The 224,736-nt window shown below is 38.0% G+C and overlaps 1 protein-coding gene and 1 non-coding gene across 2 annotated transcripts; one reads left to right on the top strand and one right to left on the bottom strand.

Annotated features, from left to right (window-relative positions):
* Positions 1 to 17,126: 17,126 nt before the first annotated feature.
* Positions 17,127 to 168,864, top strand: dtn (transmembrane protein 132C dtn). The gene is made up of 10 exons (XM_090412020.1): positions 17,127 to 17,324; positions 73,965 to 74,826; positions 100,239 to 100,400; positions 141,648 to 141,849; positions 141,958 to 142,101; positions 148,210 to 148,412; positions 152,798 to 152,909; positions 154,308 to 154,538; positions 156,819 to 157,010; positions 164,987 to 168,864. The coding sequence occupies exons 1-10, from the start codon at positions 17,276 to 17,278 to the stop codon at positions 166,307 to 166,309; spliced, it is 3,480 nt and encodes a 1,159-aa protein (XP_090268146.1). The 5' UTR covers positions 17,127 to 17,275; the 3' UTR covers positions 166,310 to 168,864.
* A 27,151-nt stretch (positions 168,865 to 196,015) lies between these two features.
* On the bottom strand, positions 196,016 to 196,088 carry TRNAF-GAA (transfer RNA phenylalanine (anticodon GAA)). The gene has a single exon. It is a non-coding gene; the product is annotated as a tRNA-Phe (tRNA).
* Between the last annotated feature and the right edge of the window lie 28,648 nt (positions 196,089 to 224,736).

Here is a 224,736-nt window from a genome sequence, read left to right on the forward strand (position 1 = left end):
ACTCGGGTTTTTCGTGTCCCAGAACAGGCAAACCAGCCAGTGAACACACGCATCTACAGACATAAGACACACCGGAAGGCATAGGGCTAATCACCTTATCCATGGGCGGATACGGCTTGGAAGGACTTAGGACAGCTCCGTAACAGGCCTAACACGTAAAAGGAAGAAGAAGAAAATATGCTACGTAAATCGCGAACTGTCGCAGCCAATGCCGACTTAGGTTCCTCAAATTCCAAGGACGGAGTTAGTAAGAAATGCCCACATTATTGAAACTACAAGTGCGATCTTTGACTGGCTTCCATAATGTAGGCTTCAACCTCTGCTATGAGATACTTGGCTTTAAATAATAAAGATCAATTATTCGCTCCTTACAAAGAAATGCCTTCTTTTCTCAGAGGAGTAATAACTACTTCCATCTGCTTCCCAGAGGTGAGAAGAGATAAAGTGTATTTGACGTTACGCCTTTCCTCACAAAGGACCCCGCCCTTTTTTATCAGTTTTAGCCAAAAATTGATTTTTTAAAAAAAATTTTCGTGTTTTAAGTTTGCCAGATTCCTTTAGTTTTATCACTAAGGTTGCTTGAATCTAGCCAATGTAAATGCATCGTTCCTTTCGTAAGAAAACCGCGATATAAAATGATAAAATTACGTGGCAAACACCCAAATAAATGTTAAGTTCCTTCTTTGTTAATCCATCAGAAACACAAGCCGTCTTTGGACCGCACGCAGTTGTGTTTTCATGCACGTCTGAATTCTTCAAAATGTAATCGTCCACAGCTCATATCTATTGGAACCGTCTTCACGGAACAAAAAGAATGCTTGGAGAGCTGAAGGTCACCACTTTCGCTATCTTTTAAACACGATAATCAGCTCGAATTTAAGGAGCGAGAGCACACAGAACAACATCAACCATAATGCAACGATGCCAGCGTGTTTGTTCACGCTTGTTTTTCGATTTAGACAAAATTGTATTGTAAACGAGGATCATCCAAGATTATTTTTTTATTTTTGGAAGTGGGGGAGGGGACGTTGAAAGCAACCATATGTTCCGGAAGTTTAGTATAGGGGTGCTTGAATTTTTTGACCACTAAATGAAAACAAATTGTGTTAGCTTTGGAGGCATTAAAAGGACATCGAAGTATGTGGGTGGGGAGTCTTCTCTGCGCCTTCCTTGGGAAATCAGATTTAGAACCGATCATGGTCGCAGATATGTCATACGGTCTAGATTCAAAACGGGTTCTATTCTTTGAACAACGGCTGCAAGAATATAGATTTCGGTGACACTTTGAAATCAGGAATGATAAACAAACTTCGTACAAGAAATATCCATTAAAATTTTTCCTTGGGGGCGTAAATGGTTATCGCAATTAACAACTGTAGCACGTGCGGAAACTCTCTTCGATAACGGCGTGACTTGTGAAAACTCACCGAGGAATAACCTTGATGAAGCAAAACACGAGGCTTAATAACACAACGCTATGGATAAGACGGAATTGCGAAACAAGTAAAAGATTGCTACCGTGTTCAGCGTGCGGTCTCTTGCTAGGTTTTTTTTTTTTTTTTTTTTTTTTTTTTTTTTTTTTTTTTTACAGTGACGCAATTATCATACCTTGGAGAACGGGTTACTTTAGTAGTCCTGATACAGAAACGTCATAACTTCCATTGAAAGTTTGTTGTGTAGGGGAGAACAAAAATTGTCATTAATCCACAGTGTAGTACCCTGATGGAAGTGCGTATTTAACTTCCATCAGGATAAAACTGCGTGAAACGTACGCAGTTAACAATAAAGCTATATTTATTTATTTATCTTCTCCCATCGTTGCCTTACAAAATAAATATCTTGCCAAAGAAGACCTATCTATACGGTTTTATTGTGCAGTTTATTTTTATTTTGAAATATTATTGTTATCATACAGTTCTTCTATCTCTTGACAACCGGATTTTAGGCTTAAGAATTGAATCCTATCTAGCTGAAGAACGAGCTGCTTTGATTGCACCGACTGTAATCTCCAAAGTCACCTCTTTTATTCACTAAGATAGGCCGAACAAACACCTGCTAGGTAGGTGGAAATAGTTATTATTAGATAAGGCGTTTCATCACCCCCCACCTTTATATTCAGATTGGTAATTACATCGATTTGTAGTAGGCTTCGGATACTTCCCCCCTCCCAACCATCTGCGTTGTAAGTTTCATTTTCACTTTAAGGGGCATACCCGGAATCGTTGAGGTATGCCACGCTAAGGAAATAAATTCTCGACAACTGGAATATTGTGGGCTTCGAATCCTATACTCGAATGGTTGTAGCAGTCAATAAATTAAAATGCCTTAATAAAATTATATTTTTGACTGAATTTTCTTTTCCTCTACGATTGGCTAGAAGGAAATTTGTAATATACAAATATATGAACAAGTATATGCGGTTTGCATATAATATTTAATAAAATGTGTTATCTTACATGCTTATAATATAACGCAATGTAAATTTAAAGGCGTATTGCCAAAGTAAAACTACAACACCTTATTTTTATATAAATAATATCAGCAACTTATGTACGTACTTAAAAGCAAACGGATTTCTTTATTTTATTAATAAACGAAATAAAAATTAATAAAACAAAATAATGAAAATAAAATTAGCATTTTATTTTATTAATAAAATTTAAAATTTAAAAGGTATTGAGAAAGAAAAAAGGGAATATCTAGTACTAACATGAATGATAATTTGAAAACTAACAAGTTCAAATTACTTTGAATGCGCTCGTTTTATTTTATTTTTTTTCCTGGGTCACCATTAAGTGAGGTTGCACTTTGGGGTTTTGCTGACCGAATTGAAAAACTTATAAAGCAGTGGAATGATTAAAATAATATTATTAATTAACGCTACATAGAATTCTATAATTCGTGAGGATCATTCAATTTAAACAGGGCTCTTTATAGCAAATATTTTAATATTCTACTTCTTTAGTCGTAAATCTAAACCGAAAGCATTAAATGCGTGTACGGGTTAGGTCGGATAAAAATCCATATGGCGAGATTTTTTACGGACTTCATTAAACGCAGTAATCTCGAGTGCTTATTCTGAAAACCTTTGCGGCTCTTTTCAAAGTAAATTGTGAAGTGTGTTGCCATCTTTTGAATAAAAAGTCTGAAAGGCTTCGACTTAAGATATGTAACTAAGCGTTTTTTAATCAAAAAGGAAAGAACTTCTTAACTAAAATACTTCGTCATGAAAACCATTCTTAACGAAGCAAAATCCAACAAAAATTTGCACCGAGAAACCGAAATTTCCGATAGCGTGCGCGATAGCATTGCAGACTTCGCTAAATAATTAGTTATAATTGCCGTGCTGAAACTTTTCAAACTCTTTCATCAAAATAATTACTTTGATCTATAATTGATAGCAGGCGATCAATGCAGCAGCTATTGTGAGGTAGCTGCGTAGCGTAAGCTAAACTTTTTCGCTGGCTGATTACGTAAATACGATTCATTGCTGGGCTCATTTTTTTGTCCCTGAGAGATTTACATTTTTGTATGCATGTATAGCAGTAGATATAATTGGATTTTAGTTTTCCGCTTTGTCAATAGATGGCGATTTAGATAATACAACTTTTTTATCATACCGAGAAAAGATATTCTTTGGATAACTAATTAGAATATTAATGAAAACCTTTACTAAATGCTCTTATTACATCATGCGCTACGAGTGATCGAATTTTTTAATTAGAGTAAACGATTTTGTGCAATAAAAACGCTATTTCTCCATCAAAGTTGGAAAACTCCAAAATATTTTCATTATTTACATAATTAACGAACTACTTTTTTGTTTTTTAAATAAAATCGGCTCTCTACATCGCGGCAATTGCTTTTACATCGCTTAAAACACCGATTACGTTTGTTACAGTTTCCCCCCACTCGGCCATCGATACTTGTTTTAACCCTTTTAAATTGGAAAGCAAACTCACTCCGTTCCCAAGCACCATATGTTGTCTTTCCCTGTTAAGGGACTTGATTAATGAAAGTAATTAAAGGTAGAATTAAGATAATTTAATTTGGGATTAATCAAAGAACGAATTTCACACTTTTTTCCATTTACAAAAAAAAAAAAAATTAATCCTTTAATGCTGTCTGCCTTCTCGTATGTCAATATTATCCAAAGAATTGCGTCGTTCTGTTCCGATGCTTCACAAGCTTTTCCTTTAAACGAAGCCTAACAGATTAATGGCAGTCAAACAGATGAATTGTCAACTTTAAAAACTCCAATGGTTTGCCTCCAATTCTTGACGAGCTTCTTAAAAATCTTTCACTTAAAATATTAATTTAAATTTCTGTGGAAGTTATTAAGAATTAAATTTCGCGACTATAAAAATGAGCTAAATTGTCAATCAGTTGGACTACACTGAAGCCCCCCCCCCCCCTTCTTGCTTTAAGTCTTCCAATTTTATTCCGGATAGGGCCAAGCGTCTCCAGTGATAGTTTTGTGACTGCCCCATCAACCTATTAATGTTTCAGTCTCGTATTTGATTTTCGATGGCGAGCAACTTTCTGTTTAGTTCGAAGTTGAGTTAGTTTCCGATAGTGATGGGACTAAAAAAAAAAAAATCCTTGTCATTAATTGAATAGATTCCTAATGAAAAATAGACCTAAGCATAACTCAAAAATACCCAGATGACTTCTGGACGAATACTGAACTCCAGCAAAGGAAATTTGCTAAGTTATGATTACATGCCGGTTGCTAACTATGAAGTAAATATTATAGCTAGCAACCGGCTAAAATTAAAATAGAGTATTTTAAAATTAAAGTTAAAATTAAATATTTTAAATTTATTTTAAGTATAGACGAAGAGGGCATCGGAGACTTCTTTTTTTTCCTGTTGTGGGCCGCATTCTCCTCTATGAAGCATCAGGCTTCATAAAGGAGGATAAACAAACTGTTTAGGCATCAGAGGGTAAAAAAAAAAGCAAAGTACAATTGGCAATTGAATGCAAATGATTTTGTTTTAATTCATTCAGTGAATAAATGAATACAGCCGACTAAAATATAAAATACATGGCGACTTTATTAATAATTTACCTGCTATCTCGGATTGGCCGTATTTTAATATGTTAGAAAAACAATCTGTACGGCTTGCGATTGCCAATGCCATATGCTGATATATATATATATATATAATTTACGAGAAATATATAAAGAAAGAATAATAAATATCCATTATTATTTTATATTAAGTTTACTAACAGTATTTATTCTTGACTTTAAAAACATTTTTTTTTAAGTGATCGGCAGGTTAATGAAAATACAAACTCTTCTGCACGAGTCGCCATGGTATTGCAATGTTTGAAAGACGCGAGTTCTGTTTAGGATCTCATATTTTCATTTATTTATTAACACGATTTCACTGCCTTGATAGCTGTTTAGAACATAAAAATTTAAGAAACTAGCATCGGTGTTCTGAAAAGTCTGTTCGACCTCTTTGGTTGAAGAGATCTGGGCTCGAATCCCATTGCGGGCATAACCAACCTTCATAACGGTTTTTTCCATCTTAAAATGAGTTAACCACAATACGAAGGTGGAGGAATATTTCATCCTCAAAACAGGAAATCGGCAAGAGAATACACGTAATTCACCCACTAGACAATATACAGATAGTATTAATCGTTCTTAGCCCTTTGGCTTGGCTTGGCTGTGACAGAACTATTGAGCATGATACCCAAAGAAAGATAACGAAATGACCATGACTACTCATGCCAAAGTCATGAGTTGTCATGCATTATGAATGCATGACAACTCATACAAAGAAAGGATCAAGGTTCATATATGCTCGTTGCTTTCGAGATTTTTTTTTAAGCTTCAAAAGCAAATGTTTCTATCCAGGCAGTATAAAATAATAATGTATATTTATGAGTCCGCGCGGTTGGCCTAGTAGCTGTGCGCTTCGCAACCATATACCTGGGGAAGAAGTGTCCTAGGTCCGATTCCTCTGTGACGTGAAGAGCTGAAGGATTTTCCTCAGCCATAGCCAAGTTAGCCGGTCTTGGGCGCGGGCAGCAGGTTTTTTTCTCCCAGTTTATCCTGGGATTTTTCATCCCGCAAAGCAGGCAAACCCGCCCCGTGAACACACGCTTCGACAGACATGGGATACTACCGGGAATAAGAAGCAACCAACCTATTTCGCGGGATTATCGGTTACGGAAGCTTACGTGGTAAAATGTGTAGGCGTGCGCGAAAGCGTAACATACGACGATATTTATGAAAATGTAATAAATTTTATTACCTTTTAAGCTCTTTTCTTCATTAAGAAATATATGTATGCTTAAAAGATTACTTAAATATCATTACCGTGGTAACGTTTCTGGTGTCTGTCTGGTTGGCCCAGTAGACCACATTTACTCTGTTCAACCAGAAGGGCGCGTGCTTGGTGTGGGGACCACTTTTTTTTTTATTTATTTAGTGGACGTCTGAGATAGTTTTTAAAAAAATGTAGTGTTTAGTTTGAAGAGCAGTGTTTCCATATTATCTAATCCTTAGCCTACCCACTAATGTATAGGTTTACAACCTTTCACGGACATCTTCATGAGTTCGCACCGTTCTTCTTAGGGTGTTCCAAATTTTCCCCTTCCAAACAGCAACACAACAGTCGTTGTTGTATGCGCATAGAATATCGAAGAGTAGGTTAAGGCCGTGACTGACGGTGGCGTTGGCATCGGAAAGAACTGCGATCATGAAATCTTGTTGTGAATCATCACTGGAAGACATTCAAAAAAAAAAACTTGTAGGAACAACCGCCTAAAGAAGAAGAGGAGACAAAAATATAGTGGAAAACAATTCCCTTTGAGTTTTAAGTCAGAGTTTTTACAAACCCTATCGAGACAGTCTTCTTGTTTCATTGCAAAAGTTGGAGGACATTGTGCTTATGTGTTGTAATAGGAACAATTCTCCCATTATGCGCGTTGCGAATCCTCTCTAAGAAAGGGGGAAAAAAAAAAAAGCATTTACACACCTTAGTTCTTACCAGTGTTGCAATATTTGTTACAGGAGATAAGCTACACGATGATAATCCGGTTAATTCCTTGCTTTAACAAGTATTAACTAACTCTTTAGAATAATTGAAACACTTAATAGGAGCATACAAAGCATTAGCTAACTTGTTAAGGCTTTGTTAATCTTTACCTCTGAACCCTAAAAGATTAACAATTACGACCATTAGAAACACGTCAACTATGTACCGCCTGGTTTCTATGGCTACCTTTTATGTATTGTTGGAGCGCTTTTACGTTTTGATAATAATGCTAACTTTATCACGAGAAGAGTCCATAATTAAAACGCCATCTATTCGGGAGATCAGGCTGGCGCTATCTCGCTCAGACAAATATGAGATAACACTTAGAATTGCATCTAATGGCGAAAGTGACACAACCAGTTTACTGCCAAGATAAATTAACAAAGAAAATTCCAATTACAGGCAAGATAATAGGTAGACTGCATACCAACACATATCACTTGGCCACAGAACAAAACTGTAGTAGCAAATGGCAGCAAGTCGGAATGACGCCTGAGAAGAGAAAAATAATGAAATTAAGCTGCCCACACGTTAATTAAATCCAAGTTTGCGATTCCACACGAGGTACTTACAACTAGGGACAATGGACGAATTGGAAAACACTTCGAATAGTTTTACACTTGGCATTAGTCCTGTGTAAATAACCTGATAAAACGAAGAGGAAATCGATTTTCAGTAGTCATTCAGGATTATCCTGTTTGGTCCTGTCTTTTGCAGTGTAATAGAGCTGCGCCTGTTTGAAAGCCAGAATCTCTTTCTTCAGTCAACTTAACGTTAAATAAAATAAAATAAAATAAAAATAAGAGGAATTGTTTAGGAAGGGGGAGAGAAAGAAAAAAAAGTGTCATGATATTTTGATTGGAACTAAACCAGCATCTAAATGCTCCATCATACATTATAATTTTAATTAGTAATTCTGTCAATTTAGAAACCCATATTGCATTTATTGACTTTGAAAAAGCATTTGACAAAGTTAAAAGAAACATTTTATTTAGCATATTAAAAGAAAGACAAATACCAAATAATATCCTAAAAGCTATCAGAAATATATATGAAAATAATCAAATACATCATCATCATCATCATCATCAAATTCCTGCCATGTACCCTCAAGGGGTGTACAGGATAATATGATAGTACTACATGGAAAACTTACATCATTACTAACTTCCTATCTACAATTTTCCTCCAAATCAGTCTGTTACTTGTCAAGACTCCAACATTATCAGATCTTATATTTCTATCGTCTAAGGCACTTTGTACCCTATCAAACCACCTATATCTTGGTCTTCCTCTGGGTTGTTTTCTCTGCCAGGTTGGCAGAGAACACTTGTTTTGCCAATCTTTCCTCGCCCATTCTGTTTAAGTGACCATACCACTGAGATTAGCTCTGCTAATGGATTCCTGGATGCTGACAATGTCAAGTTTGTTTCCTAATATCCTCGTTTTTAATATGATATTGCCATTGATGCCATCTGTTCATGCCTCTAATCTTTCTCAGGACTCTCATATCTGCGGTCTCTAGTCTTTGGTCAAATTTTTACTTCTGACCCAGCTCTCAGATCCATAAGTTAAAACGGGTTTGAACACTGTCTTGTATACTAATTTAGTGTTCCGACTAATTTCTCTCTTATTCCATATGAATTTATTCAATTGACTTCCCACCATACCAGCTTTGCTGATTCTGTTGTCTATTTCTATATTTAATTTACCATCTTCAGTAAAAATCGTGCCTAAATAGCTGAAATGTTTTACTTGTTCCACAGGTTCTCCATTCACAACACAGTTGACATTTTCAATGATTCTGCCTATTTTCATTGTCTTTGTCTTTTTATTGCTGACTTTCATACCATATCTATTACAACATCTATTCAATTTAGTCAGATAATCTTGCAGACTTGTAGCGGATTTATTTAGAAGTATAACATCATCCGCATAAAGCAAAGAGCTGACATTAACATCTCCAATTTTGATATCATTTTTAATACCACTTTCCTTCATAATGTGATCCATATAGATAATGAATAACAGAGGGGATAATGTACATCCTTGTCTCACACCAGATTTAACATTAAACCATCTTCCTGTACTAACTTCAATTCTAACTGCTGACTTACAACTCAAATAAAGAATAAGTATTGCTTGATATAATGCCCCATTGACACCATATAACTGCAGCGTATTGAATAGCTTCTCTCTTGGCACCTTGTCATATGCCTTTTTCAAATCGACAAAACTTAAATACAGATCTTTGTTATATTCCCATGCTTTCTCGACTATTTGTCGTAAAGTGAAGATCTGATCCTGACAGCCTCTATTCGGCCTGAATCCAGCTTGTTCTTCCACAATTCTTCTCAACTCTTTCTCAAGTATACTTGCATATATCTTGCCAGGAACACTCAGTAGGGAAATATTTCTGTAATTCTCACATTCAGTTTTATTTCCCATTTTATATATGGGTACTATGAGAGCTCTACTCCAATCATCGGGAATTCGTCCCTCAGTCCAGGCTTTCTGAACTATGCAGTGCAGCCACCGTAAGACTCTTATATCACCATACTTCAGCATTTCTGGTCGAATATCATCTACTCCTGCTGTCTTTCCACATTTCAAGCCTTTGATGGCTTTTTCTACTTCAAGTATGGATATGTATTCCTGACTGCATGCCTGGTCAGTGTTTTTTATCACTGTGCTGTCATCACTGCTTGTTTCATTTAGCAGTTTTTCAAAGTAATTACTCCATACTTCAAGGATATCTTTTTCTCCTGTTTTCATGTCACCTTTATCATCTCTAACTCCTTTTAAGCACTGTTTCCTTCATTCCTAAGCGTCTTCAACAACCTCCAGAATATTTTGCCACCTTCTTGATATTTATTTTCTATATTCTTGCCAAAGTCCTCCCATGACTTTTGTTTAGCTAGTTTTACACACTGTTTAGCTTTCTTACATTTGTCTCTGTATTCTGTAAGAGTAAAAGCTGACTTATTTGCCAGGAACTGTTGATATGCTTTCTTCTTTTCCTTCACTGCCTCTTTAACTTCCTGTGTCCACCAGGGAGTTCTGATTTTTTTATCCTTGCACACAACCTCACCACATGCCTCTCTGGCAGAATCAATCAATGTTTTCTTCAGAGTTTGCCACTGAATCTCCAAGGTTTGATTCCTGTTCTCAAACTCTTTCATTTTCTTTTCAATAATCTTTCTGTATTTTAGTCTACAGTTCACATCTGAGAGCTGCTCAACTTTTATTCGCTTTAAAACTTTCTTACATGTTATTCTTTTCAATATGAAATTCAATTTTATCCTGCTCAAGACTAAATAGTGATCACTTCCAATTTCAAATCCTCTGTAGACTCTGGTGTCCTGCACCAGGGAGAAAACATCACTATCAACAATAACATAGTCAATGAGACTTTTCTTATTCCTAGCCTCTTCTCTCCATGTGAATTTGTGCATATTTTTATGTTGGAACATGGTGTTAGTAATAACCAGTCCATGTCCTGAGCAGAAATCCAACAGATATTTACCATTATTATTAGCTTTGCTCTTTTCTCCAAATTTTCCCAAAATATTTTTATATGTCTCACAATCATTTCTTACTCTGCTATTTAGATCCCAACAAGGACCAACTTTTCCTTTTTCATTGTGTCAGTTGCTTTTTCTAAAGCTTCAAAAAATTCCTCCACTTCTACCTTAGTAGAATCTTCTGTGGGACCATAGGCACAAATAAGTCTCATTGTCCAGTTCCCCATTCTCATATTTGCCCACATTACTCTACTTGAGACTGACTGCCATTCAAGAAGATTAGCCTCGTATTTAGTGTTGAATACTATGGCTACTCCTTCTTTTCCTCGATTGTCATTGCCTGAATATAACATTTTGTATTTATTGCTCAGAAAGATCTCACCAGTTTTGGTCTTTTTTGTTTCAGTCACCCCTATTATGTCTATCTGCTACTTATCTAATTCCTCAGCTAGCTCCATTTCTTTGCCATTCAGGCTTCTTACGTTGATAGTACCGATCTTTAACTCTGGTGATGTTGAGTTGGGGTTTGTTTTCAGATTTGTCATCAGAATAATCAAATACAAATAAGATTAAATCACGAGCTATCATATACGAGAGAGATAAACCAAGGGGTTCGACAGGGATGTCCCCTCTCAGCAACTCTTTTTAATATCTACTTAAATGAAATAATAAAATGGAATAAAACTTTTCATCAAGGTATTCAACTTTCTCCTACTGTGGACTTAAACACTCTCCTTTTTTCTGACGACCAAATAATAATTACAAATTCTGAAGATAATTTACAGAAAGCTATTTTAGATCTAAATGAGTTAGCCAAAGATTACGGTATGATAATATCAACGGAAAAATCAAAAACTATGGCCTTTAAAGGACAAGATCCAGCAAGAACTAAAATAGTATTAGATAATAAGATCTTAGAACAGGTGAATTCATTTAACTACCTAGGATGGATGATCACGCATGAAAATGAAAAAGATATAAAAGGTAAAAATTGCAAAATATTTAAAAATAACAGGTGTAATTAACTCTATATTTAAACCAAACCTAGTTCAAAAACAAACCAGGCTAAAAGTATACAATACATTAGTCCTACCACTCTTAATGTATGGAAGAAGCGAAATCTGGACAATAAAACAAAAAGACAAACAAAGATTAACAACAACAGAAATGAAGTTTATGAGAAAAACTGCAAAGTATACTTTATTTGATCACAAAAGAAACGAAGAAATTATGAAAGAATTAAACCAGGAATCAGTAATAGAAAAAATTAAAAAATATAAACATAAATGGATGGAACACGTTCAAAGAATGAAAACAGAAAGATTGCCAAAATAAGCCTTAAATTACAAACCATTAGGAAAAAGAAAACCAGGACGTCCTCTTAAACGATTCAACGATGACTTCTAAGGCCGGAACAGGCCATACTAGGCCTAAATCCTTGATACGCATGATGATGATGATGATGATGATGATTAGTAATTCTGTGTTGCGAAGCAATTAATTCGTCTGTACTACAAACGAATTGTTCTGTTATAACTGGAATAAAAGTGTCAATTCTAAGGGACTCCAAAAGTGTCCACATTTCTGATAGACTAATGAGCTTTTGCTTTCTTGATGTAGATGGGGGTGCTACTTGCTTTGTAAGCACAAGAAGTATTTAAGATTGCTGGAGAATATTGCGCAAGACAATTCCAGTGAACGAAAGTGTTGAACGCGATTGTTCTTTATGGTCACCTGTAGTCATGGAAACAGAAGTTCCAAAGCAATAAACGGAGATTGGGGATTTGCTTACTTGCTAGTGAGTGTTAAAAAAAAAGTTGGGCAGCAGAAGTGATTGGCTGGGGTTACATCCTGCGCGACAAATAAAGCCTAACAGGGAATTCAGCATAAAAGACCACTTTAATCTCAAATCTAATTTAAGATTAAAGTACGGATGCGTTACAGAAAAGTCGTTTCGAAGCAATTAAGGTCCTCGACGCAAGGAGGTGTTGTTCTTTTAATTGATGTTTATATTTGGGCGACTTTGAAAAAATCCTCCTGTTTCCATCCGAGATTGGTTAACTTGGCTTTAGTCGAAAAGGCCTAGGAAATGTGCCCCAATATTCGAACCAAGACTTGACGAGCAGTTGTCGCGTGCCGATTTCAACTTCACAGGTTTAATTAGGCATTTCATTCAAGAAGGATAAATGTTTGTTATGTACAGTTTATAACCATCCAAAAACAACATTTGCCTTCCCCATGAAATCAAATTTTGTTTCCTCGGTTTGGCTCTCTTCGAGAGGGACCTCTCTCTCTCTCTCTTGTTAGGGACAAATATTTCTTCCATTATAGTATTTTCGAATGTTTTATCCTACCAGGCTAAAATACTTTGTTATATTTTCTGAAGAATGAAATCTTAGGTTCTAGTCACCAACTAGCGGAATTTTTCCCCGGCTAATTCAAGAATTAATTGACCTTTAGTGCAGGCGGTTTTCCCTTGACGAAACTAGGGTTTTTACTCTTACACCTCAGCATCCATAGAGCTAACAGTAATAAATACTAGTTAGGGTTAGGAACACAAGATGGCGTCTTAGTTTTCTCTTCCATTCTCTCCTCCAGCACGCTATAGAGCAGAACTTACTGCAAGACTATGCTGTTTTCAAAAACCGAGTTAGGGATAAAAGACGAAGGGTTTTTTGTCTACTCAAAATAAGCAATGCATTTTATTTTTTAATTTATTTTTAATAATAAATTTTTAATAAAGTGAAACGAATTTATTAATAAGATTTTAATAAAATAGAACAAAATCTGTCTATTTATATAGAAATACTTTTGTTTAATTGACTAAGACTGGTGTGTGTGTCGTTATGCCTTGTTGTTTCCATGGCAACAGTAGTTTGTACTTGTGTCAACGTGATGTTACGTGACAGTTTGCTCCTTAAAGAATGGAAAACAGTGTGTGTGTGTGTGTGTGTGTGCACGCGTGCGTATGTGTTTGTGATTTGATTTTTACGGCGCAAAGACATCAAAGGTCATACTGCGCCAGAACACAGGTCACAGCAGTACCTATGGTAATAGATTAGTAGGACAATCACAAACATCCATGCCGTTGGCAGGATTCGAACCCGCAGCCTCTTGGCTGGAGAGCAGATACGCTAACCACTCGGCCAACCAGGCCGGCGAATGTGTGTATGTGTGTGGTTCAGTGGTAAGGTATTTACCACTATTTCAAAACGCTTTCAGTTGGAGTTCGACTTAACATCATTATGAGGATCGTCCCTTAGCATACCCACACACACTGAAGCTCTCGGTCAGTGATGGCGAACCGGTGGCACACACGAGCCTAATAAGTGTTACTATATGCAGTAAGCCTGAAATTTGGCTCTGTAATATATTTAAAAAAGATATATGTTATCAGTCCCACACACGAGAGGTTGCATAACTTATAGCATATTGGTACCGAGGCAGTACTAAGGGAGAACGAACTCATTTTTTTTTGTTGTTGTTTGTTTTCTTTTGTTGAAGAGTCGAAGTTGTTGTACTTGTTGGAGAATACTTCTAGAGGAAGGTTGTTTCTCATAGAAGCAGAGGAAGATGTTGGACTACTGTTACTTGTTTTAACAGGCTTAGTGGAGGAATTAAAAATGCATAGATAAGTTTCTGTTTTGTTATTTAAGAGAAAATTCAGAGTGTTTCTCGTCTTTTTCGGATTTCTTGGGGGGGGGGGGGGAAGATTTCCTGAAACAACCAACACAACTTGCAAATGAAGACTTTCTCGAATGTCTTTCACCTGCTCAAGGCGAATGTTTTCATACTCGGGCAGGTGACGTCGATCTAAACCCCACTCGAGTGCCTCTAACTTTCCCATATTAGTAGCGAAGTGTAGGTAGCGTTTCAACACCTGCCGTCTCTTCACTTGGCTGACTTCCTTGAAAGGCAAAGGGATGGGGGCGGGGGGGGGGAGCTTAGGCGGCCTTGCTGGTCAGGCTGTCGCACTCCGGCAATCTGATGATGAATCGATGGGCAACTGTCGTTTGTCGATGAAGGTTAAGGGAAGAAGGGACGGGGTGCGGTAGGGAAAGCAATGAAGAAACTACTTCCGACCCCCCCCCCCCGAGTATCTCAACTAGAAGCACACTCTCTTTAGCCATGATCGCCAGTCAATAACTTTCCGCTTTTGTCAATGTGTTTTCCTAGTGAAAAGCGACCGAGTGTCAGACAGCGAATGGCTCCGATAATATCCGACAGTGCTGGTCAAATACTGCTGAGAACCTGCATTTGTCCTTACGTATCGGAAGTATGCTTTTCGCCTCAGTTTGAGCGATCCAATTACTGCAATTGTGTGTGTGGGATATTGCTTGAAAAACAACACGTGATAATGAACAAAGAAGGGAACCAGGGGTGATTATAGTTTTCGTTTTCCTTTATTGATCTTCCCAGTAAGATGAGTGTGTGTGTGCAGTAGAACCAATTTAATAGCTAAACGAGAAAGGAAAAGATTCGGATACGAAGCGGAAGCTCTTTATCATTAAAATTGGAGGAACAGATGAAGAAAGAGTTTTGATCATTTGGTGGCGAAGGAATACTAGAAAACAAACTTAAAAGATTGGTAGGGAGGAATGTGGACAATGCGAAATCAGTATAACACAAATCAAAGTCGATGTTTGTTACACTGGCGCGATCATCTGCAGCTGTGCTTGGAAACAAAGCTGTTTGCAATGTTTTCATTTCTGTTTGTTTGTTTGCATTTCCAAGTAATCTTTATCAGCAGATTGTTGTTTGTTAGCTGCACACATCGCCTTTAGAAAGCCGAACTTCCGCTAAGTGACCGGAAGTAAGCTAATTAGTTGCACTACACTGGTAAACCACGAATATTTCCTACGCGCCTCTTCTTAAAAGAACTTTAATTCGAACTAAAGAGAAATTCTGTTTATATTCTTAAATTAATAAATTAATTCTCAGTAAGCGTCTGAGAATGATAGAATGATGATAATAGATGGATCTTGTTCTACCTTTATCACGAGAGGTATGTATGTCATCGTAACGATGCATCAGCTCAAATATTAGCTTATGTGGATCTTTTATTTTTCATTTAATAACTGGTAAGCTGGTCCTTTTCCTCTTCTTGAAATTCATTTCCATGAAATAGGAAACAAAGTTAGAATTTATTTCAATTTGAAAATTAATTTCTTTTAATATTTTCTTCGTAATTTAAGACATGAAAAAAAGTATTAACTAGTCTTATTGGGTTTACTCTCCACGATGTAACAAATCTGATCTATAAAAAAAGCAAGCAGTCGAATAAATGACGTCAGTTAACCAAACAGTTGGTCATTTAACATCTGTTGAGTGCTCTGAGTAATATTTTCATTACTTGTGCAAAAATCATTTAGCTAATGGATTTTTTTTTTTTTTTAGCACAATTCGCGTACTGTGTAGCTAGACTATTTATTTATTTAAATTGCTTTATAACGGTGTTTGGCCTCAAAAGAATTCTGGGAAAGATTACGCAGTTATTTTGAATTAGCCGAAATGTATTTTGGAAACTTTTGAAGTAAATTTTCCGTAATTTACCGATTTTGAGCATAAATATGTCATTCTCGGCCGTAAATGACATTTGGGATCATTTTGGTGGGGATGATCCTAATTTAAGATAGTTATCGGGAATATATATACTACTAAGCAATATTTAAATATTTATTTATTTATTTATTATACTTTTACAAAAAAATGAACGAAAAAAAATTAGTTATAAAGAAAATTTTCTTCTTTTGATTCAGCAAAATCTTCGAAAATTTCTTGCTTCGAGGTCCCTATCGGCTTAAGGGTCCCCCTGAATAATACATATATTACAAGAAAACATATAAAGTTGAAGTTGATGTACGGTGAATGCACTGCGGTAGGGAAGCGAGTTACTTGGTAAAGTAGTTCCTTGAATAATCTTTCACTGAATCTCCAGTTAGTTTTCCTTTCCCGGGAAGTGCCTCATCCCCCTCTGCGTTTGTAGGGCAATCACCACAATCTGTAGTTCTACACCAGTACTTCTGACGCCAGAAACTTGACGAATACTGACTCGCGAGTGTACGGTAAAACGGCGATCGATGACCGTACTAAAATCGATACTAAATATCTATCGAATTTCCATTTATGTTTTCGTTATCCGGTTCCTTGGGCTAACAGAATAGTGACACACACACACACACACGATAACGGGAGGCTCCAAATACACCTTGGCCGAAAAGTGAATCATTGTCGAAAAGAGAAAGGGGGGGAAAGAAGTAAACAGACGAGAAAACCCTTACACTTTTGGTTTAGAATGTCAATGCATCCGCTATACAATATAGTTCCTTACAATTATGAGAATAACACCAACTGGAAAACGGTGGTTAACTAAAGAAGGATACTATTATAAACACAACGCAAATATTTTATCATTTCGCGGTTTGCTTCCTAAAAAGTAAACCCCTCGATTTTTAATTGAATGGCGGAGCGATACGTCCTCCGACCGAAAGTGCGCTGCGCCGTACTAGTGCGATTTGACGCAGACGAACGAAGCGACAACAAACGGACGCCGCAGCGTGTGCTCCTGCTGATCGAATTACTTGTGTCTATCGCCATGACAGTTTGATAGCGGAGTTTTGCCGTTCGACTACACGAAAATTCGGCGGTCACCCCACGCTGACCTGTGCCCATGGATACAGTGCGGTAGGCGCCATGTGGAAAGCGAGCTTGTTTGCCGTGTTACTGCTGGGATGTTTGTCAGGTGAGTGATCCGGCATGCTTCCATCGATCCCCCCCTCCCTCCGAAGGACAGGTACGGCTGCTCTTACGCTCATCCGTCGGGTTGAGAAGCGAACACGGTCGGCGGTAAATCGGCCCGTGGGCTTGCTTAAGGAGCGGCGTAGTGCAGTTAATGATTTTCTAGGCTATCACACTCGGGTACGTACCGTAAGGGTTTGTCTTCGCTTTTAGGGGAAGGGGGCAGGGACTGACTGCCTGCTGATGTAGAGGTAAACATTAAATAGAATTATTTCGGTGTGCGCTCGGAGTACAGCGACGTCTTTTTACCGTTTCGCTCGTGAGAGTAGGAATCGATAGCCGTCAGGCTACGGCATTATTTCTCCAGTTTATATTTTCGGTCATCTGATGAACGAGACGTTCCCGTTTCTCCTGTTACTCGGTTTTGAGAGAAGTAAAAGTAGTTGGAGAGACCTTCCCGATCTCCCAGCGTTTTGGAAGGGTTTGACGGCGTAGTTTTAAGGAACCTTCTCGACCTGGTGTTGTACCGAATGAACTCGTGGAGATGGTTTTATCGGAATGGATAGGATATCGTGCGTTGATTCTCACTCACTCCATATTCTGGACTAGAAGTCTTTATTCATCTCTTAACTTAAATTTGATTGTATTAGTCCTGAAAAAAATGACACCTTTGATATTTCACCTTTGAACTGCACGATAAGCGATACTGACACAACGGACCCTAGTAATGAGTCACAGGATGTCTGCATTTTCAGAAGGAAATGCAAAATAGGATCGAATTGCTTTACCTCTCTATGATATACAGAGGTAAAGTAACGGGCAAGGAGGGGGGGGGAGTGCGTGAGGTTCCCCTACAGTGTTTTTGATATTTGTAAAACATGTTTAAATGACACATCGAGTATGATCGAGATGAGTTTCGGTGACCTTCTCTGGCAACACTTCCGCCGTATATCACATATTTCCAAGTAATCCTTTTGAACTGTTCAGAGGTATATTTTCTATCATGGAATGATGCGCTAGTGAGAAATTACTTTGTTTTTATAAGTTTATTTCCCTTCACTAGTGATAAAGTCCATTCGTAGGTAGGGTAATTGGCCAAATTCCAAGAAATTGGAAAAATGCTGACATTTGATTACTTCATTCGATAAGATCAGCATTGCACCGATAAGCCTGCTCTGTGACGAATTACCCCACCCCTTTACGCTCAATCTTCCCTTTTAGGATTGTCATCGAACTGCTATACAAATACGTAGAGTCATCAGAGTCGGTTTAGTGACATCACTTGAGAATAAACTTCTCCTGCTAGTCGCAGTAATCTCCTATCAGTAAAATACCGGAGCACTTTCCACAACTCGCATCACCATATGTTAAGAAAATTGCGGCCCTAAAAGTTTTCAACACGCCCATCAAAGAGACAAAGATGGCACCCTGAAGACTAATTTCATGTACATTTTCTTAATTGGAGAAGTGCGTGCCAAATGAATGTACTAACAAGAGGCAGAACTGGAGGAACTTGTACGTGTAGGCAGTGATTAGAGCCAATGCATGGAAGATCCCTCTTTGTATTACACGCGTATTCGTCAGAAATGATTAATAATGGTTTCCATAAGCTATCTCGTTTTAAACGCCTCCTTTCACAGAATTTATTACTTTTGCCGATAACTGTGCAGTTTATGGTGCATGCGAATGCAGAATGACTCGCTAATTTCTCGCTACGAATTCGCATCCATCACTCGACAGTGTCGCACATTTTCCAGTGGTCGCCTTTATTTACCTTGTTTTATCTGAAAATGCTTTTCCATCTAAATTCTGTACGAGGAAGAAATTAAACGTCTGTTTAATTCTAGTCCAAATATGTCGTGGAAGTTGAATAATTTTCTCACGAAACTGAACAAAATGTTACCTTGTTTTCGAGAACTGTCTGTTTTCCTATTTCATTTCTTAAGGGTAAGAATCTTTGAATTATTAATTGAATATTTTGTTATTTATTTGTTTATCCCTACAGATTAAGTAAACTGACCTTCAGAACGAATACAGTTTCTAGAAAATACAAAAAATTATGAACTAAGTTACGTTTACTCCTTTCTCAGTCAGTTTAAATAATATCCTGCTCTTCTTCTCATGCATTTGATCAGAACTAGATTTCTTAGTGTTTTTTTTTTTTTTAATGGAACTCGGACAAAGAACTAACAGTTACAGTATATGCAGTAATTATATTTATAAAAGTCAAATTTGAAAAATTTTAAATATGAATGTGTTCATTTATCTGAAGTTATCATTAAATGAACAAAAAGTTAAATTTATATGGAAAACTTAAAAGGAAAACGTTTTCATTTTATTCTTTATTTTTTATATGACATTGATACGTGGATCGGGATCAGAAAAATCCGATACAAAAGATGGTCTCTGATTAATTTGATCGATAAATAATACAACAACAATAAAAATAAAATAAAAAAACATTAATGAAGCTAACGATGACTCTTCAGTCGTCATTCCTCTGGCTGTTAGTTCTTTGACATCAAGTCTCCATACTAAGAACTTAAAGGTTTGGATTCTGTTTTGAATTATCGCAGACTTTTATCTCATTAATAACACTGAGTCCTTTTGCGTTCTCAGGTCAACTGTTATTTTTTCCCCCAAATTAAAACCCTATTACTTGCGTCTAACAAAATAACTTAGCGCAAAAAAGCGTTAAATAAATTTTCTGTTTGGTTACAAAGTAGAATTGAACCCAGATTTCCTTTTCAGAAAAATTTTACTTACTCAAATCATTCAGCCAAGAAGTCGTCTTTTAAAAACTCATATCCCGAAGCCAGGAAAATCAAAGACCACAAGAAAGCAAATTGATGCTTCCTCAGAAAGAGATGTGGATTCATTTCTCCAAACGGGATTTTTTTTTTTTTTTTTACGTGAAGAATAAGTTAGTCCATCTTAGATGATGTAAGTGCCCAGGGATTTTCCTTTCTCAGAGCAGAACAGTCGAATTTAACTCGTGTATGATGAGTTTGACTCAGACTGACAGGAGAACAACAAGATAGAACTCATTTCTGATGTAGATATCCGTCTTTCTTTAACTGGGATTTTTTTTTCTTCGAAAGGATTAGGTGGGTTGGTTATATGCACGCGATTAGCCCTCGATATCAGCAAGTAGCACCAGCCAACTATGAAGTGGTTACAGCAGTCATCATTATAATAATAAAAGTGCGGTTTACATGTTTGTGATGTGCGCTCTTCAAATTTCGACTCGAAAAAAACTCCTTCCGTTCGCGTTACTCACTCACGGCCTACTTATAAAAAGAGAAACTGAAGGAAACAGAAACGGATAACAAAATAAAATCGACGGCTTTCAAATAAGAAGTTCTAAAGATAAAAAAGAATGCGTACAATCATGACAGGCAGAACAATTACCAACGATGAACAACGACAGAGTAGATAAGATTAATGTTAGGAGATTAATAAAAGAAGAGAGCGAATGAATTATCAGCAGTAATAATTAATAACATTCTTTGACTGATAATACCAGAAAGGACAATTATTAAGGGCACATTTGGAAGATGTCACCAGTTATAAAAATCCATCATGAAGAGAGATTTGGACGAAACTAATAAGGCCTAACCCAATGGAACCGAGAAGCTTCATCTTTCAAACGAAGGAAGTTCACTGCTCTCTCTGGGTAACAGGCCTAATGTTAGGAACACCACACAAAAATAGCATTCGGTGTTTCCCCGTTTGCACGTGTCACTGGAATGCACAATACCACCGTCTCGTTATTTTTATTTTTTTAAAGGAAATATTTTAAGAATGAAATTAAGAAATATTGATTTGATTTAATCAAAATCGATAAAAATAAGCAGTTTCAAAAAGTTTTGTTTTGGTTAGAGTAGAATGGATTATCGGAAAAGAGAGAGTGGAAAATGTCACCGTTTATGTAGTTACGTGGGATTTTAGTAATTTTTTGGTAGCGAATCCTTAAGGAGTCGATACATACAAATTATCAGCAAACGTGTCCTCTTGCGATGAGGCAATAATCTGTGATGACTCCACCCAATGTACTAACGTTCTCTTCATTTACAAACCTTTTGTGAAAGTGAATCGCATTTTAATAGTCTAAAATACTTTAAATGCTTGCATTGTTTTATCGTAAGCATAATTTCTCGAAATATGGGCGACCCATCGAGAGGGGTGGTCTGAACTAATTAATGTCCAAGACAGAAATAATAAGAATAAACAATTTTTAACACGGAAACTTTCACAAGGTCTTAACTCGCTTCTTCGTCGCATATGTTTTTGAACATCCAGTTTGGGTACTTAAAAGAAGTGACGGAGACAAAACGGAAGAAAAATTTACGACCTCGTGTTTTAAGATGTGCGCAGTGCTTTTGCGAAGTCGGAAAGTACTGAAGTGGAGCTTAAGGAAAGGGAGAAGTCCTTGCGAGTCCAACGGGATTCGAATTCCGACGTTTCTCTGTCATTAGACGAACTCAACCCATAACAGTAAACCTCCTTTCTCTGGCAAAACACTAACGAAATTGCTTTGGTCCTGCACTGAGACAAATAATTGGATGTTCTTGCTCGCTCTTCGCCTGGCGTCACTGGTACTGGCGTAAGCATCTTTATTATGATTGAGGAAAATTTAGAACTCTTTTTTTTTCTGTTGTTCAGAAATTCAACTTTCTGATTACCTCCCAAACCCGCATCATTGTAGTAATCTCCAATCCTTTATAACATTGGGGAGAGTTCTCGCACTTGTTCTTTTCCGTATCTGTGCCGCCATCCCCTTTGTCCTGAAGTGGCAATCGTCACGTCCTGGCTTAAGAGTAAGATCCCCGTAGCCGTGAAGGCAACACATTGTGTTAAGTGAAATGTACAAACTACGCATTTACGCCACCCGAACACTTATCTGCTTCCTCGTTGCCTTGGAAACGGCCTTCTGGGAGGAACGCGTAGAGCTATCGCGAAAAGTGATTCCCAGAGAACAGTACGGGATACACTTAGAAAGTACTGCGACGAGGAAATTTGCCGCGCAGAACTTTTAGGGTTGTTTGTAGCCAGACTACAATTAGATAATTGCCGTTCTTATAGAATTGTGCCACTTTCTTTATGCCTTTATCCTGCGTTCGCGCTAAGAAAACCTTGTCAGTCGATTATTAGCAGCGGGAAGTTAGGATCTGTCACGTGATACTTTCATTAAGGTAAACTGTTAGAAGTCTGTTCCTATCCTCGTGGTCTGTTTGTCATCCTTTTTTTGTCCAATCAAATGTTCCATGGATTTTAATATGAATTCTGACTAATTGGGCTGCGTGCATATCCACTTACGGTTTGCTTTGAAATTCTGAATGGAATTCTGTTTGTCACCATTTTGAATTATCCGCCATGTGGAGACTATGAAACACACAAAATGATAACGAACTTTTTTTGCCAATTATTATACACAAACGGAAAGCGAAAAAGGAGACAAGAAGAAGAATCACAAGTGACTTCTTTAGAAATAGCATGCTCCCCGCCTCGTGTTACACTATAGTATAGCACTTGAGAATGGCGTGCATATTATCAATAATTCCACAGTTCTGCCCCTTGAATTTTCGCAGTAAAATATGCTGGGAACTGAAGCACATTCGGAAAATTGTTTGGTACATCCCAAACATTCTGTGCAGTGAAGAACATCTTTTGCTGGTTAAGCAAACACTACATCGTTGTGAGCTGATAATGCCCTTTTATTTAATTGTATTTTTTTTTATTTATTTTATTTTTGCGAATATTTTTTCCGAAACTACAAGCAGCGCATTTTTGTATTAAATTTGTTTCAAAATTGACAGGACTGTTAGTTAAATATGACTCAATAGAAATGCCGCCATGAAATGAATACAAATCTTTGAATGTTTTGTTGAATTCAAGAGGAAAAAAACTAACTCAGTAGTGGTGGACATCAACGTCGAGGATGATGAAATTGTGGGGAAAAGGAATGGTTTCGTTTGAAATGAAGTAAACTGTGACGATTGCCTCGTACGAGAGACAAGAAGTTGAAACTTTCATAGGTTCATGTGATTGAACTCAAGTTTAAGTGAAGATTCAAACATTAAGCTGGATTCAGTAAAGTATCGTCTAGCATATTTTAGTTCAAAACAATATTCTTGGAGCTAAAACAAAAAGAATTACAAAATCGGAACTCAAAATTTTAATGACGTCAAAAAGTCATTAAACTGACTTTGATGAGAACAGTTTTGGACATCCGAAAAGGGATTTCCATAAATAATTTCAACTCCGCAAACGATAGACAAAATGTATAAAATGTATATTGGTGATGGACGTATTTTGAAGACACTAAATTCCGAATACGGAATTTAGTGTCTTCAAAAAACTGTAAATCTCTTACTTCCTGTACATTACAAAGATCCAAATAACAGACTTCGTACACACACACACACACACACACACACACGTCAGGTAGTTTAAGTTCAACTGAAGCAGCACAAGCAGGATTTTCAGTATATTCGAAGTTTAGTCTGACACAATAGCGATACGTATTGCTGCACATCTAAGTGACCCCCCCCCAATCGTTGTGGTAAGGGCGAGCACATCACAGGAAAAATATGTTAGTATTACAAAATGAAAAGGGATACAGTTGTTAGGTAACCTTTTTTTTTTTTTATAATATTATCAGGGCAGGAAAAACTCTCGTCGGTATCACAAAACACTAATCACACTACCAAATAATATACGCCCACACTTCATAGAACCTAGTTTGGCAGCTTGCCAAGAAGAGTCAATTCATGTTGAAGGGGAGAAAGAAATAAAGAATGTACGAATTGGTCACCAACACGCGAAATCACGGGATTTATACGTAAATGTTGTACAAGCAAAATCGTTACCACTTTAAGAACGAGAATTTTCATTAAAGTAAAGCTAATTTTCTGACATATAAACACTCATCCCACGAAACGCATTGATTACCCTAATATCGGAATGGATTCTCCTTCTTCTGACATGCACAGAAGTGTCGAAGGGTCTCGCATCTGTGGGCGTACAGTACCTCTGGCCGTCGAAAGCTAACCTGACCTTTTTGAAGTCAGCGACAAACCCTGGTATCAAGAACCATCAAGTGCAACTAACAAACTTACCGTCATCTTTCCGTTCCCATTTTCCATGTGATAATACTTTTTAATACTGTTTTTTTTTTTGAGGGGGGCGGGGGGGAGAATACTGCTCAGAATCGTAGCAGTTTAAAAATTGGTAGCCGTTCAGAATCGAACCTGTGTTTATATGGATTTTGTTAACTCGAAAAGATGTCCTAAAACTTCCGAAGTTATGACCTGTTTTGAATAGTTATTGAACATGATGGTCGAGTGTGTGTGTGCGTGTGCGTGTGTGTGCGCACGCGTTAAATTAGTTTTTTTAAAAAATAATTTCAGATAGCTGCCGCTCCTGGCCCATTCGCGCAAGGACATCGCAATATTTTTCTTTCGGCTGGAACGACCTGGTTCCCACCCCGTCCGGAGACAGCAATTTTATCCTCCTTGAAAATCGGATTTTTCATCCCCCAAAACAGAAACATCCCTCAGAAGACACAAATACAATTAGCAGACATAATAACATACTGGTTTCATAGCCTTAGTTGCTAACCCATCCTGTCCGCAGCTCTGTAATCGTTCGGTGTTACATGGTTAGATGCAATTTATTTTATTATTTTTTTTTAAAATTCGGAACAGCTCTTGTAATACATTCCTGATTTTTTTTTTTTTTTTTTTTTTTTTTTTTTTTTTTTTTTTTTTGTACATGAAATTATGAAAATTTGAAACGTTATGTGTGCGTATGTTTTCAGGCACAATATGTAATATCATGATATTACTAATTATTAATGCAAAAGATTTCTCATAAATATATATGAAATTACGAATAATTCAGATATGTAACTTATGAATAATTACGTACAGTGGTTGTATATTTTAATCAAATTTAATGCCACACAGACGTTTTGTATTTGCAACAAATGTAAACATATTCACAATATTCCTCGATTTCGTGTAATATCCACCTATTCAGAAAATAAATTACATTGCAGAGAAAACTAATTGTTTTGTCAGAGGGCGTTGTATACAGGGAAAAAAAAACGCAGACGACAATTAAGTGGATTATAAAAATAATGTCGGACGGAAATGCTTGTGTTTGTCTTATTGAATCAGCTTCAAGTTCAGGATAATAATACGAAAGAATATAAAATAATTTTATAATCTAGAGACTTAAATTTAAAAGCTAATAAATAATTATCTTGGAAAAATAAAGACCGAAACTTTATTGAAGTTGCAATACAGAGAATGGAGAATAATATGCTAGTGTATTTATTACGGTAAGGGTACTTTTCTCTATTTTGGTATATGTTGCTATATTTTGGTGCACACGTTGTTCATAAGAAAAATAAAAATGCCCACTTATTAGAAATTTTATATTATTTGACGAATGCATTCAATACATATACACTTATGTGTGTTTTCACACAGTAGCATTTTCACTTTTGTAAATGCTACAACGCAGGACTGGGCTACTGATTTATTTTTTTATAAAATATATTCAGAATTGTTGATTTATTTAATCTGCTCATAAATATCTGATTTCTGAATTGTCAAACGCATTGGAAAAGTATATTTTGCTGGTTGTTTCAAACATTTCAAACCATTCGTAAGGTACAGTTAGCATTATCTTTCATCTTCTTCTTATCGTCATCATCCATCAAATCCAAATTGATTTGAAGATGTGTAATTTTGACAAGCAGCGAAAGCAATGTTTGTGCCTCCACACCATCATGTCACTCACTTGAAACTAGTATTTTGGGAAAGGTAGATTTATTGTAACAATGTAATGTATAACTAAAAGAGTCTTCTCCCCCCCTCCCCGGACTCTGTACCTCCCCAAATACACTTCACAGTTTGGAAAATCCTGATGTAGATTGGTACTAAAAAATCAGAATCCGAATTATTTGGAGTCGTGTGTATATCCGAAGGAGGAAAACGTCTTAGTTGAACAGCCCTCTGTCCGAACCTCTCCAAGGTTGAGAGGAATTTCTCTAGATGCCAGTTTGAGATGAAAATCAATTTAAAGGAGACTAAATTAATTTGGCACCCTTTTAACAGAAGTTTTCACACCAGACATGTAGACTTCTGTTTTTCAAGTCTATGCCTAATCTCGCAGCTTATTTTTCAGCATTTTTATAAGTGGTTTTTATATTATGTTGTAGACTTAATACGCAGAATAAATTCAATATAAAATGTCTTAATTTTATAGTACACAGTCTTATATAAGATTTGAGTGCATTACAAAAAAGGAGTGTAAAATGTCAAAAATTAATGGATGGAAGGGACAAAATAGTCACTCACTTATGTACTAATCCAATGTCACATTGACATCTCATCCTTATTTAAATCATGTTCTAATCATAACTGTTTCTTTATAAGCGAAACTGCGCTTCCACAGTTGAGTGGTATCTTTGGTTATGCCCTGGATTTGAATTCTCATACACGAGGGACATTTCCAAGTTTTTTTTCCCTTCTTCAACTGAAAGCGAATTAACCTGTCTCTAGTGAAGACCGAAGGCTTCCTCCACCTGAAAAACAGCTGATGGAAAGATAGACTTGCTGAATAATACACGTAATTTATACCATGATCTATTTATCTTATGGTTGCCTCGGTATAATTTACGCGTCCCTCACCAGCGAATCTAAAAGACCTCACTCAGATCGTGTCTGTTGGTCGTGTCGTTTGACTTTTGTATATCTTTAAATGATTGACGAATGGTTTAGCGAAACAACTTTTCCTCTGTCTCTCTCCAATTTCAGCACCATTCTTTTCATTATATTTCTATCTCTTGGAGCAAGTTCCCTCCAGAAGGATTCCCTTTCAACCTCCAAGTATTCAAATACAAATGTAAATAATCTTCTTATATTTTTACTTATTTATTGTATCATCCGTACTGTTATATGCTGTAGGTTTTGAGTAGAATTTCAATAAAAAATATATGTGTACCCCGGAGGCATAGGACATCATCTCCAACTTTCATCGAAATTTAAATTTTTTCCGTGGTGTTCATGTTTTTTCTTCTTTTTCACGAGGCATAGAGAACCATCTAAGATTTTCTTTCTTTTAGAAGTTGGACATGTTCAAAATTAACCCATCTTTAGTTAGAAGAAGAAATAAACATAACACCATGCAAAAATTTAAATTTTGATGAAAATTGGTGTCCAATGCTTCTGGACTAATATACGAAACGGTATGTTTAATATTTGTACGTATTGCTGGGTTTTTATTGTGTGTTCTGTCAAAACGAGATCTTGCTTCTAAATATTTCATTAGTGAAGATGGGTAAATGTTTTCGTATGATTAAAATTCAATGTTTATATATATAAACGTGAATATATATATAATGAATTTGGACTTTTATCTTACATTCAAATACAATGTAAGTGTAGATCCTCGTTTGTAAGATCAGTAACTAACCTAATAAAGAACTTTCGGCTGAAACATCTGTTAATAGCTTTTACTAAAAGTGTCAGCCAATATATTTGGACCTTTTGATAAATTAATAACCTGAAAATATATAATCTTATATAAGCCTTTGGAAGCTCTTATGCTCAGTTCATGATACATTTATACAGTTTTCTGTTTATAATTTCTTTTATCATTCAGAGAAACAATATAATTCAGCTGTATTTGTCACAGTTCATATTAGATAACATCTGTTTTTTAAAGTGATTTAAGTCTTAACTTAAAGACCCTAAAATCCTTAAAAGTTCAAAAAGTTCTACTAAAAATATGGATATTTCTATAGACATTTTTGCGATAAGAAAAAATATACTACATAAAAACCATCTCATATTTGTGTGTTATTTCGATATTGATTTCGATGATAAGTTATTCTGAACTAATTTTTATACTGGAATCATTCAACAAACTCAAATTCGCACTTTTGGACGTGATTAGACTGATTGTTTCTCAAGGAATTAATTAGAAAGCAGTCGAAATGGCACAGATGTTTGGCAGACCACAAGAGAGCATATTTCAGATCACATTTTGGGGATTTGAAATTCGCTTCAAAGTTCTTTTTCCAAATGGAAAAGAAATTGTCGATTCTTCTCACTCTTTCATCCTGACTTGACAAAAACTTTCACAAAACAGTCTAAAATGGTTAATTGATGCAACTTCATGGAATTTGGTGCTTTAGATTTCTAAAATTTGTCAACCCATCTTTTTATTTATTTATTTATTATTTTTGCTTTAATGGTGCGTTGAAACAACAATTGAGTTAACTCACATATATTTTGTGGGGACAATAATTCCGAAATAATATGTGTTCTAGATAGATGGAAATTAATGAATTATTTAGGATCTTTACCTAATTTGTGAAGCCATCTCAGTTTCAGTGGGAAAATTTGTCAAAACAAAATTATGTTTACAGTACATCATCCGAAAAACTGCTCATTTCTTACGCTTCAAGGGCGCACCTTCTGAAAAGCATGCGGCTATGAAATGCACTTTATATTTTCCTTACTAGTTTTAGTTTGAATGAAAAGTTATTTTTTTATTTTTTTTTTTTTTAAGTTTACATGAAATGGGATTTTCGTTAAGAGTAGAAAAGAAAAGGATTCGGTTGCCTCGAAACACCTACTTGCGGGACTTTTATGCGGCAAAATGTTCATATTAAGACCAGAACAGACAAGATTTAATCCTCCCATCATCGCGCCCACACCACAGTCAAGTGGGCCATCTCTCTCTCTCTCTCTCTCTCTCTCTCACTCTGCTTCTTCCGCCCATTCCATTTCTGACTCAGATAGAGGCATGCGACCTGTATGGGGGAGAAGGCTGTCTCATTCAGTCTGCAACTAGTTTTTTTTTTTTTTTCTGTCTTCATTTCTCTCATCTGTATAATTTATATTTGAAACTCGTGCTATCTGCAACCAATTTAACGCAGAAAAAAATGTTATTAATAAAAAACTAAAAGTTTTTCTTTCCTGAGAAATTCCGGAGGTGGGAAATAAAACTGTGGTTGTACTTGTGATTTCCTGACTACTTAATAAGCTACGAGGAAAAGAAGCCATAAAGGAAGAGTACAAAAAGAACTGGTTATATTAATGCAGAAAACATTTTTTTTTTAATCTTGCGTCCATCATATGTGTTGAGTCAGAAACTATACTTAGCACCCCTGACTGGGAAAATGAAAACATACGTGAAATCGGATCTGTGAATATATTTTTTTATTTTATTTTATTTCAGTGTTACATAAAATGCATTTGCGGGAGGAGGGGAAACGAACTCCTCAAGAACCTTGGCTATAAGGTAAATTGAAGCAAGGACAAAGGCTTCAATGAACGAACTTAATCACTTGCTGCCATTCGCTGCTCACCGTGTGGTGGGTCCTGGCGAATGACACGTGCTTGATGAGCTTTCCTGGAAAGTTGCCAGGTATGCCACCACCCACTTGTGTCTCTTACATGTTACTTAGAGCTGGCTGCCAGCCTACTCGAGGCAAGACAAGTTCAAGCGGTCTCTTGCCGTTTTGGAAGATTGTTCAGACTTTAAAAAAAAAAAAAAATTTGTTTTACTTACGAGTATATGATTGCATTTCTGTAATTTTGTATTTACACTTGCAATTCCTGTTTCTCTTAGAGAAGCAATTCTAAACATCTCATGAAGCACACTTTGGGAAGTGCGCTTCATGAGGATCTCCAACATGAAATTGAGTGATACAACCCATTTAGTATAAATATGCGTGTCTGTTGTTTATGGATGATTGGTCATTTGATGATCGTGGTTTGAGTACGACCTTTATTCAGAAAAGCACTTGTTTCTGGCTTTGGTTAGCTTGGTGGTTAGCCTATCTGCCATCCGACCTACAGACTGTGGATTCAAATCCGTTGTGGTCATTTATGTTTTGTGAATGTGTTTAGGTAAAAGATGAATTTCATCTTGCACACCATGCTGGAAGTGGCTTGCAAAAGATACTATGTGGTGAGCTGAGGATAGAAAAATCCAGTAATTATACTCTAAAAAACATTTCTAGGGTATAATTACTGGATTTTTCTATCCTTAGCTCACCCACGGTTTTGATACACGTGGGGGGAGCTACCTTTTGTGGTTGGAATTCATGTTAGAGAAATGAGTAGCACTAGAGATCTTCGAAGAGGACTATTTAGCATTTTGGTTCAAGACTGTGCGGGAAAATGTGAAGACGCAACGAGATGGTTAAAATGTTGAAGCATTTTATCCCGAACGAAAACTAGGAATTTCTGCTCGTATAATAAATATTGGCCGTCTGTCATAAACAAATTTGATGTTTTATGAGGCACGTAAACTTTTACATTACTACGTTCTCAAATTTGGCAATAGAAAATTAAAAAAATAATAATAAACCAAGCCGTTATTAAAAAAAAAGTTTACTGCTACCGGAAGTAGGATTGTCAGGAGGATAAAACATGACTACTATCAGATATCTCTTGCAGGAGGAGCTTAAAAAAAAAAAAAGGATATGACCTATTAGTTTGGCTCAGCTTCGAAACGTAACGAACGACCAATAGAAACTTCGTTTTGCCAGTAGTCCTAATAATTTACTCTGAATTTTATTGCCGATGTTTATTGCTAGAATGTAACCAACATTCTTTAGTGATGTTGAATGTTATGTTCCATCGTAGCGATGTTATTTGAGTGGAAAGCTTTTATACTCACCATTGCTAAATTTAAAGCCTGACGAGTCACAGTTTCATTATTTTCAGGGATAAAAGCAGGTTGATATCTTGCTAATCTCGTGCTTTGGTAAATACCGTATCCAAGATGCAGAATTATTTTATGTGTTACGTTCCGAAAATGGTGGTTTATAATAACGCGCGCGCACGCACACACACACACACACACACACACACACACACACACACACACACACACACACACACACACACACACACACACACAGTGCTAGTCTGGACCATTACTGAATAACTCTCTGCTTAGGTATTCGCTCATCAGCTGACAGATCTCCGAGACTTATCATGAGACCATTTGGAAGGGTTCGCACGGAATTATATTTAAGTAGCCTGATGCACAGTTCTTCAGTCCTCTTTCTTGTAATTTCAAGGATAGTTTATTAAGGCGTCATTCCAATAAAAGAGGTGCTTACAACAATTTCTTTCCAACTTAAGCGGATATGAACAATTTGATGTGTTTAATAAAACTGTTTTTCAAATTCACAAACAGATATTCTCCAAAAACAGTGAAAAACCGCGATAATCCAAGTACGATTGTTTATTTTAATATTACGTACTTTGAATATAACGTATACTTTTCAAATTTGTATAGAAAAAAATGCTCGTTCCATTGAGAGGTGCACTGTTCTTACTCGTTTTTTTTTTGTTCTTTGTGCCCATAAAAAATACCTAATATAACAAAAAGTGATCCGAGTACTGAGGAAATAATCTTCTGTTATTGGGCGCATGCGACTATAGTGTATTACTGACATTATTTTTTTTCTTATAGCCAATTTCCTGCTTTCTTAGTAATTGGATAACTTTTTTACATATGAGATTTTTTTACAAGATATCGCTTACTTTTTAGGTGAATTAGGTAAAAGTGTTGGCAAAATAACCGGTTAAAATCGGCTATACGATACGATCTGCAGTGGTGACTACGATATTTTCCTTTCTTCTTCCTCCTTTACAACTCGTATCTTTCCGCATTGGTCCATTTGTGGGCAGTTGTTAAGGGACATCAAACAACGAAGAAACAACTATATTAGAAATCTTGTCGAAACGGTTGAACCATGTGACCTATATAGGTATGTGAAGAGGAGGCGATCCCCTCAATAACTTCATTTTAGTCCGATTGTGCTTAATTTCCCGGATGACCTTACAGTTAATCAATGTGTCCTCTACCGGTGTCTGCGGAGATAGGGATCCCTGCAATTTCCCTCCTTCACTTTTAGTCCTTTAAGAAGTTCTTTAAGAAACATCTGAATTCCAAACTTTGGTTGAAATTAGTTGAATTGATGCTGCTTGTAGCATCAGTTCAACTAATTTCCTCAACTCAACGACCTCAATCCTTTTTATTTTTGTCTCCTCGGGCTAAGTCTCAGCAAAAGAAACAACACGAGCAGTAACTATATTCCAAGTTTGGTCGAAACTAATTAAATGATACGACTGGAGAGGTATCTAAAATAGATGGTGAGAAGAAGAAGAAAAACAACCTTTTTTGGGGACGGGGGTCAGCTTTTAGAATGCTATATTTTGTGTATTTAACGCTTGAAATTTGATCGGCTGGGTCCTGTCGAAATACGTTTGTAAAATGAAAAGTAGCAGATAATATTCCGCTTACAACTGGATTTATGGTTGGGTGAGTCATATTTTGGCCTTAATGATTTTTCTAATAAAAGCAATTGACTTAAGAGCCGTTACTCTTGAGAATACAGTTGACCTCTGTTTGGTTATCTAGAACTCCCAGTTCTTGACTAACAAAAAGAACGGTAAGATTGCGTTAGTTTAACGCAATCTTGCTGTGCTTTGCAATTTCTGAAATGTAATGACCAATCATAAAATTACTCGACACAGAGATCGAAACTCCTGAATACAAATATATCGCATATGTGTTGTAATATGATACATTATGGAGAAATTATATCCTGAACACTATTTTAGTTTTGTATCCTGTTCAATGCGGTCCACATTTTTCATATTTAAAAGACATTTTGCTTGCATTCTGGAGTTGATTCATCTCGGTTACGGAGTTCAATATACATTCGCCATCCTCCATCTTATGTGCATCCTGAATCTGGCGTCACGTTGGTGACACCTGCTTTACGATGTAATCCTTACTTGACTAGATTGCCTGCAATATTAATGTCATTCATAATCCAAGCAAATGTTATTGCACCAAAGTATACCTAACTGACCGAACAAACTTTAACAGCAATCCAGTAAAGCACTGAATTTGCATATATTCAGCTGATATTTACTTGTTCCTTCCAAGCACAGCTACAATGATTCATGTTTACTTATACATATTAATTAAGGTGAGTAATAGCACAGTCATTGCAATGGTTCTAGAGCAAGTATTAATAGATATTTGCGTTAAAAAAGTAATAATTTAAAATAAAATCTTCAATCCTTGATATTTTCTGAATTATTTCTGTTAGGTATTATATTATTTTTATCTTCATAGGTTTCCTACAGTTATATTTTTTTTATCAGCATCATCATCATCAAATTCCTACCATGCCCTCAAGGGGTGTACAGGATATGATAGTACTACATGAAAAATTTATATCATTACTAACTTCCAATCTACAATTTTCCTCCAAATCTGTCTGTGACTTGTTAGAGACTCCAACAGTATGAGATCTTATATTTCTATCTTCTAAGGCACTTTTTACCTTATCAATCCACCACCATCTTGGTCTTCCTCTGGGTCGTTTTGCTGCCAACCTGGCAGAGAACCCTTGTTTTGCTAATCTTTCTTCGCCCATTCTGTTTAAGTGACCATACCACCTGAGATTAGCTCTGCTAACACATTCCTGGATGCCCACAATGTCAAGTTCTTTCCTAATATCCTCGTTTTTAATATGATATTGACATTGATGCCATCTGTTCACGCCTCTAATCTTTCTCAGGACTCTCATATCTGCGGTCTCTAGTCTTTGGTCAAGTGTTTTACTTCTGACCCAGCTCTCAGATCCATAAGCTAAAACTGGTTTGAACACTGTCTTGTATATAGCTAATTTAATGTTCCGACTAATTTCTCTCTTATTCCATATGAATTTATTCAATTGACTTCCCACCATACCAGTTTTGCTGATTCTGTTGTCTATATTTCTGTTGGTCTTCTTCTGGGTCTTTTCCCTCCTTTTTCATGCTGAAATGTTTTACTTGTTCTCCATTGACAACGCAGTGGATATTTTCAATGCTTCTGCCTATTTTCATTGTTTTTGTTTTGTTATTGCTGACCTTCATACCATATCTATTACAACAGCTATTCAATTTAGTCAGGGAATCTTGCAGACTTGTAGCGGATTTACTTAGAAGTATAACATCATCCGCATGAAGCAAAGAGCTGAGATTAATAATTTTAATATCAGGTTTAATACTTTTAATATCAGGTTTAATACTACTTTCCTTCATAATGTGATTCATATAGGTAATGAATAACAGAGGAGATAATGTACATCCTTGTCTAACACCAGATTTAACATTAAACCATCTTCCTGTACTTTAGTTCTAGCTGCTGACTTACAACTCAAATAAAGACTAAGTATTAACTAAGACCTAAGTATTGCTTGATATAATGCTCCACTGACACCATACACCTTTTTTTTTTTTTCTTTTTATAAAGAACCTTAATATCATCAAGTTCGGTTGTTTTCGTTTTTAACAGAATAATGAAATACTTTTACGTCTACACTGAGCGTCTAAATACTTGTATTTAAATGCTCAATCTGAAATGCAGTTATCACATTCATTTCTGAATGCACTGCTCTGGTATCCATAAAATGGCACATTAATTATCAGTCATTACATGTTGATATCAAACAACTGGAAAAAAAACATGGAACAGCAACAAAGAAGAGTTGAATATCTGTAATTCAATAAAGGCATATTGAATCTTAATTATTAACGACTTCTGAAAAGAAAAAGAAAGCTGCAGCTAGGTAGAGGAGGAGGAGGAAGATATAAATATTTCAGAAATCAAGGAGAGTAACTCTTCAGGCAAGAAAGTTCATCCGCTTGGAAACATCGTTTTCATTGATTTCAACATTCCGCTGGGTAGTATTGGTGCTTTAAGGGTATGGAGTTATTAGCTACTGCTTTTGTTTTCTTAAAGATTGGCTTTAAGAAAACAAATTTACGATCTCTTTACGAGAATCACAGATAGTGATGGATTAATTTCACGAATCACCAAGATCGTTCTACTTTTGGTTGGATTAATTTGGGAAGAAGGCTACATTAAGAATTATACTTCGAAGAAAGAACCTTAAAAGGCTTTCGCGACGCTGACAGTAGGAGAATGTGATATCTGATGTTGGGACCTTGTTTACTTGTGGTAGTTCATGGGAACTTTAACTCACGGGAAAGAAACCAAAGATTTTGATATCCGAAGCATCATGTTAGAAAAATAGCTTGAAAATTGTAGTCAAAAGTAGAATTTCTCAGGGAGAAGTTGACTCCGTAATCTCTTGTTACATATCTGTGCAGTAGTCTAAGATTCACTTTGTCTAAATTGATCGCTCGGTGGCAGATTTTATGAACTCCTTGAGTAGGTAGGACTTTTAAATTTTCCTCGCTGTTTCACTATACTGATAGCTGTACGTGAAATATGGTCTGGACAGCGGCTTTCTATATAGCCACAAAGACACCATTGAAATAAATATGCACAATGGCGATGCTGAAAACGTGTTCCGAACTATACAGAAAACATCAAAAAATCGAAAACGTAAACTTACAGTGGTAAGCTTGTTTATGATACAAGTTTTCGAGAGAGGAGCAAGCTAAAGTCTTATTAGGTTACAGTTGGTATCTGCTTTATATTTGCTCGATTGATTTATCAAGTAGAGTTTTCCAGTTTTCTTTCTGTCCAAAGCGCTTATCAGCGTTTGGAAAATATTACTAGAATTCCATTTGGCTTAAAATCATTCTACAACAACTAACGGATAGCAGAGTAGTTATTTTCCGAATAAGGATAAAGCAAAATGTATTCATATTTTTTGAAGACTGTGTACACTACACTAATATTCATGATCAGTAAGTGAGACGCGTGCGACCCTCTAAATGAAATGGGAGTCGTTTCCGAACAGCTCCTATGGAAATATCTACAGAAGAGACTCAGTGCAGAAGCTGAAGAGAGTCTGTACGAGAGAGAGAGATCATCAGTCAATCGAACCGTTCTCTTCTGAATAGCATCAAAAATGTTTGGAGAGGTCCTAGGTGCTCCGCCCCAAATGTAAGAACAGTATTTCCATGTTGGCGAATTTAGCGTATTCGGAAATTAAACGAGTGAGGAATTAAATTCAAGCAATTAAATTTTACAGTTTAGGATACTTAAAACTCCGAGCTACTTGGAATTTTAAGAATTCGGTATCTTAAAAAAAAAATAAATAAAATAAATAAATAAATAAATAAATAGATGGAAATTTCATTTGATTTCAGTAAGCTAGTTTTGAGGAATTTAGCTTCGCCGAAAAAATATTTAATTGCTGAATGAAATTTAATTTGCCGAAAAATTGATATACGTGTTTGTTTTACTAATTAATTAATTTGATTAGAAGAATAAATTTCAGATTTTTTAAATCGCAGATAAACTGAATCAATGCCGAATTAGAAGAAAAGTTAAATACGATTAGATGGAGGTTCTCATTTCGGAAAATTTGAAGTTTTTCCAATCAAAAATCCGAAAAAGTTGAAATGAAAGCTAACTGCAGCTTCAGTAATAGTAACAAGTTAGTTACTATTACAACTGCGGCAATAGAGAAAATAAATATTTTTAACGGACGAATTCAGTTGTGCATTTCAACTGAATTTGTGCGATCTAATGGAATAGAAAAATGTTCATTATATTCATCGGCCAGCGGATTACGATGCAGTCCTTTCGGTTTTTACTGCTATCGTTGCGAATCCTACGACCTCTGCGAGTGTGCAAAAAATAAGACACTATAACCCGATCTGTTTGTGACGGTTGGGCACGAGGCCAATGTGCGACGGTGAGACATGAAGACGCCAGCGCGGCCTGCAATCGATCCAGTTTTATATGAAGTGAAGACGCAGACAAAAGGCGGCTAGGATCAGCACCAAGGGGCGAAGGGGGAGGGGCGACTGCGATTCTTTTATAGAGGCAGTGTGCTGGACAAGACCGGACTGACTACGAAACATTCGCTTCTATTCATACGTACTAATTACGACAACTGATTAAGAAACGTGCTGTGCACATCATCGCCACAAACTAGTCGGATATCAGAAGACCTTGCGGAGTTTGACAGCAATATAGCACCGTCAATAGCTGTCGGGCAAGCGGAAATGATGGAGGTGGTTATCGTAAATCGGTCGCTGAGGGTTGCAGTGCCTGGTTGGAAATACCGTCTTAAATTGCTTAATACTTGCTAAATGGGAAAATCATTCGCACACGCTCTCCATCCCCCCCCCCTCTCTCTCTCCCAGCGATATTTGAAACTTTATTTCTGCAATTACAAATATCCGGATCTTTCCCGATGTCTTCTTGTATTTGCTTACTGTTTTCAGTGTTTAGTATCAGAGGAATTTTATATTTTCCGAGAACCAAATTGAATTAAAATTTGTTCAAGTAACCAAGGAATTTTGTATTATTGTTGACACTAACAATGCATAATTTAGAGTACACTAGTGAAGTCAGTGACGTTTAGCTGTCATTAACGAATAATATTTTGATGCATCGTTCAGGTGAATTCTAAATGAATTCATGAATCCATGGCAAATTTCCGGTATTGAGACCACATTTTTAGACATACAATATTCATCTGGAATTCGCGAATCTTCGAAAATTCAGAGAATCTTCGTGAATGATTTATTTGTTGAAAATCAGTTCTGTCTCTGACTGTGCTTTCCCATTTTTTTCTTCTTAAGGGTGTGAGACAAATTTCGAAGACAAATGTCTTAACAAATGTTGACTATTCCTCGAGATGGAAAAGGCAGGAAATTTTATATAATAGGAACTGTGCCCGACAAATTGCAGTAAATCATGGCTTATATTTTGCAGCACGTTGGTGCTATTCCTTGTAAGTGTGTGAGGGAGGGCTGCAAAATCGTTTACAGTCCTCCTCCTACGGATTCCCTTAGACTCAGTCTTCTTAGATCTCTTGGGCACCACGTGAAGCTTTATTTTAAATGTTGTCTGTGGAGAACTAATTCGCTACGAAACCTAACATTAAACAGTAATATGGCGTCCTTGGCTGTGGCATGGCAACCACGCCTTCTGGCCGCGAGCGCGGTTTACTTTGGGAAGAACTGAAGCACAGCCAAGGGTGGGGGGGGGGGGAAGAAAAGAGAGAGTGCTATTCATTACAGTTAAGATTTTCTTTACAGCGCTAATAGGTAACTACACTGCACACGCACTCACGCACATCAACCTTCTGTAGGGTTGTTAATTATGGGTGTCGTGCTACGTTGGTCCCTTCTTTACGTGTCATTCCTTTTTCCCCCCTTTTCTCCTAAGGACATGCACAGGTTGAGGCGAAAGACCTCCACACGATTAGACAGACGAGCGTTTTATCTGAAGAGGTAAATCCAATTGGTTTGATTGATGGGGGGGAATGAGAAAGACAACCCTTTCTCATCCCCAATACGTTTTTTAAAAGGTTTTTATTAATGGATCTGTGGTAACAAAGTTTTCTGATTTTTCACCTTCTTCGAAAATGGAACGTGCGTCAATCCACTTGTTTGACATGTGTGTATCTAAATGACCATATCAGCCAGCCTATTATTAGCTCATTGAGAACTGCTTGTCGTCACTAGAGGAAATAATTTACTCTTGCTTAATGTTACTGAATCTAGTTTCATTTTTATTCATTATCGCAATCTTTGAATGTCTTGCGCGATCTTCTCCAATTACCATACTTGGGCTGCACACACGCTTTTTCAAGATGGCCATTTACCTTGAGAGACATCTCAAGGGACGAAACATGCGGGACAAAAGAGAAAGCAGCACTCCAACTTCATTTTGATTCGATCTCATCCACCCAAACCCCGTGATGAAATTTTCCAAAGTTTGATTGACTTTCTGAATATTTTTCATCAGGAAGGTACTGAAACGCGAGTTGTGTTGGTGATACTTAACTCGTGACCTCAGATCAGAAATCCGCTCTGACGACCAGAGGGAGAGAGAATAGATATAATGATGTAGCAGTGTTCACTGACCGCGCGCGTGTCGCAATCGATAGCTCGCGCATCCCTCTCTACTGTCACCACAGCTACATGACTTGCTGCGGTACGCGGGAAAACCCAGGGATCTGCGCAGTGCTCCATCAAGTAGGTGGCTGCAGCCGGGAAAGAAGTTGAACGCCCAGAATTATATCTCGCGCTTTGACAGCCGAGTTGGCAGAAGATACAAAAGGCATCTTCGACTCGGTTTGAGTCGTTCTCTTAAGTCAGTGGATGCCTCGAAGAAGTGAGGAATCAGCAAGAAAGGCTTGAGGTTCTTTCCTTTCTTCCTTTTCAAGTTTTGCTTGGCTGAAACTGTCTCTGCTCACGTGAATCTCTTTCAACCTTATCCCCCTTTCCTTATTTTGTCCCCTTAACTCTCTTCTGTCTTCTGTCTTTCAAACTTCATCGTTAGATTTAACCGAGTAGTTGGCAGAATACATGGGCGCATTTTTGTCGTTTTATTCGCCCCAGTTTATCAAAATTTAATAAAATTATTTTTTATTTTAAGTTATTATTCGTTGTCTGGTAATATTTACTTCGTGTGCTATACAACTAAGTATTTTGGTTTCATATGTTGACCATGAAAAATTATGAAGAACGTCGGTGGAAGAATTATGATAGAACGTGTTGATCCCAGTTTGGATGTTAAAATGTTTTCTGTGCAAACTAAAGGCAAACGAATGTTTTTCAGACTTGCATGTTTGAAAAAAAAAATCCTTTTTAAAATACAACTGAAGTTTAATTCTTACAAGTTGTCTGGAGTTTCATTATGATTATTGATCCATCTTAAAATTTTACTCCTTTCGTTATAACAGAATTTCACCACTTTGACGAATGTTTTTTGCTTGGATCATCTTCTCACAATTGTAGACGAATTTTTAATGGCATTTGTGGCATAATAAAAATGAATTAGTAAACACACGTATTCACAAGAGTATATAATAATTTTTCTCATTTTGATTTTTTTTTAATCTTCTCGCAGTGTTCTTGTTCATTTCCAGAAGTATTTGAACACGCTTCGAGGCCGCCTCTGTATATTGCTCTTCTTTAGTTAAATTGATCTTCTATAATTGGATAGCAAGCCTTCTTTCACTGTGTGTCATGGTAGACTCATCTTCAAACTTCGCTACCAACTCAGGGAAGAGCTCTATTCTATCGCTTACACTCTTTCTCCCATGTATAAATAATCTTCCCTCAATCACCAATAATACTACCCGCAGCTTTACCGACGATAGGTTCATTCGACAACCCATATTGTGCTTAAGGTTCCAGAGGTTCCGATCAGGAGCACCCCAAGGTTCCAGATCAGTTGTAAACAGTGCCTTAAACACTGATCTCCTTATCATCTTTCAGTGGGGGTGAAGATAACGTGGTTACCTTTAATGCTACCAAAACTCGCAAAAGGAATGCCATCTCACCTACCCTGACCTTTCAGTAATATACATATCACCAGATCGGTTCTGATCACTCTACTTTTAGTGATGTTTATCTCCTTCTTCTCGTGGCACAAGCACATCAGATCAATAGTTTCTTTATCCTCTAAAAAACTTGGCATTTTTTCCCACCTCAGACGCTACTTTTCAAATGATTGGGATGGTATCTAAAACCTCCTTAACAATTCTTGTCGCTAATTCTGAAGCGAGCATTTCGTCTGATAGATGATCCCTTCTTTACTGATTCCTTTTAACTTCTATCTCAAACTGTTTTCGCTCTGTGTCTTTTCTGTAGATACATCCATGGACCCTGCTCCACTGAAGCGGCAATCATTATTCTTCCACTTTCTGTTGGGCCTGTTAATACAAGAGCTGCGACGATTGCCCAACATTTATTTTTCAGTACAACTGCAAACACAGGCTTCTCCTCTTTCCTATTCGTTCCATGGACTCTTTCTGATTTTGATGCTACAAGTATTTTGTATGTTTTTAGTGGAAATCTGTTTATATAAAGATTTCTTAAGAAATAGTTTTGTCTTTTTTTGTTTTCAACGTTTTGAATGATTAGCACGGAGTGAGCTACAGTCTGTTGCCCAATCCTAGTTATAAATCGTAACACAGAATTTTTTTTACTACTAGTCCACCTCAGGTTGTATTTGCTTGGGAGGATGAAACTGCAGCCGCCATCGTTGGTTCTTTAAGCTCCTTAAATCATATGTTTTTAAGTTTTTACCAGCCTGCTTAGTAGAACAGACAGAGTATCCACTCTCCAATCTGTAAATTCGAATCTCACCGTAATACGGATGCTTGTGAATGCCTTTAGGTGAAAGATGAAGTCATCGTCCGGTGTGAGACTACTATAATTGTTATTAGTGAAGTGGCTTCAAAAAGTTCGAGGTTTGTTTCTAGAGCAGGTTTTTAGGATCATCTAACCCTCAGCCCATAATTACTAATGTGCAAAAAAGTACAATACTGAAAAATTACCGAGAAAAAAGATCGGATGGAATTTAGAAGCAGCTGCTTGTCGATGCTGCTGTTATTGTGTTGCTAGCATTTCAGACTTTCGAACTTCAGCAGACTTTATCCCTTTTACACGATATTTCTTTTTCTCTTTCCTTCTTTTTGTTTTTTTCTTTTCAGAAATATCACTTTTTTTTTCACTTTATTCTAATTAGGATTAGGTTGTGCTGCAATTCTTGCTGGAAGCGAGGATAATTTAAGCAACATAAGAGAGGATATATTTCACATTTGGTCAAAATCGATTGAACGATGTCAGCGGAGGTATCTCGGCAAGAGGGAGGTATCTCTCTACCCCCCATCAGCTCCCATCCATTGCGGCCTGATTATGCGGACAAGTTCACGAGAACTTAAGCTGCGTAAGACTATTTCAAATCTAGTTGAAATAGGTTGAACGATGTAACCTTTAGAAGTGTCTGCAGAGAAGGAAAAGTAGAGGGGTGGGGAAAGCACGTTTTTGTCCTTTTCTTTTTTGTTAATTTCAAAGTGCTTTAGGTTTTTTAATTAATTGAATTAGTTGCTTCAAATTTGTCACGCTGTGTCCTTGTCGAATAAAAAAGGATCGATAATATTCAATCTGAAAGAAAGAAAAAAGCCGATTTATTTCTGCTTAAATGATTTCTGTAAAAAGAGCAATTAATGACTGTGGTTTAAGGCTTGGTCGTTATTGTCGTGACTCTCAGTACTTGGCGAAAATGCATTTCGACTATTCGAGATTCGCATTTTCAGCGCTTGTGTTGAAAACACTGTTAACCGATTGTGCGCCATCAATATCTGTTTGAATTCTTTTTAATGGGATTCGTTTGGATTTAATTGGATCGAAATAACTTTTCCATCCAGTGCTCATCCGTCTGAGACGGGACAGTCCCTTACTGAGGGATTTTAGGCAATCAATTTCGTTCCTCAAAACTTGTTTTGAGGAACGAAAAACCCGTGTTTCCGGGAGGGAAACCTCCGCTCTTTATGAGAACCTAAAAGGTTAACACACCTTTGAAAAGCTCTAATCAAGGTTCTTCGCTTCATAGATTGGATTCGAACTCAGGTTTTCCAGCCAAAGGGTTCCGTCGAAATCATTTGAGCTATGGAGGCTCCTGAAGGCATTTTAGGTTGTCTAAATATCAGGTACATCATGGAGCACGGGGGAAAATGCTTACGTAATCAGAACAGATCAAGGTCTTTAATCTGAAAAAAGTTTCAAAACTTGCTTGAAATATCTCTTCCGATTCTTTATAAAGTTATTTTCCGATAAAATATAGACTTAGGTCTACCTATGACGATTAGATAAAAAAGTGTTTGTTCTTTTTCGCCAAGTATATTGGCTGTAATCTGGAGGGAGAAACAAGTGATGGCGAAGGAGATTCTAGTGTCATATCTTTGCATGCGGATTGTTACTATTGCACCATTTTCGGATAAAGTTATTTGAAGATAGTAATTTAATCGTGTTCCCGATTAAAAAAAAATATCTTTTCGTCAGCATGACTGGAAGAAGAAAAACAATACTGTTTTGTTATTTTCTTTATGTCAACCTCCCTCTACACGACAGCCTACAACACCTATATCGCCTGAGTATCAAGAGCAGGTAATATATGTGGTGGACGATGCCTTGGATGTGTGTGTGTGTGTGTGTGTGTGTGTGTGCACTCTATAATATAAAACGATAAGCCTTTTTTTGTAACGTTTTCGTGTCACGTTTTTCATCAAGTTATTTGAAACGTTTTGAAACTCAGAGGCTACCCTGAGTGTCGAGTCATCAGAATTCAAGGAGAACTGGCCTACCAGTCCAGAACTCGGGATTTTGGGCGCCGTAGGCGTCAGGGGGGGAGGGCGGAGCCCCCCTACTATATATATATATTATTTAAATTCCAGATTAAAACTTTACTGATGCTTATTAGAATCTAACCTTCGGCATGGAGTTGCCTTGGTTTGCACTACTTAAAAGACAAATTCACTCCACATATTCGCCTTTCATTAGTAGATGTATTAGCAGTTTATTATTATTTTTTTTATTTTATTAGCGACTTTATTTTATCACTGGCCTGGCAGCTTTTTCGAACAGTTAGTCCTCATCAGAGACCTGGTAGAAATCTAGAGGAGAAAAACCGCAGCAATCTTCTCTGTCTGAAAGTTTTTTTTTTTTTTTGTAAGTGAACTCTCAATGGGTGGTGCCTACATCAATTACTAAAATGAGAGCCTAAAAGGCTTCATTCTGGCGGAAGTAAAGCGGATATATATATATATATATATATATATATATGAGCTCGTCGGCTGAGTTCATTCCTTTTAAGTAGTGCAAACCAAGCCAACTCCCATGCCGAAGGTTATATTCTCAGGGAAAGCTTTAATCTGGCTATGAATTAAAATGGATACGCAATATCCTTTTTATAAATAAATTTAACTGAAAATTTTTTATTCAGAGAGCTCATCTACGAGATTAAATCATTATTGAAAAGTAACAGAGATTCTCTCTCGCGCTCACGAAGGTATTCTTTTTTTTACTTCCCCCTCCCACGGGACTTTTAAGCCAAGAGGAGATGATAGAGTAACCCGCCAATAGGTTGTGACTTCCGCTACCCTGAGGACAGAAGGGAATTCTGTGTGCTGGCATTAAATAGATTATGATTTATTTATAGACCCCCCCCTCCCTGTGGCCCCCTTTTTCTCGTTGGCATTTTCCTGAGTATGAATAGGCTTTGTGCTTCCGCAAGTCAGGGATCGGCATGAATGTTCAATTCTGCCGTGGCTGGGAATATTGGATCGGTATCTCCTTAGAGCGTCTAACAATGACCTTAAGACGTAATGCAGACCATGACATAAGATTTCCATATTAACTAGCCATCTGCAAGTTCTCGTCGGCGTAACCTCTTCAGAGCCCGTAGGTGCGGCCAAAATAAGCTTCTCTTGTTGAAGGTCATGGGTTGTGATTTGGTCCACATGCTCTCTACCTCATCCTCTTCCCTGCCTCAATGGGAAAGTGACACGCAGCTGTGCGCATATGTTCGCATCCGCCCCCCCCCCCCACCTCGCAGCTCGCTGTCGTTGCGGGGAGGATCCTTGAAAGCTGATTCATCGCTCGGAGCTTTCTTTCTACGCCACTACCCTCGAATGTGACCGACATTGTGCGTCTCTCTGCAGCCATACTCGCCTGTAAGCTGGAACCTCACAAAGGTGGCGTTGTTAGGCGTTCTTGAATGGTCTCGTGGAAACTGGGCACCGCAACGTTTTCTCACGGCATGCCTTTTTAAATCGAAGGGAGAGAGCCACCTGTGTCCTCGAAACAGCGAACCATTATCTTCTGATCTGCCGCTAGATGTCGTTTATGTGCAAACATCGGAATATTTCAAAATATCCCAGTAGACTGAGGTGCATTTTGAATTTAAATGTATGGCACTCTCTTTTTCTTTCTGTCATTCTTAACTAGTTTTGGAAGATGCGTGTAGCCTGATTGAAGTCAGACGCTTTTACCATTGGAATAGCGTTCTCTCTAAAGCCAATTGACGTTCCAGATAAAGATTCATTTTATGTGTTCCAGAAAAGAATGTCGGGACAAAAGATAAATGAAATCTGTTTAGACTTGAATAGATAGTTTTGTGTGGATGTGCAGTGGCTATCATGACAACGGTAGTCTCATAGCTGCTTTGTATGCAAAATTTGATTTTCTGGGTGTATCGTTTGGTAGTTTTCGATGCTCAGGGCAAAAATTTTCTATTTTCACTTTCACTTTTATTTTATTTTATTTATTTTTACAAATTGTTTTTTTTTTTTTAATTTTCCGTCACATTTTACATTTAAAAATATTGTGTTCGTGACACGAGTTGCTAAGTCGTAAGCACAGCCAATCTACGTTCGTTTACGATGATGAAATAGAATTAGCTCCGAGAAAGATTACATTTTTAATCGGTAATCGATATTTAATCGCTAAACATTGGGAATGATCTTAGATCTGCGCACAGAATAAAACAACTAAAGAAATTATCGCAGACATTCACACGAAAAAAAGCGCATTTCGTAACAGCATTCTGGTGTAGTGACCCTGACCCAATTCATCATCGTAAAAGTTAAACCTAAAACCCTTTTGGCATGTGCATTATAGACATTTTGTTTTATATAATTAAAATGATACAGTTCTCGCAAAAAATCTTTCATCAAACAGTCTTGAACCTAGGACTAGTTTCGTAACAAAAATTACTGCTCTGCACATGCTCATTCGACCATATAGAATTAGCATATCTTACAATTGCTTATATACAATACAGTTTTATATTGATCGGACTTGAATTTTCGATTGTCAGTATTTCTGTTGTTTCCACAAGAGCTATTGTGTTGTCTGTGACAGATTTATTTTGTTCAGAGAATTCTACCTAGTAGTGCACTTTTCTGTAAAAAGCCAACGACCGTGTCAAAAGGGTTTGTGACACGTCAACCTGTTTTGGCTTATGTACCTATTTTTCCTACTTCAAACGGCCCGACTGAGATTTTACACTGAATTTATCCAACAAGATAGAATAGAGTTATTGTAGATGTAATTTCGACACGGTCATGCCTTTGCCTACTCCTGCAAATGGTCTAAATAAGACAGAAATTGAAAATTGGTATTGGAAAATCTGTGGAGCCAATATTGGCTCCACAGATTTCCCTAATTGGCTCTTGGGAATGTTCTTCATAAATTTTGAAACTGTTCCCTCCATCGAGTGTTCATTGAATCAATGTCCTTGAAGAGGATTGGCTCATCCTTTGATCATATGGGACTCTAGCCATTAGTGGCCGTCCATTGATGGCTCTACAAAAGTGAGAATGGCAGCAAGGCGTTCTTTGACTTATAAATAAAAGCAAACATTTCTTTGTACGTTATTTCTTGATGTTCCACTTTCTTTAAACAGCAGCTGGTATTAAAGCTTTGTGGTTCTTATTGATCAGAAGCTGGATTTTCCTCTCATTTTCATCAAACCATTGGGGTGTTCAGTGGATAATCTTCTATTCAGTGGTGACAACATTAGCCGTATTTAATAGGATCTTTCAGAGCATCGACATTGTCTCTGTCAGCGTGGTGTGCATCTCAATCCCCTCCCCCTCTGTGGTGCAATCTTGATGGTGCAAATAAGGTGATGTTCAGTCAAGTAACCGTCAGCACTGGTCATGGCTCTTGTGAGAAATGTTATTATAATCACAGACATAATCCGATGCCACTGATTCTATCGAAGTTGTTTCCACAATGTCTTCAATTTGTTCTTTTCAGGGCAAAGTGTATCGGCGATGATAAAATACTACTTACATACTTCGTCAACAGGAGAATTCCGTTTGAGTCCGAATCAAACTTAAACCTCTTGTAACGCGAAATATTCGAATTAAGAATATATTGGAGAGAGTGTTTAAAAAAAGAAACCAGGTTTGTGCTGAGTGAGGTGACTTTTTATATCTTATTTGAAAAAACTTCTTTCGTTCACGAGAATATGTGGACTTGTTAAAGAGTGCTTTACGTGGAACTCGCGCTGTTAAATTGTTGTGATGTTAATATTACATATACTGACAGGTCAGAAAATAACAGTGCGCCATCTGTGGTTTTTTGTCCCCTCTTTGTTTTCCTTTGCTCAACGGTTAGGATTTTCGCAGTTGCTACAAATGTAAAGCTCTAATTCGTTCCTTTTTTTTGGAGGTTTCTTCCGGTAAAGCGAGAGGTACTGCTCGCTGACAGCACTCATTACGAAGTGCTGCATTTCGCTAACTTTGTTTCCAAACTTCCGCCACTTCGTGGACTGCAAGTGAGCTTGATTAGCAAAGTGTTTCTCTCTTTCTCTCTCTCTCTCTCTCTCTCTCTCTCTCTCTCTCTCTCACACACACACACACACACACACACACACACACACACACACACACACACACACACACACACACACACACACACACACAAAATGTGTATCCGCTTATGTTTGTGTGCAAACGGATCTCAACAGTTGGCGATGTGCCAAGAATGGAGCGTTTGTAATCGACTTGGTGCCCTGAAACAAAAACGTTACCCACTTCGCTTAATAACTTATAAAATTATCATCGTGTGTTTAAATAATCCAACTGAATAAGACCAAAAAGAAATAAAATAAAATTTCAATACTTTTTCATGAATATATCTCTTGCAAGAGCATATTTCATATCTATGTAGGGGTCACCACTAGAGTGTCAATAGGATCTTATGGACATAGTTCACTGTCATCAGGGATTTTGTGTATTGAAAGGGAGGAAGTTTCCTGCTAACGCTAATTCTCTCCTCAGGACTATCCATATAACATAAAACATCCCTGTTTATCTTTGAATTATTTCTTGGATGTAACAGATCTCATATGGACGTCATAGGATAGCTTCCTTCCTGGGCTTTTCATCCCGTAAAAGAAGGCAAACTGACCTGCGTACACAAACAGCCATTGGCCTCGTAGCTTAAGTTACTTCTTGAAATCCTGATGAAGCTAGCGAAGACCTACATATTGTACGATATTAAGAATCGCAACGCGTATTGCAGTATATTAATTTAATTCGATGATTAGGTTTTTTCTGTTAGCAGCCATTTATGCATATTGCATAAATGTGCAATATGCATAAATAATTGCAACAATTCCAAAAGATTCATGACACCATATTTATAAAGATTGACAGCGTAATGAGAATATCGCTGTAAATCACCATTGTTGCCAGTCTGAGAGTGCGTATACTGATGCGTAGATCTCCAGTGCGCACAATGGTGGTCACACCGTCCATGAAAACTCATCTACCACATAAACCTTACAAGTAAAGGGTAACACTGCGAGCGTGGAGCTAATACGCCAATTCTATTTTATCTGATCATGACTATTTTATTAAAAGATGCTTTCTCCAGATTCGAAAAGAGTATTTTGGCACAAATCCACTAGTCTTGAGAAATCGTTTTCATATCTCGGAACTCCGTTTTATAAATTTGTTTGCGCTACAACAAGAATCAATATCAAAATGAACTAAATGTTAACAAAGTAGTTTTGTTTTTTCCAGAAATGCGTGAGATTTTATTAAATGCATGGGATCTTTGACTCTTTATTGCAAACTTTTTTTTTTTTTTTAAATCCATTGCAGAAAAAAAGCATAGTTCGTGATCAAAGCAAGGGTTCCCTATCGTGACCTACAGTCGATTTGTGAATGTTTTGAAATTATCCCGTCCGCCACTTGCAATGAGTATATAATTCCAAAATATTCATGGCACCACGGAACTTCTGGAATTATATACGAGTACTCGTCTTCATTCTTCGTGTAAGAAGTGAAGAAAAGATTTTCCTGTTTTGTGCTGTGATAGCTTATCCGAAATCTCGTAACACAACGCATTATAAAGTACTTTCAGCAAAGAAGGTTGGCCTGGAACTTAAGATCCAGTTTGAGTGAAGCATGTTAGACTTGGCAATTAGGAATCCCGAATCTTTTAATTCGTAGGTTCGTATATGTTGGTGTCAAGGCAAGTAAAAGTTCATTTTCATGTTGAAGTTGTCCAGAACTAATTCGCAGAACAAGAAGGAAATTAATCTTAGCAGTCAGAGTTTTATTGTTGGATTTTTGCTCATTTTATAAAGGATTGAAGCAGCAAGTAAAATTATCCTCACCCACCCACCCACCCACCTAAAGCAGCCTTGAGCATCAGTTTGCTTTAGGCTCTTCAGCATATCACCGAAGTTCATTGTAAATAATTCATTTTGATCTAACCCTAAAATTTTTACAATAACATTATTCACTAACTTGTTCTTCTCCAAATCCCATTATGCTTGAAGGAAGTTTAGTAAAATCCTTCATAGGTTGATGTAACTCTTACTATTAGTTATATTTTCAGTCACATATGATTCGCTATGTGATTTCTAGCCTTTTTATGCGATCGTACTTTCTTATTTGAAAATATAGTAATCATAGTTTTAAGTATTAATATCGTTAAACTTTATTATAGATTATTTAAATTATCATCTTATATTTCCTATTACTGAGCACAATTAATATCATGTGGACAAAATAAATCAATATACTGCATGAATTGAAAGCTCCATCTCAAACCACAAAAGCAATAGCAAATATAATGGAAGAAAGCTAAATTAAAATTAATAATGAAACAACCGAAAAAATTAAAACCAATAGAGGTCTCATTCAAGAAAGTGGATTATCTCCAATATATATATATTAAGGATACCAAGTAACTTTATAAACTTGTTTTTTTTTTTTTTCTCCTTCTCCCACGTAAGCAAAACAGTTAAGTTTGCGCCTGAACGTAGTTCAAGTCTAAAGGTAGTGCAACACTAAGGCAACTCGTTGTAAAGGTGGGTAAAGCTCTGATTACTATTCTTAGTATTTCCCATAATGTAAAACAAATCTCACTAAGAGATGTATACTGTTATACATTATGGGTGGGGGGTAACTACCCCCACAAGTATATATATATATATATATATATATATATGTAAAAAGTATTTTACCTTGGGTATAATAAATGTTAAAGATGCCAAGCTATTTTAAACTTGGTTTTACTCCATTTCCCCTAGTAAGCAAACAGACAAATAAGTCAAGTTTGCGCCTGCACGTATTGCGAGTCTAGCTAACCCTCAAAGTAGTGCAAGTCAAGGCAACTCATGGTAAAAGTAGAATAAGCTCTGATCACTATTCTTAATATTTACCCTTAATGCAGAGCCCATCTCCTTATATATATATATATATATATATATATATATATATACACACACAAGGAGATGGGCTGTATATACACACACACATACACACATATATATATACAGGGTGTTCGGGATAAATTTGACATATTTATAATTAATTATATTTTTCCGTAAGTTACATGTATTAACACACACTTCTCTTCATTTAAAAGTTTGGACCCTTCTTCATTCATATACAAGATGTCAGAAAGGATGGATAGCTGGAACCCACCTGAATCATGGAAGAGAATAACTTGTATCATGATGATTCGTGCCCGCCATCAAAATAAGGATATTACGACTGCTGCCCAATGCTCCCTGAATACAGTAAAAACAATCAGGAATGAACTAGAGACTTGCAATGGTGACTACGAGGATGTAGCAAGAAGAAAGATCCCTAGCAGACGATCTGATTGCGTTCGTACAGCAGAATTTCTCGCAAATCTGCAGGAACAGGTGTTGAAGAACCCTGGCATTGGAATTCGGGCTTTGTTCGTGGAGTTGCTAACTGTAGTCAAGCCCTGGATAACAAGGGTAGCCAATGGTAGGCCGTATGTATGGCAGCAGGATTCGGCCCCTTGCCACACCTCTGGGAAAAGTCAAAAATGGTTGTCTGAAAATTTCTACGACTTCACCAGTCCAAATGTTTGGCCTCCAAACTCCCCAGACCTTAACCCCATGGATTATTTTGTATGGGGCGCAGTTGAAAAAGACACCAATCGCACTTCCAGTAATACAAAAGCCCAGTTAATGGATAAAATTAAAACAGTTTTTGCGGCCCTTCCCAGGGAGACTGTAGCATCAGCTTGTTCGAGGTTCCGAAGCAGAATTGAAGCTGTGATCGATGCTAATGGTGGTTATTTTGAGTAAATCTTGTTGATAGTATTGTAATTAACTCTGCCTGTAATGTTTTTTTGTCAATTCATTAAATTTAATAGATACAAAGAAGATTTTCTTTTTCCTTACGAAACTGTCAAATTTATCCCGAACACCCTGTATATATGTGTGTGTATGGAAAAAATTTCAAGAGAATGAATGAAAAACCAAATCATAGGAATTAAAATAGAAAATAAAGAATTAACCAGCCTTTTGTATGCTGACGATCAAGTTATTTTTGCTGAAAATGAAGACCAATTGCAGAAAAATCTTCATGTATTGAACAAAACAATAGAACAGTATGACATTAGAATCTCAATAAATAAAACGAAATCAATAGCATTTCAAGGTAAAGAAATGAAAAGATTCAAACTAGTCCTCCACAACAAAGTATTAGAGCTAGTGAACAAATTCAAATATCTAGGAAATTACATAAGCCCCAATGGAGAAATCGACATTCCATATAAAAAGCAAAAATTTCCTAGCAGTCACTGGAACTTTGAACAGACACTTCAGTAAACGGATGTCTAGAACAACCCAAATAAAACTATATAAAATAATAGCCAAACCAATTCTGAAACATGGCAGTGAAACAGGGACTTGGGGAGAACGAGATAAAAGACAAGTGGAAGCTGCAGAAATGAAGTTCCTAAGATCGCTCGCAGGCTATAAAAGAATAGACAAGATAAGAAATGAAGAAATAAGATAACAGTTATCTATAATTAACATAACAGAAGACATCGCAAACTACAGAAAGAACGGACAAAGCCACGTAGAAAGAATGCATGAGGACAGATGGTCAAATATTGCTTGGAAATATAAACCCAAGGGACACCGATCAAGAGGAAGACCCAGGAGGAGATGGGCAGAAGACTTTTTAAACCCTTGAAAACGTTACAGGCAAACAATTGCCTAAAATGGGAAGCCAAGAAGAAGAAGAATATCTCCTGTTAGTATCCAGTTCTGTTAACGTGCAAACCACAAATCAGTTCGGTGAGAGCAGTTCTGTTAATTTTAAACGATCCTCTGAATTCTTAAAATTCTAGGATTTAGCGAATTCGAATTCCTGCATTCTGGAAATGACAAGCACTAGTCGTAACAACAAATTTCTTCGTAACTAATTCCCCACAGATGTCACCGATGTACAGCAGGCTTTGGAACCTCTTTCTTGTTGGATTTGATGGTAGGACCTTATGCGTCATAAAGATTTAAGGATGGTAGGTCCTTATGCTGCTATCGAAGAATGGAAATCATTAAACCAGATTTCCAAGCCAGTGTTATCATCCCTCGACTGTGGTCACGCTCGACCTTCGGGAACGAATCTGATACGTATATATTTCAATTTTATTGTATTTTATTTTGTTTAACTATTCAAAAGCACCGAAGAGTTTCTACAATGGATTCACAGTTAAGCGACCTGAAGAGGTCACTTTAGTAGACCCTTACATCTCGATGACTTCGCACACACGCGCAAAACACTATTAGTGTTCCACCTCAAGGGAATAAACGTACTAAGATTACACCTCTATCGTAAACTATGCCGCCCATGCTTCGCTAACTGTGCTTGTAATATTTGGTAACAGAACGTTCGCTACCAGCCACACACGCAAGTTACGAAGCGTGTATAATTGGTAGCGAGGACAGCCCAACTGTGACATAAACAACACTCTAAGATACGGAGGATTTGTATAAAGTTATTTATTCGGCAAAATATTGCTTCAGACAGAATTGAAAATAAAAGTTTGTTGGCATTTATTATTTCTGTGCTATTTTTGTAGCATTTCGGCTACTTCAAGTTTTTCAGCTAGTTTTTTATGATAATCCTACCCACAAAAGGTTTTATACCTGTTGTTGTATGCTTACAGGATTCCGATAACCCTGTTCTAGAAACTAAACATGAATTTTTTTCAAGTCAATTCAGCCCTCCAGTGGTTATCGCATCAGGTGATATCATCTAAGAAGACGAAGGTGCATTTCTCTTGCCAAACAAGATTGGATGTAAATATTAGTCACAGAAGTAAGTTGGAAATATTTTGAATCTGCCAAAGAAAAATGGAATTTTGTATTGAATTACTTTTAAATAGTCATCACAGAAGATATCTGATCTTACGTGAGGATTTGAGTATTAACAAAAGTGTGGACGTTGAAGTCACGTGACTGTCTTCACTAGCACTGAAGGCCGACGTGGATATTAGAATTTAAAACTCTTGCTGTAAATATTTTTGATGCTTCGAATATCATGCGATCAGCAGAAACTCTGGGTTGGAGACGTATTCGAGAGAATTCACTAATGGAAGGAAAAGACGAAATATCAGATCCCAGGCCACTCTTATGCTTGTTGGACACTCTGGAGATACAATACACATGCAGAGACAGAAAAATGGCCGCAGGATGCAAGCTTGCTAAAAAGACGTTTGACCTGATTTAAATACCTTGGCGATATAAAGAACATTAGCACGAGTTTCCCTGAACCTTTTGAACCCCATTTAAAAGAATGAAGGCGCTGCTCATTTGTGAAGATCTGGACTCGAATCCTGTCAAGGGTACTGTTATGACGACTTTCATGATGGAAGGTTCTCGATCTCGTGCGTTAGCGGTAGGGCTCTTTTCTCCTCAAAACTGATAAATCAGCATGAAAGCAATTATCAGAAATCATTCACTAGAATTGCCTGGGCGTAATTGAAACCGAACCAAATTCCCCATTTCGCAGATCTGTGTCCAGATTATTCTTCTCTCTCTCTCTCTCTCTCTCTCTCTCTTAGCTTTGTATATGTGTTTATGTTGACGCTACAGCGATATCATCTTGATGTGAGAAAACTAGCAGTAAGGCTGATCGAGATATATATGTTAACTGAATAAGTAACTGGATGGACAGTTTCACCTCTAGCAGCTCAATGCATTGCATAACGCAGATTCTTCAGACTTCCCTCCAATGCCATAAATTAAAAAAAAAAAAAAAAACCGCTCCACGGCCGCCCAGTCGTTTTGCTGTTCTCTTCCTGTTGTAGATCAATAACTCATTTCATTTCATCTCTTTTTTTTTTTTTTTACCTCAAAGCCTATCATGGCAGCGCTGATGATAGACTCCATTTCTACTCATTTTGACAAGTCTTTGCAGTATTCAACCATCCCGAGTTTCAAGATCAGTACACCCAGTTTTAAATACTGATCTCCATGCCATTCCTCAGCGAGGGATGGGAAGGACAACTTATTCATCTTTGTTGCTATCAAGATGCTCTTGTTTTTCGTACGAAAGATATCTCACCCCCCCCTTACATTCAACCATACCCCGCTTCCAGACATTTACCTCTAGTTTTCCCTGGCATAAACGCATCCCTCCTTGGCATCCAAAAAGTTTAGCGTCTTTTCCACTCAAAACGCTACTTCCCACCCGTACAAATCCCAAATCTGCTCAGCCTTAGAATGCTGTTCTCACGTTTGGCGTAACACATTGAAAACCCCCGTAAAAATTCTTGATGCTATTCAGAGGAGGAGAAATCGATTTAATCATGACTGCTCACTTCGGTCGTTTTTCTCACAGATGTTCTTGGAGAAAGCCTCTTCTAAGAGCGCTTCATCATCGCTGTTCCATTGAACGGGCATCCATCATCGCTTTCATTACTCTCTTCTCTCGTCTTATCTCCTCTCCTAAGTTAACTGTAAACCAAACGAACCAGCTTGTCCTCTGCTTTTTTCTGTTCTTTGAAAAGTTTTCCACTCCAGCTGTTCAAAAAGAACATCACTAGGTTCCTTCTCTGTTCTCCGTCTCCATCTCTCACACAATACTTTGTACTTAAGGTGTTGCGGTCTTAATATATACAGATAAATCAGTAATGCAATATTAGTTTATTGGCGTGATTAAGCATCTCCATTTATTAAGTAAGAGGCTGTGGAATCTCCCTTGTGGATTTGGATGCTTACGAATATGATTAGGTGGAGATGAAATTCATCGTAAGATGAATTTCATCTTACGATGTGGGATTACTTCCCAGCTTATTAGATTAGAGGCCTGAAGTCGCTTGAAAGAAAAAGAAAAAAAAAAACTATGCAGTTTTGTCTCTAAAGCAGTTCCCGGATTATCTGACTACGCTAATAGACTTACTTTACCGAGTGGGAGTCACATAAATACAAATTTACAACATACGCACAAGACAAATAATAATAAATATTAGCATCATATACCTTATGAGGAGTTTTATATAAAATGCCATACATTCGTAGAATGCGTTTATGGCAATCTACGAAGTTTCTAGATTTTAAATGTGTATTTTGATGGGCGGCGACCATTTCATATTATCACTCCGAAACATTTATTTATAAATCACATGCTAAAAGGAGAATTCAGTACTGTAGTTACTAAGATTTTTTCATTTGCTGAGTAGAACACCGATCTGACAGAAATGAATATGTTATTGTTTACTTGTTGCCATGGTAATGCGTGTACTGAACGTCAGTTTTCGCCGTAACTTTCTTATGCGTCCACGCTATATTGAGCATCCGGTAGTTTGATGAGGCTTCGCATCCATCCCATATAGCAGCTCATTCCAAGCTTTCTACCTTTTTAAAGGGGTTTTCAAGCGTATTTCATCCCGCAAAATAATACTGAACCGACCCGAGAATACGCGCAATTAACGGACACACTGGCATCATAACCTTATTTGCTTCGGCAGTAATTCTTGCCATTCCAAGCTTCCCTCCACCCTGTCCATAAATTTCATTTCCCTAATTAGAGTGTATTTTACTCTGTCCTTCATTGTAGCTTGTGAGAAAATTTTAATGACGTTCCATCCGTGAAATAAATCTATAGGATATTACTACCGTGAGTGGACTAAGAGTTCGATAATCTGGCAACCCACTCCCCCACTCTTTCTAGAGACCAACCATGGAGCTTTTTCAAGTTACTTCAGACCTTCAATAAGTTGGATGGTTTCACACCGGGAAGTGAAAATCGCCGGCGCCACAGCAGGATTCGAACGAGAGTGGAGAGATTTTTGTTTCCACTTGACCGACGAAGTTAGCAGTTGTTGGAAATCAGCCAATGCGTAACGAAGAGAAGATGTAGTGGAATGTTCTTCTTCTGATGGTAACAATTCGTAGAATTTCTCTATTAAAGAGGGCGCTTTTATTAAAATCTGTCAAAATATGCAAAAAAAAAGGGGAAAAAAAAGCTGTTTAACTTCTGAATTTCTCATAAATGGATTGTAAAATATCTTAATAAAGCAGTCATTCATCTTAATATTGGTTTTAATAGAAAAGAAAACATTCATGAAACATTCTATAGTATCTTAAATGGAGATTTTTTTTTTTTTTTTTTTGTTGTTGTCAACATGTTTGTCATTATATTGTCAAATCTTCCGGTCTCATAAAAACAGGAAGTATCAAGTTAGCCTTGGCCAACTCCCTGCCCTAATTACTTCGTCTCGGCTTATTTTCAAGAATTATACTGTAGAGATAGCCATGGATCGAATACGTAGGAGCAACTCCACACGGCTTGAACGTGTTCGCCCAGAATTCTCAACAGTCGCGTTGGGCGCAATGAAATTTGTGGGCGTATTTTTGTCGATGATGTAACTGTGGGCAATCAGCACTTCAGGTACCCGAGCTGAGCATGTGAAAGCAATGCACCTCCCTGTCTTGGGAAGGAAAAGCACTACTCGAGGGAACTACGTCATGGAAAACGTTGCGAAGTAAAGATAACATCTTAATCTAGAAATGTTTTTCAATCGACAGAACATGTTAGAACATGTCGTGATAGGAGAGATACACTGAGAGCTGTAGAGAATGGAACGAATGAAAATCCACCTGAGTACAGCGCATGTACATAAATGAAATTAACATTCCACTATCAATATGCATCCCTTCCGCACGCGCGCAAACATTCTCAGTTACATACAAATTACTGTGTCGCTCTCAGTTCTTGAGATTACTGATGATGGCACAACCCCCCCCCCCCTCTTTCCCCGTTTTCCGGCCGGTGGAGCGATTTATGGTATATGAGAGGCGGCTAAAAACAGAGGGATACACCCAAGCGGCTCGCGCCTGGCTACAGTAGTTTGCAATTGCAGACACCGCTCTGCCGTCAAGAGCTGACTGCGGAGGTTAATGGATGACGCCAAGGATCATAATCTGCTCGCGAAGCGGAAGAGTAGCGGGTTCCTGAAAGCCTAGGTTTGTCTCTATCCCCCTATCTGTACCGGCCACCGGAGGGTGTGAAGCGAGGCGGCTGTCATGACTACGGCAGGCGGGTAGTTAAGGAAATAAAAGTGAGTTCGGTGTGCGAGTGTTTTCCTGCTGCACTTTTCTGGTACGTTCTGTACCTCCTCGAAGTTCTTTCTGTTGGTTTAAAACCAAATTAGAACATCTGTGGAATGGGTTTTAGTATCTTAGCGTAGATCATCATCTGTCTGCTAATCTCGCTCATTTCTTTATGCAGTTATTTTCAGTTTCAGTTTTTGTTTATTGGGGATGGGGGGGGGGGTCACACGTTTGGAATTAAGGAGAAGGTGTATAGAAATTTAACCAGCTACCACTGCGTTGTACACTCATCCTGTAAAAAAAAAAAAAAATTAAAAAACATTCCCGCGCATCACAGTTCAGTATAAATAATATATTTTAGCTGACGCAGGATGGCGTAGTATCTAATCCGCATACGTTCAATCCTGTTAGTTGTTTACTTTTTTTTTTTCTGTCACGGAATTCTTGCTAATCGCGATCCACGCATCCTGCAATAAGCTGGCTGTTTTATTGTATAAGTCTGTTCACTGGCGTTGAAGTTCGTCATGAGGTTCTCTTTTAGGCCATTTTTTAAGGTGGTGTCTGTTTTGAATACAAAAAAATTCTTAATTAAGCTGCTTTACTTTGGATCTTAAAAAAGTGGGAGGGGCATAAAACTAAACTTAGAATTCTACAATAAGTGTGTGTGTCCTTTGTGCTGTCGCAGTAAGGCAGCGAACAAACGCATTGATCTCTTAGGTGTCACTTGCTCTACTCATGAACTGGCAAGGTCAAAAATGTCACACCAAGGATTATTTTAAATTTAAAAGTTTACTAAAATCTCTTTTAAAAGTAAGAAAACTGGATTCGAAAGCAGCTTGGAATGTGTCTGATGCAATTCAGATTAAAAAAAAAATCTTTAGAACCTGCTTGGCCTTTAAACTTGTGCGTTTTGATTTCCCTTTCAAAACTGTGGAGATGCTCGGATGAGTATTCAACCAATCAGTTTGAGAAGGAGAAACACTTTGAGCGTGGTCTGCAGATTCCCATCTCGGCTCGTTATTGCCATAAATTCGCGAAGGAAGCCTGTGACGATGATGCTGCGATGTTATTAAGCGGAAATCAAGAAGTTAAACCTTTTAAGTCTCACAAATGTAATACTGTAATTAACAAATCTGAAATATTGAATCGAATACTACAAATGATAAAATTTATAGGTAATTTTTTTATTCCAGTTCGAAAAATATTTAGAAATATCATTAGGTGAGGGGGGGGGATGCTCTTTTATCGTCCCGAATTCCTCCAAATTAAAAATTAAATGATAAAAAACGGCAAGCACAGAATCAACCAAAATATCCTTTTAATAATCATGAATTTATTTCGATAAATCGATTTTTCATGAATTTTATAAAAACTCTTCTCAAATTCATGCCTTATATTTTCGGTTTTCATTGCAGTTTTCTTTTGTTTATCCAAATTTGAATCAGAATTGAAAAAAAAAAAAATCTCTTTTATAAGCATATCGTTCCGTGGGATTATTTTTTAATTTGTTTTAAGCCCAATGAGAACCCACTGAAATTTTATGTACGTAATTCAGCTTCTCATTTCTTAATTGAAATAAATGGTAAAAAATTCTAAGTAATTTTAATTTTCCCTTTGCGTGACTGTCTTATATATATTTATTTTTATTTATTTATTTATTTATTTTCAACTGACACTAATCTTGTTCTTACTGAACAGTCAATATTTCGTTCTCTCTCTCTCTCTCTCTCTCTCTCTCGCTGTTATTTTAATGTTTTCTATGAGTTCTGATCGTGCACAACATCCCGAAATAGAAAGTTTAATTAAAACGTTGTGCATTAACACTGCAATTAAGGTTGTTAAATTCGCGAAAGAAATTACATGGTGTTGTCCATCGATCCGTAAACCGCTCATTGTGTGACACGCGGCTAACAGATGGTTTCATTGCTCTTTAGAATGTCGTCATCACCCACTGGTGACTCGAGGGGAGGAAAGATTTCTGATCGGTCCCTCTAGACTGTCTTTTATAAACGGCAGGAAGACAGTTGGCAGTCCGCACGAAGCGTTGAACCCAACCGGTGTGGCCCTGCAACACATCACACGGGAGTTGTCTTCTTTTTCTGCGCCGATGCGAGTCAGACTGGCACCCGAGAGGTGCAAAAATAACAGAGCTAAACGCAGTACACATGCAAGGGTCGAAATATAAAACATGACAACAAGAAAAAAGCCCACTGGATAAATAGGAACGTTTAAATATCAACAGCTTGTTAACTTTGCCGTTAGAAAATAAGACTGAATATCGAATGCGCATGTCTCAAACATCTGGTCCAGTATTTGGTGGAGACCGCCAAGTTCAGTCTTATTTTTAGATTGCGTTGTAATCTTTGTTAGAATACGTTTCCCCCCCCCCCCCCCACTCTTTCGTTATATGTAGATTTTGCCTTCAGCATTTTAAGAATAGTAGTTGAAATCAGAAAAACGAATTCTATGTTTGTTTGTTTCATCCAAAGGTGGCTCAAGTCCCCTGGTTAGAGATTTGTAATGCTTGCCATTCTGCCATTCTGCTGTATCCCTTAAAATGTCCAGTTATGTGTGTTCCAGTTTGTTTCCTGCTTAATTAATTTGATGGACCTGTGATTTCAGTCAGGATTTCTCCATGACTGCAGGTCGTAAAGAGTCCAGCTATTCCTGTCTCCAGCCTTTCTTCTTCATTTTCTTCCAACTTCCTTGCTCGTTGGGTCTTCCCACCTCAAGGCCGGTCTTCCACGTTTCCTTTTGGATCTCTCGGATATCACTTTGCTACTCTGACTGTCCATCTGTTGTCTCTCATTCTGGCGAGACGTCCTGCCCATCTTCTTTTGCTGTTGTAGATTGCTTTTATTATATCTGTGAGTCCAGACTTCTTCCTGATTTCTGTGTGTCTCACATGGTCTGTTTTATTTATGTTGCACATTCTTCTTTCTATTGCACATTGAGTTGCTATTAAGTTCTTCTTTTAAAGTTGTGTTCATTGCCGTAAGTTAATGCTTGTTGGATGCGACTGTTGAAAGGACGGACTCTTATTTCTACATCTATGTTTTGTTTGTTAATTGTTGATTTTATTTTGTTGAAGGCCATCCAAGCAGTTCTTTTTCTCCTTGCTATTTCGTTTGATATGTCGTTATTCATTTTTAGGGACTGTCCGAGGTAGATATAATCTTCAACTTTTTCTATAGTGTGGCATTCTAAAGTGATTATATAATCTTTACAGTATTCATTTTTCATCCATTTTGTTTTGCCCGGATGTATTTCCAATCCAGTTTTTTGGCAGTTTTGGCTTATGTCATTCAGCATTGATTCTAATAGTTCGGGGGAGAGATATTAATACCACATCGTCGGCGAACAATAGAATATTTAACATTTCACCATCAATGTTTATTCCATCTTTCATATCAATTTTTCGGATGATGCTGTCCAGAATAGATGCGAAAAGATTAGGTGATAAGACATCGCCCTGCCATACTCTATTTAAGTTAATTTTAATTGGGTGATGAAAAGGGTAATATTTGTTGTGCCTTCTTTGTAGATATCTTTTATGAGTTGGGTGTATGCTTTTTCTACACCTTGTTCTATTAAAGCTTGGAATACTGCGTTATACTCAACAGTGTCAAATACCTTTTTAAAATTTATAAAAAGAAGGCCGAGTAGGATCTGGTATTCTCTGAATCTTTCTGTTAGTTGAGTAATAGTTTGAATGTGGTCTATTGTCGAAAAGCCTTTTTTGAAACCGGCCTGTTCTTTGCAGCTGTCTTCGTTGATGGAGGCTTGTATTCCGTTTAGAATGACTCCGGCGAATATTTTATATGCATGTGATAATAGACAGATGGATCTGTAATTACTAATGTATTCTTTATTACCTTTTTTTATGCAGAATTATGGTCTTTGATGTTTTCCATTCAGCGGGTGCTTTCCTTAATTGTATACATCGATTTCCTTAATTGTAAACCTTTCTGCTAGAGCTTTAAAGAGTACTTGTCCACCCATTTTTAATTCATCAGATTTTATACCGTCAATTCCTGGTGATCGGTCATTTTTCATATGGTGGATCGCCATTTTTACTTCTTCAGGTAGGAGAGAGAGATGGTATTTCTAAATTTTCATCTGCTACTGGATCGGCGACTACCTGTTTAGATGAGTCAAGGTTCTCATAAAACGATTTTGCTATTTTTTCCATCGCACCTCTGTTTGTGTGTCTGTTTGCTTGATTGTCTATGAAGGCTGACTGTAGTGGTTTCTTTAGATTTATTTCTTTTTCTACTTTTTTTAGGCTGCTGGCTGCCAATTTTGTCATTCTCTATATGTTATAGTCGTATTTGATGTTCTGCCTTCAGTTGTTTACAAATAAGTTTATATTCTAGCGGTCTTTTCCTGTATTTTTCAGTTTTCTTCAATATCGTTCTCGCTGATAGGCGTTCCCTAGTCTTAGGAGGAAGTTCACAGGAGGCTTTTTCTTTGCAATTCAATAAAGGATTATGAAAGTTTGTTAAATCTTCTTCGATGTCGTTTTTTAATTTCCAGTCGGTCTCTTTTTTAAAATTCTTCTGGGTTTATCTCTTTTGAGCGTTTTTTATGGTTGGACTGTGCTCGTATGCGTTTTTTATTTTTTCTATGTTTTTTTGAGGGTGGCTCTTACTGGGTGGTCTGAGTGAATATCGCAGTAGGTTTTTCCAATGACTTCAGCATTTTTTACCATTCTTTTTGCAGTTTGTTAGAATGAAATCAATTGCATTTCTTGTCCCTCCATTTGGAGATTGTAAAGTCCATCTTTTTTCCGGTTCTCTTTCTTAAAAAAAAAAACTGTTCATAATGTTAAAGCCTTTCTGCTTCAACAAATTCTGCTAGGAGTTCTCCTCGTGCATTTCTTTCCTCCATGGTCCAATGTAGTTTTCTTCACTGTATTCTGCTTACGGGATGAAAAACACCCATGTTTCGGGAAGAGGAACCCTGCTACTCCTTATGAGCCGATTAATGTTCATCTTCAGGTGGAAAGCCCTTACAAAGATTCTTCGTACACGAGGTTCGAATCTTTAAAACTAAATGGCATCAGCGGTACCATCTGAGCTGCTAAAAGGCTCTTCTGTAATTATCTGGCTACACTTACTCTCTACATATAATAATAATATCTACTATAATAACATCATTTGCAATTTTTTTCCAACTATTATAACATGAAAATCTTATAGTGTTTGCCCGACTTGCACTACACGTACTGATGGAAGTTAATCCCCTTTGTTAATAACACGAACGAATAGCCGTGTTGTTTTTCCCAAACGATACTAAATCTGCGCAGAATCATTCATTTCCTCTTCCACATCCGCTCTGATAGCCACTGTATTGTTGCCAAGGAGATAATAGTGATCGTGGTTTGACAACAGTCATTGTTTCCTGTGTTCAATTTATTATCCACGTTCATTGTTCAGTTCCTTTGTTGACATCAGGCTCCTTTTCACGTGGCACGATCTCAATAGTGTTTTTGTTCGAATCCATAGTGCAGTTGGGAAACGGTGTTCTTTTGCGCCTATTAATAACTCTCTTGCTCAGTTATAGGACTTCGGTGCGCTCTCGCTCTTGTGCGAGTGTTTTATCTGCTGAAGGCGCGCTGTGTTGCGATAAATTTGTCTCATTGCCATCCTTCGTTATCTGAGATTTTTATCTAAACGCGATTAGCCTTCTCTTAGTAAGTGAGCAATATCTGTTTCTTCTTATTATTATTTTCTGGAGTTTTTTTTTTTTTTTAATAGATAACTAAATTGTCTCACTTTTTGAACCGAGATCGGGGAATTGAAACATGCCTCAGGATTTCTTTTCAGCGAATGTCCATCTTCAGTCATTTCTTGTATGAGCAGGAGATCAGACACACTTTGCATATGTGAGCACTTTCTTAGTGTTTGTTTATTCTACTTGACCTCTCCCCGCGTCCGTGTGATTTGTTGTGGGAGTACTACGGAATCGAAGAGCGGAAATGGTGTTACTTGAAGCCGGAAGCCCTCGAGACCGCTCGCTGTGTCAAGCGACTGCCACTTAAAATCCGTGGCGTCTCTTTGCCCTCGATTTTCTCCGGCGAAGAAACCCGAGGGATTTCGGTGGGTTAGCGATACGGGGCGGGCTGGGCTGGGCTGGCAGGTGTTCGTGCTTATCTGCGCAGATGGCGTTCTCAGCTGTCCATGCCCGCAGGTTGGAATACGGGGTGCAGCAGACGTTTACAGGGTTTCTTCGTTCCCTTACCGCGTTTTTATTAACGTCAGTTGTATTCCGTGGTCAGATATCTTCATAGACGTCGCCTGCCTCAGGCGTGGTTCACGTGGCGATGAAAAAGTCTTTTGTGCGGTTCGCTGCATCGAAACGAAGCACAACGAAGTGGGCGGAAACAGAGAGCCGGGACGTAAAATCAATTTCTGGAAAGATGAAAACGAACGCACCAATTCCGACTTAAGATTACTTCGTTTTTGATTAAGCGATTTGCTTTTCTTAAGGAAGTTTCCGAACAAACTGTCTGCGTCTAAAGAAACTTGCTGCTTCCACTGAGAACTCGTGATGAGATCTTGCGGTTTCGCGAGCAAAGTCTGTAATTTACAGTACTGTTCAAAGAAGATTTCGTCTTTTTTTTTTTTTTTTTAAGCAACGAGTGCACAAAACCAGCGACAAACATCGAGCCTTGTTATAATTCTTTTTTTTAATCGAAAGGTTGTTAAATAGAAAGAACTTTATTGTAAACCCCCGATTTCCACTCGAATGTAGTCAGCAGAACAGAATAAAGCAATTCGAGTCCTTGCAAATCGTCTCCTTGATGTACCGAACTCATTTCTCTTGGCAGAATTTGCGATGTTGATTGCTTTGTGGTTCATTTCAACGCGCGCGGTATTTAAATTCCGATGGATAATTCGAAAGATGCGAATTCTTTCGGCAGTATCATCTTCTTCGTAACCCGTTCCCAACTTCCCTTTACATATTTTATTACCCCTTTCCGTATTCCTGTTTGGTCGGCAATGCTTTGACGGCGAGCGGCAACGAAAACAAACAGCATTTGAATTGTAAATACGGCAAGCGAATGGGTGTTTAAAGTAGTGGGTGAGAATAAGAAGGCGACGTCCTCCATATTTATACGCCCGTATAAATGTGAACGGAGGCTTAACCGTGTCTTAAATGCCTTTTTTTTGGAATGCTGCAACCACTGCCGAAACGCCAACTAGCAACTAAAACGGGCTTTCTGTCTGACCACACCGCCGCTGCAAAGCGAACAGTCATCGGTCTCGGGAGTTAATTTCTTTTTTTTCCAGATTTCTTATTTATTATTTTTTTTAAAATTGTTTTTTTAAAGTAGCCTTTTATACTGAGATGACCGTTTGCAGAATGTATATCATACGTAATGCAATTAATTATTAAAATAAACATCCTATCCTATTCCCTCAGCCATACGGCTGCTGGGGGGGGGGGGGTAGCTGCATGCTACCCTACTAGGGAAATGATTACGAGCAGGGTGGTTTCCCGTTGCCTTCCTTGCCGTACTATATTTTTTTATGACTGTAGTTGCGTGTGTGTTTATGGAACTCGTTTATCTGTTTTGAGGGATGAAAAACCCGAGTTGCCGGGCTGAGCCTCCACCTCCGTATCGTATGAGACCGGTTAACTCATCTTTAGTGAAAGAGACCAGATAAAGGTTCCTCACGTCACTGACGGGAATCGAACCCAGGTCTTTCCGACCCAAGGGCTTCGTCTATACCGACTGAGCTCACAAACTAAACATATCCCTGACTATTTGTTTCCAACACATCGTATCGTAGTAAAATTTATGTTAATAAAATTCATAAAATTTATGAAAATACTTTAAGAGTCTTTGGCTATGAGATGGCCTACTTCATATGAGCTAATTGGACAGAGGGGAGGGGGAGAAGAAGCTACAGTTTTTGAGGTAACAGCCCATGAAAGTCGTACGTTAGAAATTTGAAATTCATATCCGATTCTGAACTTGAAAAAAAAAAAAAAATTATCTGGTTCTCTAATGATTTTTATTTTCTTCATAGAAATTCGCACGAGCTCCTTTTTTAAAAAGCCGTAGTTCCGCAAAGGACGAGAGGAATTTCCTTAGGCTTTTCGTCGGATCAGTTAAGCGATCTCAGAAGAAAGGGCTTTTTCAAAAGGCACTTGAAACACGTGCCTCGTGGCACAGGAAATTCGAGCGCGTTGTTTCTTCTAAAATGCACTGCATTTGCACTGCGGGATAATTAAAAACGCGTGACGGAGTTGGTGTTGATTTTCAGATGACCCATTTGGAGATGGCTTTAATGAAGCTCATTTCCCCTCTTTGCGATGTTTTGTGTCTTTTCGTCCTAAGACTCGCTAACTTTTCAACAGCTGACGATGCGAATCCATTTCACTGCGAGAATGACAGCTTGAGGTCAATACCCCGTAATGAAAACGATGACTGCGATTCTTGAAGCGGATGAAAAACATACCAAGATAAACAAGATCCTTCTCTTCGTTTCCTGCGGGCACGTGGCTGTGAACGCTTTCAGACATTTAACCGGACATTCGTGGAAGATGACCTTTCTTCCGTCCGATTTCCCCTGAATCTGCTAACGATGATCGGAATAAACTTATATCGTCAGAAAGAAGGTTGTCACGCTAACAGCAAATAAAAAACGAAAATAAACCTGACCTCCCTTCCGTTTATCCTATGCGAAATGAAGATCACTTTTTGTTTGCGAAGGAGAAACCACAGGGAGTTTATCTTCTAAGACTGGGGATTTCCGAGGGAAATCCCCAGTCTTAGAAGATAAACTATTTCAGAATGGAATTGCCTGATATTTTAAAAAAAAAAAAAAAATGGAAACTGAATTAATCTACAATTAGCTCGATTTACAACAACCACAGATTATTCACGCAATGGCGAACGAGCTCGTAAAGAAAATAATTCATAACGTTAAATTGCGAACATTCGTGGCTAAAATGAAGACTTTAAGAAGACACGCGAACAAGAATTTCAATGAAGTGGGAAACCCAGAAAAGCGCACGCCAAAAGCACGAGATAAAAGGAATTCCCGCAAGAAGATAACGGCATCGCCATCTCACCAGACTAAGAGTCTACTAAGACGGAGAAAATAATCGATAAAGACAACCACTGTCAACACAAAGTTCGCAGTTGGTCTCAATATTAATTTCTTAATCTTCGCACATGCGCAGATCATCCAACTAATGGCATGATAACGACAATAAACCCATTGTGACGTAAACTATCAATAGAACATCACGGAGATCCCTATTTAGGGTCTAATTGATTTGCAGAAGACCTCTTTTCTCCCACCCCCCAAGTAGACACACTCGGGAGGTTTTTTTTAACACGATACGCCCTTCAATGATCTCGGGCTTTAATAGCCATCTCACGCAATTCCTTGGGAACTGGGCCGTAACATCTCCTGTGACAAAAGGTGCTCTGCTCGCAGTTACATCGACGATCGGCGGAACGAAATCCCATCGTCTGTGTCCGCGAATTGGAGACATTTCTCACCTGTCGTTGCCCATTATCGGAGCCGTTTGTCTGTGCGATTCGCGAAGCCTCGTGCAGTTTGGGTCTTCTCTTGCAGAGAGCTAAATGGATGGAATACCGGCCAAGTTGTTGAGCTCAAATCTGAAGGGGCGGGCAGCTCGAGAGCCAAAGAAAATCTGGAGTCTCTTTGTGCTCCGTGTGGGGGCAGATGTACGACCTGGCGGATGGAATTGGTGACCGTAACGATTTCAATCAGTCATCGTCGTGAATCGATAAGTAAGATGTGGGCTGCTCGTTAGAGGGCGCGTTTATTGGACTACTTACCAACTTTGCTGCCTTTACTTTAGTTCCAAGGATGTTCGAATGTGTGCCCTAGTTTAGCAACACTGCGTCTGAAAAGACGGACAATTCATTGGTCCTGGTGCCGCCTCGGTTATCCTTGCCGTGTGTCTGAGCCGCCCAACTTAGACTAGTATTCCATAATACACAAATTTCTTAAATTTTATTTTCTTCTCTGTGAATACAATTTACTGATGAAAATCATGTTTTTAACGAAAATATTTGGTAGCTGAAAGAAGTTCTGAAACGGGGCACGACTCTAAATCAGTCTCTTTCTTAGTAGAGAAAGAGGGGAGGGGGAAAGAAAAATCTTTTAGCATATTGATAAAGAATGTGACGAAAGGATCCGTTTCTTTGGAGGTTCAGAACTGGTTATCATGAGCTTCTCAAATGATAATTCGTATCGGACACAAAAGCTTATTCCAGCTAACAAACGGAAGAAGTTGAAATATTTATGAGATTTTGTTTTCATTCTGCAGTAGTGGAATTTCTTTTACCCTTTAAAATATTCACCCAAGTTTTTTTTTACATTAACAGTAAACCGTTTTTGAAATGCGACTGTTGTCTTTCGCACAAGAGGCACGCGCGCTTTCACGTGTACATTTCAAATAACATCGATTATGCGTTGATAACGTGATTCGAGTATACGAACAACAATAGAGCGTGAAGTGTGACCAGACGATAGGTATTTGCACGTTGGATTGTATTCACGTGTTAACACGAACGAATATCGCGAAAAAATTGACAATAATAAGACTCTGCTGAGGCGTAAAATTAACTTTTGCTGGTTAGAAGCAGTAAGAGACGGCAGCTTTGTGTTTAAAGCATTATTTGGTTCTAGAGAAAAACATTGAATCGAGATAACTCCAAAGATTTCGTGTTTTCTGTGTATGATACAATCTTTTTTTAACGCGTATGCATTGCCTATATTACAGTACGTACGTATTCGATTGTTGCGTCAGTATAACAACGTAACTAATTGTGCGTCTGCTTCAGAGCTGTTTCATGGCAACAGACAGAATATTTCCTCATCATCATCCGACCTAAGCATCGATCGTTTACAGTGTTTTGTGATGCAGAATGTGTACGCATTTTGCTATTACAATCACCCCGTCACGTACATGTTCCCGGTCTTGCCGACTATTCGATTCCTTTACACTCCTTGCATCGAACTTATTCTTTTTTTGGCGCACGATAAGAAATTCATAAGAGGAAGTTCGCATTTCTCACAGCGGGTCACTACCAGCAAATCGTGGTCGTGTGAGAAGAAAGGTTGCACGCGCGCGCGCTGCATGTCCAGAGGTCGTTAAATTTGATCTATAAGGTTTGTCGTAAAGAACTCGTGGCAGCACTCAAAAGGCGCATGACAAATGCTCATGTTGCTTCCCCCTCCCCCACCCCCACTTAGGCTGACTGTTTGTTACCACGAGTCTTTGGATCGGATGCATTTCGACAAATCTTGTAACCCGGACGAACTCTTGGGGTATACATGCGATGTCTTTGTTTTGTAATTTTGGAAAAAAATTTAATGTAATTTTATTTGTATTTTTATATTTATTTGTACTTGAAATTATATTTATGATTCGTATTTGTAATTTCGATATAGAAAGCGAAATATTTACGTAATAGATTTTTGGTTTGAAAAAAAAAATCAAATTAACTTGTTCGCAGTATTTAAAAAAAAAATTGAACCATTGTTGATCGAAGTAGTAATCATACTAGCTAGATCTATTAAACAACAGAAAATTATGAATAAGCAAGCAGACGTACATTTCATTTTCTTTCCATTTCAACAATATTCTAGTGAAACATTATTGCAGCTTTTTTTTTAGGGGGGAGGGAATACCTGTATTATCTAGAGTTAGACTGTGTTTGCTAATTTAAAACTGTGGATTCAATAACAGAGAACGATATCGTAAAATTCTTTTCATAGCGAAGACAATAAGTGCGTTAGATCAAGTAAACCCCGTTGATTATTTTATTACGGCTATTTATCAGCGGTAATCATCTGATACCGCACCGGCCAATAAGCTTTTCCGTTCCACTCATTAAAACGGCGGTGCCATGCTAATCGTGAATGAGACGCGATTTTCTAATAAGATGCCCCGCGGATGACCTAAATAGTCGAGGTCATGGCAGGAACAACAGAGCTGGGATTAAATTCAGGCAGCTGAACAACATTTCATTTTTATCCCGCTTTCTTAATTAAGCATCGCGAAGGGCGCTCCTCACCGGCTGCGTTTAAGACAGGTCAAAGCCAATCCAACGAATTACACTCAAAACACACCAAGAAGTATCAGCTCGAGTTAATGTCAGAATCTTTTTTGAGTTAAAGCTTGTCTCTGTTATCCCGTCAGAGCACTAATTTTATTATTATATCGCTACCACGGTGTGCCTCCCCCCGATCCATTCCCCCTTTCTAACATCGTGTCTGTTTGACCGGTTGTCAAGGAAACCAAAGTCATTACCCCGAAGCCAGAAGTGTGGAAAGCTAAGAGCTGACCGATCAATACCACGCGGCACCAGCGAACTTGCTTGGTCAGGGTTCACTAGGGTTCAGAGGGTGTATTGGGAACATGTGGCGAGCGTGGAGGGTTGGGAGGGTGCAAACAGCTGTATGGTCAAGGTGTGCTCAGTGCTTTGGGATAATTCGTTCTAGTAAAATAAAAGATGGGAGGCCATGCTACACAGGCCTGTTGATTTGCGATTTCCCCTCGTCATTCTTGACTGACGTGTTCATTTAGTAACACCCCCAAGCGAATCCTTTACCTCGAATCGCTGCGTATTTTAACTCCTATCGAACACAATCACTTTTAAGCGTTGACCTCATCGGAGATGAAATATTGCCATCCCAAATTGGAATACAGATAACCCCCGTTTTACGGGTGGGGGATGAGTTCCAAGAAATCCGTGTAGAGCGAATTACCGCCTTAAACGGCGAACAGTTTTTTTTTTTTTTTTTCATTTTCTCATAATGCGATGTACAAACGTGTAATATTTGCATGTTAACGGGGACCGATTTTGATTTGAATCTCGATCCACACAATTCAGTTTTTCCACTGGACCTTTGCCGAGAAGAGAGCAACATTCTCCAGCCGCTTCTTTATCCTCATCTTTCAAGATTGTTGTTATTCTTGATTCGCTACATTTAAATTCATGGGCGACGTCAACCATCTTAAAGCGGACTCGAGTTTTTTTTTTTTTTATTTGCCTGCGTGTCCTCATTGATGCGACTTTCCTTCGTAACCCCGTAAGAAATTACGTGGAAAGAAACAACAGCATCGGAAGTGTTTCGAACTGACGTTTTTTTGAAGTTCGTCTTCATCAGCAACGAATTGTGAACTTGCAGCTATGAGGTGTGATGTGCTGCGCACACTGCACATGCGCGGAAGTGAGTAGCAACATATAACCAGTGGCGAGTAATAATAAAAAAAATTTTTAAAAAAATAGAAAAGAAACCGTGTAAAAGCGAATCCACGTAAATCGGGGTTGGCCTGTTGGTCTCAAAATGTTCAAAAATGGGCGAAGAAAAATTTTCGGAACATTTACGGAAGTCCTTGTTCGTTGTCTATACTTATTGAACTTTTAATTAAATTCATGGTGTAGATCAGTCGATTTCGGCAGTCCTTTAACCCGTCGCATAGACCTGGGTTCGAATCTCGTCCAAAGATTTTCAGCTGAGGGTGAGTTAGCTGGTCTCATGCGGTGGTGGAGGGATCTTCTGAGTGATGTCGATTATTTCGACATCACTCAGAAGAAGACATGCAGTTAACTGACGTCATAATCTTAGCTGTCGGTCGTAATTCAGAACGATTTCGATGAACCCATTTGTAGCAAACACTAACGAACCATCAGCGTGTACCCTCTTTAGGCTCGCGTTGGTAGAAAAATCTCCATGAGGTCCGCGATGAAAGTGGACTGCGGGAGGTGAGGTCGTTGACCACGATTAGCCCCAGCAGGAGCCTCTCAAAATAGCTTCTTCTAAAGACCCACCTCTAAGACACTTTTGAAGAGGCTTCTTTACTGTTGAGTTTTTTTTTCTTCATCTTTCGTTTACTCTTTTTCGGTCGTCTTTCTTGGAGAACCTGGACTGCACATGTTCGCACACAAACACACTTTCTTAGTTCCTCATTTGCGGATGTAAAAACCTTACTACGAAGATGATGTCATCTGTAATGCACTTGAGACGCTTGACGTTTATTTAGTTCGTGCCTAAACAGTGTGGAGGAGTAGTGATCGGGGGTGAAGTTTGTCATAAAAATTAACACTCGCGCATCGATGTGACGTTCAGAAGAAATGGTGAGTCGTGATAATTCATGACGTCATGACGAGGCCACGTCTTGAATGTTCCGCTTTATTCGCAGTGCATCATTAAACTGTTTTGTGGATGAACTGGGATTCGTGCGTCTGTCTGAAAGTTATCACCGAGAATTTAATTTTTAATTGCGCCAAATCGATGGCAGTAAAGAATTATTATCTGTGAAAATGAGAAGTTCTTCAAATGTTGGTGAAAAGGTTGAGATTGGACTGGTTAGCAAAAAATCGCTCTTGTAAATTGTACACGTCAAGTCTCCGATCCAACACAGTCGTGTTATAGGTCTCGAGACTTCTCGTATGTGGAGTTAATAATAATAATAAAGGCGAGCCGCTAGAAACCGTTGAAAAATGTAGAGAAGGAATGAAAGTGGGATAGAGGCGAAAATTTGTTGACCTCCTGTACGATAATAACGGAAGACTTTGTACATCGTGAGATTAGATTTTCTGTTTCTGCAGATAACACCGAGAGTTGACCTTTGTCAGTGTTCGAAACTGATTCTGCAGCCAGTGCACTTATTAACACACTTTGTTAGCGCGAGTCGGTCCAACACTTGAAGACGGCCGTTGTAATTCAATCTCAGAGCGTCTAAGGATCCGCCTGCTTGATATACAACCACTGACTGTTCTTTAAGACGCTTTACGTCGTTTTCATCACGCACTGACCGCTCGTGTTCAGAAGATGTTTCCCTTTCCCCTTACCAGTGGCCTTGTTCAGTTCGGCTGCTCTTTTATAAACCGAGGAAATTGTCGCGTTTTCGGCCTCTCCTCACTGCGGCGATGTGGATACCGTTACATGCAACGCCACAACAAAAGGCCGATTTCCTTCTGTGTGCACGTTCGCGTTTTGGCACCCATCCAAAGTACCTTGGATAAGTGCTCGCCGTCCGAGCGAAAGAAATGGAGGATCCTGCAAAGTAGAAGGCGGAGTAGTGAGGTGAGGCTTTGCTCACCGCGCTGTCTTTCAGGTCTTGGGGCCCGAAGAACCCGTCGTTTGAAAAACTTCCACTCCGAATTACGATATCTCTGGTTACAATGTTGCTCGGCCCTAGTTTAATTGGAACTGTGCCAAACATTTCCAGTTAGGAAGTAGGTGGCGCTCGTGTATCCAAAGAGATGTCTTGCAAGAAAGTTACGATTTTGAAATAAGCTGATGGGAAAAAAAAAAGGCTCTTTCTTGTTTACCGTTGAGTTCGTTGAAAATGGCAAAGTGCTCCAAGTTCCCTTAGGCATGAAAACATCATAAATCATGCATCTCACAGAGATACCCGCTGCCTCCCTTCGCGGTGGTACAAATGCTAGCAACAAACACTCCCGTCCTATCGGAACAGTGCAGAACATTAGCACAGATGATGGCAGTGTTGCGTTTTGAGTAACAAATGCGGGAATTTGTGTATTTGTCAGGAAGTGAGCAACTTTTGAACTAGAACATTTCATATCAGAACATTTATTTATTCGTATGGAGTTTCCTCCCCCGTCCCTATTGGGGAGAGCTGAGTCCCCTCATGGGGGTGTTAAGTATTTATGGCTGTATGTGTTCACGGGGCCGGTTTGCCTGCTTGCGGGATAAAAACCCCCAGATAAACTGGGGGGGGGGAACCCTGCTGTCCATGCCCAAGACCGGCTAACTTGGCTATGGCTGAGGAAGATCCTCAAATTCCTCACGTCGGCGACGGGAATCGAACCCAGGACACTCCTTCCCCAGGCATAGGGTTGCGAAGCGCACAGCCACTAGGCTGTGCGCACGGACATCAGAACATTAATCGGCTCTTTATGATGCCAACTTACTGGCCATCGAACTCGACACCTAACCGAAAGATGCATTAAAAGGGAGGATATTTTGAATGGCGGTTAAGATCAGTTTCTCTTTCTCAGGGAGGATTGAACAGGGAGTGTCTCTCTGTTTCTGCCTGGTCTTTGATGAGAACCAACAGTTCGAAACAGCTGTCAGGCCGGTGAAGTGTAATTTAAGCGCTAATAAAAAGCGAACGTGCAGGCTCCTGGGCAGAGTCCGTGTCTTTTAAGTAGTGCAAACCAAAGCAACTCCGATGCCGAAGGTTATATTCTCAAATTTCAATTTTTTTTCAACTTTCTTTCAGGTTGACTATAAAATACGTGTCTGGATCCATAATATTCTCCATTATTTATTATCTTAGTAATTGAAGTCTTTCGTCGGTATAATTTTAGGGATGCAGAAGTACGTCCCTACTCCCACTGGTAATTGAGAAATGAAACTCTTTGATTTGTTAACTTGTTTGCTTTCCTGTGACGTCATCGTAATTGTGCTTTTTTATTTTGTTTTAGGGATAAAGGGTGGTGTCGACATCACTCTTGAAGGAAGGGATGCTGGATTTTTCTTAAAACCCCATCAGGCTGAAGAGGTCGGGAACGGTGTGGATGCGATGGAAAGATTCACCTTGTTGCATTCGACGATTCCCATCACCGTGCGAGCGCAATACGGACCGTTTGCGGTTAAACAGACTGTGCTTCCGGCGTTAGTGGTGCCCTCTATTGCGAACAGTTGGAACGAAAGCCAGGACGAATCGGGGGTAACTTCGGGTGACGTTGTTCCAGCACTAGCAACGCCACCTGTCGGTGACTTGGATGTAAGTGCTCATCTTGTGACCCACGAGGTAAGGCGCGATCGACCTGTGTTACGGGTATTATTCCACAGCAGTCGGGCGTCTGACCCCAAAACCCGACAGCACGGCGAAGACACCCAGAAAGGCCCTCTGTGTATTGTGTTGTACGTTCACCATCAGGACCAGCATTTAATGGCGGTTTGTAGCCCGAGCGCCAACCGAGACGGAGTGTGCTTAGCCGAGGCTACGCTTCCAGCCGCCTGGTGGCCCCCTTTAGAAGCGGGGGTTTGGAAATCTGCCAAGACCCAGAAAACGTCGGTGCGCGTGGAGTACACTGTTCTGCAAAGCCACTCGCTGGAGTGTTCCAATTCGGCGCTTCCCGTGACAGCGCCACCTGGTGTTCCTAGCGTGTACTTGGCGGACGTAGCGTTGTCTAGCGTGCACGGTAGCTACGAAGAAGTGAAAAGCGATGACGTTGTCAGGATCCTCGTGCCCCAGGGTCCTGCCTATCCTCGTTCCAAGGTGTATGTTCCTGTCTACTTGCAGCCGAATCCTGTGTATCCTCTCTACGTGTTTGTCATCAGGTTAGACGACACAATTTATTTGTTTTAATAAAAAAAAGGGGAAAAAAATTGCAATAAATAATGTGACATTTTTAGAAAAAAAATCCGAGTCTACAGAATTGTTCTTGTGATGAGATCCAACCATAATCATATTTTAATCATATTCTGGTTTCAATTAACTTCATTCCATTTATGCTTTTTTTTTTCATTTGTTAATAATTCTTTCTGAGATTAAGAACGCTTTCAGTAAATATAATTAAAACCCTTTCCTGGCTGCACCGCACTTGTTCGCGACTGTTCCTAACTCAAGATATTGTTAAAATTAATCTTTCGTTCAAAACTACGAAGACGTCGCATACACGTGCGCCTCCTCCCTGCGGTCTCATTCGTAGTATTGCGTGTCAAAGCGAACAAATCGCAAAACGCCGTAAATCAAGGACGGCATCTAAAGTGATACAAAATACTGTGTCGCCTAGTTTGCGACGCGACTTCTGTCTCTTCCGCGTGCACATTAAACCACGACGGATATTTCTCTTTCTCTATTTATCTCTCCCGTCTCGTCTTTCGCACATAAAAGCCACGTGATTACATCCTCTTTTCCTTTGGATCTTTTCTACTCTCGACTACAGGTGAATCCTCACGCTTCCGTCCGATTCCTGGGCCGTTACCTTGGCAACAGAGACATTATTACATTGTTGGACTTAATAGTGTGTCCGTGTATATCTGGGAAACCCGGCAAGCGATCTTTAGGGTTTCCGTCAGAAATATTTCCAACGCATTAGCGATTCACTGCGCTCCTCCAGTCGTGAACATTTCGCGAAGTTAAGCGACATTACGTTAGCTGTAACGACAAGGCACTGCGGTGTCTCCTTGTCACGCTATCGCAGCGCGCATTCCCCCTTCGAAAACGCCGTTCACGCGATCAGTCGATAAATTTATTTTGGTTTCAGTTTTTTTTTTTTTTTTTTTTTTCGTGTGGAGTACACGTGCCGTTTCGAAGCACTTAAAAAAGTATAAGCGAGGTGATTTAGTCTTTCCGTCAGTGGTTGGCATAAGCGCGTGCCGAGTACCAATAAATATTGACCGCATTAATTTTAGCTCGTTGTGCGAAGCTGAAGCTGGATCTATTAAAATAGCGTGCCGTGTTCGAAGTGGATCTAAGGTCGTACGATTGCCAATGACCTTTACGCCTGCGTGTTAGTCAACATTATAGTTTTCGTTATAAAATTATAAAGCGTGGTTGGCTTACCGAGTTAAAATTTAACAAAATTAACGAGCAAACGCGATTCGTTCGGTTTCTTGATAGATGCTGGTATGGGAATACTTCCTGTGACCATGGGTTACAGGAAGTATTTACAACAGTGCTGCTGCTGCTGTTGTGTGTGCACACGTTGGTTTCTTATCTGGGATGTTAACATATCGTTTCTTCAGTGTTGGGTTCAGCTTGTAGAGGACTGATAGTGGGGTCAGGATGTTACGACAAAGATAAGTACTTGCAGACCAGCACAGTCGCGACTTTTCCCATCAAATGACTTGGGATCGAATCCTGTGCACGACACGAGAAGCCTACAGCGGTTTTCTGTAGAAGACGAGCTAGCCGGTCTCGGTGGCAGGGTTTTTCATCCCACACGCCGTTAACACACGCGATATGCCGACCTCGTAATCTCGGTGGCTGCAATTTCAAGCCAACCATCTCTTCTGGACTTTATAGCGCTGATATATTTAAACGACTAGAATTCGCGTTGGTGGTTGAAAAAACATCCTTTCAAACTGACATTTTACACTTCAACTAACAAATGCTTTCTTCTGTATGTTAACACAAAGGCGACTCGCATACCAAGTGGGTTGCTCATTTTCAGCGTCATTTGCTACTCATCGAACTTAAATTTAGTTTGTCACAAAAGATCACTTCACTCTACTTTGGCTTTATTGCTGTTTAGTGAATTCAAACGAACACCATTATGGCAATATGCCAAAAGCTGGAATGCCAAAGATCTGATGGATGTGCAATATTATCGGATCTCTCTCATTGTCACCAGTGTATCTAGTTTCCCTAATACAGTAATCACAACATATAGTGCTGCCATCTAGTGTAATTTCCCTGAACTGAATATCATTTGGTTGATTTAAATAAATAAATACATTTTGAAGTTATTGTAATTAATTTCCTGTGTAGCCGAATATCATGCGATATTCCTTTGGTCATAATCAAGGAGGAAATGTCTAATTTTATATTTATTTATTTACAACAAGATAATAACGACTGCCTCAAGCATAGGGAGTAAAATGCACAGAAAATTAAGGCTGAAGCTTCAATAGGCTGTTTAATGGCTTTGAAAATCGGATATTTGCTTTATTTTGGAGAGCCCAGCAGCATCGTCATTTCATAGCGGAGAATTGTTGAAAGCGTGTTTTGTTTTGTTAACCTTCCGCACTTGGATGGTAGCAGCATCCCCGTCACTCGTACAGCTTCCACGTGTAAACATCGAGCACGTGCCATATCTCAAGCTAGAAGCGGGGAGCCGTGTGACTTCGTCCATAATGAGCTCAGTTGAGAGATTTGCAGCTGCGCGTGCACACACACACACACACACGCTCTAGGCAGACCTTGTGACCTACAGGAGTAGCTTGCCGAACGACGTCTGCTTATCCTCCGAAAGGCGCCTGATCCCATTTCGACTGCACTTAACGTGACACCTTGGCATTGACGGGGACTCTTTGAAGTCGCCGGATGTTCCGGATTACTGTCTCTAACTCTCCTCCTCTTCCAGTTCGTGCTGACAGAACGCCACGTGTAGATTTTGTAGCCACCCTTCTCAGCGAGGAAGCCTCCCGTTTGGTCTTCGGATGCCAGAGATCAGTTAGCACGTTATAAGACACCTGTCGTATGCACTGTCTGCAGCGATCCCTCTCCCGTTTGGTCTTAAAAGACTGCTATTTATAGCGAAATGTCACTTTGTTGGGCAGCCCGATCAATGGTGTGTCCTTTTGTAAATACAAGTTGAAAGCCCAAGCAAAATTGGCTGAATTATTTGACTAGCCCATTGCCAAATTATTGGCAACTCTTCTGTCATCATAACAAACCAAACAGCAAGATATTTTTCTGGTAATTGATGTGAAAACAGTGCGTTCATATAGGTTTTTTTATGACAAATGAAATTAATTCAGAAGGAAACTTTATGAACGAAAATCTGGCATCTGTCAATTGAGAATATGCAGGCAGGAAATGCTTCCCTTCTTTCAACAGTTCATGCAAGGATTCTTACGATGTCAGCAGACCCCATCAGAAGCCTTAATTCTAATGTACTTAATTGTTTTTTTAATCTCCAAGAGTAAAAGTAAGATACTTTTGTAGTTTTCTGAAGCGAACAAAAGTAAACACATATAAAGCGAGAAATTCATCAATCATAAATTATAAGCCTGTCCATCAATCCGTTCTTGCTAATAAAATGAAAAGAGTTAATAGGGCTCGTGTTTGAGACTCGAGCTTGCTCGGCTTTTATCGGTTGCCCAAGCAGACTAACTGTTGCGAGACGAAGTCAGCATTAAACATGCATTGTTCGCTAATAGCCACGGCAACTGCAACTTCCACACGCCCATTGTTTCCAAGTGCAGCGCGAGGAATGCTTCGCATAAAGGTCGTGCATTATATTTGTGACGTCAGAGGAATTTAGAAATCACCTAGAGAAAATTGCCGCGAGCTGTTTATTGTGGGTTCTGGCGTCAGAATATTTAACGAAGGGGGGAGGGTGAAAACATTCAGTTAGCGACTCGAGACTTAGTTATGTTAATATTAGACATATTGCGTGCTTGACTTACATAATTCGTTCTTTTTTTTTTTTCTCTACTTGTGTCGCCCTCCGCCCTTTCTGGCGTCAGCGCTCTTTGCTGTTGTCAGTTGTAAGAGCACCGAAATACATTACGTTTCATATTAGGCTCTTTAGCTCTTCTGCCACGACGAGATGCATTAATGGAACTTCAGTGCCGTGTGCAGATGTGTTGCGCATGCGTAGTTGGAACCGGAGTGTTCAGTAAGGCAGACAGTAGTTGCCTTTCCTTAGGTTTGAAATGAAGTTTTAAAACAGTTTTTATAACAAACAGCAGGAGCGGCTCGTGCATAAGCACTGCGGAACTGCAGCACCCCCAATTTTTCTCCATATATATAAAAGTATTTATTAATTTATTTGTATTTGCTTGTAATGTTTAATTTTATCATCAGCAATCCTATACAATTCTTTTATTTTGTATAAAAAATAATAAAAATCAATCTTGTAGCACTTAGGAGGGCGCTAGCAGTACTGTGTTTACTACGGCGTCATATTACTATGCGCACAAGCACATGCACGTCATAGTGAGATGCGAGCTATTAGCGTAATGCGGCACTGTCCGTCGCGCAGTTCCACTGTTGTTTATATGCACTTTGCGCCAGGAGTAGAGTGTTCTTAGTGCTTATCGTGTTTACTGTGTCTCTTTAAATATTTGGACATTACAATTAAAGACATAACACTTGTTATGGTTTTTATTTTAGACCATTATTGGGGTTATGATAATAGGTTTTATTTTTAAGTAAATTTGAATTATCCAAACTGTGTAATTTTATCGATAATAAACAATGTTTTTTCATGTTTAATTTTTTTTACCGTAATTTTGATATTTTATCCAAACGCGTATACACTGTACTTACAGTGTGTGTATGTATATTTCGAAAGTTGCAGTGCCTCCGCGATTTCAAGCCGCCACTGACAAATAGTTCGTTTCTTTTTTGTGGGGGATAAAAATGCCATTCTACAGATGACTGTGCACGTTTCACTAACTTGTACGATTACTTTAAATTTTAAATCGTTCTTCCCATCCTCACCGCAGCGAATGCTTCATACGCTGATTGCGATGATGAAGTCCGTCCGCCATCTTCCTTTCTGGTTCGGACCAAGTTTCGAGATGGATGGCACACACCCGTTCGCTTTCTGTTCCGACACCCTTCGCACGTTTTCGAGTTGGCTTCTACGAAGAGCGCGAGAACTAGGGATGCACAGCTGTGGAGTTATAAATGGGAGTGTGTGTGGGGGGGGGAAAGCACCGGGGGAAGGGAGTTTGCATTAAATCTCAATTTGTAATCCGCTCAGGTCTTTATTGTTTTCCCACCCCCGCCATTCTGAGCACGTGAACAGCTAGTCCGTGCATAAAAGATTACGTTAAGATGATTTAAGTGGCTTCGCCATCGCGGTGCGAGTAGCTTTTAGAAACGCAGCTTAATTTTTCCAAACATAGAGGGCACTGCGGTTGAAATCGATGAAAGTCTGCAACGACTTAAGAGAGATTAAGTGTCAGCTTCGTGTCTCAGCTTCTTAATACACTTCTTACTTCTACGAACATTTGTACACGTGTAGCGCGAGATTAATGCTGACTTCGTGTCCGAACTTGGAAAACATTCTTCTTATAAACGCGAGAATTAAAAAGACATCGGAGTTGCGGCGACAGCTTCTTCTCCCTGCTGTAATGAAAGGCCTCTTAGAAATACACGCGCTTGTATTTGTTCATGGCCCTGTTAGTCCCCCTAATAGCAAGAAGAATTCCCCATTAGGCGCATCGTTTCGCTGTTGTTAAAAGAGATTAAAACTTTATCTCTGCTGAAGGTATTTTTGGGGCTTATTTCAATGAGTCGTCTTTAGCGCATAATAGGGCGTAACCAGGGTTTATTTTGAGAGCGGGAAGAAGTCGTGAAGCTATCGCATCCCACAATATTTTAGAGGAGAGAATGCGCATTCTGTTTGTTTAAAAAATACCCTTTAATTTTTAAAGGAAGATGCTGTAGTATTCTCCTAATACCTCTCTGGTATCACAATAATGCGTATTTTCGGTTAACACACCCATCGATTATTATCCTTTGCTAATTTGTCAATAGGGCTTTTTTCGTCCCCCAGCAAACCGGCCTCATGAACACACGCATCTACAGACACACCGGAAGGCATACGGCTAACCACCTTATCCTTGGGACGGTTTGGAAGGGCTAAGGACAGCTCCGTAACAGGCCACTAGGCCTAATACTTAGAAGAAGAAGCTAATTTGTGAAAAGGCATTCGGTGAAGAGCACATCAAAACTTGTTTCAGCAACTACTCGGTCCGTTGTGTGTACACTGTAGTGGTAAGCGGACGTGGTCGGTCCTTTGTTTTGAGGACTTCAGTGTAAACCAGAAGGGTTTACAGCCCACCTATTGAATACGAATTTGGGGCGATATTTTTTCAGTTTATTTAAAGTTTTATCTCATAACATTAATATTAAAATTAAATGAATTAAAAATATGAGATTACCCTTTTCTCTAGACATGCAGATCCAGTAGATCTTCCACTCCTTACGCAGTAATTTTCATTAATTACTTAAGTAGATTTTACCCACGAAAGACTGTAAACCTACCGTACGTTTGTATTTTGGTTCGGTTAAGTGTTAGATGAATCCCTCCAGAGACCGAATATGAACATTTTCCCAAGCCTCTTCAGCCCTCACACCTTGCAGAGAACTTAAAGACATTCACGAGCATCCGCTATGGGCAACCTACTTGGCCAATAATGCCGTTAAAATCCATTACTTATTCATTTTAATTAACGTACTTTCCACGCGTAAGGGATTACGGTATCCAATTCTTTCTAAATTCACCTTCGACAACACCGTTGTCCGATTCTTTCCCGCATGTTTTTCATCCTATCTCCAGCGGACGCGTACGTGAAAATTTATAAAACATTGTATTCTATCACGTTACACCACTCTAGTGAACCGATGCATTGCATTCCAGGCATTATCACGATGAATCGAAAGGACGCATATATGGAGATCTTAATGTATGTTAATATCGTCGGATCCTTGCTTCTCAATGGAAAAACTGAACGTGTTTCCATAATGTTCCTCATCTAAGCATGTGTTAATGTATGAGGTTATTGACCAGTCGCGTTTCACGCCATCCAAATAATGCTTACGTCAACACCGGCGTTGGAACGGACGTTATACGTGCTGAATGATGTCCTCTATTATTCTAGTTTCATCAGGACTTTCTTTTCCTCGCGACGATGTAAGCGCCTCCTTGATTGGCTCCCGCAGTGCATATTTTTGAATCTGCCTTGTATTCACCTCCCACATCCCGCTTCTGTGAATTGCAGCCTATTTGCGTCTGTAATTATTAATTCCAGATAAAGAAACTACTCACGAAAATGTAAAGGATTATTCACTTTTCCATGTGTTTATTTGTTTTTGTAAGCGTCTGCATTTCATGACGAAAACCATCGCTCGGTGAAAAAAAAAAAAAAAAAAGAAGTCCAAAAGCGAACATGAAGATGTTGAGTTTTATTGAAGAGAGAAAATTTTACGATTCGTAACTCACGTGTACGAATGTATTTATCACTCTCAGTCAGAAATAGTTATCGTCGCTATTAAACCCACGAAGTTAGTCTTGCATTATAAGTGACGTTACCGTCGCAGTTTTGGTGACTCGCCTTCCAGCGGTAAACACGTTCACCCTAATTCGCTCTATTAGAACCTCACGTGCATGGTTATATGCCTTATCGCATGCGTGTAATCGATGGCGAAGTTTTCTCAAAAAAAAAGTTTTCTCCGAAAAAAAATAACCTTTTCAACCTTACGAAATAATAAAAAAAAAAGTTGGGTACTTCGTTCAGATAAATGCGCGACTCTCCTTGCATTTTTTTATTACTTTCATAATAAAATGTAATTTGAGTGTCACATAGCGATGTTGACTGTCAAAACTATAAAGAAGGAGTAGTCGTATCCACGGACATTCTTCGACAAGAAGTTGAGTCGGGTTAAATTGCTAGCGCTTCTTTATGCCCAAGTGGTCCCACCCATCTACTCCTTTTGGTCCTCTCTGTAACTAGAATTAATGAACCGTCTCGTCTAGATGAGCGTGGTACCCAATAGGTGCGTCGGGAATGGGTTGAATTGGGACTGATTGGGATTACCAAAAATCTAAGAGAGTAGTACGTATATTCTCCGATGGGATACTTTTTTGTTGTTGTTGCAAATCCCGCAATCTCCGTATGCGACTGGTAACTCATCTTCGGTTGACAAGCCTTTATAAATAAAGGATCCTTGTGTCTTAGGCGAGTTTCAGACTTCGGTCTTTAAAACCAAGGGAAAATGTCGCAGTCTTATGTACTATGCTATCGGGAGGCTGTCTCTCTTTATCGCCAACTTGCGGATGGATGCAGCGTGTAACACCCAACCTTCAACATTTAAATGCAGCGCAGAAAATAATAACAACGAAGTCCTACAAACTCGAATAACCTACGAAATTTCCTACACTGATTCCAAAAATGACAGATTTTTACGGGGAAGTGAGTCTCTTAATGATTTTTCAAAAATACTACATAATACGCGTTTTTGACAAATTCTATGAATATCTCCACTCCCCTTTTAATTGCCAGATATAACAAAACGATGCCTGGACCACTTACACGAGCTCTCGATGATTTAACGTGCAACAGCAAATTAAACTTACCGAATAAAACAACAGTCGACGTAATCAGCACTGAGATTAAGCCCTAGTAATGTTCCGACTTATATACCAGCATAGGTTGGTCGATTGGTAGAGCCTCTGCTACTAATGGCTCTCAAAAAAGTTAAGCAAGTTTGAGCGCGGTTAGTAGTTGGAAGGAGTTAATCGCTCGATGCTGTTTGCACATTCTCCCTCGATGAGTCTTTGAACTCCCTGGAAGTGTCACATAATAATAATTATTATTATGTGACATTATATATATATATATATATATAATAATAACGCCACCTGGTGCTTTTATTCTCATTAAGTTTAGAATATTTGTTCCGAGCATGCTAGATAATACTTCCATTATAAAAAAATTAGTTAAAATATCGTTTTGATGATTTTATTCAAATATATATCATCGATATTTTCGTGTTTAGCTAACTTTCGTTACTAATTGATGTATTTCGTTACTGTGTAGATCCGTTTAATCTATTTAGAAACTGACATCGATGTTTCACTGTTAAATATTGTATATGGGATTCGTATCTTCCTGATATAAATGTATTGAACATGTTACCAAACTTTGCTTTGGATCTTAATCCTTTCGCTGAACATTTCGGAAAAAAAGCAAGTAGTCATGTGACATCAGGAATTTGGGTATCAAGTATCCGCAAAAATATGATACTTCTGATATTTATCTTTTTTTTTTCTAGCACGATCTGTTATGTAGGATGCCAAACTTGAGCTCAGTTTTCAACTGAAATTTAACGCAGTCAGTGCAACTTTTGCGTTGTTTTGAAGAATAAATGACGTTAACAGATGCGTCTTTTAGATATTTCACTGTAGAATTATTTAAACTCTACAATTCTGAACAGAAATTATTTGTTTCTTGACAGAAGAATTTATTTTTCTGTGCACTGATACGAGATGTTGCTCAGCATCATTTGGATCCTCGCGGATTGCACTGTACATCAAATCAAGAACGGACGGGGGGTTCAGAACATATTGTAGAAAGGAATCAAGATTGCCGGTTAACATAATTGATAAGAAAAAAACTTAAAAAATGATTTTATTATTAAGACAATACGAGAGATTTTTTTAAATTAACCCTAATCATAAGACTTTCTTGTAGCCATTTATGGCATGTGACCTGTTTCCTTTTCCTGTCTGTCTTATCTCTTGAGTTTTGTCTGTGTGCAAATATCCCAAAATACGTTTACGATGTTGGTTACAAAAGTACTCTTTCTTATGGAGATCAAATTACTAGACAGATAAGAAGAAATCAGCGCAGTGATGCATTTCTGTAGCCCAAAAGCGGAAGATACGAATACGTATCCTTGGGCATAAATCCTATGCTGCCTTGCATCGGTCAAACCAATCAGTTTTGTATGCATATTATCAGCTTTTTCCATAACAAAAGGGTGAATTTCCGTGTATATTGTTTATAGCTGTTGTTTGATTCAAATTTTTCTCCCTTTTAAAGTGTTTTTTAACTGTTTACGCTTTCCAAGCAAAGTGATTTGCTTTGTATTCCTTTCTGAAATTCTCTTTCGTTGCTAATCGTATATAATAGAAAACAATTTTTCTTTATTCGCACAGTCGCCAATAAATCTTTATTCTTTTGTTTTATTTCACTTAAATACAAAACTTCTCTGCAATCACTCGTGGGATGTGCATATTTTTTAGATATCTCATTAGATTTTTCTGCAGTCTTTTTTTTTTTCATGGAAAATTTTTATCGGTAGTTTTATGTTCTACAGAGCGAAATCCCCCCCCCCCCCCGCAGAATACGGCAGGAAGATAAAAATACTCAGCGCGATCACCACATAGCTTTTTTTCTTTTATATTTCTCCAAAAACTTCCATTTCTTACGGTGCTTAAGGTATCCGAATTGTATCTTATTTGTCTAACAATATTAATCTCTCGCACTCCAAATTCAAATCTTAAATTTAATGAAAAAAGGAGAACGTTTTAGTTACTGCATTACTCCCAGCTTGATTCGATACACGCCATGTCCACGTGCAGGGAGTTCATTTGTTCTCTTCTGTTAACCCTTCTGCGTGCCGCTTAAGCTCCCCAGTGGTTCGCGATGTAATATCTTCGACCAGAATTGCTAATAGAAAACGTTGTCTCTTTCTAAGCGCAGTACAATTCAGAGCCGGATTCCTTTTTATTTTTGCACCTCAAACGAAGCCGAACTAAGAATGAATGAGGCGCAATCGAGGGAAACTTTCTCAAGAAGTTAAGTCAATGGCGAAATTTGATTTTTATTAAACGGGCCATTCGCTGTCGTTGCTGAAGTTGCAGCGAGATTTCAGTATTAACTTTCGCTTGTCTGCTTTACTTAGGAAGCATCACAATCCGGTCAGCGAAGAATTTGTTACATCAGCGTGATGGGGAAATTTCTTCGGTTGTTGGTTCACCGTGCCAAACCTTAACTCGACTTTGTCAGAGTCTTTCCATTGCTCCACAGAGTCCAAGAGAGCTCATCACTGCAAGCAGTTGGTGGCTGTTCGTATGCTCTGCCGTGGAAACGAACTCGTTTGCCATTTCTGGTGGGCATTTACTGTCGACATCCTATTTGACATTTTGATGCTAGGAATATGTATTGTGTATGCTTAGCGGGCGGCAAATAACCACCACATAACTACTCATTCACGATGTCCCTTCTGGTTAATAGCTTGAAATTATGAAAATCTGGAGTTTCACGCGTTATTTAGGACTGATGATCGCGTAAATTGCTCGACGTTGTGTTTACGTTCTTCAATAGTTTGAGGAATTGGTTGCTGATAAACATGTTATTTTATTTTGTTTATCAACACGCCTCAAGTGGTTTAGAACGAGGAATCAGATAGTAAATCTGTGCTCCAATAGGTAATGCAATTGGAACACACTGAGTACAGCAATCCCTCGATTAGTGCGCCTAATGCGTTCTTTAAAACAGGCGCATTAATCGAAAACGCACTAATCGTTATTATATAATATATATATTATATAATAACCTATGGGAAACAGTATAATTCGTTCCTCAAATTTCTTTTTTGAACCTTAATTTTTTATAAAAGAATTAGGGTATGTCTCAGGGCCTAGTTAAAGGGAAACCATGAAGCTGAAAGACAATAAAACATGTTCAGAATATAAATTTTATTATTCTACTTCTTAACAAAGAATTGAGTTAACGTAGTTTGGCGGGCATTTTGTTTCTTTTTTTTCATACAATCGACGGTATGGCCCTGTTGCCTCTTCTACTCTTCTGCAAATTTTACTGCTTCTCTCTTCATCGTCAAATCTCTTTCGCACATCCACATTTTTGCTCACTAATTCTTTTACCCATGATTAAAGCTTGGGAAAATACTTTAAAATAATAAAAGTAAGGAAAACACACTCATATAACATTGCAAAGGAGGCACGACCATCAAAGCGCTATGTAATTATAGTACGCCCACACTTTTGTTCAACTTCGCTTGTCTTGGTGCCAAGAATAGTCGATTCATGCTGAAGGGGAGAAAGAAATGAAGAAAGTACGAATTGATCGCCAACACGCGAAATCACGTGCTTTATAGATAAAATTTCCCAACTGTTATACAAGCAAAATAGTTACCACTTTAAAAACTACATTGATCATTAAAGAAAAGTTAATTTTTCCACGTGTAATAATAAACTCATCCCAGAAGCGGATTGATTATCCTATTATCGGAATGGATTCTCCTTTTTGTGACATGCGCAGAAGTGTCGAAGGGTCTCGAATCTGTGGGCGTACTATAGCAGACGACATAAATTTTGGCAGTAAATTTTGTAACATAGTATACAAAGTGTACATGGAAGTAGTGTAGTATGCCATTGAAATAATTTTGTAAAATGTTTTAAATAGGTAACTAAATTATTTCATTCTGGTGAGTGATTTTTTAAAATAGTTAGCCATAAAAATGTATAGATAGAAAATGTTTAAAATCTGTAACATTTATTTTTAAGATGTATATAAGCGTACTAATCGAATTTGGGTATTGAAAAAAATGATGCACTAATCGGGGCTCACTAACCGAGGGATCACTGTATTGTTATTATTACGTGACACCTCCAGGGAGTTCAAGAGCTCATCGTGGAGGGGCACACTGCTCTACTCGTTTATATATACACAGTATATACGGGGGTTCCCGTGATAAGATGGTATAATGGGAACCAAAAATGATTACCTATAAGTGAATTCACTTACAGCGAGGAGCAAATATCCATACGACTTAATGTAATCAAGGTTTAATTGGGACCGTGAATGACACCCATACCAAAGTAAAACAAATTAAATATTCTTTCTAAACATTTAGTATAACTTACCATAAGAAACGCAAAACAGTGCAAAGTGAATATGATACCAAAAATGATATGTATGGAAAAGCGTATTTAAAAGAACCGTTCGAATTGCAGCTTTAATGGCCTTAAAATAAAGGAGGTAAAGAAAAACTAAGTGGAATTATCCACTGCTATCTCATCACCCTCCACCCTAACAGGGGCCTGGAAACCAGAGGGTCATGGTTGTGATGGTCATCGGGCTCTTTTCCCATGATGATGGCTTAGGCTTATAGGGATTTCTTTCTTGGTTATAAGGACCTCTGTCTATTGTTACTTTACAGTAGCGAGCAAATTAATCCGAACATCCACATTTTAAAGAAAAGTTTTAATTTCGCAAGAAAATAAGTCTAAAAATTAAACTCCAACTTTACCTAATAATTTATGTGTTCTTCTGTTCCTAATAAGGTCATTAAGTGATCCTTTGTGATACAAAGGATCACTCAATAGATTGCATTAAGTGATCCTTTGTATCACAATTTAATTTTCCAAATCTCTACGAATTTTCTATTGGGTTAAATGTCAGGAGAGTTACCTGGCCACTGACGGAATTGGATGTCATGATTTTTGAGGAACTCTTTCTTTGAAGTATGACATGGAGCGAGATCCTGTTTGAAGATGAGTTCTTTGTCTTTCTAGATCTGTGGGAAAACTGTTTTCTCCAATATTTTTAAGTCTTGGTCACTTTTCATCATACCGTCAACATGCACAAGCGATCCTGGACCGTCATGTGTAAATCAACCCCAGAACATCTTTTTAGCTGGGTGTTTAAGAGCTCGTTGAAGGTGGGTGGGAAAAGCCTTCTCAACCACTGATTTGCAAACGTAGGGTGGTCTCTCTCTTTGTACAATGAAATGGCTCTCATTTGAGAATATGACCTTCTTCCACCCCTCAACAGTCCGATCTTTGTGCTCTTTTCCCCACTGGGAAAAGCCTCTTTTTCTGCATAGCCTTCGTCAACAGTTGTTTCTTTTTTGGTCTGTGGGGGCAGTCCTTCCTGCTTCCAACAATCTTCGACAGACTGTCATATCAGAATCATTGATCCCGCTAGCTGCGAAGTCTCCATCAGACAGTCTTGGACTCCTTTTGATTTTCCTAACTAGTAAACGATCTTGAGTAAGTGTAGTTTTCCTGCATCGCCCACATTTTCCTTTTCTGTCAGGAGAAAAGGTACCTGTCTCCTTAAACCTCTTTAAAATCGCATTGACAGTGCCCAAACCAATACCACACTCATTGGTAATTTGTCTTTGAGTCATGGATGTGTATGAGAAAGAGTACATATTTTTGAACGCTTTCTTGGAGTACCCGCTTTGTAGCTACACAAAGCGAATAAAACACCACGAATTGCCAATGTCGTGCATTAATAATGCACGACACTATTAATAAACATCGTAGAGGCAGTTAAAAACTAGCAGCACGCAACCAAAAAAGTGAACCCAAACTAAAAACTTGACGAAAATTGGGCTTGTTCGGATAATTTGTTCGCAACTTTACGTTCCACGGTTTTTATTGCACTGGCAGAGATTTTGAATTAAAACACACTTTCATACTGTTCTTACTGAAGTATGAAAGTTGGTATACTTTCCTGCTGTTTAGGAAGCTAAACATTAGTAGGAAAGTACTAATGTATAGAATTGTCGTTTCTGTAGTGTATGGAGGAAACGGCAATGTCTGTCTTTCACTCACCATATTACTGACGTTAATATGGCTTCCTTTATTTATAGAAGCTGCCTTTGCCATCTTTAATATTCGTAGACAGGCACAAGTAATACATAGAAATAACAAATGCACTACTGTAAATCCAAGCGAAACTCTGATGGGGTTGTCAACTTACAACAGAAACGAAGACAACTTGAGTGAGTAGCATTGGGAGAGGGGAACGGGAGTACGCTGAAGTAATGTATGAGAAACGATTTGACACGCATTACCATGGAAACCACGTAAATGCAGACTTTTCACATGCATTTCTTCAATTTCGGGGCCACGGAAGTGCGGGTTAATGAAGAACTCGTATAGCGGGAACTGCCTATCTTTCCAAAGTTATCCTTGCAATAAGAGTGTGTGTGTGTGTGTGATCAGCGCGCGCGCGCGCGCCTTCTGCTCATCGTCGCTGCTGTTGAATGGCTGATTGTGAATTAATGTTAGTCACTTGCAAGTAACTTAAAGACTGTTGGCATACCAGTTTAAGGAGTATTTGGGTAACAAACAAATGAACTTTAACCTTAATATAGGTAACGAAAAGCATCCAATTACAAAACAGTAATAGATATACTTCTACAATTACGATATAGTTAAGTATAAACTATTGATAGGCACTTTCTCTTCATTTTTTTTTTATTTATTCATTTCCTTATTTCTTGTAGTTGCTAATTTTAAACAAATGAAAAGACAGAAGAAAAAAAAAAGAAAAGAATGAAGAGAAACAAATAAAATGCTACACAAAACGAATCAAAATTAGCATTTTAGCAAACATTTTTATTCAGTCTGTTCCTGGAATGCACGAAGGTTTATTTTTATGACCATAATTCATGAATATTAGAAAATTCTACGTTATAATAAATGATTTTTAATTTTGTTCTTAAAGACTTAAATATATTCGGTGCAAATGAGTCGATGAAGGATCTCTCTTTATCTTCTTCATTTATTTATTTTTTTCAGCTAATTGATGGGTACGTGTTTCGCATATCCTTTATAGGGATTTCATTGGAAAGAAGTCTGTGAGTAGGTTTTATTTTACTGACTTGAGTAGATTCTACTCTACTTTGTCTTCTTGAATGATAGCGATTGATGTCGTTAAACTATTTTTTAAATTATACTGGTTACTGACGCCTAGTTTATTGTACCATACTTCCTAGTCGATTGAATAATAATAATAATAGACGTACAGTTTTATTATAAAACTGAACTCGCAGAAGCGCAGTTTTATTTCTTCGAGACAGTGTTTCTAAATCTAAATACAGTTTGATATCTCAATATTCGTTTATTTATTGTGAGTTGTGTAATTCTGTTATTCTACGTCATTTGGAATCCACATATTTCTAGACAAGTAATGCTTTTTGTTTACTCAGTTTCTGACAGTCACATTTTTTTACCATTTTAATTATTTCAAAATAATTGACAGTTTTGTTTGAAAATCCCAAACGTTTTCTGTGTTTTTTAAAGCAAAGCATTACTCAGTTTTATTTGCATTGACTATATACTATACTACTATCACGATACTGCATTATTTGGATTAGATCCTGTGCAAACTTGTCAGATTCTTACTTTTGAATTCTGTTGTAATATCATTCGGCACGAGACCAACAATTAATGTAAATTTAGTGCGAAAAAGTCATTCACAGAAATTTTAAATAAAATTAGCTCGAGCGTAGAATATCATGAAGGACTCCCTTTTTTTCTTCCAAGTCTAGTTCTTCGCTTTTATGGCTGTTAATTTGCAAAGATTGTTACCTGTATGACACGGAACTTAAGCACTTTCCAAACATTTCCCCTATACCTGATGATAAATAATATACCTGCCTAGTAGGAGACTAGGCAGGAAAAGATCGTTTCCTTTCTCGAATTATTCATCTGAGCTATAATAATTTTAATTCGTGACATCTTCGGTACAAAGGGTTTCTCAGAAACCGTATTGGGTAAAGTTAAACATGGAATTTAGTCAAATAAAAAAAAGTTGCCTGTATGAATCTAAATAGCATTATCTGACACTCAACGGAAAAACTATATAGGGCATGAAAACATGGGCTCTGCTTCTTGCGTGAATGTTACGCTCAAAGCATTTGGCAAACCACATCGCTTTGCAGTTATAGTCACACACACACACATGAAAATAAATTATAGGTGAACTGAATATGTAATATTTTATCTCATACGGTTGACTGCATGTTAAAGAAACATATAAGAAGTGATATATAAATTTTTAAACGTCGATGAAGTAGGCCACATAAGCCATTTTTGAGCCTAAAATTTTATTATTGTAAGAAACACTTCAATAAATCAAAAAGGTTTTTGTAGTTCATGCATGATTTTCATATGGTCAGAAAAGTTTCCTGTTGCAGACACCACACGTATGCACAACATGTACCACGCAAACAACTTACGTTAAGATCCTGTCGCAATAATTTGTCAATGTGAAAAGGAAGCTTCGTCCGCACTCTTCAAAACAGTTCGTGTTTTTGTACAATGAAAAAAGACAGAAAACCAGGCCTTCCATACTATATTGCTGCACACAGCGTTTGAATCGACAATTTTTTTTTTCTGATTTTCACTGTTGAACAGGCGGTAATTTATGAAAAGTATTCCTTGGCATTTTTCAGATTAAGTCCACATCAAGCTCATAACTGCATGAACAGAAACTACACCTCATAATAATGATAACAACAAACACTGTTCTCTCGTCACCAAGACCGATGCACTGCTGAAGATTAATTATGCGCTGCTAAACCCGCTCACAGTTTTTATAGTTGGCGTATACGACAGAATCATATTTCTACAGCCATGGAGAACAACAAAGAAGTTGTCGAATATTTTGTTTTAAATTATTGTTATTATTATCTCATGAAATATGGCTACACATTATGAAATTAATAATGATATTAAAGTTCACCACGCATGCACGCACTACAATAACGTACTCCTTTAGAGGAATTTAATTTTGTTTGAATGCATCCTGTCAAAGAAACGCTTCGTATGAATTTTATATATGATAAATCTTAAATTTTACAACCCCTTTTTTTTCTGAAAAAAAACCTGTAGAATAAAAGGTTTTAAAATATGTGCATCGTGCTCTTCTGTTTGCAGTTCACGTGCAATGACTCCTCCCCATTGTGGGAGAAACTCTATCATTTATTAAGTTCTCTAGTGGCGTCCCATCCACTGGTTTTACTGTTTGCCGGAGACAATTTATCTCCCATCCCCCCAACGCGGGCTGCTTGGCGTACAATGTCCAAATGACATGGCTTCCAGGCCAAGTCATTACACAAGTTAATTGGGTGGAGAGGAAAACGGAGTATTATCGCAGGAGGAAATTGGAGCGCTCCAATTTGTTTTGCAAGGGGTAGGAAGAAGTTTAAGAGGGGCAGTAAGATTTTTAATAGAGCTGTTATGTTTTAAATGAAATTCTACATTTCGCCATATTTCTTTTCATTGTCCCACGAAAGATATCTTGACAGCCTGAATTGCTGCCTAAGAAGGAGTTTAATGTAGTCCGCGTTTTAAATTCTTTCAGGGTATGAGGGATATTTCATTGTATCGATGCATGAATGAAGACGCGAATTGAGGACTAAATTGATGAGTTCGGTATTCTTTGAAAATGACGAAACGATTTTTCAAGTATAATTTGCTCATAAATCTTCATTCTAGATGGATTAAGCACGTGCACTATACCAACTTGAGACTGAGGGGCGAAAAATTCTGTGCAGTTCCCATGTAAAAACAAGTCTTTTACTCAGAAATATGCATTAAAACTTCATTATATGGAATCATCCACCACAATTCAATCTGTGAACGTAGATAACATCTATCTCTTCTCGGTGGAGATCATTAGAAGCTAAATATATTTAGGATTGCTTTATTGTGTTCGAAGATACCGAAAACTGTCTTTGGCACTGCGTCTCAGCCTCTTCTAAATGGATTTGTTGCCTGAAAATATTTCCAGCTTCAATCTTATGAGATCAGCATAATTTGTCGACTCCAATAGATTATTAAAATAGTTTCACATTTTATACTGCTGAAACAAAATCATTTTGATATTCAATTTTAAATTCGTTATTGATTTTTGGCTGATTACCCAAGTTCGTGATGGGTATTTAAACTTATTTGGGTTAAGTCCTAGGATCTGAGAAGTGCGTATTCGCGCATTTAATTGTTCAGTTTTCGATAAAACAAAGCTGAAGGAAAAAAAAAAACAAACCCTCCTTCATTGTCCTCGAATCAAACGTTGAATAGATGCGCAATTACAATTCTAAATGGCTTCTTTATTATTATTTACATGTTCCTGTTAGGGCAAAAAGTCTCGTGCTAGAATAAAGACCATAAAATATTTCATTTAAAATCCGGAAAAAGATGGCATTAACTTTACAACTTTGCGATCAGAGACGTGGTAATGCCAAGAAGGAAAAGTACAGTAATACGAAACCAAGAATAGACACGATCTCAGAAGAGTCCGTATAATCGTCTTTTATTAGTTCAGTTTTACTACTCTACCTTTGGAACTGTTGGTTTTCTCCTCAATAGGGGAGAGGACTCTGTCGTTTCATGTCAAGATCACGGGCCACTGAGGAGAACCGGCAGCTCCAATGGTTCACCTTAAAATCGAACTCATAAAATATGATTATACTGCTCTTCAGAGAACGTGTGTGCTTTTTGCTCACTATTAGGACTTTTCACCGCTAGAATTACTCTCCCCCACCCCCCCGTTTGCAGAGCTATTTCAAGTGCGTTTCTCAAAATTCGTACCTGCTGGAATTAATTTGTTCGCAAGTCATTCTGGACAATGTCAGATTGGATTGATGCTGTTTTCTTAAAGGCCTATTAATGTTTATCTGATTTAGAGTATGTGCAGTAATTCAAAGATTTTAAGAAGTTTGGCATCGATCGCAATTCACTTGAGCAAAAATAGGCGAAGCGAAATTAGGTCCTAAGTTGCTTAAGTTCGACTTCTACGAGATAATAAATGGAGGGGCACTACCGTGAATGATATTCGGAAACGCACCTGTTTTATGGTTGTCTGCATTCACTTCCTTAGTTGTTTACTTTATTTACGCTTTGCGTTTCAAGTAAGAAGATGGTTGTTTTTCTTGGTCTTTTAAATGGAATAATTATTTATATTTAGCAACTGAAGAAGGGATGCGTCGTGTGGAATAATCAATGAAAGGAAACGTTATTTAGTATTCCCGTGGTAGCGACGTGGAATGCAGCGTCACGTGGTTTTTTCCTCTTCTCATGTTTGCAAAAACTAAGCCGATTGGTTGTATAGTGGGGGAATGAGAAGAGAACGCCTCGAGACCATATATCACAAAGACACAGATGCAGTTCAACGAAGAGTGTCGAACGTGGAGCTTCCATCAGTTTAAAGGCCAGAAGTTATGGTCACCTAAACCTCGTCAATCTTGCTTTTTTCTTTTTTTTTTAGCGAGTAGTTATTCCTGGCAGTACTTAAATATTTATTGATATTGACTCGCTGTCTGTCACGAGGACTGATCAGTCGCACTCTGCTCTCATCCATCAGGTGAGTCTGATCAATACACCTTGTGCAAATGGCACGAGCTGGCAGCTAGTGACGGTTGGCTTTCGGCGCACGAGGCGAAGTGAAGCCGCATCTCGAACCACAAGGGAAAGACGAAGCGATACCCTGGGGAATTGCTCCACTCAACGATGTAATGAAAGAAATTTTTCTCCAAGAATCGTACACGAATAGCAGAGAGAGAGCTGCAGTTCGTGTGGTTTCGTATAAACGACCGCAGCGACACCCTACTTGGCCTCCAGAGAAGGTCGCATTGCGATAAGAACTAATATTAGACCTATCCACGGATAGGTCTAATCTTATTTTCCACGAAGATTAAGGTACAACATCGTTATGAGTCTCCTCCAAGGCTGGTTTGTCATTTCCGCTTCTGTCTTCGTTACGTCTGATTCGAAGCGGTTTCTACACTGGTGTGGCCTAATTTAATAAGCAATCCTTTTATGTTTTCGAAGTGCAGACAAAGGATGGACAGCGTTTTAAGCATAAAACAGTACCAAGAACTGTCCTTTAATTTCTAGGTAGTGTTTTTGTATCCTTACCAAAGGTAGATGGCGGCTATAAAGCTGCTCTTTCCACATATAAGGAAGAGAGCTTGATTGTCGCCTCTAGACCAACATGATGGCCTCTCTCTTTCCGATGTATTTCACGTGCGATTGGACCATTACAGCATATTGCCTCGAACAATCGTTTCGCAGATCTGTATCGATTTATTCATCGTTGTGTCTGATGGTGTTTTATTTTGCGACTCTGTGTGGTATATTAAAAGGCGCAGTTTTTAGAGTGGCTTTCGGAAACCAATTAAAAAATAACTCGCTCTATTCACTCACGTGCGCACGAACTTTGCGTGTATTAAATGTGTTAAGGAAATTTCTGGGAAATAGTTTGAATCTCGCCCACCGACGATATATAACCGACAGAAGTAGAAATAGTTATGAATCGTTTCTGATTACATCAAGTTAGGAATATGAGGCTAAGATGTTTGTGCGGGGGAGATAGCACTATTAGTAATCGTTCTCAATCAGAATTTTGGGCAGTCTTTTTTATTTAGTTTCTTTACTAGGAAAATTTAAAATTTCAGCAGTGATTTTTGTTTACTTTTTTGTGAGGATTCAGAAACTACATTTGTGTCCGTTGTCAAAGGTAACCAGCTTTTAACGTAGAATATAGTAACCTAGCGTTTATGGATCGATACATCAAGTCAGGAAAGGCTGCGAGATGAGTGAACCTCACCCCTGGCGCTATTGTTATAAACGCGAAACGCAGTACAGTGTAACCAATCGGCCACATTTCTGTCCATCTCGTACAAATTTCCACTTACGAGTATGATCCTTCAGCACAGATGGAAGGGGGGGTGCGATAATTAAAATCACTTAGGAAAGGCAGAAGGAGGAGTCAAGTAATGCTTCTCAAATGTAATTTTCATTATGCGAATATTTTATCACCCCTGGAGGGTAATGCATTCTTGGAATATTCTATCCCCATAACCCTAGTTTGAATGCTTTCACCGCTCTCTCTCGCACATAAAGCTTGTTAACTTAATCCAGCGTTTCCCAACGTGAGGCAATTAGAAAATGATGTTGCATTCGTCACCTCATCATCGATATACTCAAAAAACTCGCCATTGTCGGCGATAAATTAGCGATGTTGCAACCCTGACTTTCCGAGAAAAAAAGCTAACATCACTAGTACAGCAGTCAACATGAATACAGTATCAAGAAGAAAAAGCAAAATGATGAGTCCATTAGAACTTCATTCAACATAAAAGGAACAATGGCATGGCTTTCTGACGAGACAGAAACGAAATACCGAAATTCAACTAATTTTGTAAAAAAAAAAAAAAAAAAAAAAAAAAATCCTGTTGCCCTTCCCGTCGTCACATTTAGTTGAATGTGGCTTTAGTGCTGTAAATGACTTGCTACTGTAAAAAAGAAATCATCTGGATATCGCAAACCTAAATGAAAATGACTAAATTAGTACCTCAAATAAAAACTCTTTGCAGCAGACATTAAGCTCAGGGATCGCATTAACTTGGATTTTATTTTCCCGAGTTGAGTTCGATTTATGTTTGATAATATACATAAGTGTAATATAAAATTTATATTCATTGAAGAAAGTCAAATTGAAAACAGTTTTACCTTTTTTATTTAAAGTACCTGTTTATATTATACTTTTTCAGAACTTGGTTGACTATTATGCTGGGGGGGGGCATCAAAATCTTTGAGGCGTTGAGGGGGGCATGATCCAAAAAACGTTGGGAAACACTGATTTAATCTGAAGAGATAACTTATAGGATACCATTTCGGCTGTGTGGATGTGTGCACCGATATACACTGTGGTGAAATAAGTATTAGAAACCCATATTTTAAGAAGGAAACTGATATTCCTGCTCTCATGCGAGACCTTTACTACTATATGTAGATATATCCATGCAACAGAAGATATTTGATGTACTTGCTAGAGTTGACTGTACATCGTATTCTATCGGTAGCATGTGCAGGACTTCGAAAGAGGTCCTATTATTGGACACTGTATGAATGACTTATCCGTTAGTGGTATTGATGAAAGACTTCATCATTCAAACTCAACTGTGCTACACGTTGTCAGCTAAAATATGCTGCGGGAAGTGTCCCCCCCCCCCTCAGCCTGGCAACACTAAAATACCACGGGGCTCGGAAGGATGGTACGGAAATCTCGGCAGTTGAATGTGTTTCGAAATAGTTGAGATCTGTAGGGATTCACATCAGCGGAGTTGGATTGTTTTGAACTACGACAGAACTAAATAAGGCCGGGGGACCAAATATTTTAAGCCCGTTAATTGTTTGCATTCTTCTTTCGGGTTTGCCTGTTTTTAGGAAGAAAACTCACTTCTGTGTGAGACCGGCCAACTTGCCTTCAACTGAAAATTCCTGAGGAGGATTCTTCACATCCTAGACAGTATTCGGACTCAGGTCTTTCCAACTAAAGGACATCGCCGATACCGACTGTGCCACAGAGATCTATTTAGATCAGCAATAAGACACTACATTCTCCGACATATCAGTCATAAGGCAAGAGGATGGAATACACCTTTTCCAATCGGATGAAAACGTGCGGGTGTGACAGATGCTTTATAGAAAGATGTCTTAACTGTAAAGTTTGGTAGCGATATGGTTTAGTGATTATAGCTGTTTCTCCTTGTATGATCTGAAAGGATATTCGACACTTTGGGAAAATGCGATGCTTTCTACGTTGTGATGCGTTTTACAGATCTGACCAATGTGTCTCTTTCAGTGTACCACATCATACTGCGACATGTTGACTTGGCAAACTAAACCATTAGAGGGTGTTGGTTAGCAGTGGCTCTTGTGCTTATGAGTTTGGTGGAGGAATAATTCAGGAGTGGCCAATTCAGCAGATCATAAAAGTATTTGTAGAACAGGCATAGGGCGGAAACTGAACGTCAATGGGGGATCATTGATTGCCCTCTTTTGGATAGAATTGAGCAATCTTAGAGAGGATTTTGGTGCGCCTACCCACCCCAAATATGTGAGCAATGTTTTGGGAGGATTTGGGATTTGTATAGAGTTAGCAGCTGAAATTGTGGAAATGCTTAGTAGGCATTGCACTGCAAGATTCTGAGATACCCATTCACCAAAAATATTTGTTATAACAATAAATTATAACAACTAATTTCGTCTTTGGGATCTTCCCCTCAATTCATAAAAACTGCCCTGATTGAGTGTTAGAAATCATGTTTAGCCCACAAGGCAAAAATTGGAGGGACGGGAAAGCAAGTCATCTTTCTTGCTGCCTAGAATCACTGTTTGCCGAAAATCATTTAAAAAAAAAAGGGAAGTAAAGCTTTATTCCAATTTTAATCGGATTACAGCGAAAAATTCCAAGTAAGTTTTTAAAAGTACGGTTGGTTTGAGATAAACCCAACTGATTTTCAGAAGGGTCTTGTTGGTACTCGAGAAGCAGGAAAAACCAGAACGAAATCTTTGGAAATCACCGATAATTACGTAATTACTAAAATGAAGCTAAAATTGGAATATTATTATGAAAAGAGTTCATTTATTGGGTCATTATTATGGTTTGCTGATTTATTTTTACTGATTTGGAGTATACTGGTTTGTTTTGTTTTTAGCTTCAACAACTAGTTTGGTTAAAATTAATTCTAGTATCTTAAACACTTTTTAAAGGTTTAAGATACTAAACGAATGAAGAACTAATTTTCCAGAAAAAACATGTCAGTTTCGTGAATATTACGGTTGTGTTTTGCCACTCAACTGGGTAATTCATGATTTAACCTTCTATCCACGGTCACAGTACATGGTATGAACTACAGACATAAAGCACACTCTTCCCAATAATGTATATTTTTCCTGACAGACATAAAATACTTTATAAAAGTACCGTTAAAATACTTTAACTTGGGCTAAGGTCATACATTATCACTTCGATTTGTGCTAAGATAAATATTTAGTGTGAGTTTTTCCAGTCTTAAAATCACATCCTTTTCAGAAAAAATCAGTCAGCGGTTTGCAAAACATCCGGACCTGATAAATTGAGAATCTGTGGAATACATTCAGAACAGCGATTTTCAACCGGTGTGCCGCGAGAGGTCTTCAGGTGTTCCGGGAGATTTCTGAATACAAATGAATTGAAAGAAATAATGTTAATTTGCGCATTTATTTATTGTCTGGTCTTCCATCCGCACCTGAAGCTCCCTTATTTATATTTTATGAAACTTACGGTTGGTGAATCAATCAAAATTATGCCTATTTTTTGCCAGATCGGCAAAAAAATTAAAAGAATATATTTTTAGTGTGCCGCAGAATTTTAATAATTAGTGTAGGTGTGCCGTATTATGGAAAAGGTTGAAAATCACTGATTTAGAACATCGTTACGGTTGCGGAGTGTACTGTTCTCATCACGAGAAGTACTTAGAAGCGGCATTACTACAAGAATGGCTTAAATCACCGAAACCGTTGTCACCAATGGAATTCAAGCTGTTAGCACGTGTAGTATCACAATACTGCGAGGATGGACTCGGTCACTAAGCCACCGCTTTAGAGGCCAATATTTTAAAATCAGCAGCTTTTATAACATATTTTGTAAATTCAATTTAGAAGATGCATTTTAAATTTCGAATTACATTGAAGGGCTCCGTGTTGCACTTACGCTACGCGTTTTTCTTTTTAAAAATGATGAATGAGTTTTGTTTACAACATTGTAAGTATTAGAGGCTCCCTTCTGTATTATTTCTTCTCTTTGCTTTTGGTAGATGAAGCTAAGAAATATTCTAATAAATTTCATTAATATTAGGAGGTTGATTACGTATACAGTTGCTATCATTTACTTTATTTTACTTTCAGAGCACGAGTTAAGGGTGGTCTTAGAATCCTCGGAGCTCAGGTCTCGCAACCCTCCTTATGGAGGATTTCTGTGGACATGAATGCGAAACAAACAGTTGCAACAGTGACGGCTTTTGTAAAAGACACCTCAACTAATCCACCGCTAGAGGACACTCCAAGCAGGTAAGATTTTATTCTCGTTGATGTTTAACTTAACGTTGCGTTTTTACACCGTAAACAGCTTTATCAGAAGTGCGCATAATAATAATAATGTTGTTAACATTGGTGTTAATAGCATGCAGGAGGCTCTTCTCGTGTCGTTTCTCTTGGCAAAAATTTATTTATTTTTGTTTTGTTTTAATAATTCGCTGTCAGCATCACTCGTTTCATCACAGTTAATATCATGTAATATAAATTTGCTAATCGAGCTTCAAGTACAATCTCAAAATTCATTTTCCACCGGGAATTCAAAGACTTCTATAATGTCAAGCTGCTGGATAAACTTCTTTTTTTTTTTTTTTTTAATTTTTAACTTGTAAGTGAAAGATAAAACGAATGATGATGCAAACTCACTTTAAAATGAGCACGAGATTTATAGTAGTTGCTCATTCTTGCACAGCTACTGTCCGACCACAGATGTGAGATCCTCGGCTGGCAATGTGCCAAGAAGTTATTTTATGTTGAGGGGAGAAAGGAATTAGGTGATGTACGTACCTGTGAATTAGTTTCTACGTAATATCGATTCAGTGTCCACTTTTGTATCATCGCTTCCTTTTTATCTCCGTTTCTGAAGCTCATCTTCCACTTAAATCATTCCACGTGAGGAGTAGAATGCAAGAGTAGAATCTTAATTACCTTTCTAAATGCAAAGCTTTGTGTGTCTCAGCGGATTTTTTTACTTCCGTCGCTAAAATCAATGTTCCACACTCGTTTTATTCCGTAATGAAAAAGCACAACTCCTGTCGAGTAATGTTAACGATAAACATCCCAGGAACACACTTATAGCATTAAAACGGCGCGATTAAAGAGCGCTTCATTAATATTTACACCACCGAACCGAATCATCATTACAAAAAAAAAAAAAAAAAAAAAAATGTAAAGTAGAGTGATAAACAATCCTATACCGTAGATGACGACAAAAACAGTGACACATTAAATCACTGTAACTTGTACGATGCTTCGTTTAACGTAATTGGTCTTAATTAGCCCGCTTGCCACACTTGAAAGCAAAAGAAAGAAGCCCATCGCATAATTAGCGGACGGAAGTCCGCCTTATATGCGCTCGGAATCAGAGAATTCAAACAAAAAAAAGTAACTAAAAAAACTCGTAAGAATCAATTAATAACTTCATTAAGCGCGTCTAATGCAGCTTTTAACTTCTTTTGTTCTTCCCACACTTCTATAAGAAATGTTCGCAAACCAGAGGCGATTACCTACCACTTGGATCAAACCTGGAAAGCCGACTCTGTAATATAACTTTGAAATTTCTCTCGTGTTGACTGAGGCTTCCCCCCCCCCCCCGAGCACTTTTTTCATGCACTTAACTATCCCATTAAATCACACGTTCCGATGCGTGACATCTTTCAATATCTCCAACTCTACTCTCCTACTGCTTCCTTGGGTCTCTAACGTTCCACGTATTCCCGATCGCTCCACCCACCTATTTAACTGTATATCCTTCCCCCCTCCCCCGGTGTACTCTTCTTGACTTCGTATAATCTTTTCTTTACTAACCACAATTCTAACAACCTATAATTACTATTTATGGTTTGTCTTTTGCCATTTTCTAAACCACTTCCCGCTATCAGCCGTTTCCCATCCCATCCGTACGTAGATTATAAGTTACCACTGTGTTGCAGCGTAGTTTCTGATCCTCCCCCCCCCCCGTACTAATGTAAGTGATTAACGACTTCCCGAGTTTACGCTAATCAGTCTCGAATTACTCCGTTCAAACTGGTGGGAATTGCAGTCAACTGTCAATAAATAGTGTGAGGATGTCCTTGTTTGACCTGCCTTAAGCCTGAAAAAAAAAAATAATAATTCAGCTGTCACCTGCACTACCCCTTGCAAGAAGTCTTAACGAGATCGCCATGGGCGTTTTAATTTTCTACGATTTCTAGAATTCGATCAGAAAGACATTTTTTGCAGAATCTTAAAATTAGACGAGAAAGCCGAGTTTCCTTTCCAGCAACTCAAAAACAGGAAAGCCAACTGGGCGTGCTCAGTATTATAATCGTACTCTCTGTGCATTTAACGCCTTCGTCTAAAGAAAGGAGCAACTCCCTCCAGTCTGATTTTAGTTCATCACGCTTATGTTATTTCTTTAATAGTAACTAAGAAGGAAATGGAAGCTTAACAGGAAGCGCTGTTTTTCCATACCATGTAATACATTTATATAACAATACTAATTACCCTGGCAGATTGGAATTAAAATCGATGAATTAAATTCGTTTTGATTTATATCAGACACGGAAAAATCCACTTACCTACGTATAGAGAAGCATGTGAGACACATCACCTATGGCTACGATGACCATATGTCCTTTATTTAAGAAGACAGTCCTTTATTTCACTGCTCTGTCCTTTAGATTTATTTATTTTTTTCTAAAATGGCCGTTTTGTCCTTTATGTTGTAAATTGAAATAGTAAATGGAATATTGGGGCGCAGCCAAAATAAACAAACAGTGGATAACCCAAGAAATCCTAGCTACAATAGAAGAGAAAAGAGAGGCCAAGATACTTGTAAACCAACAAAACAATGAGGAGAATAGAGAAAAATACAGCGCACTAAAAATAAAGTTGATAACCTATGCAAAAAGCCAAAGAAAAATGGTTAGGAAGAAAAAGCTAAGAAATGCCAAGAAGCATATCATCAACAAAACAACCCAAAAGTCTTCCATGATACTGTAAGAGAAATTACAAAGGAATTCTCAGCAAAAGAAGAAACAATGATAAACAACAAGATGACTGAAACCGGGAATATTGAAGATAAGAAAAATCTGGTCAAACTATTTTAAGACTATCTTTCACCAAGGAAACAAAACCACAATGCCAACAATGATGACCATCCAAAAATTTTACAAGAAGAAGTTCGATACGCAATAAAACAGATGAAAAACAATAATTGATACTATCCCTACTGAACTGTGGTCATATGGAGGCAGCACATCAATAGAATATTTAATCCTATTCAATAAAATACTACAAACAGGAGAGATCCCAGATGACTGGAGAACTGGAAAGATCATCCGAATATACAAGAAAGGAGACAAAAGAGACTGCAGAAATTACAGACCAATCAATTTACTCTCCCACACCTATAAAATATTCATAAGAATTACACAAAATAGATTAAAAAACACCTAGAAGTTGTAAAGAAGGCAATAGACAATGAGCCTGGAATCAATGTTAAAGGTTTAAACATAAATAATATCAAATATGCAGATGATCTCGTCCTTCTTGCAAGAACTCCAAATGAACTACAAAAGTTGATCAACAAGCTAAACGAAACCTGTAAAACATATGACATGACAATAAATATACAAAAGACAAAAGTGATGAAAATAGGGAGGAACAGAACTACTATCTCAGCCACCCTAAACGGAGAACAAATAGAACAAGTAGACAACTTCATATACCTTGGATCAAAACTAACAGAAACAATAGATGAACTCAAAACAATCAAACACAGAATAGCGATAGGATGGACCACCATGGGAAAATTACAGAAAATCTGGAAAACAAACAAGATATCTAAACAAGCCAAAATCAAATTATATGAAGCAATAATTATACCAACAGTCATCTATGGAGCAGAAGCGTGGACAGTTAAATAAAGAGAGGAGAAAAAACTGCTGGCATTTGAAATGAAATGCTTAAGAAAAATAAATAGAACAAGTTGGATAGAAAAGAAAACAAACATCACAGTCAGACAAGAACTATTGTATAAAAAGACAATAATAGAAAAAATTAGAAAACAACTGAGATGGTTTGGCCACGCTGTACGCATGGACGCAGGCAGACTGCCTAACGTCCTAATCAATACTTTTCCAACTGAAAAAAGAAGACCAAGAATTACCTGGCTGAAATTAATAAAGAACATCTCGGGATGCAGAACATATAAGGAACTTTTCCGAACAGCAAGGAATAGAGAAGACTGGAAGATCCTGCTCAAGAGAAGACTCAACCCGTCTTAGACGGAAGAGAAGAAGAAGAAGCACACGGCCCATAGAAACATGAAACTGTCATTTCACCTGAGCGGCATATATGGTTGCGTACTTCTACACTGCGCACACCATTGTGTGTGTGTGTGTGCGCGCGCGTAGAAGCTGTGGTAGGAGTGAGTGAATGTAAACACGTATCTTTAAAAACATTTTAAAAATCGTTGAATTTTGCTTATGTCTCCCTGGATCTAATGCCCCCACTGAACTTTCACTGGTCCACATTAGTGAAAAATATGTGGACCAGTGAAAAAAAACAATTAAAAATCGAAACATTGAAAGCATGCGTTTATACCAAATGGAACTTTGACATGAATTGAATACAGTTTTATGAATTTTTAAAACACAAACCTGATTATTAAAAAAAAATTCATTCTTGTGAAAAGTATCAAAATTAAATTTTTAAGTAGTAATATGATTGTTTAAAATGCTATGCATATATTTTACAATAAACGTTATAAAGCTTTTTAGCTTTAGTGAAACAAATGAAGGCAAACTGCTTTTTTTTTTATTATGAAACAATTTCTGATTTGTCCTTTATTTTCTCCAAAAAAATATGGTCACTGTACCTACGGCAGAACTAGAGCCGCCACGCTATCTAATCACGTTTTTAATTCTGCTAACCCTAACGATGAAGATTCTACCACTCACCCAGTGATAAATCAGAAAGCATTTTTAGATGATAAGTTCGATAGAAGAATCGTTGATTCGACAAAAACTGTTCTCAATCCGGTCCACCTTAATACCAAGCTATAACCTCTCTGATTGTTACTCTTCAGCCATCCGACTTTCGCAGTGAACATGCTCAACAATACTTGTGGGATCCAGTATGCCTTCAAATGTTAGCAATCTGCTTGTAACTTAATTTATAGCTGTTGTTCGCTAGTAGTGTATGTCTTGTATTTCTGTTTTCATGTTAATGCACCTGATGAAGTCTTCTAAGAAGACGAAACTAGTCATGCGTTTAAAAAATAAATAGTTTTTTTTTTTTCTATATTGATATCCCTCGGTTTTTGTCACTTAATTTTCTTCTATGTATAACTGTAGCAATAATGGGAAAAAAACGAACTCCGTAATCATAAATGTGTGACGCGAGCAAACGGTATTTGAAATAGAATTTGTAAGTGATTTCTCGTGGTAATAATTATTAATAATTGTAATTATTATTGTGGAATACTGAAGTCATCTTTGAAAACATTATTGGCCTTTATTTATGCTATTATGCGTTCCATATTATTATTATTTGACACCTCCAGGGAGTCCAAAGACTCATCGAGGGAAGGCATCTACTCTACAACTGCTTCCACCACTCACAATCCGCCAACTGACCGCAACTACACCAACGCCATCTACCGCCGACCACCACCACTAGTATTTCCACAGACAATCACAAACATCCATGCCCGGCGGCATTAGAACCCGTAGCCTCTTGCCTGGAGAGCGGACACGCTAACCACTCAAATAAATGTTTTCTAGATATTATATAAATTAAAACATAAATATGTTTTAAACAAAAAAAAATATGTATTCTAGAAAATTGACAACTGTCACTGGAAATAGCGAAGTGCTTTCTAGAATAGTGACATTTGATCATTTAAAACTAGTGGGATATCGCCTCAATAAAGAAACTGTAGAGGCAGTTTTTACTATTCCATTATTATTTGACTGGTTGTTGTCGATCGTATGATGTGTGTTTGAATCTCAACGGCATGGATAATTGTGATCTTTATCTTTGATATGAGACCGCTCATGAAGGATGGAAACCTACCGTAACATCCGTATTCTGTCTTTATCTACAGACACACCATGAAACCATCACACTTCAGTTTATGAAATACGTAACTAAAAAGATTTATCCATCCATATGAAGAAAGTCAGTTTGTGTGTTGCGACTAAGTATAATCGTGTATCCACTGTTCGATCGAGGAAATTAGTGGCGGCGAAAGGTACACTAACCCAGTTTATATCGATTTCTTAGTGGTGAAATCTCATGAGAAGAAGGAAACCGGATTTATTGAGCTGACGACTTCTTCAAACAACATGTGACAGAAGGAACTCGAGGTCAAAGAGCCTTAGATCTGATTTATAGTATCGGTTAAAGACGTGACTATTCTGCCTCCAGTCGGTGACAGCGACATGCTGTACCTACTTGGGAAGAACAGTCACGTCGTCTTTAACCGAACCCCCCCCCCCCTTTTCCGATAGCAGGAAATTATGAGCAGCTGAGAAGTACGCTGGATTCAGTCCCATAGTATCGGCAGCGCATGGGAAACATTTAAAAATCCTTAAATAATGTACTCTTGAAATGTGTCTCTAAAGTTCAAAGACTATATAGTAAGATGCAGGCGAGGTTGTTCAACTAATGAGTACCCGTTTTGCCAAGAATTATCAAGCTTAATGCTACCGCTTCACCAAACCAAGAAACTCTGGAATATGAAGAGGAGATCTTAGAGCTGTTGCATAAATCGAATAAGAATTTTGCAAAATAGGCGCTGTTTGGATGTCATCATGAACGCTAAAAGACTACTCAGATGAACTGGCTGTGATTTTGACCAGGCTGTATAAGTTCAGTCTCAAAACATGAAGATTCCACTAGAGCGGAAAGAATGTATTGATAATTCCATTGCACAAGGCAAAGTATTATTGACTTATCTCGGGAGTGGTGGTGGTGAAGATTTGCAAAATTTGGTGCAAGTTCATAAATGGGCCGACAGAAAATCTCTATTTTGCAATTAACAGTGGGTTTATTGGTAAAAGGGAAGGTCAGTTTTGAGCAACTTTTTTATAATAATGTTACCATTGAGTGAGAGAAGGACGCGCCGTGATACTTTTGGATTTTGCCAAGGCTTTTTATAGGATGGAAGATAGTTGCATAAGTCAGAAGATATGGGATTGGATTATAAAATTTAGCTTGAATAGATGATAGAAGAGTATGGCTGACTGACAGATATCAAAAACTGTTTTTTTGGGGGAGGGGGGTGCAAAATATAAGTTAACTAGGTGGTGAAAAACAGAGATCAGTGTCCTTGGTCCAATTTTATTTATTCTTTACATTAATGACATCGGGAAGGATTGGACAGGTGACCTACAGCTGTTTGCTAATGATGCAAAGACAGGCAAGGTAATCAGGAATGGGACTTAGCACTTACAGAATGATTTGAATAGGCTGGAATTGTGAGCATGGGCTATAATTCAATGTTAATAAATGAAAAGTCATGCACTTTGGTGTGACGAAATATCCAGCGGCGCATTATTATGTTTGTGGGATTATGCTTGAAGAAACTGATCAGGCTAGGGATCTTGGAGGGCTAGTAGACATGAAGCTCAAGGGCTATATATGAGAATAAAACCCAGAGTATAATTGCAACTCTGAAACGAATACCGAAGGCCTTGATGCGACATAGATCTAGTGTCTTGCAGTTCCTGTGGTGATGTAGATACAGTGAAGGGTCCATAGAAGTGGCCGGGGACTGTTGAATATGAAGACGTTGATTTTGTTTACTGCAGATACAGAAGAGAGAGAGAGAGAGAGAGAGAGAGAGAGAGAGAGAGAGAGAGAGGGATGATATGATTGAACTTCAAACTTCAGAAATGGTCTTATAGGATAACAGTAGATGGATTTTTGTTTTATTTTATGGAGGGTAGAGAGAGGCCATCCACGGACGTTGAGAAGGAATGCAGTTAAGAAATGAGTGAGAGAGTTAAACTTCTTCACTCATAAAGTGGTTCGTGATTAGAATGACTTGCTGATGGAGGTGGAGAGTGCAAGTAGCGGGAATGAATTCAAGAAAAGGTACGGCAGCTGGTGTGGGTGATGTGTGGTCTCTCAATGAATCCCTGACTCACTGGAGGTCTCTGGTAATAATAATAATAATAAACTAGCTTCAAACGAGGAAGAAGTTGGTGTTGCACGCCGCGACACTGTAGAACTGTTTCAATGATTCCTTCGTATTTTTTTAGACTGAAGACAGAAATAAGTATTAAATTATAAATAGGTTTGCTTTTTCCAGTTTACTGTTAAAATCTTTTATTTCTTAATAAGCTTCCTTAAGATATGGAGTAGATGGATTTTTTTATAAAAAATTTCATGGAGGAATTTTATTTTAACAATAAAAATACGAGTGAAGTGATTAGGTAGCTTGTTTACTGACCCCCCCCCCCCCAAGAGTGAAAAATTTTCTTTGTTTAGTTACTTTATAATCTGGCACGTATATGCCGCAGATATTAGGATTCAAGCACGCACACTTCGCACTGTTAACGAATATTCAACAACTGACCAGCAATGTTGTTACACTTCAGATAAATCTTACTTTTGATGGTTTCCATTTCTCCATCGTTATTATTTATAGATCATGGATTTTCTAGCAATAAAACTCAATTCCTATTAGCCCCGTAGCCGTGCAATCTAACACGTGTCTTATTAGCCCTGATAGGATAATTAGCGAAATTCAAACGTGAATTATGGAGTTTGCTTCACCTGTTTGAGCGCACTGCTGTGGGAGATCAGAATAATCGGTGTGACGATCGATTGAATAATAAAAAAAAAAGTCTGCAATATGTTACGCTGTCTAAGCAGCTGCTACGTACTTTGACTCCTCTAAAAGTGTCTCGTGCATCAAGAGTCTCCTTTTTTTTTTTTCTTCCGCAGCTAGACATAATGGCCGCATTCGCATCATCCTAAAGATAAGGTCGGCGTGCCGATGAAACGACTCTGACCACCTATCGCAGCAGTCCGAACACATTCAATTAGGTTATCAGCGGCATCCTCATCGTGCTCGTCTTCGCTCCGCGAGCACAATGTTCTCACTTTATCTGTTCTTTATGCAGAGGAATATCGAGGAGGGCCATTACAGCTATTTCGATGCAATTTCCGAGGCGACATTGAACACAGCGGGATCGTAATTCTACTCACACCGAACCCTGTCGAAATACTGAAACCAAATTTCTGTTTAAAAAAAAAAAACTGTCTTTTCAGTTCTCCTCTTCTCCCCCCCCCCTTTTCTCTCCACCCCTGATTGTTGGAAGTGAAGCGAGTGATGGGCACGCGAATAACAATGAGTTGACTCAGCTAACAGATTGGAAGCGTGGTGCGTACATTACGTTATCGCTGCCTCATGAATACCACTGGGAGGCGCGTGCCAGCCACCCTTACCTCGCTGTAATCTGAAATTCTGATGTATAAATATCTGGTCGTCGCTCAAGGTGTCTGATATCTTGTAATGTCCACTACTTATTCTTGCCATCTTTACAGCGTAAGCGAAAAATCTTGTTCTCGCGCAGTAGTGCGGATGGCGCTTTTGTGTTGAAATCACGAACTTGTGTGTAGAGAACAGTCAAGGATAACCCCCAAAGTTTTTTTTTTTTTAATGGAAAAAAGTAGCACGTAGGCGAATTTAACCGAAAAATACATCGCTTTAGTAAGTGGGAGTCGGATGATTCTTCTGTTCCGTAACTCCCAGTCCTTCATTGCTTCGAAGCAAGCTTCTGCGTAGTTTTCCTTCGCGTAGATGTTCAAACAAGGGCAGATCTGGCGATGTAGCAGAGTACCTGTTAGATCTTTTATGCAAAATAAAAAGGATCGCATTTTAAGTTAACGTGTCTTGTTTGGGCCACATGAAGAAAGATGAAACAGCAAATGTTAACTTAAAATGCTGCCATTTTTAACACTCTTTTAACATTCAAACAGTTCAAACATTTTTAACTTGGACGCTAAAAATGTTTGAACTGTTTGACGTCTTTCTCTTCATTAGTTCTAAATTAAGCAAAACGTAAATCTTCGATGTCTATGACCTGGTCATTCAACCTTTGGAGTAGCAAAAGTTTGGTTAAATGGGAAGGAAGGTTAAACCTATTAACCATAAAACTCATCACGACCTTCTGTAATAAGAGGAAATGAGTGCATGGTGAGTTTTCTACGTTTCGCTTCGTTTGTGCTGATGATGATCATATGATGGTACCAAAAGTTTCTGGGCTTGGACCCACTCATTGTAATACACAACCAGAACCTCGGGGCGAGTCCTGTGTTTCCTTGGGAACCGCTTATTGGGAACAACGAGTTTCCAGTTGCACTTTGATGTGAACGATATTATTTCTAAAGGAATTCATTTCGTTGTTCTTTTGCTGGTGTCGAAGTGGTGGCATTTCGCATGGAGTGGCCACGGAAAATTTTCTCTCAACAGAATCGGCATGTTGGAAATGACCACTGAAAGAACTAACACGGCGGGGCTACATTTACACGCACAAATGAGATTCCACCGCGGATAAATTCTTCGGATCGATGTCATTCCATCACACACCGCGATTTTCTTTCACTACGAAGATGACCAGTCCACAGATTCCACTGGATGGCTACTTTAATGTCTCTCATTAGGCGTCTTTTGTATTTCATTATATTTTCACGAGGATGCAATTATTCGGCCGCGTAATGAAAAGTGTCGGAAGGACCCATAATCACGGTGTAATCTCTGCGTGTACGGGAGGAAGCCGACGGTTCGTGTGACCCCCAACTGTTATTACGTTATCGGCATCTACACTGGTTGGGTATTCGTGTGTGTTTCGGTCAAGGCCGTATTTAATTTGTATCACCTTCATCAAGGTTTCCATTACCCGAGATATGTCTGTACGCCTTTTCAGAAGCTAGTTATTTCTTGCAGATCGTTCTCTTCAAATTCCTCTAGCAGTTCCATTATCCTGCCTCGGGGCTCATTAATGTTAAATAATTCCTCTAGTTGGCCACGAGAGGTCACCACTTGCGCATTTCACTTCTCTTGCGTAAATTGCACATACGAGTTCTGTTATCAATACCAGAAAACTGCTTGAAATTACTTTGTGATTTGTTAGTTGCTTCGCTTTTCATTTGATACTGTGAATCTTTCTTTCGTTTTTTATTTATTTATTTTATTTATTTATTTTTAATCGCCTTGCTCCTGTGACAAGTGAGTTAACAGCAAATTAAAGCTATATTTGGAGGACGACTTCACACTTGAATGTTACTACATTCATCTGAAACACACAAAAATAATAAATATAGAAAACGAAAAAGAAATGAGAGAGACTTCTAAATACCTTAGACGCTATTACAACTATACAGGCATCAGTCAAAGCATCGCATACAGATTTCTGATCGAATCAAACAGGAATCACAATGCCACTTTATTAGGTTTAAATTATCCATAGATTTAATATTTCATTTATATCGTTTCTATTGGTGTCATTTATCCCTCGGGCTGTGTCGCTCTAAACCCGAGAGTTCTCCTCACTACGCGCTTGGTCGCAAAAGACGGCGAATTCTCAAGTTGACAGAATCTGGTATCGGGAGCTGGCACGTGATAAACTTGACTGCATTTCCTAAATAATTTCATTAATTCTTGTGTGCCTTACGCATGTATACCGCGCTAAGATAGGCGCGTTTACTCAGCACCCCTCCCCTGCCCACCATAATTTCACAGATAAACAGAATCTGGTAGTGTAGCAGGCTTCGACAATCGAGAACTCGCAGAGAAAACACATTTGTTATTCTACGCGCATTTCTGTAAGGCACTAGCAGAGAACAGTTAGAAAAAAAAAAAAAAAAAAGTGGCCCGCTGGGGTCTTCATTGGATTGACAACAACAGATCCATACGTCATACTTGGAGGTGACGTTTCAAGAATACAAGTAGACCATCCAGTGTCTTATTTAGAAGCCCACTTGTCATTTTCTTGTGTGCCGAATGCGAGGATGGCAGGTCGACGATATACGGTGATAAATGATTGAACTGTTTTTTGCTTTCCTAAATATTTTGAATGAGAAACGTTTTTGTGTGTTTTAGATATATTGTGATATTGATTTGCACTTCGAAATTTTTATATTTCTCCACATATTTTAAAAAATAGGTAACCACTGGACTGCATTTCTTATAGCACTGCATCATCCCCTCAACTTAACGTAATGCTACATTTCTATGTTAAAAGCGTAAAGCAGTTTACGGACCTCTCTGAGAATAAATTTAAAACATCTTTGGTTAGAATATTTGGTTGGCTGTGAGACAAAGTGTACGATGCCCGTAAATTGTGTGTGTGTCCTTCTGGATAGTTTGCCTGTTTTGCGGACTAAAAAAAAAAACTCTATCGCCAGTGTATGAATCCAGCTAAGTCATATTCATTCGACAAGCAATGGGGGAAGTGAACGTGGTAAACGAATTGAAATTCTAATTGCGTTCTTTACAGACGAAAACCAAGGTTTTCCATCCAGTAAAATCGTCCATAAGCAAACGCATTTACAGACATAATGCAATGGTCTTATGTGCTTCGGCCGTAAATTCAAAGATACCCTCCATAAGAACGCAAGCAATTGACAGACATAATAACACACCGGCCTTTAGTTATTTCAGTCGTAATTCAAAAGCAACCGTAGCATAAATCTTGTTTTCATACTGAATTTTAGTGTCTTTCTATCAAATTTAAATTCGCCATAATTTAGCTATTTATATTATTATTTTGTAGACGGACGGACAGACGTCTGTACATAAAGCGCTGACGACACCAAGAATACAGCACCCGTAAGAGAAAACAAATGCTTCACGTCCGCCGGATCATATAAGTCAGGATTTGCTAAGAATGACGAGTATGTCAGTTTAATTCCTCGTACGACAGAGCAGGAAATAACAAAAACCCACATTCAAATCCTGGAATTTCTCGCACTTTTTCCAGATTACGTACTGCAGGTAGTTTTGCAATCAGTGAAACACTCCTGGGGCACTTCTATGAAGTATTATGTAGTTTATCTAAGCAGAGTTATTTCCTTATCTCGAGGCAATAAGGCACTGGTGGTGCTCCGGGGGAGTTGCGCACCCACCTTAAGATTTTGGAATTCTTTAAAGATGAACACTGCCCTGTTCACTAAATACATCTAAACATAAGCTGATGTAATTTGGAAACGAACTTCTTTGCGGTTAAGTCATTTCATATATCAAAGACGAGCTTTGGGCACAGCGATAACAACAGCCAGAAGAATTTTCTTTAACGTATCAGGTAGTAACGAAACGTCTCGATAAAAGCTTAGTCTTTTTTGACTACGATAATTTGTATTTCTTTCTTGGCTATGCCGGAAGTGATTCCGAACAGCAGTGACATATCGTTTTTATCCTTCTTGATAACGTATTTCCTGTAAACTTGTAAAATTCCCTCGTGGGTGACAACAGCGTCGATTATTAACTCCCCCCTCAACACAAGTTTCCTATTGTGTAATCTTCTGCATTTATAGTCCTGAGATTGCAGCCAAACCTTACTGGTAGCGGAAACTGCGAGTGACACCAAACAATGTGAAGCACGCGGTCATAACGTACCTTTTGTCATTTTGACCGTTTCACAAATAGGGACATTGGCTAGTTTGCGATCGGGCTGATCTTTGTTTAAATTGCGCAAATATTCCAAGAAAGTATCTTAGAGAAAGGTTGGGGATTCTTTGGGTGCATTTCTCGAAGTTCGCGATCACCTGCTTATTTTCTCCGTCGGTTTGTACTCAAGTCATTTCAGAACTCTGGCTGGATGGATCTGACGGACGTTCACAATTTCACTTGGACCATGCACGGTCAGAATGGGGTTATATGGTTCCATTCTTCCCTCTCATCTATGGCTGTATGGTCGGGACTAGTAAATGGCCAGAAAATTGGTCCTTTTTCACCCGTTTTTGAGCGTCCTGTAGACTAACGTTTCTCAAAGACTACGAAGATTATAATAAATGGCATTCCATTTATTATAATCGTTTGATACATTTCTCATCAGTTACGTTATGACGGATGGGTTGTCCAAGTGCTTGTTGTAAGACTCACTGACTCGAATTTTAAGTTTTGCTTTTATTAGAAAATGCGCTGAACTTGGTCGTCCTCTTGATACCAGCAAATCCAAATGAGAGGATGCGAACATGCACGCGACTTTGAGTAGGTTGCTAACTATTTTGGATGGGTCAGATAACCGTAGACTGTTAAAATCAACATTTAAAAGTAACTCAGTAGCATTTTTTATGGAAATCCTTTGTAATAAGATATTATTTAAGATGAAATTTGGAAAATAACATTGCGCTTATTTATTTTTCAGTTAAGGTGATATTTAACAAATTTATTTAAGAATTTTTGTATTTATTTCATAATTGTCACGCCATAAAATATAATAACTTATATTTAATCACGTCTGTGTTTTAGTTTGTTTAGACGAGTATGCGAAAAAAAATCACCACGAGAACATGTTCTCATGATGATAATATTTGCACGCATTAAAATCGTTGCGTGGAGCAATATTGGACTCAAACCTTAGTTATCAGCGTGCCTTGATTGTAATGAGTGAAATATTCATAACAAGGAACTGGGAGGAATCGTAGCCAACACTAAAATATTTATAATTATTCCATAATGTAAAAAGTCGCTACGTGATTGTAATAAATATCTCTCTCTCTCTCGGTGCAACTAGGGGAGTCGCATACTAAAATATTTAAGGAGGCTACGTAACAAGCAAGAACTCCTGAATTCAAAACTAAGAAGGAACATCGCAGTTTTTCAGAAACTACACCCTCCCTCACACACAACAATAGCTTGACATTCTTTTTAATGGTCTACAAAGCTGGATGAATAACTTCTTATTGTCCACTGCACTGTTAAAATAATATTTCCGACATTCTCTTGGAGATTATCGTGGTCCCCATTAAAAACAGAACTGGTCCATTCATAGCGCTTTTGTTGTGTTAAATTTTGATTTTTAAACTTGAGTGGGTCAAGCGATTTATGCATCCTGTTACGTTTAGGTCATATTACGCATCACATCAAGAGCCATCCACCGACACTTATTCAATACTTAAAATTCTGCAACTAGGCTTACTTTCACTGGGTCTTAAATGATGTATAATATATTGAAGTGAATTCTTGTTTATTATTTTGCTTCAATATTCTATTCTATGATAACAGAATATTGAATTTAATAATATCAATTCAGTCACTGCAGATTGCATCATCCTATACGGAAATTAATTAAACATTTTTATGACTGGCATTAAGGTCACTCGGGGTTTGTGCATAGGGCTCTCGAAATCTTGCTGGGAAATACGAAAAAAAAAAATGCTCATATTAGGCTCAGCCCACTTAATAAATTGTCTACTGAGCGAAATCTGCAGGATCTTTCAATATGCTGGTGATGTTACATGATGGTCAAATGACCGCGTCATGTTTCGTTTATTTCGCACGAGTGCATCGTGCGCATTACGAAAGATTAAAACTTTGTTGCGTCACTTTAATGGTCGCTGAGATTTTAAAAACAAATTGGAGGTCTCAAAAATCTTTATTAGGGAAGGAGAAAAATAACTTCTTACTTTTTAAAAATGAAATTCAGCCCTTCTTTGAAAGTCTTATAAGAATAGGGCATGTTTGCGATAATACTTACTCGTGTTTACTACTTAATTTACACAAATCTCATAACTGTGATTTAAAATGATAAAAATGTCAGAAATTAATTTTAAAATAGAAACATTAATTAATTATTCGTGCCATTGAACTGCAATAAGTGTCTGACAGCATTATTCCTTGCTTTCCAAAGAAAACACTCTTAATTCGGCTGCTTTTCATATTTCGTTTAAAATTTTAAAGTCTCAAATGTGTGAGCATGCTAAACTCTTTCTTTTTCTGGCGAATTTCAGAAAGCTTAATATCACAATAATAATACGTAATAATTTCGTGCCTGTTAATACACTAAAGGCAACTGTGGCCCTGCAGAAGTTGAAACCATTGTGGGGAGATAACAGAATAGAAATCACAACCAGACTGAGACTAATCGACACCTTGGTGAATTCTGTCCTCTTGAATGGTTGTGAGGCCTGGACTTTATTGAGGGAAGATGAGAGGAGATTTTCGAAATGAAAACTTACAGAAGACTTTTGAGAATCCCCTACACCGCTCACGAAACCAATGAAAATGTCCGAAAACTGATTGATTCAATAGACGGGAGAAAAAGGGAAAATATTCTGACAGTCATCAGAAGAAGACAGATCAAATGGTTCGGACACGTGGAGAGGGCTAATGGCATTCCAAAGCAAGCACTAGAAGGAATCGTTCCGGGGTCAAGGGTTAGGGGCCGATCTCGATTGAAATGGACTGATAATATCAAAAATGGACAAATTCCTCCCTTTCTCAACTGACATCAAGAACAAGAGACCGAGACGACTGGAGGAGGCTAACAAAGAATGTCACCTACCAGCCATGAGTGACCCAACGGTCCATTTAGGACTACGGGAGAGAAGATGAATACACTAAGAAGCATAAAATCAAGAGGGAAATCTTGTGATCCGATGGATCGCTCTCATCCCATTAAAGGAACGCTACTGCTGTATTTCAAAATTGAGAAGATAACTGAGACAAATCAGACATCGTACTACATCTCGCGACATCTGCCCGTGATGTCACGATATGCACTATATTTAATTATAATAACGATGATGAGATAAGAAAATGCACGCGGAGCACCTGTGAATTAGTCGTTTCGTTTATGTATGTGTTGTGTTGTCTTTGGTGAGCTTGAAGCGCGTGCCTCATCTCCTTGTCTTTGCACATCCACACGTCCTCGTTTCCAAGAATAATTTCCATTGCAGCAAATAAGTTTGTTGACCTTTCTCACAAAGTTCTTTTGAAATTCGCGCATTCATCGACCCACACGTCGTTAATCTGCGTCATTAAGTGTCCTAATTACCTCGCTTTCGTCCTCGAAGTGTCGGAATTAATTAGAAAATATGTTGCGGATTTCGGTCGAGTGATGCTCTTTTACGGGCGTCTTCAAACTCATCGCCCTTTACAGCGTCACTCTGACCCTTCTTGTGCATCGTAACCCTTCGTTTGCCTTTCGGAAAGGAAGGTGGGGGGGGGGATCTTTCAGTACCAATGCGCGGACGTAATTTCAGTTTATGCCAGGAGAAGACACGTCTCATTACACGTCTCCTCGTGAAAAATTGAACTCTTTGTTCCATTCCACAGTAAACGGCAAGAAAAATACCCTCCGGTAACAAGATTAGAAACAAGTCTTATACTCTCTTGAGATTCCTTTAGGGTTTACAACTCAAATGTTCAATTTTAAAGAGGAGAACTGAAGTCTTTCATGTTCAGTATGATCGAAATCGATATTTGTTCAATGCACTGCTAGTGGAGCCCTCGAAAACGATCAATGTCGTTGTTCGTGTGGAAGTTACATTCACGAAATCAGTTACGCCCTCACGGCAGCGGTTCGGCCCATGTCAAGAGAGAATCCTAACTGCGTCTCCTTCAGCGAGATCATGCTGCTTATGAATGCCAACCACTACAAGAGACCGCATAGTTTTCACCACATCCGTGATTTTCATTAGATTTCTTCGATTGTCATTCTGCTAAGCTACAAGTGACTCTCGTGTCTATTGTTGAGCTTCACATATCTCGTGTATAATGTATCGGACATGGATTGTATTATAATAATTTTAGAATGTAATCTGCACTTGTTTAGTTGTACCGCTGAAGGGAAACGCAGAACGCAGTTCTTTCGGACTGCAACTCTAATAGCAACCAAATTCCAAAATAGGCAATTCTTAATAATTTCATTCGTTTTTTTTTTCTTTTCTTCAGAAACCTTCAACGGGCAATGTTATTGGGAACAAAGCAATAGCATAGTGTAGTACAATCATTTTTATACAATCCATACATTTTTAACGACTGCTGGGCAAGAAAACCAACAATGTTTGCTCGTGGAAGTAAAAGTGGACATGTTCTAGGTAGAGCGACCTATTACATGATCGCCTGCGGAGAGCCAGAGGGTTGTTCCCAACTAAAGAGGGGAAACAAAGCACCGTTGATATGCCGCTCTTACTTCCCACTATACGGTTGCTTACTCCTATTGATTTTTCATTATTTTTCCACTGCCGCGGTTTGGGTGTTCTTCCTGCGCAGGCGATGGAAAATGGGAGTGCTGTTTGCACCATGATTACCAATATTAAGGTTTAGATCTGTTTAGGGAACTTTGACTTGGTCGAGGGGGATGAGGCCGGCATCAAAATATAGGAACAGCGATCTGGTTTATGGGACCTCGGTGTCAAACTTAGTATATGTGCTAGCTTTTAGTTTGGCGTAAGAGATGGGTAAAAACAAAGCAATTTTTGCCGTTTTTTGGATACGACGCCATTTAAAATTTGTCCTTTTTACAAAAAATTTCAGAGGCTTCGGATAAGTGAAGTTGGAGGATGACGCAAAAAAAGAACTGCGTGTTTGTTAGACGTTGAGACAAACTTTGCTAGCATATTTAATACATCACACGCTACTATCATTATGAGCCGCTATAGACTTACTGTTCGCCTCCCTACCCCTCACATTGTGAAGGTTTCTTGTGTGTAGTAAGGTACTATTTCATTAAAAAAAAACTGATATAATAACTGTGAAAAGGAAGGAAACTGCTCAGAAAAGAGAAGATTGGCTACAATTTAGAAGTGGCTTCTTTACTGACTTTTTTTTTTTTTTTTTTTTATAAATAGTGGCAATTGTTATTGCTGTTGTTATGGTACTGCTGGAATTTCAGAGATTTATTTACATTCCAATAATTAAAACAATAATATTTGCCAAGTCTCTGTCTGGTCTGGTTTTCCCCCTTCAGTCGTTTCCGACCGTAGGTAACTTTATAAGCTTCACCCACAAAGTATTCCTGGTGAGATTTTTACAGGGTAGTTCACCTTTCCCCAACCCCCCAATTTTATCCGGGCTCGGGATCGGCATATGGCTGAGACGTATTCATGACTGTAATCCATGTGTGTTCACGGGGACGGTTTGCCTGTTCTGGGGGACGAAAAACCCGAGTTTCCGGGTGAAACCCCCCACCTCCGTATGAGACCGGCTACCTCACCTTTAGTCGAAAGAGACCAGATAAAGGTTCCTCGAGTCATTGACGGGAATCTAACCCAGGTGATTCCGACCAAAGGGCTTCGTCTATACCGACTGAGATACGGAGGCTCCAATAATATATTCTTGTAGAAGAAAGAAAATGCAAAATACCTTCATGAATTCTGTCAGGACAATATAAGCAGATGCAGTTGCATCTGGCAGAAGACTGATCTGTAGCAACCTTCCTGATGCCGCTGGGGGTGCGTTTAACAGAGCCCTTCGAAATAAGCCCGATCTTTTTCAAAGGGGATTGCTTGAGATTGTCCAATTCATTAATTTCTTAAATGTGATGAAAGACTTTATGTTAATAGGTAATAATAAGGAAAAAAATCTTTCATTTTATTAGCCAAGTAGCCGCTTCTAAATTGCAGTAATCTCTTCCCCTGTGGCTCACTTTTTTACACGCGAAACTTTCTTTGTGAGATATTATTTCATTTTAGTTTAAGTTAATTTTTATTTAGTTTTCAGATTGCACAAAATCAGTTGTATACGGTGACCTGCTCTTCCTTTTGTCGAGTTGTGCAGTAAATTAGGAGCCTTAAACAAAGTAAGAAAGAACTATAGAGTAAGACGCCCGGATTAACGTTGAAGATACATTCTTAGAATTTAGAGCGCTAAATAAGACAGCGCTAAACGGTGTCCGTTTAACCTCGTAAGGGAAAAGTGAAAAACACAAACGTGAATAGAACAGTATTGAAGTTTTATTGAACAATATTATTACATACGCAGTTATTTAAAGTATTTATAGTTTTGCATTTTAGATGAAGGGCAGGCTCAGAATCCTCTGAAAGTTCCGGCATCTTAAAAGTGTCCGTTTTCACCGCCAAGTAATTTTTGGCAGCAAGATATTGTTTCCATAACACTCCACCCAGTTGTCGAGATGTGCTCATAACTGGGTTATTTTCTTACAACTACTTTATCAATTTGCGCGATTTTTGTAAGATTTTACTAAGAACGGGTAACCTTTTGTTGCTGAAAATTTTCAGGTCGTAGTTGTAGGTCTTATTTTGATTTTCCCTAATTCTTCACATTACAGACGTTACTGAAGCGCCTATATGAACTTGACGATCACCTACTTCTAACTGCCTTAACGCTTGCAATTTTATATGCAGGGAAATATACTTTTCTTAGCATCTTTGATTTTTCACTATTTTTTCTAGACATTACGGCTCAAAAAAAAAAAAAATTAACCACTTCAAACACTGCTGTACGTATTTAACAACTGAACTCATGTATTTCGTACCAGGCTCATCGAATTACCAAGGGAGTCGGTATTATACCTTGAACGAGAATTCGAGCGCATTATGTGGTGCTGCTATCTGCCGTTATCACTTGAAGGCAACGACTTCGGGAAATTTCCGTTTTACCAAGCGTTTGCAAAAGAGCGCTATAATGAAACAGCGTTGAACAGGGTATTACTGTATTCCAAATTTCTTTAAAAATACACTGGTGTCCAAAACCTACGGACGAACTACATTTCTACCTGTATATGAAAAAAAATTTCTTGATTACAGCCAAATGTGGACATAAATTTATCGCGAGGCTGCTAATAAATTATATTACACAAAAATGTGTTATAACTTTCGTACAAATTAAATTGCAATGCGTTTTTGGCAAAAGTTACGAATTTCCTAAGGAATTTCGTAAGGAATTAATGGACAGTGCTTACCGAAAGCTATCTGGAGACACATTTCAGTATTGAATATGTCCACCCCAAACTGTGCTGCAGCTCTCACAACGCTTATCACCAAGCTTAGCACCAAGTGATTCAGGAGTTCTTGAAGCAAAGTGGCCCACTCCTCCTACAGAGCTAGGATTGTTTTCCGGAGGAAAATTTGATCATCAATCCGTCTCCCTATTGCGTTCGAAACGTGTTCTGTGTGGGGTTGAGATCTGTGGAGCTTGCTGGCCACTCGATTCGATTAATATCCTTGGTCTCCATAAAAATGAATTCTTTAAATGCATTGTCATTCATAAAAATGAATTCTTTAAATGCATTGTCATTCATAAAAATGAATTCTTTAAATGCATTGTCATTCATAAAAATGAATTCTTCGCCTACAGAACCACGGAACAATCAAACATGACATTGAAGAACTTCCTTTACAATTGGGCTCACCGGTCGCAGTCCCTTTTACCAACACTTGCAGCTCGGTGCGTCCGTTAAGTATAATATTTCCCCTGGTGTCTTGTTCAATTTCTACGGATCTGGAAAGCTGCTCTACGATGAGTGTGGATAAAGTGACGCAGACTACAGGACTTCGGGCGTATAGGCTTACTTGTCGCAGACGTCTTGCCACACTTTGTCGAATTATCGACGTACCTGTGCTTGAATGAAGCCGACTTGCAAGCTGACTTCCCGTGGTACGCCCATTACGTTTAGTTGTTATAACCAAAAATCTGTCTTCATGCTCCGTGGTAGAGCAAGGGTGAGGCCTCCTTGGAAACCTCTACAACACATTCCGTTGGTTTGAAAAGCTGCCCAGAGCCTGGACACAACGCTCTGTGAGATCCCGCACTTGCTCTGCAAAATCAGTAATTCACTAAAAGAACTTCCTTCCAACACAATTCGCGTAACGCAACTTTTTGCCTTTTATCCTGCCGAGTGCTACCACGTGAATCCTTCGCCCACGATTCGAAAATATGAACGTGTACCCGCTTTCTACTGGAAATCGTCAGTTATTCAAATAGCCAGAAGCCGATTCGTCTGAATTTGCTGTTGTATTCTTCAGAAATAGAGTTAGTGCCAGTGTAATCGAACGAGGGACTCTTGTAGAGGCGTGTGCAGAGAAAGGGAGTTTCTCCGTTCATTTCAGTTCCGTTAGACTGAATTCTCAAGGGACTTTCAGCAATAAAAGCAAAAAAAAAAAAATGTTATTACATTGGTCGAAATCAGTAGAAAACTATGCTTTTGGCTATTTCCGAATGTTCTAGTTTACTATTATTATTATTTCATTTAACACTTCTAAGCTGGCAAACTGTCGAATAAGTTTTAGATTGAATAGTAGGTCAAATTTTGGCGCTAATGATTTGTAATGTGAATATCAGGCGAGCTGTCTGCTAAAGTGTTGCCAAGTTGCAGCACTTAGCAACTGTTATGATTCTTATTTCACATAATCGCACAACGATATTGATTATTTACTGAAAGGACGTGTCACGTACCACTTTCATGAGCTGTTCAGAACTATTTTTGGAAATAAAAAAGGTCATTTCTCTCTTAACTCTAGGCTTCTCTCTCTTTTCGAAAAAAATTGCAAACTATTTTGGTAAAGCAATATTAAGCTCTCTGTTATAATCCCTCCTCTGTTTAGAGCACAGAATCCCATTCACAGAACTCGGTATGCTGCAAACTCCAATATCCACAACATTTTGAATCGCGCTGTTTCGAAACATTAATATGGAGTCGACTGAAAATCACTGCTTCGTGTGGATGAGAGTTATTGAATCTGGCTCTGCATATCCACGCAAATTTGATGTAGTGCCTGTTACAAATGGATCGCGCTTCACATGTGTAACGCGTGCTAAACAGCCTTGGCCTCGTCGCGTGTAAGCAAAAAGGGAGTAAACGCGTGCTAAAGAAGAGAAAAGGTTGCAGGTTCAGTTATCAGAAAAGATTAGCGAGTTTACTGCACCCCGAGAGGCAGTTCAGCGTTGTTTCCGGTCAAAGGGAATGAGTCTATCATTTCTGTTTATTGTGTCTAACCTTCGATGGATTTTGAGACACTTTTTTAGAGGTTCCTGATTAAAATATATCGGGAGGATTCGATTTTAGTTGTTTAGTATCTTACAGGCTGTTGTTTAGTATTTCCTTTGGATTTTTGCTGTTGCAAATGCATTCCCTGAGCTAATTTACTTATTACTCCTATAAGTAATCAACTTTCAGTAAATCATAATATTTATGCAATTCCTTCTTAAAACTATTGAAATTGTCCGTACTATAACTCTCTACCAAGGCCAATAGTTTGCGAGTTACTGTAAAAAAAAAGCCCTTACACCAGTTCTAAATTATTTTCTTCGCTTTTTTTTTTAATTACATTCCCTTAGCAGGGCTTCGCTCTGATCGTAATGCAACAGAATCATACTCGTACTTGGTGAACTAATTTGCAAACGCCAGTTTAGTTTCCCTCCCTTCTTCTCTTAGTTAAATCCATTCAACTCTTACCAGCCGAATTTCATAAGCATACGTGATGTTCCAAATCCTTGAGCACACTGTTGATGAATCTTCTGTGACTACCCCTGATGCTCTTGGTATTCATTAAAAGTCAGGATGACCATCTTGTGATCCAATACTGGCCTAAAAAAACATATAAGAGGATCATAAGGTATTTTTCTTACAGTCATCTTTGAGTTTTATTAGTTCTCTTATTAATATTTCTGAAGTTAATTTCACTGATGACCAAGCTTTTTTTTTTTTTTTTCAATTTTTTAAATATTTTTATATCAATCGCACTCATGAAAGATTGCGGACCTTAGTACATTAGTTCTTTGAGATGAGACTAGATAATCTCTGCTCTATAGACCAAACGTAACTTCAGTAAGAGACTGGGAGATAAAATTTATTTGTAACTTAAATACGCTTTCACAAACATCCATATACACAGTAGAATTCAGATCCAGAGCCCGTTGGTTGGAGAACTGATACGCTGGCCAACTAGGTCGTCAACACCCACATCGTTATGTTTAATAACTCTTCCAGAAGATCATCCATTTAAAACTGCCCCTTCGGACCAAAACGCATCTATTTTTCATTTCGCCATATTCAATTCTAGTTCCCGCTTTCTTCAATCTTTCAAGATTATTAAAGAGAATTGAGCTTATCTGAACACTTTTCTTCCCAACCCACTATAATAAACAATAAGGGCCGTAAAACTGAACCCTGAGATACGCCATATATAATCTGAGCCCCCCCCCCCCCAACTCCAGAAGTCACTTCTCTTGAACGCTACTTTTGTTTTAGTCCTGCAAACCAATTTCTTAATTCATTTCTAACTTGAGTGCATATCAATGGAATCACGTTTTAAACTCTCGAAGGCGTTGCTGAAATCGAAAAAAAATCACATCATCAATACAGATTTAGTCAAAACCGATCACCCACCATGTTCTGCTCAAACAAACAAAAAAAGCGATTTTATAAAAGGATTTTCTGAATATGAACTCCAATTAATTTCCTCATTACCATCTCAACAACGGAGTTTGGACAGTCTTTAATTCTTCCATTTTTTTATGATAAACCTCTCTTATTACGAAACAGGAGAATCCTTTCAAATTTCCAGTTGAAAACGACGATTTCTAATATTATTGACCCATTTGAAATTGTTCAGTGATTTAAATCATTCACGACCAACATTCGCGCTACTAAAGGCGATGTCATTTCTACCTCCAGGCTGATTAGTTGCCAGATGGTTTAAAATATCAAGTTATATCGGTCGTATTAATTTGTATTTTCCCTTTCAACATGTTTAAACACGAAATGAAGTAATTAGGAGCCGTGACGGTTTGGTTCGGGTTGTATTACGGCCGAAGTCACTAAAACTATGAGTTCAAATTAGGGACGGCAGTAACCGCCATCCACATGCTGTCATCAGCACCGAAATTCAACCCATTTCTAAGTTGAATGTTATCGATCGGCCACTTTTATTCGATAGGTACTTAACAGGATTCGAAGCGTTAAATCTAATTACTACTACTAATAATAATACGAAGAAGATTCTTCTCGAGTCCCTTAATCCTGATTATGACAGCATCTTTCACCATCCCATTCTGTAATCTGCCGGTTGACCGATCTCTGAGCAGGTTTTTGTCGATAAATATTCTTGTTGGGCGTCCTTCAGGATGCCCATTGGTTTCCTCTCGACAATTGGGAAGTGCGCAGTTAGGTTATTTCAATCTTCTCCTTTGAATAGTGTAAAGAATTTACTCTTTCTAAAACTTCTATTTGTCAGTAAAAGAAGGCTTCTAAATGGCTTCTTCCACTTTTTACATATGCGATTTTTATATGTAAAAAAAAACGTCATTTGCAAAACCATATGCGTTACATAAGAGATTATTAAATTCCTCTGCCATCATAGCGGAGGAATGTAATAATCTCACAAAGGTATTTCAGTCATTCCAGCGGAACTTCAGTCCTAATTTGCCTTATTCGTCTTGGCTTATCTAAGTTTAATAATGATTTTGTTAATTCACGGCGATTAAATTACAATTAAAGCACATTTATTGACTATATGTAAATTGTACACAAAGGGTTGCAAATCATTTTGTATTCGCAAATTCCAGTTTTCTCTTTCTTTTATTTTCGGAAAGCTTACAGATAATAATAAGAACGAAAGAAAAAAAAAACGTTGAGAGGTGAAATCAGATAGCGAGAAGAGTCTCCATTAAGAAATGCGAGCTTCCTGCCACGCCGATCAGTTTCCTTTTTTTGGATCTAAATCTTGTTCTAACGCTATCCTCCAGGAAAATAACTTCTTAGACCCTTAGGAGCATCTTCTTATAGTTGATTTCTTATCTTAAACGTGTTCATTGATCCTCTTTCTTTAAAGAGGATCATTGTCATCCTGTTGATGACATTGATCCTCTATATTAAATAATTTCTACAAATAACTACTTAAAAAGTATTTTATTTAAATTAGTACATTTTAGGATTTTATAAAGATATAATTCACCTTTATACATACGAATGTTTTTATGAAAGAAAATATCCGCTTTTCTTTAGAGGAAACAGGTAAAGCAATTGGCAAATAACTTATAGAAATTGGTAGAACGATGCGATCTGTGTCATTTTCCTTCTCTTTTATAATTCGACGACCTATTTCAGTCCGAAATTTTCAGGGGATCTTCAAAAATCTAAGAAACAAAAATATTCTTAATTTAGTTGAAATCATTTGGGGCATATTCGTGCCATTTTCAAGCGCTTTTTTTTAAATTGGATTTAAATTTTCAAATTTGTTATATATATAAATATATATAAATATAATATAAATATAAATATATATATATAAAGATATATTCGTTATATATCTTTGTCGAAGAAAAAATGGCGAACGAGTAATATTCAACTTAGAAGTGGAGAGTGAAACGGTTTGAGGGCTGTTTGCCCCCATCTTCAAGACGGTGGAATTACTCGAAAAACTCGTGTATGCTCAAGACGTGATCAACAAATGCTATCGGCCATAATCTATGCGCTTTCTTACCAACTTTTACGCCAATCCTACGCATGCACAGACAGTGTCTCTGATCATAAGACCAAACAAGATGACGCGTGGTAAACAACACCCTCATCTCTAACTGACTCGTCTGCCTCTACTTCAGTTTTGCATATCTCAACTCCACGGTTGGGCTCTGAATTGCTTTCTGTCTCTACAACGTCCACCACCTGAAGGAGATTGTTGATGTTGTGATGGATTTCTGAACTACTACGTTAGCTTATTATTGTTAAAAACTCTATTCGTTATAAGGCTTTCTTATATATATATATATATATATATATATATATATATATATATATATATATATATATTTACATTAGAAAGCGTAAGAGACTGTTATTGAATAATAAATAGTCGGTTATTTAGTTTAAGTTATTGTAGTTATCCAGATCTCCATAATTACCTTGTATTCTGATCATTATGGTTATTGTTTCCAGACTGCAGAGATTTGCGAGTATTCATTGCTTAAAATTATGGCGGAGTAAAAGTCGTGCTCGCAGTTTATCCCGGCATAAAAAAGTCTGCAATGAATGAATAAAACTAACAAGCGTTAGTGAAATGAATGGCTGGAATTGCTTGCTGCTATTCATTCTTATTGGCCACTTGAGAATGATAAAAATCAATCAGTTCTTTTATCGTGGGCTTCTGCCGGTCTTCTCTGTGATCAACCGGTCTCGATCGCACCTTGTAAACGCTGCTTTACCACCAAGAAAGCTTTACTGCTCATTAATGGGATTCTCTCGTCCTCGAGAGAAATGAACGGATGGCAAGAATTATTCCCTGGATTCCTCTTTCTTTTGGTCCATCTCCATGCATTTCCTTGCCTAAACACTCTTTGTTGAAGATAGCATGTTCTGTTTTATTTCACACTACATAACAGATTCATACAGGAAAATGGAAGTTACATTTCTTATTTCCACTTATAACATTTTATAATGTTTTAAATGCTCGGGACCGGCACACCTGACAATTCAGACCTGTGGCTGGAGGGATTGTCTTAAGTATTCCTGACTGTATCCGTGTGTGTTCACGGGGCGGTTTGCCTGCTTGCGGGATGAAAACCCCCAGGATAAACTGGCGGAAAAAACCCTGCTGTCCACGCCCAAGACCGGTTAACTTGGCTATGGCTGAGGAAAATCCTTAAGTTCCTCACGTCATCGACGGGAATCGAACCCAGGACACGCCTTCCCCAGGCATAGGGTTGCGAAGCGCAAAGCCACTAGGCTAACCGCGCGGACACGAAAGTAGTGAATTGTAGCAACGGAGTCCTCACTGTGAATAATGGCTTGCTATGAACCACAAAGTGAAAACCTCGGTATAATCTGTGTAGGGGGAGCTTCTGCTTTGTTATTGTGGATAATTTTCGTTAACAGTTTTTCCCCTCCGCCATTGGAGTTGCAGTAAAGACTTTTTTGGGGGAGGAGGGTAAATCCAAGCATGGTGAAAGAATTTGAATATGTAAGTAGGTGGCGCGACGGTCATCATCGATTATAGATTCCATAAATTTCAAAGCCACAGCAGAAGGAAATTGGTCTGTTGTTGTTAGAATCACCAGAGTTCCTCCTCCCATTTTTGTGTTTTTAATGTAGGGATAGGAATAACAGCACTTTGAATTTGAAAGTAGGGTACCAAGCTTCCGAAAATGATAGAAAAGAGCTAGGAATAATTGAAGTTATTCTAGAACATGACACACAAACCAGCCAGACATACAACGAAAACTGGATTTCAGAGCAAATCAGATAGGATAGGAGCTGTTCACATAATTCATTTCAGTGCTTTCATCAGGTTTGTTATTATTATTTCTGTATAATCCTTTGTACGTATGTTTTCCTGGTTTTGACCTTTGGAACGTGTTTAACGAGAGAGTAAAAACAGGTAGGTTGGTAGAGTACAGGTTATTAAAAGAAACGCAAGCCTGGCAGATATTTATGAGTATGAATCATGCTTATATACTTAGCTTAGTCACATCCTTCTTATATGAAGACGACTTGACATCTGAAAAAAAAAAAATCATAATGTTCTCAAAGTGGGTCTTGAAGGAATCGATGCATCAGCATTCCCCAAATTTATTGCTACTATTTCTTTGTAGTTGTTGCCGTTACTAATACCACTGATATGACGCCACTAGTAATGACAGCTGTGGGGAGGAAGAGAAAACCTGGTAGTTAGCAGGCGACTTCTGCAGGAGGAGGGAGGGTGTTCCTAGAATGCTGTTATGGGTGACTTGACACGCATACTTCGAAGGGCTGCTAATTATCACGACACACCCGTAGTAAGTTATTAAGGCTTAATGATCTCGCATGTGTTTAATAATTGCCCTTCAGAAACAGGTGTTCGACATGGTCACGCTTGTAACTTGATTTCTCTAAGCGTTCATTGCAAATATCCCATCTCGGCTTAATGAACCCTCTGTACAATGCCGTTGATAGAATACACTTATGTGATCGTGTAAAAGGAGTCGACTCTTGTCAGCGGCCATTTACCCAGATTATTTCTTAGTCAGCAGGACATTAAATAATAATAATTAAAAAAAAATAGTACGATAAACACATGGGAGTGGCGTTAGATTTCAGAGGGACATCGGTGAAAATTCCCGATGGACTCTCCCTCCCAAAACAAAATTGAATATTTTATGTAATGGGTCCTGTTATCTTGTGCATTGCGTTGGATGATGTTACAAGGTGCATTTCGTTATACATACAAGTCTTGAATCGGGAAGAGCTATTCCCTTTGGGGATAATATCTCTACCTCCCTCGGTTCGACTCATCCGCTGACATAAACATCTTTATATTGGAAACACGTACAGCATCCACAGAGATATTCCCCCATGGTGATAAGGGTCTGGATTAAATGCAGTTTGATACCTAGGAGATGGTTTGCCTCCCCACATATGCACGGCTTTCCTCTCTCCTATTTAGAAAAGCATGTTACAATGGTCATTCCACCGTGTAACTGGAGAAGATAGATCCTGAAAGTGACGGGAGAAATGGGAGGAGGAAAAAAGACAGGAGATGACAAATATATCAATAAATTAGGAAAATATTCTAAGCTCGACAATCAGGCTTTAGAAGGGTTTTTATTCATGTTTATCTTGCTTAGTTTTCTTTCGCTTCAGACACTTTGCGCTCGGCTAATTTGTAGGGAAGAAAGAGACTCGCAAAAATATTTATTCTCGAAGTCGAGTGCGAATGTTTTGTGCTCCTTTCTCCACTATACTCTAGTGATGCTGTTGTCTGACTATAGAAATCACTTTGCGGATGTTGATTCTTCTAATGTTACTTTCCCAAATAATAAATTACATGTACAGCCCTTTTAAGTTATTCTTTTCCTCTTCTCAACCTAGTGGTTTGTAGGTAGCAATGTTACTTTACTGGGGAACAATTAAGAGCAAGGTGTTTGCCCGTTGCCTTCCTTTCCCAACAGTAAGTATTCATGAATGTAGATGCTCACAGGATCGGTTTGCCTATTGCGGATGCAAAACCCGAGTTTCCGGGAGAAAAACTCTGCCACCTTTGTTTGAGACCGACTTTAAGTTACCGATGCTTCTTTTAATATCAGAATGCTCGAAACAGTCCAATGTTTAGAATAATTCAGCTAATTAATGCAGCTAGCCACATTCAAAAACACTTATAGAAACCATTGGTGTGAAGAATATTGAGCCTCACCAACAGCCACAGCGCTTAACACAGATCGGCTTAATATCTATCAGTTTTTTTGACTGCGGGTAGCTGTGGTAATTAGCTGAATTATTTTAGGGATGATTTCCTATGGAGGTAGAATAGTTTTTCCTTCACGAACTTCAAGTTTTAATCATCCACGGAAAACAGATAAACCAGCTGGAAACGCAGCATTAACTGACTTAGAGTATTCGCTTCATTGCTTTAGCATAGTTCTTTGACACTAAGTGGTGGCGAGGAAACACACGAGTATCTTAAAGTGCGTGCAAAGCATCACCGCACCTCCAGTGGATATGTCATCTGTTAGAGAAGAAAAACATTTTTCATAAAATGATTCTTGGTACCATCATCTGAGGCCACGTCATTCGGCCTCTCTTGAACAATGATTGGAAAATTCCTCGCATCTTTGACGGATTTCAACCCTGATATTTAACGAAGCGGCATCATTCTGTGGACTGTACCACAGAGAGATTTAAATATGTAATTCGAGATAGCTCCACGAAAGGCTGTAAACCTATCGTACATTATGCTGAGTAAAAACGGTTAGGTAATCCAGGAACTTCTCTATAGACAAACATAGTACTTTTTCAAACCTTCTTCAGGACTCCAGTAAGCAGAGTCCCAGCATCGAAAATGCCCTTGGGGGGGGGGGGATGCAAGCTGTTGGTGGAAGATCCACTAGGTCAACCAGATCAGCAACGTATAGTAGCCGGACTTGCCTTCTACAAAACACTTAACCAGTTTATCTTAAATCATCAGTTCAGTCAGCATTTCAAATTCAACGAACACAACTTCATTTGTTTTATACTAAATTCATTTGCAAAATACATGTCGTGAACGGAAATAATGAGTCTAAAAAGGAAAGCTTTCGACCAGTGCATACTTCCTGTCCTAACATACCAAGGAGAAACATTAAGAAATAGGGAAAAAAATAACATTAAGAGATAGGAAGACAAATACCCGGATAAGATCTCAAATAGGTGTCATGGATATTGTAAAACACATTAAACAGGCTAGGTGCAGATGCAGTGATGGGAGATGGACTAGAAAAACAACAGAGTGGAGACCAATGGATGGAGCAAGACAAAGAGGAAGACTGAGAAGAAGGTGGAGGGATGAACTGGAACAAATTGCAGGAGTGAGATGGATGGGAGAGGCAGAAAACTGAGTGGTCTGGAAAATCATGGGGAGACCTTGACAGTGGACAGAACCAAAAGGTTGAAGAAAAAGAAGAGTCCTTATCCAATTATAAACAAGCGTTGTGTGTTTGTTGCTATGTTTACTGTGAGAATTTAGATGTGAATTGTGGGCTCATGGCTTGAAAAAAGAATATGCTTTTTTTCTTTTTTTTTTTAAAGCCGTGTAATATTCCATCAATAGTTATTGTAAATATACGAAAATATAAATGCCGAAATAACAAATACATACACATCAAAATAAGATAATACCGAAAAGCATTTTCATTTTTTTTTTTTTTTTTGGAAAATTCCCGAATATTGGAGTGATGCTGGGATGAAATACCAATTCTATCACTCCAATAAAGACGTTATCTGTGATAACATCTTTATTGAAGTGAGAGACTTTAATTAAACGAAATTAAGTGAATATTTCGCAATAAATGCCACAAGCGAACATACTTTAAAACGTGTCCATCAAGTTACATGATGGCTTCCCGAAATCATTGCGTTAACAAGTTTTTTTGGATAAGTAATATTTTTTATCTTCTAGTATTGTGGAGTTTTTCCCCTTGGATACTTCCGGTCTGGTTGACGAGTGGACAGAGTCCCCGCTCTCCAACCATTAGGTCGTAGGTTTGAATCTACTACGAGCATAAATGTGATGCCTTTAGGTGGAGGTGAATTTCATCGTCCGTTTTGCGCATGCGTGATCGCCTTCCCGCTTATTTGAGGACTGAAGCGGCTTGATGTCATGTTTGGTCTCCGGAGCACGATTTTCGAATTATGCAAAAATAAATTTAAAAAAAAAAAAAGAGTACAAGATATCCATGGCCCACCCACGATACTAATGTACTACAACCTCTAATGGATGGGAGTTACATAAAAAATGCATAATGGTTGATTAGAACATGTTTTATTGGCATTTAATTAAATATTTAAGTGCGATAATTTAAAGTGAGCATGCGCAGACTTCACTCAATTGCAGCTGTTCACAGAAAAATTAGTCGCAATCTCAACTACGAAAAAAAATCCGTGACTTCCCGAGATTTGTAAAGAGTTTGCTGATCTTATTAAAAAAAAATTAAACTCTTGAATGAAGAAAAGTTTGATATTTTGGTCTGATTTTAATTTTTCAATTCCAATTCTTTAAATCAATTTTTCACTTAAAAATCTTTCTTTTTACGAAACGGATGTTTGTGATGCGACACGATCTTTTCGAAATGATTAAAAGTTCAAATATTTTGGGTTATTTAGAATTAATGCCAAAGAAGCCATGAATTTGGTCCGTATTCGTTTAGTCTGTGTATTTGGGAAGGAAAAATCTGAGAGAAAATGCCTTCGTTCAACACAGGAAAAATTCGTTTAATTTGAAAGGCCTATTCTTGACGCAAATTCTTTTTCTTCAGTCAAAGGGTACGTGTACGTCTTCCTCCATGCTGAGAAGGTGTCATGCAATTAATATTATAACCAATACTCTATTTCAAAATATTCCTAATGTATCCGCTTATACAAAAATTTTATCTACATTTCTTCCCACACTTTACAAAATAATCCTCCTGTCGTTTTATTACTGTTCCCGTGCTTTACTATTAAGTATACGAATCCCCTCTGCCAGTCAAAAACGACATTTTCCATCAGAGAAAGACTTGAAGCCGTTTTACGTACGATAGCATTGTTATTCCTGTTCTCATTTCTGATTGGAATTTAGGATTCATTCTGCTCGTTTTGTGTTTCCTCATTGCAGTACTTCCATCTACTACTCACGTGCACGCAACAGTAATCCATTGGCGTCTCTGCCAATCGAAAAAAAACAAAAAACAAAAAATACATAACCTTCCTTCGAAATTAACTGAATACTATTGGAAACTAATTAAGAGGAAATTCTCGCTCAGAAGCGCCATCTGGCGATAATTAGTGATCAATATAGTCTAATCAACAATAGAAAGAAGTCGAGAAAGTTAATTTTCATCTTGTGTATAGAGAAGAGGATAAACAGTTAGTTACTACCCCCCCACTTCCATCTTTAAACCGAACACTTCACACTAATGAGGTGTGAAGGCGCTGAAACAAAAGAACCCCGTTAATGGACGCCTCCGAAGAACACTACCAAAGAGAGCCAACATTCTTGATTACATCAAAGTGGGGTGGCTAAATGACGCCCATCGCCACCAATCGACTTCTAGTTCTTCTTTTCCATCTTGCTTCCTGCAAACTGGAAATTTATTGTTCTAAAAGCATTTGAAGAGGAAAAATAAGCACGAGAATTGCGCTGTTGATCAGAACTGCTTTCTCTGTATTGAATGCATTGTAATTACCAACATCGTTTCGTTGAAATTAGCAGTAAAGCTACATTAAGGTTAATTTTAATTTGAAAACCTCAGCTGATGTGCAGGTTTTGCAAATTTATTCCGATGGAAAAAAATTGGCATTGCAGATACGAAGCTCCTTTAGCCATAAGTGTTTTAATAGTCTGAAATATTCCTCAACGTATATGGAAGTCTAGATTGACAATAAAACGTATAAAGAAACATTCAACTACCTGCAAATTTCCTTTGCTACAATACACACTTTCTTATTCGCCTGTAGACTACCTACTGACTTACAGCAGCTTTTCAATGATGCGGAATTTTCGTTAGGTCCGGGAAGGCACTTCTGCAATGTAGTCTCTTGCTCGGAATCATTTTTACTCGAATATTTCACATTAACAATAAGGCAGGACTTAGAGAAAACTGATGAGAGCAACAGGCGTGTATGGGCGTTGCCGCTGCAGTTTAGAGTTGATGGAAGTAATTTAATTCGCATCCACATAAATATTCGAAAACAATCCAGCGCAGAATTAAAAGCCACATAACAGCAATCGCTGACCATTCTTCTTGTTACCATGAACGAAATAGCCACATACAACGGATTTAATGATTTTTTTTTAAAAAGCGATTGTGGCAGGTGGGAGAAGCCTCTGAGGAAATTAATGCGAAGTAACAGAATAGAAACTTCTCTCTAATAGCAGCTGCACGGAGACAGGTTACATTTGTTTGTATTTGACGAGCAAACTTAATCAAGGGGGGGGGGTTATAAAACAATTACGTTTCGAAAGACAAGACAGCCTTAGGACAGAAATGAATGCACACAAATCAAAGTAAAACAGAAACATTCTCTGATTAAAATTTAAGCGCTGAAAAGGAGAAAGAGAGAGAAATGTGAATCACCTTTCCATGGTCTCTCTCTCGTAACTGTGACTTTAATGAGATCACCGCTATTGTCCTCTGTTAAGGGCTCCATTTTCTACTGCGCATGCTTAAAGGATTTCTTTATCCTTCGCTTGATGTCTTAATATAGGTTCTCCGAAAGATAAATTCTATGAAACGAGTCGCAGCCTCTGCTGTCCGGACAAGGCACAATGATCAAGAGCATCTCATCTAACAAGCTCTCCTAACAGCCGCAACATTCTCCAGCCATCGACGTTGCGCGTGGTGCTCATCTGTTACCCAAGTCTCCCATCAAGTCTACTCCTCATTAGCCGCTAACTTCCATTAATTACATGCCCCGCGAAGTCAATCAGTAAACTCACGCGCCATCTGGTTGCATTTCGGCGCATGAATTTTTAATACGCGTTTGTAGTCGTTTAATATGTGTGTTATGTAAATGATATCGATGAAAGTAGACAACTGAGGAATGGAGCGCCATCTGTGATGGACTCTGTAAATATTTTCCCCCGAAGTACGTTAACACAAAAGGAAAAATATCAATATACTCTGAAATGAAAGTAAAGAGTGAGTAACTAAAAATTAAAACTGAAAATAGCGATCGAAGAACAGAATCTATGATTGTTGTTGAAATGTTGGTAGCGCAGCAGTGTCATCATTAAATCATTAATAAAACAGTTTCAATGAAAAGAAATAAATGTTTAAATTACACTAACATAATCAAGTTATATTGTCATTGGCAAACATTTGCCAAATCACTTACTATTCCATTGCGTGCACATCATTCTTCCATTACCCAGAACTGTAAACGAAGTGCGTGCTGTTCATGACTCATTTCTTCATATTGTCCAATCCCAGAGGGGCGTCTTCGTAGGGAATTTCCAGGAAGATTTAATTTCCCCACTTGCAACAGAAGTGACTTTATAGAACGATCTACAAATTGCGCACATCGTTGTTTACAATGTCAAGTATTTCTGTAACGAAAAAAAAATTGTTTTTCACCAATTCAAAGTGCTGGCAACAGCTGAACATTGATTATTATCATGCTGTTGAAATTTGGAAGTTGGTTACTTTTAATTTCCAAGAAAGTGAATGGACATAAATTTCTGGTATGAAAATGGCAAACAGAATACGCTCAATAACATGGGAATCATTAAAATACAGGAGTAAGTGAGGCCTTTATATACCCACCATCATTATGGTGAGCGTAATGAGTCATCGTTAGCAAAACCGGGAGGAAGCAGTTTTAATTTGTATCCAACGAGTGATCTTTAGGGATGGCAAAAAGACAAGAAAATTTGACCATCTTAAAGATGTTTTTAACCTATTCAAAATTAAGTGGATATTGAATACCACATTATTTCTTAGCCGAATAAGAAACTCAAAGGTAGGAAATCTAATCTAAGAGTTTCGTGCCGAATATAGAAAACTATATAAAGTTCGGCGAGACCAAGCGTAAGAAAACACCTGAGAGTGCAATGCTGGGCAATTTGTAGTAAAGGTGGAGTAAGTTCCACTCACTGTCTTTAGTATTTACGCATAATGTAAAACACAGCTCCTAGGAGATGTACTATAGTTCTACATTATGAGAGAAGGTCACTACCCAGACCGGTTTCGACCTTATTCGAGGTCTCATCAGTGAGTAGGTAGACCTAGATGTAAAACTAAAGTTTCAGTAGTCAGAGCTTATTTCTTTACTCTACGATTCGCCAAAAAGGTGCTGAAATACAATTACTGAAAGTGAAGCCTGTTGGCTCTTATTTCAGTAAAGGTTTTTGACCATTTTCATAGGATCGAATCCACTTTTGCCTTCCAAGGGAGGAACAGCATTAAATCGATCACAAGCCAGGTGTTTATCTCGACAGCACTGCTGGCAACATGACGTGTCCAAACACCAAGAACACGCCCCTCATTTAGTAAACTAGTTAGTAAGACGATGGAAAGCTTCCAGAGTGGGGTGGAGAGAATTGAGCACGCGATATTTGTTCAGATTAATATCGTTTCCCTGCAATTGGGACGGGGCAGAGCACTTCTAAAACTTCAGTAATTCACGTTTATAGGAGGCTGTGGTAATTTCTTAAGTTCTGTTTCGTGATTACATTGGTTTTCTGTTTGGCGCTCTCCCTCCCTCCCTCCCCACCAGGGGTCTGTGCAACGTTTTCACACTGTGGGAACCTCCCACCTATTGTTTCCAGTTATATTTGTACCGGCCTTAACATTGAAACATTCCAAACAGACTTCGTTTTCTTGTTGTTAAATAAAGGTATGTTTGAAAGTCTCTTGTATGGCTGCAGTGACAAGTTAATTATTATTATTATTATTATATATCACATCCACAAACGAGAGAACGCAAGGCATACAGAAGATAAATGCCACATGTGGACAGGGATCAAAAAGCAAGGTAATCTGTTGATATTGTGTTTGAAGTGTTTGTAGTCTTTTGGGAATGCTTCATGGGGAACGCTGTTCCACAGAAACGTGGTAGATGGAATGAATGACTGAGGGAAGTAGCAAGTTCGGTGAGTCAGCTATTGTAGGCTTAGCCGAAATAGACATGAAGAATGTCAGTTCTGCTGAGCTGCGTCCATGGAAATATCTGTGGAAGAGACACAATGAGAAAATTGGCTTTGAGTCTTTTGAGATGTTCTTTGTTAGGTGCACTACCCAAATGTGAGAACAATATTCTAGAGGTAGGCGAACTTGGGATTTGTTCAGAGGAAATAGCTGGACAGATCAAAAGTGACTGAGTAAAAAAAAAAAGATGCCAATTTTTTTTGGAAACCGAAGATCAAATAGAAGTAATATGGTTACGCGAGAAAAGGCTAGTGGGAGTAAAAGTCAGTCCGAGAAGGGACATCTTTTTTATTAAGTTGAGCATTATCAGAGGAAAGAAGAAGAACCAAGAACTAATTCAGAACCATCTTCAAGGAACCTCTTGGGCTTCAGTTTCCTTCTGTTGATATTCCAGCATCCATTTCTGATATGCATACGATAAATATCACGTTTAAAATGACACAATAACTAGCAGTATAAATAGCAATATTCCCTAAAGCGAAAAATAGGCATTTTTCCATTTTCTAAAGAGAACTGAGTAAATAACGATTGATAAGTCAAGAACTATGAATGAATGAGTCATGATACACTGTAGCATAACTACAACAAGCCAGTTTTTGAAAATTAGATTATAAATAACACTATTAACTGGGGGGGGGGATAATCAATTCCTCCCTATTCTCTACCGCTCGCCGATTCTGCTTTGCAGAGGACAGGTATGAGTTCGTGCCGGTTGCTTTTCCTCGTGTTATAGTTGTGTGGCACGGAGCAAAAGCTGTGCCTCGATATGCTACGGCTAAATAACTTGATTTCAGTTACGGACAAAAATAACTAAAGATAACATCGGTGGATGTGAGTAATTGTATGCGCTAATCAGTTTGTCGACCGTGCTACATGAAAAAATCGCACATTTTTTCGGAAAAATGAAAATCCTTTCACCTCTTATGAAACCGGTGAAGTCACTTGCATTTCAGAGAGGAATTTTTCTTTCTGTAACACGGATTTTTAATCCCGAATCTCAGAAAAATCAATCATAGGCCTTACACTGTTACAGACAACAGTTGGGTTTAGGATCACGATATGGCGGTAGATGTGTGCGTCCACAACTCTGTCCCGATGCTCTAAAAATCATCCCCAGCCGTGAGCATAGCTTTCAATGACAACAAAAGTGTGTTTTGGAGGGAACGGCCCCTCCCAATTTCCAAAAAAAAAATAAAATAAAATAATAAAATAAAAATAAATTAGGACTCGACCTTGGGAGAATTAAACGCGTTTTTTAACTTTTAATAAGTGGTGGGTTTTGTGCTGACCTAGTTGATCACTGACGACTGGCGTACAACGAAATTTGTATGTCGTCATTAGCAGATTACTACATTTGTACATTAAACGCAGTCCGAGTTACGCCTTCGGTATTAATGTCGAATTTTGTTACTAGGACAGAGATAATTGCTTAATATGCGACGCCAAGGGAGATGCATGCATGTAGATAATTAAAATACGCATCCCGCCTAAAAATTAGAGGCCCACCTAAATTAATTTCAACATTCCACGCAGTCTGGATGCAAAGTATATGAGAATGTTAAATATAGTTCTTCCATCGAAAAAGCAACAACTTCAAAGAGAAAACATTGTTGATGGTGCTGCTCTCTGGTGAATTTATTGTAAATAGAACTCGCATCGGAAGATTTCCGAAGTTGACCATGCTTATGATTTAATGCATGGTTAGAAGAGTGGCCACAGTTTTGTATTTTAAATCTTCAGTCGGTTTCTCTGTTTCCGAGTTTACGGAGGTGATCTCCTCCGTATGAGATCAGATAACTCGCCTTTTATTTGAAAAATCCTTATGACGATTCACCTTATGATAAACAGCCTTCGAACCAGGTCTTTGCGTTATCCTCGCGGCTGATCTTCTTCTTTGCAAGAAGGATCCGTAATCTGGTTCGCATCCGCCGGATGAGTGGAAAGACCTTTGCAATCGTTTCAATGCTTGTCTTCTCTCATCCAGAGGTGGTTGTATCTGCAGGATCCACCGTTGACAAAACTATGAAAATTCGATAAGCGTCATTAAAAAAAAAAAAAAAAAAAAAAAAAACCTTCACTGGTTCAACAAGTGAATGATACGAGTCGTGTAATGTATTGTACCCAGACGGATGTTCGCATTTTACAAAGTTTTTTTTATATAATTGGACCATTGCTATTTTTTATTCCTTTTTTTTCACAATAATCTCACACACGAGCAGTTGCACAGCTTGTAAATTTATTTCTTAAACGACTCGAGATTGTAGGAAACAGCACAGGGAAGACATTTCCAAGGACTGAGGTTCTTGGGATGATTGAGAAGGATAAAGAGGTAGTTCGATTTGTTTAAACCCGAACCGAGTATGGAAGTTGACTAGTAGCTAATTTGTGCTTTAATATGATTAGAGGAAATGGGACGGATATTACGGACGATATCGGTAAAAGGCATTGGTTACGGAAGATCTTGGAGCTTGGAACAGAAATTGAAAAAGAACTGGATGCCATGAATAGTAAAATCTACAGACAAGATCTCAGGTTAATGAGAGAAGGTCGTTACTGTAAAGGATGTGCGTGAGCAAAGGTGTACTCCCAGGGAGGTCTAAAGAGAAGGAACCATCCACTTGAAGCGTAGTGAACTATCACGGACAAAACTGGCGACTCATTTTCGAACAGTGAAAGGAAGGAAGGCGGCAATCATGGTGGCACCAGTCGAGCAGAAACAACATACCTAAAGCATCCCAGTCATGTTCGATTGGATTACAATCCAGTGAACAGGCAGGCCAGTCCATTTGTTCAATACCTTCTTTCTCAAACAACTCTTGTACCAAATTTGCATGGTGTGGACGAGCATTGTAATCCATAAAAATGAATTCTTGGCCAATTGCAGCAGCATATGGATGAACTATAGGTTCCAAAATCTCATCGCGATACCTTTGAGCTGTTCAGGAACCGTTTCTGATAAAATAGAGATCAGGATGGCCCCAGCCGAAACTATCAAACTCTCACCTTGATGTTGGGGTCTTTCACGAACAAACTGTAGATTATTTCTTGTTCCACTTTCACGCCATATCAAGATACGTCGGTTATCTGGTTGCAGATTGAACCTGGACTCGTCACTAAAAAGTACACGAGCCCAATCCTCATTTGTTCAATTGCAGTGTTCCTGTGCCCAAATTCTTTGGGCTCTTTTGTGATTTGCAGTAAGTGAATGCAAACCATTGGTCTTCGATCATATAAATCTATGGCATGAAGACGACTTCGCACTGTCTGTGTTCTATACCAGCCTCCCTGTTGCCGAGGCAAGTTCGCTTCGAAGCTGTGTTGCGTTAAATGTTCAATTTCTTCTGGCAAGTAATGACAATCGCGATACCTTTTGAGCTGTTAAGGAACCGCTTCTGATAAAATAGAGATCAACTCCAAGAGGTGATCAGTATTTGATCTCCTCTTGGAGTTGTTGATGATGGGTGATCTTGACATCGTCTTCGGCAAACATTTCCCGTCTCCAGAAAGCGATTCTAAAGTTGCGAAATTACGCTTTGAGATACACGACACGCTTGAGCGAAAACTTGCTGCGTTTGTTCAGCTTCTAATCGACCAATGGCTCTCCAAGCCATGGATTCCCTGATGTTATGTTGCTCTGCCATTTTTAACAAAATAGTGGGTGGTAGGTGACACAAGTTTACAATTGAAGTGATAATTATGCACTGTGGAAGTGAGAGCAACAAGCCACGCTTTTATACCCTCCCCCCCCCCCACATGCTAATACGGCTAAGACAAGTTTTGATAAGCCTTAACATGATTTTGTATGCAGTTGCATATTCTGCACTGTTGTATATTAAGAATATTTTAAAATAAATGTTTACATTTGTAAATTATTTTTATAACTTTATAATTTACAAGAAAATCCAAATATCCCTTGATTGTTTTGCGCAATCAAGGGATATTTTGATTACAATGCACCGAATGTCGTTATCGATCGCCTGGAATATAAAGTCCATCAGTCAGTAAAAAATGAACTGAAGAATTAGATTATATGAATAGTTCTTTGCACCAAACTGTCTGGATGTAAGGTCAATGGCATTGACTGACGGATCGATTAATAAAAGCGTGCGTTTTTAACTTGTGGACGTACCACTACAATGTAGTGGAACTTCCAGAAGTGTGGTGGAACTACTGTGTAGCCTTTAACATTTGATGTCCAACATTCGCCACTGTAACTAAGCCCCGCTCTGCGGAAGCATCTCCGTTGCATTCTCGCATCACCAAAACTCGTTACGTCAAGATAATTAATGACTCGACAAAAGCCTTTTCTGTAATTGAAATAAGCCGAAATTGCTCGCAGACAGCTAGATGGATCTCCTTTCCCAAATTTTCTCCGTAATTCCGCCACACACACCTTCAATTACCTCTGCTAATTGAGATGCATGGCCCACTTTTCCCTTCCTTCTCACCTTCCTTATCTCTTTCAGCACTCAAGAGGTGTTTACGTGGCTGTTTGAGGTCGAAGAGGCTGCCGGATACCATGACAACGGTCGGATCACCTGGCAGCTGCGTTACGTGCTTGATTCGAGCATGGCCGAACAGTACGACTTTGACGACGACCACGTCAAGATGACTTCTCGTTTGGATATTCAGAAAGACGACGTACAGGGTGTGCTGCCGATAGCTAAGGTGAGTTAAACTGATTATGCTGGAAGGGAACCATTTCAAAAAAGAAGACTTCAGAATTTTCGGTTGTTTAAATTGAATTCCTTAAAAATGCGTTTTTTCTCTTTGCAGTCAATCCAGCTCTTAAACACTGCTGTTCTGAATGGCCGTCAGGTGTCGCAACCCATGAAAGTATTCGTGGTTAGCCAAGCTGGAAAAGTGGGTGATGTGACGCTGCAGTCTTCTTGTCACGCAGCCGACGAGTCTATTTTAAAGGTCAGCGTTAGTTTCATTGTGCTAAGTGTTAAGTGAGCACTGCTACATGTACAGTACTTTGACTAATTAGGTGGTGGATGGATCTTTATTATGAACTCCCTCCTTTTAATGATTTATACTCCCCCCCTCCCCTGATTGGACAACTTTTTTTAAAATTGCATAAATAAAACTTGTTGAATTTCAGTCTTTAACATTAATTTAGTTCACTTGAATTCCTTTGAAATACAGTTCTCGTATTTGTCCATGAAAAATACTTTCCACATCGAGTAAAGCCCGCCTGGCCAGTTAAATGGACAGCGTTTTCGCTCTCCAACCAATAGGCTGTTCAATCGAGTCTCACTGTGGATGTCTTTAGGAAGGAGATGATTTTTATCATCTGATGTGAGACGATCGCCCTGCTTATTAGACGTCTGAAGTTGCTTGAAAAAAATATCGCGTTTGGTTTCTGGATTATCGATTCTTTTCATCATAGAAGTATACTGCTTCAAGCGCTTTTCGATTAAAGGTGATTTAGTCGTTATCATATGCTGAATTCCCCCCCCCCCCATACACACACACACACACCTCAGACTAGTCAGAGAACACACGTAATTTTTTACAACTTAACACGGTCGCCTTGTAACATTAGTTGCTCTGAAGTAATGTAAACAACTGACTCCCACATTTGAAGCAATGAGCCGAAATCTTTTTTTTTTTAATTCTGTTTAGACGAGATTAATTAATTCACAGTTTCTGTCTCACAAACGCTGGTTCGTGCTGCATGCATTTCAAAAACTACTCACCGGGAATGTGTCTATAATTCTGCTAGTGCGAGAGACGTTCAGAAAGTAAGTTCCGGTTTTAAATATTTTCACTGCCACGCTGCGATCGCAATGGTGCGCATGCGTGCTGAGTTTGTTGATTCGTTAGCAAGGCGTTGGTGCCATTTTCAGACATTCTCGCAGTGCGTACGCTTCTTGGTGTGTCTAAGAAAATCGAATCGCCTGCCGCATGTGAAATTAGGTCAAATTATTGAGGCTTATGGAGAACACGCAATGAGTGATTCAACGTTGTTTTGATTCATGATAACGGCCGGCGTAACACAACAACTTCTCGCCACCTTCGTCTTGGGACAATTCCATCATCCCCCATATAGTCCTGACCTCGTGCCAAGAGACTTTCACCTGTTCAAACATCTGAAATCTTTCCTTGGTGGTCAGCGGTTTCAAGACGACGACGACGAGGAGGTCAAAGAAGCAGTCAATAAGTAGCTTGCGTCACAGGCGGCAACCTTCTACGACGAAGGTATACAACTCTTGGTGCCCCGTTGTGATAAGTGCCTGAACAATGTAGAAAAGTAGTGAAAGATGTCTACTTTAATTTCCAATAAAGTTTTTTTGTGAGTATATTTTGTTTCTCTGACAGCCCATCGGAACTTACTTTCTGGGCGTCCCTCGTGTTTTACACCACCCATCAATACGTGCTGTGTTCAGCCAGGATTCTTTCGCCTCCAATTAGAAAAGTATTGATATAACTTTTCTCCCTTTTTCTCATTTCCTTTACTGATATTCTGTTTTGAAGAAAAAGAAATCTTTCTCCATCAGTATTTCACAAGAATTCAGTAGGTATTATAGAGTCCCAAACCCCTCGTGCAAAACTATCATAAATGCGCCGTTGCGAATCATATCATTCGTTGACATCTAAGCCTATATTTCTGTAGATAGGTTAGGCTTAGCTTTAGAGAACAGTCTTACTTGACCATTGACCATTGACGTTACTGACAGGATGGGTGAAGCACAAGTGCTTTTCTTATTCCCCTTTATCTGTAATGAGAGTTATTTGGGAATGGGAGATTTGTGAGCAATTAAGCTCGCCCTCTGAGGGCAGTAGTGTTAGCTATGATCGGTTGAGAGAAGAATAGCCTTCGGTCTTTTGTGTTTGTAGTAATCAGTCTCATTGTAATTGACAGCTTGCACGATTAGTGGGTTTGAACGTGAACTTGACTTCACGAAGAATTTTTCTGCAAGATCACGAAGAAGGGAGGAGATGTATGGAGTGCCGGTTTCTCGGTGAATTTGTGAATTTCTGATGAACCACGGTTCATCCAGGATCATCCTAAGGCATTTGTTTTGGATTCTCTGTAATTTTGAAACGTTTGATCTTGAAGTGTGACTCCATGCTGGTGAGGCGTAGGTGATGACTGGACGTATTACCATCCGGTAAAGAAGCAATTTATTATGTAGGTTCAGTTTGCTCTTACGGTTGATCAATGGGTAGAGCTGAGCTATGACTTTAGAAGATTTGGAGCAAATGAGATTGATGTGTTTGTTGAAAAGGAGTTTCTTGCCCATCAATACCCCAAGATATTTGGTCTCTGAATGCCATGGGATCTTTTGACCAGAGAGCAGGATGTCTTCTTTGTTGCAGATCTTTCTTCTTGAAAACATTATGGCTGAGCTTTTGAGGGGGTTCACTTGAATCCTCCAGTTGGTGAACCAGTTTGCTAGCTCATTGATACTTCCTTGGAGTCTAGTGATTGCTAGGCGAGGGCTGAGTGATCTAGCTAGAATAGCGGTGTCGTCGGCATAAAGGGCTGTAGTAGTTGTTCTTGGATTGAGAGGAATATCTGCCATGTAAGTTGTGAAAAGTATTGGGGCCAGAAGAGAACCTTGAGGTACTCCCGCTAGAATTTTGCGCCTTGAAGAAACAATTCCGTTGAGTTTTACTTGCATGTATCTTTCATTGATATAAGAATATATGAGTTTCACAAGTTTAATTGGGATATTGTTTTCAATTAGTTTGAAGATAAGGCCAGACCTTATCAAAGGCCTTGGCAACATCCAAAAACACAGCAGCAGTGTGAAGGTGCCAGTTAAAACCATGAGTGATATGTTCTGTTAGTCGGTGAATTTGTTGCACCGTGTTGTGAGCTTTGCGAAACCCAAATTGCTCATTTGGGATTATTTTCTGTTGGTCCACTGCTGATTGTAGTCTTGATAGGATGACCTTTTCTATTACTTTGCCAAGACAGGAAAGAAGACTGATGGGCCTGTAGCTTTGGGGAAGTTGTGGGTTATTACCAGGTTTTTTCAGAGGTATAATGTCCGCGATTTTCTAATCTGTGGGAAAGTACTGGAATCTAAAAATGGAATTGGTAATATTAACTAGATGAATTATGGCTTTCCGTGGAAGTAGCTTTATTATTCTATTGGTAATGCCGTCCTGGCCGGGGGCCTTTTTATTCTTCAGATGGGAAATGATATTTATTATTTCTGTTGGAGATGTCGGGGTGATGGTTTCTGAATCATCCTTAGGCTGACTTAGTGCATATCTAACTTTACGATGAACTTTGTAAATAAGATTGATATTTAAGTTTGCATAAGATGGGCTGCATTGATTTTCCAGATTGTCAATTAGGGCTTCTGCTTTTTCTTCATCTGTGTGTGCAACTCCAAGATTGGTCTATAAAGGGGGAAGTGGTTGTCTTTTGGTACGAAGAGAATTTACAAACTTCCACATGGAGTTATCTTCTGGGTTGATTTCCTTCAGTTTGGTTTCCCATTTGGAGTTCCTGTGGACCTGGAGGGCTTCTCGAACCTGTCTGTTCAAAGTGTTTAAGGTTGCTTTGTCCTGCGGGGCTCTGGTGTTGTGATATCGCTTTCTGGCCTTGTTTTTGGCTCTAATCTGGTCCATTATCTCTTCTGGGATCCAGTTAGGAGCGTGAAAGACAGTGTTTGAGTGACTGATGCTATTGCTGTGTTGATTTCCCTAGTTAAATTGTTTACAGCATGATCTATTTCTTCTTTTTTACGAATGACAGGGAGAGGACCGATGTGGATTGGAAGAACCTTGGAGAGCTTGTCCCATGGTATGAAAGAATGATGGGGAGAGAGCTGATCTTGAAGTCCTAACCTGAGTAGGATGGGATTATGATCTGAGTTAAGCTCTTCTACTGTCTCCAGCTGGTATTGATATTTGATGTTTCTGAGGATAACTATGTCTAATACATCAGAACTTCCTGATGGGCTGTAGTGGGTGGGCTCAGTGGGTCCAGCTACTATTGATGAGTTGAGTAATGTGTAGTTGTATAAGGTACGGCCTTTGGTGTTGATTGACGAACTGAACCAAGCCGTATGTTTGGAGTTAAGGTCTCCAGCTATAATTATGGAGTCCGTGGAGCCGAGGATGGAGTCTAAGTCTGCTGTCAATAGTGGAATACTGGGAGGATTGTACGCTGCATAGATTTTGAGTTTACCAGCGTTACTAGTGTGCACTTCCACACCCATCACCTCAAGGTTTAGAGTTTGGGGGTTGGTCAGCGAGTTGTGGCTTAAATAATTTTTGATAAAAATAGCTGTTCCGCCTCCACTAGAGTTAAGTCTGTCTGTCCTGTATAAAATATAACCTCTTAGTTTTGGGTTGTTTGATGGTCTGAGGTGGGATTCACTGATCAAGATTATGTCTGGATTGTATCTTTTTGAAAATTCTTGCAGCTCGAGAATTTTGTTTGTTAAGCCATTGGCATTCCATGCTGTTATCATGAGAGAATTTGGTTTAAATTTTTTAAACATTATAGAGAGCTGTTAATATGGATTGGGTTTCTAGGTAGAATCTTTTACTGGAGGATGGTGAGGTGCTTGCTTTGCTGAATTCATGCAACATTGTTGCAAGTGACGAGGTTAAAACTGATGTGAGATTAGAGCTTGTTCGCTCTTGCGATGGTGAAGTCTGGATTCTTACCGCTTCCGCATATGATTTGGACATGGTTGAGGGTCGAGTGTCTTCCTGTGTTGTCGAATGTGAGGTAATATGATCTGGAGGGCGAACTGCTTGCATGTGCATTGTGTCATTTCTTGGAGAAGCGTCGTTACTTCTTAATTGATCCACGGTTTTTTGGATGGAAAAGGCAACCCTTGTAATTAGAGGGATGTGGTCCTCTACAGTTGCCACAACAGGCAGGTGTCGACCTGGGTTTGGTGCAGGAGTTGGTTTGATGACCCTCACCGCATTTTAGGCATCTATATGCAGCTCTGCACAGTTTTTGGGCATGCCCGAACCTCTGGCATCTGTGGCACTGCCCTGCCGATGCCTTTTTCCTTAGAGGTTCGGTTGTGATTTTGAGCTTACAGATGTCTGTTACTTAGATGCTTTTTTGTGTGTTGGAGATTTCCACCAACACTAGTGGCATTGGTGTTTTATCTGACCTCAACATTCTACTGACTTTGGTTGGAGTCAGTCCTTGATTGATGAGGTCAGCTGTGATCTCATCAGTTGTGATGCCTTCAGCCACTCCTCTTAGAACTACCTTTAAGTTCTTCTCGCTTGCTAGCGCAAAGGTGTGGAAGGGCAGTTTTGAGTTGTCAAACATTTTCGTCATCAAGCGATAATCAGTGACAGTGGTAGGGTGGATCTTTACACCCTCTTCAGTATTTTTTGCCCAGGAAAAATTGATATTATGTTCTCTTAGGGATCTTGAGACTGAGGTCCATTTGTCTTTATCTCGAAGGATAACTGGAGGGACCTTTTCTTTTCTGTCTTGGGAGATCTGATTTTGTTGAGTTGTTACATTATCTTCCAATTCACCTCCCGATGTTCTTCGTCTTTTATTAGATTGTTCCTCATGAGAACAATCGAACTGTCGGGGAATCTTTGTAGGTAGAACAGGTGTATTGTTCTCTTCTATGTCCAAATCATCATCTTCAGTGTCATTTACTTGAGTGAAGAGATTCAAGCAGCCAGGATAGTCTGTATCAAATTTCTTAAGGATGAATTTGAGAATGTCAAGTGACATATCTTTGTTTAGCTGTTGAATGGCGTCCTTGATATCGTTTACATTCTCCATTCTTGTGTACGAAATGTTAAGATATATTTCGGATAGGTATGATAGAAAGGGCTAGGGCCAGAAAATTGTATCAAAAGTTAAATTCTTACCTTCTATTCCGCAAACAAAGCAGATTCACAATATCTAAAACTCACTAATCACCACTGAAATCAAAAAACATTCTTCGCAACAACAACCATCATGCAAGACTACTATCCGAGCCGCCATCTTTTTTCAGAATTCATGCTCACAGTCTTACTTTTTTACTTTAAATAATTTTACAGTAATTCTATATATTTTCCTGGCAGGTGTCGCCTTCTTGCACTTCGGTCTACTTGGATGGCTCTGAAATACGAGGTTCTCAGAATGCTTCTGTTCTAGTCAAATATGGTACATATACAGGACAGGCGCATTTTTTAGTGTGGATGCCCGAGCTCCCTCTAGTGGTGCGTTTGTCAGATACCAAATTAAGCCAATTAAAGGGATGGAAGACGCCTCAGCTCCAGAGACGGTAAGCGGCTATAAATTGGATTTTTCTTATTGTTTTAAGACAAGATAGCTGTGGTAATCGAACAATGCAATTCTAGAATATCTCTAGGTTATTTTTCTTTAGTAATTATTACGATAGAAGCAAAGAAACATCTTTAATGTCGATGAGAAGTAGAATTTTTTTTTCTTTATCTGGATTAATTTCAGAATTTTTTTTTTTTTTTTTTTTTTTTACAACAAACAACTCCTTCATTTTCTCATAATAAACTTTTTTTTTTAAGTTCATTAACGCGCTGACGTCTCCCCAGTTTTAACTGAGGACATATTTCTTATTTTATGGTTGCTCTTTAAATTTGATTTTGTTTTAAAATATATTTTAATGCAAATTAAAATTTAATTCCATACGCGGTATTTGTCATCTCTGTTGATCCTGGATGGATTATATTTAGCTCATATGCGATATTCGGGGGGGGGACGAGGAAGGGGGAGAGCGTGATGGATATTTGACTGACTAGAATTCTCTTCATTGCTTTTGTTTCAAAAGATTTCCATTTCACGGGTTTCAAAATTATCTTCAGACTTCGAATATTTATTGGATGAATTCTCTACAATCATGAGCAGCTCCGTGATTTGCTTCGTGGATATCAGAAAGATGTTCTGTTCCGTTACGAATATTTTTGGAAGCATGCCATGGCCATCATTCAGAGTACACAGAAGCCATCTTGATTAATTGCCTTTTGATCGGAAACCCTTTTGTCCATTGAAATTATGCACGATTGCTGAACAGAACAGAATCAGCATTCGCTTCTTCAGATACGAAAGTTAAAACGTGGCTTGATCACTGCGCATGTCTAGATTCATGAAGATTTCTTCCTCGGTCTTTTCTGTGACATTTAGCAGCAAACGCTTAGTGTTTAATTTTATCTTCATCCACAACTTTCGGCACATCTCAAACGCTGGACATCCCTTGAAAATGTAATATGCATCATTAACTGAAGCGTGGAACTGTTATAGTTGATTTTCTGAGAATGCATAAAATTCGCTTAACCGAACTTAATTACTGACACTCTCGTTCTGTAGACTTTTCTTTTTACACTTTAAATCGATTTCCTGAAAGTGTTATTTTAAATTACACCGAGGCGAATGTTTAATGTCTGTTAACTGGAGCATCCTGTAGCAGTTTTGTTGTTTTACGAAGGAAACAAAATTCCGAATTTCAGTGGGAGGTAAGAAAAATTGTGCCTCACTGCCTGAGATGTGCTGATTCACTTTCACTTGAAAACCTCTTATAAAGACTCCTTGCGCAGTGGTTAAATTCTAAACTAATAAGTTTCGGGGCCTTATACAAAATAACCAATTGTATTTGCCTTTGAATACTATCTGGGGAAGCTCCAAACCTCCCCGTCCCTTTCATCACGCGTTCGTAAAACAGGCAACTGTTGATATTGACTTTAAATACACATTCAAAACTGTAAACATTTGTTGAATAATAACACAGTAATGTAGGCATAATTACCGTAAAGGGAGAAAAGTCACAAAACAAAATCAGAAAAATGTTCCTACAAACTAACCAATTGTATTTACCTTTGAATGCGATCCACTGGTCGATTGTCCGGCAAGTCAGCAAATCTTTCCTTTCTTTCAGCGTATTAATATTATCGCATTGCAACTGATGGGAATTCTGTGGATTCGTTACAGACCTTTTTCTCTTCAGAAACTACACACAAACCGTCATCACAAACTCGTTTTGTATTATTGCTGTCATCCGAGATATTTTTCCGTTTAAAGAAGGTACCAATGTGCTTATGCATAATTGAAATACCGTATTCACTCGAATATAACTCGCACCACGCCTGATTTTACTTTCGAGAAAAGAAATTAAAAAGTTTCGCATATACCTCGCACATGAAAAAAAGCTGAAACACGTTCACAGTGGAGCGATAGTAACTTGGTCCCGCGTAAACAACACGCCCTCCCCAATAGCTACTATATGGCAGAGGCAAGAAAAACAAGTACTTTTGTATTCATATTTATGAATTTAGGGACACAAAACACACGTGTTGAAAAGATTATTTTACTGATTAATAATAAAATAATAACTTGACGTTTCGAGTAAATTAAATCTACGTTGTTAACTAATCTTTTTCTTAGCCACCTCTAGTGATAAAAAAGATAAATTAAATAAAAAATAAATTTAAAAAAATAAAAAATAAATAAAATAAAATAATAAACATAAAAATGTATAAATAAAAACTACAATAAACTCTGCTAAAGTCCTCACGTACTAGGATTCTTCTGGAATTATACAGTTCATATTGCTATACAAACGATTATCTTCTGGATTTGTACAGTTCAAGTTGCTATTGAATGTTCAGGGGAAAAAAAAAAAAAAACCTTCACAAGGTCTTCTTGTATTGAGATTTTTCTTCGTTGAAATTTTGGAAAAACCTGCCTTTCTGACCACGCACTCCAAACATACCACAGAATTGATTGGAAAGGTACCAAGTCCCTGCACCGCACCAAAACCTGGTTCGAGCGGAAATTCAAAGAAGCATGTGAAATGCTCAAACATGATCTGAATAAAAATGATGGTCTAACCATTCCAAGAATGTGGAGGACCCATCTGCAACCTTCATTGAACTATACAATTCCAGAAGAATCCTAGTACGTGAGGACTTTAGCAGAGTTTATTGTAGTTTTTATTTTATTTTATTATTTGTTATTTATTTTATTTATTTTTTTTATCACTAGAGGTCAGGCTAAGAAAAAGATTAGTTAACAACGTAGATTTAATTTACCTTTATAGAGTGCAACAGCATGTAGCTTGGTTCTTATACACATGTATCCTTCTGATGATGACCTCGATACAGGGTCGAAATGTCAAGTTATTACTTTATTAATAATCAGTAAAATAATCTTTTCAACGCGTGTGTTTTGTGTCCCTAAATTCATAAATATGAATGCTGATCACCGTGTAACCTTAAAAGAAAAAAATTACTTTTATTATGCCAGTGAATAAGGTATGAGGAGTCTGTGTAATATATTTCTAAAGAAATAGTACAATTAGAAACAACTGAGATAAAAACACGCTAATTAATGAATCACATGTCCCCTTATACAGAAACTATGCTGTATAGACTGAAACAAAACCATATGTTGCATGGGCAAACACAGTATCTAACTAAAAACTATTGTTATTAATTAGATTATGTGAGTTCGATTTCCCAAGGCAGCAATAAAATTCAACCGAACGTGTTAAAATTCGTAAAAGTGTTAAAACTAAGTAATATATATATATATATATATATATATATATATATATATATATATACACACACACACACACACATGTTATGGCAGTTTCACATATGGAATTCGGTTGAAGAGAGTTAGCATTTCAACTCGATTGTCAGCTATGCTTTTATCTTTCGGTTGCGCGATCCTTTGTTAATACCGCACCAATCATATGCACGTTTTAATAAACAGACTGCCTTTGCTGATTGTTTCGCGTTAGGCTTAATTACCGTAAAGGGAGAAAAGTCACAAAAGAGAAAAACGTTCCAGGTCCTGTGCATAAAAAAGTTCCGGGGCCGGGCCCCGGCTGAATTTAACCACTGTCCTTGCGTCCAGTGCGGAATTCGAAGTTATGTTTCATATGAAGGACAGAAGCGTCGTTCTTCCAGCTGTGCCATCGGACTAGCTAAATAATCCTGAATTAAATCATCACCGCGTGGCTGGACTTTCCCACAGCATGCAAATAAGTTAAACATCATTAACAATACAGCAAAGAGAAAGAAAAACTGCAACATAAAATAACTACGTCATGCAGCTCTTTTGCTCCATGTGACCTATTTTGCTATCGTGTTTCCAATGTTGCCTTTAAGATTTTGAGGGGGCTAATATTATTCGTGGTTGGTGTTTCCCTGTCATTGCACCTTCCAAACAAGAAAGTAAAATAGGAAAAAGAAAAAAAAACATTCCCTGTGTAACATATTCATCCTAAACATAAACATAATAATAATAAATTATTGTAATAAAATGCGAAAATATCGTAATGAATATTTCCACTTTCAGGATTATATTCCTGTAGACTAGCGTTAGGACTTTAGAATTAAACGAAGATGGGATTAATCTGAAGAAATAATAATTCAATATTTACAGACAGTTTCTCTTTTGGACTATTTCCACTCATGGAATCTCTAATATAAACCTGAAGAGAAACCAGATCGTCTTCAAGTGGTTTCAGATCGCTGGAGAGTGTTAATGTTTTCTTTACTTGTTCATTCAACATATTTGTCGAATTTTCTCAATTCTTAATGATGTCTTGACTAGTTACAGACAAGATTGACAAGATTGGTGTTTATTGGATGCTATTTTTCTTTTCTTTTCTTTTTTTTTTTTGTCCAGAAAGTCAACAGTACCGGTTACTGTAGGATTTACAAACAGGGCTAACGCCGGTAGGAGGATGAATGGCGGAGGTCCTAGCACAAGAGGCGACGGAAGATGGGAAGAGCGAGAGGTAAGAAAGTAGAAATCACTTTAAAGTCAATTTCCACTTGTAAGATTTTAATTAAATTGAATTCTAAAATTTGATAGAAGATATGTTAATGCAAGGCCGTCTGTATAATAAACATAAAATATTCCTGTTTTTTTAGAGTAAGAAGTGGTCGAAAAGTCTTCCTCTCTAAAATTCGCAATTAAGAAAACAGCCTTCACGTGACAGTTTTGAATAAAATTCGGGAAATAGTCTGAGTTGCTGTATTTTTCAAATCACAATAATTGTTGGGTTTGAAATCATTCTTTCAGAAAAAAAAAAAAGCGTTTCTAGATGCCGTTCTGAAGATAAAAGAAAAAAAAAATTATTGTGGCACGTGGATAGCCGAGTTGAAGTTTGGTCCCACATCGTAGAAGCCGAGAACTCTTGACGATTTTAATCCGATGTACAGCGGGAAAAATAAACATTCTTAAATGATGCGATAATTATTAATACACATCCTTCTTAAATGATGTACAGCAGCTAGGTTGTTATTCATCTTTAATTAGCGCTTCTTTGTTGACAGTTGATTTATTTTAAAGTTATTTTTTAAAAATAGCATCGCGTTAAAAGTTCTTTTAATTTCTTTTCCATACCGAAACTGGACAAAAGAAATCAGTAAGGTATTATTTCTCACTCTTTTTTGATAACATAAGGGCTCCTTACGACGGGTAGGCTCATTCTTTACCCCACCCTCCCACCTGCTATCCGCCAGTGAATTATAATTTGATAACGTGCAAGTTCACCCAGCAGTAGTTTGTCGATGAGTGCTTAATGCCGACATTAAAAATTCGTTCGAATTCCGTAATACCACCAAATCGATCTTGACTTTCCAACAGCAACATTTTGAAGTTGAAATATTTACTTAAAAAACATATTTAATTCTAAAAAAAACTTTCTGAAGGCCATGCAAAAAAAAAAAAAAAAAAAAAAAAACACTCCTCATTTAAGCTCAGACGAAGGAGGAGGGGAAGTTATTCTAAAACCTGAGCTGCTCAGTAAAATGTGTTGAAATGTGTTCAACACATTTTACTGAGCAACTCAGGTTTTAGAATAACTTGCATCTTGCTCTTGAAGCACAACTCATGAGTCCTCGACTCGAGCAAGAAACTGGGTGTGACACAGTTTGTACGCGTGCAGCTCCTTCTTTCTAAAATTGGTTACAGTAAGCTATATGAGGTAGCTTATTGACTTCCGTCAATAAGCAACCTCGCACGTTGTTAGCATTGGCGTTTTAATCCATTTATCTCTAATAACAGTTGAAATGTCGTTCAAGAGAGTATCGAACTCTCTTATTGTGTCTCTTTCGGTCGAAAGAGTCCACTAGAGCATATTGACTCCACCCTTCATGTTCACTTATCGGCATTCTTCGCTCTCTTCCAGGAATTGGACGTCGTGTGTCGTCTTCGCTATCAGCAGTCCAACGTCCACGTGTACACGCGTTTTTTCAGCGTAGATCACAACTCGGGCAGAGAAGCCTACCTTCTCAACAGAAAAGCCGAACTGCGAATCACTGACCTTGTCGCCCCGTTTCTTCGCGTGGCAGACATTCGAATTGCATCGCTGAAAGGAACGATTGTGCAAGGTCAACAGAGCGGAAGGACAGAAGTCCAGGTGGGTATTCCTTCTAATCGAGATTTTACGAAATTGTAATAACCGTGTTTTTGACTAGGATTACGAGGAACACCGTAAAGCAGGTGGATGCACTTTATAACGAAATGCACGATTTTATTATTTAAAATAAACAAATAAATGTGTTGCTGTCGAAGTGTCATGCACTGATCGGAAATTAAGATGCTGATCGCTTGAGATGTCAGCTGTTCATATCGGTTGACCAACTTCTACCTGCTCGTGGCTGCGTTTTCGCCTACACTGGTCTGAATTGAAAGATATAAAAGTATTTCCAATATTTTGTTTAATTTAAATTTTCTCCTAACTGCTGTATGCTATGTATAAATTACGCGGGTGGTCTGAAACGTTCTGGCCTGGACCATAGATGGCAACACTATCAACAACATTCAAGATTTTTTTTTTTTTCAAAGTTGGTACATCTGTCATAAGCATTTATGTGAAATTGCAAATCATTCCATCAAGTAGTTTGTTTTATACAGTTGTCTGAAGCAAAAGTGTTGTCTGTATCCTTTGAAATGGATAAAATTGAGTATCGTGCGGTTTTAAAATTCTTTGTAAAGGAAGGTTTAACGCCAAAAGAAATTCATTCGAAGTTCATAAAAGTTTGTGGGCGCTCTTCTCCTTCATTTTTGACAATTAAGAAATGGACTGCTGAGTTTAAACGCGGCCTTACCAGCCTTGAAGTTAATCCATGTGAAGAACGTCCAAAAAGTGTAACAACACCAGAAATCATTGATCATATATGGTATTGGATGACCGGCGAGTCAAAGTGCGTGAGATTGCTGAGACTTATAGGCATTTCAAAAGAATGAGTAGGATATATTTTGCATGAAGAATTGCAAATGAAAAAGCTTTTCGCAAGATGGGTGCCGCGCTTGCTCACAGCAGATCAAAAATGCACTCGCATGAAAATCTCTGAACAGTGCTTGGAGCGTTTTAACAAGAATAAAAATGATTTTGTGCGTCGATTTATTACTCTGGATGAGAGTTGGATTCACCATTACACACCAGAATCCAAACAGCAGTCAAAACAGTGGACAGAAGCCGGTTATTCAGAGGCAAAGAAGATTCCATCAGCAGGAAGATCATGGATGCGGTGTTTTGGGATGCATTTTGTTTATTAATTATCTTGAAAAGGGTAAAACAATAACCGGGGAATATTATTCCGATCTTTTAACCGGACTAGACAAAAAAATTCGTGAGAAAAGACCCGGTTTGCAGAAGGAAAAAATCATCTTTCATCAGGACAATGCACTTGCCCACAAAGGTGTTTTGGCAATGGGAAAATTAAGGGATCTGCACTATGAACTGTTGGAACATCCACCCTATTCCCCAGATTTCGCTCCCTCGGACTTCTATCTTTTCCCAAAACTAAAACTCTTCCTCTCTGGTTAGCGTTTTTCTTCGAATCAAGAAGTGATTGCAGCTGTAGAGGGGCATTTTGTAGATCTTACTGAGAACCAGTACATAGGCGGGATAATGGCGCTAGAGCATCGCTAGAATAAATGTCTTAAGGGAGGTTATGTTGAAAAATAAAAATAATTTTGAAATTATAAATTCGTTTTTTCATTGTTAGGCCGATAACTTTTCAGACCACCCTCGTATTTTACTCTATTGAGCGACCAATTGTAATTTTAAGATCTGAGTATTGAAGATTCTCATGCGAAATGTTAACGGTAATAACACGACTTTTAACTTTTTTTTATTAATCATCGTAATCAATTATTATTTTATTTGATCTTTAATAAGAGCTTCGAAGAGCTTAAAAATCATTAAAAATTTGAAGAAGCAACAGTAAATTGGAATAAAACTATGAGAATAGATCGATTATGCGGTTTTTGAAGTTTTTAACGCCTTTTATTCTTTTCGGATGTTCTACCGAACGTGAATTATGCAGTATGATGGTATTGCATTTTCTCTCTTCGTGGTGTCAACTCAATCCGAACAGAGTTCATTTTTTGCTATTAAAGAAACGTTTCTTCTGTAATTCGTTGTGTGTGAGTGTGTAAATTAAGTATATTTTGCTGTCTTTTTTATATTTTAGAGGTTCTACTTAAAAATAGCTCCACTTAGCATGATTTCTTACTTTCAAAATCCGCAACCTATACAGTGGGCGCTCCCCATTCCTTAATTCTAATGCCCCCAGCAACAAAACCGATAAAAGTTTGTTTTTGAGTGACGATTTTTCTTCCTTATCAAAAACTGCATAAACTAAAAGTCTAAGATGTCACTGTAAGACCTTAGTAATGCAATCTGTTTCAGGTCTTGTCTCCCATCAGTGGCCGTGTGATGGGCGGCAAAGAGGTGAGAGTAGGAAGCGACAAGGAAACAATCACGCATCTCCAGGTTACCGTGGTAACAGGTCTTCAGCTATCCGTCACTCCGGAAGATAGCATGCAAGGAGTGTTCTTGGCGCAGTCGGCTGTCAGTCACAAATTGACCTCTCAGTATCAGGTAAGTATCGCTGTTTACTCTCCCGGAAATAATGCGTTCAAACTGCCTTGCGCGTGCGTTATTCGGAAAATTTCTCGTCTTTACGGCCAGTTGAGTATACACGAGGAAGTTTGGCAGAACCTCGATAGCAAAGAGGTCGAATAAAAGCCGCGTGAATTAGAGAAAGTACGCTTTGAAGGATCTTAAACGAGCGAGTGGTTTTTTTACGATTATATTACATCGTGCCAGGCTTTCGATTGCACTTAGAGGTGGTTTGCATCGTTCCCTTAAAGGTAGCTGTTTATTAACTGAGAAAAGCCAATAAGGGTGCAGTTTTATAGGAAGAAGCAGCTTGAAAGCATCGCGTTTATACGAACTGCAGCCGAACAGAAATTCTCGACAAATAAATGAGGATGTCGCGACCCGAATAACGACTGCGGGTATTTCACCTGTCTAACAACAATACTAAGCAATTTTCAGTTATGTTTGTCAGAGATCACCTTAAGTTGCTCTTGGTAAAGGTCCTCTTCGCCATTTATTCTCGTATACGACGCTTACTTTGTATACTAAGATCAAACAGTTCATCTGTTCTTATTTTCCTTTCCAGTCGTTTCCGACCGTAGGTGACTTTGTAGGCATTGTCCACAAAGTATTCCTGGTGAGGTTTTTACGGGGTAGTTCACCATTGCTTTCCCCAACCCCCCAATTTTATCTGGATTCGGGTCCGGCATGTGGCTGGGACGTATTCATGACTATTATATTTACGGCTATTTGCCTGCTTCTGTTTAGGAGTGCCCCACAATGAAAAACACAACCCCCCCCGCACCACACGCACCCCTCGTATGTTCGGACAAATAAAAACCCACAAAGGTACCCGATGAGGCCAATAGTCTCCTACAAAAACACTACTACAGCTCCTTTATCGAAATTCGTAGCGAAACGTCTCAAACCATTAATTACAGCATCTAACTTCAGGATAAAAAAACTCGGACGACCTATTCATGATAATAAAAAACCTAACCCTATCCCAAGATGACATCCTCACTTCATTGGATGCAACCTCTTTATACACCAACGTGGATGTCCCCAGAACTTTGGACATCGTACACACACTACTCACAGAAGACCACACCCTACACTCTCGTACTAAACTAACGCCCAATGACATTATTAACCTAATGAAACGAATAATCTCGGCAAACTTCTTCAAGTTCAACAACAACACGTACATTCAAATCTTCGGACTCCCCATGGGCCGAAACATCAGCGGACAACTAGCGGAATTATTCCTAGCACACATAGAATCACTCCTACTCCCCCCCCCCCCCGGCATCACATTTTATGGCAGATACGTGGACGATATTCTGCGCATTGGAAATCCTACACACATCACCACCTTAAAAGCGTCCCTAAACAGCACCCGACTAAAACTTTTATAACGGGGCACTCCTCAACAGAAGCAGGCAAAATAGCCGTAAATATAATAGTTTGTTAAGAGGAGTAACGGGGGATTTTTCCCAGAAATAATATTCATAATTTACTCGTATTCATGACTAATCCATGTATGTATTATTGGTTATTGAAATCCATTTTGGTTTGCTAATCCTAGAAGTAATCGAAATCTTCCGATTATATCACGTGTGAAGCAATCTCAAAATTTATTTTTGGATTGTTATTTAGTTTTCTTCATATTTTTTTAGTTTATAGATTTCTTCGTTAGCATTCTTCGAGGCTCTTAAAAAGAAATCTCTCTTTCTGTCAAATGCAGCAAAAAAAACCTCTTTGCTGCCACGCGCAGCCGTGGATTCCCACTGGCAGATGACATTTGGATATCTTCGTCGTGCTCGCTTCTCGAATCCCGGTGACTAATAATAGGCTTTCTCCTTTGCTTTTTTTTTTACTTCGTTTTCGGCAGACTCTTCATCTGTCGTTGTTTGGCATTCGTGTATTTAAGCCGAGCGCAGTCATCAGATGCGGCGATTGTCTTCGGTGTTGACAGATGGTGCAACTCTCCTGTGGCCTGTAACGGTCCGTGTGCGTACCGCCCGGCTCTTTCGTTCTTGAAAGGTCTCCACTAGCACACTGCTTGCGGCAAATGACGTCAATTCTCGTCATTTCCTTCGGAATATTAATAACTCTTCCAAACCGGCCGGCTACACGTATCCGTAGGTGTGGCCGTGATATTAAAACACTTGGCCGATTGCGCGGTTTCGGGGAGACTTATACGATATTTTCTTTTCCTGAGACTAATTTTAAACGATTCGGAAACGAGACGAAAAGTTTTACCCCCCCCCGCCCTCTATTTTTATATTCGTCACGATTTTTCCCTCTCGAAGCTTTATTACTTTTGTAATAAACTTTCTTCGCTTCGGGTTTCCTAACGATTTGTCTGCTCAGCTGTTGTCAATAAGGATCATCCTCAGAAAACGATGCCATGTAAGAATCATCCCTTTACGTCTTTCCATATTTCTTATATATATCTCCCCCCAATATTTAAGGGTTTTTTCTTATTTAAAAATTAGTTAAATGGCTGCCTTTTTAATCTGAAAAAAACAGTTCAAAAAAGCGTCACTCTTTCCCAGACGTCATTTAAAGAGAAACCTTAAAATCGCGAAGAGATGTGAAAAAGCGAAGTTTATTTTTTGCTTTCTTAGCTGCGAAATGAAAACATTCGGAATATTGCACGGTTTGAATGAGACCACGCGATGTGCTTCTTTCGTAGCGACAATTGTCTCAGTCTGACGTAGTAATCTGTAAAATGCAAATTGTTAGAGTAAATCAGGACTTCCTTTTTTCCCCCGGTTAATTTATGCATTACGGAAACTTTCTGTTTCTCTGAATACTGAACTATATATTGATCTGTATTTTTTTTCCACCACATTTACTCCTCACAGTGAAATTTATTTTCTCCGAAAAAAGAATCATTTTTTTATTTAGCTCATAGTTATTGTTAATATTCTTTCTTTATCGGAACAATGCAATAATGCATTTTCCGATATTTTCGCATGAAAAATGTTTTAAAATGTATTTATATAAAATAATATCATGTAATGTCCCATTTAATGCATCATATTGATTTTAAAAAAAATAGCTTTATATTTAGCTTAAATATTAGTTAGTACCGGAGCTTATATTTAAAAAAAAAAGAAAAACTTTTTCATATTTGATAGCACAAACAAGTTTATTCGCGATGATGTGTTGAGAATGGAAATAAAGTGATAAAAATGCTATAACAGAACTTTTTAGAACATCTGGTTCTGTGGCGCCATCTAGTGGTTTTAAGAAAAACGATTCCTCCGCCATAGTGGAAAAAATATTTCAGTTGATTTTAGAACTAAATTCATATACAGACTAACATCCGTTTTTATAATATAAAGATTCACACTGTAGGTCATGCCACCTCTAAATTTTCCTTTATATAAATTCAATAAATTCATATTTAACGAGTAAGACATTATAAAGATATCTAAATTGTTATAAAAGAGGACTCGAGATCTCGTTTAATATATTAATTTATATTATTATTATTATTACAGGAGACTCCAGAGAGTCCTTAGACTCATCGAGGGGATGCCCTAAACATCATGTCCACACAACTATTCAACATTCTCGCAGTATCTATCATACCTTGCCTTGAACTCATTCACTGTCATAGCACCCACAACAGACTCTGGAAGCTTATTCCACTCATTTACCCTCTAAAAGTAAAGAACCCAGCTCTAACACCCTTGCTAACCACATTCTTGCCCAGCTTCCATAGATGTCCCTTAGTTCTCCCACCATCAGTCCTGATCTCAAAAATATCCTCTGAATTAATCCTATAGAAACCCTTTAGCAATTTGAATGTCTCAATCATATCTCCCCTTTTCTGCCTATCAACTAATTTCTGCAACCCACAGATCTTCAACCTGTTCTCATATGATTCATTCCACAGACCTGCTATCATCTTGGTCACTCGCCTCTGGATCCTCTCCACCTCCTCCCCATCAAGAAGAAACCTAGGTGACCAAATCTGAGCACAGTAGTCGAGATGAGGTCTTATCAAGGCTCGGTACAATAACTTGCTTGTCTCTGCTCGTCAAAGCAGTTTTCAACAACCAAGTGAGTTGATGAGCTGATTTAGCCACTTTTGCGATGTGCCTCTAAACTTCAACTCCCTATCCACCAACACTCCCCAAGTCCTTGGTCTCATCAATCTCCTGGAGTACAGTTCCACCGATGTGGTATACTGCTGCTAATCTTTTCACCCCAAAATGTATAACCTTACATTTTGTCACATTAAATTGACATCCATTCTCCTTAGCCCAGAACTCCAAACTATCCAAATCATCCTGCAAAATTTCGATATCTTGTGCATTCACTATTGCTCTACCCAACTTTGCATCATCAGCGAACAAATGAACACTTCCTCTCAGATCCTTTCCTATATCATTGATGAACAAATTGAAAAGTAGTGGTTCAAGAACAGAACCCTGCGGCACGCCACTAGTCACAAGCTGTCTTTTGGACTCTACTCCTGAATAAACCACTCTCTAATATCTCTCCATCAACCACCCTCCTATCCATCTCACCAACCCTATACCATTCTCATGTGCTGCAGTTTGCGGATTAGAATTCCATGTGGTATTATTAATTAATTTATTATAAATTATAATAATATGTAAGCTATATTTATAATAATTTATAAGCTACATACGAAGCACGAAAGGCCTGATAATATTAAGCTGTGAAATTATTTAATCATCAATATCGTGTTTATAGATAAAAATTCCAGGTTCTATGCTAGCATTGCTGACTCTTCGTTCGTTATACATTTTATCGTGAGGTTGTGCTGCCATCTAGGAGTCTTTTCAAGAAATACCTAGTTATATTTTTAAATTACCATTTTATGTTATTTCGAATTCTTTCGCAATTTCTTTATTTTACCTTGCTTATCAATTTGAAAAACATTCACGAATATCAGTTTGATTAAATAGCTTGTATGCTTTTTTTTTCGAAGTCAGAAATTGATTTTTGACTGCAAATATCGATGTTCTCATTTTGACAATTCTGACCGGTGAGAACGCGTACTTGAACTCGTCTTCTCCCAAATGGAAATTCCCAATAATTGAAAAAGGGTTAAAATAGTTCCTTGCTCCTGCTGTCTTTTAAGCTCGGGGCCGAATGCTATGCTCCCACCACACCAATTGCGTATTGCGTGTGCCTAATTAACCTGACCAACACGACCCATTAGAGTCACCTGCGCTACTGCAGAGGGATTTATGACTCACGAGCAATTGTTTCCACACGAAACTCCCCCAACACGTCATCTGTGTGGCGCACCGATGACGTGTTCGCCAAATGGAAAGGTGAGTGGCTTGTGATGGCGGCATTTCGCTATCGACACGTCCCAGTAAGCAAACGAATTGGGACTCCCACGTGACTGGCCGCTTATTATTCAAATCGAATAATTAATTACTTTAATTAAAACTTTCCGTGCAGCCGCGCGTGATAAATGATGACTTGTCAGATGCCTTTTGTGGTCTCATCTTTTCCGAAAGTTGACACTTTCTAAAGTACCCTCGTCGAGTGGGTTCGCAGATTGTGTGTGTGTGTGTGCGCGCGCTAATAACGTGAGACAGAAAACGAGTTGTCTGTTGTAGTGTGCTCTGGGCTCGAATCTCCTTTGGGCCGATTTATGGGAACAATCTTTGGTAGAAGTAGCATCGATTCTGCTCCTCTCCCCCGCCCCGCCCCATTTATGCTAAACTAAGAACGTACGAGCAACAGCTGGCGATGCACAACATCCTTTTACAGCGAACTACTGACTCATTGAATCCAACTCTCATTCAGCAACCTCAATTCTGTGGAACAGCCTCCCCCCCCAATGAAGTATTCCCCAAGGACCACAACCTCCAGCTCTTGAACAAGAATATCGGCAGATTACTTCGCTCTTAAATCTAGCCACACACGAAATTTATTTGGTCTGGGCCTCTCTTGTGTGGGAGATTTTTATATGAACTTGATGGGAAGTCAGCGAAAGTTATCGAGTATCAGTTAATTAGGGCATATCACTTGAATGCATAAATTGTTTAGCTGAAGAGAATTAATTTCGGGAGGGAGATATAATGGTCGAATTATGTAGCGAATTTTTAGATTGAGTAGAGGATAAGTAAAACTGGAATTCAAGTGACAAATCAAGGAGAGATAATGCTAGTTATAATTCAGGTGAAAACGTCTATTTTATTTTGGTGCATAAGCGATGGACAAAAAATTCTGATAATCAAAATTCTAGTAAGAGAGGTTGGGAATGTTTTACATAAGCTAAATCATAAGACTACAACTGGAGTGTGTTGCTGAAATTACAAGCAAGTGATCTGAATAATGGTCGATGTAGAAAGAAACAAAATCTGACGGGGTTTTGTTACTGGGTAGGAACGGATCGGTTTAAGACTAGAATTATTGACACGATTCGAGGAGGGATTTTTGGCACTTGCAAACTGTTAAATCAGTTGAGGTTAATTTCATTAATACAATGCCCAATTTTCACAGCAAGGAATCCATGGTCAGATCAGTGGCAGCTAATTAGAATCGAATCAGACTCGCGCTGTAAATAACTATAGCTTTATTAATTCACGAGATTAGATTTTTAATGCTCAGAAAATATTTCTTAGCAGTGGCATCCATTTAAATAGTGAAGAAGCCTAAAATTTAAAAAGTCGCGAATCCAAAGTAAATGTAAGAAATTCAACTGAAAGTACGCATGAAGAATAAAAAAGGAGTTTGGAGTAATTTCAATATTATTCCAATATTTCAAATGGTACTTGGAATCGTATCATGGATTTAGATTTTAATGCATGGAGTTTGCATAATAAACTTCCGTGGATTTAATTCACGTCTTAACTAAAAATGCAGACACTTATTGTGGAGATTTCTGAATGGTTATGAGTTCTTTTTCCAGGAACTTTACCTTCTATTACTGTTCTGAGAAGTCATCCTTTCAATGTGTCCAAAATATTTTGACTTTCTTCTGTCAATATCCTTATGAAGTTTTAAAGTTCTGCTGATCTTTTCTAACACCCATTCATTTGTATGCCTTTCGGTATATGATATTCTCAACAGCCTTCTGTAACACCACATCTCAAAAGTAGATATCCGTTTCTTATCTGACCTCTTTAGGTTCCAACTCTCACATCCATAAGTCGCTGTTGGAAAAAGAGCTGCATCCAAAAGCCTCAATTTTGTTCCCATGGAGATCGATCCAACCTTTATAGACCAGATCCAGATTTTTGAACGAGTCTCCGATTGTTATTTTCACCATTCCTAACCTTCTCCTGACGTCTTCTGAACAGCAATTCTTCACATTAATAATGGATCCCAGGTACTCAAACTTGCTGACTTCCTCGAGCGTATTAGAACCCACGTCTTTTCAGCTACGGAGGCTCTGTGGTGTTCAACTCTGCTAATAAATACAGTGCTTTGGAGGAAAAAAAATATCGTGTCATTTTAAAGAATCCAGTAAAGCTATTCGCTCTCGTGGACCCCCCTCTCACCACCACCACACACACACACACACCCACACCCTTGAGAAATGGAGGGCTTGATTTTGCACTGTGTATGGAAGCGGTTTTTTAATCTAGTGATTGACCTCAATTATTTTAAGCGGATGGGATGGCAAACGTGCCATCTGCAACACGAGACGTCAACTGTTCATACTTTATATTGTTGATGCATGGTTATTGTCTATTGCGTTGTACGTTAACCATCACCTCTGATGAAACTATATTAAGAAAACGAAACTCGGTTAAGTCCATTTAGATCTGCTTATTACGATAATCCATCCAGATTTGTACAAAAATATGTTTGCTGTCGTAAAGTTTATTAACGAAAATTTTCATTAATAGGATTTTAAAATATTAGACGGTTAATGCAAAGGCACGTTCATTGTGTCGCTGCAGTAGTTTATATTTGATTGGCTCTTTTATTCTGCTATTAATAACCATCCTGTTTGTTTGCAGGAAGGGCTGCTGGACATCCGCCTTCACTATTCGGACGGCACGGCAACATCGCTGGCTGACATCACTGATACCGACTATCATTTGTCTGTGGATACCTTCGACAGTGGGGTCGTGGCGTTTGCTCCCATGGCGGGACTGCACCATCCGAGAGTGATAGCCATCGGCGAGGGTCGTGGAGATTTGTTGCACGTGACTCTCGAACTAGCCGAACGGTGTCAGAAGCGACGAAGTCAACCGCTAGCCATGGCCTACGCATACATCGAGGTGGACTTCAGCGCGGTCGTCCTTCAGAACGATGCCCGACTCAAGGGCGTTAAGGGGATCATCGACCCCACCAGAGGCAGACCCGGAGGATATTCTCCGTCTGGAAGTTCCGATCCCCGCGATATCTCGGAGACCACGGGAAGCATGCGGGACGTCCATTCCATCAGGTATCAGGACGCCATCTCACCCCGCGGGAAAGTGTACCACGAGCCCGCCGTGCAAGCCCGTCAGAACCTCGTTCATCCCTCCGACCTGACCCCACTGGAGATCGGAATGTACGCCTTGTTGGGAGTGTTTTGTTTGGCCATCCTGGTGTTTCTCGTTTCTTGTTCGGTGTTCGCCGTCAGATACAAGCGGAAGCAAGTGCCGACGACCGACAGTGGGGAATCCGTGGCGCACGCTCACGACTGGGTGTGGCTCGGCCGTGCCACGTTGGAGAGGAATTCCGTAAACACGCGCTGCTCCCAGACTCTTCTCCCCATGGCGGACTTCAACGGGAATCACCCCACGGGAAACAACACCACCGACCCGAAGGTGCAGCGTCGGGAGAAACCCAACGGCCGCCAGATCGGCAGCGGCTGCAGGGCGAGCAACCTTTCCTTCCCGGGATCGGAGATCAGCATCCGCATCACCACCAACCCCCAGGAGCTCCCCGAGGACGAGGAGGAGGAGGAAACCTCGATGATCGAGAAAGGAACCACTTGCCTGACCAACCCCCACGCCCTCCACTTGCCGTCGGTGGTCGACGTCAAAGGAGGAAACAACAACACGAGGGAAAAGCGAGTTCGGATCGTCACTAATCCAGTGCCGCCGCCTGTCGCCCCTCCGGCGAATCACGCGAAGAACCACCCCGCCAACTCGCCTCCTCCAGTGCCACCCCATCGCAACTTCGCTCCTCCTGTTCCGCCGCACAGTCGCCATCCAACTAGCCTCAAAAACAGGAACGGTGGGAAGCAGAAAGCGCCCCCTGGTGACATGGAGTGGGAAGCCGTTGCCCAAGGCATGGACTACGACCAGCTCATCGAGTATTTCGAGAATCTCAAAGAATCAAATGCGTGAAGTCGGAAACAATGGGTCGAAGGTCACCGGCGAGTGACACCATGATGTGCAATATTTCAGTTTTCGGTGGCTCACCGCAGAACGGCTGAGGTCTGGCGTCCTTTCTCGCCGTTAATCTAGTCTCTCTGTCTCTCTTTCCACGTGTTTGTCAATCCCTCGGCCATCACGTGACTGCCGAACACGTGATCCCCTAAGATCGTCATTATCATTTTAAAATGCAACCTTTTTTTTTTTTTTTTTTTTCCCGCCATCTAGTCACCGATCCGTTTCGGCATCTACGTTAAAAGACTCATCGGCAGAGCGCCTTAGCCTAACCCCCGCTCGAGGGAGATACTCATGCAGTCTAGTTCGGAGCGAGTCTTCAAAATGGATGTTCGGTTGACGTATTCGTGCTGGTATCGAGTCGCAGTGTGCGGAAAAGCTGCACGTGGAGTTCCCTTCTCGTGTTGCCATCTTTATTTTATTTTATTTTTTTATTTCGATAGTCGATAGTGCGTCTCAATTTCACTTGAGGAAAATAAACGCCCTCAATTCTCGGACAGACGCAGTTGCTGAACGTAGTCCTTCAGGGGGAGTGGAACATGCAACTCGAGATTACGCTTAAACGAAAGGGGGAAGTCGATCATTTTCCCCGACGCAAGCAGACTCCGTCATCTTGAGAGGACCAAGTCTGTGTCTGAATGTTGCATGCGTTTTTAGATAGTCAGTCCTTATACCAGTAGTTGCGTGTCGTAGAGCTAACTGGAACATTGTCAGAGACGCTGCTGTTCATCCAAGGGAAAACCATCGGAGGTAAATCGTTTGCGTTGTTTTATACGAATATTTGGGTAACGCCTCGCTCTTGCCAAGTCCATGAAAAATCTCTCCAATTCAGAAATCGCGTTTTCTTTCCACGATTTCTTATCGTTAGATAGTCTTCCTTTCGTCCTATAAATCTAAGAAGTACGTTTAGGCATTTCAAGTACGTGTTATTACGTGATGCTTGAATTTTGGTCAACAATTTTTACTTAATTTTATGAAATGTTACTGGGAAAAAAGCTTTTAAACTGCCGAAGAATTCGAATTGGGTATTCATGGTCACATCCGCACACCTTTGTAATTTATTCCAAATCTGGATTGGAATGAAATTAGCAGTTCAGTACAAGTGACAGATGGGTTCATAAGTAGGTCCGATTTGGCTAAACTCTATTCACTTAAAATATTGGGTCAAGTTCTTAGTATAACGTTTCAGTAGTAGTTCGATTGTCACTTAAATCTTCGAGGTTAAGTACAAAATCTCAGAACAATTCTAGTCAGGTAACACGAGTACGAAGGCGGTTTTGAAAGTCTCTCTGAAGTTGCTTTTGCCCTTTAAGTGAGTTTTGGTGCGTTAATAAAAGATCCTCACAACCATGACTTATTGGATCTAAGAGTTGTGGTAATAACTTTTCCTAGAAGACCCAGGACGGTCGATTTAAACGGCCTTGGTAGAATATTATCCAACCGTACGAAGTGATTGCGTATGTCACTTGGTGTGACAATTCTACCCTATCAATAGTCATTCTGAGGCAGCTTTCGCTTCACAGAAATATCTATTGTCTGTTGTTTAAAGTGTTAAGTTTTCCTTCTACTGTCTTCATAAAGACACGTAAATTGCGCAACCAAATTCGAGGCCTATTTTGTAGTCTTTGATTCGCATTATTTGCTCAACCACATTAACTGTGACCAATCATCGTGTGCGTCACTACACAATAACAGATGGACGACAGTGGAGGTGTAGTTCGCATGAAAAAAAAAAAAAAATGCAACTGTTCCACAAATGGATATCAAATAGACAAAACGAAACTTATGATTTCAAAGTTTTGATCTCGACGAGGTTTTCCGATTTTGGCCGAATAAATCCGATGATGACCGACCTTGGTTAATTTTATTTAGTTATTTTTTATTATCGTTTCCAAAGTAGACCGACGCACCTGCAATGAAAGAAAGTAGAATCAGTCACCTCAAAACGGTTCTCATGCCACATTTCGATGCGTTTATTCCGTAGCATGATTTTTCTAACGATCTTTCAAATCCATCCATCGATGTGTAACTACTTAAGAATTTTTGCTATCGAAGAAAAAACAAACGTGACTTTTTTTCCCCCTTCTTTTTATTTTATTTTATTTTTTATTTCTCTCGCGCTCTCTCTAAGCGGACGCAGGATTTCGAAAGTGTCACTCTTGTAAATATTGCATGTTTCTAGTTCCTATTTGTCTCTCCCGGGTCCGCCCCCCGAAGTTATTATGACTTGTCTAGCTATCCTTCAGCACGTGTAGCCTTGTGTAGCGTTCACAGTTGTATCTAACAATAGTCGCGTGGATTGAGCTGGGGGGAACTACGGAAAAAGTTCTCTGAGTATGACGGTGTACTTGGGATTACACCTAAGATATAGAACTGCGATGTTTTATAGCGTGAACTGTGTAGTACCTCTTCCTCCTTTCCACCTCACTGAAACTCTGTGTAAGTAGCTTCTTTGTGAATATCAATAAGTCTCTGTGTAATGTTTCGGTAAAATAAACACAAGTTCTAATGGATGGGCTTCTTTATTGTGTCTTCGATACAATATTTTTTTTTTTTCCTGGAAATATAGCAACATATTAATAATTTCAAATAAAAACAATTTCAGGCAAAAATGTAGTTAATTTTTCTTTCACCAGATGGCAGCAGTTCAGTCCAGCTGTACAGTTCTGAATAGAGCTGTTCATGACTGTGAAATGGAATTGTCCACTCACGATATAATGATAGTGCAACATCAGGAATTTTTAATTAAGAGATTCCAGTCTTAGCAGATAAACATGCGGGAAGGAACAACATGACTGGTCCTTCCCGAACAATTAGCAATATTTAAATGGCTTTTGGTAATTTCTAAATCCTTTTTTATACCCGCTTTGTAAATATTAAAAAGTAAAATATTTTTATAATCATTTTAATATCTACTTATTCTGTTAAATGCTAACATCAAAAATAAAATCAAAGAAAAGATTTATCGTTGTGTCAAAGGTACTTCGTATCATGCATTATTTGCTTTATTTATTTAAAATGCACCAAATCTATACTAAACGTATATTGCATTCGCTATTTTTAAAGCTTACACCAATTCTTCAAATATTAAAGAAAATTCGCATCGGCAACACAAACACGTTAATCGAGGTTAGTGTTAAAAGAGGAACGGTTTCAAATTGAATGATTTTTAAGTCATTTCCTGCTGTTCACCGGCTTAGCACTAAATAGCATTCACACTTGACAAAGGGCTTGGATCAGCTAGAAAAAAATGCTGTGGACGAACATGCGAAATGCACGTAGTGCAGTGTGGAAGGTCTTCTATACGAACGGCCTTGGCATCGATTGACATCACGTCTTAGATTAAAACACGTGTTATCTGAAGTGAAAGCAGCTTGTTCGAGTTGTTTTCATCATTTTTATCGCTTGCAGTCGGCGTATCAGAAAAGAACCCCCCCTCGATTTACTTTAATTTATTCGTGTATCAAGATGCTGTTCACTCAACATGAGGAGTGGGTTGTTTTGAATTGTATTGGATTTGTCCATTGTGTGTATCTTATGGCCTGTTTGTCTATTTATCGGAGAGAGAAAAATCCTGCCACCTAAACATGGCGGGCGAAAACAGCATATCAGCAGGGTGCTGAAGATTATCGTGAGTTCTTACAAGAATCTCCGGAAATATAATTAACGGGGAGGATCAAGAATTCTCTTCTGATAACTTTTCACCACAACTGATGAAGCCCCTTTGAAATTACTAAAAGACCAACTCGCAGCCAAACATGAAGCGAGGTGGATTTGAAAATCAAAGTCTGGTCATCAAGTACTCGTCGTACAGCATTAAACAGAATGTTAAGCTCGATAATTAATTAATTATCGTAAGACGATACAGAGACCGTGAGTTTCCCGATACGGGCATCTACGGCACCATCTCAGTCCACCCCCCTCCCCCCCAAATTTTATCCAGGCTCCGGAACCGGCATAGCTGACAAATCAGGCCTATGGCTGCGTCAGTATTCCTGACTGTAATCCGTGCGTGTGTTCACTAGACAGGTTTGCCTGTTTGCGGGATGAAACCCCCAGATAAACTGGAGGGAAAAACCCTGCTGTCCACGCCCTTCCTCAGCCATAGCCTAACTTGGCTATGGCTGAGGAAGATCGAACGGGAATCGAATCGAGGACACTTCTTCCCCAGGCATAGGGTTGCGAAGCGCAAAGCCAGTAGGCTAACCGCGCGGAAGGAGATCTCAGTAATTATGGAGAACTCACGTGTCGCTAACTGCATTCCTTTGTGCTACACCTCGACTGTTGTCAACATGCGTGAAATATTAGAGAATCTGAAATTTAACAAATGAAAGGTGGACCGCTAGTTTGTGATTTCTGCCTTAAAGACAAAGGATGGACTGAAAGTAAGAACTGTTTGGAATTAATTATCGAATAATTGAAGTTTAGCAAGGATGATAGCAGTTATAATCATCTATCACCCGTTTAACTATGGCTGGTTTGTAATCATACAAACGTTTGACAGATAGGCATAACACGTGGATTTCTGATGACCTGCAACCAAACTATTCATAATTAATTAATCTAGGCAGTGCATTAATCTGGTCACTGCCTCACAACACAGTAACACTTGTGCTGTGATATTTATCATCAGCTACACGCAATTTGATATAATGTTGTAGCGTATAATTCCTGTGATTTAAGTACTGGTTTAAGTCACAGTTGAAATGACTGATAGATATTTAGCCTTCCGTTCTTCATTTGAATTTTTGGAATCATATCCAACTACATTAATAGCCTCTAATGCGTTATACTAGATCACAGCTGATTCATCCATCAAGATTTTCAGTTAAGATTCTTTTCTGTTATTCTAAAACTTGTAAATTAAAAGAAAGCACATAACATGAAGCAGATTTTCGAAAAACGTGAATTTTAATGCCAACTTTTAAGGAGTAACAATGGCCAAAGCAAATCCAGCAATATGATACTCGTGCTACAATTCGCGTGACCAAAACAGTGAAAATTGTTCATTGTTAGACCAAAATGCAAACATCGAACAAAACATAGAATTCAGTATTGAAGTGCAGATCAGAAATTCTTCTCAGAGATCGAGGGCATAAATATAACTGCACGGAAAATAGAATTGACTTCTTTGATACGAAACTACAAGACGAACCAAAGAAAAATTTTACTGAAGCTCGCTTCTATGGCTACACACACACACACACAGCGAAATTGTTATCGACCTCTTCATCGCATAATAGTAAGCGGAAGCATATCCGGATTGTGTTCTAGAAACATCGCCTGGGAAAAAGTTTGGCGATCATCCAAAAAAATTCCGACAATTGAACTATACAATATAAGAGCAAATTGGGATAGCGGCGTGAATTAACAACAGAATTAGATTTACTAAGGTTTCATCGACCGGCTTCGTAAGTGCCATGACCTATATTGTGGGGGACAGGGGGGGGGAGAAAGACTGAAGAAGGAAAAGAAAGGACGAAAACGCTATAATAAGTCATGTGTTGTGAACTACATCGCTTTATTATGCTAATCGCCTACTTTCTCTAAAATTTACGGGTCGTTTATCCTCACACCGAGAACTGGAGATGAGGGTGGATGTTTATGCTGGAGATTTAGATCGCAATAACTCCCGCTGGGACGAGACAGGATGAAATTAAGCGAAAAATGTGCGCTAATAAATTTTAAGTTTAGAAAGAGAATTTCTCTGGTTCTCTTCTCCTTAGCGAAACCTCAAAACAAAAAGATACCGCGCGTCGTGACGGGTCAATCAGCCGCTCCTGAACGAATAAATAAGTCTTATCTCGAGTATAAAGGTGATCAAGAAACAAAAATAATCATTGTGTGTGTGCGTGTAAAGGGTCTTCTTAACAGTCAGACCTTCGACGTTGCAGTTAAGAGTTTTTTCACATCGTATATAAGATGGTATTCTTCAGTGGAACTTGTGAGTTAAGACATTTAAATTATGCCGTGTAGTTCAGGAGATGCGAGTGAATGAATGAATATCAAATTTTAAGCTGTTTGTATCAATACGTGTAAAATAGGCTGATGGAGGAACAGAATTTGTCATTTTCTGTTTGGCGACCCCTTTTACTTTTAAAGCACGTTTTGATTTGTTAAATTCTTGGGTGAAATTCTGTGTTATGGTCTGGTGCGTGAGAAACTTGGAATTTCTGTAAACGCTAGAGCGTTGACACACGTGCCCCTCGTATCAGATATCACGCCATTCCATGCAGAGCCAACCGCGTTTGCAGCAAGACGAGTTTATACAGGAAAATGAGTTTGTGGATTATTGGCTGTAAACTGTGCGATCATTATCTTTAATTTAATTTTTCGTTCGTTTTTCTCTAAGTCAACTTTAAAAAATAAATTAAAAAAAACTGCGCAGAGTAGATCACCTTTCAAACAACAGAAATTATCAGTTACGAGGAATTCGCTACAGGAGAAGCAGGAATCGGATGTTTCCATGGTAATAACGTGCTATAGGTTTGCAACATTTTGTGGACATGAGCATGCGCCTCGTGTTCACCTTGTATTGCACGAATCAGCTGTTATCTAGCAGATTTTATTAGACATTGAATATTTACATTATATGAACATTAGACATTGAACATCAGGATCTGCGTGCATAAATACGGTAGTTCTACTACCGTATTTATGCACGCAGATCCTGATCATCATCTGTGAGCACGTGTTTGTTTACTTCCTAATAGTTATTCTTATTGATGGTGAGCGTCCTTTGATAATAATTCTGTTGCACAGTATATTTTCCCTTGGAATTTTTAATGAAAGACATCGTAAAAGTCATGATAAACATTTTTAAGTCGCTCAAGTTAATCGTTGGAATGGTAAACAGCGATTTATGAATTTAAATCGAAAACTCTTTACAGAATTGTCAAATAAAAGTGTTGACACTGTTTTGAACTTTTCAGAACATCTGCAAATAAAAGATAAATCCATAATATGTTTACATGCTTTTTTTTTTTACGACAGGTGGCAACACTACATGGATGTTATGGCATTTCAAAGATGGAGTCTTTCTTGTCCGTGTTCACATCCGAAAAACATTTTTGAGCGATTTTTTTTCCATCCAGCAACATTTATTGGTTCTCATATAAAAGGATAAATAATGTGTCATAACAAATATTCACTTGCACCATCCATTCCGTGCACACGAGAAGTGATGTTGACATACTTTTAAGACATTAAGAAATCGTATAACCTGTGGCTGGTTTCTTGCCACATTTATTTCCCATTCATAACATTTACGTGCGAGTATCTAAAAAAAAAAAAAAAAAACTCCTGGAGTCTGAAAGGCTTTTGCTTCACGATGACACATGATGGTGTATCTCATCGGATTTAATGCAACGCTTTGATCGCTGAGAGCGGAGGTGCTTCGTGACCCTCGGTATGCTTCCGCTCCTGCTCCCACAGCTATTTGGTCCTTTGAAGAAGAGGACGATTCGCTAAAATCATCCTTGAACAGTTTAGTGAGCAGTCAGTAACATTTTACGATAGAAACAATCACACTGAAGACGAAAGAAATCAGGTATAACCACAACCCCTTCCCTCTTGAGAATTTTTCATGACTCCAAAGAGCTTTCATTGTTTCCGACTAAGTTATTGGCGTTATTTTAACGTCTCACATCGTAGGAGTTAAAAGGTGTGGTACGTAACCATCCCCATGGAAGATAGGACAATCGTCTCAATCAGTTTAGAGGTTCTGTTGAAAATTAATTCAAAGATTATTCTTTTGTTTTAAAATGGTGGAACCATCTTAAGGATGTCAAACAAGTAAAGGAATGCACAATCACCATAATACTTAAAGCTGTTTTTAGATTATTTATTGTCCTTTGTATTGTATATGGAAATTTCTTTCGTATACATCTTTTGACCTAACGTAATAGCACCGGCGGCTCGTGCATAGGCACTGCAGAACTGCAGCACCCCCAATTTTTCACGATATATAAATATATTTATATTTATATTTGCTAGTAATATTTAATTTTGTCATCAACAATCCTATACAATTCTCTTATTTTGTATAAAAAACAATAAAAATCCATCTTGTAGCACTTAGGAGGGCGCTAGCAGCACTGTTTTTTAAGTAATTTTGAATTGTACCAAACTGTATAATTTTATCGATAATAAACAATATTGTTTCATGTTTATTATTATTTTATTTTTTTAATTTTTACCATAATTTTGATATTTTATCCAAACACGTACTTCCAGTGTGTATGTATATGTCGAAAGTTGCAGCACCCCACGATTTCAAGCCACTGGTCCGAATTAAACCAAAAGTGAAATAACTTGACAAATTTCAGTAAATATCCGAAGTACCTGATATGAATAGGATGTCCAGCTTTCGCATCCAAAATCAGATTTCTTTTTGATGTTTTACTCTAGTAGTTGCATCTAAAAAAAAAAATAAAATGCAATCGTTTTTATGCGTGTCAAATTCCAATTGATTGACATAATAAAGGTTTATTTGGTGGGGCTTTTCGTAAAGTGCAGTTAAAAGCCTGTCTGTTCGCATGAGATTATATCAAACCAATGGATAATAATCAAAGCTTAGAATTCTTAATTTTAATAAATCTTTTATAATTCTCGGTATGTTCGTCGTATGACTTAAAACGGAATTCAAATGTCCCCATTTGTTGAACTTCGGATTTCTTGATTGTATTTGCTTTTGTAGCTCTTCCAATTAACGACGTTAAAGGATTATCGAGGCCAATCTAAAGCGAAAATTTGTTGCAAAATACCCTCAAGAGAATTGTAATGTCTTTTACTTAATTAAGAGCACTTGCAAACGCTCTGAAAATAAAACGTTAAATACTCTGGAGTTAACGATCGCTTTTATGAGCCAATTGTGTCCTTTGATAATAAGAAGCACTTTAAAGAGAATATTTAAAATGTATCGAAGAGGAGTTTCCGACCAAAATATTTAACGGGAAAACCAGAAACTTAACGCAATTCTTTGTCGATAAATTTTATAGCGCATCCCTTTTCGTTCGATAAAAATAATATTTATTGCCCGAAGATTTCTGCCTACGCAGAGACCAGAGCAAAATGAAATTGCCATCAGCAAACACGTGCACTTTTTAGGCCCTTCAAATCCTTCGTGCTTTTTATGTTTTATTGTTACGGCGAAAACGACTTCTTAGTTTTGAAGAATACCACTCGTATTCGCTATCGATAAAGAGGGGATTTAACCGATGGTTCGTATTTCTTTTTGTGAGAAATACCGATGATATCAAAATCAAGTCTCTTTAAAAATAAAAAAATAAAAAAAAAAAAAAAAAAACTTAGAAGAGCCTGTTTGTTGCTGCTTGGGGGAATAATCAAGTACGGCATTCGGGAATAATAAATCTCATTGCTTTCTAAATTAAAGAATGGTTGAATGGTTTTTCTGCAAGCGATCGTGCTTTAAGAAAATCATGAGCTAATTATGGAAAGAAGTTGAGCGGAAGAAATAGCGGAAACAGAACTTAGTTTAAAAGCAGAAGGCGGAAACTTTTGTAACACTCAGAAACAGTAGCTTACTTACAACACACACCCACACATACGCACGCACAGTACAGTAACGAGAGTATGAAGCGTCTGTGGCAAGTTTCTAACTTGCGCCCCCTAACCCAAAAATGACCAAAATTTTGAAAAATTTAAATGTAACAAGTTAAATTTTACTCAATGCAATACGTTAGACACTTACTATTAACCCCATCAAAATGAGTTGCAGAATTTGTGTGTATTGCCGAAATTTAAAAATACAACATAAAATAGCGGACTTTTATATCTATTTATTTATTTTTATTTATTTTAATTTTTTTACGTTTTGCGCCCCAAATCTAGTTGTGTCCGTGGCGGGCACCTCTTTCGCCACGCCCTCATTACGGCGCTGCACACACACACACACACACACACACTTGTAAGCTACATGTAATATAAGCATTGTATGCAATGGAACATGTAGGAATAAATTACCTCCTGGTTGGGTTACTACTGGGAGGAAAACGCAAAACAAAAAAAAAAAAAAACGCATACACGAGGATCTGAGGAAACCTGAATAAATAGGAAGAGGAATTTACTAGTTAAAAAAAAGTAACTAAACCGTAAAAATTAATTAAATCTAATTAAGTAATTTAAAGTAATCAAAATGATAAAGTAATTAAACTATATTGGTCATAATAGTCTATTGCAAAACCTCAATGTCAATACATCTGTGGGATTGGATGGTAGACCAGCTGGTGTCGTACTGAAGCGGCTAAACAATTATCAGTGCCCTTGACTTCTTCTTCTTCTACACGTTATTCTCGCTTCCCATGCAGGGTACGCGTGTTACTTTTAGGTGCGACTTCTTTGTTAGTACTACTCCCAACCGACCCGTCGCCTGGTCTGCCGCTGGGGGGATATATATTTTTTGACTGTAGAGGCGTATGTTCACGGGCCGGTTTGCCTGTTTGCGGGATGAAAAACGCCAGATAAACTAGCGGAAAAAAACCCTACTGACCGCGCCCAAGACCGGCTAACTTGGCTATGCCTGAGGAAGATCCTCAAATTCCTCACGTCTATAACGGGAATCGAACCTGGGACACTCCTTCCCCAAGCATATGGTTGCGAAGCGCAAAGCCACTAGGCTAACCGCGCGGACTATCAGTGCCCTTGACCATTTTGTTTAATTCGAGTCGCGGGTCTGGGTTAGTCCCGAGGGGGTGGAAAGAGGGGAAAATAGTTCCACTGCATAAAGGTGGTTCCAAGACTGCTGTTGTAAATTACCGACCGATCAGCATATCAGGAATCGTTGTCAAGGTCTTGGAGAAAATAGTCAAGAAGAAAATACAGGATTGGATAGATGAAAATGGGATATTGTATGGGGGATAGCATGGTTTTGTGAAGGGTAGATCATACCTCAGTAACTTGCTCACGTTTTATAACACAGTGACGGCTGAACTGGATAAGGGTAATGGGTTTACAGTGATTCTACTGGACCTTGCTAAGGCCTTTGACAGGATACCACATGGAACCCTAATCAGTAAACTGGAGCATATCAGAATTGAGATGGATAGGAGGGTGGTTGATGGAGAGATATTAGAGAGTGGTTTATTCAGGAGTAGAGTCCAAAAGATGACTTGTGACTAGTGGTGTACCACAGGGTTCTGTTCTTGGACCACTTCTGTTTAATTTGTTCATTAACGATATAGGGAAGGATCTAAGAGGAACGGTTCATTTGTTTGCTGATGATGCAAAGTTGGGTAGGGCAATAGTGAATGCAGATGATGTCAAAATTTTGCAGGATGATTTGGGTAGTTTGGAGGACTGGGCTAGGGAAAATGGATGTCAATTTAATGTGGCAAAGTGTAAGGTTATGCACTTTGAGGTGAAAAGATTAGCAGCAGTATATCACATTGGTGGAACCATACTCCAGGAGATTGAAGAGGCCAGGGATTTGGGAGTGTTGGTGGATAGGGAATTGAAGCTTAGGGGGCACATTGCAAAAGTGGCTAAATCAGCTCATCAAATCACTTGGCTTCTGAAAAATACTTTAACAAGCAGAGACAAACAAGTTATTGTTCCTCTGTATCGAGCCTTGATAAGACCCCATCTAGACTACTGTGCCCAGATATGGGTGCCAGGGTTTCTTCTTGATGGGGAGGAGGTGGTGGAGAGGATCCAGAGACAAGTGACCAAGATGATAGCAGGTCTGTGGAATGAACCTTATGAGAATAGGTTCAAGATTTGAGGGTTGCAGAAATTGGTCGATAGGCGGAAAAGGGGAGATATGATTGAGACATTCAAATTACTGAAGGGTTTCTATAAGATTAATCCAGAAGATATTTTTGAGAACAGGACTGGTGGTGGAAGGACTAGGGGCCATACATGGAAACTGGGCAAGAGCGTGGTTAGCAAGGGCGTTAGAGCTAGGTTTTTTACTTGGAGAGTGGTGAAGGAGTGGAATTAGCTGCCAGAGTCTGTTGTGGGTGCTATGACTGTGAATGAGTTCAAGGCAAGGTATGATAGATACTGTGTGAATGTCGAATAGTTATTCTTGACATGATATTAGGGCCTCCCTCGATGAGTCTGTCGACTCCTTGGAGTTGCCCATATTACTACTACTACTAATAATAATAATAATATTTTTTTGCCAAGATTTAACTATAATGTATATCTTTATTAACTACTGGAGTGAAATTTTAAGACGGACTTGAACTGGCGTTCACAAATCCCCCCCCCCCACATGCACTTTCTGGTAGACCTGTAATAAAATAAACTAGCAATTGGTAAGCATCCATTCGCTTTGCAGTCCGATTGAAAATCAGCGGACCCACCTTTCCTTGAATTGAAGATGAGTTATCAATCTCATATGTTGGCGTAATGGAGGGGGGGAGACGGAAACCTGAATGATTTTTCATCCCGCAAAACAAGCAACCGGCCAGAAAAACACACGCAAGCACATTCATAACATGCTGGCTTGATTAGTCTTAGCTGATTGAAGCAAGACTGCCATTCTAGGCTTTTTTTTTTTTCTTTTTTTTTTGTCGGTTTTTGAATTGGACGACCTTTAGTTCAACTTAGTAGAGTATTTGCTCTTCGGGGGGAAAATCGGATTTTTAACCGCACAGTGTACTAAACTTGAGAATAGAACAGGCAATACATATTACCAGTCTGGATTAGGAACACAAGATGGTGGAAGTTGTCTGTCGTATTTTAGTACCACTTTATTTTATAGGAACCATTAGGCTTATCGAAAGATTGCTGCCAACGTTATTTTTTTTTAAGAAAAAATATAGAAAACTTCGAAAGATTATGCTTCCTCTTAAAGAATAAAAAGGTGTTGGAGAATTTGTTTTTGTTCAAAAAAATCTACGAAGGCGTGATTAGATGTTTCAAATTAAGACGGATATCCTGTAGGTAATTTAAGTAATTAATATTTAAAATTCCACATTAACTTTTGAAAATAACTTCTACAATCGGTAATATTCATAAAAGAAAATCTGTTTGCAAGCAAGGATTCAGGGCGATGAGAGGAGCTGCTAATGTCCACCTGCAAGGAGCAAATTTATCTTTTATCTTATTTTATCTTATATATTCAAATTTATCGTAATTTATAAAACCTGTTTAGCTCAGTGGATGTGGCTTTTGCTTTCGAATTTTTGTAAGCTTTTTTTTTTACCAGTTCCCGAGTTAGTCGATCTCTGGCACAGGCAAGCAGGTTAATTTCTCCCGGAAAGAAACTCGAGTTTTTCGTTTGGTAAACTCAAAAAAATCGACCTTAGAACCCACATTATTTCAGACATTAAATATATTGTGTTAGGATTAGGGACCACGAGATGGCGGCACTTGTTGAGCCGTCTCTCTTCACTGCATGCCGCTTAATTAGTGATAGCCTTGGACCAATCACCACTGGTACCCAATCAGAGATATCTCTGATTGGGTACCAGTGGTGATTGAACTGCCCACTCAGTCTCCAAAAGTTAGATAAGGTATAAAGGCCTTGCCTACTCCCTATACGGGAATAAAAAGGCGTTAGCAGATTTTTTTTTCTTTTTCTATCGTAATTATCCTTTGATTTTAAGTAGGAAGAGACTCAAATGACCAACTTGGCTGGTCCGAATTAACAATTTGCTAACATAAAATTGATATTATGGGAGTAAATTGACTCACATAATTACTGTGAAAGTTGTAACCCAAATCATTCTTATCTCTTTAAATCTGATTAAGTTTCCTATACGTAAAATTAATTACCAATCGAGGTAGAGGATTTTTCTCCTGGAAACTCCGGTTTTTCGTCCGTCAGAATAGGTAAATCGGCCCCGGCAACACACACACTGTTATGTACACACATAGGATACTATTCGACGAGGAAGGCAGGCATCGGGAAACCACCTTGTTCTATGAGTTCTCTAGTAGACGAAGATAATAATAAACTAGTTTGTTATTTGTCTTCGTCTCGCCTGTTAGGCTCATGGCCAAATAATTTGGCTTCATACAAACCTAATTAATGCTATGATCGGGTAGTTAACCTCACCTCCATAGTCTGCTGTCTGTCAGTTGCGCGTGTGTTCTAACTGGTTCGCGTGTCTTGCAGGATAAAAAGCCCGAATCCGCTGGTTGGAAAAGCCCTTCCAACCACCGGACGAGATCGGCTAACTTACCTTTAGTAGAAAGAGTCGTTATGAAGGTTCTTTCACCTACGGTGACTATTATTGATATTTTAAGATTATCAAAATTAAGATTTATAATCTTAATTAAATATCAGCTTAGACTTTTTTGTTTTGTTTTGCTTTGTTTTAAAAAACAACTTAGTATAGCAAAAGAAATATTTTTTTTGTCTTATTTTGAAATCGCAAATATGAAATTATTTATTTATTTCCCTTGAATTGGGTTTTCCATGAATTTTGCTATCAATGATGTTATGATGGAATCGTGCCAATCAACACAAAAGACCATCGTAAGTGTCGTGCCTGTCGAACAAAAACCACAGTTATAGCTAAGGCGGGTATCAGCACCAAAAGACAGGAGGAAGGTTGCACGAGATGATTCCTGTTATTCCATGCAGCTGGAAGGACGAAGCAACAACGCAAAACCATTCTACTAGTTACTTCATGCAAAGTAGTGGAATTAGAGACAGAGTTGGACAGCAAGAGCGGCATTTCTCAAAATTACTACCTGAAAAGCACGTCCATTCGTGCTGCTCATTTACTCGGTATGTGATGGACACTTCGGGATGTCATTCAAGCACGGATCGTCTAGGAATAGTTATAGGAACAGTGAATTTACCACAACCAATTGCTCCCCTACCAGTATGTGAATCCCACTGAGTGTCTTTTGACAGGGACCAGCAAATCCCATAGGAATGAAAATTGGGAAATGAGATGGGCTACCCGTGGAGCATTTCTAGAAGTTTGTGGAGCAGATGCTCAGTCAATTCTGGATGTTCATGGTGGCCGGTAACACACTATTATATTTTTATGCGAATCTCTCACACGAAGCGTTATAACCCCAGTACGATGGACTGGTTAAGAGTTACATAATTTGAAAATCCTGCTGTAGAAACCGAACACAACTTTTCCAGCGGAATGGTCACATTGTGAGTGATGACATTCATCCCCCTCCTGAAGACTTTCTCAAACTTCCATGTCTACAGTGACATTCGAACCATAGTCTGGTGGGTAAGCTATCCTGTCGGCCAACCAGTCGGCAACAAGGTGACCTGCTTTAATGAAGTGGTCACTCAATGTATTATCTATTTAATTGTATTATTACAGAATACAATTAAATATATAATGAAACTAAGTACCTCTTTGGAATGATAATAAAATTTCCTGTTGAAGGGTAATGTGCGTTCAGTAGCGAGACCTACAGGAGAAACATTAAATAAATTATACTTTTACCTTGTATATTTTCCGAATTAGCGTAACCATTAATCCAGCGTTCAGGATAAAGAAATTTAATTCATGATATGACAAGCAATTCTTTCAAATTTATAAAGAGAAAGTAACGTTTACTGAATTCGTAAAAAAAGCAAGGAAATATACAGTAGTGTAACACCTAATTCATATATGACGATTTACATTTTTGTATTCATATCTAGTTGCTTATACACGAATATAATTCAATGATTAATATCATTTAAAGTAGATGTTATATGCAGTTTGCTGGTTGGCCAATAGATCAATACTATGCCACAGATATTCTATTCTATTCTTTATTTGTAGTATTTGAAGCTTTTTAAGGTATTTGCTACAGATTTGTATAATAGAAGAGAGTAGAGCATCTCATTTACTATCCCTCGCCCACCCCTAGGCGCTAACGTAATATCATTTTACACGTTTATCCACATACTTCATTGTTCCACTAGCCTGAAATTGGGATCGTTCAACACGTAGTTCATAGATGGCGATTTTCGAACTATGATGAATTTATAATTGTTACCATAGTACATAAGTGTTATAGGATAATACTTATCCTACATTAGGTTATGTATTATCCTGATAATTATCTCAGAGGCGAGGAGAACTATTATATTAACTACATAAGTAATCCATTTATGTAATAATGATTTATCAACAGTGAGTATCATTAATTATAGAAAAATGTATATAATAGGATAGCGTAGAATTTGCAATGTACCGCAAACAACCGACAGGCTATTTAGTTGAGCCCTGTGATAAGGCAGGCCACTTAGCTAGAAATAAATACGAAACTTTTATAGAAAACAAAGAACTCGATTCAAGGAATTCTGTAGCGTAACATGAACAAGAATAATGTAAGAGATATGGCTAAGATCTGATTTCACAGATTCCTGTAAGCAACTTGGATCTCTGCCTAGTAAACAGGCTTCTTAATCCTCGAAGCGAAAACCACACAGCGCGTCTAGAAAATTTGAATGCTCGTATTCGTCTGCTTGTATCGTACAGAACCAAGATGCGCAGTGCTACATGGCGATCTTTACTGCACTGCTTGGGTGGTGACTGGCGTTGGAATCGTCTGATGTCGAGCATATTTCAACACCTTCGTTCGTGTTTGGGACGCTAAATGACAAGGAATGCGTCCGTGTTTACGAATAAACGTCGGACTACTTCTGATAACTACATCGACGTTCGGGCAGCTGTTCAGCGACGAGCGATCCGAACGCTGATTCACGTTTCGGAAGTTGGCGAAACTTCCCCAGCTGCAAACTGTTTTGACTGTTGAAAATTCTTCGACGCAATTTCTTTCCCAGGAAGGATCCGCTTTCTTGCTTCTCTAGGGATGTTTTGCGTCAGTTAAATAGCACGTGATCTTTCGTTGTTCGCTGGCAATGTCTCATCTCCTATGAGAGTTGCAAAATGCCAGATATAAGCTTTCGGTGGCCTCTGACCCAGTTAGCAGGTCATTTCAGTATGCTACATACCATTTTTTTTTTTTTTTTGCTAATGTACTATTCGAAACATTTCCAATAGTATAGTATATTAGCTCGTAAAAGTCACTACTGCAGAGCACACAGTAATTACCTGTCGGTCGCTTAACTTGTCTAAACCTGTACTCACATGTTCTGCATTGTCATAAATAGTGAACTTGCAGTTATCGAAATATAAACAAATTTCCATAGTTTATTGACCAGACTCTTTATAGCATTCGAAGGACAGAGACTGTCCTATCGAAAACGAATTATACGCATGCGCGAGGAAGTTACTGAAATTCCTGGATCTTCCATGATGTGTAATTGGATAAAAATTGCCGTGTCTGAGACTTTTAGTACGGTATAAGTAACAAGTTCGAATCCTGTTGTTATAATTGATGGTTCTCAACTCCTTTCAGCTCTGAAAATTTATTGAGATTATCATAAAAGACATTTTTTTTTTTTTACCACACCAGGTCACAGGTCAAAATTCCAATGCACTGACTTCAACACAAACGCCATGGACATAAAATGATCGAAGCGTGTCTGTCGCAACATTCCAAAAAAGAACTGTCAGAGGAAATTGAGGGTTCAGTGGAGCCTCCGTAGCTCAGTTGGTCTTTCCGATTGAATGATGCCCTTCGGTTAGGTTAGGTTAAGTTGGGTGTTCGAATCCCGTTTAAAATGCGATGAAGAACCTTTATTAGTACTTTTCAGTTAAAGGTGAGTTAGATGGTCTTATACGTAGATGGCAGGGTTTTTTTCTTTAGGAAACTGGGGCTTTTCATCCCTCAAAACAGATGCGAGACTCTCGGCCTGGCAATGTTCCAAGAAAAGTCAATTCATGTTGAAGGGGAGAAAGGAATAAGGCGATGTACGAATTCATTACCAACACGGGAAGCCACGTGCTTTATACGCAAATTTTCCAACTGTTGTACAAGCAAAATAGTTACCACTTTAAAAACTAGAATTTTTATAAAAGAAAAGCTAATTTTCCTACGTATAATAATAAACACTCATCCTACGAAATGCACTGATTACCTTATTATCAGAATGGATTGGCCTTCTTCTGCCATTCGCCGAAGTGTCGAGGGGTCTCGCATCTGTGGTCGGACAGTATGTGTATCATTATCGCAGCAACTAAGCCCATATCAGTATCAAGCAAGGGATCCGACACAGAAAATTACATTAAATCCTGTCGCTCAATAGCGGAATTATCAATACCATGTTCAATGCTTTATCAATATAATGGGTTCCATGGCAACCAAAACTGCAATGGTTACACACATTTAGTAAGAATCGCAACTGAGTGTCTCGTTAAAATCCATCGAATAAAAGCCAAGTATGGGCAGACAAAAAAGAAATCTAAAAAGGGTTTATTCTCATGCTGAACTCGCCTAATAAAATAGCATTATACTTATATTAAGAACATGTACATGTATTCAAATAACAAGAAGAAAATGAACTTTAAAAATGTGTGTAATCATGACCTGCAGTGACCTTGCGTGCTATACCGACAACAGAGCAACAATTCATAGCACGCTCCAGCAACAATCTTAAGATTAATCCCTTCTTCGGAAACAAAACAAAACAAAAAAAGAATTGACGTGTGAAGAACGGACAAAAACACCCTCTATTACCGTGTTCACTGGTGTGACGTAAGCATCGCTTTTATCAACCAACCCAGTTTCACTTGCCTGCAAACAAAGTATGTGGCGAGAAAGGTGAAGTAGCTGCACGCACTCGAAGCCCAAGACATATCGCTGCCACTGACCCAGAAAGCAGTCGTAATGAGAAAAAGAGAAATTACGGTCGACCGGTTGGGAACGGACACCCCGTCGGCATCAGGCGAGTCGCAGAAGCATAATAAAGAAAGTAGTAAGGGGTTCTCCGATCTAGAAAGAGGTCGCAGTTATTTTAAGTCTTGGAGAGTTTTTTGTTTGCCTCGAGGATGAAACACAAAAAAAGAACTATTGCTCCACACTCGATGTTCCTATGGAGACAGGTGCTATTTTTTCTACGACCCTCCAGCTTCTATTTTTGTAAGGTGAACTCCCCCCTCCCCTTCCTATCCATCCCGGGGAACATCTTCTGCTAACCTCTTTGCACAAAGTTACAAAATACTGCTGCTTGGCGAGTTAACTTGTTCCGATGACTTATGAAGCATTGAGCTCGTTCTCGAATTCGTTTGCTTGGGCATTCAGTGATGAATTAAAGAAGGCATAGCCTGAAGCTTTTAAGGTCTGTGACCTGGTTCGTTTAGCCTTTGGTATAACATAAGCTGCCAAACAGGTATAAAGAACTAATCAGAACACATTATGAAGGAAAAATGAAACGTGAAACGTCTGGACATTACTCCATGTTTTAAATAGAATTTCACTCCAATAAAAAAAGCGTAAAACTATGTTTGAAAAAGCACAGACGAACGATTTTTTTTAAAACACCTTAAAAGATTCTTAATGTTGAAACAATTTACCCTACTTTTTTTTTCTTTCTTTTTAAGAACTGCAACATAAGAATATTTGACACTGTGGTATTTTATTGCTTGCTTTTTAAATAACCAAAAGACACATCAGTTGTTGGAAGCTGTTAAATTAGATCACTTCAAAGGCGTAAAAATTTCCAGGCCTTTTCCACCACTTCTGTTAGCTAGCTAATAACAAATGAAGACACGTTGATTTTTTTCCCCAATGACAAAATACAAACTCTGAAAACGTACCCAATTGATGGATGCATACTCAGTTATCACTTTAAGATGCAATTCAGCATGGGGAGACTGATATTAAGGGATCCAAGTGTGTTTCAGAAAAAAGAAAAAGCATGCACCAGACTATTATTAAAATACCCCGCTCCCATCACGCAATGTCGTTCCTACTATACATCGTAGACTCATACAGCTTCCTCAGGACGGATTTAAGGTCTTTGTGGCCTTAGAGTCTTTTTGGACGTTTTAATAAAAACTCATTCTTCAACTGTCTGTCAAACATGGGTTGGAAACACTCTTTGTCTGCATGACTTCAATACTGCAGCTAGCTATTTGCAAACACTGAATAAATCTTTCCTTTTACCTGATCTAAATATGCATTTCCCAATCCTACTCCAAATGATTTCACAGTGTCGTTATGACCGCGTTGCGTATTGCAAATAAATAATTGTAAAGAATGTAATCCTCTCAGAATACTACTACACAAGTGTAATAATCTCATTTACCACATTTAGTTCGAGCAAGCACGTGTTGTCAACAATATTCAAGGAAATGAGTTATTTGTGTTGCTAGGATAGGCACAATTAGGAAATGCTGGCCCCAAAGCATGATTCTTCTGCTTAAGCAGAATGAAGGGAGGAAGAATAAATAATGATAATAAAAGTAACGATGCTCTGAGAGAAGACATCAGGCGGCTGCTTTCCTTACAGTCAGTTATTCTAAATCAACAACTCCCAAGCCTTGAACAGTGGGTAGAACTAGGAAAAAGGTGCAACTTGCTATATCACGATGGAACAGTCTCCGATTGCAATCTGTATAGGTAGGCGCGGTTGAAATGCTTGTTTACGGGTCTCTATAGATGCGTGGGTTTTCTTTGACATTTATTTTTTACGGACGGCCGCTTTTCACGCCATGCTTTTGATGAAGTGTAACAACGAAGTCGTGGCATCTTTCCAAACACAACCACCTGACATTGTCATCTATGAGAAAAACAGGATCCGTATGTAATCTATCTAAATCATCTTCGCACCTTGTCTATACTACTTTTCATCTTCCAACGTAACATCTTAGTTACCTATCCTACTGTTATTCGTACATTTTTACAGCATTTTCTGTTTTATAAAAATCACTAACGAAGTAAGGTTGTGACATCTATATTATGGTGACCAAATCTCACGAAAAACGACTGTAGTAATACCAATACATTTATTCCAATCAGTGAAAAGACAGAGGATTGGCCTCAACAGGTTGCTATGGACTTCACAATAAAAAAAATAATAATAAACCAAGCAATGCAACAAATAAACCAAAATTATTATTCGATGAACTGGCACCTTAAAATATACTAGGACAAGACTGAATGAACAGGATAATAAAAACAAAAATTTATTTTGGTAGAAATTTTTATCTGTTTCGACATAAACCAGTTACATTTCGATGTTTGCTTAAAATTATCCAACATTTCATAAGTTTTTTACATAGAAAAATCGGTGAAATTTAAAGCATCGAGTCTGTAATTACAACAAAATACAACAGAAGGCTTGACGAGAATTATTCTAAAATTATATTTAAAAAACGAAATAAATTCATCAGAAGAAAAGTCATTCTGATTTTGTGTCTGTAATTAAAAGTGTGATTTAACTACAGAATGACGTACCCTTCTATGTGATATTTTTTACTTGTTTTAATCCCCAACAATATTTTTTATTACAAAAAAAAAAGAAAAGAGAAGGCTAGAAATGTACCTGTTTTTCTATAATGTTCAAGTATTGAACATTCTGAATCCTAATACATCATACAAAGTTATGAGGATTAGTATTAGGATAAGTATTGGGATTAGAGCACACAGCTCTTTTCTTGCTGCAAGTTATGATTTGAAAGATTTTTGTGTCAGGAGAACGTTGAATATTCTCGTTCCCAAACTGTGTTATTTGTCTTCCAGATTGAAATGTGATTCCAGGATTTCTTTTCGATGATAGTAAATCTCGGAAATACGTCATCTTCCCCGTGAATGTCGATTCAAAAGAAGATTAAAGCTATCCATACAGTTTTGCCGATGTTCGTCTATGAGTTGTATCTTACATTTCCCAAACTTTGTACAAGAACGATCTCTGTTGTGGATGATTTTATAGTCCGAACAGGGACAGATCATCTTGTTGTCGAGAATGAGTGCTCGGACTCTTCAATGTACTTATCCGTCATTAATGTGGAGAGGTGTCCTGATCCCGCTTCATCAATAACATTTGTTTGTATTAGAGTAGATTCGCACTTAATACTTAAATTCACCAGGACATTTTTAGCAAAGCACTCCCCATAGTGCACTGCAAAAAATAAAATCACTACGTGCTCTTCTTCTTTGGTATACGTAGTCAGTGGAGAGGACATGGTTATACAGCCATGGCCTCTAACTGATAATGTCTTTTACTGACTGCCAGTAAAATACTATTATTATTATTATTATTATTATTCGTGACACCTCCAAGGAGTCCGAAGACTCATCGCGGGAGGACACCTACTATTATACAACTGTCTCAACCACTACACCGAACCTCTACTACTAATGATCTCCATCAACGCCATCTATTGCCCACCTATCGTCCACCACAACTAGTTTTTTTTTGTCTGTAAATTGCGTGTGTTCTGAAGGGCCGATTTGTCTAGATATACTAGATAAATACACTAGAAATAATGAAATTATAGCTGGTGAACATTAAGTAGAGGAACCGAGACTCGTCGCAGGACACTTAAATCAGCCATCCTACACACAAATCCCCATGATACCTCTCCTTGAATCCATTCACCATCAGGGAACTCACAACCAATTCTGGCAATCCATTCCACTCACTCTCCATGCAAAAAAATCTTGTCCGACCACCCACTATCTAACGACACTCTCACCCAACTTCCACGGATGACCCTTAGTTCTCCGACTATTTGTCATATATTGAAAAAATTCACTTGCATCAATTTTATAAAACCCTTTAATATCTTAAAAGTGTTTATCATGTCCCTTTTTTCCACCAATCAACTAAATTTTGTAATCCACAAACCTTCAACCTATTCTTGTAGGGAGTATTCCACAAACCTGTCACCGTCTTGGTCACTCGTCTCTGAATCTTTTCGACCACCTCCTGGTCCCCAAAAACCCAGGTGACCAAATCTGTGCGCAGTAGTCAACATATGGCTAAATCTTAGCCTTATAAAGAAGAATAATGACTTCCCTATCTTTATTCGTTAGTATGTTTTTCAGCATCCAGCTAATCCTTTGAGCTATTTTTTTTTTATTTGAGTTTATTATACATCGATAAACTTTTTGTCCACTATTATCCTCAAGTCCCTAGCCTCATCAATTTCCTGCAGTCCAATACCATCAATATGATACACACCATTATATGCAACCTTTTCAACTAGGTAATCACTAATCCAAAGTGCGTACATAACCTTACATTTTACAACATTAAATTGACAATCATTATCCTTTGCCGACAATGCCAAGTCATATAAATCATCCTGCAGGATATCTACATCACCTTTATCAACTATTGCTCTCCCCAGTTTTACATCATCAGCATTATTCCCTCTTAAATCTTTCCCCATGTCATTGATATACAAATTAAAGAGTGGTGGTCAGACACACGTTTCTAATATCTCTATTTTCCCTGGTTTTGCACTAAACAACACTTTCTTCAAACATCTAACTCCAAAACCATTCAAATGCAGTCCGTCAGGCATATACAAGTCCTTCAGTCCATCAAACTCACTCCATACATCAATAAACTGCACACCTTTCCTCCTGCACAACTTACCATACTTGTTTTCGATTAGTCAATAAGAAGATAATGTAAGGCAGAATTGCATGCAGGTTATAAACTATAATGAGACAACAAAGATACTTCATCGATCCCTTCTAAATTATTCTGTTCCCTTCCCATTATTCATTTTGAGAAGCTCTACACTCACGCCAACGATTGGTATTGTTCGAAATGTTTGAACCCCTCTTTTCTAAGAATTTTTTTAAAAGGTTAAATCAATTTTTTAAGCATCTACGCTGTCAAATTCGGCTCTTTCCAGATATTATTCTTACTTATGTCCCATTTAACCACTGGAATCATTCTTAGATCTTATATATAATTTATACATAATTACACATATATAATTACTCTATTTCAGTAATTATATATTTATTGATTCATGAGAATTTCAGATCGCATTAAACTATTGCAGATTATTTTCTCCATAGTGTTAAATTATAAATTTATATTCAGTTTCACAGTTGAAAATTATATCATGCGTTGGAATGCTGGTTGCTGAGGCAACCCGTCTCCACGCAATCTGCCGGTATTCCCTTACAGTTATAATTTTAGTAGCCTACTGCGATATTCCAGGAAAGTCCGGAAGTTAGTCTGAATGCAAGATGAAGTATGTGCTATTGTCTGAATATAAGAGCTTTATTATAGAGAGAAAACAATAAGATACGGAAGGCTGGTATTGAATTTTTTTCCAGTTTTATTTATCCCATTTCATATTACGACATGTCTAAACAGAATCTTCCAACAAATAAAACTATATTAAATATTTGCTTGTTTAGAAGCAATTGACAGTACTTTTTACAGTAAATATTCAGATTTATGAAAAATAATTCCCCCTCCTTCTTTCTAAATGCTCCATATTATTACAACATTTTCATTTATTATATATATATTTTTATCCCTTTCTCTATCTACTAGGTGGCGCATTATATTATAAAAGATTGTTTGTTTCAAACTGATATATAACAGACGTAGGATTATAACTGCTGCACCAATTTCATTTGTTGTCGCATTGGTGACGTGTTCTATTATGTTAATACAAGTGTTGTGAAATCATTACTTACAGAATGGAATTAAACGGAAGCAAGGGGAAGGAGTTTAAGTAGCACTTACGTAATTATATTCATTTATTTTTTTTTTTTTTTGAAATTCAAGTTAATTTTTGTTTATCTTCCACAAAGGATTGCTTCATGACAAAATTACTTGAGAAGCTTCAACAGAAGGACATTAGGAGCTTGTATTTCGAACGCAGACGATTTTATAACTATTAATAAACAGACTATTATTACACTATTTCTATGTACAGGAGAGTCCAGTTGAGCGACATTGACGATTGACAATAATAGAATATTCTGTATTTAGAAGCACGTGCCCGGATTGGATTTTTTTTACTACATTTTTAATCTCGAAACCCTAATACACACCAAACGGTATAGTCAGTAGAAAGTATAAAAATATTTGTATTTGTTTAAATTTGTGCCAATTTTCTTTTATAATTATATACAATTCTGTGTGTGTGTGTGTGTGTGTGTGTGTGTGTGTGTGTGTGTGTGTGTGTGTGTGTGTGTGTGTGTGTGTGTGTGTGTTATGAGTTCCTGATGGAATGATTCAAATAAAGTGACAGGCAGATGGAAGGAATCAGAATTTTATCAAGTCGAAAGCCGACATGATTTAGGATTTCAATATCTAACTAAATCGGAATGCGAAGCCACATCTAAAGACACAGCCTCGGTTACCATGAGTACTTTTGCGTGTGTGATAAAGAGCCCCCCCCCCCCCCCTTAAGAATGTGAAATCTTGCCGTAGCCCATTATCTCCAGTGCAAGGCAACAAAAGAACGCAAGCTTAAATAGCTAAAGGGATAATGTTATCTCAGCATAGCGCGATAGGCGTGCTTTCAAACTTTGGCATTGTTATTCTTAGATAGAGTGAGGCGTCCTAAAGATGTTTCGCCACTCAAATCTGATTCTTAAGTATCTAACGCTTTTAAAGTGCCTTCGCAATTGGGGATTTCCCTGAAGTTTTCGTTTACTTCTGCAATGTTTATTAGAAAATGCTATAAGATTGAGTCTTTGATAATCTGGCTGTCTTTTCAAGATTTTCTTAGCTTGCTTTCCATATTGATGCCAGTAAACATCATAAGAAAATCTCCATAAAAATTAAAAACGAACCTAATTCTTAAAACGGTTGCTTCGTTGCTATTAGAATTGCTACCGCTACATCATTTTACGACCATCTTGAGGAAGTTTTTCAGCAACCTTGTGCTAATGGGATCATTTCTAAAATAAACTCCGAACTGCGGATTCAAGTCACGTTTCTGCGGTCACTTCCTGAAAGATCTCACAATTTCCAACGTGGATTTATCTCGGCATCAGTGCGCACCGCTGGGTGAAGAGGAGGGGCAACCCAAAGGATGCCTGACGTGACCTTGAAAAGATCTACAGTAAGCGGAGTGCGTTTGCATTATCGAGAATACTGGGTTTTCGAGACAGTTTCCAATCGCAAGTATTCCCATTGCAAATATAATTCTGATTACAATTTAGCCCCCTCTCTAAGTTATGGATGGCAATATCGCTTGTTCTTCTCATTGAATCCAACATTACCACTTCCCAGAAAAACACTTAATCATTAATGCTGGGGACGGTCCCCCTAACCATACAGTAGCGCACTCAGGATTTAATCTTCAGGGTGGGGGTGGGGGGGCTGAGTTGAGTAGACGATTTGAGAATACTCATCGCATACGACCTATGACTGAGCATCTGCAATGATCGCTAATTCATAAGTAGCATAGAAATGGAAGACACGACACAACATAAATTTTTAAAAAATTAATTTTAATTACGAAAAGATTTTTGGTAAATTTTCTAGTGTTTTTTTTTCTTTGGGGGACCGGGGCCCCTTCCCCCTGTGGTGCGCCACTGTCTGTGACACACACACACACACACACACACACACACACAAACGAAATCGTTATCAAAGGCAATATCAAAATTATCGTAATTCGACCTACAATACTTTAGACATGATTACTTCTGGAACTTGAAGATTTTTGCAACAGTTTTGTACCACAAGATGTAACTTCCCTCCATTACAACCGTAAGTGATTAACTTTTTGAGAATTGTCCTCATTAGAAGATTGATCTTGGTGGACCTTAAAGTGGTGATCGCCACATTTCTTGGACCTCATCTCATTCGATCTTTTTCTTTTTTTTTTGGGGGGGGGGGGATGTTAAGGATTCTGTTTATATTCCTGCAATGCTATCTTATCTGGATAACTTTGAAAAAAAAAAATAAAGAAAGAAAGAAATCAAGTTGCTGAAGATATAGAAAAGAATTACTTACTATTATTACATCTATAGGAAAAATGGCCCCCGACAATATTTATTGTGAACAGGCACTCTCTACATTAAATATTGTCAAGTAAAGAGCTGTTTGTTCGTGTTCTTTTATTGGTTTAATTTTCACTTCTATAAGTGCGTGCGTGCGTGCGTGTGTGTGTGTGAGGAGAGAGAGAGAGAGAGAGATTAGGCTAATTAACCGTTTCCAACAAATGAAAAGTGGTTCAAACAGAAAGAGAAAACACACAATGGTATTAATAAATCCTTATTATATTTATATGAATTACTTTTCTGTTACTTTTATTTTTGAAGAGTTGGAGGGTGTACTCTTTGCCAACACATCGTGAAAAAGGAAAAAGGAATCAAAGAAGCAGATTCGAGGTAGCAGTTGGACTGTAAATGGACATTGTGCTTGTATTATTTTGGGCTTAGCTGAAAGTGGAGTAATGGTGGTTGCTAATTTAGCTAAACATTGCTAATGAAAATACCTATAGAAACAGATCTGAAATAGACGACTTTGAAATTTGAAATACGTGGGAGCTATGGATGTGATGTGTTTTTTCAAAGAAAGGTAAATGTTAGCTCAAGAAAGGAGAGAATGCAACTCAGTATAAAAGAGTGCAGAGATGATGTGAAACAGTTGTCAGTTCTGGAGCACAACTTTCAAGTACGACTGGGGGAGGGGGGGATAACCATCGGGATCACGATGTTTTGATATCCAACTCATCCCAGATTCTTCTATGCCTTTCTGAAGAAAGACAGTAGAACCTAAAAGATGCACAGTTTTCAGTTTTTGGTGACACTGCAGGCGATGATAATTTGCCTGTGTCAACTATGCAGGAGTTGAGGAGAAGTAACTAATTAGATGAGAGGTAGAAGGATCAATGAATTAGAGCGTCCTATGGCATGACTTCGATTTGTAGATATGGGAAATGGCAAATGATTTGGAAGATAAAAGGAAGCCCTTAATGCGTTTCTTGAGCAGTTGGGAGAAAATTCACCTGTAGAGTGTTCCAAAGAACAGAGAAAGATGGAATAAAAGAGAAGGATTAAAAGCTGCTTCGATATGTTTGGGGTGAACAGTGCATGACGTTGACTCTTAGCTACTGGAAGCATCTTTCATAAAACTGGCTCAGCAACCACATTTCTCCACAAGCGTATATTTTCGACTTTTTAGTGATTCCAAGGAATTCCTGGAATGCTCTATTTACAGACCATTAGGCTAATGAATCCTGTTCAAGAAACTTGACATTTGTTTCAGCACCAATTTTTTTTCGTAAACTGATTATATTAGGAATACATCGAGTGGTTTGTCCAGAAGGAGATTTTATAATTTATATTTACAGTTACAGCTCTTGATTCATTATCAAGTGTAACACTGCACACACAATACCGTACGCTGCAAGACAAAGTTGACGTTACGGCCACTCTCGTACTCCTAAAAACGTTTATAATCTTTGTGATTCTGATCGCTATTTATAAAGTTCGTAAACATGAAAATATTTGTTGAAATAATAAATTACAACAAAGTATTGGACTCAGGAAAACTAATCTGACTTAAAGGTATGGTTACTGTGATGGCATCAATGTCCTTTCATTGTCATCCTCAATCGTTAATTCCTTATGTGACAAGTTTCCCATCTGTGCTCTTAACAGATTCTAATTTGCTGCAATAGTTTTATGGTCCACCATATTTTTCGCCTCTCTTTAATACTCTGAGAGTGCAGAGCGATAACCAGCGCTTGCTTTCCCAGTGATAGCAAATCCATCCCTAACAAAGCTGAATATTAATTTCCATGACAAGTAGACGAGACAGGCGCATAAATATCCACTCTCTGCTATGCTATCACAACAAGCCATTCCATTATATCCTCGCATTACTCACCACTCTATCGAGAATTCAATCAATTTTGCACTCGCCACCACAGGAACCTTACCTTCGTTCCCACAACGTATCGTTGACCTTCCTAAACCCGCATTATGGAAGGCACCTTAAACAATCGAGGTCGTATAAGGTGACGGCGAATTCACAACGAGTCAGTGGAATGTACAGTATATTAAGGAAGTTGCCGGCAGGCGTTAAGGTTGGAGAAATCAAAAGGCGGGCTAATTTAAAATCTTTTGGAATGACTGCTTACCTCGCACGCAGCAAATTAGGTGCCATGAACAGTAACAGTTAACCAGGCTGTAAAAAATTAAAAAAAAAAACACGTGAAAATGGGGGGGGGGGGAACAGGGTACTACAACAGCAGTGTTTATATGGTGGGTCACGTGACCCCGACAAATCCTTGCTTCCACATCGCTATTCAGTAAAAACGATGTTTACTCTGCAAGAAAAACAAATCCATTAAATACATTTTAATTAAAAACACACTGGCTGTTCTTTTTTATTATTTTTTGAGCCAGTTTGTACAGGTGTGCTTTCCTATACAAACTTTCAGCATACCCAAATGACGCGTGTAATAAAATACACTGCAAGTTCAGACAGTTCTTCATGTTGCACTGAAACTACCTTACTACACATGTTTATGTTGTATTTGAAACTACCAAATACAACATAAACATGTAAACCTATAGTACACTAATAGCGTAGGTGGATAAAGAATTTTTTTTTCTATTTTTTGTTAATATTATAACTTTTTTGTATTTTTACCTGGTCTGAAAATCCTTCTCTAGAGACCGAACATGGAACTCTTTCAGGCTACATCAGACCTCCAATGAACAAGGAGATGGTTCCACCCCATCGATGAACTGGTCTCTCCTACCTAAAGTTGAATGCGGCATAATATTTCCGTGGCAGTCTTACTAGACAGAAATATTCTTTTGGGGAAAGAAAAAAAAAAACAAGGTATTTTAGGGAGCTGCATTCACCAAGGACAAGTGTGCAATGATAATAATTATCAAAATTATAATAATAATGGAAAAACGAACTGCCGAAACCCGGGATCGAACCAGGGACCTTTAGATCTTCAGTCTAACGCTCTCCCAACTGAGCTATTTCGGCTGGCGCACGTGATGGATCTTCTTCATTATCATTTCAGTTATATGGAAGAGAGAAACTGAATGATTTTATTAATGAGACCTTCGAATAAAAATTGTAGAACAACAACAACAACAACAAAAAAATCACTGCCGATATCTGTTTTTTAAGTGCTTAAAAAACTTTTATTTTTTGTTTTCATCAAATTTGATTGGACACGATGTCTAAAGACAAACAGATCGTGTGGAATTTGATGACAGCGGTTTTGGTAGTGAGGGTCAGCAGCCAGTCTTTCTCTCCCTGCACTGCGAAGTTGTTCCTGGAAAGATTCAAATACTGCTCTGCGCGTGGGTGGAATAAGAAGGAGAAATATTTTTCCAAACTATTTGATTGGATGATGTTTTAATATCATAGCTGTCCTCTTGTTTTTTTTTTTTTTTATCATTTCTTAGTTCTCGCTTCCTTTCGGATGTCTATTTTTATCTTCAATACTATAATCCTACGTATTATTTCTGACAAAACTGAATTAATTCTTAACTGAGCAAATCTCTCTGAACTTCGACTGTCCTTATTAAAATCTTGAATTTCTCCATTTAAATTTGCCTTCGTCGCATACTAGTTTTGGTTGAAAAGGTGATTTTTTTAAATCTAAAGTTGTGTAGTTTGGTGAGTTTCAGATGAAACTCGTTAGGCTCACAGGCATGAAGATCGCAAAGAAAGATATGCCCAAAGATATGCTATAGTTTTGGTATCAAAGTTTCACATATACTTAAATTTTCTTTCTGTACACAAAACTTTCATTGTCCTGATGATTACGAAATGTGATTTAAAAAAAAAAAAAAAAAACTGTTCATAAAATTAATAAAATTAATAAAATAATAAAATGTTTGTGAATTTCACTGAAAATTTAATTTTTGTTAACGAATTCAATTTACGTGTTTTTTTTTTCCCTTACATATAAAAACTGATTCTGAAACTTGCTCTGAACTTATTCTTTCAGCAATTATTAGAGTACCCGATACTTTTATTTCTCTTTACCAAGTTTTGGTTCATCAATCGAACAAGTTAATAAAGTAACCCGATTCATTTTATCAGCTTGATTAATTAAATATATTTTAACTGAGTGACTTATTCTTGGAACAGTTGTTAAAGGCATGGAACTTACCATTCCTTACCAAGCCTTAACTTAAGAAAGAATTAACAGTGAATATAGGCAGGCTATTCACGATGTTAGAACTAACTTGCCTCGGAATTCGCAACCACCTCTTTTATTAACAAGCCTAAACTGACTTTGAAGGTGGGAGGGGAAGTAACTTTTCTATTATTTCCGAAGAGTATTCGTGCTTGCTAAGGCTATCTTCACCATTTTTTATCCGACTAGAATCAATCACGCTTAACTGCCTTTTGTTTGCCTTTTCCCCCAGAAAGAGATCAGAAGAAATTTCCATATCATGAGATGAGAAAATTCACTGGTTCCAAACACCCTCCCAGTTCTTCTTGTAGTTTGATTCTTCTTATTTATTCTATTTTATTATTGTGACAAATACGAGGGTGGTCTGAAAAGTTCTCGGCCTCGACCATAGATGGCAACACTATTGGGCGCAATTTTTTTTTCTAAGTTTGTACACCTGTCATAAGCATCCATGTGAAATTGCAATGTAAAAACTCGATGTAGCTTAAAAAGGCCAAAGCGCTTTACATCGAAGTTCTAAAAATACAAAGTTCCCTTTGCCATCAGGGAACTTTGTATATAGCTATGTGTAAGAGCGCAGGAATGTTTTTTACTATTTTTGTGTTTAGAAAGCTGCTTACAAACTCTGCGCATAATACCTTTAAAGTTAGTATCTTAGAGTGCCGCTAGGTTTAGAGAAGTTTCCGCGGCCCGAAAGGACAAGCAAATATCAAAGAGGTTCGCTAGTTTTAGAGACAAGTTTCCGCTGCTCGGCAAAATACGATCAAAAGAATGCACGGAGGAGAACAAAGAGCAGGTCAAACTTAAAAGAAGATGAAAGAGTCATGCTGAATTCTTCGGAGTTTACTACCCTTAGTACAAGGTCCCAAGATCGCAAAATAAAAGGGGCTTTTCCAGTCTTCAGTAGAGAGTCATTAGAAGTCGGAATCAGAGCAGAGGCGAGCTACAGACAATAAGCGGAATCCGAACCAGAGCCAGTTTCCAGCAGAGAATGTAAGCAGTCTCTGGCAGAAAGGAGAGACAGTAGGAACCAGAGGAGGTTGGAACCAGAGAAGTGGCGGCAGAGAACGGTGAGAGGCAAGATCCCAGTTACTAAACAGGAGAGCCGAGATCCAGGTGCCGAGAGAGCAAAAGACGAAGCGCTGTTACCAAAGAGAGCCAGATCAGTCATCGGCGATAGTAGAAGAAGTGGAGGCAGCTAGAAGTAGAAGTTCCCGAAGTAGGATCTAGAGGAGAATTGCCCTTATGCTGAAACCTCTTGTATGTGCTATTCGAGTACCGCAGATTGCAGTCCAAAAGCCCACTAACATCCCGACGTGATACCGCTGAAGCAAGACACTCCTGAAGGAAGCCTAAAACTCGAGATGAAAGAAAAGCCATAAAGACTTTAGTAAAAGACTCTTGACTGAATGTGTGATACAGAGCCCCTGTAAGTTACATCCTTTTGTATATTTCCTCTTATAATCTATGGACTGTTAAGAATTAACTTAATAGTAATAAGAAGAGTCCATAAGAGTGTCAATTGGCATATTAGAAGATGACATCAAAATTGTAAAAATAACCTCTTTGCGAGTAAACTAGAAGTTTAATAGGTTGAATTTGTAAGCAGAGAGTAAATAAGTTTTTGAGCTAAAGAGATTATTTAGTGTTGAAGTAAAAGAATTCTAATTTTATGCTAAAGATTATTTTTAGATGGGTAGAGAAAGCAATCTCCCTGTCGTTTGATTCATGTATATTTCATATTAATGTAAATAAATGTGTTTTAAATTATTTGTTGCTCCTTTATTTTATAATGCACTGTTTCTAAAAATAATCGGATTTGTGAGCGGGAAACAACTGAGGCATTAAAAGCGCAGTTTAATATCCCTTAAGAACCAGGACTGTTTATGTAAACTTTGTTGGAGGAATTTACGCTAGTAAGACAGAGAGAGAGAGAGAGAGAGAGAGATCTACCGGACGTTTTATTGAGTCTTATGCCGAATATTGATATATTGGATGGCGCAGTCTTACAAATAAATTTTCCAGTGTTTATAGGCATATGACTGGTAAATACGGAAGGTGGATAAACATATTACGCAGTAGAATAAGTGAGACAGGTTACGAGAGAGAAAGCGCGCACTGCTAATTTAGTAATAAAGAATAAAAGAAGATGTTACAATATAATAACCAATTTATAGCAAAAATTTACAGCAATTCATTCCATCAAGTAGTTTGTTTTATACAGCTGTCTGAAGCCAAAGTGTTGTCTGTATCCCTTGAAATGGATAAAATTGAGTATCGTGCGGTTTTAAAATTCTTAGTAAAAGAAGGTTTAACGCCAAAAGAAATTCATTCGAAGTTCATAAAAGTTTGTGGGCGCTCTTCTCCTTCATTTTTGACAATTAAGAAATGGGCTGCCGAGTTTAAACGTGGCCGTACCTGAAGATGATCGACGTGAAGGACGTCCAAAAAGTGTAACAACACCAGAAATCGTTGATCAAGTGCACGACATGGTATCGGATGACCGGCGAATCGAAGTGCGTGACATTGCTGGGACTATAGGCATTTCAAAAGAACGTGTAGAATATATTTTGCATGAAGAATCGCAAATGAAAAAGCTTTGCGGAAGACGGGTACCGCGCTTGCTCACAGCAGATCAAAACGCACTCGCATGAAAATCTCTGAACAGTGCTTGGAGCATTTTAACAAGAATAAAACTGATTTTGTGCGTCGATTTATTACTATGGATGAGACTTGGATTCACCATTACACTCCAGAATCCAAACAGCAGTCAAAACAGTGGACAGAAGCCGTTTGTTCAGCGCCAAAGAAGACAAACTCGGTTCCATCAGCAGAAAAGGTCATGGCATCGGTGTTTGGGGATGCTAATGGCATTTTGTTTATTAATTATCTTGCAAAGGGTAAAACAATAACCGGGGAATATTATTCCGATCTTTTAACCAGACTAGACGAACAAATTTGAGAAAAGACCCGGTTTGCAGAAGAAAAAAATCATCTTTCATTAGGACAAGCCACCTGCCCACAAAGGCGTTTTGGCAATGGGAAAATTAAGGGATCTGCACTATGAACTGTTGGAACATCCACCCTATTCCCCAGATTTCGCTCCCTCTGACTTCTTTCTCTTCTGGAAACTAAAACGTTTCTTCTCTGGTCAGCGTTTTTCGTTGATTGCTGTAGAGGGGTATTTTGCAGATCTTACTGAGAACCACTACAGGAACGGGATAATGGAGCTGGAATAAATGTATTAGTCTTAATGGAGATTATGTTGAAAAATAAAAATAATTTTGAAATTATAAATTCGTTTTTTTCTTTGTTAGGCCGAGTACTTTTGAGACCACCCTCGTATATGTTCATGTTCTGTGTAGCACGGGTCCTTCCCAAATAAAGTTGGGTCTATTCTCCGAGAACCATAGACAGCACTGGAAGGGAAAAAAAAAAAAAAAAAAACTGCTTACCTGCATGTTGCTAGGAAGTATTAGAAAGGTTTTAGGTAAAACAAAAGAATAATCGGGTCATACAATAGGCTAATACTTTTTAATAATACAACCAACAAATAATACTTTTTCTGCACCTCTGATTAAGCTACAGACCAGAAGTGCAAAAGTAGCTTGGAATTAGCCTGTAGCTTGGCCAATCCGTTTTTTGGTCTTCAAAGGATGATTCGATGGGCGGAAGCTACGGACAGAATACTTGAAGCCAGACGACCAGGTCATAGACCCTTCTACGTTTATAACTTGGCCATTTAGCCACGAATAGCGTACAGTGCTGTTCAACCAACCTCGAAAACTTCCCACTTCACGATTATTTAATGATCTCTAGGGGTGGTATCGATATTCATCTTCCTGATATCTTCTTCCTGACGTGCCCAGAATGGATACTTTGGTCTCATTTGTCTTTCAGATGATTTCCGGATATAAAGTTCGCTTATGCGATGTTATTTAGAAATTATGATTCGTCTCCTGTTAAGAATTTAAAGACATCAACAATATTTTTGCGTTTTGATTTGAGACATTAATAATATCGATTTTTTTTTTTCCATTTCCCACAAGCACAGCACGAAGCCTGTTTTTATGTTGTGTTCAGGACCATCTATCAACATCGTCTAAATTCTCCAACCTTCACCATCATAAATGCTGTTTCGACATCTGGGCTGCCCAGTTGCGGGAAGAGTAAAAAGCAAATTCATCAATGATCCCTTTGTCACTGATTCAGTAACTTCCTCTCACGCAGAAGTTTGCTTTCTGTACATCTTTCTACGCTGAGCATTGATCGTCGAAATCGGTATTTATAGTACTGCAACTTTTTCTGAAATTCTCAAATACATACGGCAGTTAGCCAAAATTATTTTATTATGTTCAGCTTCGAAGTCGACACAATATACTATTACAACTACATTTATTTCCTCTTCATTTATCTTTCCGGCTTTTAATCTTCGCAACAGCCTTCCTCGTTATATAAATCGCGTTATGCGAGACTCAGATCACATGGAAAAAGTAGGGTTAGGTTCCGAAATAGTTTTTTTTTTTTTTTCCAATTATGTATATAAATAACAATGACATATCCAACAAAACAAAAAACAACAAAAAAAAATTCAAGTAATTCATGTAAGTTAAGAAAACATATAAACTATGAAACAAAATACATAGTATAAACTTATAACAATAAAAATTGTACGTAAACTTCATTGCCCATAATGCATAAATGTTTTAGGCAAAATAAAATAAAGTGCATATTTTAATGGTCATCACTCTCTTCAAAACGAACATCTCGTAGATGCTCTTTATCTACGAGTGGCCGGACGTCGTCATCACTTGAAATCTCTTGGACATCATTTGCATAAGTCTCATTGCATACTTCAGCTGGTTTAATTATCAAGAAGTCAGTAATAAGACCTTGCTTACCACTATGCTGCATTTTTTTTTTTTTTTTTTATTAATTTTATAATACGGAGCTAAACAAATATCCAATTTTCTCGTGAATTTTCCGGAGCGCTCCACTGAGGGATCATTATCAGTAAAATAACTCCCTAACTTTCTTGCCAAGTCCGATCTTTCTGCTAATTTCTTTAAACTGAATTCTTTAACGGATTCATCACAATCAGAATCTTCGCCAGTACCTCGCCATTTGGTTCGACGTCATCTATTAATTGTACCAGTTCCTCCTCATTTAAATCTATTTCCCCATCAATTAATTCACTAATTTCGTTTCAACGATGTTGCAAAAACCCTCTATGTGGCTATTACTATAAAAATTGTAGTAACCCTTTACACGGTAAACAATTGACGTACATGCGTGCTAAAGGGTATTTCCCCTAATATAAAATCGCTACTTAATAACTACATGCGCGATACGGGCAGACGCATATTTAACGAAGATAAAATTTGATTTTTAAGTCGCGCGGTGAAAAACATGAAAAGATAAAGGGTTTCCACAATTTGTAGACCGTGTCATCTCGAAATCTCGTTGTATAAGTACAGGTAACTCTCGTATAACGCGGTACGCGTTATACGAGAGTTACCTGTACTCCCTAAAAAATTAATATTCCTAAAAAATACTCGAATAGTTTAAAATTTTGTCAACTAAACCTACACATTGCAATAATTCATTACTAGTCCATTAATTCTGTTGTTATAATGTATTATATTCCACTTTTATTTCCTCTTCATCATTAGGTACCAACAAACTAGCTGAATTTTTTTTTTTTTTATAGGAAAAATTGCTTATAGAAGACGCCATAATTGTACTCATTCAAGAATAAAATAAATTCTTATTCAAACTGAATAGAATTTGAATTCGAGAAACAGAAATACCGAAAGAGCAGTTTTCTAGAAGTTTTGTCGTTCTGAAATTAATAAAGGGCCATCCTTTCAGGAAAACTGTCCTTTCGCCATGCTGTCCAAGTGTCGGCTCATTTATGTGGGAACGGTGTACGTCAGCGTTATTCCTACAACAATTTCCTTTTCAATGTCCACTTTCAACCCCCCCCCCCAACAAACGGGGCTCATTTCCTTTGTTATGAGTCCAAAATACGTTACCTTCTTTCTTCCGTGTAGTTACAGACCGGGAATTGTAGTCATCAAGCGAGGATCTCCAGACACTTGTCTTCCTTATCGCCATCCGGTGTTTCAGCAGGCCATTGAGGCAGAACAGAATGCGGGGGAAGGGGGTGCTCATTCGGGACGTTTGTGGCCAAATATAGGATCGTTACGATTCTTGCGGCGTGGTATAATGCGGGTGAAAGCTGCTCCGCACGCGCGTGAAAACGATAGGGGGCACGCGTACAATAAGAACTTAGGTAGAAACCATCTATTCAAACGTCAATGTTATGAATCGATCAAAAAAAAAAAAAAATGTTGACGTCACGGAATAAAAACATGGCTGCAATGGTTCTGAAACTTTAACAATAATCATTAGCTACATAACAGGGCCATCGACACGGAGAGGTAACAGAAAGATGCTGTATTTTATTGCTTATATTTATGGAAATGTTTCACTTACAATAGTAGTTCTGCCATTGACGAATTCCAAATATGATCACGGTGTTTATGAGATTTCCGGTAGAGGCGCTACTGACCAATAATAAGTCCCAATTAAAAAAAAAATAATAATAATATAACAAATAATAATATAACAAACTGTATAACAAATTTTTCTGTACTTTTATGTAATAGAAAATTTTCATAATGTCACAATAATTTTTTCAAAATAAAAATGCCATGATAATTTCATGTATAAATGCAATATAATATGTATAATAATTAACAAAGATCTTCATTCCTGATTTTACGATGCATCTCTTCCTGTGAAAGAGATTCATATTGAAACCTTTATTGTTTATCTTACGTATAAGAATCACCTGTAACCTCTGATCATCTACCCAAATTACTTTTAACAAAAGCAGTAGGTGTCGTAAAATAATTTTCTAATAACCAAACCCTATCATATTTTAATGCCACCTACTTTATCTTATACCGTTAACAGAGCATGCGTAGGCCTGAAAGAAAACAGAACAACGAAGATGACACGAAGGCTTTGTGATGCGTGTGTTGCACAAGCATTTAATAGGATCATTTCATTGAGCTCAGAAATATTTACTTAATTTACTTCTGCTTATGTGCCAGCATGTAATAATTCAGGAAGTAACTCTAGAAACACGTAGCTGATGTTGAAGGCTTAGTGTTACATTTATTCCAAATAGGTTATATTTTTATTCGCTTTTTTTTTTTTTCTGTTCAATTTAAACTAAGCGAGCACTTGACGCAACAGTAGATCAAACGTCGCTTAGAATTTTCATCCTAAACTTAAAGAACAGCACATGTTGTACTTATTTTAATTGTGGAAGCAACCGACTAAGGATACAGGAAACTGCACCTGCCTCCATTGTCAAGAGCGGAAATGGCAGCCAACGGAGGATATGCATAAATCAGTGGCTTCCAACGGAAGAATGAACACTACAAGGAAACAGAACATTTAATTTTAAAAAAATTAAATCACATTAAAAGAAGAGACAATGACTAGGATTTTTAAAAATATTTACGGTGTATAATAATAATAGTGTGTTAATTTTAAAATACAGATTTTAGTCATCAAATATAACAAGTTTCTTCGTATAAGCATAAATTCATCTTCAAAAAGTGAAGTTATGCTTTTATTGCTTAAAAATAGAATTTCAAACTTCATTTTGAGTTAATAACGAACATTTTCTTTTTACAAGAGCATAAAATTTCAGGAGGCTTCAAGATGAGCTCACTTAATTCAGCAATCGTTGTGATAATAACTGACGTCAATGATGGTTACAAGAATGACAATTATCAAAATCAAATCAATATGGCGCTATTATGTAATTGCAGAAGAACGGAAGGGAAATAGACAGCGCCACCTTAAAAAAGACGTTTTTTTTAAAAAAAGTGCATGTGAAATAAAAGGCGCACTTAACATCGCAATATTTACCACGTCTTGCAAACAATTTAGAGGGCATTCAAATATAAAATTATTATCGCTTCAAAGCATTGGATTCTCATCTCGTATTTTGCCACAACAGGGCGTTTGAATTTATCGTAAGATAAATCACACCGAAGGAGTTAAAACACAGTCATCTAGCGATAACAGATACGCCTTTCGAATAGATAAGATGGGCGGATGTGTCTAGTGAAAAATTAATTGATTTCTCGTAAGTTTGTTATTATAGCGATATACACAGACAATAATCGAGTCAATCTTTGACTGTCGTCGCGACTGAGGGTTGTAGATTTACGGCAAGTGGAGTGTGACAATTGAGGAAATTGCAACCGATTTGGAGAATAACTACGGGAAGGATGCGTTTCGTAATCCATAACACTGGCCTGGATAACCTTTTATGACATGCGGCCAGCCAAATTGAATATTATGAACGCCCTGACAACCACGAGGCATCAAACAACAAACAGGAATAGTTGACTAAGCGTTTGTTGATTATTAAACTCGATGTTAGCTGAATAAATAGAATATTCCAGCCTTTCCCAACTGTTTGTGCAAACATCAACAGACGTAGCGTGAACAGAACTTAGAGCTCTAAAGCATTGTACTGTGAAATTTGCTGTTTACCATGAACTATGTCATAAATATTTAATTTGCCGCTTGGGTTTCACAAAGAGCTGTCTATATGTGTAGTCTTAAGATCAGCAAACTCCTAAAGAACCTCTTTAGGAACTTGCAAAGCTCAATCAGTAGAGATTTTATTTCGTTTGTAGTGACTTCAAATTGATTTTTTTTTTTTTTTGCCTTTCTTTATTTATTATAACCGTTAAAAGGCGAAAGATGATCATTACAATGAAAACACACTTTTAAACACTATTGGAATAAAAAATATTAAACATCTAGTATTCTTTCAGAAAAAAATTGTTGATTTTTTTTCACCTTTATAAGATTTTTGCTTGCTTGCTGTCTGATGAGGACCAATTTGATGTAAGGTTTCTCTGTCAGGCCATTGAAACCTTGCATCAAACAGACTAATAAGAAGCGAACATATGGACTCCTCGGTCAGAGTTCGTCGCATTTTAAATAGTGCAACACTAAGGCAACTCCAACACCAAAGACAGTATTACCATAACTCTGGTCTGCTTCGAAACTTTTACGTTTCTAAGCCATTTGACTATCAAAGAATAATGGATGTATAATATCCTCTTATTTTAATAGCTTTACGACGCCAAATTGGAGCATTCCAGTTTCATTTTCAACACTTTTGCTATTAGAACAACAAAAACAATAACATTATTGATAATATCTTTCGAACGACAGCAGAAATATGCCTTTTTTTTGATGCGCAAATCAATACCTATTGTACTCATAGAAACACCAAAGCATTATGTCATGTTCGTCTTAGTCGTTAACAAATAAAAACTGTTTTATTATATATAGTTCATTAAGTTTGCTAATTTATCAGCGAAGCGTTAGCAGTAGTAAACCTTCTCTCACCTTTCATTTGGAGTCTCTGGATAACATTTGATTATATTTGTAAGGGAAATCATCATTAAAAATTATCGTGTGCAGGTGATTTTAAGCCGTATCAGTCAATCAGAACATATTATCCTGTGGAAACAAGAATCCAGCTTTAGTAGTGGCTTTATATTTAGCAGAGCTAATAGTCTTACATTATCTGGATAGGCACTAATCACTAACTCCATTTATCTAGAGATGATAAAGCTGCACTCATTAGGCATCAAGTAGAGCTAGTGTTTGAAAAAGCAATAGACAGGGTGTTACCCGATTAACTATGAGTAGCATGCACACTGGAGAGAAGTCAAGGAACAGAGGAAAGAGAAGTGGACAAGTGGGGGAAGTTTTGCCATGAATGGACTAATTTTATTCTGAAGACGATCCCAAATGACAGTACACTGATGTTCAGTTATTTCTGATGTTAAACCAGTCCAAAAATCAAGGATCGATGAGTTTTTGAAATCATATTTTTATTGATAAAAATAATTTGAAATGATAATTCCATCTTGGCTTTCTGAAATTTAATAAAATTTGTTATTATGGAACGATCTATATTATGACTGTCAATGATCATTTTCTTACTTAGTTTAATCTAGGAGTGTTTTCAGCTATCACAATGCAAAACAAATACGTAATAGAAAATTAAAAAAAGTGTCGGGAAACCGAGTTTTTTATTTTTTTATTTTATGGTTACTACTTCCATGTAACATTTTTTTTTATATAATATTTAAGAAAAGGAAAGCAGTGATACAAATATATTATATTTTTGTTTAAATTTTATATTGGTTCCAGTTTGAAAACCACTTCAAAAATTAATTTGTATACTACTACTACTACTACTAATAATAATAATAATAATAATAATAACTGTTATTATTAATTTATGAGAAATCCGAGTTCCTGGGGAAAACCGTGCTGTCTTTTTTTACTATTTTACGACATTTAAATATCTTTGGTTTTCTTGACACACTGTTCGAAAGCCAATAAGATCTTAAAGAGCCTCTACGAGAGGTGACCAAGGCTCTTTAAGATCTTATTAGCTTTCGAACAGTGTGTCAAGAAAACCAAGGATACTTAAACGTTCTAAAATACTAAAAAGACAACATGGTTTTTCCCCAGGAACTCGGATTTCTCATTCCTTAACACAGGCACACCACCCAAAAGAACACATGCTACTTACAGTCACAATATAATAGCTTCATGATTTTTGTTACTTTGACCATAATTAAAACAACCTAACCCAACACAGCCACCGAATGGACAGGTTAGGCCTAACTGGACTCCTAAACAGGAAATTTAAAATTTCTTGGAAAATTTTATAAAATTTTGGAAGATTTTGTTGAAAAGAAATACAAAACAACAACAACAACAATTAATTTGTAATAATATGAGCAATAAATACATAATTTCATTATTAATATAGTTTAATATGATATGTCTTATTTAATTATCCTAAATTAGGGCTACACCAACATTATTTTTGCAAAATAAGGAATTCTTTAATGCATACTTTGTCATTTTCTGTATATCTTAATCCTTTTTAGAGTATTAATGCATAAATATTTTAACGGTTACCCTTCTTGGATATAAATTCATATAAATGCAGTCCCTTAACATAAGAGAAGTTTCAAGTAGTCTTCATCTCATTTCTCATTCTTGTCAGAAATTGTAATTAAAAGAGGAAGTTGCTGTACATCAGATCCTGTCCAAAGTGCTGGCCACGAATAGAACATGGAAGCATTGGGAGAGTTGGGTGGCGCGCCTTCCAAGCAGGTCAGGTAATAAGAACACACATGTGCAAACACAAAGCTATCCTTCATGGCACGACAGCCTCCATGATAATGACTCGCGATATGCGGTGTTTTGGGAGTATTATCACTGGAATAACTTGCAGTCGCAAACTTATTTATCAACGCAAAGTACAAAGATGGGCCTTCGCTTTGAGTATATCACACACATAGTGCTCTTTTAGTGAAATAGGATTAACATTAAAATATACATTTAATAAACAGAAGAATAAATAAAGAGTTTCTTCCGTTTATACAGTGTTATGTATTTCCTGATGACGCAAATGACGTGTTGTAGCCTTTGGGCTCTATTCTTAAGTAAATTATTTTAAAATTTTCGAGTTCTTAATAATGGTGCTGTTGTGCAGCGTCTCTTTCAGTGGCGGCTCGTGACTTGGAATCGTGGGGTGCTGCAACTTTCGAAATATACATACACACTGTAAGTACAGTGTACATGTGTTTGGATAAAATATCAAAATTATGGTAAAAATTAAAAAAAAGCACACATGAAAAACTATTGTTTATTATCGATAAAATGATACAGTTTAGTATAATTCAAAATTACTTAAAAATAAAATCCATTATCATAACCCCAATAATGTTCTAAAATAAAAACTGTAACAAATGTTATGTCTTTAATTGTAATGTCCAAATATTTAAAGAGACGGAGTAAACACGATAAGCACTACGAACACTCCACTACTGGCGCAAACTGCATATAAACAACAGTGGAACTGCGCGACGGACAGTGCCACATTAGGCTAATAGCTCGCATCTCGCTATGACGTGCATATGCTTGCGCGCGTAGCAATATGACACTGTGGTAAACACAGTGCTGCTAGCATCCTGCACTCTCCTAAGTGCTACAAGATGGATTTTTATTACTTTTTATACAAAATAAGAGAATTGTATAGGATTGTTGATGATAAAATTAAATATTACAAGCAAATATATATAAATTAATAAATATATTTATGTATCGAGAAAAATTGGGGGTGCTGCAGTTCTGCAGTACCTCCTCTGGTCTCTTTAAACATCCATCCCTTCCTGAATACGATTCCGGTATTTCTAGGGTATTCATTCGAGTATGTATAAAACTCTCAATATACAGAAGAAAGTAATCTCTCGTGGTATTTGTATTTAATCTCATAATAATACCTTAAAAACCAAACTCTAGGTTCAATGAATCTTACGCATTCTTTCTTTGCAATTATGTTATTGTATTACTTTTTATTGTTCATTCCTCCATGTCTTTTACTATCCCTTAGAGATATCACTAGAAGCTTAAACCACCAGAGCATAAAATCACAACTTATTATTGGATCTTCTTCAGACATGCATTGTAGATTGTTGCAAAGATCTGTCACGCAATTATAAAGCTTTAAATCACTAGCGATTCTTATTCTTGGTGACGTCTAGGAGATTTTTTCTCCTCTTTGAATATTTTTAACGAAACACCAAATCATATATGGATGTTAATAGATTTTATAACTCCATCTACATCTCTCACGAGTTGCCTTTATTTATCATCTACTTAGTTTTGAGAAGCTATTTCAGTGTTAAATTGTCTTCATTTTCACATTATATAATAAAGAACTTCAGGGAATTGGTTATCTCAAAATATATACTGATTTATCCATGAACATAATAAAAACTACACCAAGAACCGTATATGATTGCAACACAAGTACCCGTACATTTTGATGTTGATGAGAAAAGAACTGGCTATTACACCCACACGTGCACTTAGCCATGACCTAGACGTCCTCCCTTGGTCGATAGCCCTGAGAGTCCAGACCTGCTCCAGGGAAATTCCTATTGTTTCATGCATACCTCTACATCATTGGTTATTGAGGACCTTGGAAATTAAGCAAAGGAAAAGAGGTAAAGAAAAAGATCAAACACGGTAGTACATGTATGATCAGTTGATTACAGATCGGGCATTCATTTGATTTGCTTTTATTTGGGCGTTGCATGTTCATATCAAAGTCAAAGGGAACTTTTTTTTTTTTTTTTTGCTTTCATCACTTGAACAGACTTATCTCGTACGTCACTTTGTTCCTCTGACCCTAAATTGTGCCGTAAATTGATATGTTTGTTATGTGCGTTAATGACAGTTTAAAAAAACTTTCACAGAGATTATTCTCCATAACGTTTTAGTTTCTGGTTATGAACTAGAGAGGTCATCACTGTATACACGTGATGACCTCTTAAGCCTTTTCTAAAATTAATTTGCTCTTATTTACAAAAAAAAAGTAATAAATGTCGCCTGTTGGATAGGTCTAAATTGGACATTCTTTCTAGTTCGAATTGCATCAATCAGACATTCTTCTAGTACACTTACTGCTTGTGAATAAATTTGTAGCTTAAATAGATTATCCGTAATGCAGCTTTGCACACATTGCATGCAGAACTTCCCCCCCCTCTCATTAACATTATGTTACCATATGAAGCATATTACTCTAGTGTCCGTCATTTATATCTCTCTTTCATTTATGTCTGTGCACGCATGCGTGAGGAATGAGCACATAAACCTGAAGCATTTTTAACAATACGCTAGTAAAATATATCATCTAAATTTCTTGAAATTTCCAACACGGTATCTGTTTTGTTGGAGGTTATCAGCTTTCACTACCTAGGTGATCATCGTATGTCTTCCAGCGCCGTGGGGTGCCGCCAACATCATTTTCGTCTTTGATAAGTTGATGGGTATGACTATCCCTTTCGCGTGCAAAAACTATGCCCAGATTTTATATAATACGAAAAAAAAAAAAACACCCTAATATGTTATGTATTCCTTTTCAGAAGGCATTATTTGTTTTGTTTTATTTTATTTTATTTATTATTATTATTATTTTGTATTGCTTCGGTTTATTTTCTATGCTATTAATTTTATTATTTTATATCAAGGAGACACGTGACGATATACAAATAAATTGCGATAGCATGGTGACACGAAAGAAACACACAAAGAAAAATAACAACAGAATCTTCATACATTAACCGAGTAACGAAATCGATAATTTACCAAAAGTCAAATATCATTCAGTTCAATTTCATCAACGAGACACGCTAACAGATCTTGTCCAGTAATTAAACATAATATACAAGCGTCTGAACCATTCCCTCAATGCTTATATTTAAAAATAATGTGAAATAACCATCGCACAAGCGTTTATGTAAACGGAAAATAGCATTTTGAATATCAAAAATAAAATAAAATAAATCATCTGACGCTTTTTCCCCAGTGAAAGTAGAAGAGGTTACTTTAGTTAGAAGTAACTTTATGAAAGACGGATTGACAATCAATCCTCACCTTTTGCCATGTGATAGCTGGTCCAAGGCTATCGATCATTTCATAGCCATCCAGGGAGGAGAGTACAACAGCTGCCATTTTGTGATCCTTGAAGGAACAATGTTTTTTTTTAAACGGTGCGAGCTCTTACAGTTGATTTTCGGGATTATGAATCTGAGATTCCTGGAGATAAAAACCTTAATTGCCTGTTCTAGAGATCAACTAACCTGAAACCGACTGAAAGTTTTTTTCCAAGACTTTTTGTAGAATGGAATATTTAATTTTTTTAAACTATTCTGCTCCACACACCTCCTTTTAAAGTTGATATGAAGGATTTAAGAATATTCGCAATTTGCACTCACAATGTGACATTGTAATATTAGTTATTACTACTTGCATTGAAAAACTTATCCATAAACATACAGACGCGTATGGTAATTTTATATTCATATATACGAGTATAATGTATTTCGTCATCGCGGTTAGCCTAGTGGCTTTGCGTTTCGCAACCATATGCCTGGGGAAGGAGTGTCCTAGGTTCGATTCCCGTCGACGAAATGAGGAGCTTAAGGATTTTCCTCAGCCATAGCCAAGTTAGCCGGTCTTGGGCGTGGATAGCAGGGTTTTCCCGGCCAGTTTATCCGGTGTTTTTCATCCCGCAAACCTTCCCCGTGAACACACAGGCTACAATTATGGCAAGGAAGCCAATGGAAAACCACCTTGCGTCATTATCTCTCCCTAGTAATCAGCTGCAACCCTCTCAAGAGCGGAAGCCACAGGATCAGATCAGATGACATATTTCATTTGCAATTACTGTAGGTTTTCTAGTTAAAAAATGAATTTGGTTGTCAGTATCTAATTTTTTATGCGCATCCCACCTATCAAAGGCTCTCAACCTGAAGTATATTAAATACCATGGGTAAGCTTAAATAATACTGAAACCCTTCTCTACATAAAAAACATGGAAAACGTTCAAGTAACTTCAAGGCTCCTATATGCACAGTAGTGGCCTTGCACCAGGCGATGGAATTCATCTCTAAAAGACTAACAAAACATTCATGCTGAAGTGGGTTTCGAACCTACAGCCTGAGGACGATTTTGTTCACTACTCTGGTAACTAGACTGCACATGTACGAGGTTACAAAACTATATACTGTACTTTACAGTATACTATTTCTGTTTTTTTTTTTTTTTAATAGTGACATGGCCATTTTCTGAATTTTATAATATTTTTTATCAAATTTTATATCTTTCCTGGAGTTCTGCGTCTTCTTCTTTCAGGAAGAGTCATAGTGTTTGAGATCCTGTTCTCCTCTCCCACCTTCATATCATATCGATTTTTTAAGGTGACTAAATCATCTAAAGTTCTGTCTACATTTTTAAATGATTTTTAAAATCTTTGAAGTATGTTTTATTGGTGTTTCTAATATTAATAATAAAAATATTAACAAAATATAATAATAAAAAAAATTAATAATAATCAAAAAAGAATGTGTCTTAATTATTGTTTAACAATAATTAACAACAGAAAGCTGTTACTCTGTTTATGAAAAGTAATGCTTGTCTATCTAAATCGAAGTCTCGAGGTAGCTGTATTAGATTCAGAACCAGCAACTGGCTTAGATGTTTGTGTTGTCGTCAGCATCGCTGACTGAATGCATCAGTATTTCCTGCTTCAAGCATGACAGAAGTGATTTTGCTGTCATGATCACTTCGTGCGAGGTGTTTTCGCATAAACAAATCGTAACTGATAAAGGTTGTTGTTTTGGAATTATGGCCGAAGCATCAAACGCTACGAGGACCAGAATATGATGTTTGAAAACTGCGTGTAGATCTCTTGCTAGATCGGCTGTTTTGCTGGATGAAAAAAATGGACAACGAAAATATAAATCAGATCATTGTAAGAATTTTTATATTCTTTATTATTTATATAAGACTTTTAAACTGAAAGGACGATACTCATTTTTTTTTCTTGATAAAGTTCGAGAATCATTGGTAATTAGTAATTACAGTACACACTGAGTGGCCCGTTTATTAGGTCCACCTACTTAATGGTATGCCACACACCTTAGCCTTCAACATAGCTCAATGATACGAACCCCAGGAAATGGAGAAAACTTCCCACAGGGATGCCAATTCATATAGATTTGATCATCTAATAGTTATCTAATCTTGAAATGCAGAGGATACCTTTCATGAGAAGCACGTTCCTATTATTCCATAAATGCTTAGGTGAGATTAGGTGACTGAGCAGAGTATGATAATGACACATTAATGCTTCTCGAATAATTTGCGACCTAATATGCCAATACACTTATCCTCTGATACACTCCAAAGACTACTCGGTCCTTTTGAGACATGCCACTTCACCGTAACATGTTTCTGCATTGAGCTTCAATCAATTGAAACTAACAATGTTTTTGGAACTAAACAGAACAAGAGAAACATTAATGTTTCTCTTGTTCTGTTTAGAGAGCAAGTTTCCAGGATTGCCTAAACCTTGGTCGATCCATACTATTAATACTGAACATGCAAGATTGTAGCGATTGCGTATTCAGATATAGTTCTTTCTAGACCACTCTTGACTTACTTTGCTGTTTGACGGATCATTGTCCTTTTGCATGATTATATGCCATCTGCTTTTCTCACATAATTTATTGAGACCTCAATAAAAGGCCACTACTTAGACCAGTTTCGACCTTTATTAAGGTCTCAATAAAGGTCGAAACCGGTCTAGATAGTGGCCATTTCCATGATGCATAGCATTATACATTGACCGTAAGGCTATGTGACTTGCATTATGGGATACTAAGGCAAGTGATGCAAAGTCGTTAGCCTCTACATACAAGCAGCCCAGTCGTTAAGTGACTTTACGATCTACCTTTGCTTCCTTACACTTTGATAAAGGATGAAACCAAGAATATAACTTCTTGGCATCTTTAATTTATGGAAGATGCGATGCTTGTTCTTCATTTCAGTCGGTATCCACGATGCCTTTTGGTTGGAAAGACCTAGCTTCGAATCCCATCTAGGACTAAAAAAAATCTTTAACAGGGCTTTTCAACTAAAGGTGAGTTATTCGGTATCAGACGGAAGTGGAGTGTTTCTTCTCCAAAACCGACAAACAGGTCAGAAGAATTCATGTATTTATAGCCATCAGTACCATCGACTGGGTGTGTAGCATAGAGGCAGCCTGCCTTAAGCGCTGCTTAATTAAGGGCGCTCGTTCAACCATATTGCGGTAGGCGCCGTATTAGGGCAACAATATATCTGACAACATCTGATGTAGATGCAATAGATTTATTTGAAGAGTTAAATATTTCTCAAAAATAATAAAAGAGAAAAGTGGTCCTCACCAAATTTTATTATATAAACAAGATTTTGGTTATAAATATATAACCCAAAAAAATGTATAGAAATTTATCTCAACGCAACCACCGCCCTAAGGATATTGTTAAAAATCCCTGTTAGCGTAGCAAGTGCGGAAAGACGTTTTTCCAAGCTTAAACTGATTAATTAAAAATTATCCGCGAACAGCAATGACCCAAGAAAGACTGGTTGATCTAACAACTATATCGATAGAGGAGGACATAGCTTATAATTTAAATTTAGAAGAGCTTATAAACAGTTTTATTGTGCGATATCCCCGTAGAGCAGACATTTAATTAATATTATTATGTAATCGTTTTGCGTTAATGTTTCTTTTGTAATAAAAACAAAATAGCAATTGGAGATTTTCTTATATTTTTGTCTTATAATCCATCAGGGGCGATATTTAATTGTTTACCTCAGGGAGCGATCTAATCTGGCGACGGCCCTACCAGCCATAATGTACATTCGAGTGGTTAGCTTACCTCCTCTCAAACCAACATCGCGGGTTCGAATCTCGCTGAGGGCATGGACGTTTCTGATTATCTTACCTTTGTGTACTGCTATAACCTTCGATATAGCACAGTGTGACCTTTGCTGTCCTTGCGCCATTCAAAAAACAAAACAAAACTAGATTGCTATTCAAAGAAGCGAAGTTACTTGGGCATGACAAGCTACCGAGCCTAACAGGGCAGAGAAAATGGAGAATCGGACAAAAAGAAACTTTATATAAGCATTTCATATGAAGGTACGTTAGCACATCACACACGGAAGTGAACAGTTTCCCTCTCTGAAAGTCTTTTTTTTTTTAAATTCCTACAAAATAGGCTAATTTGCCTGAGAACACATAATGTACGAGGGCATCTATTCAGGTTCTTAGTCAAGTCCATATGACTAGTTTATGTCCAAGACTTACATAAGTTCCCATGGGTAGAGAACACAAAAGGAATAAGAAATTATGCCCTAAACTAGTCTTGAAAGCTATCCTGATCAGCAAAAACACCGTTTTATCGACTGTGTTACTGCTGATAGGGATAGCTTCACGCAGGTTTGGGGCATATGAAATCGAAAGTTACCACCATTTAGTTTTGAGTAGAATAAAGATGCGTATCATTAGTTCGTTTCCCTATTTACAAATTGTAAATAAACCATGATGATGATGATCATCATCATCATCTTGAAGAGGAAACTAATACAAGAAATCGTTAAAAAGAATTGAAGTCGAGAAGCTTTTAAAGGTGAACTGTAGAGATGAATATATAAATGTTATTGGAGGAAAAATAAAATGAGCTTAATAAGCATGAAGTAAGTCTTAAAAGTAATTGCAAAACCGAAATAAAACATTAACTAATTTAACAAGGAAGGCATCTGGTGAGCTTGCTTTGCAAGCATAACAGAATTAAAATGGCATGCGCTCAAAAAGTTTTTAATTAATTTATTTATTTTAACAAAAACAGCCAAACAAAAAAGACAGTCTTGGTAAAGAAGAAATAATACCAAAAGTTCTGAAAAAGTAAGTCAACTGTGCGCTGAGAAAATATAGCGAAGAAAAAAGATAATCTGTGAGAAAAAAATGTTAATCAAAATTCACAGGAAGACTTTTTTGAGAAGAATATACAAAAGGTAAATCTTCTGACAAAATCTTCTAGTGGATAAAGAAAAAATAAAGCCGAGAAATTAAAGAGAGATCAGCTAACGTCCCCTACTCCCTTATAGTAGGTGAGAGCTTTTTTTAACCCAATCTCTCGTTCGGAGACTGAGTGAACAGTTTAATCTCCACCGGTAGCCAATCAGAGAGACAATTACATTACAAGCTGCAACCGATGAAGAGACTGGCAAATAAATTCCCATTTCTTGGTACCTAACTTAGCAGGATATTTTATTGTCAGAAATAGTGTGGGTTCCAAGGTAGATTTTCTTGAGTTTACGGGACGAAAAACCCGAGTTGCCAGGAAGAAAAAAAACCTCGCTTGCTGTGTCAGAGATCGATAACTCAGAAATGGCTGAAGAAAACCTTACAAAATGTTCCTTTAATCGGCTACTAGACTTGAACTTAAGTCAATCTTCGGTTGGCCTAACGCAGAGGATGTACAACCGCCACTTCCAATGAGCTACAATGGCCTCCTTAAGGAAAGATGATTATTGCCAAAAGGAATCAGTGATGCTAAAGGTGACATAAAGCCGAAGATAAGAAAAAACATTATTAAATGAGAAGCAGCTATAAAATGTGCAAAAATCAGGAATACACCAATCAGAAATATGAACAGCGTAAATGCAGCTGGAGCCATCATGATTGGCCAGAAATATTCAAATGTGCAGGTGTAAACGTTTCACAATAGCAACACTGCATTGTTCAGAATGCTTACTCCGGAAGTCTAATTCCAGATAATTTGGAGAAGAGCTCTTATAGAATCAATCTATGAAAAGGGAAAAGAAAAAGTGAAGATTAAGAAGGAATTTCCCTATTGAGTGTTCCATGAGATTTATGAAAGCACACCTGAGAAGAGGATATGAAATACTGTGGAAGAGAAATTTTGGGAAGAAGATGCCGGAAATATGGTAAATAAGGATTGTCATGGAGACCAGATTGTAACTTTACGACAAACAGTTGAGAAAACATGCGAATATAAACAGGATATGTATTTCTGTTTTGTAGATTTAGAAAAGGCAAATGATAAAGTATCAAGAGAAAAGCGCGCTCTTCTAAACACTAAAATGATATGTAAAATACAAGCATGTGCTTGGATGTCAATTCAGGATGCACCTTAACCGTACTGTTATTCGTCACCTGTGTGGATCGCATTATGAAGAAAGTGGCAGTAAGTAAACCAGAGGCATTAAACGCTCCTTCATATTATGCAAATGATGTCATTCTATTTAATTCTAGTAGAAGTTTTTAAGACTTTTAATTAATCAGAATATTTTCTGTTTAGTTAAAACAGTTATGGCATGAAACTCAGAAATAAAAAGATAAGAAAGAATGAGAAACAATAAAAACTAAGCAGGAACCTGGAAAACATCGACTGCATTCTCAATTAAGAACTGAGAATTAAAAAAAAAAAAACTCCAATAATATGGTACAATTTTTTTATGTTGTTGTTTTGGAATTACAACTGAAGCTGTAATGCTGTGCGGCCAGTGTATTATGTTTATTAATTGCGTATGTGTATGTTTCTCTGGCCCGTTTTAATGTTTTGCAAAATGAAAAACCAGTTTTCAATAGGGAAACCCTACCACATAAGAATAAGACTGCTAACTTATCTGCATTTGTAAGGAAAAAAATATTGTAAAGGTTCTTATGTATTAGACAGAATCAGACAAAGAACTATCTAACCAGAGGATATTATCGATACCAACTGAGCTACAGAAACTCAAAGTTTTCAGAGAATATGAAAAAATTAAGTATTGAAATAGATACCATAATAATCAATGCTTGTATGATGGGAACAGTGACATTGATTTATATGAAACGAGAGGAAAATTAGCCAACAGGTGAAAATAGCAGTTTACTATTAATATGAGTGTTGGGTAAGAAACAAAAGAGTTGGTCCAAGACTAGAGAACAGCTCTGAGAGTTCTGAAGAAATTATGAAAGAGAACAGATGGCATGGATAACAAAATGATGTTTAAAATGAGGATCTTAGAATGGAACGCTATGTGTAAGTAGAGCTAATCGAATATATATATGTTACTAGTAAAATTAGAGAGAGAGAAGGTTTGCAAAAGGGCATGTGGTTGGAAAGACACTGACAGAATGCCAAGATTAAAATGTTAGCCAGATGGTGAGTTTTATGATTGAAATATGAGCTCAGAAAAGTGGAAACTGACAACAGATTAATTTGCTGGAAAAATTGTTGATAGAAAGTTATTAATAATGAACAATAATTATGGAATTCTATTATTATTCTCTGCCCCAACTTGAGGAGACATGCCTGAAATTACTCACGAAGAATTTCATAGTCCACGTAACTTTGTTCTTGATGAGAACTAACGAATCAGTTTAACCCCTTGTCAGCTGTTTTCCGTTTTTTGTCGATTTTTCAGTGCATTCCACCTATACCGACCACTGAATTAGGAACTTTTATTTAATACTGTGTTGGAACTTCTTTAGCTCGAATTACAGCACATGCGATTTGACATAGATTCCACAAGATGTTGGATTGCATGTCCGTCCTTTAACTGGCTCAGATATGATGGAAGACGACTTTGCTCCCGGATCTGTTTTTCTAACATGTCCCGTATATTTTCCATGGGATTAGATCCGGGCTTTGTGGTGGCCACGGAAGATGGTGGAAGTCGCTTAACCACTGCTAAACAGTTTTTGCGCGATGGACAGCAGCAGTGTCGTCCATGAAACAATCGTCACCTACCGGATAAAAAGTCAACATTGCAAGCTGGATTCTATAGGCAACAATGTTCACTCAATTTCCAAAAGATGTGGGAATAAAAGATGTTAGTGTAGCGGATATTTTTCTTGGATGTTGCAAAAAATTTCGAGAAATTTACTGTGGTCGTGTACCCTATTAGAAATGGGTTATAGTTTATTACGATAATACTGATTTTCATCAGTGTTATAATAATAAGCTACTATGTTAAATTGCATACGACTGGGGGCATATTTAGATCATGTGAGATCAATTTTAGCTGTGATCATTAAAAGATGCAACATGACAATGACACGAAACCAAGAAGTAGTTAGCAAGACCACAAAAACTCGTGGAAGGACTTGCTTGTTCTCGTGAAAGATGATATAATTTACTTAACCAGTAAATTCAAGCCAATCCATAGATTCAAAGGTTTATGAGAGAGCACTGCTTATTTAATTCTATATTTTTAGTTTTCTTGTAAGAAATGCTGCATTCAACCCAAACATCACGTATAAACAGCACTCCTAGGTGTGGTGCATGAATGTGAGCAATATTTCTCTCTCTCTCTCTCCAAGATGCAAGGAATGTTTATGACTTTCAACTGAAGATGAATTAGCTGGTCTCACATGAGGGTAGCAAGATTTTCTGTTGAGAATCTGGTATATTTTTAATCGGAAAATCTAAACCATTATACCTTCCATAAGAACACATGCGGTTAACATGTATAATATATTGCTCTCATAGCTTTAGTTGTTTTGACTCTAATTCCCTCACCAACTCAACAAACTCTAAATAATACCAGGAACTGAGATATGTTGTGCAGAGGTTGCAGTAAGACACTACGCTCCTGGAAACATCTGGGTTAGATCAAAAATTCATATGCATTCTCTAAACGAAATGGATGTTTTGTTTACGGCGGATGCCAGGAGAACATTTTTTAAACACCAAGGCGAATAATTTCATCTGCTTAGTATGGCGGTTGAATACCAATGTAGCATCTTACTTTACCAATTACGAACATGGCCATATAAAATTGTATATTGGAATAAAGCATATATTCTATAATAATGAAAATATAAATAATAATAAGTTAATGCCTTTTATTCCCTTATAGAGAGTAGTTTAGGCCTTTAAACCCTATCTACTTTTGGAGAATGAGTGTGCAGTTCAATCTCCATCACTAATTAAACTGCCCATTGAACTGTAGCCTTCAACTATGTCTATCTTCGGGCAGCCTAGCGCGGAGGATGCAAGCGTCACTTTCACTGAGCTACACAGGTATATATTCTCTATAAAAAAAATCAGCTAACGCCTTTATTTCCGTATAGGGAGTAGGGGAGGCCGTTTTATCCCTATCTATCTTTTGGAGACTGAGTGGGCAGTTCAATCTCCACTGGTAGTCAATCAGAGATAGCTGCCACAAGGCTATCACTAATTAAACGGCACATAGTGAAGAAGGCAGCTAGAGAGTGTAGCCATCTCGTGGTGCATATCCCGAACACAATATATTAAATGTCTGAAATAATGTGGGTTTTACGGTCGATTTTCTTGAGTTTAAGGGATGAAAACCCGAGTTTCCAGGAGAAAAAACCCACTTGCCTGTACGAGAGATCGACCAACTCGGGACCCGGTCAAAAAAAAAGGCTTAGAAAAATTTCCTCTACTCGCCGACTAGACTCGAAACAAAGTCTTCCTTCATGCAGTCAAGCACCATGGAGTCAAACGTCACTTCCACTGAGCTACACAGGCTCTCGCATATATTCTAGTATATAAATAATATAGAATAAATTAATTAAAATTTTCGAATGACTTTTCATTTGTCACAGGGATTAGGCAATACTTTTGTTTATAGATAGATTGCCCATTCACTATAGCTGCAGCTGACTATTGGTCAGCTAACTACTAGCTACTACTAGTCTAGCTAACTACTAGACAGTTTCGTTCTTTTATCTATTTCCATAATATTAGATGAAATGTAAAGAAAATGAGCTCGATGACTGCTGTAATCTCCTGATCCCAACATTTACTTGTATGATTTATACATAATCATGTGTGTGTGTGTGTATTATATAGTCTTGAGCTAAAGTTGACAACTTCGGAACTGACTGGGAAAAAAATACAAGTCCTTTAATCTGTGACTAGAATGTAATCTATAGAACGTTTTCTCCATGAGAATTACTACACGGATATACTCCTTGGCTAATCGAACATCTTTACTCATTTTTGGGCCATTATTGCCCAATCTATACATTACTAACGTCAGGCAGGATCTAACATCAGATGTGCACTTGTTTGCCGATGATGCAAAGATAGGCAAGGTAATCAGGGATGCTACTGATATTCAACAATTACAAACTGATTTGAATAGGCTGAAAATTTGAGCAAACGAAAATGGCTGTGAGTTTAATGTTAGTAAGTGTAAAGGTATGCACTTTGGCGTGATTAGATTTCCAGCGGCATATTATATTATATTAGCAGGGTTATGCTACAAGAAACTGAAGAGGCATGGGATCTTGGCGTATTGGTGGATAGGAATTTAAAATTCAAAGGTCACATAGCAAAAGTTGCTAATACAACTCAGAAGATAATTGCCATGTTGAAGCGAACCTTGGCATGTAAGGAAAGGGAAGTCATTTTGCGTCTTTATAGGGCTTTGATAAGACCACACCTGGATTATTGTGCGCAGATTTAGTCTCTCGAGTTCCAAGGAGATAAAGAAGCTGTGGAAAGGATACAGAGAAAAGTTACAAAGATTATATCCGGATTATGGAATTTAGATTATGAGGACAGATTGTGAATATGTGGATTGCAAACTCTGGTTAACAGGAGAAAGAGGGGTGATATGATAGAGGTCTATAAACTTTTGAATGGATGTTATAGGATATCATTTCATGAAATTTTTCGTTATATGGAAGGTGGGGAGAGAACACGGGGCATCCATGGAAGTTAAGTTTGTTCACAGTCAAGAAAGGGGTTCTTGACTGTGAACAAAACGAACTAGGTTTTTCTTCCAGAGAGCAGCCAGCGAGTGGAATAATTTGCCCTTAGAGGTTGTGAGTGCATCTAGTGTTTAAGGGAAGGTATGACACTGATTTGGGTTATTTATGGCCTCACTCGATGAGTCCTTGACTCCCTGGAGGTCTAAGATAATAATAATAATAATAATAATAATAATAATAATAATAATAATAATAATAATAATAATAATAATAATAATAAGCAGATTCAGACCTATGTATGATTCATCCCAATTTCTTCTTGCATGTAACGCTCAGTGGCCTATTACAGCGAAGGAACGTACATTCTCGGGAAACAAATTAATGCTCTAATTATTAATAATAGTAGTACATGATACATCTAAGGAGACCAAGAACTTTTCACTGGAGGGGACTGTATTCCACACACCCTGCCGTTTACACTAGTTAATGCTACATAATAAATTTAGCTTAATCATATATCCAAGTGTAAGCAAACAAAGTTTGTGCCTGAAGTATCTTAAGGACTGAGGCAACTCGTGGTAAAGGTGGGCAAGCTCTCATAACTCCTTCTCTCAGTATCTCCCACTATAATGCAAAGCACATCTCTTTGCGGACATGTATAATGCCCGCAAAGAGATGTGCTTATTAAAAATTGGATTAAGGGAAGGGCCGCTACCCAGACCAGTTTCGACCTTTATTGAGGTCTCGTTAGTGGGAACCAGACCAAGAGGTGGTGATACTAAGGTGGAAGCAATGGAGAAGTCATATTTACCTATACGAGTTGCCAAAAGGTGTCTCACCGTATTATTAAATTACTCTGGATTTGTTTGCTTACACTTGGGTAAAGCATTAAACTAAATGCATTAGTCTAACCAAGTGGGAAAAACTTCCACATCTTTCTCTAAATCAAGAGTAATTTAATAATAAGGTGAAACACCTTTCGGCAACTCGTATAGGTAAATATGACTTCTCCATTCCTTCCACCTTAGTATCACTACCTCTGGGTCTGGCTCCCAGTGACGAGACCTCAATAAAGGTCGAAACCGGTTTGGGTATTGATTCTTCCCTTAATGCATAGCATTATACATGTCCCCAAGGAGATGTACTTTGCATTATGGGAGATACTGAGACAAGGAGTGATGAGGACTTGATCCACCTTTACCACGAGTTGCTTCAGTCCTGAAGATACTTCAGGTGAAAACTTTGTTTGCTTACACTTGGATAAAAAATTTAACTAAATTTATTAAATCCAAATACATAACACTACTACACATTCTACACAATACTATGTTTACCATTATGTATGTAAACTGTGTGTATCTTCTGGTGATTTGCTTACATTCAGGATGAAAAACCGGTGTTTTTAGGAGAAAGAAACCTGCTACCACCGTATTAGATCGTCTAACTCGCCTTCATATATAAAGATTCCAGTCGTCGTGACGAAAGTCGAACTTCCGGTCGAAAGACGTAAGGTCCCATTTTTTTTTTTAACTGCGTTTGGGGGGGGGGGGTACGTCAACTGTGTACTTCTTGCAAATTTGCCGGTTTGGCGGGATGAAAAATCCAAATATTTGCTGGAAAATTATAGCACCTCGTATGATGCAGTTAACTTACCTTAATTTGAAAAACTCCGATAAAGATTTTTCGCTTCCTAGACGGGATTCGAACCAAATCTTTCCCACCAAAGGGAATAATCGAAACGACTGAGTTACTGAGGTTCATATCGAGATATATATGTATATTATAATTCTTAATAAATCTTGGACCATATTTCCTTGAGACAAAAACGAGACGTTGGTTATGTAATTTTCTGTATTCGTGAAAAAGTAAGACGCCAAAAAAGTTTTATTACCTAAACATATTGAGCTTACCATTATTCTTCAGTGACAGAACCCATACAAAACTCTAGAATAGACGTAGAGGAGGACTGTATTTCACCACGATCGTACCATGAATATTTCTCCGAGTGATCTTATGCAGCAAATTTCGGTCTTTCAACCTCTTATCATAAAATTTCTCACACTCGATGACACAATTTTGTTTGACAACTAACATAGCCCTCATTGTCTCAACACTTAATCTAGATTTCTCCTTTAACCACATACTGTTCATAACAGAAAATATTATCTCAACAGGTGCTGTACTTCCTGGAAGACAAAGAATAAACTCTATAATATTACAAAAGTCTTGAAAGTCTAGGCGTTTATAGC

The sequence above is a fragment of the Typopeltis vanoorti genome, chromosome 22 (assembly GCF_054136105.1).
Source record: "Typopeltis vanoorti isolate ZY-2024b chromosome 22, IOZ_Tvanoo_1.0, whole genome shotgun sequence".
NCBI lineage: Eukaryota > Metazoa > Arthropoda > Arachnida > Uropygi > Thelyphonidae > Typopeltis > Typopeltis vanoorti.

Coding starts and splice junctions, on each gene's coding strand:
- dtn (XM_090412020.1), top strand. CDS start 17,276: ATGTGGAAAGCGAGCTTGTTTGCCGTGTTACTGCTGGGATGTTTGTCA. Junction 154,539..156,818: donor GCGGAAGGACAGAAGTCCAG/GTGGGTATTCCT, acceptor AATCTGTTTCAG/GTCTTGTCTCCCATCAGTGG. Junction 157,011..164,986: donor AATTGACCTCTCAGTATCAG/GTAAGTATCGCT, acceptor GTTTGTTTGCAG/GAAGGGCTGCTGGACATCCG.